At 44.1% G+C, this 288358-nt stretch overlaps 8 protein-coding genes across 13 annotated transcripts; 1 reads left to right on the plus strand and 7 right to left on the minus strand.

Moving 5' to 3' along the window:
* Nucleotides 1–4432: 4432 nt before the first annotated feature.
* Nucleotides 4433–6091, minus strand: LOC118794628 (nuclear RNA export factor 1-like). Its single transcript, XM_036552914.1, has one exon. The coding sequence runs from the start codon at nt 6089–6091 to the stop codon at nt 4433–4435; it is 1659 nt and encodes a 552-aa protein (XP_036408807.1).
* A 3771-nt stretch (nt 6092–9862) lies between these two features.
* On the minus strand, nt 9863–11515 carry LOC118794727 (nuclear RNA export factor 1-like). The gene has a single exon (XM_036553024.1). It carries the CDS (start codon nt 11513–11515, stop codon nt 9863–9865), a length of 1653 nt encoding a protein of 550 aa, XP_036408917.1.
* Nucleotides 11516–14026: 2511 nt separating this feature from the next.
* On the minus strand, nt 14027–105090 carry LOC118779164 (inactive tyrosine-protein kinase 7-like). The gene is made up of 20 exons (XM_036531119.1): nt 104808–105090; nt 43013–43309; nt 37027–37129; nt 36378–36562; nt 34879–35026; nt 29345–29475; nt 27128–27394; nt 26182–26318; nt 24629–24764; nt 24109–24228; nt 23488–23637; nt 22377–22521; nt 21550–21677; nt 19541–19738; nt 19104–19259; nt 18332–18564; nt 18128–18208; nt 17170–17321; nt 15804–15982; nt 14027–14946 (listed from the first exon to the last, which is right to left on the minus strand). The coding sequence occupies exons 1-20, from the start codon at nt 104944–104946 to the stop codon at nt 14786–14788; spliced, it is 3246 nt and encodes a 1081-aa protein (XP_036387012.1). The 5' UTR covers nt 104947–105090; the 3' UTR covers nt 14027–14785.
* Nucleotides 105091–106867: 1777 nt separating this feature from the next.
* Nucleotides 106868–116579, minus strand: soul4 (heme-binding protein soul4). 2 transcript variants are annotated; one of them, XM_036538668.1, is made up of 6 exons: nt 116467–116579; nt 113711–113890; nt 111384–111469; nt 111032–111173; nt 110212–110395; nt 106868–109197 (listed from the first exon to the last, which is right to left on the minus strand). In XM_036538668.1, exons 2-6 carry the CDS (start codon nt 113868–113870, stop codon nt 109023–109025), a joined length of 747 nt encoding a protein of 248 aa, XP_036394561.1. In that variant the 5' UTR covers nt 113871–113890; nt 116467–116579; the 3' UTR covers nt 106868–109022. The 2 variants fall into 2 exon arrangements, with proteins under 2 accessions (XP_036394561.1, XP_036394567.1); XM_036538674.1 differs by lacking the exon at nt 116467–116579 and adding an exon at nt 115988–116075.
* A 3552-nt stretch (nt 116580–120131) lies between these two features.
* Nucleotides 120132–156532, minus strand: LOC118784407 (kinesin light chain 1-like). Of its 3 annotated transcripts, XM_036538642.1 has the most exons (17): nt 156341–156532; nt 146403–146668; nt 145890–146120; nt 143476–143554; nt 142879–143107; nt 142668–142755; nt 141988–142089; nt 140686–140859; nt 138948–139047; nt 136677–136729; nt 136440–136507; nt 136133–136241; nt 135089–135097; nt 134679–134834; nt 121829–121953; nt 121245–121302; nt 120132–120564 (listed from the first exon to the last, which is right to left on the minus strand). In XM_036538642.1, the coding sequence occupies exons 2-17, from the start codon at nt 146649–146651 to the stop codon at nt 120490–120492; spliced, it is 1905 nt and encodes a 634-aa protein (XP_036394535.1). In that variant the 5' UTR covers nt 146652–146668; nt 156341–156532; the 3' UTR covers nt 120132–120489. The 3 variants fall into 3 exon arrangements, with proteins under 3 accessions (XP_036394535.1, XP_036394550.1, XP_036394542.1); XM_036538657.1 differs by lacking the exons at nt 120132–120564; nt 121245–121302; nt 121829–121953 and adding an exon at nt 127732–128419 and having other exon boundaries at nt 134706–134834; nt 142879–143110; XM_036538649.1 differs by lacking the exons at nt 120132–120564; nt 121245–121302; nt 121829–121953 and adding an exon at nt 127732–128419 and having other exon boundaries at nt 142879–143110.
* A 9531-nt stretch (nt 156533–166063) lies between these two features.
* eif4a3 (eukaryotic translation initiation factor 4A3) lies at nt 166064–172671 on the plus strand. The gene is made up of 12 exons (XM_036528299.1): nt 166064–166325; nt 167195–167267; nt 167407–167473; nt 168051–168113; nt 168924–169056; nt 169177–169257; nt 169699–169840; nt 170026–170164; nt 170462–170577; nt 171374–171481; nt 171890–172017; nt 172464–172671. The coding sequence occupies exons 1-12, from the start codon at nt 166172–166174 to the stop codon at nt 172478–172480; spliced, it is 1221 nt and encodes a 406-aa protein (XP_036384192.1). The 5' UTR covers nt 166064–166171; the 3' UTR covers nt 172481–172671.
* Nucleotides 172672–181732: 9061 nt separating this feature from the next.
* LOC118778737 (atlastin-2-like) lies at nt 181733–207423 on the minus strand. 3 transcript variants are annotated; one of them, XM_036530399.1, is made up of 14 exons: nt 207330–207423; nt 195896–196161; nt 191660–191794; nt 191413–191517; nt 190934–190984; nt 190436–190492; nt 189990–190082; nt 185175–185313; nt 184502–184629; nt 184352–184408; nt 183834–183905; nt 183195–183626; nt 182879–182893; nt 182096–182749 (listed from the first exon to the last, which is right to left on the minus strand). In XM_036530399.1, the coding sequence occupies exons 1-14, from the start codon at nt 207400–207402 to the stop codon at nt 182639–182641; spliced, it is 1734 nt and encodes a 577-aa protein (XP_036386292.1). In that variant the 5' UTR covers nt 207403–207423; the 3' UTR covers nt 182096–182638. The 3 variants fall into 3 exon arrangements, with proteins under 3 accessions (XP_036386302.1, XP_036386292.1, XP_036386310.1); XM_036530409.1 differs by lacking the exon at nt 182879–182893 and having other exon boundaries at nt 181733–182176; XM_036530417.1 differs by lacking the exon at nt 182879–182893.
* A 17703-nt stretch (nt 207424–225126) lies between these two features.
* On the minus strand, nt 225127–264906 carry LOC118777434 (heterogeneous nuclear ribonucleoprotein L-like). Its single transcript, XM_036528325.1, has 13 exons — nt 264456–264906; nt 244667–244785; nt 243094–243331; nt 239215–239300; nt 237031–237127; nt 236865–236937; nt 232547–232618; nt 232022–232236; nt 231770–231891; nt 229533–229734; nt 229083–229140; nt 228452–228550; nt 225127–225472 (listed from the first exon to the last, which is right to left on the minus strand). Exons 1-13 carry the CDS (start codon nt 264666–264668, stop codon nt 225417–225419), a joined length of 1650 nt encoding a protein of 549 aa, XP_036384218.1. The 5' UTR covers nt 264669–264906; the 3' UTR covers nt 225127–225416.
* Between the last annotated feature and the right edge of the window lie 23452 nt (nt 264907–288358).

Genomic DNA, 288358 nt, shown 5'->3' on the forward strand with positions numbered 1-288358 from the left:
GGCTAAAATGATTATTGCAAGGAGTGAAGTAAAATAAAAGTGAAATAAAATAAAAATAAAAAAGTGTGTTACTGTGGGTCTGGTAGCATAGCCATTTAATAACCTTTTTGTCTATGCAGGAGGAGCTTTCTCTACCTTTTGTATAACTGCATATTCATCCAGTATACTTTCCTCATTCTTTATGAGTATATCATTACACAAAGTCATATTAGCGTCCAACCCTACTGAGTATTTTAAATAAGAAACAAGAAAATAGTATAATTGTTGGAAAATTGTATAATTTTTGATGATATGGCATAGCACCAGCACATCACTTGTGACATGTAACGACCTGCCAAAATGGAGTGTCTTGGAATATCACTTTTTCAGTATTTAAGATTTTTAATTGACTATCAGGGTATTTTATTGTATGAAATGCTCCCAATGTATCCCATAGAATATCCCACATTAAAAAATTTGGCTGTATTTGTTCTGTTTATAGCTGATCCAACTCATTTTAGCACTACACCGCTATGATGATGCCCTGCTTGAAGTTGGTGAATGTGTCAATGACGTCTGCGTAGTCTGACCTAAAAATGAGCAACATTTGGCTTAAGACAAGCAAACTGAATATTTCTACGACTGAATCTATTTTATAGGTATCAAACACAAAAAAGACACTTTCTTCTGAGTGAAGACACCTCATTGATTCACCAGGTGTGTTCATTCAGATACCTAGATGTTATCAAGTATAATAAAGTAGAAAATGTTTTACTACAGAAAAAGCCTCTTCTTACTCTTTGTGTGTGTGTGTGTGTGTGTGTGTGTATATATATATATATATATATATATATATATATATATATACTGATAGAAAAGTGCAGAGGTGTTTATGGAAGCTTGCAGGAGAGATCCCAGTCCCAAAAAGATACATCTGTACATAATAGGCTTAGACTCAAGTGGATTTCATTCTCTGTCAGAATGGCCTACAATAAAGCACTGTCTGTGTACAGCTCTGCCAAAGAATTGCTGTTTGGTTATCTGACGGAATCAGTTCAGCATGTGAACCAACCATATCTCTGTTCCACTGGATTACGTATGTTCCAGCTGTACTCAATGAAGCCTTTAGGCCTTCATTTACATGGTAGACTGTATTTTCATATGGTATACTGGAATTCATTAAAAAAACAGACATTAAGTTTGAAACATCTCCAGAAAAGGACACCCCCAAAATACTTCAGTAAATATTCCACTGTTTAAAACGGATACTGTACGTAAATTATGTATGTGGCTCTGGATAAGAGCAACCACTGAGCAAATGATGTAAAAAGAACAGTACGTCTTCCATTTTGAATTTACTTACCATTTCGCTACATGCTTGCGCTGAATAATGAACAGAGCTACCTGTAAGTTTGTAGAGGACATTTCAAAAGCAGATTCGCTTTTTCACGTTTTGTATTTAATAGTAAGGCCATTTTCATCAATGAGCCAGGGCCAACTGCGTAAGCATAAAGCTCCAACTAGTGGATATATGATGTAAATACAGAGAGTGAAAACTCAAAAAAAAAAAATTCAAATCTACAGTCTTACAGATTTGATAGTATGGCTGACGCTGTGCTGAGGAACTGTATCAACAGATTCTAAGATACTGCAAACACAAACTCCCTGCCCAGAATCCAGTGCAACTTCAAAGTGGCGAAAAAGATGACCATTTAATCCATCTTTACCTGTTACCACATTAACACCAATTCCTCTAATGCCTACAGTTATAGTCTATTGCTTTCAAATGAAAAACAGGCTATTTACAATAGCTGTAAGTTTAGATAAGCAACGTAGTCCGCAACTGTTTATTAATACAATGGTGACATTGAAAACAGGGTGTAAACAAATCCGAAGCACTGGATCACTGTGTGTACCTCACGTAAACCTCAGTCTGAAAAATGCAGCATACCAGCTGAGTAAATGGGATAATCTGAAGGCCTCTTTGTCAATAAATCACACGTGCTGTGCAAGAAAAGCACTGCTAATGGTCGCAGTTTAAAAAGGAAGTGAAAAGGAAAAGTAAAGAAAAAAAAGCAGACATAGTCTTGCAAACATGAAGCAGTGTGATATCAGGCCTTCTGCATTTATGATTGTTTCAAAGACCCATTGACAGACATGGTGGCAGTCAGTTTTAACATGACAGCTCTATTCAGAGCATGTTTAGTCATAGCATCTGTGTCCAGTTACAAAATCAGATTGAAAAAGCCAAGGCCATAGCGTAGGCGCCTTGGATTTTCATAAAACAGAGCCGCAGAGAATATTACTGCACATTTAAATGTGAGAACAAAAAGTGAGCCTTGAAAGCACAAAAATACTCAAATAAAAACAGTTGTCTTGTAAGATGTAGAAAATTTTTCAAATAACAGCTGACTCATTAGTGGCAGAGTTACCTGCAGTCATACTTGTTTGCTTCCTTTTCCCTGAGCTTCTATATGAACTTTGCCACATACACACACACACACACACACACACACACACACACACATACACACACAAAGAATGTATGAACAGATCCGCTCAAACAATGCAAGCTCCGCAACTGGGCCATTTCAGTGTCATTCGCTATTGCACATTCTCAGCTCAAGAGAGTTTAGGTGAAGGTTGCAATTCTGGACATTTTACAGAATACTGTTCTTGCATTCTGTCATGTTGCAGCTCTTAGGCTCTTGGGTCCCTCCATCTGGAAGATATTAGTCTAGACCTGCTGCTGATTGCTATGCGCTGAAGAGGTTTCAGAGGAAAAGTTCCCGTTTTACATCTCTTTGCATTGAGGCATATAATTTGTCTGAATCTGCAAAGCGAAATGATGGCATCATTTAAATCAAGGAGACATCAGCTGGACTGTAGCACGGTTAAAAGTGGATTTTGACATATGTGCTCAGATAAGTGTCTGAGATGGTACCGTAATTCGATTCTTTGTTGGAGCTAATAGGCTTCTAAAATGTAAAAAAAAAGGCATAAAAATTAACGTGCCATTAATCAAAATGGTTCATGCTTTTGATTAATGGCTTGATGAAGTTGTGATTGAATCCAGCTACTCTTTGCCTTGGATAAAGTATAATTTAGAATTGTGTATTTTGGCATAAAGTGCAAGGTGGTGAGAATGTCCTGTTACTCTCCTTATAATCCAACAGCAAAAAATTATCATCGAACTGCACAAACAGGTTTAGACAAACCAGAAAGGTGACAATGACCAATGTGATGAAATAGCAGGAACCAGGCCATAGTGAACATTCTGAATGAGGGAGACATCATCACTCATCATCTTCAACTCACCCGGGCAAAGATTGGCAGACCCATCAGCCATGACATGATCAAATTAGGTGTAATTAGGTTATGTGGCCACCAGGAGGCAATAGCAACGTGGATAAACAGGGACAAACTTTGTGACAAAATTATCCAACTGTTCACAGCAGGCTAAACGATTAATTACATTTTATGTATAAACATTTTAGATTTCTTTATGGAAATACTGATTTCACTGATGAACATTTCATTGTCTTTGTAAGTCACAGAAACAATTTAATTCCAAACACAGCACCAGTGTGTTTCTGTTAGGTTGCTAGTGTTGTACATAACTTTACAACTGACCAAAAAGGTATTTCTTTGGCTGCTGCACACACCGCTTGGTTGCATTTGCGCTTTCTGTAGAGAATAAATTCTACAGCGTGGCAATGACCTGTCCTGCTTCAACATGGTGGTGCCATCATGTGGTGAAAAATATGTCAGGTTGCAGTTTGCAAACATGAATGTCTTTCAAAAAATACATATAATTCACATGCTTGTGGTCCATCATAGTCAGCCTTCTGACATCTCAACATGCTCATAGCATCTGAAACAGAATCAAGCCCTGGCAATCCACCTTCACCCTCTCAGGAGAAATCTCTTGAGGCATGTCACTTAAATCTGCAAGCAGGTAAAACCAGGAATAACTATACTGCTCATTAATTCTCTTCTTTCATGCAAAGCAAGAAAGTTATGTTAGTGGGCTGAAGGCATGTCAGTACATTTTTCCCTCAGATTTTTAGTTTTTATTTTAAAATAACTGAAACATTTTTTTAAAAATAGGCTTCCTTTTATTTTTAATTATTTGCTAATTGGCTGTTTTTTACTTAGAGTGTCACCATTTTCAAATTTTGTGTTTTTGCAGCAGCTGCTGTTGTAATCAGCATGAGTTTTATTAATGAAGTAATAAGTAATAAAGCTCTAGACTTAAAATTAATTTAATTTACTGATATTTATTTACTGTGTACAGCATGAGATCAAAAACAGGAAAATACAATAGAAACGGAAGACCATATAAACATAGGTTGCATAGTATTTGTTCCAGTATGGTCAATGTGGCATTAGGATCAATTCATTGAGTAAAATTACAGAGCATCAATTTCTCAAACATTCTCTAGTTTTAGTTTCACTTTCTGAAAGCAATGTGTGGGATCTTCCCCATGGCCTTCAGATTGGTGAAGATGTGAGCGGCTCTGTTGAAATCCCACTTGTTGTCCTCCAGACACTTCTTTGACCACTCCAGGTTCATGCCGGACTGGAGTGAGAAGGCCGACAGCATTTCCTGCTGGAATGCAGAGACAGTGCACACAGGGCCGCTGGAGTGGGGTGGGGCCATGGCCCTGAAGGCTCCCCGAATCTTCTCCTCTGTGGCGTTCTTCACACACAGCTCGTCATTCACTATACACAGACCGCCACTCCTGGCTGGCACGGCCACGAAGAGCCGAGAGAACGCTTTGAAGCAGTCTGCAGATCTGCTGTCCACCTCTCTGAACACCCCGCTTACAGTGAATGACAGTGACGTATTGCTGTAGCTGTTGACATGGATGTTAAAGGAGGCAGTGTCATGCAGGGTCTTGGGCAGTTCGTTAAGGAGGGCCACCACACTCAAGCGCGTGCGCTTTAACAGGTGGAATTGTGCAGTGGGTTCTTTGAGCTTATGGAGATTGAAGCTGTCTCTGTGATAGTCCCCCAGTCCGCATGTGGAGGGGTTCTGTCCAGGGAAATGAGCTCTGAAGGAGAAGGAGGACCTTTCATGATAGGCATCCAACAGGGGCTGTCTGTTATCTGAATCGTAAACACCGTAATAGTCTTGTAAGAAACGCATGACAAGCTTCTTGATTTCTCCGCAATGAAAGGGCAGGGTAGTGGAACCTTCTACATCAAACCCTTCGAGCTGGGGGAGATCACATCCATCCAGTCTGAGTAACTGAGGGAACCGCTGTCGTACAGCGCTGATGTAGGTGGCCTGGTCCTTGAAATGGGCGCACAGGGGGTTTCCATCCAGCCACAGTTCCACTAACTTGAAACCTTGCAGCTTGTCCAGCTCTTGCTCTGTCTTCAGCCCATTGCGGGAGAGATTGAGCGCCTTCAGACTGGGCACCTTACTGAGCAGCTCTTCCACGCCATCCAGGTGGCACAGTTGGTTGCTGCTCAGGTTTATGCTCGTCAGGGTGGGAATATGCTCCTCAATGATCTTAATTACGGCCTGCATGCAGCTCTTCCTGTTCAGGAGCATCTCAATGTTCTGGCACATTAGGTCTGGGTCTGTCCCAATGCTCTTCAGGTCAAGTGCTTGCTCTGAGCCGTCGAAGCGCTTGGACATACATTGTTTGAGACGCTCCAGTTCCTCTGGTGTCAGTTCTGTGTGAATGAAGGAGGGAGCTGAGCACGGTTTCATCCGCACGGTCAGCTTATAGCCCTTTGGACCTGTGATCTTGCGTGAAGCTTTGCTCAGGGCATTTGCAATGGCGGCATCATCGATGAAGAAGTGCACAGTGTGGCCCTGTGTGTGATATTTCACCGGAGTGAAGGACCGGGAGCACTCATCTTGCAGGGCGCTCAGCAGCCATTTCTTGTCATACTTCTTCCCATGGGGAATCGTAATCTTGAACCACCTCCTGCGCCCTCCTCCTCGCCCTCTATGGTATTGCTGCTTGATCCACTTCTCTCTGTGCGTTTGCTGCCTGAGCAACGCTTGCGGCTTCCATTTGCATTGTTGGTGACCTCCGTCATTGTCATCATGCCCACGCTTGTTATTTTTCCAGACTGCTCTAGAAGATGCCATTATTTCTGCTGTGTATGATGCATAAACCAACACATTATAAATTTGACTGTCAGGTTCTGATGGAATTCCAAAGTGTTGTGAGGTATCAATGTACTGATATTATGGAAGTGTGACGTCGATTCACTAGCGCGTCCGAGTAACGGGCTTAGCAACGTACCCAGCGAGTTCCATGAATGAACTGGAATTTGATTTGAAATTAAATTGACACTCCAATACATCAACACGGACAACAATCTGCCTGCACGCTTTCATTGCAGGAGACGGTTCTGGTTGTTCGTCTTCGCAAGTTTGCGTAAGACTACTGATGTTTGCGATTGAGGGAAAGTGATGCCTTTTGCTGTTACCGCGTTAACGGTAGTTGGGGTGCTCGACGCATTGCGTGAATAAGAATCTGTGCAGGCAGAAAGAGTGATTAGAGCAACAGTTATCGGATCCTAAGATGACAGAAGTAGCTGTCGTTATCGAGTTAACAAAGTGAGGTAGATTTTTTTATCTATATTAGCTAGCTAGCGCACTAGTTTAAGTAACAATTATTGCATCTACCAAGACCAGCGAACAAGATCATATTTAATAATTTAGCTACCTACATAGAGCGAGCTAGACTCTCCCTGTCTGGGTGTAGCGCCAGCAGTAACCATATCGTCGCTGGGTCTAGTCGTAGGTGGTGCGCGTATGGTTAAACTTGTACCCTTGAAATACAGTTGACGCTGGATATTAAGGTTTTAAAAGGAACAGTGTGTGGCGTGCGCCCTGCGTACATTGCTAATCCATTTCCTTGCGTCCACTAAATAAATAAATACATATAAAATATCTGTAACCTTGCATGCAACATTCGTTGTATGTGGTAATCCAATGCCTTGGATACTAGCATATGGGAAGCACGTGACACCGAAGCATCGTCTCAGAAGCGGCAGATCTGTGTCAAGACACACTTTTCTGAAATGATACAACGGCCATTATGACCAACAGAAGGAAGTTTAGACTAAGGAAACATGAAAAGCTTTCATATGCACGTTTATTTGCTTTAAGGAAAGGGCAAATGAAGGCTGGTGATTGGGGGAGCAGCTAATGCTCATCGCTAAAATGTAATAACATTTGACAAAACAGTCCATATTAAAAGCAATTCCAATGATTCTGAATAGTTTTTTTTTCTTCTTCTTCTTTTCTTAGTATCATGTTCCTGAAGAATGTATGTCAAAATACATTAATTTAAGACTGGGACAAAACAGGCATATGGGCAACTTTGGTAGCTAGCTTTTTAACTTTGTGCTGTATGTAACATTGAATGACTTCTGTCATTTTTTACTAAAATGGAAAACACCTCTGACTGAGACTTCTTCCCTAAAGGCAAGAAGGATAGATGCATATATATTGAAGCAGCCCTCTGTTAGTTAAACATTCACCTCAGCATGTAGTACAAGTAGACCTTGCATGTGCTGTAGGGGAGTGGACCTTTATTTAACCAGTAATTAAGTTCACATTTACACATGGGCTAGACACTAAATGGGGATAATACTTGTCAGAAAAACACAGTGTAAGATGATTTATTACACTGGTTTGATATAATCTGACAATTTTCCCAATTGAAAATGCAGTGATCAAACTGAAGGTCAATAATATTGCCACCATTGGGCTACTTAGTGTACATGTACTTATTTCTCTAAAAAGGACAAGTAAATGCAAAAATGACCAAATTGCATCATATGGAATATATAATAGGAATTTAAATCAATCTGAAAGTACAATGAGTGATGAAAGTGAAGCACAACTTTTTCACTTTGGTGTCAGTTAAAGCCACATATAAAAACATACTTCACCTTCACCCTTACATTGCACACGCTGGGCCAAAGAGCAATATTAGTGTAAACAAAGTGTGAACTGAGAAAACTGTCAGTCAAAATGCTTTCCAGTCAGAACAGACCTGTTCCCAACCCTGGGTGGACGGGTAACTGGAATGGAGGTGCAGGGCAGGCAGGGTGCTGCAACAGCCTAACTGTGCTCTGCCCTCTGAACGGGGCTGAAGTGCTGGGCCACAGATGTAGATTCTGATAGGACCTGGGTGGGAGTACACGGCTCAGCAGCTGACCCTACACGGTCTGCTCATGGGGTACCCTGCTCACACGCTGAGACCCACAGAGCAGAACGGTTTATTTAGGGATCGTGTCTCGCCAGGGAAGCAAGCAGCCGATCCCACGGCCAGCACGTCTGCACCGTAGGTAAAAGTCAACACAATTACTCTCAGCGAGTCAATGAAAATTCAATCACAATGTGTGGGAGAGGCTGAGTGAGACTGTTTAACAGACGCAGCTGCACAGCGGAAGGGTGAGTCTTCAATGAAGGATAGGTAAATGGTGGAAAAAAGGACCGGTTTATGTCAAATACATCCTGGGGTTTGCAATATCTATCTTTATAGCTAGAGTTGAATGACAAATTAACTATCCTTCATACAGGCACAACCAGGGCGCTCTGCCAGGATTGTGATAACACTGAAAATGAGAGGCCAGGCTACAGCAGATCAGAAAATCCAGGGAAGTAGAGCAGAGATCAAGCCTGTTGTTCCCCCAACTGCCACTAGACGGCAGTCACTTCTATACCTTTGTGCTAAATGGGATACTAATTTAAAAAGATGCTCACAAGTAAAACACATGTAAAAACCATGAAAAGCACAATCTTATGGGTCATACTTCTCACAAACGCTGGAATCTAGCTGCCAATGTAGAGAACCTATGTAATTCCTCATATTACCCTGCTGGAGACAAGTTTTAAGACATTATTGACATTATGTTTACAGCCTTTTCAGTGTCTTTAATACTTTCCGTTTTACAGAAACACATTATCTGTAATTTTGTTCCAAGCACTCTGCTGTATGTTTCTTTCAGCATGCTGGTATATACACTTTAAAAACACACTAATATTTATAACAGTTTACACCACCTTAGTCACATTTGGGTCCCCTACAATTGATTTAAATTATAGGTATAAAGCACAATGCCAATGACCCACCTTGTTTCAGCATCGTAGATGCAAGTGGTAGTGAAAAGCATGTAATGTGACTGCTAATTCTACAACAGAGTTCACAGTGGTGGTAATTCTGAAACAAATAAAAATAATGTGTTGGAAATTTACCATTGCGAAGTTCAAATATACCTTCTGACATTTAAATACACTGAAGCTGGATAATGTCGTTCCTGTTAATGTTTGAAATAGAATCAGTCCTGACACTCTCACCAGTTGCCTGAATGTTTATGAAACCCAACTCAACTGTACTCTCGTACATAAGATTCAGGTAAATACAACAGTTTTATTCAAGTTGAATTCATTTCACTTTCATGACAGTTTATTTTTATACTTTTTCTTACATGGCCACAACTTTTTTTGCACTTTATCAGTTTGAAAAATGAACTACAAACAAGACTACATTCAACAGAAATTTCCAATAGGACACTAATTGTCAGGTTAAATATGTTTTTTTTGTTATTAAAAGAGAATTACTGTAATATGAAGAGTTCTTGATAAAGCTCTGGACTGTAAGTGAATCTTTAGTGTATTGTATTTAGTATAGTGAAGTCTATTTAATTTGGTATTCTTGGATAAACTATGAGCTCAATATAAAAACAGGAAAAATATAAAGCAAAAAAGCAAAGCAAAGCAAGAAAAACAGATCACACCAATTCAACTGTATTGAAAGTATAGTCACTGCTGAAGTAACAAAAATAATTACAACAAAGGTGCAGTCATTTAATCTACAACAAACACAGTGCTGTTCTATATTCAGTTTTTGAAAGCAATGTGTGGGATCTTCCCCATGGCCTTCAGATTGGTGAAGATGTGAGCGGCTCTGTTGAAATCCCACTTGTTGTCCTCCAGACACTTCTTTGACCACTCCAGGTTCATGCCAGACTGGAGTGAGAAGGCCGACAGCATTTCCTGCTGGAATGCAGAGACAGTGCACACAGGGCCGCTGGAGTGGGGTGGGGCCATGGTCCTGAAGGCTCCCCGAATCTTCTCCTCTGTGGCGTTCTTCACACACAACTCGTCATTCACTATACACAGACCGCCATTCCTGGCTGGCACGGCCACGAAGAGCCGAGAGAACGCTTTGAAGCAGTCTGCAGATCTGCTGTCCACCTCTCTGAACACCCCGCTTACAGTGAATGACAGTGACGTATTGCTGTAGCTGTTGACATGGATGTTAAAGGAGGCAGTGTCATGCAGGGTCTTGGGCAGTTCGTTAAGGAGGGCCACCACACTCAAGCGCGTGCGCTTTAACAGGTGGAATTGTGCAGTGGGTTCTTTGAGCTTATGGAGATTGCAGCTGTCTCTGTGATAGTCCCCCAGTCCGCATGTGGAGGGGTTCTGTCCAGGGAAATGAGCTCTGAAGGAGAAGGAGGACCTTTCATGATAGGCATCCAACAGGGGCTGTCTGTTATCTGAATCGTAAACACCGTAATAGTCTTGTAAGAAACGCATGACAAGCTTCTTGATTTCTCCGCAATGAAAGGGCAGGGTAGTGGAACCTTCTACATCAAACCCTTCGAGCTGGGGGAGATCACATCCATCCAGTCTAAGTAACTGAGGGAACCGCTGTCGTATAGCGCTGATGTAGGTGGCCTGGTCCTTGAAATGGGCGCACAGGGGGTTTCCATCCAGCCATAGTTCCACTAACTTGAAACCTTGCAGCTTGTCCAGCTCTTGCTCTGTCTTCAGCCCATTACGGGAAAGATTGAGCGCCTTCAGACTGGGCACCTTACTGAGCAGCTCTTCCACGCCATCCAGGTGGCACAGTTGGTTGGTGCTCAGGTTTATGCTCGTCAGGGTGGGAATATGCTCCTCAATGATCTTAATTACGGCCTGCATGCAGCTCTTCCTGTTCAGGAGCATCTCAATGTTCTGGCACATTAGGTCTGGGTCTGTCCCAATGCTCTTCAGGTCAAGTGCTTGCTCTGAGCCGTCGAAGCGCTTGGACATACATTGTTTGAGACGCTCCAGTTCCTCTGGTGTCAGTTCTGTGTGAATGAAGGAGGGAGCTGAGCACGGTTTCATCCGCACGGTCAGCTTATAGCCCTTTGGACCTGTGATCTTGCGTGAAGCTTTGCTCAGGGCACTGGCAATGGCGGCATCATCGATGAAGAAGTGCACACTGTAGCCCTGTGTGTGATATTTCACCGGAGTAAAGGACAGGGAGCACTCATCTTGCAGAGCGTTCAGAAGCCATTTCTTGTCATACTTCTTCCCGTGAGGGATCGTAATCTTGAACCAGCTCCTGCGGCGTCTTTTTTGGTACTTCTGCTTCCTCCAATTTTCCCTACAGGGGTGACCCCTGAAGGATCCCTGGCCTTTACAGTTACGTAGCTGCTGAACACCAGCCTTGTCATCATGCTCTGTAATTCGCTTATTGAAGCTCCAGACCGCTCTAGAAGACATTGTTTCTCTGTTGTAAACATCAAGTATACTGGCTTCATCTGTGCTATGTGCCTTTTAAGTTCTGTTCTTCTGTTATGTACTGTGAGGTAACTCATGGGTTAAAATGCAATAATGACTATAGAACCTGCGTCTTTTCAGTTTAGCGCGTCTTGGTAACGGGCGTAGCAACGAAGAATCAATTGAAAGGACGCAGACGATGTTTGCCAATCGTCTAAACTGCAGATTTTTAGTGGATAGCTTTAGCTCCTGTCTGAGAAGAGTTTTTATATTTACCGAATGCTGTTGTAATTCATATACATTTGAAATTGGTCGTTCGAATGTATAATAATAAAGTATGAGTCATTTTTTAGATTGAACTTCTCGGGGGACCATACGTCCTCTTTTCCCCGGACATGTTCTCGTTTAGAGACGCATGTTTTAGGTCCCAAAACGAAGCCATGTCCGGGAAAAAGAGGTTTGAACCACCTTAGCATGCTTGCGCGTTAGCTAGCCCCCAAAACACACAACCTAGCTAGAAAGCTAGTAGTAGACTAAATAGTGGGTAAGTTACAAGGTAGACATTCAGAAGTTTGCCATTTAAGGTCGTCGCTAACTAGGTAGAATACCGGTATGTTTGTGTAATATTGTGGGTCTGCTTTAGAAACGTACTGTAGCTATGGAGGTCGCTAGCTAGGCTAACTTGCTAAGTGGGTATGGTAACTGAAAACATCACAGTGTCGCTCATGAAATTTAACATACCATGGATACGCTACTGACTCACCCCCTGATGTGCGATAGAGTAGTTCTGTGAGCTCAGTGGCAGTACAGTTCAAAAACACTGCGGTCAGTCACGTCTTTCGCAAGTTTTCCAAATAGTCGGCTCATACGAAAGAGCATCCCGCTTAACGTTTTGCCTTGCATGTATTGTTATGGTCTCGTTCATGCGTACACGATTATAAACTCTTTAACCTGTTTTTCAAGATGAGGTGTTTTGTAGATAACTTTGCTAGAAAGTTACAAATCTAACTAGAAATCTAGAAAAAAAAGCCTCCTAAATAAAGATTTCGTTGTTTCAAAATCTTACTGAAACAGAAAAGCTTATGCACAATGACACCAAAACAATATAAAAAGTGTAGGCCACCTTAAGAATTCACAATTCCAACAGCACGCAGTTTTACCATTTGCTTAGATGACAGTCTTACCCAAAGCAAATTACACAGTTTACATTTCACTTCTAGGTATGTATAATGATGCAAATCATGTTTAATAACTTGTCCAATACAACAGAACTAAACGTCGGGAATAGAACCCCCATCCTTTGTATTATGAGACCTGCTCCTGAAAGTTCGAATAACAGAGCATCAAAACAGATTGAAAAAGGACAGTAATCAACAATAATAAAAAAGCTTCACCTCTCAATACATTATGGCCTTACATTTGGTAGATGAGAAACCTTTAGCACCAAAACAAGTCAGAAAATAAAAATGGGCTCTTTTATAGTAGGCCTGCTACTTAGGAATTTTCTTCACTCACACAGGAGAGCAAATTCAAACTCAGCTGTATCCAAAGCATACATACTTTTTAGTTTTTTGATCAGATGTTTTTATTGATGGCAGCCTGCTTGGATCACCTTTTTACCCATCATGTTTCTGCAGTAGGACACTCGGAGTGAGTTACCTTCCAAAGGAGCGCCAGAGCAGTACCCAGGAATCAAAGTGAGGACCAACTGTTAGACACAGCACCAATCAGCATTCAAAAAATGTGAAACTTTATTGAGAGCAGCATGTATAGGTCATGGCTCCTGTTTCCATTTGCAAAAGCAGATTTAAAAAGGTCTAGGTGTAGGTGCCTAGCATTCAGATAAAATAGAACTGCTAAGTATGTATTTTTGCACATTTAAAACCAATAAAAACAATACATGTATAAAAAATATTAAAATAAAAAAAAAACATTAAAACAAGGCATTTGCTTTTCCTAAGATATTGCAAAATCTGCAAAAAAATCCTTCATTTACCAGGCACTTGAGTCTTTAGTGTAGTTTAGTGTCATACCAGTTTCCTGTCCTGTCCCATTTCTTTAATATATATTCTGGCTATTATGATGGTTGACGTGTTACTAAATGTCTACTACTTGTACAACTGTACAACAAAAACTGTACCGTTCTGAAAAATAAAGCCTAAAAACAGGACCTTCATAATAAAGAGAAGTTCCTGCAAATCCTTGTAGGATACAAAATGAAACTGGTTAGTGCACGGTTTCTACATTATATACAGATCACTGGATGAAGCTCTGCTCACTCTGACTGGGCTAGCTCAAGACGAAGAGTGGTGACTGACAGTGCCATTCTAAACAGATGCTTTATTGATAGTATTGTGAATATACGTTTATCTTGACTAATAATGCATTTTCATAACAGGAAGGCTCTTGTATCCTCCTCTGCAAACAGTGATGCAGTACCAAAAATAAGAGTTGGATAAAAATGGACAATGCCGTCTGCCAAACACAAACACACAATGCAATTTGTGTTGTTTTTTCAGTTTTTTTTTTCCTCTGACCTACATTTGACCATACTTTAAACAAACAATAAATCTGATGAGTGGATCTACCACAATTTCCATAAATTGGCCGTACTGAACGAATGAACAAGAGCCTGTGGCCTCCACAGAAAAAAAGAATCCAGCTTTCACATAAGCCTTTTCCTTTCCTGCTTGAACCGTTGTCGTCCTTGCTCTTGCTTTCACACTGAAATAAACACTGGCGAGAACTGCTATTGATTTGGAATCCTGCTCTCCTACAAGCACGCCTACTACATAAGATACAAACTCCAAGATGGAGACAGAATTAGAAAGGATTACAGTTCAGCAGTAACAGCGCCCTCTCATGGTCGGTGCAGGGATGCTCTGCTGCTGGCTCTGCTGGATTGCTGCTCTCTTGGCAGCGGGTGGCAGGGTGAGGTCCCACACTATAACCTGCAGAGGTAGTTCCCAGGGTCCTGTGCTGCAAGGGCACAAACTGGCATGTGCCGCTGCTTGATTGATGATCAGCATTAACAAACAAAGTGGGCCCAGTTATCCATCCTCCAGTCTGCTGAGTATTCACAAAAAAAGCCAAAAAAAAGAGTCTCCACATTTGTAAGAGTCTCCTCTGTGTTCTTACCCCCATGAAATGTCATAAGACTTAGAACTCTTTAATTCTTAGTCTGTGAGTGAGAGCATGGGGGATGCCCACAGACACAAGTTCAACCAATGGTGGAAGGGTGGGGGGTGGGGCAGGGGGGAGTTTAGGAGACTCTCAGACTTTGCTGTCAGTGGGTACATCCCCCAGAGCATTGACCATCTCGCTGAAGGAGGGGCGTTCTTTCAGGCTGGGCGCCCAGCAGCGCCCCATCAGCTTGTACACCTTGGAGGGGCAGCCCTCAGGTGCTGGCAGCTTCATCTTTCCCGCCTGTAGACCTACAGGAGAAATGGGGGACATTTAGTACAAACACAGTCACACAATTAGTAGAGGCGTTATGAAAGGGATGGGTTTGAGGAAAAGCAAAGGCAGAACTGGAGGTGGAGGGACAGTCAGGGACCTTTATAGGGTCAGCTTCCTTGACTTCCTCATCTTCCAATCCCTTCCACTCAGAGCAAAGGAGAGATACTTGAGCACCAAGGGCTTTCTTGTAACTTACTGGGCCAGCTGGCTCTAAACTCTGTGAGTCTTAAAGCCATGTAAGAACACATAGGGCCAAATAATCCTAAACTCTGTAATCGGGTCATTGTGCACTTATTTGTAAACGTATATCCTCAGTATCTGAGGATACTGCAGGGCTTAGGTGAGATTTGCGTGTTTGAATGTTCTACAGAATGCTGTCTGTGTTCCTGCCACATACTGCAATTTTTGTGTTCCAGCATATGGAAGTCATTAGACTGGGTCTGCTGCTGATTGCTGCTGGTTGAAGTGGTTTTAAAAAAAAAAATTCTCATTTCAAATCCCTTTAAAAACATTGAGGCATATAATCTGTCTGACTTTTACCTCAGCCCAACTCTCAGCCAAGTGAGGAAAAAGCAACTGTCAAAAATGTCAGCCTCTACCAGACCGACTATCATGTCTTGGCTAAGAGCATTATCAGACTCAATGATTTGTTCCCAATACGCTAGATAACAGACATCAGGAGACATCACCCATCCATTGTAAGTACTCAGCAAGGGCTTGAGCACAGCTTCTTATATATACCCAACCGCAGAATGCCATAGACAATACATGTATGCTACAACTTTATGCTGGGAATTGCACTGCCCTGTTTGAGCTGATGGGGACCTCTTACCTTCCAGGACCTCGTCGTCACTGAGTTTGGTATAGGGCAGTTCTCCCTGGCTGAACACCTCCCACATCAGCACCCCAAAGGACCACACATCCGTCTTGGTGGAGAAGTCATCCTCGAAGACCGACTCGGCGGGCAGCCACCGCAGCGGGATCCAGGATTGGCGGTAGTGATAGTACTCACTACGGACAGACAGACGGACAGATAGGAAGATGAGCATTCCTGTAAACTGACTCCCCCTTGAAAATTCACCAATCAGTCTTGGAGGCTTGGTGCTTAGGGGCATAGAGTGAGGTAAGGACAAGCTTTGAGGTAGAGAAACTCTTGGTAGCAGTTAGGTAACATAAAGCATTGATACTTCAGAGTGCCTATCACAGGTTAATATCTGATAGTACAAACTCAATGTATGGAGTATGACTTATAAAGTTCTTAGTTATGCTGTTTGCCAGCTTTATGACCTTAAATCAACTTACATGGCAGCCAAGGTTCAACTTTTATAGTGAATCCAAATTCCAAATGTATTAATCTTACATGTATTGTTAGTTATCAAGATAGTAAGATGGCAATGATGACTTTAAGGATGAGGGGGTATAGCGAAGGGCAAGAGAAGTCACCCCACCCGGCCTCGAACCCGAGTCTACGGGGTACCAACCATGCGACTCGCCCTTCGCTACAAATGGTGTTAGAGTGGGATGGCTTGCCACGAGGCCATCAGCGGCGTGCCCAGTGTGTGAGCCATATGGACCCCGGTTGACCCCGGTGTGAGAGACCCCAGAGAAGGGTGAAGCACGGTTTGAGGGACCCCAGAGATGGGTGAAGCACTGGTGAGTGGGGCACCCTGGGATGGGAGAAGTACGGCAAGGGAATGCGTGAGGGACGCCTTGGTGTGTGAAGCGCATGGGCACGCTTCCCAAAGGGGAGGGCACTGTGACGGAGTGCCGTCACTACGGTTGAGTATGCGCTCTGACTGCCATACCAACGAGCCTGGCTCTTTGGTGTCGCGGTCAAAGTCGCATGTTTGGTACCCCGTAGACCTGGGTTCGAGGCCAGATGGGGTGACTGCTCTCGCCCTTCGCTACAAGGGGGTGTAATTTCAGCATGTTGTTTGAATTTATTCATGCTTTGTATTGCCCAATGATGTCACACTGGTAGCACTCCTATGTATTTCACCCCCCCAACAAAGGCTCAGAGATGTCTTACTCTGGACTTTACCAGATGTGAGTGTATTTAGGCTGCTTGGCCACAAGGAGGCAGCAAAACATTCATTTCTCTAGCAAAATGCTTTAAAAAATTAGATGACAGAAGAAGTATCTAAACTTGGCCACCACAAATCTCTATTAGTCATTCAGATCCTTCCCACTGTCTATACCTGTTGTAGACGTCCTTGCTGAGACTGAGGGCGGACACCTTGACCTGGCGCTGGGCACTGATCAGGCAGTTGCGGGCAGCCAGGTCCTTGTGGACAAAGCGATGATTGGATAGGTGTTCCATACCCTGGGCTACCTGAGCACAGATGGACACCTGACAGAGAAAAATGGAGGAACAGTTACTGTGTGTGGCTGTATTAATATGCTTTGTTGTGTGTGTGTGTGTGTGTGTGTGTGTGTGTGTGTGTGTGTGTGTGTGTGTGTGTGTGTGTGTGTGTGTGTGTGTGTATACGCATGTCTATGTATATGCATGTGTACTGTAGACTTATATGTGCATATTTGTATATGTGTGTGTGGTTATAGATGTGGATGCAGATTTCTGTGTAAAAGTGTGTGTGTGTGTGTGTGTGTGTGTGTGTGTGTGTGTGTGTGTGTAAGCATGCATCTGCGTCTGTGTGTTTATACTGCTGAGGCTGTGTGTCTCAGGACAAGGCTGTTTGCTGCCTTTGTCCTGCTGAAATTAGCACACGGAATGCTCAGTGCTCTGGTCTCTAGGGGGGGACTGCACCTGCTGTCATACAATGGACTGTACTGACAGAAGGCCACTTAAAGTACCAACACTATTACAGGAGCTCTGATTGCATCTGTCACATCTTCCATACCAGCGGGCAAACTTTCGGTAGGATTAAAAATTATATACAGTTACATTTGAGTATAGTGAACGGTGCACTGTCCCTGTTGGTGCACTCTCTCCTGTCGCCACAGGACTTTCTCTTTTTGGTCTGATTGCCCAGCCATGGTAGATTAACTCATTGGAAAAAGTCTGGTTTGGAACACTGTTATTCCACTGTAAGGAATTGCTTTTATCTAGGCTTAGATACCTTATCTAGTGGACAGCACGTACAAACATACACCAAATTATGAACACAAGGGCTGGGGAATGCTATTTTATTTACTCACCTTTTGTTTGGTGCTGAGGGGCTGAGACTTGGTTTTGTCATCTTTGTTTTTGGAGATTCTTAGGAACTGTTTCAAGTCACCCTGAAATAACGGACACAGGAGTCAGTAAGCACTCGGAGCACTGTCAAGCAGAACAAGCAGCAACCAATCCAGCCAAAGCCCCCCCCCCCCCCCCCCCCCCCCCCCGAGCCACTTGGTACGTACCAGGTCCACGTACTCCAGGATCATGTAGTGCGGCTCGGCCTCGCGGCACAGGCCCAGGAGCCGCACCACGTTGGCGTTGTTCAGTTTGCCGAACATCTCGAACTCGCGGCGGAAGTCCAGCTGCAGCTGCTCGTCCCGCGTCTGCAGGCTCTTCACCAGCACCACCGTCTCCTCCTCGCCCTCCTCGATGCCCTTGGCCTTGGCCAGGAGGACCTCCCCGAACTCTCCCTTCCCTGCAGAACAGCACACACACACACACACACACACACACACACACATACAAGCAATGTGTAGTTGGGTTAGTTCCCTCGCCAGGACAGAGGGAACCCCCCAAGCTGAAATATTCACCACTAATTCACTCAATTCACTCACTAACCACACATAAACCTACACTAGCCACACACAAACCGTACTTCTCTTGGATCAAAGCTATACAAATATCAAGGGGGAGTGCTTATACAGTTAGCTATACTGCAAACTAGAAATATCCTGAGACTAAAAGTATATCTGACTTCCAAGCCAGGTGCAGTCAAGTGACTGAACTGTGCACACACTGCTGTGTGTAGGCCACAGTTCCCCATGGGTAGCGTACATAACACCAGCCCCCTACATTAATCCCCTTTTTGCACAATGTGGTTATAGTCTACACTGTATGTTCTGAGAATGCTGAACAGGTATTGCCCTATATGTGTGCATGTGTGCACACGTCAGTATGTGTGTGTGTGTGTGTGTGTATGTAGGCGCCTTGGTTAGCGTGTCACAGGACATGTACCCAGAGCTGTGATGGTGTGCAGGTTACTGCGGGGGAAGTGCAGCTTGTCGTTGCTGCTGTGCCGCTTGCTGGAGGCTGCCGTGCTGGCCAGGTTGGTCAGGGCGACCTCCTCCTGGATCTCTGCCGTGGTCTGCCCGTTCTGCTGCACCGCTCCCCCTGCAGGGCCCAAACACAGCTGCGTCAGTGGACCCCCTCCGGCCAAGACGCAATTAATGAAGGAATATCATAATACAGCCACTTACACTGATGGGGCCACAAAGGCAAACAACATGAACAGTGTCTCTTTCGTGGCTTGCTCTTCTGAAGGTTGTGCTCACACCTTGCTAATATGACAGACACAGGTGCTGCAGAGCTTTGCGTTTTTGAGAGTTTGAGAGTAACAAGAGAGTTTAACTCCCCTGACGGCGCAACGGGAACAGAAACGCCTGTACACGCACCGTTGAGGCACTCCATCTCGGGCTCCTCCCCCTCCGCACCCTTTTGCAGCCTCTTGGCGTTGCGCCTCTTCTTGCAGTAGAACATGAGGGCCAGCACAACAATGATGTAGGCCACGGCTGCCCCCACCGACAGCCCAATGGTCTGGATCATCTTGTAGGGCGCCTTCTCGTCATCCATCGAGTGCTCCACTGGCTTTTCTGTCGGACGCACAGGCATGCACGCGCGCACATTATTAACAGGGCCCTGTGTAAATGTGAGGAAACAATCTCTCCCCCACTAACCCCCTCAAATGTACACCAAACATGTCCCTCAGCAGCCCTTGATAGAGCAAAGCCCTCCAAGTTCCTGCAAAAAAGTGCAGCCATTCTATCAAGCTGCTCCAGTCAGCTAAGCAGGGGAATATATATTAAGCTCTGCACAGGGACAGTGCTAGAATTGGTCAGGCACATTGAGACAGGGGAGACACATGGACCAGCACAGGGTCAACAGTGGCACTGCTATGCTTTGCCATAAACATCCAGAAGCTCTGCGCTAATAAACTGAGGTTCAGATCCTGGGTGGAGCACTGCCAGAGTCCCCTAGTGCGAGGTATCACGAGTTGCATCGACACACACCCAGCTGAGAAAATGGAGCAAATAGGTGCGTCTTCTAAGCAAACAACGCCGGATCATTTATGCATGTGCAGAGCTGACTGCAGCAACACGTCTTCTCACTGAATCTGAGGCATACCATAATAGCCCTCGTTCTTGTTGGACACAGTTTTTGTCACTCACAAGCAAGTGCACATGTCAAATGTATAGGATTTGAAAATCAGCACTTGTTTCAGTGGAACTGCTAGTCTGTTTCTCCGTCCCCAGGCACATTTGTGAAGATAAGCATACTATTCTACCTCAGGTGAGATCATTATAAAAGCTTCAAACATGAGACACATTTAAAGCATTTACATTATACTGCATTATGTCAACACTGAGCTGTGATCTCACTCAGATGTCACGTAAGGGCATGTCTTCCTCACAGCTGCTGAGGAAGTGGGCCTCTATGTTCAATTATGAATATTCCCTCCAACTGACGGATGACAGCTCACATGCATTTAAGCTCTGCTTCATTAAAGCCACAAATGTAGCACTGGCTAATGCTATTAGAGCAGCTGTGGCAGAGGCTGAGGGTCAGAAGCAGTCAGGATTTGCGTCCCTGGTGCTCCACTCCCGCCTCTGCAGGCAACTTCCGACCTCTGTTCCACTGCAACGAGTCACTGATGTCTGTAATAAGACCCCCAGAAAAGGTCCTATTCTATACTGGACCCTGGCCATGCAGAACACGCATGGAACGGAACACTTATAACATTTATAATTCTGATTTCAGACCATTAGTCTGGGGGCTTGGCTTTTCCAGATACATGTGTACAAATCTCGCTTACATGAATAAGACAGAGCACAAGTGTGCAATAAGGCACTGCAATAAGACACAGCACAAGTGAGGTAACATCTTACTGACTTATCACCAGTAAAACTACCATTATTTAATCAAATAATTCTATTGCAAATAGAACCTGACACGAATACTAAGCTTTTACTCATACTTTATACTTTTCCTTATACTAAGAAAAATGTCAATAATAGAAGTCTGGTACGTGCAACAAGATACTTTCCTTTGGTTTTCTCTTAGATCAAGCAAATACACATTTTGAGCCGAGGTCTACCCAGTGAATGCCTGTTCATTTACATACACAGTTCCCATAATTGCTGTGAATTTTTGATTGTGTACATGGCTGTTTACTGCAATTGCTGCATCTTCTATACACTGCTACAACTGCACTAATACATCATTACCTGCACCTCACTTCTTGGACAAAATGGTGAAATGAATATCCTCGTTCGAGGACTGCACAGCAAACTAACCTAATCTGATGGAAGGAGACTATGTGGCACTGGCATCCTTCAGGCCCTTACTAGCATCCTACTGGAGGACCCTCCAGCCTATGATCACATGCCTTAGGGTCAATGCTTACCCACAACATACAGATCCGCTGAGGTGGATTTGATATTGCAGCTGTTCCCAGCAATACAGGTGTACTTCCCAGTGTCCTCTGTGCTGACATCGCGGATGACTAGGGAGCCATTTGGCATCTTCTGGAACCTGGAGGTGGGGAGAGGAAAGGGCACCACATGCACACGTGAACATGTCACCTTCGTTAGCCCACACCTGCATCATGCCATGACAATGACTGTGTGTTCTTTTGGGGAAACACGGTGTAAGTCTCTCATCCCTGTTGGTGCTTATTAAGGTATGTCTGTAAACAGGTATAAATATTCTTTTTGTAGACCCACCCCTTCCTCATCCACAGAATTGGTGGGGACCAATCAGTTGCCAGAGGGCCACATTTCATGGTGGGACTCTGCTTTACCACCCTTACCATGAATTTCACAGTAGTGACTTTGGTATGACCTTACACAAGACATAATGTAATTCCCTACTCCGAGAACAACCATGAAAAATTGACTTCTTCACACAGGAAAGTGATGCTGTTGTGACCCAAACCACATCTTGGCCTTGTTAGCTGCAAAAGGCAGCCCGTTTATTCCAGTGGTCCTGTGATGTCACACAGAAACAGGACAGCAGGGCAGGGGCCAGAGTGACCGTGCACCTCTCAGGGTGCAACAAAAATTCAACCATTCACAACGTCTGCAGACACTGAAAGAGCTGGCAACCCCAGTCATAAGACCCACTGGGGAAAAACAAGGCTTTAGCCATCTACATAAAATGCAGTTCATCCTCCGATTCAGTGTACTTCTCTTAGTTATGAATAGTATTACTGGTGGTCGGTGGGGGCCTCACCTGCCCTGACTGGGGTCCAGGAACTTGTCCTTAATCCTCCACTGGATGTAGGGGTCTGGGTCACCAGTGGCCTGGCAGTGCAGAATGGCTGTGTGGCCCTGGTACACTGTAGTGTTCTCCGGCTCCAGCTTGAAGAGGACGTAAACTGAAATGAGAGAGAAGCCACATACACATAGAGGTTAGTGAGGTAAAACCAGGGGGTAAGTCACTCTGAAATGTGCATACTGGGTAAAGCCCCAGACATATGAACTACAGATAGCAAAGGTCTTTGTTCCAGCAAGGAAGGCATAGCCTCCTCTTCTGCAGTGGAGCCACTGTGGTTTATGGGAAACATCTGATTGCACGTTCTAAAACTGAAACAGATCCATTTTAGGTGGAAACAGTAAAACAGAGTTGGCTCACTTCTTTGTTTGCCAGCTGGCTTTGTTTGAAAGGTTCATATTCAAAAGACACCTAGGATGGTTTCATGCTAAAATAAAACAGTGGGAATGCCTTAGGCTGGCAGCTTATCAGCTTTTGTTGGCCACTGACATGGTATGTGACTAGTATGTAAAACTAAAGTTCATTCAGAAAATTCTCCAAATAGTTAATCCCTTTTTAAGATACTTACCATTAATTTCCAGTTTGAGGCCCCAATAATGTGTTAAATTATTATTATCTGATAGAACTGCCTCCAGTGTACTTTACCAAACCCCTGTGGCTGATGAGTATCAAAGCTGCTCAACTGAACAACAGTGTAATATCCAGCACCGTCACTAGGGGCAGAAGCACCTCACTGGCTGACAACAGAAGCAGCCATACGAGAGAAGCAGCCACTCTTCCGAAGCAGGAACCCACACAGAGTGCTCGTACCTTCCCTGTAGCGAGCTGCCCAGGTGTGTTATACAGTGGGGGCATGGCCAATCTTTTCAGAGCCCATGACTTACTGGTTCTTTCAGAAGGGGAGCGACGCCATATCAATAAATTATGCCTTTTCCTTCCTCAAGAGCAGCCGCCTCGCACTGAATCCTATTCACAGAGTACATAGCTAAAGGCCAAAGCTGTGAAATGTGTATTAATATAGGATGCATAATGTAATTCATTTGTTTTGATGCTCAAGGCGGAATCCCACCTGCTACAGTGAGGTGCACTATGGCACGGATCTCCCCCTGAAGGCTGTTGGAGGCCACGCAGGTGTAGTTGCCTGTGTCGCTGCGCGTCACCTTGGAGAAGTGTAGCACACCGCCCCTTTGCTCCACACGGGGTGGGATCTCGCTGCCGTCTGCAGGGGGCGACAGAGGGAAAGTGAGAAATTAGCGGAGAAGACACTGAAGAACCTATATATACACAACAGACTCCACATTAGTTGTTTGCTTAATTCAAATACCACTGATATTAATCTGCTGTTTTACAATTGCTTAAAAAAAAAAACAATCGATGGATTCAAATGGCACACTTTTAAGGATGTAAAATGCCAGAAATGCAATAAAATGCCAGAAAAAATACAATACATAAGATTCCCTGTTGACACACACAAGAGGCACCAGTTTTCTTTGCTGCCTTTTTCTCCAGCTGTGAAGGTGTCAATGTGCCTTGACTCCTGTGGACTGCCAATTTTCCTGTATGTTCCCCTGCCTGTCTCTTGACAGTGGTTCTCTTGTTGGTACCTTGAGAGAAGGCCCTGCTCAGAGCTCCCTGATGAGCCAAGGTTGGCCCGCAGGCGGCCCCCCTCAATGGGCCCTTTCACACCAACCTGCTTTGGTCCACTGGATGGTGGGGGTCTCGCGGCCCTTGGCCGAGCACTGCACACTGATCTCTTTATCCAGCTCCAGGCACTGCACTGGCTGGGGGGTCGGAGTGAACTTCAGCTTCTCTGGAACACAGCATAATTAACTCAGTCAGACACTGGTAGAGTCGCTCTAAGCTACCTGGCTACCTGCAGTACACAAACATACACCCACAAATGGGTCGTTTCCCCACACACTCAGATTAGCGCATTCAACAAGACAATCTGTGATGCAAACGCATAAAACAGAGCATGCACCAGAAAAAAACCTTGACACCCAACATTCTCTCCCCCTCTTTCTGACCACTGAAGAAAATAACTGAATATGTGACAACCCACGCTCGTACAATTCAGTCACTGTCCATATAAATAAAATATAAATAAAATAAAGTTTTGCTTGAAACATTAGAGTGTGGGTTATCATGTTTTCCAAGGATTCCTCTCACCATGGCAGCCAATGCTTGACCCAGGTGCCAGAGATACTCACCCAGCACGAAGACTCGCGCGTGTGCAGTGACCATCCCGGCCTCGGTCTTGCTCTGGCAGACGTACACCTGCCCATCGTATACCTCCACACTGTTGAAGCGCAGGGTCCCGTTAGGAAACTGTTTGAAGCGAATGTCCTGGGGAAAGAGGCATGGCTTTCACTGAGGGAATGGGGGAAAAATACTGGACAATACACAGACAATATCTGCCTATCAATCAAACAAATCTGTTTATGACACACACACCACAAACACACACACACACACACACACACACACACACACACACGCACACACACACACACACACACACACACACACACACACACACACACACAACCAGTGATACTGCACAAGGCAAAAGTGGCTGGTGAAAATATATACACAGGAATGTGGACATGATCAGCACAACTACAGACTGGCACGACCTCAGACTGGTTACAGGAAGTGTGTAAGTAAACCCATTATTCCATGTGCAAGGCAGTAGCAAGCTGTAACCTGCAGCCTGCTGCTTAGCTGCCAGACAGAACTGGGCCAGCTATCCGTTACTTCTGCTATCAAATTCACTTAACAAGCCAAGGTGTGTTAAACGTTCAGAGTGTGAGTCAAGGGAGAAAACGAGCAAATGAGAAAATTTGTTCTTGACAAATTCTACGCCTGGCTCATGTCAAGTGATGTATTCATCGGAGTGCAAGGTAGCTTTGTGGAAATAATAGTATAACAAAGGACACGTACCTCAGGGTCACTAGTATTATGAATAATGACAACTGGTGGGGTTCTACCTGTCCTCTTATGAGTTTAATGAGCAAGACTGCTAGCCAGATAGCTAGCTATGCTCAGAGACCTGTACTGGATAAATGATGTATTTTCAAAAACTTTTTTGGTTCCAGGGCAATGTCGTAGAGCGTTTAAAATGGTTTTCGTCATGCTCTGTGTGTTACTTGAGGGAACGTTTCTGGTACTTTCAACAGTAATCTCATGCCAGCCAAGCAATCGTGGTCTTGACTTATGACAGGGGGAAAGAAAAAACGTCATAAATGTCATCACACACACAGGTTATTTGCTACCAGCTGTATTTAATTTAATATTCTGACAAAGTATTTAAAATCTCTCAGGTGTGTCGGTAGCTTGAAGTGGAAAGAAGGGAAGGGGGAGGGGGCTTGTGTTGTGCAGTTGCTTAGAGACACCTGGTCTTGCTCCCACCCCCCGGAGAGGGGAGTGCAGCAGCCTGCCCAGGAGTGCAGGCCAGGGTGAGGGAACGCAACTGGTGTGCTTCACCAGCTCGGGAAGGTGCACCCGGAGCAGCCAACTGACAGAAGGTGTGAATGAACGGCTGGCCGTAGCTTCTTCAGAAGAACAGAGGCACGAGAAGGAGAACACGTCTGCATTTCTTCATGGCTCAGTGTATGCCAGTAAATGCCTTTAGGATGCTACGTTTCTCTGTGTACACGTGAACGTACATGCACATTTTCAAGTCCTTGACTGTTTTCTATGTGACTGTTTTTCCGGTGTGAGGGTGGGTGCCGGTTCACACAGGACTTTTGGGCCTCCTTACCTCGGCGTTGATCTGGATATTGCTGCGAAACCAGGTGACCTCTGGGTCAGGTGTGGCGCTGGTCAGGCAGTGCAGGTACCCCGGACGGCCCTCCTCCAGCTGGCTGTCCACAGGCTTGGTCACCCACTCAGGAGCAGCTGGAGGGACACGCACCCACCCCCCAGGTTAAACCACGGGACAAAGACAGACACTGTCGCAAGAACTCTCAGCAAACAAAGGGAAGGGGTGGATGAGCCAAATAAGCAGCCTTCCATAACGCCTCATTGGGATCAGCCATCATCAAAGAACGAGCTTTTCACAAGCTCAGATTTTCATCAGCGCGTTTATGAAAATTACAAGACTGGTGATGCAGAGCTTGCGTGTGAGCCATTCTATCTATCTATCAGGACATCCACAAGAACAACTAGGCTGACTGCTGGGATCACGGCCACATTGACCGACTTCCATTCCACAACTGAATTGCCAATTACTTGCTAATTAATTTAGTAGTGGTACTGAAAACAAAACTTCAGCTGAGTATATATGGAAATGGAAAATAGCCAGAGTGAATTAAGCACAATTAAAAAAAAAAAAAAAAAAAAAACAATTCACAAATAATATTCAGCTCTGCTGTGTACCCCCAGGAGGTGATGGGCAGCAGAATAAATATAACTGAATATAGAATATAATAGAATGTAATGTATCGACTGCTGTATATAAAAGCATTGCATTGTATACACACACCAAAGCCCTAGCTTTAAACTGGATTCAGTGCACTGGGTTACATGATTGGCTGCATCCCTGGCTCTCTGCTTCTTCATTTCCACCCTAATCCCGGATAAGTGATGACCAGCTGAGCACACGAGTCACACCAAGTCAGTACTGATCTGGCAGCCAGGGTGGGGTTCGGGATGCTGGTTTTATTGGGATGGGGCCAGTGGTAGATGGAAAAGAACTGAAAACTCACTGGCCACGGTGACCGTCAGATCCTGCCTCTTCTGCCCGGCCTTGTTTTGGGCGACACAGGTGTAGGAGCCGGAGTCCGCCCCCTCGGTGGGGCTGAAGACCAGGTCGAGGCCGTCCTGCCGTACCCTGCCCTCTGAGGGCACACGCACCCCACCCCGCTCCCACCACACGTCAGGCTTTGGGTGGCCCCGCGGGGCGTGGCAGGCCACTCGCTCCATGCTGTCCACGGTGAAGACCCGCACCATGGGTCTCCCCATATCTTCTATCTCTGCAGAGGGGCAGGCAGAAAGCAGTCACCTAATGGTGGCCTTCAACAGCCACAAGGTAAGCTTCTTCCATCTGTTCAACTGCTGCCATTTCCACACTGGCTTTCTGATTAATATCATTGTAGCAGAATTATGGGATATTTTCAAAGGGGAGCAGAGAGATGCCTCTCGGTCCACGCTACAACAAGCTCAGTAGAAAAAGGAAAATAGGAAAATAGGAAGAAAAAAGGAACATAGGAAAATTTGCATATATGTCTTAGAAAGCTGCAACCTCGCACCAAGTCATCAGACAATACAACAGTACTACAAAAAGGCTGTTAAGACTATCAAATGGGATAAACAGTAACGAAGGGAATGTACAATCATTTTTCAAATGTGATTAGTGTTTGAAGTGACTGAAATGTTTTTGGACTGAAATATGTAATTATTACCTCTCAACTGTAGTTGGGTCTGGAAGTGAATGTAATGGATTTTTTAATGTATGAAGGCTGTCCCAGCCAGAAAGTGTGTGCATTCCATTTTGAATGTGTGTCTCACAATAAAAAGGTGGAACATATTGGTGGTCGAACATATTCTGGACTTTTGGAGTTTGAACTGAGATGTGCTACCTTTTTGGGCTTTACAGTTGTTAAAACTATGTTACCGCGTTGCTGCTCCGAAGTGGTTGGAAATGTCACATGGGTAACTAATGATTCTGAACACATGCTTTTTACAGCAAGACTGTTCACCATTGTTATCCCCCATGGCCTGGAAATGGACAAAAACAGATCTGCTGCATTATCTGTCAGAGAGGGGAATGGCTCTGAACAGCAGAAACGCGGGAGTCAGGAGAGCCGGAGGGGCGGCGCAACTTCACGGCATTTCAAAACACCGAACCGGCAGCGACACAATCCTCCCTAATACTGTGACGGATTAGAGGCAGATTAAGCGAATTAATGCAATTAAATGGGGAAGTGGAACAGTGGGCAAAAAAGATGAAAATTAGCCAGAGGTGTCTCTGATGGGGGGGGGGCTCTGGTGTCAGAGTCATGCTGGTGGTCTCAGTGACTGTGGTAAGAGTCTCTTAAGAGCTTTGGTCTCTCTGAAACCCAGCCCGTTTCACACAGGGGGAATGAACAGGACCGTCTCTTTAGTGAAACTAGAAACAGCTGATCTGCTGAGATATATGTTATTATACTATAATGTTCTATACTACCATGTCATATATATTATTACATAGCTGTAAGATACATTATTATATGCCCCAATATTGCAGTGGGTAAGGGTACCTGCATAAAGGTTTACTTAAACAATACTATATTTAACAATACCAATTTAAATGGTATAACAGATGTATTAATTATTGATAATAATAATTACATTTAGCATTTATACATTATACATAATACCATTTACCAATGATTCACATGTAAAACTGATGAGTACACACATTGGACAAAATAACAATTGGCAATTGACAACTGAAGTCTGCTGAAGTGGCTTATTTTTACAACCATCATTCCTCAGTAATTATAATAAATATGACACTAAGAACTGAACTTCATGGTTAGAATGAAATGTTATACTAAAAGCATTTCGATGTTATTCCTACAGTCTACTTGAGTTCGAGTTTTGCAGATGGGTTACTGGGGAGTCAATAATAAATGAATGAGATGATACTGGGATTTCAGTGCATTTTCAGGTCACAAGGACCCCAGCAGGGTTGACCTAGACTTGGTGCGTATAACATTACACCCTGACAACGATTCCCATGTTCCTCAAATGAATGATTCACTGCACAGGTATGACAGTAAGAGAGTAAAAATAGATTGTGAGTGTGAGTGTGTGTGTGTGTGTGTGTGTGTGTGTGTGTGTGTGTGTGTGTGTGTGTGTGTGTGTGTGTGTGTGTGTGTGTGTGTGTGTGTGCGCGTGAGCATGAATGTGTGTTTGTCCTCATTTCTCCCTGTCCTTACCAGCCAGTCGGAGGGTGGCCTGGAGGGTGACGGCCGGGCCCCGAGGCCCACGGGCCACGCATTTGTAGAGACCGGTCGTGCGGGGCTTCACTTGGGTGATGAGGAGGGTGCCGTTGCTCAACAGGAACACACTGCAGAGAGGGGACAGCAGACGACACGGTCAACAGAACTACAACCAGCAAAACACCGCTGAGAAGTCAGCTTGGCACCATTCCCTTTGAACAGCACCCGCTCTTCTGGGGCAACCAGTGAGAAAAAATGGGCTACTTTACAGGGTGGGGTGGCAGTCGAGGCCATTGACCGGAAACAATCACAACCCCTTACCCAGGCACCCGGACACCACATGTATAGCGTGAGACGACCCGCTGCACCACTGACGCTGAGAGCCCCCCGCCAAAGGAACGAGAGCTGAGCTGTCAAACGCGATCTCTCCAGACTGAGCGCATAGGGGGGGTTCTCACTGACAGCTGTACAAGGGGAACACTCAGGTAACGACAAGCCTGCCAGTCTCAGCTCCCACAGACACACAGCCGGCAGGCCCTGCACTCCTCCCCGGCATCGCAGAGGAGAGCGCTTCAGCCGTCCCTCTGAGCCTGCAATTCCTGCTTCATCACCATAGAGATCTGGCCTAGTCTGAGTTCATCGCCTTCACTTTTGAACCTAATTAAGTGAAAAACAATCGTTTGAACAGCGGGGTTTTGACCGAATGTAAAAATGCAAAAATAAAAAGCTAAAATATAATCAACACATATTTTGAAAAATATAAAACATCTGGGTGCTTATTTGTTTACAGTTAACAAAATGACCTCATGTCATGGTGACAAAGTATGTGTGTATTAACAGCTGTAATGATGTTGAGTGTCTAATATCTATTGAATTATGACAGATAGACACAGTTCCAACATGTATGCACTAATATTCTGCAACACAAACTGAAACCAGAGACAAGGCATATTCATACAGATTGAGTACGCAAGCAACCACATTCTCTGCATGTAAACTTCTTGGAGAACGGCCCCTGGTGCCCTTTAAGAGTCATTAACTGCACATCATAACAGGAACCCACTTTGCAGGACTGGTGTCAATTGACCTGCGTGTCTGGCCTTAGCCATATATCCTTAGCTCTTTACTTTGGGCTTCAGATCCACACTACTTTAGCTCATTTTGGAAACATGTAAAAATCTTTTAAGACTTACATGTTATGCAAAGAATAAGACTGTGGAGATAAAAAAAAAGACAAATTCCCGTTTATAAATATCACTAACTTACAATGCCATCCTTGACACACACTGGTAGAAGAAATGTGTCAATAAAGCAAGCATTTCAAGGTCTCGTGTGCTTGATTAAAATATTTTGAGACTTATTAAAGCCCACGTACTACAATGTACCGATACAAATTTGTGTTGAGATTAGTGGTTAGGGGACATCAAAACTCACCCTTCTATGAAACCATTATCATGCAAATACCACTTCTCAATTCATGTGGAACGTTTTCTTGATCTCTTCGTGTTTTTCTCGTGCATATCTTTGTGTGAATAATTTTTTCTTTTCACCCAACTTTTTTTGAACATTGTGAATTGTAACTGAATATTTATCGTGGTTTTCCAGGGATCCGGGAGACAATACGAAATTTGCGTTCAGCTAGACTGCACAGGTTAGGACGCTCCAACCTGAGACTCACTCAGGTAATACGCTCCATCAACCACTCTCACCACCCCAGCTCCAGACAAAAAGCGCTTTCCAGAGCCCGGTGACTGCGTGCGAGTGGTAATGGCGAGCCATCGCTTCAGTGACGCCGCGTTCCCCGCAGGTTACCCCTCGGAAAGCAAAAGGCACCTAACGCCGCTGTCAAAATTCCATCTGAGCCTCGCCGAGTGCAGAAGTCGAAACTGCCAGCCCTTAAAATAGAGAGACGCTGAGAAACATCACTTAGAGTATCATCACTTGAGACAGCTATGGGACTTAGTGTCGTACACATGTCAGGTCTGATCAATGTCTAGCCTTTTCCGGCCACAGTAAAGCAAAAGCTTGTGACCTCAGGCCATACGACATGCAGGAAAATCCTAAAAACACCATCATCTCAAAAAAAAAGTTTTCAACAAATACCACTAGGTATTAAGTGCAAACTTCAATCCAGAACCAGCGGCAGCTCAGCTAGAATGAAGTAACCATGATGAATTTAAATTGCTAAATTATTTTAAATGGAAATAAATACAATTACTGAGTCAAGTTTCTTATGTGTACCTTTAAATTTGTCAGATAATTTAGGCTTAACTTAATTAAATGGATGGCTCCTGACATTTACACGATCTAATCAGAAACTGAAAGAAAACAAAGCCTCCACCACCGACTTAAATACCAAAGTTCAAACACAAATTTAAAGCAAGTGTCTTTTTAAAAGTAAATGTGGGGTTCTGAAGGGCTAATGAAACCAAGTGGTAATATTGGGCTCTAAGAGGTCCCAGAGTAACATAAACCAATGTTCCCCTAAAACAGTGCATGACAGGTTCAAGTAATGTAACAGTGTCACCTTCTGCTGTTAAACCCAAATTATCTCAGGGAATAATTTTCATTACTGGTACTGCTCTAGTGAAACTGAGCAGTCCTGCACTGGATAGTTGAACATCAATAACCGTTAGCTGCTCAGCATATATAAATATCTTATTTTAGAGTTGGAAGACACTGAAAGTTCTTTCACTTCTGTTCTGCTAATCAAATATACAAAAGGTGTTGCATTAATCATGCCAACTAGGGTGCTTTTTTGTCCATTTATTTAATTTCAAACCAAATTAGTATCACCACTTACAAAGTGCATATACAGTACTGACTATTAACAAGATTTTTAAATACTGAAACTTTAAAAAAACAGATTTCATAATCTCGATTATTTCTGATCTGTATAAATACCTAAGCTCACCCATTTCTGTAAAACTGGATCTAAACAATCTGGATAAAAAATTAACCTTGATTCAAAAATGCAGAATTACAGCACTGCACCATTATTGACTGGCTTAAAAGTTTTGCCAACCTGCCCTGGAGAGATACTAATAAATGAAAACTAGAGTGGACAACTAGAGTCCACAACAACCACTGCATTTATCCAGTTAAAAATGAAGGCACTTGTTTATCACCCAAACCCATTCTGCTTCTGCTCAAAGGCATCTGAGCTGAGGGGCACCTGAGCAATACAGTCTCGTTTGCTGTCAACAACGTAATATGACTTCCCTTAAATCCCCCCAGTAATCCAAAGCAACTCATGCAATACCACTCATGTGGTAAATCTTCATAGCTGGTGCCGAGGCCCATTGGTCAATCCTTTAAGGCCACGGTGGCTATAGGGCTGACCAGCATTTCAGAAGAATACACTGGCCCTGTGTTGCAGCCTTGTGCAGGAACAGACCCTGGCAGCCAGGCAGGTTGGGTAGCAGCCCAGCAGCTGCCACTGGCCAGTCTGACACCTTTACAAGACATTAAATTAGGGCCCAAATTGCCAGCTGTGTTAGGTTTTGCCAGTAATCGCTGCAGTATAGTAAACCCCTATCTTACTGCCCTCTACAGTACACAACCTGAGCAATTGCTTTTGTGGGTTAACAACACAAGTAGGACTTATAGTTCACTTTCTGATGTATAGGACAGTCTAAGCAAAGACAGTCTGGTAAAGTATGTTTGACGGAACACTCGAGGCGAGTTATCGGTAGAGACATCAACAATCGGTGCAAGGCAGCAAGCAAACCTGGCCTGATCTGCCTCGTTCCATTTAATACTCAAAGCGTGATCACGAACAGCGCCCCCCTGGGGGTGTAAAACCACTGGTACAGAACCAGGCCACCCCAAAAGCAGGTCCCGGTATTCAGAAAACCAGTTTGGTAGGCCAAAGACAAGGTCACACGCAGTAGCTGTAGGCCAGCATCTCGTTTTTCATCCCTGCCAGACTCCATCTCCTGCTGTGGCAGATCAGTGGGAGAGTAAAAGAAATCAGACCAAAAACCTCTGGCCATACCTGGATTTGCTCCAATAACGTGTCTGAGAGAGAAAGCACCTTTCACAAGAAAGACTTCCCCTAACACCCCCAACCACCACCACAACCAAGTTTATTTCAGTCGCATACAGACAGTCACACACATTCAGCTGCTGAAAGTCTGAAGTTTGATTTTGAATTTTTCAGTCTTGGGATTTTGACATAAAGGAAATTCTCATAGAGAGTGACAGAAATAACCATGAACATCAAACAGAGCCGGTTGAAAAACATTACATTCTACCACATTTCCTGCGAGGGTTCCAGTGAATCACACCTTCTCAGCTTTTTGTATTTGTTTTCCTTAGCATGATAATGACTTTGCTCATTAGACGAAATTTATTCAGTGCTATGCAAAGACCCCAGGCCTCGTCTCCAAAAATCATGTTGGGAGATGCTACACTGCCTCTGAGAAACATGTACCTTGTGTATCTGTTTGCATCAAACGAGCTCATGCATGTTTGGTAAGACTCTAACATATGCATGTAGATGAGAAGATGATGAAATACTTCATCACAGCCTGCTGTCAAAAATGACTTAACAGGGAATATTTTTCAGCAGATTATACATCTATTCCCAACAGAGCACAGCGCAGTCTTTACAAAGCTGATATGCATACAGGAGGAAAGGGCATTTGAAAATACTCCTTATTTTTCATTATAGTGAAGAAAAATACACTATTAAATCCACCATCTATTAAAGCCAACCATACTTCAGCAATAGTCAAGCACAAAGTTCCCCATGTACCGTTATTGGGGTGTTCACGCTTACAAAAAGTTGCAAGGAATGACTAGATAAACAGTTTGCCATTAAATGTGCAGTGGAAAAGCTGAGGCGGTGCCCTACAGTGTATTCCATTTGGTGAGTTCTGTTGCATTTTGAACCTGCTTCAGCAGAATTACCTACACGAAGGTGGGTGTCAGCAGTGTGCCGAGACAAAGGTGCTTACGAGGAACAGCGCTTACGACCGCTGTGTGCTTGCTGGTTTATTTTCCGCTTCCTTTCCCTTATAGTGCAAGGAGTCAGAGATGGTCTCACACATTTCTGAGGAACCTAAGAATCTCAAAAGGCACATAAGACTAAGAAAACAGAATTGAGGGACACTGTTTACGTGTGCGTACCTTTCATAAATCAACCTAGAAGAGGCCACTGACATAATGTGTGTGCTTGGTACATTCACTTTCACTCCCCCTAAATACTCATTTTCCACTGAAATTTTCATTAATTTCAAGCAGCAGTACAAAAAAATGGTGACAATGAACTTATAAACTACTGCTGATTTCAGAGACATACCTGAGAGGCCCTACAAACCAGGTCGCGGCGGAACTTGAACGGCCATTACATAAACACACCGAACGCAACACACAATCTGATGAGTCCTCCCTCATCAGGAACTGGGCTGAGAAACTGAACCACCTGCAGGGACTCCCTGGGAGTCTCATTTAATTGGCTGTTTACAGAGCCGTAAAGACTTGCGTGAGGAGGAGGAGGGAGAGAGGATGGGAAGGACATGACATACCGGGACTTGTTGGTGATGAGTTCGCTCTCGTGGTACCACTCGACAGTGGGCGGCGGCTCGGCGGTGAACTGGCAGTGGAAAACGGCCTCCTCGTTCCTCAACACCACCTGGTCCTCGGGAGTGACGAGCGGCTGAGGGAAGCTCTTGTCTGAAGAGGAAACGGGGAGCGGGGGGGAGGTGTCAGCGTCTCAACCAAAAAACTCTTCAGGTTGACACCTCTATATTCAATCCTGGCAGAACAGAGCTGAGCGGGGCACGAACAAGTTGAAGGTAAACCAAATGTCAACATCAGAGAGCACTAAAGCAAAGGGGGGGGAGAGTGGGGAACAGTTGTGGAGGGAGGGTACTTACAGAGAAAGGCGTGCAGAGAAGCACAGTTTCAAACTGTCAGAGGAGTGTAGCCACCCCCCCCCCCCAGTGCCACACCACTGCACACTCAAGTCTCAGTAAAAAGCCAGCAGCTATTTGTGGCTGACTGTAGATGATATAGCATGTCAACAATCCCAAGCCTGAGGGGGACGTACTGAGGTAATTCACATTCTGAATTTACATTCTGAATCATAGCCCAAAAGCATATTAAAGAAGCGTCATTCAGGACATGACCATGCTTCTCATTCCACATGCAGCTTTGACTGGCAGCCAAAAAATACCAGGGGCAGGAAACAGCTGAACCCAACCAGCGGGGCTTATAAGATTAGATGGAACCAAACTACAGAGCACTGCGTCGCTCCAAAACGCACGAACGGTGTGATAAACTTCCACCATGTCTAAGGGGTGCCCCTGTACTTCAAGCTACTTAACGCCACAAAAGTCGAGGTAAGCTCCAACCCTGCAGGGAACCTGGGCTGGAGAATGCTCAGTCAGTGTGACACCTGAGTCCTCCTGACAGCCAAAGCAAACACCTGATGACAAAATGGGTAGAGTGGGTGCCTGTGACGGCAAGGGAGTGCTGTTCAAAATGGGGAGATAGGACTCCGCAGGTAGCTGGGACAGCAGGTAAGAGAAGCAGGGGCAGGGGGCCAGGTGACTCCAACAGCCCAACAACTCCAACTGATTCAAGGAAAAGGGGACATGTAAGTGAGAGAGGGTACAAACTCCACACCTATATTCAGAAAAAACAGATCTTGGCAAAGCTCCGGTCAAAGGATAGCAGGGGAAGGAGGTCCACTGTCATGGTTTTGCTCTCTACCGTGCTGTTTTTTTCCCTCCTTTTCTTTCTTTGTATAAACGCAGCAAAGGGACCAATTAGAGGGGAGAAGAGCCCTGAAGGACCCCTGGGGTAACTAAAGAGTGGCTCCACAAACTGAGAAACCCCTCTGTGGTGAGGTGCAAACACACACACACGCACACACACACACACACACACACACACACACGCACACACACACACACGCACACACACACACGCACACACACACACACACACGCACACACACACACGCACACACACACACACACATACGCACAAACAGGCACGCGTGCATGCATGCAAAGTGCACCTATGATGTTGAGGGTGAAGTTGTCGCTGCTGCAGACTTGGCCAGCGGCGTTCTTGGCGCAGCAGTAGTACAGGCCGTTGTCGTCGGGGCTGGCGCTCTTCAGCGCGAGGGTGCGCTCCTTATTGTTGATCTGGTGGCTCTTCTCCGTCAGTCGCACGCCGTCTCTGAACCACTGGCAGGTCGGCCTGGCATAGGGGGGGGCGGGGGGGGGGGGGACAGAAGGGAGGTTAGCGGGGCCTGGCAGCACTCAGCGGGACCAGATCACACCTTGACCATGGCCTGCTGTGTCTGGCAGGCAACTGGAATAACAAGGTCTCAGCTGCTATGACTGGTGGATGGATAGAAGGCGCAGGCTAACGGCCACTGTCATTGGTGGGAGTGTGTAGGGCAGGGGTGTCCAAACCTCTCCTGGATGACCCCTTGTCCTGCATGTTTTAGATCTCTCCCTGCTCCAGCACAGCTGATTCAAATGATCGGTTTGTTATTCTGTAGCTTCGGGAGTTCGTAACGAATTGATCATTTGAATCAGCTGGTGTAAGGTGTGTCCTCACTGCAGCTGTAAGTTCTGGGGGCGTGGACAGCCAGTGTTTGTGGCTGCTCAGGTTGAGCACGTGGAAGGCTGGCGCTTAAGGCTCAGGCGATGGCTTACCGCGGGTGTCCGTCGATGTGGCAGCGCAGCGTGACCGGGGCAGAGCTCTCGATGTCCGCCTCCGAGGCCGGCTCTTTGAGGGTCACCCCTCCGCTCTCTAGCCCTGCAAGCAGAGGGAGACCGAGTGTGAAAAGGAGGTCAAGAGGAAAAGCCAAGTCTCACTGCTTAAGAATGTAACTCAAACTGCAGCCACATACTAATGTCTTGTGCAGGCTGATGTAAAGTATCATAAAATGTCAGCCACAGGGCACGAATTTGCCACATCGCTGTGGGCAGCCCTGAGAAATGTTCACCAAAACAAACAGAAAGGCAGACAAAAAAAAAAAAAAACTCAAAGGCCATCTGAGATCTTGGTTGTCTTGGTTGCCATTTTCTTTGCGGTTTGAGACAGTGCATAAGACCTTAGAAGGCTGGGGTTAAACACAGTTTCTTCCTGGCACATAGGTATTATGTGCATCAGAATGAATCCAGTCTGGGTTCTGGGTTCTCCATTAGGACACGCTGCCAAGGGAACTGAATGTCAAGAAGTCTCAGACATTATGACCATCAGAGCTGTAAAGTTGTGTCAAAGTCAGTATGAACTTGCACACTCATCACATTATGAAAAACAGTTCAAATGAAAATATTTTTTCCAACCTCATTCTGAGTTTGCAGAACATGAAAACAGTCCTGAGGCCATTTTCTTTCCATTACTGACTAGTATAAGACAGAACCGAAAAAGTACACTGATCTGTACCTGCCGTATAATTTGATCAGCCTTTCACAAACTTTCACATCAGCCAGAGAAGCTTTGCGTGGTCTGTCAGTTTCCCCTGAAACACCTCTAATACAGTAAGACACACCTATCTGTTCTGGGGGCTCACAGTGTGTTTTTGTTATCTGTAATTGCAGCAGAGCAGTCTCAAGTGACTCTTGTGTGCAGATATCAGGGTCTCCTCCTCACAGTCACAGTCTAGCAGGCCTCACTGGTGATGTGTTTATATCAGTATAGAAAATGCAGGGCATGAGCTTGGCACTAGGCTGGGCACCAGTGGATTTCTGTGAGGACAGAGGCTGCGCTGGAATCCGACCAGCCACTGAGCCGTTAGCTCACAGCGCCTGCGCGGGTTGGGGGTGGGGTGCAAGTAGCCAGATAAAAAGCAGTGTCTCGGCAGTCCGTTTTTTCTTTCAGTTTCTCCCATCTTTACAAGCAAACCTGCCACGGCTAAGTGGTGAGGCCTGACAGACCTGGTTTGGAGGGCTACCTTTCAGGGTGTCTAAACCCTGAGTTTCCAGTGGCGCTCAGGCAGAGGCTGCCATTATGAGCCACACCCAGCAGGCACATGGCTGAGCAGTAAACCCAATGAACTCCATCATGGGGAAAAAAAAAATGGACCTGTGCCATTACACACAGGGCGAACCAGACACTGTCCCTTGAGCACACAGCAAAATGCTACAAAATACCCACTTTCTTGAGAGAGGGTCCTAACAGCACAGCCTTGCTCCATCCCAGTAACCACATTTCAAGTCTGCTATTGTTTCAGTCGACCAATAGATGCGACGGCCTGAGACAGAAATGGAAATTTTGCGCCCGTATACTGAAGCTCATCCTCCAATTAAAAACATGCTTCCCCAAGATGTGTCGTTTCAGCATGGAACACTGGCAGACTGAGAATCACAAACAAGTCTTTATGCTAAATAAGATATTAGAACCATGTGTCTACACCAGTCCCAGTTCTCATAATAGACATTAACAAACAAGTAAGGGCTTCAGGGAAGTTCGAGCTGAATCGTACAGGGTCTCAGCAAGGTTATAATAAAGTGCACACATGTTCATTAGTTACCATGGCAATAGTTCTTTTTGCAAAATTGTTTTACAGGGTTTCATCAGCAGCACACAAACAACAAGAGAGGTAAAGCCTCGCAGTAGATGGAAGAGTCTGACATGACTAGAGCCAGTGTTTATTGTTGATACACGGAATACACCACCAATACTCGTGTTAACTGTAATTGGCACAGCAAAGGAAAATTGTGATAATTAAACAATAATAATAATAATAAGACAGAAGAGGGGGGGGGGGGGGGGAGAACTGGGGGCATGCCTTTTCCTCCGTCCCTCCTGCTGAAATTCAACCTTTCCTCGATGACTAAAAAGTCCGTAGGGGGGAAGCTTACGCTCCACTTCAAGAGAACATCACCCACCACAAGTGGGCAGAGGATAAGGTTTTCATTTTTAAAATAAGAAAAAAAAGGGTCAAGGGTAGCCCAGCTGCACAGAGGGGATTGATATGTGACATGTTCATGGGAGGTACGCTGCTCAGCACAGCAGATAATTGACATTAGGCCATCTTAAACACTACCTGCCTACCTCAGCTCCGCTGGCAAACACCAGCACTAATGGGATCTGTCATTTCCTCACTGCCTGTCACTGCTGTCCAATGAAAGCAACACAACAGGATTCAACAGACAGGCCCTACAATCAACAAGGAGCCAACATGGAGATAAAGATTACATAGAACCGGCTGTGCTGGATAAATGGGATTATGGGTGCCTGACATTGAGTAGGAAATTAATTTGTACCCCACCAAAACCCTTGGCACAGCAGGGTGCAAGCACGTATCTGTAATGAAGGGGGACAGCAGCTTTTCACTCTTTAATCAAGACTCACCCCACTGGCTGCACAAGGATGCTCTTGTGTAATCCAAGCTTCGACAGCACGCACCGCTGCGGATCCCGTGAAATTAAGAGACGCCCGTGAAGCGCCGAGACTTGCGAATGCCAGCGTAACATGCGGGCAGGATTTAAAGCACGGCAGCAATTATTCCTTTTGCTTCAGACACATTAAGTTACGGTTCCCGTGTTTAAACCATGGGCTAAACCGCAGAGCCTTCCTTCAGGGGTGACAGATGATGGTTTGTAAACAGAGGATCTGAGGAGGATCTGTCAGCAAGCGCACGGTTGTCACAGGTATGGGAAGCACATTCTTAGCTATTTGCTACTGTGTTGCATCTTTCCATTCCAGTTAAAGAAAACCATTTGTAGCTCCTCATATTTTAACGGTCTGTGTGGAGATTATGCGAGAAGTATGTAAGATGAAGTGAAGAAAGGCCCTATCGGCTGCCTGTAACCTGCTGCAACACATTAAAGCAGCCAAAAAAAAAAAACTGTGACATCCAACCCCCAGTTTAAAATAAATTAGTGAAGAGGGTTCCCCGCGAGCATTGTTTCAGTTACAAAGACTCATTTCTCTTACAGTGCTGTCAATGGAAGGCTGGGAGCGCACAGCCACACGCTTTGAAACCATCTTCACTGTTTGACCTCATTCTGGCTAATTCCATTTGCCAGAACCCAATTTTCTCCTTCTGCCTCACACACAGAGAGAATATTGATCTGTGGAGCAGCCAGATCCTCAGGGGCCCTTCCGTCCTTGAGGTCTTGCAACGGATTAAAAGCTGATTTAAAACCCGCAATAAAACAATTGCCTCAGTGTTGCACAGCACTGCCCACATTCTCACTGGTCTGTCAACCCCCCTCAGTGTTCTTGGGCAGCAGGGGTTGTGAAACTGCTTCTGGCAGCTCCTGCTGAGGGCTGTGGGGCCTACTGGTTAGTGGGCGTGACAGAGAATCCTGGGCCCACGGTAGCCAGAGTAACCTGAGGCAGTGCAGCTCCAGTCACGGCCGGAAAGAGAGGTGGGGGGGGGGGGGGGGTCCTGTTTCATTCCACACTTCTCTCCCCCTGTGTTGACACATTAGCAATGTCATCCTAAAATATAAACATCCCGAGGCCGGGCCCAAGAAGGATCTCTGCTTTGTGCGCCGGGTATCAGAGCTGACTGCAAAAAAAGAGCATCTGAACTCTGGGTATAAACGTAGGGCCTTCTTGACAGTCAAAGAGGCCGGGGGAGTTAACTGAAAGAGGATTGCTCTCAGAGAGCACTTTCCCACATGCACACAACACTCATGCATGCATGCATGCACGCACACACACACACACACACACACACATGCACACACACACACACACACACACACAGATATCAAACTGTGTATGTATCCGAGACTTCTTCCAGCTCACAAGAAGGCCTCTGAGTGGCAGTACTACAGACATGCTCCTACTGAAGGCTCCTTGTGGTGTTATCTACATACCAACAGGCTACCCCATGGAGTTTTCTTTTCCTTTCTAAATGTTCTAAAGTTTCACTACACTGACAACTGTAGGCAAAAGTCAATCACAAATGCTAAAAATGCATATGTAGGCTTCAGTGGAGGCAACAAAGCCTTCTTTTTGATTATGCAACCTGCAGTCTAGAGGTTGAGGGTCAGCCTATGAGCGCCAGCACCACCCAGAGGATGCTCTGGGGGTAGGTGACTCAGCCCTTATTAGTACCAGAAGATCCCTGCACTGGTCTTGACTGAACTAACCCCAGGTCTCTCTCACTGAGACAAGACATGGTTCAGTCGACCTGCAGCAAGTGAGACACCTCATCAGAGGCACAGACAGAGTGATCTTGACTTGCATCATCATTGGCAACTTCTGCCTGTCTCGATCTTGGCCTCTTCGCAGCTCGACAGAGGTCAAGGTCACGCGGTTGAGTCCAGCTCTGCTAACGAGCAGGGCCTAACGAGATCGGGCTGGGGTTAAGGGGGCGGGCGTGTCACACTCTGTGGTGTCGCTCTCCTTCCGCCCGAGCTGTCGAACCCCCCGCCCCTCGTTAAGAAAAACAGGCTGACCATTCATGCCGTCTGGCTTCTCTTCACGCAAACGACAAAGACAGGCCTCTCTTTCAGCTAACCCTTTCTCATTATCTGATACATGCACCCAGTTGCTAAATTACAAGCAATTAATCCTGGCAGATGACATAAAGGTGGGCTTTGTCTGCCTCTCAAAGGCTCAGAAAACATTTATTTATTCTGAGCTTTATTTTCGGCAGTGATGAAACAACCAAGGACAAAAACGGCTCTGGTTCACTCAATTAACCCCAGAAGAGGCTCGAAAGAGCACCGGCACGTGTTTAACAATATTCTCCAGTGTCATCAAGCCTCTTTACTGCCACAGTAAATCATTATTAATTGCAGAACATAAAATATTTCCCCTTTCAAGTCACCCGTAGAGGTCTTCACAGGAGAAATGAAAATGACAGGCACTAAATGCAGAGCTACAGTCCACCATTAATAGCAAATGATACAACATGCCATATGCCAAACCCACTTCTGGACAGAGATCAAAGACACTGTATTGACTTGTGTGGCATATATATGAGTGCAGCAACATTGTTCTGGTCCCCCTCATAGTTCCAGTGCCACAGCTCTACTTCAGAGATGGAATGGTGCATCTCAGCACATAATTTCTGCACATAGCGAGCTTGCCGCATGTCTCGACCCCCGCTGGGATGAAATGGAGCAATGCTGATTCCAGCCAACACTGTGCTTGGACCAGCACAGAGTGACATACTCTCATAGGTGACAGGCTCACACAGGCTGAAAGCGCAGGTTTGGGAGCTGCCAATGAACTGTGGGCCTGGGTGGAGTGGCCTTTTAACAGCCTTTATCTGGAGAGACTTGGTCTGGGACAAAACAAGACAGCCGATTGTGTGAGAAATGGGATGAGATTAAGTAACTGAGGTTTCCATCACTTCAGAAAGGTGAGTGGAGAGACAAATTCAGCATGGGGTACCTGGGCACTCCAGGGAGAAAAAATATAACAATGGACTGTCAAAGAACACATCCTGAAATAGAGATAAACTCTGATACTACAGTTTCTCTCTATTTCAGGCACTACAGCTCTGGGGGTCAGTTTCTCACCCTGGTCTTCTTCATGTAACCACTCACCAACTAAAGCATATCATTGACTACAGTGTCTCATTATGAATTTGTTGACCTTTGACCTTTCATGCTTTAAACAGTTTCATGCTTTAAACATTCCCCGCGACCCTAATACCCCATGAGTGAATGACCACGTGTGCCGCAGTGTTGACAGTCGGGGGGTGGGGACGTTAGTGACACTCACACTTGATGTTGAAGGAGGCATTGCTGGAGCGCTCCGTCTTCCCGCTCGCACCATCGGTGGCCACACACTGGAAGCTGCCGGAGTCCAGCCTGCGGTCCACGGCGGTGAACTTGAGGTTGCCGCCCTCCCGGAAGCGGCGCTCCGAGTCGGCCACCTCCGTGCCGTTGTGCAGCCAGCTGTAGGTGACGTTCGCCGGGTTGCTGACCTCGCAGCGAAGCATGGCGCTTCGCCCGTGCAGTGCATCCTGGGACTTGGGCTCCTTGGTGAAGTAGAGAGACGCAGCCTGTGCGCAGATGACTGAGAGAGAGAGAGAGAGAGAGAGAGAGAGAGAGAGAGAGAGAGAGAGAGAGAGAGAGAGAGAGAGAGAGAGAGAGAGAGAGAGAGAGAGAGAGAGAGAGGGAGGGAGGGAGAGAGACAGAGAGAGAGAGAGAGAGAGAGAGAGAGAGAGGGAAAGAGAGAGAGAGGGAGAGACAGAGAGAGAGACAGAGAGAGAGACAGAGAGAGAGGGAGGGAGAGAGACAGAGAGAGACAGAGAGAGAGAGAGATTACTACATTGCTTATTTTACAGACCACACAGATTGACCAGTTCAGCTGAACTGGTTATGAGCTGATGTCACCACAAAGTTGCTACTCTACACTGACTCAAGTAGTCAAGCAGTGGGATTCAAACCAATAATCCTCTGCATTCTAGTGCCAGAAACATAACATCACAATGACCCTATGTTTGGGAAAACCTAGCAATTTCCCAGCAGAACAAAGGCCGCCTTGTCAAAAATATCACATTACAAAAGGATGCGAATTGGATACAATAGACTTCTCAAAATCAATATACAGATCAATAGAGTGCTCAATATAGATAAACAAATATGTCATTTTTTTCCCTCCACTGCCTGAAAATCAATATATCGTTATTTTACCTCGCATAACATTTTATATTGTGTGTAATGCCTGTATCATTTGGCTTGCGCGGATGTACCTCCTCAGTGTGTGAGGCAAGGAGGACCTGCAAGACCGGCTGGTTGCTTCCCGATACCCTTTCCATTCACACTCGTTCCCTGCTGACTTTGTTCGCAGCACCAGTACACAGTCCCAATAGACAAATAACCTTACCTACTCCTCAAAAAAATGTGCGTACTGGCACAGCAGTGCACCAGAATGGCTTGCTATAGCGGTTGGATGGAGACAGTGGACCACACACACACGTGGAGTGGGCTGTTGCTCAGCTGGGCATGTCTGGGCTGACGCATTACGCATTACGTTACGGAACTGGGGAATCCTGTTGTGTGTCACAACCTCAGGGCTCTGAAACAAGTCTGGGGACATAACAACGCCAAACACGGGTCACTGATGCTGAAGGTGACAAGCAGTTGCCATATCTCAAGGACACACAAATGTCACAAACTGTTTCTAGGAAGCTACCGGGCGATATCTTTCCACTTATCGTGCTTCCGTTGTTTACAGTGGTAGCTGAGTAGGGCTGCATTAGCTGTGTGTGGACAGACTGAACAAACCCTTGAGCTTGTGCCACAGCTTAATAAACTCCTCATCTTCGAGGATTTTTTTTTTTTAGGTCGGTGCTTCTGTCGTTTCATTTTAGCACTCTTAGTCCACAGGTCTTTTCTTGCTTATTGTTGGAGAAACAGCTGTTTTTTATTGTCACGTTTTGTTACTGAATGGTTGTTTTTCATTGGCTGTCCCTCGCTGCTCTCAAAACACAACACTGAGCAGGAATTGCCAAGATCGGCTCAATAACCGATCCTAATTCATAAGTCCTCCAAAAGAGCAATTACTGTCACATGTAGGGCCTGAATAAGTACATAATCTAAGGCATTAAGCTGAGGTACTATTTCAGCCTGCAAGTGCCAGGTGTCGTCAAGAATCACGGCAAACATGCAGAAAACTCAGAAAGGCAGTTAAAAAGGCTACACTGAAGCTAAAATCATAAAGTGTACACAAGGCATTAGCGTTTTAAACAACAATGGCAGAGCAGGAAAGTGTCCCCACCAAGAAATAATGACCTCATTTATCACGCAGGGAGTGAGGATACCTGTCATCTCCTTTCAGCTGCAGGCTCACAGTGGTTCTCTCCACTGCTATTCACTGCATGTAATTTGAGATTGATAAATCACGTCGTCTCTGATATATGTGTATACGTATGGGTCATCGCAGGGTCCACTGATGTGCGATGCACACCACACGTTCGTGCTTGTGCTCATCTCACTTTGCTTTTTGTAAGGCACGGAGCTCAGCAGTCAACTTGTCATCGGTTTGGCTTCCTCCATCCTCACACACCAGCTGTGGGATTTAGGAAGGGGGTGGGGGGGGAGGGGTCAAAGAGTGCCAAAATTCCACGACTGACTCCACTCCAGCCTAGCCTCTCAGAGTGATTGGTGCATGTGAGGGTTAAGAGACACAGTTCACGTATTCACGCTGCTGTGGTCAGGGCTGCCGGTCAGTCTCTCTCCTGTTGTCTCCTCTTGCGCTTGGAGGCCGAAGATAATGAGGCACGTTTAAAAAGAGCACCGCATCAAAGGCCTGCATTAAAGAGGGGCGTGGCCTGAGCAGGCCACATTGGGGCCCCTCCCCTCCCTCTGGCCTTCTGGCTCTCAGACCGGCCTTTGTCTCCTCACAGGTGGGCGCACATGCTCAGGTGAGCCTCCAACAGCACCTGGGCCTCGGGGGCCTTCAGCGCGGGCACATTAGCGAGCTTAACTCCCTCGTGCTGATTGACAACCGAGCACAATCCCTTTCATGAGGCCTAAATCCACTGCCAAAAAAAAAACCTTTTAGCTTATTCATTTCAGCTTGTCTCCGGAGGTCCATTATTAATGAAGGCAGTGCCTTAACGTATACCATTTTGGGCCGTGACAGAAATGTCACAAGTTCTTTTCTTCTCGGCCGACAGAGCAATCTTAAGTGCATGGTGGAATGAAGTAAGTACACAAAACAAACGCAGTTAATTGGTGGGCTTTCATAATAAATATAGTCAGTGAAGCCTGGAATCTTAATGCATTTGCTTTCTGCATTAGGAGAAGAATGCACTCTCTGCATGCATTGAAGAATCAAGGACTTCCTGCCGACCAGCCAGCATAAAACATACACCCGTCCTCATGCACACAAATGCCATTCACTGCTATACCTACACGACAATGGCGGCATTGATGATTTCTTTGCCCAAGTACAACTTGGCTGTCGTGAGCCAAACTGACCAAGGCGAGTCACGTCTGTCCTCTCCGCTGACGAGCAAAACCCAATTCGGCAGCAGCTTCAAGAACGGTTGGCTTCAGAAGCAGGCCAAACGCACCGCAGTGCTTTGATATTTGTGACGCCTGGACTACAGAGGCTGTTGTACTCTTGGTTCTTATCCAAAAGTCTGCCTAAGGGGAAGGGAGGTCAGGACTGTGTAAGAGCTGGAGCCTGTTAGCCCTGCCAACGGGGACTTCGGGAGAGGCAGAGCCTGCGCGGCTCCCTTTTCTCCCACTCCTGGGCAGAATCCAGCCCCACACCGGTTCCCAGTGGATGAATAGGTGACGTGACGAACGGATGAATGAGGCAGGGACTCTCTCTCCTTGTTACCTATGGCCCTCGGAGCCCCGCAGGCCCCCGGGCCGAGCAGACAAAAACGGCTACAAGAGGGGAAGGGGGACCCTGGAGACGGCTGCGCCGAGAGCCCTAATAAAGGCCTTTCGAAACCTGCCTGTACTTCAGAGCAGGGCCGAGTGGAGTGCCGCGGCGGAATAATAATGTGGAGGGATGGGATTGCACATGTTCTATTTGGGAGGGGAGAGGTGAAGCTAGGAGCAGGTGTACTTATGTCATATATGTCATCTTTCTTGAGCAAGTGAGAGTATGTATCATGGCATGAGAAGTGCATGCTGGACAAAAGCCTGCTGGACAAAAGCAATGCTTTCAAAATGCTGTGAACATCTTACGTGAACAGTGTCACAATGTCGCCTGACGAACAGCAGTGTTTCACTAAGCGACAAAATAGGTACAAGTATAGACACTGATGGACACATACCCAGATGCAGCTGGGCACTAATACAGTCAACCACAGGCACATACAGACAAAGGCATGATCAGGCACAACTGCAGACAAGCTTAGGCAGAAACAGGCACAGACATAGGCACAGATTCCCTCTCTTGCAGTTTGGCTGTGACCAAGTAGGATCCTGAAGACTCGCCTTTCTCTGCTAGCCATGGATGCTTGTCCTGACTCAGCATCACAAGACACTGAAACTCCACAAATAACCAGCATTCGCGGCAAGAGAGAGCGGGCTACAGTCATCTAAATATAGGCCGGGCAAATCCAATTTACCGATTGATCTGAATGTTTGAACTTTTAATGGAGCCGCTAGCTGCTGCCTCAGCGTGATCTCTTGAATGATACGCCTGCCTCTAAGGTCCAGCAACGGGGCTAATTTCCTTTCATTGAGTCAGGCCTGTAGCCTGCTCCAGTGACTGGGGCCCAATGGAATCCACCCATGCTGGGAGAGTGACAGTCTGTTCGCGGAGGAGGCAATAAAATCCTGGTCCAGGGGGAGGGCCTGCATGCCCTAATTCAATTAAAGCACGCAACATGCAGTTGATGGAAAAATCATGTAATGCTAATAGATTCCTTTCCCAGGCATTTTTTTTTTAAAATTACAATTAGTCTGAGAAAAGGAAAGGCAGAGGAGAGAGACACAAAGGAGAGAGAAAACAGGCCAACCAACAAAGCCTAGACTGATATAAAAAGAAAATGTTCTGCTACAATCCAACTCAATGATGCACAAAAAGGCTAATTCTGGAGACATGAAGACAGCAGAGCCTCTGCTGCATTCAAGCAGCAAGGGCCAGAGAGGAGAGGGAATTCAGCGGGAAAATACCCCGCTATCCCCTTCTTTCTTGCAGGGCAACACACATACCTCTACTGCCACACAAAGGGCCCCAGGATTTGAGAAAAGATCAATATATTCTACGCGTGGGGCTATTTCATCTCTATATGATACTTTGCATGCAGATGCCTGCTGGTACACATGAACGCTTTGTAACTGTGCTGTTATATTTATTTTTTTGCATCTGAAATGGCCTTTTTTTTTCCAAATCTCCTCTCTTAAATACCCCCACAGAACTCTGTTGTTATGCTATTCAATACACACACAGAGCCTGAAGGAGAGAGACCTTATTGCTCTGGATTTCACACCTAGGGCAAGGATAAAACCCACCCTTGTGTGATAAAACATCTGAAATGTGGCCACCATTGAGTTTTGGTTGACAAATGAGAGGGAGCACCTGTTTCATTGCCTGCAGTCAAAGCACATCTCTGGTGTGCTGTGAAGTTCAGGGGTAGACCGTTGAACTGAACCACAGCACGCATACAGGCATGAGAGAGAGAGACGGTCCATATTTATCAAAATCCTCAATTCTTGAGAATGGTCTATGAGGGGCACTCATAGAGAGGCACATTGAGAGAGGCACTATAAGAAATTAGCTTTTTATCCAACTAGTTAACTTCAAGTAACAGTCTAACATGAATGAAGACGCTCAGATAAAGAGTGATGATGTCCTTGCTTGGAAAGCCATGTGATGTTTGGGAAATACACATACACCGCAGTTGCAAATATGGATACAAGCGTTTCTACTCTTAATCTTCGGCAGTGAAATTCTGTACCCGATCAGCTGTGATAAACATCGTAATGAGACTATCCCCATGCTTCATGCATTTCAATTACTACCACAAATTCCTCTACGCAATCTGCTCGGCTCAATAAATGTGTAGAAGCAGAAACACACAAAGGAATACAGATTATCCACTTAAATTAAGAAAACATTGTCATCGGGGTGCTTTGTCACATTGATTAATACATGTTTGTTGTCTCGGGTAAAGAATTAATCATCTGGCAGCACATGAACCCGCTGAACCCACATTCTGACAGCAAAACATTTACAGGGATATCACCGTAATCAATTTTTTCCTGTTGGAGATGTGACTGATGTTATAATTAAATCTGTCACAAACAAAATCCCAACCCAATATAAACAGTATCCTCTTATTAATCCATTTCCATTGTAGACCTTAAAGACTTTTCAACTTTGATGAAAACTGCAAGCTTGTTGTGGCCATATATGACCTGCGGCAACAATTCACTTCAGACTCTCAGATCTCCAGATATGCTCTCAATTTACCAGGAGTCCTGAAGAGTGCTCCCTATGGGTGGGGCCGCTCTGATGTCAGGCCCATTACCCAGAATACCAAACCCCTGCCCAGCAGCAGAGGGGACTCCACACAGCACCAATGTGTTCTCTCAGCTGGCACAACTGTGTCATTTTCTTGTTATTTTCATTCATTGAGGACAGAGAAACAGAAATTTTGATTATAGAATTGTTTTTCCATCCTCCATTCCAAACTCCATAAAACATTGATTTGCTTTGATTTGAACATACTGTCGCCAAGCAGGAAATTACAAACGGGGAAAAATTACCACAAACAGCTCAGACGAAGTGAGGGTAGACCAGAAACACGACTGCCTCTCGTCACAACATACTGTATTCGTAAAACCCTGACGGAGGGGGCGGATCACTCCCAAAACATCAAAGGAAGGGCCGAGGTTTTAGGCGCGCGGGGGGGGCTCATTTGCGCATGGAGATCAAAGAGCGCTCGCTTCCATGTCTACAGGCACTGAATGGGGCACTGCTCTCTCCACAGCCGGGGGAAGGTCACCACATATCAGCTTCTCATCAGGGGTGTCAACAGCCATGCTGCGTCACCGACTACGCATCCAATGAAGCACTTCATGCCAGGATTCATTTCCAAACACTTACGCTTTTTTTCTCCTTAGATTTAAAATGGGATGTGTTAGTCAGATAATAACTGCAAAGCAGGCTCTGTGCGATCTTTTAGGGAGGGTCCAACAGTACCCTTTCATTCTGGTTTAATGGCGATATACAGAGTCTTAACTTGTGCACATCATCCTTATAATAATTTCAGAGTGGAGTACTTTGGAGTAGTTTTGCTAATAAAAGGGGTCACCCATCATTATTAAGATTTTTGGATCACCCCTGACATCATTGTTGCCAATCTTTGAATTAATCTAAGATGATTTATAGGGCACAGAAAAGTGAAATGAGGCTCAGAAAAAGGCAGCCTCGCAATGCAGAGATAAGAGGCTGACATCATCAAGGCCTCAAAGAAAATCTCACGCAGAGGTGGAAAGGCGAGTCCAGTCCTGGAGATGTCGTACCCCCGCCTACAGACACCCCCATATCATCCAGACATCAGTATATCTGGCATCAGCTGCCCTGAGTCCACTAAGCCATTGATTTTGTGCAGCCCTTGGAGCAGACCATGAAAAATGTTAACGCATTTTACAATCATTACAATTTGGTAATTCTGCAGGATTCCTAAAGGGAGTGGCGAATTCTCCACCAACAAGCCAGTATTATGCTAAAGGGTGGTGACATGGTAATTAACTGCGGAAAAGTTGCAAAAAATAAATAAAAAATGTATTTGTGCTTTCTTTGGCACAAGGATAACTTTCCCACATGGATTCAATGAAAAAGATCAATGAATCATTGTCCAATGAAGTCATTCTATATCAGTTCAGCAGAAAAAAGATTATTCCTGTCTGTTGTTTCATAGAGGTGTTATCTGAAGGCACTCTTTCAGTGTGACATACTAACAAGCTTTTATTTAACTCAAGTACCTTCAGACCGCTTAGGTGTTGTGGCTGAACTACCTTCATCAGGGTGCGGGGAACAAAAAGTCCATTGTATATCAGTGCTTCATGCCTTAGTATCAGGAAAAAACAATAGCACTACAGTGTGGAATTCAATAAAGACACACCTATAGACTCCCTCATCTTTTTTGCTTATCTTGGTGGATCAGTCACAGCAACTCCGTGAAGCATTCCGCTATGATAGGGTTAAAGAGGGATCTTGAATTCGGCTCCACTCTGTTCAGCAGCACCTGGCTGCACTGAAGGCTTCCTTTCAACTCGCTCAGACAGTGTCAACACTAACATGGTTAGCGCACATTCCAATGATACAGATGGAATGTGTAATCGCTCCCTGCCTGTCCCCCGTGCAGGCGAGACGTTCTAACGGTTCTCTCACCTGGAGTGAACTGCCCGCCACGAGTGGCGACACACAACCTCAAGAGTTCGCTCCTCTCGGGGCGCCTGCTTCACAAGCCATCCTTTTAGCTAATCTGACATGAACCGATGAGAGAAAAGTCGAGTTAAATGCTTGCGGGAAAGTCCCATCCTCCTCCCATGGAGAGAAGCCTGACATCAGGGCGGCTTCTGTTCCCGTTCATGTTCGCAGGGGCTCTTAATGGCGAGTCAGCACTTCCTCTGCATGGAGTGTAAATTAGGGAGGGAGGGGTGTCTGCACTAAGATGTTGGTGCTTAATGAACCAGACTTCTGAGTAAATCTTCCGCTTCCAGCAGCTTTAAAAGATGAGTGACCGAAAGCTCTCAGCGGGTGTAAAGCCAGATTCTGTTAGTCATCCTGCCCCTCACTCCCACCAGATTGTTGCAATAGGATGATGAACACATGATCACCAATCTCCATCTCACAGGTAATGGAAAAATGGCCTCCAGCAAAAAAAAAAAAAACTACAGCACAACATTAGATTAATGTTACAGGCCTAAAGACAGTTTAGGATTATGGACCTCCTGCTTTACATAAGCCAAATAATCTTAAATAATACTGTGGGGAATCTTTGATGGAATGCTTGGAGATTGGACAGTCAGCGCTCACGTCTCAGTACCTAGCTCCAGGAACAGGATCCACATTTGCAGACAAATTTCAAACTTAATTTAAGCAGCACTTAACATGTGTAAAATGGAGTGAATATTACACTTTCAAAAGGAGCAGATAAAATGCTTAATGCTCTTAGCTGTAGTTTTTAAAATTGCAACTGTTCCACAAATGTGAAACAACAACAAATGGAAATGCAGTTAATGGCCACATCTTCCAGGGGCCTGCTTTTAGCACAAAGATCACAAATAGAAATGGACTGGAACAGATCCATTTATAAGCCTACGAATCCAGTCAGTGATCAGAGCTCAAAAACACAGGCATGGTTCAGTTACAATCGAAGAGCAAAAATACCATCCAGAGGAATCCATAAAAATAAAACTAGCCAGTAAGCACTGGCAGGTTTCAGATGAATGGGAAAGGAAACTGATGAAGGTCCAACAACAGTACAGATCTTAGGAATTAAGACTCCTTTCCAAAGAGAAAAAGCAGATTTCTTCACTCACTTTGAGGCTACAGGCAATCTCCAGAGTACTGTAACTCTTCTGAGGGGCTTCAGAAGAGATGCAGGAAAGAGAAATTCTATCGAGATCATTTTCCCCAACTCTGAAAATATGCTTCATGGGCTACGTCTGTTTACACAACTCATGTCAGCAGACTCTTGTCCTCATTGGCTGGACTAAACCCAGACAGAGGAGGCTGAAATGTGTTTACTTTTCTACACACAAGTTCAATTCTTCTGAGGTTCCTATCAGGCCTGGAGCAGGAACAGGAAGTGCCACCTTCAAACAGCAGATAGCTGCCTTGGCTAACATGGGATTCTAATCAGCGAATGGTGTCAGTTCACAAGGAAGGTCACTTTCTTTGGCCATAATAGGTTAACTTTCCCACCTGCCTTTCAAAGACAGCCTCTCTGTTCTGCTTTACAGTTCTTCACATCTGTTTCATTATAGAATTGTTTTCATGTCTGGAAGTGCAACAAGAGGTAGCTGGAACAAAACGGAGCCATAGAAAAACTCAAGCGGAAGCATAGGGATCTTTAGACTGTTCTCACGATGGGGACTCCGCTGTGTATTTGCCACCATAACTCAATTCAACTGTGGGACAGTTTCAGTAAAGCAGTGAACGATTGCTTGCAACACAAGTAATTCAGCTAATACAAAAGGTGCCTACAAGTCTAGCAAGAGACAGAGGGTGAAATGGGATGAGTGTTTAAACAGTCAGTGATATTAAATATTCAATACCCATTCGTGTTTCCTGTGGCTGCTATAAGCCAATGCTGTGGTGGTGCCGTCACCCTCTTGCTCTGTTTCAAAGCCTTAATAGACACTACAGGCCTTGTTCATGGTTCTTCCTCTCATCCTTTAGTATGCACTGAACCTGGCCTTCTTTACTCAGGGTTGGATGCCACAACCTCTCTTAGACTGAACCCAGGGCTCTTCTAATTCAAGGACACTGTAGGTAGCCATTAAGAGGAGAAAGGGGGGGGGGGGGGGTGCACTTTCAGGTCCACTCTAGAAGCTATGCTGAAGGGCTCATCTTAATGCCTTCTCATTGAGATCACAATCAAAATACCAGCTCTCCCATGTCCCATTGTTGGCTCTTGCTTCTCCATGGACAGGACACACTCCACACCTGACCCCACCTAAGGACCCTTGCATTATCTTTGTGCCAGCACTGCCATGGTGACAACCCCACACCTCCATCCCTCCCTTCTCTGGGACTCCGTCCCGCTCCCACTCGAGTGGGTCCCACGGGACCAGAGCGGCCTCTCTTCTGTTTCATAAACAGAGACAAAAAACCACCCAAGATACTCCGATTCCTTTATCGTCAGATAAACCCTTTTTTTTCCCAAAACTCCAATGGCCAACAACTAAAAAAGAGAGGTAGAGGATTAAATTAATATTCAGAGAGAAACCATTGACCCCTGTTAAAGATGTTTGGTCAGGCAGACGCACACTAAAAGCTTTGAAACTAGGAAGCATAAATTAAACAAAACAAGCCACACACCTAGGGGACATAGTGCAACCCAGACTTCATGCACATTTCAGACTCAAATCTCAACCACGTTAACTACAATTCTCAGTAAACGAACAGATACGCTTCTTGTGTCGTGGGATTCGGTTAGCGGCTAATTTAGTATTCGACGACAATGGTGAGGCTTCCCACAGCGTTCTAGACCTGTGCCTACCAGTGAAGGTGCAAGTATATGAGCTGGCAACTGGCTCTGCATCATTCTGATCCCTCCGCAGAACAGTGTCTCTGAGATGAGCCTTCCCTTACCTCCCTTACGCTCACATCAATGAGAGATTAAATTGCGCAGCACTGAACAGTACGACTATATCTGCTCTCTCCCGAGTCCACATACTAAGAGTTATTTCAGTGGTGCAGCTGTGCACTCTGGAGGAATCCAACCGGCCTCCAATACCCCTTTTCCACTGCAACGCTGGAAACATGTTCACTTTTTCCCTTTTTCGTGATGTCAAGGGTTGCAACCCATTTAATGAAACAGACACAAATCCTACATAGTCAGCCAAGCCTGTGTTCAGCTTGGCAAGGTTCAGTCAATGAAAAGAGGGCATGAGAGTGTAGATGTGTATGCTCAGACTGTGGAGCTGGATGTGAGCTTGGATCCTCAAAACATATTACAATTTGGTAAAACAGTGAGTGAGTGTATAGCTGTTCAACATGGTTACATTACAAAAAGGCTACTGCAGAAACAGGAGTGATATAGCTGACAAGTTTTCAAATTGGGGAATTTTACTATGCATCATCACCTTATGACTCTACAAAGATTTAATAGCTATATGACACCGCCCTCTAATGCTGCCCTGTAAGGCTGTATGAGGAACATGGCATTGCTCTGGCACAGTCACTCATCTGGGGCAAAATATCAACATTGTTTGTTATTCACGTGCTTGTAAGGCCCTCAAAAGAGCAGTGGATATCACCTGTAGGACCTAACACACTATGACAAACTCACAGCTAGATCAGCTAGAGCTAATTCTGGGCTCCAACCATCATATGCATAGTAGGTACAACTACCATTCTGACACAGAGATAGGGCAAAGACCCTGGAAATACAAAAAAGAGGAAGCCAGCGCTGGCTCAACTCTGGCTCTTCTACAACTTACTGACAAAGGCTGAGCCTTAATATCCCCATATTAAGCAGATTAGCGCCCTAATTGCGGGTATTAGAGTAAGCAGGCAATTAACAAGTGCGGTGCTTTGAGCTGCAGGAAGAACGGGGGATCGTTACAGTAGAGGTGGGAGGAAGCTGAAGCTTACCTGGCACAGTGCTGCCGTCGCTGTAATTAAGACCTGTGTACACTGTCGCTCATGGCGTCGAGAAGGAGCTGGGAATGGAGGAGGGATGGAAAGGAGACCTCTGCCGTAATTCCCCCAATTAGCAGACAAGGAGACCTTGTTGTCTGGAGGAAAGCCACACTTTAAGGAGAATGTGCGTACCGAGCCACACCTGCACTTCACTCGATGCATGTTAATAGGCCACCTAGGCTTCCCCATCGCTGCTTCCTTACCAGGTTACTCATCTCCAATTCAGACTTATCTTTTTCTTCAGAGCAACGAGCTCTTCCACTGTGCACTCTTGGCAATATGCTTGACCAGTGCAATAAAAACAGATGTCTGAGGTGACATATAGAAATAGTGTCCTTGGTTGTGCATCAAGCCAAGAACCTTGTAGCCAAACTGTGAGAGCCATGGGCTGTTTCGCTCTTACACACTGTGGCATATGAGCTTTCTGAAAGGTGACACGGCAGGTTTCCTCACTCCTCTAAACGTCTAACACTCTGAAACCAGGGGAATCTTGGGAATTTTGATTAGGTCCATTGTGAAGGTGACTAATCAGTATCAAGTGGCGTATCAGGTGAAAGCATGAGCCTGTAGACACTGCTACCCGATGGGAAACAGGGCTGATAAGGGGTGTTCCAGACCACAAATGCAGCAGGATGGGACTCTTCTGAATTGCCACTGATAAATTTGTCCCACAGAACATACTTCTTAGTGGACTATGTGAGATGTGAAAAGTATCACACAGCTGCCACAGGTAGAGAGAGATGTAGGAAACTCTTGGGCAAGCGAGGAATAAAATACTACTCACAGCCTGTGGTGTGACAGAGTGAGTCTTCCCATGTCATTTACCTACACCTTAGCTCAGAGGTTCTCAACATGCTCTTGCAGCCAGGTTGCTGAAATAGCCCTCTAATGTCTTGCTGTGGCCAAAACCTGTGCGAGGCAATAGAGAAAACAATACAAGACACTCAAGCTGGAAAAGGACTGAGACTCCATGGGACTATGGCTGATCTACTTCAGTGATCCAGGGCAGAGAAGGGGAAAAAAGCACTTGCGGTAAGAGTGAATGCGATCCTCGCAATGAAAGACATGAGGAATTACGTTTTACATTAATCTTCAGAGGTGATGTATACATAGGCTGTTCGTTCAGCAGAGGTCTTGCCAACAGTTGCTCTGTGTTCACTGTGGATGTGTACCCAGCAATTAGATTACAAGCAAAACTGCTCAGAGAGTGTATTCAAGCCGAGCCAAATTCTTCCCATGTTCTACAAATACACGTTGCAGCAACCGGCCTCTTTGTCTCTGAATCATTGGGCGCTCACCCAAGAACAATCCGGTGAAGATAAGGAAACCGTGCTCCCCTGCATGTCTATTTCCAATGCAAGTGCCATTCTTGTTTCAGCCAGATGACCCAGACAGAGGAGAGTGCGACTTCTAAAGCACCTCCACACATGACAGGAGGAAGAAGGTGTGACGATAGCTTTGAGACTAAGTTATCTAAACACCTTTGAAAGGGGTCTCTTACAGTTCAAAAAAAACTACGCAAATATAATTTGCAGTGAAAGAGCAGACCACTACTTTTCCAGCAACTATAGCCACGTCTGATTCAACATTCTACATAAAGAACACATAAAACACTGTTTTGGAAATTCAGGGCAAGGGTTTACAGGGCACCTTCGACTGTTCTCTCTATGTATCTTTAAGTACAAGCTAAGTTTAAATAAGGAATTAACTTTTTATAGATTTCTAAACTAAGCTTTAAAGTCTTTTGGAAACAATGAAACATTTGAAAATGAACCCTGTGCAAAGTACCACACACACACACATTGTCACTAGGCCTTACAAGGCACATTTATAAACAGTTCAAACAATGAAACACTTTCCCCAAGTTTTAATTTCTCACAGACCAACACTGGCAGCCTTTTAAGGCTATACTGAGCACATAGATAGTTACTGTAAACCATATGGCCAGGCGCTTCTGACAAAAGGAAAAAAAAAAAAAATCTGGTGTCATGATAAGTCCACCAGCAGATGTCTGGAACCTGGCAGAGTAAGTGGAATGACAGAAGAGATAAAGCACACCGGGTGGGAGGAGTTTTGACTGCTACACACAGTCTGATTAATGGACTGTGCAGCCCAAGTACCGTCCTAGGATTCAACAGGCCCTTTCCTGGAAAATGCACTTGGCAAAGGAGAGGAATAAAGAGGATGGCAGGCCTATCCAAAAAAAAAAAAAAAGTGGCGCTCTTTCGGTTGCAAGCAGAGAGAAACCAAAAGGGTCTAATCGACTGCACAGTTAACACAAATATTGGGATGCTTTTTACATTATGAACAGTTAATTTCATGCTTTCTGAAAAGCACGCATCAGCACTTCGGCTCCTTGGCCGATTATCCTGGCCATCTCACATTCAGCTGCAAGCGCCAAGCTTGGTCCAGACATTCACAAACCAAGGGGACGCGACAATCGTGCGCGTGACACCTAACGGAGAATCGCAAAATGGAGTGATGACACAGCCTGAGAGCGTCTTTTCCTGCACTGTCCTGTCCGCTGATCTGCTGCCACGGAAGTCGCACTAAATCTGTATGTAATCCGGTGCATTCCCGGGGGGCATCTGCTAGATGCATTACCACCAAACTGCTGGGGCAGCCTGCGGGGCAGGAGGGATGAGGCCCGGGGAGGGGGGACTGGCACGAGTATGCCGAACAAGCGTGAAGATCCGGCTCTTGCAGAGACCCAAAATGGGCAGTGGCCGCCTCCGTGCTGCTGATGCCTTTTCTTCGAAAGAAAAGCCTGTGTCTGGCTATTTTCTCAAAAACTACTAGAGGTTTACATTGACTATCATCCAACATCCTTATCTAACTAGCGACTGAGATTAATTTTGAGTTATAAGGAAAAAGTAAGTGAGCAGTTGAATCTCAACCGTATGGAAAGTATTTTATTGGATTTAACAAGCTCAAGCCAAACATAAGAATCTTTGAAAAGATGGCAGACGTGTCTAAGTGAACTTCCTCTGGGCTTTCAATTCTCACAGAACAACCCTGGGTGTCTTTTGAGGAGGGGGTAAAAGAACAGTGCTCGCCGAGATGGAAGGAGGGAATTTATTATAGGGTTCATTATTTCTTGCTCACTACTGAAGGGACGTTTACCCAAGATGGATTCGCCCATACATTAACGAGGGCTGACTCCTGGGACAAGTGCTCATCAATTATACTGATACACTGCTCCCTGTTCTTCTGCGTATGACAAATATTTCATTCTACAAAGCCACCCCTCTAATCAAACCATCAATCGGCAGATACCTCATACAGAAACTCCTCACTGCTCTGAGAATCACTATGGTAACCACCTCTGCATCACAACCCCCCCACGCATTTTTTTTTTTTTTTTAACAGAGAGAAACTGCCATTTAAAAAATCGTACTTGCCCCTGGACCTTAGCCATCTCCAGCAGTGAGGGAGTTAAATGGATGATTGCTGGGCAATTTTACTTCCTCCTCCCAGAGCAGGCAGCAGGGCCACTCAACCTCACCTTCAACAGGAACACTTTTAGGGCTGGGATAACATGGAAACACATTCTCCATATGCAGGTCCCCAAATAAACTTAGGCTTTTCCCGCATACAAACAAGCCCATTGAAGGGAAAGCCTGTTTATTTCTCTATTACATTCCTCTGTGACTAAACAAGCCCTACAAAGGGTTTTGTGGCCTCCAGCGTGGTCTGCATATGTCCCCTCTTCCGTCTCCATTCCCCCCGTGGACTCCGGGTATCTCTGGGGGTTTCAGCTACATTTACAAACAATGCCAGCTGTAGCAAACTACATCCAATCACTTTCCTGTCAGCACACTGTCCCAAGATGCCTCCTGATGACTATAGTTGAAAATCAAATCTAATTACCATTGGCTGCCATTGTGCCGCCATCTCAGAATACAGAGCATTCAATCAGTGTGTAGCCCCGTTTTTAGTTCTTCAAATTATCATATTATAATTCATTATAATATTCTTCACTTTTTATAGGAGATACGGGCTTCTGTAGAAGCTGTTTGTAGGAAACAGATGGAAATCACCGGATCTGAACTTGCAATGTAAGAAGGCACCTCTAAACACTATCTAAAAAAGCAAATCTATAAATTTCCAGTTGGAATGAGCTTACTTTATTTTATGCAAGAATCACACACATTGACAACAGAAATTTGCTGCAGTGTTTTAGCTCCTCTCCAAGTTCTTGACCTTTTGGCACAAGAAGCATCATTACGGCTAAACTTGACAGAATGGAGGAACCTTACGTAATCTGTAAAATGATATAAAAAACAAGACAGTTATAGTGCCCAGCATGAAATTAAAACAATGCCAACCTTTTCTCTTAAGCATGTTATAGAACTAAGCTCCCAAGCTCCCAAGTAGCTAAGCTGGTGGGTAAAAAGGAGGTCAAAACAAAGGGAGAAAAACCTTAAACAAACATACTAAAAAGAACTGCAAAGCAATCAATGCTAGAATGGCATTTTGGTTTTGTGTATTGATGTGGGAGGCTCGCACCCAACTATTTTCTGATTTTTAAATTTGCACACTGAAAAAAAAAAAGTCATCCACAGCCAAAACACAGGATGTCATTTGCAATTACAGGAAAACCTGACATTTGCAGTGTTCTGTGGCAAGCTCTGCCTCTTCCTTTTCCATGTTGCTGACAGATTTTAATTAGATTGCATTAACTTTTAATTAACTTGGCTGTGTTCAGAGCGTGTTGTCATCCTCCTGACCTGGCAGGTGGTCTCACCATACTGCAGGGTGAACGCACCTCCCTGTTAATGAGACCACAGCAGCGAGCCATGATTTCTGCAGTAGGCGCTTCCTTCAGTGGTGGGAAGATTGGAAAGATCTCCACATTAACTGCAGCCTGAGCACATGGAGCTGGATTTTGCAAGGTACGAAGGTCACCGGAGCACAACGCTCCCATGGTCCTTACAGGCAAATTGTGAGTACCCTTTTCCCTTTATAATGACTGAAAGTAAAGAAAACAATGGGGCAGATGCATGGATTTGAGTAGGGATCGGACATGTTTGTGACACTCATGCAGCGGGGGTCATTCGAGGTGCACAAGCAAAGCTTAGATTCCATTTCTAACTTAAGGTAATGGGAGGAAGCTGGTTGTGGATACATTTGCCTGCCGAGACTCCACTCCAAGCTCTAATGAGACACTGAAGAGCAGACCCCCATATTCCAAAGACAAGGGAGAACAGGGGAGATATTACTGAGATAAACGCCACTGCCTAATGGCCTTTCATCCTTATACAGAAGCCTTTATGAATATTTCATGCACCTTCCCCCTCTTAATCTCTATGACATTTATGAGTCTATCAATATTAATCACACAGCAAGGGGGAAATACCAAAACGGAATATAGATTATTAGTAAGTGTACGCTTCCACAAGATAACAATGAAACGTGGAAGAAAAAAAAAATCAAAAACCAGCAGAATTTTGCATACCTGATGGAACAGCATAGTCCCATGAATTAGGGATGTTTTTAATGACAGGTTTCCATGTCATCAATAGCACTATGGCATTACTTGCAGGGTATTCAGTACAGCAATTTGAGCAAATACTTATAAACCACAGGATATTGTCTCAATCTTAATGAATGCATGAGGATACACTTCAAAGTTCCCGTGGTTTTTCTTGCCTTAACACGACCCACAAATATACCTTGTCCTGGGCCGGGACCAGTCTCTCCTGGCTCACTTTCTAAATGGAGGCAAAATTTGCAGAAGTACATCTATTGTGTGTCTCTTGTTCTGCTCTGAAGTGAGGGACCCAGATATTTTCATTTGCACTTCCCATGCATAAATAACACAGCAAAAAAGATCTTTGCTTTTATTTCATTTATATTATCTCACCATGAGAAATACTGCTGAAATGCTGGGAAAGGTCCAAAGAATGTGTGTTGACAACTATTTGTACTATTCATATTAAGAACAATGGTATCTCCCTGAACACAGTGCTCTGAAGTAGCTGTGTTCACATAAGCAGCGGTGCTGAATTAACCAGCTATTTCAGGGGAATGCAGGTCCACAAATGTCATTCATTAAAGTACTCATGTAGCCAATTACCACTGATATGCTCAAGGGAGTACATTGATATTCATTTCAGACTAACTTACTGTAAATCTACATGCTAATGCTAATAACAGGTGATTTAATTAAGCCAATGTAAGCATAATTAAGCAGAGTTTGAGTGGTGGCAATCAATAAAGATATTACACCCACCAGAAGTGCACACAAAATGTAGACAAGCAGAAGCATCATTATTTAGCCTCCTGCAGCTTCCGTAATTCCTCAGTTTTCAAGCTAGCTGCCACACAACTGCATGTAGTGTGGCGAGATTCTGACAACAGACTCCCTGGACACTTAAAACTTATGTTTTCAAGCTGTATCTGTAGACTACCTTCCTTTCTATCTATATCTATCTATCCTATCGATTGCTATTTTCACAAAAAAAAGCCACTCTACACTAGCTTAGCACTTAACTTTGTATCTTACTGACCTCTTGTAATACTTTGCAATAACTACTTTTAGCATAGTGACGCGCTTATTTGGAAGTCGCTCTGGGTAAGATGTAAATGTATTTATATAAATGTAAATATAAATGTACACATAAAAACCATGAAAACCCATGAAATCTTCAGGCACTGCTACTGGAAAGGATTTAGGGTGATATGTATTTATAGAGCTTCAGTGAATGCAAAAAAAAAACTGAATCTTGAACAGTGCTGACAAGATGCAACTTACAGGCAACTTATGAGGGAGAATGAGGTAACGGCGACTTTGGTCTAGTCAACTTCCCTACAACATAGACATCAAATTCCATGTTGTCTCATCCCACAGGAAGACAACTTAACTGGAACATGTTCGGTGGATGTGTATGTATGATGTGGTGAACAGGATCGCGTTGTGTGCTTTTCAGAAGTGGGCACAGCTAAATTTGTCACCTTGGTAGCCCTCCATTTGGGATGCTTTAATAAGGACAGAAAAGCACACTAACATTTACATTTACATTTTACATTCATTCATTTGGCAGACGCTTTTATCCAAAGCAACTTACATAGGTTACAGTTCTTTACAATGTTATCCATTTATACAGCTGGATATTTACTGAGGCAACTGTGGGTTAAATACCTTGCCCAAGGGTACAGCAGCAGTGTCCCAGCGGGGATTGAACCGGCAACTAACCATTAGACTGTTGTACACAATCTCAGCGCATTGTAGGCTGCATTCAAACGCATACTCTTCTGTGTACCCACACTATGCATTACACTTCGACACAAAATTTTTTTATTGCAAATGAATTCTTAAAAGGTGATTTAAAGTTCTTTAACTGATTGACATGTTTGCTTGCCTGCATACAGAAGCAAGCAAAGAGAAAATCTAAATTTTGCCCAGCAGTTCAAACCAAGGCTGGATCACAATTCATTGAATCACATTTCATTTTCAGCTGAATCACATTCCATTTTTGATCACCAAAAGACCCTTCTCTGCAATTTTCATAAATGGGGAAAATTAATATCCTATGGTGAAAGATGTGAAGTATTCACATTAAAAATACTGAAAAGAAAATGTAAGAGAAGTGTCACCAATTTATAAAGTAAAGGTTATAAAGGTGATCTGAACCATTTACTATGACTGCATCTTTCCTCAAATCATTACAGTCCTACTTTGTTTTAAGATCCTTAAAACCTACACCATTAAAAATCAAGCTCAAAGAGGTTTTGTTCATTTTTGGTGGTAAAACATGAAACTGTTAAATCAATCAGTGTTGCTTTGAATCTACTGACTCAACTGCCCATGGGCCTCTAATCTGGATTTGCAATGGAAAAAACTGGAGAAAACGGTTGGACTCTGTTTCCACGCAAGACTGAGTAACACCAAAGACGGTTCCCATTATCTGTGCGGATGAACTTCCCGTTAGCGGGCTCATCCTAGCGGAGCCTTCTGCGCACATCTGGCCCACAAATGTCAGGTCTACTGCCATGAGCAAAAAGGCCTTGCAGCCACCGTCTCAGTATTCGGCCACCGTGGCTTCCTCACTGTCAAGAGATGGATGATCTGATTACACTGTTGGGGACGCTCCTCTTAGATTAAAGACTCGCACTGGATCCATCTGGATGGTTTGGCAGGCGCCTCCTTTTTAAAGGAGCGAGTCTGTGGACGTCAGGGCCGGGAGCCCTTCCAGAGGAGGTGAGCCAGTGGAGTTCTGCTTTCTGTGCCGCGGTGAGAGGAAGGTCAAGGGAGGAGACCCAGGAGAGACCGCTTGGGCGGAGTGCATCCTGGGACACGCTGTCTGAACTACAACTGAACTGTCCATGCTCACTGCGAAAGTGAGGGGAACTCAACGCCACCCACTACCATCCAGAGGACCGCAGCCAGTGTGGTTAAATCTGGAGTAAGAAGCCAACATGGAGTGGGACTTCATTACAATGAGGACCCACTAAATTTTTGGATGATTGTTTACCGGGTCTCAAAGTTGTATTTACTTTAATCACAACTGCCACTTCCATTTACGCCAAATGTGACTATGGGCTAGCTGAGGTGAAGCTGAGCTGCCCTTACATAATAAAATAATGACTATCCACCAGAGCAGCAGCAGAGGCAGCAGGGAGTAGAGATCAAAGGAATGGCCTTGAGAAACCCTGTTTTTGAGAAGAACACACTCAGCTCAGGAACAACCTGAACCTACACTCATCCCTACTGCCAAACCCCAAAGTGTCACCACATACAGTGGCAGCTTTCTCTTCTTAATTCTGTCCTTGGTGTGACCTCCTAAATAGGCAGAGAGCAAAGGTCACATTTGACAAGAGAGGCTGCCCACAGTATCTGCTCCCGGGAACTGGTCTGCTGTTCCACAGGAGAGAAAGCCACTTCATCACAGGAAGCAGGAGATCAACAATAGCTTCCTGTCTTGCGAGGAGTACTGTGCTGTTGCTTGAGACGAAGATGCAGAATGCAACACTGTAGCAATTACACCACAGTGGTGGTACACATCTAAAAATTATACATGAAATAACAGTAACCTAGAAATGTCAATTTCGTTATCTTCTATGCATAATTGCAATATACAGTACGGCTAAAAGGCTCATATTTTCATACATATAAGACAAAAAAATAAAATAGACATTTAAATCCTTACTGAGGTTCAAGTGCATTTTCCTTTCTACACAGAAAGCACACAGCTTTTGTATTACTTTGCATAACCATTATTATTCTTTTCGCAACTCTGTGAACACAATGATTTAGTTACCCCATGAAAAGCCTGAACATAATGAGCGATGTGTGCTCATTCAGGACCAAGATTTTCATGTTCCATTTCACCATTCATGCAGCATGGAAATTCTAAATAAAATCAAAGGAGATGAGGTAAAACACTGCCGCAATAATAGTGTAGGATCACTCAATAGCCAGGAGACAATCTCCCAGCATGGGGTATCCAGACCAAAAAAGTGTAAAGTGTCTCTTGTCCTACTCTTTTCTGGCTCCCCCTTCCCATGGCACAGAGACCTTGGTGGGGTAGTTGTGGGCACTAATTGCTACTGCTCGTTAAGGAACGCTCTCGACAAGGAAAGGAGCACAGCTACTGTCAGGAAGCCCCCTTTGAAAGGGCAACAGAGAATGGGGACTGCCCCCTTCCGCTATGCTTCTCCTATACTGGCTCCAATTACCTGTCCCCATAATAAGAGCCACAATAGCCATCCCAGCCCAGAGAGACCCAAGCCGTGGGAGCCGACAGCCCAACCGCCCTCCCCCCCGGCCATCCCCCCCAGCCCAAAAGCACTGCAGCTGAGATTGGTCTTGTCGAAGCACTCTCCTAACAGTGTTCTTTCAAAAGACAACCAGGGTGGTTCTGTGAGTAAATAAACCCAAAGGAAAGCATTTGGCCAGAAGTACCCAGTATTTATAAATCAGCGCTGTAAGGGCTATTGACATTATGCACACTTGGCGCTCCACACTTTCCAGGGGATTCGTTTTTAAACACTTATCAACTTTTTCCAGAGATGCTCAAGCTCCACTTGCAAACAGGCTGTACTTAAGAGGCACAGACAGATAGGCCAAGATGGTCTTTAAGTAATAGTCCTGAGCAACTAAAGTGTGCTGTTTCATGCACTCCTAAAGGCAGAGTAACGTATTAGACTAGGCTCCAGTCGATGGAGTCCAAATACACATGTCCCAGGAATTTGCATTTGTTCTTTCCCAGAAAACTATATTTAAACATCCAATTAGATATACACATCTATTAATAATTCCAAGTTAAGCTCATTTTAGGAGAAATGCCTTTTAATTGCTCAGTTGGTGCTTACTTCTCCCTGCCTGAGTGTACTGGGACCACCCAGCTGCTGAACCCCAAAGCTCCTGATGAGGGGGATGGACTCATGAACGCTGAGATGAAGACACATAAACACACAGACCAGGCAGGGCGGCTCCCTCACCACGCCTGCAGCTGCTCAGAGGGGCATGGGGAATTCACATGCTATATGAGCACTAGCAGCACAAAAAAAAGGTCCCCAGATGGGACCGTTTCACAGTAAACTGCCACCAACGACACTTCAGATCCTGTCATCTTCCAAAAATAGCTTTATTAGAATCCAGTCTCTTCTTACCGTAAGCACTTCTTCAGACCTCTCTTGTAATAGGCATACATAGCGTCACATAAATTTCAGCAAATATGCTTAAAGGTCTTACTTCTGTCCTTAAATTAAGTGCTACAAAGTGCTACTTGAATACACTGCACATGATATCGAAGTGTCCTGGTGACACCTCGCAAACAATCGACAGTCAACAGTTGAGCAGGTCTGCGGCAGTGATGCAGACTTAAATGGCTGCTGATTAGGTAGTATGCATCACATCACAATGGTGAAACAAATCGTGGGTGAAATACTAGATCAAAAACAAGCACGGATCTGAAGCTACATAGGATCTGTCCTGCGTCTGTCTGAACTCTTGACTCCAATCGTTAGCATCAAATGCACCAGCATGGAATGGACGTTAAACACGGAAGCTGCTTCTGGCACAAAGCAGCAGCAGAAGAAGTAACATGGAAAGAAAAGAAAAGAAAAAAAAGATTAACTGATTAGATGTGGGTTTTGCAAAACACTACAGTTCACATGCAACAACAGTGAACGGATTGTATTGCCATATTATGACAACTTGACGGTGGGCAAAAATGTAACACTGCGGAGGTGGTTTACTACATGAACTAGCCATTTTCATATGCCGTATAAGAGAGGGTAGTATTTTCACTCTCAAACAGTGCTCCAGCTTGGCTCAGTAGATGCTCGTTGGCGTTGGTGCAAGACACAGGAAAAGGTGGAGAATAAATCAATCACGGTGTAAACATGGAAAGAAAAGCTCCACAGTGTCAGCTTTATGAGTCGAGTACTTTCTCCAGCCGTAAACCTACAAGCCCAGGGAATATCGCTCCATCACAGAGAAGCCCATCTACAGGCAGATTATGACGTGAGGAACGGAGGGGAAAAGGTCCCAGGTCTCTGCCCCCAGGGGACTTGTAATGACAGCAAAAGAAAGATGCGTGGGCGACACTACATCACATTAATGTGCAGCAGATCCGCTGCGGGTGCGCCAAGAGTGCATCAAGCCGGTACCCGTTTCTGCGCGTTTGGACACTTGTGCTGACAAAACATGAAGCAGGGCCTGTCTGTATTCAAGTCTGGAGCTGTAGCTTGCTACCTCTTTCAGGCAAAGGGACCAAGGGGGTTGAGGAGATATAGCACCCCCGGGGAGAACATCACATTTGACGGATTTGTTGACGAGAGAAACCATCAGATGCCTGTCCCGAGAGATGAGAGGATGCTTTTAATAATACCCGAGTCTACGACGACAGGCCTCTGATAGAGCCTGTAATTCCACTGCTGGGTGACACCACCTTCCAGGTGAAGGAGGACAGAGAACATAACACCCTCATTGTTCACCTGCCTGATCGATGTGCGCCGCATCGCTCCAGCATAAAATCAACCCTCCACGTGAACTGTGGGTTTTGGTCTTCAAAAGATGCCGACCTACAGATCACAAGCTGATGCCAGACTGCAGCACACTGAAGGGAATCAGTGACTGGATGTGTTTTGTTTCCTTTCTTTTGCATCAGTGTCATCGAGACGTCCCCCCTCTCCTACATGAAATGCTCAACCAGAGCGCTGGCCCTGGTTCCGATGATTTAACGATTGATCTTTACAAAGGCTTTTAGAGGTAGCTAGAGAGCAGAATAAATGTTCTCGCCCAAAAGCAAACAGGGATCTTTCCAAGATGGTACAAATGAGTAGAAAACACACAGTAAAATGGCCAATCAGTCATTCCCAGAGCAATTTCTCCCTGTTTTTTGGGGTACTTTCTTTGTCTCGGTCAGAGCTCAGGAGCTGAGAGCTCATACTCTTCCCCTCAGGTGATTGCTTAAACGGACCCAAAAATAAGCCATACCACAAGTATTGATTTTGACTGAAGGGTTTAGACAGTATCAGGTGCATAACCAACCCCTCTGGGTCACACAAAGTATTCTCTCTCCTTAGAAAGGAGACAATCCGGCGTGTTTCAGTCTTGGAGGTTACTGAATGTCTGCAATTTGTCTCAATTTCTCCTTTTACTTATTGATTTATTTTTCTAAAGGAGAACAAAACCCCAGCTGGGTCTATTAAACCTTTTTTTTTGCAACTCAGCACCAACATTAAACCATCGTCCTCAGTCACAATGATACAAATCAAGGGGGTAAGGGATATGGAAGAGAGGAGTCTAGGGTGTCAGCTACTGCCAGTTGGCTCTGACAAGGTTCAAATGAAAATGTGCCATTGAAGGAGCTGTATATCCTTGCCAACACAGAGCAATAATGGCATTGCCATAAGCATCTGAGGATTTATGTGATGATTTCAATCAGGTGAATTCCTAGCCCATTGACATTGCAGTGCATCAACCTCCTTGTTCAACACATGATTTTTATCCATCGGGGTCTGTTCAGACTGGTGCAGTGGGGCTGGTTATGAGATGATGGACTGAATAGAGGCAAAGCAGTGAAAGGAAAACAGACAGAGACAGAGACAGAGACAGAGACAGAGACAGAGAGAGAGAGAGAGAGAGAGAGAGAGAGGAGGGGACAAATACAGAGACCCAGCTGTTCCCCATCCTCAGAGCCTCATGTAGCAATTGTGTTTCCAAGACGACCAGGGAGGACTGGCTCTCTGGAGGGACTGGATGTCGTGAGAGGGTCAAACGTCAATTAAGGGCAAATTATTTTTCAAGCCACACATTGTGAAATGATCAGCCTATTGCAAAAAAAACAAAAAAAAAACAAAAGCAACCAAATATGGCTCCCCACAGCTATGAACAGCCTTTGTAGATTGCAGTACAGCGATTTGTTTCAGAGGACATCTTAAATACGGCACTATTAGTTCATTTTGATGAAAGGCTTCAATAGTCTCTTTAATGGAGTGCCTCCCGAGCCTCTGGCTCATCTCCCTGGGTCGCCACGGTCCTCTTCACTGCTGTGTTTCTCATGCCCCATTCTCCTCTGCCCCCTTTGGGACCAGCCCGCTACGGTGAGTATACCCCCACCTTATCCTCTCCCCAGTCTCATTACAATATCCCACTCTCACATATAAAACAGGCAAAGGAGCGGTCCGTCACGCGTTGTTCAGACTACTCTAAATGGTCTTAATGGTCCACAAAAGGAGCTTTCATGGTGTGCTGCTGTAAAACACCCATGGTAATCCTATGGAGGATGAGCTGGGATGAACTGTAACAGACAACCTTTACGAGAAGGACCACCTCTCCTCTAAGAAAATCTGTGGTCTTCTCCCTTCTCGTGGAGCCGTCACCTTAACCTTGAAAGCTGCACACCGCACACTCCTGCCACCACAGCTAATAAGAAAATCAGCATTTGCCATTCTGCCATGTGATTAAGATACTGAAACGGTTTCCAAAAGTAATGTCACACAATCACTACCAGTTGGCGGCCACAATGTGAATAATGCAGGCAAGCGCATTTATTAGAAGTTATTTAGATCGTTTCCTTGGGCCACCTTTGCAATTAAAGGATTAGTGCTGCTATGCTGCTTGGCAAAAATCCCTGGGGAGGAAGATCTATTCCAGACTTCACCACGCGGCACGCAGACAGGGAGAGAGAGAGAGCGAGGTGTCAGTTATCAAGAATCTTGCCTGGCCTCTGCTAATCTCTGGCCTCGGCAAGTTCCTGAACCCCTTCCAGGATTCCAGAGGCAATGTTACCGGAGCCGTGATGACAAAGGCGGCATTTAGGGAGGCTGCAGCACAGGCCTGCAGATGAGCGACGCCCTCTCTGACAGAGCCAGCTCTGTGAGGGGAACTGGACCGGGAAGAAATTTAAACTTGTGCAGCAAAAAAAAAAAAAAACTCCCCAAAGGCGGAGCTAACGGAAAAGCGTGAAGGGCCAAGCGTGAAGTACGGTCCCATCGGCTGAGTAGGCCTTGCCAATGTCTCTCAGAGTGAAAATACTGGTTAGAAATATTTTTAAACATCAACATGGAACATCCACCACAGGCTCACAGTGGTAAATTTTAAAAAAAATCAATAACGAAAAGAAAAAATTGGATCAGAACGCAATATTCCAAAAATGACCAAAAACACATGCTCACTGAAAGCAGGCGAATACAGCTGCTACGGGACAGATCTGGCGCTCCACGGTCGCAGTCGCCTTACATGTCCGTCTCTCCTATTCAGATGTGCAAATTTGTGGGGGATCAGTTGAATGGGCTTGATGCTGCGCACGCAAGTTCACTGGGTTCGCCTCTCTTTTAAAGCCTGACGGGAGGGGGGGGGGGGGTGGTGAAAAGCTGGCTCTTATTAAACAGAACAGCTGAAGGCAGGACCATGATGCAGTTCACCTTTCTGCTCAAGCTTAAGGCTTCAGCAGCGTCGGCCTCATCTGGACTGACACAATCGTGCAAGGGGGGGCTGAGAAAATAACCAGCATCGGCGGCAAGGACACCCTCTGCACAACACAAAACCTTTGTTGTGGCCAATGTGGCAAAGCCGACGATCGTCAAGAACGGTGAAGTACTGCCTTCAAAAATGTCCTCTATGACAAACGCTGCTCCACAGCTGGGCTCAAATGCAGCGTTTTCAGTTCCCGGCTCCCACACACGTCGGTTCATGAAAACGCGAGCGGGGAAAAAAGAAAATGTGCGTTTAAAGAAACAGAACAAAAAAGGCAAACATTCAAGCAGGGTTTGGCAATTAAAGCAAACTAGCGGTTAATTTATTTCAACCCGTTCTCACTTAGAGATAATGTGGAGTCCCCAAAGGCGTCTCAAAAAAGAAAGGGGGAAAAAAAAACTGGGTCATGAGAACTGCGGTAGGAACACATTAAAAGTCTTCATTCTTCCTAAAAAGACAAGCATTGAGAACGATTGTTTATTCATTTTCACATTGATATGATGTTTTAATTGAATGAAAATGGTAAAAATGGACCCGAGGAATAAATGGACCATTGATCTGAAAGGGCAGGCCACAAGAATCCCTTTCAACCACCCAGCTGCACCAGCTGGTGGTGTAGGTTATAACTGAAGGTTTGGCACTTTCCTTAAGACTTCCCTGAAGTGGGCTGCGGGAGTGTGTGTTTGGTGTGTGCTGGGTGTGCATATGTGAGTGGGAGAGGCATGACTTCTACCAAATGAAGTGATGTCTCATTCACATCTTGAAGCAATTCTGTTTCTGTCAGTTCCTTTTTAAAAGTGTGCCAGCCAGGACCTCACCACCACCCCCCCCACCCCCCTCAAATCTCTTTCCCTCTGAGTTTATATCTTGGTCTATTCCATTACATTTAAAAAAAAAACGTATGCACAGTTTATAAACTCATGCTCTACAGCTGGAGTGGAGCCATTTGGTTTATTCTGATTGTCTCTGCTGCTTGTCCGCACCCCCCCCCCCTCACCTCCATGCCCTCCCCTGCATTAACACATCACAAGAATGCCTCAATTAACTGCAGCCAGGAACCATTTTCTGCCCCTGGGTTGATGTCTCTGTACCCCCAAATGGACCCCCGCTGAGAACATTGCGTCAGAGATGTGTGTGTTGTTGGGGGGGGGGAGGGTGGTTGCCCAGGAATGCACGCGCTGGAGTCTGCACTAGCTGGATGCTACGACATCCGAGAGCAAGGCCTCTCTGTTAGATTCAAAACATACCGAATTCATTTTGGAGCATACCCACAATCCTGTGTGGTTTCCCCATTTACCTCACACACAGCTTCCGAGCAAACAAAGGAAGGGGCTCTTGTTTGATGTCAGGAGGGGTAAATTGGCTTCTGCAGGAAATGCTACGAGCTGGTTCTGTGGTTTGGTTCTGATCCCAGCTGGGTACCTTGAGGGTGTTCTCTCAAGGTTCTGAAGACCTCCCTTTGAGTTTCGGGTGGGGGGAGGGGGGCGGCAGACGGGACGGCTTGATTTACATGCCTGTTTGTAAAGGATACAGTCAAACAAGAACCCCATGCCAAGCGCTCTGGAGCAGGAGATGACCTGGAGTAGTAGGCCAATCTCTCTCACAGACTGAGTTACAGCGGAGATTGTTGGTTTTAGATGGTGGTTGCCCTTGCTGTAATTTCATACAGTCCAATTTCTGTGGCATGGGAGATGATTCTGTGGAGCTGGGCAAAATACATGGATGCATGAACAGACCTGTATTTGACAAAACCTTGAAGCTGATGCAGACCACCTGTCCCCTGGTTTAATTGCTCTGGGCTGAGGTTACAAGAAAGATACCCTGGGTAATCTGACCAGGCCAGCTTGACCCAAAGGATCCTGCTGGGACAAAGCATTCATAAACTACAAAGCACAGTCGTGTCAGGACACTTGAGCATTCTCATTATTACTGGGGCACATACAGAGTCATTACACACATCACTGAGTCATTGGTTTCATAACGTGTTACCTATTACAGAACACCATTCCCTGGCCGAATGACTGAATCTGATCCAGTGCTGGGACCGTGCCATCATATGATGCCATGAGACTGCGCAAACTCTCCTTTATGCAAAGCTGTGAGCGCTCACTATAAGAGCCAGTCTCCATTACCTCAGAGAAGTATCTGGGACCACTCACTTAAACTCTAAGGAGGGCGGACATCTATACAGAGCACTGGTAAAAAAAAAGACAAGGATTTCCGGATTACGCTGCGATTCAGGGGCCAACCCTAGGTGATTCGTTACACTGTCACACACTACCATGCCCACAGCTGACTACAGATACAGGCGATACCTGAGGGCTATTCCCTCCACCTCCAGGGAGTAATTCACTACTAGCGGGCTGACTCGAACAATATGATGTGGCAATATCCACAAGCCATGAGGAGCATATGGGGAAAAAAATTCAGTTGAGGCCAGGGAGGACAATGTCACTGAACATTACTGCTCAATATCTGCTGAGTGCTGAAACCAGCGGAACTGCAAACAGTGCCCAGCTTCACAGAAGAACTAGGGAGGGCAATAGGCTCCATTTTTAAGAAAGTCATCACCGATTAATCTGACTTTGCTACACTGAGACAACATTGTGAATGAACTTGTTCTACCGGAGAAACAAGGTTCAGAACTGAAGGGTGGCAAATGCTATCTGTAGATAAAAGACAAGAAAGTATAGCTATGTCATTCGGATCTGGGCCTCAAAGTGTCAAAGGGAGCCAGGTCACATCCCAGCATAGATTCATACTACGAATCTGTATCTACTGGCAGAGAAGGATTCAACAGTGATTACAGATGCACCGCTATAGTCTCTGTTGCCGCACACACCGCCACATTGCCCAGAACACTGCCTTCACCGGCACCGTGGCTCCACTCAGGCTCCTCAACTATAACACAAAAATCACAACTCCAAAGCAAGCCTCTCTCTTTTCTGTGATCAGCAGAATCAAGTTTAACTGATCTGTCTATTTGTGCTCGTCGGAGCAGATATAAAGCACTAAGGCTGTGTTACAGATTAAACTCTGCTGGACGCCAAAACAACCACTATGGCCTCATTTGTATGTACACCACTGCTCCTTTTGTGTTGAATTCAGAAGAGGTGAACTGTGAGGTGCTGTCCTGCTTCATGAATGCAGGCGACCAAACCCCCCCCCCCCCCCCCACCCCCCGAGAACTCATTGACATAGTACACCAGTGTGGCATTGCAACAACCCAGCCAGACGGAAGGTCCTTCAGCATTGGCCTCACAAGCACTGCCTGGGAGTGGTGATTCAACAGCCATACCGGCCTTCAAGCTGGTGATGTTGATGTTATGACCCACGTTTCAAAATGCCACTTACAGAGTGCTGACATGCAATGGAGTGTTTAGAGCCTTTCAACAGCCCAGTGAGAGGACAATGCGGAACACTCGACACCCACTTTGGTCAAAGTCACATGTCGAGATGAACAGACAGTAGCTTCTAATGTACAGTACAGCGGCCAGCCTTTAGGAAGTCACATTCACAAGCCATGAGCGCTCATCTGCAGTGGTCCAGGACATAACCGATCAAGCCACTGTGATGACTGGCCCGGACAAGCAGTTGAGCAATCTCAACAGCGGCTTTCCTTGGGGTAAATAAGACAGCTGGTGAGGTATGCACTTGAGGCTTTACAGTTTAGATAAAAGGCAATAAAAAGCGCTTTGCTGACAGAGGAGCCATACACATAGAGCTAATCACTTTCTGACTCATGCTGGAACCAGACAAGCCAATTTTGGTAATGATGTCCGTTGCTGAAATCGCTCTGGTCCAAATAATGGGTAACATTCCTCCAGGAGAATCTTGGCATCAACCATCATCTGCAAAAGGCAATTCCTCAAAGAATTAATCATCATCCATTCCATTGAACTGCACAGTCATACCATGGATAAAGGCATTTTTGTAATTTCAACATTTGAAAACCAAAACGAACACAAATGAATGTAAACATTAGCTAGGTATTTAGCCACTTATCTAGTTGTTAATAGACAGTAATACATGCAGTATAAAAGGTCTAAGAAGTTAAGAATATTCTGGCTACTAAAGTTTATTTTTTGGTAGCCCACAGGACTTAGTTTTTGTGTCAGCACTAAAACATAATCATTATAACCACCAATTCTTGTTCCATAAGCAGTCATAAGCAGTTTGACATTTCATCCAAACCCCTCCATAACTCTTTGATCATGCGCACACGGATACAGACACAAAAGGAGGTAATATCAAAGATAAGCACAACCATATATATCAACTGCACTGCATGGCACCAACCTAGTAAGGAGAAGAGGTCTATTAGGACCCGTATCAGTTACAGCTGTTGATTTTCCTGGGGCAACCCAATAGTCAAAATGAGGCATGGGCCAAGCCCAGAGCCACACAAAGCCCGGGCTCATTTAACAGCCATTTTAGGGATCAGGGGGCTGGGAGTTGGGGGCGGAGGTGGTCGGCGTTTGTGCAGCTGTTCCCGCAGGGGGCACGTCAGCCTGGATGATGCAGCACAGGTGTTGTTGCCCTTCCCCACCCGGTCCTTTACAAAAGAAAGCTGACATGGGACGGAGAGCAGATCCGCTGGGCAACACGGAGGGGTTTCTTCCTGTTTAACGCCCCAGACAGCACTGACATGAACCAGAGGTGAAGAGGTATAGCACTCCTACCCCCTGAAGCAGCTAGCCTATGTTTCCACGCAATGGAGGGGACATAGGAAACCCATTCAGATTAGGATTTTGAAGTGCAGTCAGGGGGCCGTGGGGGGAAAATGAGAAAAAGAGATGCAATTCAATCTGTGTGATACAGTGACAGATGGCCCTTCAGTATTTTAAGAGCCACGGTGAGCTTATGCCTTCTCAGCAGTCCATGCCATCTACGTCACAAACGACTAACGGTCTTATAAGTCCCAGCTGTGGTGAATCACACTCCCACTTGCGCACTATGCAAGTAACTTGTTTACAATAGCTGATGGTGAAATTGGCCATGGCCAGAAATGTAAGGACGTACAATGAAACAAACATGAAATGCAAGAACGTCTGAGGCCAATAAAGCAAGACACCCCAGAAGAGCAATACTGTTCTACTTTCACAACTCCATCAAGCATCCCCTCCGTACACACGGAAAACTTTTTGTGATTTGCCTTCTTTTTTGACAATGAACAGTCAGAAGTAATGGCAGTGATCTCATATTTCAGAACAAAAGCCAGCTCCTCAGTGAGAAAGAAAACACCAGCCATTAAGCCCTGAAATTTCACTTCATACCTATTTTTCCCCTCCTTTTAAGGCCTCCTGTTGCATTTAACCCTTTTCTGCCCAAATACATGGGAAAACAAGTGCTTGTTTATTCCTGTCAGTGGTAACAGCTTAGATTTGTGGAATGTCCACTATTTCCTCAACCGTAAGCAATATTAAAGGACTACAAAGGAAAGCCTTAGAGGAGGGGCTATGACATAGCTGAGCAAATCTGAGACATTGCATAGGGGTACACTGACATCACATGACTGGTAGCAGTCATGCTATCACATGGTGAAGAGAAGCTATGACAAGGCGCAAAGGGTCTATGACGAAACATCCAAGACCCTTGCTTATCTTCAACAGACCTCAGAGCACATCATGCTGTGTTTAGAGCCAGACCTCCAGTCAATCACCTCACAGTCTTAACTGTGGCCTTGTGCTTGACAGCTATGCGGTAGACCCGTCTCCACCTCCATTGTGCATTGGCAGTATCTACCCTTGGAGCATTGCTGGCACCAGCATCAACACAAGCAATCTGAATTCGACAATCACTGATTCCCCACTTCTCCGCTTTCATCTCTTTGGCCCTGCTCAGCTTGGAGAGGAGTAATCAGGAGGGTGCCCTCAGACCCGCAGCAGAACTGCACTAGAGGAGATGATGAGATCAGCAAAGAGAAAGGCGTTGTGGGGAAAAAACAGCAGCGTAGAAAGCAATTCATGCACTACCTTCCACTTAGCACAGTTCTGTCTCCTTGCATGTGTCTGTTCACTTACACCTTTCTCTCACTGGCCACATTGAGGCCACTGTTTGGATGTTCACATGCTGGGTCACTACCATACAGGAAGGTGGTGAGTATTTTCCTTTAATTCCCACAGCTATACACCAGGTAGGCATTCTGAGGTTAACTCAGAGACAGTGGTGCTTGTGAATCTTTTTTTTTCCTGTTGTGCATGCATACAATTAAATGACTATTTAATGCTACTCCTCCGGTACATATGTTTGTGTGCAATTTTAACAGGTTTGGTCTTTATTAATTGCTGCTGCTAGCTAGTTCATGGTAGGTCAAATTCATGTCCAAGTTATTCAGTCATGGTATGTGTTATGATTTGTCATGTTAATTATCAGACTGGAAAACAAGTCTTGGCCTGTTTGGACATAAACATATCCACAGCTATGTTGAGGTAGGTAGCCTGAATCCCAGCCAATGCAAATACACATATAATAAAAGGTTAACGATACTCACTCCCAGTAATTCTACACTTCAATCCATTAGAGAAATCAATGCATTGCTAAGGAAAAACTCTTCTAAAGCTTTTTCCGCTGCACTTTTGAGTGATCAGTGCTGTCAGTTAGGTTATTGTTAGGGAGACCTAGAGAGAACAAGGGCAAGTACGCAGCCTGTAGTGGTTAGAGGCCTTTTATCCAATGTGTTTCAGAGTAGGGCTTCACAGCATACTGAAGCGCACCCATGATAAAGTTCCCTGCATCCCCAGGAACTCCTCTGATCCTCAAAAACAAAATTCAGCCAGACCTCAACTAGGCTACCTCTGAAAGGAATCCACCCTCTCGTTCTCATCTGCAGATTTGTTTGCATGTTCCTGAAAGCTATGTCATCATTTGTGGTCTCTTGTGAGAGTTTTATGGTAGACACAGCTTCACATAACAAGAGTCAATGGACATATATATTCAAATAACCAGGCAGACTAGCCTAAATACAGTTTGTAGCTATTGTGGGATGCTACATACATGATCTGAATGAGCTGATTAACTGAGAAATGAGATTCACACTAAGCAGTCAGCTGACTGACACAAACCCAAATGGTCTTTTCAAAGTGACATCTCAACTCAACCCTTCTACTGAGGAACTATCCAGAAAAACAGGTCAACACTGATGAAAACAGTGACATCACAAAGTCAAACAAACAAGAAGGTGCCTTAAAACAACATCTGGTCTGCTGCTGCAAAAAGCGCCTTTGTTAAACCTCTGATGAGGTGCTGCCTTTTGCAATGGTGCTGGTTGGAACTGGATTTTATGATTTGAGGATCCCATAATCACAAATCTATGATCAAGGGTTGTGGTTTACAAATGTAAAGGGTTCTGGCTGTGATGGCCACCAAACAGAAGACCCCACAGGAAGGCTGCAAGTGGGAAGTGGGAGCTCCTACCTCAGTAGTTAAAGGGATGACAGAAGCCCTTCACAGTAATTCAAGCCCTGTTTGAGAAAAGAGACGACCACAGAGAAGTACGAATTGGCACGGTGGTACTCAGATCTGCAGCACTGAGAAGGGAGCAGAGAGGTGCAGGCCAATGCATCTGTTTACTGAGGATTCCCGAAACGTACTGCCACACAACCAGCTGAGGCCAAGTGCATTGTGCTGAAAACAGAAAATCTGCAACCTTATCGGCACTTAATAGTCTGCTGCTGGTCTCACAACAGATCGATGCCGGATTCAAGCAGTAGCGTGTAGTTTAGCCTTTTGCAGAAAAAGCCGTTTCCTGATGCATAATACTACAGCACTCTGCAACACCAAGGAAGATTCATATTTATTACAAAGGGTGCTGATTAATTATTGAGTGAAAGGTCCTCCCAAGATTGGGCATATACCTTCCACGCATAATGTGCTTTTTATTTTATGGATAAATAAATCCTCACAAAACCGTATGCTTGTGTGGAAAGAATACACATTGTACACAACTGAAGTTATGGTTTCAATTCTATTCAAATTAAATAAGACACAGCACATTTGACGACTTGATCAGTTTAGACAGAAAATGCATTAATGACAAACTTCAAAAGAATATAGTCTACATTGGCTGTACTGATATTGTCTGGCCTCATTTCGGAGAGGAAGTAATGGAAGATTCTGGCCACGCCAGTTCTACATATGTATAGCCATGACAGGGCACCTCTGAAATAGGGGTGCGCGATATGGCAAAAATATCATATCACGATTTTTTTCAAGCAGGGTCACGATCCACGACCTTATCACGATTCTTTTTCACGTCAGTTTTTAAGACTATTTTGCAAGTTACTGAACAGCACAACCAAACTAATTTCCCTATTTAAAAAAATATAGCCCTACAAGGTAACAAAGCTTAAAAGAAAAAAAAGAACAGACCATTTGGGCCAAAGCACCTTTTTTCGAACCATAAATCAGCTGTTGTAGCAAAAAACTGGACGTTTTGAATTTTGCGTTGAATCTTGTTGCGGCATTCAGAGTTTAGCCGTGGAATGGCCATGTTGGAAAAATATTTGCGGCTGGGTATCTCGTACCGCGGATCAACTATTTTGAGCAGTCTTTTGAAACCCTCATTTTCCACGGTTTTTATAGGAATCATATCCTTGGCCAGGTAAAATGTCACTGCATCAGTTACCTCTTTCCAGCGCTTACTTGTCCTGTCATACAGAGTGCCTTTCTCAAATGCCTTCATTAGAGTTGTTTGTTTTGGCCTTGTAGCCTCTGGCTGCGTGGTTGTAGCTGATGCACTCACATGGGATCCCCTTACTGTTGAGATGTCAGCATACTCTTTCGGGTGACTTCTTTTGAGGTGGTTAAAAAGGTTTGTCGTGTTGCCATCCTACGTGCGAACCTTTTCTTTGAAAGATTTGCAAATAACTTGTTTGCACCGTGTCGGTTTTGGAAAATCCAAACCAGTTCCACACTACCTACGGTTTGCTATTATTGGTTTATTGGTGTGTCGAAACGGATTTGGCTGACAAAACAACTTTGGATGCGTGTATGAGCCATAGAACTGCAACTGATAGTATCGTGCTACGGTGCACATTCTAACAATCTCTCTGTAAAGGCAGACAGTGGAGACATTTTAATCGTTCACAATCTAATATCGTCATATCGCACACCCCTACTCTGAAACACATAACTTGCCAATAAATCAATGTTGGGGGCAAGTCAGAAAGGCCATAAAGTAATCCATTAAAACAGATTGTAAAAGTATGGCACTTATTGTAGATTGTACAACATTCTGTAGTTATTTAGTGAGGCCTAAATACTGACATACGAAAGAAGAAGCTCACTCGTTGCCTTCTTGAACAATGACTCACAAGGCAAAGCTAAAGCCAAGCTAAAGACAATGACAAAAGACTGATGTTAAGAAAAAAAAAGTCCCACAACAAATCCTTCTCAGTCAGTATGTATGTGGATACACTCACTCCCAACAAGCAAGGACTTGCGGAGATGGCTGAGACAGATGTAGGAGAACACTCTCTTGTTTGTGCTGGGTAAGGTGCGACTGCCTGGCTAATTACCAGCTCTCCATCAGCGTATGAGGCTGACCCCAGCAAAGAATTTTGGCTGCTGTCTGCTCTAGACTTAATTAGAAGTGAGTGGGGGGAGGGGTGGGGGGTGGGGGTGGTGGTTGGCTTAGACAGCCAGGAGGGGCAGGGTCCCATTTCCTCGTGCTCTGAATAGTGGCTTGTCAGGAGGCATGCCCCAAAGCTTCAATGCCATGACTACAGTTCTCTTTACTGCTGGTAGCAAATACCAGTCCTGACTCTGACAACATGCTCAGCAGCAAATGTGTATGTAAAACATAATGTAAACACAGAGGGAGGCAATTCTCTGTCTTTAAAGACGACATAAAGATACATCTGTGTTTTTACCACTAATCTATGGTTCAACAAAGACTTCATCAGTACATTTTCAGCCTTAAAACAGGAAGAAGATGAAGTATTTTGGCGGACATGTAGGTATAAAAGCAGGCTCTCTGCAAACATGAGCCCACGATAGGGTCGCCCACAGTGAACTAGTTTTTGAAGTAGTTTTTGTGGCCCTTCCAAATTTATCAAACATGGGCATGTTAAAACCAGAAGGAAGAAGCTGAAAAAAAACACATGGAAAAGAAACAGTGGAGCACTGACAATTGTTTGGGAAAAGTAACATTTTGTGCATGTTCATTGTACTGTAGTACTGTGTAGTTTACCACTTCCTGTGGTTGATTGGATGGCACTTCCTTTGAGATGTTACAGCACTAATGACATTGTAACAAACAGATTATCCTCTCTTAGTCTTAAGAAAGAGGTTACTATCGTAAATACCTGTTTGCAGGCCCACGGAGGGAAGCATCAACACTGACAAAACCAGTCTCATTTAAAAAAAAAAGTTAAATGAGACTGGCTTTGAATAAAAAAAACATACAATCTTTGATGCTTGCCACAGGGGGTCACATGGCTCCACAGTTCTCAGCTATGATTAAACTGTGGAGGTAGCTGATGTGGGAGGTCTTTCTAGTGCTCCATATCAGGCTCACTATAGCTCACTCCAGTGCCCACTAAAGCCTCATTCACACCTATAGATAGTATAGATTCCATCAAGCTCACACATAGCACAGCTCACACAACCTGTTACCAGTCCAGCAAGAAGCACGCAGCTGAGACTTCTGTTAGCACAAAATTATCAACGTATCAACTTGGGCATGTAACTTGGAAGAGCAGTTAGCTAGTAGTAATCGGCCAGCGGTAGCTGTTCAGAAGACAATTGCTCGAGTGATCTGCAGCGGTTCCATTCGATTAGTCATGACCATGCCATTATTCCACATAGGCTACTTAGCTAATCATTTACAAATAAAAGTGCAAAGTGGCATCTCTGATTGTGTTGTGATAACAAGCGATGCAAATCCCCTGTGCTCAGCAATGTGTCCATCGTGAGTGAGAGCAAGCAGGGGCATTTCTAGCTACTGAAAAGATCAGGGGCTAAGTCAAGTTTGCTTGGGGCTTGTCTTTTTTTTTGAAGGGAGATCGGTAGGTTGGGGAGGTTATCTCTACCTTTATAATAAATAAATATCATCACACCTTCGGATGCTGCAAGTGTAGTTACTCTCTGTTACACAGTCTATCTGTTGTTTTGCTATAAACGCCTTCCTTTTCAGGGCGGAAATATTCAGGGCTCGGCTTAAATTATTCGGGGTTTTAGCCCGAATGATCGGACCTAACGACGCTGCTGATAAGTTTGCACACAACACATCCCTGTTGTCCGTACTGTTTACAGTCAGCTCTCTGTCGATCACTATCATTGTCAATCCAACACAGGTTTGTGTGAACGATGCGTAAAGGGGATGTAGCCAGATGTAGCCGACTTTTCCGAGCTCAATGGGCGAGAGGCCTGTCAAATAAAAAAATCAGTCATACTTAATCCCTAAAGATGCATCCATGTAGGGGGGTTTCTAAGAGGGACGGGGAATCGATGGGGCCTCTCTGGACTGAAGCAGAGTGTGTATGGAAGGAGAAGAAATATAGCTGGTCCCAAAACACAGCAGGACCTAAAAGATAAAGTTCCAGGGAATGCAGGATAGCAGGGACAGTGGACAGCAGATGGAGACAGACCAATGGCAACAGATACAGCAATCGGAAGTATCGTGTCTGTTTCTCTTGGCAGCCTTAGCACATCCTTCACTCTCTGGTGTCAGACATGGGGTTGAATGGGCCCCTCGCCAGCGCCCATCGTGGTTAAATAAGCCTCTGAAAGGCATGCCCTTGGAAGAATTCATGCTGGCCTGTCTGCATGAATCTTTCATGGGCCATGGGAGCCAGCCCACTGCCCCTGAATCAAGGCAGCTCCTGTCACACCAGTACTACAGAAAAATGTGTCGTTCAGTGAAGGCTGGGGGTGACAGAGATGAACATGGCTTTCCATCTCTCTTGAGGCTTCAAAGGCATACCTACTGACTAAAGCTGAGTGAATCCAGCCAAAGTCCAAACACCAAAATTACGACATCATAAAACTTTGTTTAAAAAAAAAAAAAAAAAGCAAGGAGAGATGTGCACTGATTGACTCAGCCCACATTTCTCCAATCGCATCAGGCCAAATGAAACAGCTAACTTGATTCTGTCATCATGCGCACCCCATCCCTACAGGCCTTATTCCCACAGCATTTATCATCTCATATATTTGTTCATCTGATCCAGAGATGCGGGTGAGGAAATAACATTACAATTAACTACTGCTAAACGACCGACACTATTGTTGATGTCTCCAAATAGGGGGAAGTTTTGACACTCAAGCGGGTGGTGCTCAGAGCTGGGAGGCTTCTGTAATCCTGCGATGGTAGTGGTCACAGTAGGAGTCTATGGCCAGGCATGTGAGGGAAAGGTAGCACAAGCTGCTTCCCCCAGAACACCTTCTCACCTTTGAAGGTGCTTTGGTGTTCTTGGCACTCTGTGGGTACCGCGCAATTGGAGCAGGTTGTGCTCTCAGGATGACGTCGCCGGGGGTGAGACCGGATCTGGTGCTGCCCGCGACCTCACCCTGAACGGACCTGGCCGCAACACCGATTCCCCTTACAAGAGCACGGCGATCCAGTGCCAACCCTCTGCGCACTGCAGACAGCACGGAGCCCCACTCACTGGAGGAGGGACCCGTAAACCAACAGGCCATTACCGCACACAGAGAGGGAGTAGCGCATTAAAATCAATGAATGGAACAGCCGAGCCAGCTGGAGAGGTTAGGACGAGCCCAGGGACAGCTTCACAGACCGGCTCAAGATATAAATTCAAGGAGACCGGCGACATTTTTTCGACCTTGAAACAAAAACCACGCTCACGGTCCGCTGTCTGAACCGAGCAACTGTTGCATTTAAGGAGCAAAACGGAGAGGGGGGGAAAGGAAAAGCAAATCCTGGAATTCATTTTATGAACACAGTTGTACAAGCTTTTTTTAAAAAAAAAACCTTTTAAAAAATAAAAACAAACAAACAAATAAATAAATAAAAGACCACTGCATCTCGCTTGTGCCAGGTATGTTGGCCATGATAAACAGGCGCAAAAAAAAAAAGAGGTGCGCTAAATGAAAAGCATATGGACTCCAATTTAATTACAGCCTCATTCTGAGCTCATTACTAACAAGAACCACTTGTTCTCAGCTCGAGGACTTCCAGGAGAGCTACACAGCTACACAGCTTAAACCCATTTCAAATCTGTCATGAAAAAAAAAGTCTCCAATGGGACCTTTATAACAACATAAAAACTACGCCAAAAGGTATATCGTGATATCTAAGACTCAAAGATTTGTGGGGCACAGTGGCAAGCGCAGCTTTTTATCTCAGTGGAAATCGACGACCTCCTCAATTCTGAGTCCCCCCTGGCTTACATTTATGGACTGAACGTCTTCAAAAGCAAAATGTTATTATGGCACTAGGTGTACATTCTGTGAATAGCTTTAACTACATTGCCAGCTACGCGTAATACAGAATCTTTGGAAAGGCCCAAATCCTACTCAAAAACAGGGAAGATACTGTGTGACCTAAACACCGTATTAATTCAGCTTCATATCAGATGTACTGTAGGCCTTCATTAGTTCAATCTAAGAGATATTTTCTACCTGTACAACACATGATTGGGGCTGGACCAACAGGTCCTACATGGAGGCTTCACACAGCGCTCAGCAGAAGTCCTTTTTACCACTACCTGTCACTTCCTTGCATGCAATTCCCTTATGAAGGACAATCCATTCAAAGCCCGTGGCAATTACAGCAGGACATAAACTATGTCAGTTCAGATTTCTACCAGAGCAGGGCATTCTGTCTGTTTCCTCAATTTCAGCCTGACAGCTGTGGCCATAATCCCCATCAACAGTTCTGCCTTATATAACTTCCTTATATAAAATTGAAACTCAACCAGTGCGAGAATACTGCCACCACTGAACACCACCTCCTCGGCCTTAGGTCGCTGTGCTGCAGTGAGACATTGTTTACAGAAACAGAGAACCTTTCCACATCTGACGCTCAATTCCTGATGTATCAATCAGTTGCAAAAGAAGGTTGAACTTTTACAAACAATCTGATTACATTTTCAAACTGCACTAAAGTTTCCACTATGCAAATCCTATCTGTTGTTCAAAACTACATAATTCCTTCATAGCATAACTGTACTTTGTGACTGTGGCAGTCGGTTTCCTGAAGGCAGATTAATTTTTTTATTGGAAAGTAGGACTGCCAGAACCCCTCAAAACCACAGGAATCACAGCCAAATTATGCTTTGCGTGAGCTATTCTCCATGTGTCTTGGCTGGCACTACTGGTGGGTCACACCTCAACCTTGCACAACCACTAATAAATATAATCAACTGTAGGCACCTGCAAATACTCCTTATATTTATTAGCCTCATTGCTGAATACTACAAATGCCATCACAACAACCCGTGTTATAATAGACAAGCTTCCACCCAATTATATTTTTTTGAAACCGAACCTAGTATTTTTTTCAGAATTGTAACAGTAAACCTTCAGAATTGCAAAAGTGAACAGATAATGCAAAATGGAGTGAACTGGGGATGTGTGGTCATTAAGCAAGTGTGTCCTCTTCAGCGGATTCACTGTAGGGTCCTAAATGAAAGATGCCACCCACTGTACATACATATACACATACATCTGCAAATCCACCTCCTCAAGACCCGCAATCAAGTGCCTCTGATTTGCTCAGGAGTTATGTGCGCCCACAGCTTTCACAAGAATGCAGTGGGTGTATATGAAAGCCTTTGCAGAAACACCAAAATGCCTTTCCCTGGTGAGGGCCGGCCTGCAATGGGGGAGACAGAATGTGCAACGATGCAAGGTTTTCCTTGGATCTCCACCAAAACATGGCCTCCTCTCGCTTCTGCAGACAGCACCTGAAAGGGGGGCTCTGGATGGCAGCCTACACCACGCCTCTCCGAAGGGCTGGGCAGGAGGTGGAAGTAACCACCGCCCCAGGGCCAGAGGGAAGAAGAGGGGCACAGAGCAGGAAAGGCTGGCCAAAATCCAGGCTCAGGGAAGCCAGCGTATCGTACAGTAAGTAAGCCGTTTGGCCTAGATCGAGGAACAGGGAGGCCCCAGGGTGTTTCACTCCACAACACAGTTTCTGCAGGTAACAAGGACCTTGTCCTGACCTTCAGTCAAGCAGAGGGTCATCTAATTGGGAGAGACTACAAAAAAAACAAAAAAAAGTCAGTGACACTGAGCTGTAATTCCTCCTGTCGAGTCTACCCCCATCAAACTATTAACCCTCCCAAACACGGTGCTTGGGATAATGGATGTCAGGAGCTCTGATCAAAGGACTGCAGGATTATGATGCAGCAATGGCAGCACTTGAAACCAGATGATGCAAAGAGGATGTCATTCCAGCTTGAAGGCTCAACAAGCCCACAAAATGAGCATGAAGGCTCCCGAATATCTTTCCCAACAAAGTTAATAGCTCCAAGAACCTCACTCCTGGAGTCTTTATACATTTAATAAAAATCAACATTTCAGCAGGACTGTTTTTTTTTTTTTTTTTGCATTAGAAGTTGAAGACTTTTAAAATGCAGTTGTATTGGTTGTTCACCATCTCCCTCGCCAAAAGAACGGTCATCAGAATCACAATGGGAGAAATGAACCATCCTGCATCTAAGAATACCTTTTCAGCATGCCTGGGAACCAGAAAGAGAGGTGCCATCAATGGCTATCAAAGGGCACGCGTTGCCTGCAGCTGCCACTCCAGCCGAGGCTATCAAGGAGCAGAGATCAGCACCTTTTGTTCTTTTCCATAATCCTCTTCAGACCATTTAACTGCGCAGTAATCTGTCCAGGGTGGCGCTTTAGCATTACTGGAATGAAACACGCAACTTTCATACCATTTATCTTGGCTTAGGCTTGTCAGGGGCCATCTGTTGGAAATATGAGCAGCTCCTGCGGTCCAGCCTACTGCCTCCCATCGCGTGTGAGTTCTCTTCCTTTCTCTTTAATCCCTTCCTTCAACCACGGTGAATCCAGCCGCTGCTGAGGCGGCGCTGGTTACCAGAATGACCTGGCTGGAAAAAAAAAAAAAACCGTACGGCCGCCTGCGCCATTTCTCTGATGGCACGCCAACAAATGTCACGATGGATCCAGCAACACAGAGTAATCTGACTGACCCTGCCTTCAACCCTGTGTGGTAAACACAAAGGGTCTTGTTTAGGGGATATTCAGCTTTAAAAGTATGCACGACATAAACAACTTGATGAGTTGCTCCACTATAAAAGCTAGGAAGATGCAACAAAAAGCCACTTTAGTCTGAATGCTTTCAGATTCTCTCGTGAGCAAGAATGAGAAAAGAAGAGGGGGGGAAAAGGACTGCTAGATGTGGCCTTCAACAGTGGTGATGGCAATGATTTTTTTATTAATCGTGCTGGTCTTTGTGGCTCTGACTTGCAAGTAACTCCACAGCATCTCGTGAGTTTCCTGTGTGGTTGTGGCCTGTGGGTTTTAGGCAGCTCTGGCTTCATCTCTCATTGGACAGGAGGCCTTCTGCCTTGATTGCCTCCCCGCCAGTCAGGCAGAACACCGCAGATTGCTTCGCTGTCTTACCAGGAGCTTGTTTAGTGGATAAGGGCAGGCTAGCCACAGATGACCACAATGGATGACTGTTAGACCTCACCATGGGTGCGTGCCGTTTTTATGAATTTGGGAGGGAAAAAAGAGGGCAGCCACAACGCTTTTGTCTGCTTTTCTTTTGATCTGTTTAGTCATAGCTGGTTGCTTAAGAGAACCACTCAGGGTCAAACCCAGGAACTGGAACATGTTTAATTTTGTGAAGGGGAGACCAAGGACCTTAAAGAGATTCAGTGCAAATAGAGGAACATGCCAATGAAGACCACTATTTGTCCCTGTCAATCAACAGGACCTATATTAAACAATGTCCCCACTGGGCAGCCACTGGTTTTTCCCCTATCAGTCAATGTTGAACACAAAGCCTGTCTAATCCAACATATAATGTGGCCTGCCAGACAAGAGAACACATGAAGAGGGCCAGATCTCCTCTCACAAACAAGTCAAAGGAATCCATTGTAATCTCTGGGGGTCCATTACAAATCCCTGGAGACCCATTACATTATAATACCATTAACTAAAACATGGATCATATGGTCAGCTTACACTATGTTTCAAGACTTCAAACAATCAGTCCAAAGGGGACTTGATAATGATTACAATTAAGTAAGTGATGCAATTGCTTTGGAGGAGATGGTACAAGGCCAAATGGTTAACTGAAAAAAAAATCATTTTTAACTGAATTAAAATACACCTCAGGAGCGTAGCTAGGATCCATAGCTAAACTGGGGGTTGGTCAGCATATCCTGTTTGGTTTCATTGGCATCTTCTACTGGCCTAAAAGGAAGCATTCTCATGCCATACCATTTATAAGTTCCACCCAGACAACTGACTAAACCAAATCACTACTGTCAATCAACAACAGACCATACTACGAGATTACATGACTGGCAAGTGTTTTTTTTTCCCCGTAGGTGACACAAATTCTTAAAATGTCTGATAAAGTTATATGAAATGTTTCATTCATCACACTATTTTTAATGTTCCATTGTTTGCATTTAATGTCCATGAAAACCTAATGAGCTATGCCTCTTTGTCTGTGAAAAACACACATCCTCCTTGTTGGAAATGTTGAAAAAGCTGACTGTCTGCAACTGCTTTAGCATCTACATTCCATCATACAATTGCAATAAGAGTCAACCAAATAAATATGTAGTCCATACCACAAGAAAATGTTTTTAAATATACCCTTGAGTCAATTCCAAAAGAAAATACCAGTCTGAAATCCAGAACAAAACACAAACATAACTACAGCCCAAAGAATTTATAATGTGAGGTTATTGCAAAATGATTATTTTAAGAAAAATACTCCAGTATTACATTTCACTATCATCTTAGATACACTGTTTATTTTTTAATTAAACATAAAGAAGCTGAGGATTCATCTCCAAGGGTGAATCAACATAGTCCATCTACTGTTGACATGAAGCAGAATGATGCATTTGGGCTCAGCAATGTTCTATAAAGGCCTATCCACTGGTAAAGTTTTATCCGCCTCTGATTAAAAAAGCAATGCATCTTGGATTGACTCCCTTGAATCCGTGTGGCCATAAGCATATTAATAGTCTTCGCAGCGACCAATATGAGGTGACATCACTGACAGGTAGGGATTTCTCTGATGTTTTTTGAAGAATGCTGGAGCCTCATCAAGACCCACTGTCACCTACCTCATTTTGGGACAGAAAAGCCAGATAGTGTATGAGGAAGACAGTGATCTGTACTTGCCTTCCCTGCTATGATGAAGAACAGAAAAATATCAGGTTAACATAGCAGAATGTTTTTTTTTAATCAATGTTTAACCTACTGCTAAAATGCATGTATGCAGTTTCATTTTAAAAAAACAAAGCACTCTGTAAAATTATACAAAGTCATTCTTCAAAGAGGACACTGAACTTTTGTGCATACAGGCTAGTTAGTGAAGAACTATTTGTAGTGCAAGGGACATAGCAACTTTACTTGGGTGAAAAATCTTTCTAAAATGAACTCTTAAATAACTAAACAAACAAATGAACAAGTTTAGAGGAGAGACCAGAGAAGTAAAAGAAAAAAAGGGGCAAAAAAGGGCAGGCTTAGCATTGTGGGTAACCACAGCAGTTCACAGCCCCTCTCCACATGGGCAAAGAAACATTTATATGAGGGACAGTAATATTTTTGTGTTTGACAGTGAAAGGTCATCAGAGAAACTGTATGCATCAGACTATATAAGCTATTAACATGCTGTCAGCATCGCTGTAGGTCTGTCCATCACCCTGGAGCTTTGCCAGTAGAGTGTGGGGCAGATGAGGAGGTCTGAGCAGGATGCCAACTCAGTGATGTGGGCAAATGTCTGGCGCCATTTTGTCTCAGGGCAGAATTCTAGATAAGTCTTTCTCAATCTTAGTCCTTTGGGGACACTCATACTGGTTTTTGCTCCAGCTGAATTAGTAGCCCAATTAGTCCACTTAGTAGGGCCTACAACAGTAAATTGATCAAGTAATTAAGCTTGACTGAGATCGGTGCACCAGATGTTGTTATGGGACAAAAAATACATTGAATAATCCCCCTTGCTTGTGGCCTGTTAGTACCACAGATGCACTGACAGCACACCTATACACGTCTTTCACAGTAAATGTATAGTAGAAGAACTATGAACAGATCACTATTCAACAATTCAATCAAACAAAATAAGACCAAACTAAAGCCAGACAGAATAAAAACAGCACATACAGTTTCCCAAAGCAGCAGGGTTTGGAAAGGGACTGTCTTTGATTACTTGGCATTTTACAACTGTGACCTGGGCTAGAAGCTCACAACAGCAAATCAGACGTGAGGTCACACCAGGGGTGCGCTCTCATTCTTCCACACCAAACAGCAGCAGACACTCTCCCACTAACATATATCATTACCAGTGACACTATACCTTGTGCCACTAACCACAGATTATTTTACCAAATCCTAATCCCAACCTTACCCATCATGTGGAATATCTGAAACTATTCCAAAATAAGCACTTTGGGGCAGAAACTATGTGCTCATTGAGTAGGTATCCCCAGTCATGCACAGAGAACGAGAAAAAGAGAGCGGAGGCTCGACAGAGAAACATAGGAAAAAGAGACGATGTTGGACTGTCTGTAAGAATATCCATCTGACCCACTTCTAAGGCAGATATTGCGAATTAAGTGCTTCTGCCCCAATGCCAGCGATATAACGGCAGAATATTCACAGTACACACAGTCACATCACAGCATCTAATGCACTGAGTACTTTTAATGAAGAGCATCACCCAGAACAGAAGACTAGGCCGGTCAACAACAGCAACAACAACAAAAAGCAAATTCAAAGCCAATGTAGATATAGGGCTAGAGTTGGCAAGAAGTACATTACCTAATGACATTGCAATTTCATGAAGTTCAACAGGAAAATATGCCATCTGGTTTACCACAAAACAGCACCGGAAATGTTGTCAGCTTTTCATCTTGCCATCTAGCCTCTTTAGTGTCTCCCTTGTGCTAGGGTGTGTAATGGAAGATGGTCTGGTCACTATAGCCTGGATGCTTTTAGCGCCAGGGGACGCAAAAACGACGAAGCACTGCCGTCACAGGAACACATGCCATGCCACAAGGTTAGGACTTTCCCCTCCTGCAGCCCGTGTGAGAAACCCTTGGGGGAGGGTGTTGAGTGGAGATCCGGTTCGAGAAGCCCCTGTTTTCTAAAGGGAGAGTGGAGGCAGCTGTGTGCTTTCCTAATAGATGCCATCGACTTCCTTTGTGCGCCCGGGAGTGCATTTGCTTGACCAATCACACGTGCAGGAATGCACAGCTTTTAGCCCCGGGAATGCCCGACACGGCAAAACAACTCTGCCCACCAAGGTAACCCAGCTACGCTCCTGCTCCTACTCCTGTTTGGCCTGCCGCTGGCGGCGCGAACGAGCCCGACGGAACCGCGTGCCTTTTCTCGCCGCATCGATGAAAACAAAAGGAAACCTTTCCTGAGCGGCCCGGGACACGGCTTTGCATTGTACGGGAGACGTGAGGCGAACAATGGCGTGACGATTATACCTGTCAGCGCTGGTGTTGATCAGGAGGGGGGGAAGACGCATCTGCGCCCCCCCTCTCATCAGAGGGGCTCTGTCTGCTGGCAGCAGCAAGGAAGAACCCATTGTCTGTGTGCAAAAACAATGACAGCTGGGGGGAGATAGCCACATTCCTTCTATTTTGGGGGGTGGGGGGGGCTGGGGTTATTTTCACAACAGGAACAGACACCAGGCAGAGATGGAGCGTGGGCCGTTTTGTAACAGGAAGTATTTTTCCTAGCCAGACCGACCCCTGGGCTCTCAAGTAGGCACAGTGCTGAGGAGTTTCACTCATCATAGGCGCCACCAGAGGCTGACCCACAGTAACTATCCTTTGGATTCAGTTATCAAACTTACTCATCATCCAACCAGAACTTTTAGAGGCAAATCTGGGGCAGGGATATGGGTCCAGGTTCACACAAAGCAGCTCTGGAAATCTGCTTTGTATCTGAAGAAAGGAGGAGAGCGCTTCTGCTCAACAGATCCTGGCAAATGCAGCCTGGTTCTGGGTAATCTAATTATGGACGTGCAACAATGGATCGTTTCAACAGGGACTGCGTTAGACAGGGAACGCCATTAACTTGTGGTGAAGGACTTCAACAGTATTACATTTCTTAAAGGCACGCCATTCTTTTACGCTGTTCACCTCTCACGCTGTTCACTTTGCTACAGAAATCCTACTGAACGCTGTGGGGAGAGAGCGCATAAATATGGCCGCAGGAAGAGCAGGGGGGGTGGCAAAGCAGAAAGAGATGAATCTGATTCCCTTAATTAAAGCAATTAAAGCTGAAGTAAAAGTCAATCAGCAGGCCAACTTGCTGACGGCACACCAAATTCACGCACTGCTCTAATTACTAGTTGCTCCGACAGAAAGTCCAACTTGGCAGAACCGCCCTGCAGGTCACATTATGCCCATAAATCTACAGCATGCCTCACAGGTCAATTTAACCGTGGGTGTTGCCAGCTAAAGCCAGGCTCTGTGGGGGATTCATTGAAAAGGAAGGCTTTAACAAAGACATAGCCAGAGCAACCGGGCAAAACACACCTGTAGTGTCTTCCCCTGACACTAAATATGAACCATTAAGTCTGCCATTGCATCATTCTCTGTGCAGAAATCAATGGCAACCACTCTGAAGTTCTTGATTTTTCAGAAAGACATCATAAAGAATGAACAATGTCAGACATGTAACAGATGGGTTAAGTTTGTTGCCCAAGGTTATTACATCAGAGGAAAGGTATTATGGGAAGCCCTGCGCATTGCATAACGTTTGTGTAAATTTGCACTTGGATGCCTATCACATGGTGGAAAGGTAGCACACTGAGAATTTCTGATATGGGGGAGGCAGGGGCCAAGTGAGACTTCACACCTGAAGTAGTAAGAAAATAAACTTCTTGTGATTCATAGTTCTCTCCTCTCATTGAACAAGATATGAAGAAAGAGTGCGGAAGGGTAGAAGGGGCTGATTTTTGGTGTCTAGCTGCAGGCAGCTTTTGACAATCCACAGAGGCGGTCAGCCATCAGAAGCATGATGCATGATCCCGCAAAGAGCAAACCTGGCTGGACACGCTTCACACACCATCTGGGGAAAAGAAAGTGTCTGTCTGGGTCTGCAGATACGAAACACAAGTGGCCTGGTGCATCCCGTGCTCTCGGTCCTCAGAATGTCTGAATCAGCACACTGGCTTTCTTTCTGAATAACTCTGTCAGAACTACAGCCAAGAGACACTCTGTGTGCTTCAGTGAGAAATCCAGAGACTGAAGTATTGCACTGTTTGAGGTTCAAACACGCAGGGAATCAAATACAGCCTCTTTCAATAAAGGGGAATTGGGAGCCTGCATGTTCCATTTGAACACTGAACCTCTGTGCGTTGATTTGATTAAGCAAAAAAAAAAAATATCCATGAAACAGGACAAATGTAAGAGAATACCGTCGTCTTGAAGGGAAAGCCACAAGGTAAGTCTTGAGCCGTAAGCTCAAACCCCTAAGCTTCAGGTTTGTTTTGTCTGCCTCGCTGCCACCTTTCACGTTTTGCTTTCCTCAACGTTTCCTTGCCACCAAGAGGGAATGTGAACTGCTTTCAAAAGAGATGCTAAACACTCCACTTGATGGCTAAATTTAGCTCTCAACCAACAAACCAACATTTCCTTCAGAGAAAAAAAAGCAGGAATCTGGAGAATAAAACCAGTCAACAAAAAAAAAGCGATGGGAGCAACTTTTCCATGGAAAATAGAAACAGTCCTTGGGTGATGAATATCTGGGCGGGAAATATCTGATAAGAATATCAACAACAAAGCAAACGAAGGAAAAAGCCATATGTATTTATACATTCATTCACAGGCAGAGCTAGCGGAGCAAAGCCCTGCTCCACCACAGCCTGAGAGAACTCTTTCTTTCAGTCGAGCTGCTCACACTACCAACCCATGGCACAGGGAGAGTCTGAGATTTGCATAGTACCACCAGGGTGCATTCACAAAGAATTTCAAGATGAACTTGATGTTGCCCTTGAATTCAGAAGTAGCCTCTATATGTGTTTTTTTTTTTACCTTACGGTGAGTGTCACCTGCATACAACAGAACAGAATATGAATTCAACCACACCCAGCATCCATAATTCAGCTTCCGTATGTGTAATTGATGTCATAGTCTACGGCTTCAGTTGAAATACTTTATGGCACTCCCTCCAAGAAGGATGTTACCAAACTACACAACACCTTGACACACAGTGATCCCTAAAATCACAAATTGTTCTTTACCCTTGTATTATGCTGTTTGCTTGTTTTCCCCTGCCATGGTATAGTGACTTTTGTATTCACTTGCAAACTGAAATGCGTCATTACTTAAAATTCTGAGGGGGGAATTCAAATTGGGTTCTTTTTTTAATTTCACCTCAGGCGGCAAGATTAATTCAGCTCTAATGAACTCAACGTGATGGCATAATGTGATCTCCTCCATTGACTGAAGGTACCCAGCTGAAACAATGATGTCGCTAATGATTTTCAGCTGTGCAGTTCTCAAGACTGCCAGTCAGTACCAAAATTACACACATGATACAATTTAAGAACACTTAGGACAAATTAAAGCCGGTTAGTACCAACAGAAATACACTGAAAATGGGAGATCTACCTAAAGAGGAAAAACCTCCATGAAGTCTGCTGAGAATGCTAAGGTAAAAGGGAGCAGGGGGGAAAAATTGATTGCTACAATAAGACACCATCAATTCATTGTTTATTTAATGCCTGAGATAATGTATCATGCAGCCTGATACAATACACTACAGTCTGGGGACATTTTTTGGTATATTTTACTGCTCTTGACCAGTAGAAGAGAAGCAGGACAGAGAAACAGATGCAATTCCCTGTTCTCACACATCAAAAACAGACAAACACAAGCACACACATTCTGGGTCACATTTAGAGCAAGAACATGGCTCCCCAAACCCCTGTGCATACGATGGAGGGGGGGGGGGGGGGGTTGTGAAGAAAACTGTGCCACACTCTTTCTTTCCACTGTTGTTCACAAATGCCACAGAGATCTTAGACAAGAAACCAATCAATGTTCCTTCAAATCAAGTGCGAATATATATATGAACATGATCTCAGACAACAGTAAACCTGTGATTCTCAGTGCTAAGTTGAGGTTGGTCTGGGGGGATTGTGCAAATGCCTGTGAAAGATGGCTCAGCACACTGGCACAGGGTAAGGTCAGGACAGCACTAGGTCTCTGATCCACAGTTAGTGCTGACCGGACTGCCCAAGATGGCCATTCCACCCAAGCAGCAACCTGCTCAGGTACTACACTATGGTTAACACCCTCTTTTGACTGCCAGAACAACAATATGGTGCAGTAGAAAGGCATATATCCTGGTTACAGTAATCACAGCACAACAGCATGCCAGACACTTTGTGCTGGTGCCAGGTGCGGCAGTGCCAAAATGTAATCATCAGCATTCAAACAAAGAAATTACACTGCACACCCTGGCACAGCTATGGGAATAAAACAGTGGTTTTCCAGAGTCAAACATAACTCACCTCTGAGATGGCAGGGAAGAGGCTAATTATGATCTGACAAATGCAATATGGGGTGCTAAAGATAACACCTTCCCAATTGCACAGAATATTCATTAGCCTGAAATCTTGTGCCAGTGTCATTTGAAATAAATGAAATAAGCAATACTCCTACTCCAATAATCTACCAATTCCCTTGTATGACGTTTATCATCAATACCACAGTCATCATCATCATAGATCATAGAGCAGTCTATGTGAGAGTTCACACTGGCAGGTGGCTACAGCCTGACAAGTTCTTTTTTAGTCATTGGACTGCAGTTTATACACTCACAGTTATTACCGGTTGAAAATGCAGTTAACTTACCACCACCAAGAATTAAACCCTGACTGATTGGTACTGAATGTGGACAATACCATGTAAAGGAGCCCAAAAAGGTCACTTTAAACTGTTTTGAAAGCAAGTGGGTATATATTCTCATAATGTCCACTCTCTATTTTACATGACCTGCAACTCACAATACATAGCTCTCCAGCATGATGGTTCATTAGCTACACAGGTCGGTCAGTGCAGGGGCAAAAACCGTTGTCTATGTGAAACTGTCCAAAGGAAATGAACCTTAGCATTCTGACCACTCTGGTCACAGAAGATGTCATACAGCATCTCTACACAGCGGATTCACCTGTCATGGCTGCTGCCTTACAATCCTGCCTATCCAACACTCTGAGATAACTCAGGGTATCTTCATATTGCAGCTTTTTACAATCAGACCTGTCTTGGCTGAACAACCACTTTAAATCATTTCTAAACAAATGGCGCAATTAAATATAAGCAGCATGCAAAAAGGGCCAATTAAATTGAACCACTCCAACCTGTACTATGATTATGACGCTTTACTATTTGGATGCGTTTCATAACCACCCACACTGGTGCATGACTGCCCTCCAGCACATTCTTATTTCTTGGTTAATTACAGCACGTAAGCATTCCAATAAAACTGAGCGAACAGGACTAACCAATCAACAAATGGCCTCAGTCCTTTTCTATGGTGCAGCTCCACCTACTTGGGACCAACAAAACCAAAAGTCAGACCAAGGTCACTGACCTGAGACTTCTCAATGCCTCACTGAAGTCTAAATTACTGTCTCTAGAAACAGCAACAGCTAACATTGCAACAGGCTACTGCCTTAATCCATTATACTAAGGCTGCTTATGCGTTTGCTGATACTGCTACACTTTGAGAATAATGATGCAGGTGACTGCAGGCTGTTCTAGAACACTTATTCACCCTCCATAACCTTCATGTGTGCCTCAGTCCTGGCCATGCTGAGACCTGGCTGCCTGCCCCAACATACCATTAGAACAAAGCAAAGAGAAGGAACTATGTAAAGAATCACCAAAAAGGGCAAATCCCAGTTATTACACAGCAGATGACTCACCGTGTGCGTTCTGTGGCAAACAGCCAGTGCCTTGATGATGGTATTATTGGATGAAACCTGGGAAAAGGTGAGAAAAGTCTACAGAGTCAGTGTCTTGGATACAGCCACTGGTGGATCTTCTGCACAATGGTAGTATAGATGGTGACCACAGCAACGGTTATTACCAGGATGACAACGTACCAGGCAAGGATATCAGATAGCTGTGAGCAGGATTGCACTCTTCCCTGCCTGTACAGTTCCACTTACTTTTATCCAGTCTAACAGGGGGCCTGGGCACTCATCCCAAAATCATTTCCAGGGATGCTATTGGTAAAGACATCTTGCAAGGACCTAATACCCCATGATGCACTCAGTTTGGACTGCCATACTACAGCTATTAAATGAATAATGTAACATGTGCTGTCCAGGTCACTGCTATTCTTGGATTCAGTGAAACTAAACAAACAAAAACTTCAATGAATCTACTCATGTATTCATATTTTTAGCTCACTTCTAATGTGTGATCATCAACTTCCCTTCTCATCTGTTCCTCGCACACACATGGAACAACCCAAGCTCATATACCAGGAGGTCATAAAGGGTCCCTGGCAGTGGTTAAAGCCAAGAGTGTGGCAGCCAATTAGCCACATGATAAAAGAGCACCGGTTTTCTTTCTCTCTGGTCGGTAAAGAGAAGCAATGGCAGTCTTATCACCGAGCGCTTGACGGCCTGCATCCTCCGAAAAAGCCTAACAGGCCTACTACAGGGAGCAGCCTGGTAGTCCCCTGTGAAGGGAGCTGATCTCAGTACAGCCGTTTGTCTGTAAGTGAGCCTGGTTTGTCTTGAGGGAGCTGGTCTGAGATTAGATTGAGTGGACTGCAGACTGTAGAGATAGTAGGACTGAGAGATGTCCTGTATGGAGTGCTGAAACTAATGGTGTCATCATGGTAAACTGCCTCCTGAGAATTCAGTGGCTGAAGGGCCAAGTGGCGGCAAAGACGCAAGCCTCTCCCTGGCCCAAAAGTGGCACTCCACTGTCTGCCAGTCAGTGTGTGACCCTCAAACCAGTGCACACCCGGCACTACAGAGCAAGGGTGTCTGGATGAACAGCCACTGAACAGAATACCACTTAACAGAAATTCTCCTTGGGGCTCCAGCCTTTACTGTGTGCGAGCAATCTCCTTACATGCTCCCAAAGCAGAATCTCTCAAATAAACAACTTGTGCATGCTGCGGCTTGCAATCTGAACACACAAGTCTATCAGTTTACCGATGAACTGGAGACAAATGTTAACATTCCTACTTTCGGTAAATGCACTGCGTGGCCCTGCAGCAATTGCCCCATACGAAATGCCCTACCTTAAGAGGCATGGCTTGCTAATGCAACTTCATTCCACAGCCATTCAGACCGCTTTGATCACATTCATTTTCCCTGAGTCGTCTGACTGCGTCAAATTAATGCAGTCCCAGCTGTTGTAATCCACCGCTTCAAACACTTAAAATCAACTAATCAAAGATAAATGCATAAATAGAGCCAACGAGCACAGCTGAAATGTTTTTTTCCCTCCAAAAAAATTTTTCAGTTGCGCGGCAGCAATGGCCAAGTGCCAAGGTTTTCATCTAGGGAGCGCGTTCCAGATGAGATGTGTTCTCCGTCGTGCGGTAGTGCTCAAGCGTGAAAGCATTAGGGCCCTTTTTTACCACTCACAGGAATGGGAGTAAATAAATCCGCAAATAAAGAAAGGGAAGATTCTCAAAAAAGCAGCCAAAGCAGACGAATCTCTGCGGAGAGGTTTGGGAGGAATTCGGGAACGATTCCCTAGGGAGGCTGGCGGATGCACGGCGGGCCCAGGGCGAGGGAACGTCGCGCAGTACCGCCGTGAACCCAAGTCCTCAGCGGTCATCTCCTGACCCCAGAAACCAAGAAGCTGTGCAGTCCAAAGCCTTCCGAGTGAACCAGCAAGCCTCACCGTCTCTCCCCGGAGCCCCCTGAGCTGCTCGCTCCGGCAGAAAGCATATGAGGTCATCAAGGACACCAAGCAGAGATGCCACTGGAGTGGTGCAATTACCTCCTTTCTTTTGATCCTCACTTCCACCGAGAAGAAGTCTTAAGTGCAAATACACCAGCTGACAGACAGGAATACTAAGAGGTCGGGTGGAGAGCAGGGCCTTGATCCAAAAAAGAAAGAAATTGGCAAGGCTTTCTTCTTTGTAGGCACTATCAGGGGCTGGCTGACTACTACACACATCACCACGACAGGTGGGTGCTAAGCCTGGGTTAATGTTAGCTGGAGAGGGAAACATCAGAGGGGATGCATGCATTTGCCAGACTCGTGCATATTTCCAGAGACAGGCCCCATAAAACAGAGTATGAGGCCATTGCTAACCTGGCTGAAAAGCCTCAGTGAAATTAAGGAGGTGCCAAGAAGGAAATCGTTCAAATCACTCGGGGCAAACTTCTACAGTGTGAACTCTACAAAATCCTATCCCTATCCAAAAAATCTACCCCGTTCCACCCTTCTGCCAATGCGGGGCCACATACATGTGTTGCAGCTTCCATTCTGGGTATCCTACGGAACTTCAGAGCTTCCACTCCATAAATAGCTTCCTGAATACCTTACTTTTCTTTTAAGTCCACACCGCTGTATTTCATGAGGCTGTGGTGAAGAGACGGGTGGTGATGGGAAATGGAGGATTGGAGGAGGCAGAGAGGGGGCACAACCTTGACCTGCTAATTTATGGCAGGCTCCTTTTCCTGTTAACGTTCCCCAGGATCGGCACTAAGAGTCTGAACACATCTGCTCGGCTCACTCTAAAGCAGAGAGGGCTCCGAATTAACACATAAACATTCAGATTCAGAGCGATGATATCCTGTCTACGGTTAAACACACCAGTTTTATGTTGGTAATTTTGTTTAGCAGAGAACGCATTGTGTTCAGCATTTCATATCAATTACTTTAGCTGCGTGCCATGAAAAAGTTCTTGAACTCAAAAATGTTTTATCACATACAGATGTAAGAGAGGGAAGCAAAGGTTACTCTCCACTTGCTTACCACTCCCTCATTGCTGTCCTTTGGTCCATAGCCATTCTTGGTAATTACATCTGAAAACTGAGAGCCAGTAAGAAATCCCTTTCACAGGGGACCTCAACGAAATTCATCCGTGTTCAGCTCAGGGAAAACCAGGAGTATAAATAAAGAGTAAATTAATAACAAACAGGAAATGAACGGTGAGCAGTTCATGAGAAGCAGCACTGACCCTCACATAGTTAGCGAAGACATTCTTCTGGTGAGTGGAAAAAGGAGTGGTATGGCAAAAAAATATCCAAGCAGAGGACGGACCACCTACTTCTCGGAGGGGAACTGATCTGAGGAACCCCTTTTCCACTGTCAGAACACAGCAACGGGCTATGCGAGGTGTATGCAGAAGTTACGGTCCATAGACATAAGCAATTTATTTCAACCCTACAGTGGTTTCAACATTCAAACGACATTTTCACCAAGGCAGCACAGACAACCATTTCCACCTACTTGCACAATAACTCTGTTAGATCTCAAGATATGGATGTGCATGTATGACAAAACATTTTTCAGATTCAGGTTCATTCCTATCTGTTACTGGTGTATCTAGCTACATCTACTGTAAAGTCGGAGAAAAAAAACAAGAAAATACAAAATCAGTGGAAAAAATGCTACTGAAAAGGAAAAAAGTAGCGATAAAACTAGTCCTTCATACCTTTCAGAATACATTACGCCACATTTCTTGAACCGGCACAAGGAAGCAGTTAGTGAAAGTGGGCACAGAGTTGGGACAGCGGAGTTTGTGTATGCGCCTTTCTGTGTGCGGAGGGCAGTGCAATCGCCGCACTGCACGGGAAGAAAAGGACCTCAAAATGCAAAGCTCCAGAACATGACAAGAGTGTTCCACATTTTTCAGTGGAGGTTCTAATTATGACGGAGGGCCGCTTTGTTGGAAACTCTGCATTCGCAATATGGTTCTCATGAAAACTATCTGCAGAAATTATGCTTGCTTCCTCTGTGCCTCAAAGCAGATGAATATCCAGGCCTGTTGACAAAATGTATAATCTAAACAACCTTAACTGGCTACATGTATGCATATATGAAAAAAGAAATCATCTGTGATAAATTACTCACATTTTTTATCGACTCAGAAATGACTAGCTTACTAGCTTACAGACCAAGGTCCATACCAAAACCTTGCAATCATTAAAGATCAAAGTGCAGAAAGTGAATGAAGAATAAGAGAATGTATAATTATAATTATAATGAATAATAAGACATAATTATTATATGTCGTATGTGTAATAGTGTGACCCACTACCTCCATGAAGTCTGCCCACGGGGTTAACAGGAAAAGAGCAAAGGGGAAACCAAAGAGAGAATAGAGTACAATTAGTACAATGAGCGGCCATCTACTTCCCATATATTTAAGCTTGACAAAATGTACTGTGCAGCTCAAACAGTGGGCGACAGGATAGTTGATTTTTTTTTCGCTATTTTACTTTTCACAGTGGAAAGATCAAGCAGGGCTAACAAAATTCATAGATCTCAAATTTTGCTCAATTTATCACCAGAACATGAGCCCTCAATACTTTATGCAGATTGGGGGGGAGGAGTGCAGACTGGTTGTGATCAAGTTGTAAATCACAAACTGAATTGCACATCAAAGCTAATGTGCATATGTGAAAATGTGCTAAAACACAAGTACTGACATTTCTTTCACAATAAACGTTGAGTGTTTTTCCTCAGAAAAATGTTCAGACTTATGTCGATTTTAAACACTGGAGGAGGACAAGGAGAGCAGGGAAAAGAAATGGCACAATAACATCCTACCAGGACAAACTTGGAAAAAAAAGCTTCCATGTACTTCATCTACATTGTGAGAGCAAATCATAACTTACATTCAAATGTTTCCTTGCTGGTGCTGTGTAAATTGCAGTTCACTGTACCATTATAAATGGGACACACAACTGATGCAACAGGCCACACATAAGCCTGTTCCATGTCATTTATAGCCTTTCATAAGAATATGTAAATATTTAAATATCAACACATTATGTAAATATTTAAATCTAGGGTACTACACTTTAAACCACTCAGCAGCCCCATCTTCTGCATCATTTTTAACCTTTACTGAGAAACTTAATTTATTCAGATTCAAATAAGAATCTTACAACCATCAAGATAACATTAAAGGTGATTAGCATAAACCCAAACTGTACTTCAAAAATGAATTCTAACAGCATTCTGACATTTTCTGAGCATTCTAACAGCTTTGCCTGAAGCCAATAGATGCATTCTAAAATCTTTGCCATCAGACCTTGTTCTACTGCAATTAAAGACACAGGCCAACTTTAATCTGATAAAAGCGTCTTTCTCCTACTACTCTACAAGCCTGCCGGTGCCGGCTGGCCTGACCAGCCCCCAACCTGGATTGTAAAACAATGAAAGATATTTTATTACTGGTGTCAAGTAAATTTAAAACTGAAATGGGAAATACTCCCCATGGGCATGAGCACCTGTATTTGATCTGTGTATTCATCACCGCACACTGACTGGTGTTCACAGTAACAAGGCATCAGTTATTGCACCAGTCTACTAAAAACATGTGAGCACTCGGTAATATAACTGGCAATGTGATAAAGGACACCATTAACAAAGCAAGAGGAAATGGTAAAGTAGATATGAAAAGGTTTTGGCTAAGCGGTTTGGCTAAGCCTCAGTTTCACTCAGCATCAGGTACAATGTAAAAGTATTTCAATAGCTGGGTTTGTGAAAGCTGTAAAACACTTTCCCACTTCACAGATTTGCTTTCAGAGAATTTATAACCAGACCACATTAGACTGGGTACAATTATGCATTTGGGAGATCTCACTGCAATAGAGAACAAAAACAATCTAGCAAATTAATGTAGTAATTTACGTATACTTCAGATAGCCTAGCTCTACAATCTATCAATTTATATAACAAATGACATGATAACTACAATATCAACCTTTTTGTACTTTAAAATCACATCACTATTGCATCAATAAATGTGAATGGCCTTTTCACAGGGCACTTGTGTTCTCTCAAGGTTTTAAAAAAATCATTTAAAAGGGAACACTAAACACTAAATTCCCCATCCACAACTTTTACCCCATGCTTTTTCCATATGTTTTCATCATCCTACAACAAATACTTTCCCCTTTCCTTTTTATTCTTATATATTCCTTTATGATAAGACTTCTTTTTTAAAAAAGGTTTTACATATGTACCCATTTAGCAAAACAATCTGTTGCAGACAGGGAATGTAGCTTAACAGAGGTTGTATAACTTAAACATAACTTAAATAACAGCAGCGCTTTCATTAAACAGTCAGTGTTGCAAGACTATTCTACACAAGCTAATTCAAACATAAATTAAAGCTAGCATTTGCATGCTACCTATGCAATCATCAGCAAATATAGTACACTTAATTTTAAACTTTTAAAAATCAATTTCTTCATACAAAACCCATTTTGAAAAATTAGGTCTCAAAAACAGGACTACATACATTCACAAATCCTAACAAAGCAATGACTTATCATATCATCTGATGCATCATCCATGACAGAGGTTAAAATGCTTGTGTATTTCTTTGAAAAACTATAAGTTCATGTTTAACGCTAAATTTTCTTCATGGAATAAAATGTACATGTTTATAAACATGCATAAATAAAGTGTGTATCATCTGCAACAATACAAAATATGGTGGAATGCTATAGTTTGAGTTATATTTTATTCAATCCTGTGTCTGAATACATTATACCCACTGTATCAAGCATGGTCAACACCTACTGTGTTTTAATTCTGTTAACACCAGGGCTTACTACCTGACCTGTTCAAACCAAAGGAGGAAAAAGAGAATAAAGTGCTCCCTATTTTATGGCCACCTGAAGGCAGCCTCTTCTCCCTACCATGTTCCCCAGGTCTGGCCACAATTAACATTACAAAGGGGGGAGGACATTTCCTTAAAGTTCTAAAGCAAATGAGGCCACAAGTATCTGTGAACTGTCCCTGGCCTTGGCCTTTTATCTTTTTTTGTCTCCTTGCAAATGGAGCACAATTTCCTTCATAGGCCCCATGGGTATTCACCCAAAAGCACACAATTCACCACCAGCAAATGCGGGAAAAAGATTCGCTGATCTCTCATCCAGAAAGGCCAGCTGAGCACTTCAGCTGCTACTTTGCTTATCTTTATCTTTTGGCACTTTTTTCCAGGATGACAGCGCTCCCCTTGGACCAGTGTTATCAACAACAAAGTGTCTCCTCAGAGCCCAGTGAGACATATGGCCAGTAATATTTTCATGTCAAGAGAGGGGACGAGTAATGCAAGCTGGTGAGAGTCCAAACAGCGCTCACAGCTCTCTGTGTTTGGGAGCTGGCACTCATTGTGATTACTACCCTGCTCTCTGCCTCAGTGCCCCCCCTCCACCACCTGAAGGCTGGCTGAAACTCATGAAAGAGCCGGCTGAGTTAAGCGGGAACACAACGGAACTTCAGAAGTGCTAATGTATATATGTCTGTTGCTGATGGCGTGCATGTGACACAATTGCCAGTGAGCTGACTGTCTGAAGTGAGACTTCAAGTCAAATTCCAAAAAAGTTACACACTTGCAATTACTTGCAAAATCCCAATTACTTGCAGTTACAAAGATAACAGCTTTTCAGACATACTTCTCTGTTCTTCCTCCACAGCAGCTGTCATATTAATCAGTGACACATTAGTCATAAAAATAGCCTACTCCCAATATGCCCTTTTCTTACAATGTTAGGCTTCTTTCTATTCTGATGGGTTAATGGAAAGTCAACTGTTCACCATCGGATGTCGTATGACCCTCAACACCATGTTTCTTGCTACGGTTGAGCGAAGGCTGTCAATGTTTTGAATGCCCACAGATCACAGTATGCATGATGCACTGTGGGGTACTACATACCGGGTTCAGGTTAGAACAACACATAGGGTAGACTAACGGGCTATCAGAAAAGAAACCTGACTGGTAAGCAAAAACTAATAATTATTATCATTGTGAGAGTCAATTTAGTATGTGAATGTTGACGTCGCCACGGTTTGCTCTATGTAACCGAGGCCGGATTCATTCAAATGTGTTAGCTACATTGTTTCCTTATTGTCGCTCACGACTCTCATCTCAACCAGTAACAAGTAAGTGGCCAAGGTTTGCCCACTAGCGATGTTCACTACTTAATTCGGGCAGTGTAACTACGGGTTCACGGAGGCGAACATTCCACAAAGAATTTCGTTGACTTAAAGTTAGTTTACATTACGATTATAAACAACATCTTGCCAAAATCCTGACCGACTGAACCGCAACTTACAATCATGGATGGCATTAGGTCATTTGTGGCTACTGAGATAAAGGCTAACCAGCCAGCTATCCCAATCGCTGTGAAAAACTAACCAACTAGCCATTCTCTTCGCGGGTATCTACAACCAATGCAACTCAGCGTGTCACTGTATTTGTAATTCTTAAGATTGTGACTCATTTTAAGATCCGATCAATCTCCTGAAATCGGAAGACTCACAAAGCAAGGTCCGACTTAAGTGCATCGAAGTGACTTGTCTAGTTATGTGGGTACAGCGATACATTGAGATGCCAAAACGTATTTGAGAATCAAAGCGAAGAAACTCGTTTCGTTGTACATGGCACTGGCAAAGTAGTTCTTACCTTTCGTTAGGAACACGCCGACAGCGAGAACAGTAGCTGCCCGATTAGACAACAGCACCCGTTGTTCCCTGTTGTTAGGGGCCGTGGATTTTTTGTAGTTCTCCCGCCGCTGTGTCTTTTCCTCCGACGATAGCTCCATGATGATTGGAACTACTTTAAAGAAGTCCTTAAGCAGCAAGCCAAGTGAACTACAACGAGGAGTGAATGAAAGAGTAACGCAAAGGCTATGCACGTCCCTTCAGACGGAGCAAAGCAAACCAGGAATCCTGCAGCGTTCTTTACGGACGAGTCTTAAACCAATCAAATCACCCAACCTCTTAGAATAGAAAGCAGATTTTAAAGCAAGTGTGCAGACTTGAGAGTTGGAGTTATAGGGAGATGCATTCTATTCCATGCAGATTTCATTGTCATGAACCTTGTAAATCAGTGATGATTGCCACCATACGACTACTGCCGATCCCGTGCTCCTTTCTCCGCTTTGAGACCTGTAAATAACCTGACTGTAACTCCAGTCCGCAGACTACTACCTCCCAAGTTTCACTCACCAATGCGTGGAGGCAGATACGCCGAAAGTCACCCTTCCTCCCTCCTTGCATTGGACGCGCTTCCGGTTTCCAGGAAAACTGGGAAAAGGACCAATGCTGCGACCCTCTGGTGGTGAACATGAACGGCTGATGACTGTGATGAGGAGTAGCAGCATAGTACTTCATAAAACACTTACATTGCTCCGTTAGCGTCAGATCTATCCACATACAAAGTACACGACGAGAGAATGAACGCTGCTGCGAGGTTTCTTAGCTTTTAAAGGCTAATGTATATTAGTTTGTTATATAATCACACCTACCTGGATTCCCCTTTAAATCGCTGCCCTTACGTTTTTAGTTTGTGTGTAGCGGTTTTTATAGCTGGAATCTGGTGGTTGAAAATGTATTTCAGATGTTGCCGTTTTATCGTGAGAGTCTGTTTGTACTGTTGTCTAAATTACTTGCATACACTTAGACGGAATAAATTACACCAGCAAATCAAGCAAGTACCTTAAATGCTATGTATATCTTCTAAGTCACTGATTATCATGTACGCTCAATAAATTATCGGCACTTAGCCTGTGTTTATGTGTAGGGAAATAAAATGGTTCACTTTATTATTTCCAAGTTTACTGTCTATAAAGTAGAGTGCCTAGAAGTTGTATCTTGATGCTCATCAGGTTCTAATAAAATTCCATGTAAACTTAAAGCCTGTGTGCGCCTGCGTTAAACAGCTTTCTTTTAATGACGGAAGTAATGCTATAGTATGATCAAGGAGTCATCATTCTAAGTAATTAAATTACAAGGAAATGCAAACACTGGATAATTGGAAAAGCTCTAAACCCACACAAGAAAATGTTAAAAATTACTTCAATTTTTTTGTTCTCCATAAAAAAACAGCTACCAGCTGACTTGCACCTTGTCTGGCCAACTACTGAAACTTGGTCATGCTGCGCTTCTAATATCGTTGATTCCTTTTTGCTTGTGTCGTACTCTGCCTCATTTGGAAGTCGCTTTGGATAAAAGCGTCTATCAAATGAATAAACGTAATGTAAATGTGCATCTCACCAATAGATGGCGCGATTTAAATACACGCCACACTGGATAATTGTAACAGAGGACCTAAGGTGATATTATGAAGGCATCATCTTGTTAAATAAGAATTCAAATTACAATAAACGCCATACTTACACCATGTATGAAAGTTGTGTAAATATATTTATTTCCTCACACATTCTTTTTTTCATACAAGGGGAGGAACCAGCAAATAAACCAAACTCTGCAGTTTGAGGGCAAAATTTACTTTCCTCTCAAGATAATCAGAGGGTTTGAGTCACACGTGGAAAATAATCATATTCAATCACTACACCAAAGGTTAGCTATCTTTTGGTGTTGCATAATGTCTCATTTGGACACACAGTGTAAACACTGCATTGAAATTTAAGCCCAACTCCTTTGTGACTGACATGGCAGGAACAGTTTTCATGACAGGGATATACTTTACCGTGCAGTTTTGTGGCCGATATCTCTTCCTAAATATCAAAGAAATGTGGGGAAAAAAGCACAAGGCAAGCAGGATAGACTGACTCCAAAACCTTTTATTGAACACAAAGAAAATAACTGTATGGTACAGGCAGCAAAGCAGAGCATGACTTGAACAGTGCCATGCAACTGATGAGGAGAGAAAAGCTTCTCTCTTTGGAATGTGGTAGGAACATACAGAGTAATCAAAGCCACCACTGCACCTTACAAAACTGGATCCCCTATCCACACACAGCCCACTGGGATTGACAACCACATAATACATATAGCCACAACAGTGGAAAACAGAAAATATGTACACATTTGAGAAAACAAACAAAAAAAAAAAACTGTCAGTCTAATTAAGTATCCGATGTCACCGTAGACCCCCACCGCCAACATTTTCACTTCAAGACACTCTTATGGAAATGATTGTCATTTCTTAACGGTTGTGGAAGGTCTATTTAGCTCTGCAGAATGAATGAGGTACCCCATTGCCACTCTCATAGTGATGTGAGAGTACTGTCCAGCACCCAAATTCGCAAATCACTTTCACAGTAACTGCAGTTAATAGAACATATAATATACTTATCTTTTCAGGTATATGTAGTAAGAAAAGAGAACAGAGGTGTAGTGTAACTATAGAAGCTTATGTATACTAATGACAGTGTTGATTTATTAAGTTCCTGACCTGAGAGCCAGCAGTGACTTAGAAATGACCTTCCTTTAACCAGCTAACGTGGATCTTTCCCTAAGGCCACTGCTGTAGGGTTGTACCTGATTCTATCATCAAAATATTTAATTCCAATAACCCTAAAAATGACAACTGAAAAAACTGAAATACCACTTTCACTGAAGCATAGAGAAAGTCTCCTCTTGTGTTACACATGCATATATAAATCGAAATGAAAAGAGTATGTACTCTACCAAGTGCTTTATCGGCTTTTTAATCCAAACATGTTTATTAAAACACATTTATCGCATAGTTAAAGCTCATTTTCTACTATCTAGTTAAAAAAAATTCGTAAAAATAATCTGGTACACTGATTTTATTACTTCAACTGCACAGAAATAAGAATACAACTGAACTAGCAAAACTGAGATGTCTATTTGGGGGCATAATCCTAAAATGTTAAAAGCGCACAATACCACTTACTGTGAAACACAACTTTGCACACAGCAGATTCAAAAATGCTTTTAAAAACAGGTAGAAAGCAAAACAGCTCATTCACAGGCTAAAGAAAGTCATTCTTTCTGAAGTACACAGCAAACGCAACCTTCCTACATCTGGGACGGATTTAGTTTCAAAATGCAGTCAGATGCTGCTTCTTAAGTGCATTGACCCACTTTGACACAACAACAACAACAACAAAAAAAAGCAACAGCAGCAAAAAAAGACAGATCTGGCAAAGTCAGGTACTTTTGTACCTCATACATTTATATGGGAATTTGTTTGTATTGGAATAACTGAAGCCAGCTTGCATCAGTGGCCTCTGAAAGCTCACACAAAGAGCTGCTGAGATTTGACCCTTAGTGATTTTTCAAGGAGCTGCATTGAATGCATTCAGTGAACATACAAGAAATTTAACTGGTGCCTACCAATGGCACAGCAGAGTCAATGCACAATACTCCAGTGTGCATCTCCAAGGTCTTTCCCTTCGTACATTACATTGACTGAAACATCATCATCTGTAGTTGATATTAAAATGCATGCATGATATCCTATCTACAATATTTCTGTAATTATTTCAGTGATGCTTATTTTACACTCTTTGCTTTTACCTCAAAAAGGACAGATGACTATTTTTGGGCCTGACCAATGATGGTAATGAACTGGCCAGGAGAAGAAAGGTAAACATAGGCTGATAGTAAGGTACATTTTAAGTAGAAAGGAGGATTCAGTAGGTTGAAGAGTAAGCACGTTGGTTGATTGTCACTCTTTAAAAAGGGAATATGTATTCTTAGGATGGGATCGCGCACTGTGGGAGACGGTGGATTAAAGAGCCCTGGTTTATCTGTGATGTGCTGTTTTCCCACCCTGCTAGTGCTGCTCCTGGGGTTGGTTGGGATGTTAAGGTAATACAGGTATGTCGGTGTATACAGGTTCTCTGGCTATCCAGGAGTCTCGAGGGGTGTGTGTCAGTGTGTGGGGTGGGCGGGCTCACAGAGTTTAAGAGTCGCGGCGGATGAACCAGATCTCGTTCCTGCGGCAGGACGCCCCGGGGTTCTCGTAGACGGCCACCATGTAGACGTCGCGGTGCAGGGTGTCAGTGTTGCCCAACAGCTCCCACAGCAAGTTGACCTGCCGCATGACCGTCTCCTCTGTGGTGGTGCCGAAGAATACCCTGGGGGCGCGAAGGCCAAGAAAACCCCGTGTCACTCCCTCCCATTACCGTAGCCTCCATTTACACACAATCTGTTATTCCCGACCACCACTGCATTTTCCCTGCGCACACACACAGATGCCAACAGATGCGCAATTGAGTACAATGGCTTATTTCAGCTTATTTTATAAATTATTAGGGCCTACCATTATATGTGATTTGATGAGCTTTTCTTCCCTGCCCAATGTGGATTTCCTGGCCCAGTCAATAAAATGGAAAGACCTTGGATGACTTGAGCAACATGCCATGTGTATACATTTAACTGCGTCCCAGTCATTGTGCCCTCTCACTAAATGTTACAACTGGCCATAATAAAAGAGCGATTGAGGGAGGACCCTCATTTGAAGAGCACCTTCCGGAGTTCTCTAAAAATGAACATTACTTTATACAATTATCATTTAGTATGTGTGTATGACCGGGGCTCAAAATTTAACACATTCAAACTGAACAAATGAACTGAAAAACTGAATAAAAATATGGAGATAAAACCCATGTAAGGCATTTAATCTGATGTGCAGACCAAGACAATGGCTTTTGTAGGGCTGACTTATAAATTAGTTTGGTATTTCCATTCATCTGGCTTTCATTTCCTGACCGAACGACCCTTGTTGAGTTTTTAATGGTTTTAATGGTTTCAATGTACTATCCTTAGTAAGAATATACTGTTACCCCTAGCAATGCGCTTCCTACTAAAGGCCCAGGGTTAAAACAGCCCTCACTGACACCCAGGGGACTCTACATTATTTACATTATTGCCATTCAGCAGACGCTCTTATCCAGAGCGACTTACATCAATTACAGGTTTTACAATATTATCCATTTATACAGCTGGATATTTACTGAGGCAACTGTGGGTCAAGTACCTTGCCCAAGGTGACAGCAGCAGTGCCCCCGTGAAGAATTGAACCGGCAACCTTTCGGTTACGAGTCCTGCTCCCTAACCACTATGCTACACTGATGTTCGAGCTGGCTCACCTGGTGACGACCCTAAGTGCGTCCCTGTGCACGATAGTGATGTCGGGGTCTGTGGGCTCGGGCGGGTTGTCCTGGAACTCTGCTGGCAGGTAGTACGCTGTGAGGATCTCCTTCACAAACCCGTTCCCGTCCTCCAGCATGTGGACCTCATTCAGGATCGGAATGGTCATCCCGAGGTAGCGACCTGCAGACGCAGGGCGAATGTAAAGGGGCCGTTGCTGCTGTAGCTCACTCATAGGGGCCACATCAGGTTCCCAAACAGAGCAGCTACACCATAGAATCATCCCATCATTTATAAAAACACTCTAAGCCTGAGCATTGCAATACGATGAATGGAAGGCTTCTATCTTGGCACGTTATTTCTCTCCACTTTAAAGATTCTTTTGTATCTGCAACAGTCAATATGCAGTTAATGGAATAAGAGAAGAAGCATTTTCTTATATTTGAGAACACACTGCGAGAAACAAGAGACCAGCAGAAAAGTCACTTAGTGTTCCAGTTTATATTACTAAAAAAAAAAACTATTGGGCCGTGATTGCAGGGATACTATTAACGGAGTGCACTGCAAGAACTAAAGAGCAACAAAGTGAAAAAAAAATAATAATAAGACTGAACTTTGCTGCTGTTACTTCATGCTCAGATTTCAAAATGTCTTTCACGTGAAAGTTACCCATTATTTGTTTATTGGGTACTGACTGATTAGCCAACATTCCAGGGTAAGAAAAGGACAATTCAGATATAAGTCAGCTCCAGTGGGGCTATGCTGAAGTGCGATCGTGGTGAGCGACCCCTCTGAAGGCCACATGTGAGGCTCTCCTACCTGCTGAGTTCTCTTTGCAGATGTACCGCATGAGCTTCATGAAACCCATGGAGATGCTCTGCTCATACAGTTTCTCCCCCTTGGTAATGCACGCCCACTTCCCTGGGGGGTACACCCTCTCCTCGTATGCCACCTCGCCCAGCTGCAGCGTCACAAACACACACACACACACACACCTGTGTAAAGGCACAGATACCCGTCTGCATCGTTCCTTCTTTGTACCACCAACCCCGCTGAGAGAACGATCCATGTTCTAGCAATACGTTACATCATGCGAGGCATTAGCGATGCTCCCCCCTAAACTCTGTGCGTCACAGAACACTTTGAAAGAGCAGAAACGAGGGCGGCATACCTTCTCATGCTGAGATATGGTGGCAAAAGGCACTTGTTCCTGCTCCTGATTGCGTCTCGTCATCTCCTGAATGGGACCCCTCATTTCTGTTCAAAAACAACGCACAACACATCCACTGCGGCCTTGTGCCTGACAACACGTTTGTTGTTCTGATCAGAGCAGAGCAAGCAACTGCTGTGCTGTACCCATGAAAACTCAACAAGTGGATTCTGCAAAATAAGAGTGCTCTCGTTTATAATTTTTTTTTTTTTCTTGAAAATGAGTAACACTTATGAAACAAAAACTTGCCTCTCTCTTTTGGAACGAGGCACTGCGTCAGTTAAGCACCACTTCGTTCTGTCATTCAAGCCGTTGCTATGATTCATGTTCAGGTGGCGCTACATTCAATAAGATCCAGAGGAAACAGTCAATTCTACATGTCATTTGCTGACAACTTTTGTGCGCTTGTTATAAAGATGAAGGACAAACTAAAGGAGAAAGCCTGAAGGCTGTCCTGTTACACAATAGCAGTGTCCACCCTTCATTAACTATTGGCTGTGCAGTACACATGAAAGAAGCCTACAATAACATGGAACTGTTGTTGAAACACATAAAGTACGACAATTACGACTGGAACATCTGTGGTGATCTAAAAGTATTGGCACTGCAACTAGGACTGGAGCTCGGATATACAAAGTACTGTTGTTTCCTTTGTGAATGGGGTAGCTGTGCTTAAGAGTCACGTTACATTAAAAAGAACTGGCCGCTCCGTAAGCATTTCATTCCAGGGCAGAAAGGTGTGGCGCATAAACCACCTGTTGATCTAACAAAAATATTTATGCCTTCTCTTCATATAAATACTCAGATTGATTAAAGTTTTGTGAAAGCAATGAACAAAGAAGGTGATGGATTTCGCTATTTGAGACAGACGTTTCCAAGAATAACTGATGCCAAGATTAAGGGAGGCATTTTTGTTGGTACACAAATCAAACAGGTCATCAATGACAGGGAGTTAGAGGATCTGCTAGTGGGGCCAGAGAAAATAGCATGGAAGGCATTTAAGGATGTTGTTGAGAATTTTCTTGGCAACTACAGAGCACCAAACTACATTGAGCTGCTTGACAACATGCTTAAAGCATGTCATTGAAAATTCATTTTCTGCATTCACACTTCCCTGCTGATCTTGGTGCAGTCAGTGACGAACATGGTGAAAGGTTTCACCGGGACATTGCGACCATGGAAAAGCGGTATCAGGGCAACTGGAATCCATCCATGCTGGCCGACTATTGTTGGACACTGACACAAGAGGCACCAGATGCTGAGTACAAACGAAAATCAGCTGCAAAACATTTAAGCTCAGTCAAACTAACACAATGTGTCAGCATAATTATGCGATTAAACATGCTAAATTCAATAAAAGTTATTTTAATGTTTCTCCAAATTCCTATGTGATACAGCAAATCTTTAATTATTTTTGTGTTCGGCTTGACATTGTCTATCATAATCTCTCTTTTTTTTTCAGGAAGCAAAACATTTGAAAAAAATCTGTTGTCCAGTGGAGTCAGTAAAGGGCAAACTTGAGCTTTCCATGCCATTTCAGAGCATGTTTCAAGGCTGAAGAACGCGAGATATCAGATTCAGCTCATCTAGACTCAGATCCAAATCTAAATCCATCCAAGACACATTAAACCTGGCCTTTCCATGCACGCTTTCCCCTCTAATAGTACAGCCCTTCATCTTAATTGACATTCAGGTACACTATTGAGATGCCCAGTCATTAAATGCCAGTCACCCAGCCTGGCTTGCCATGTTCACCACTCCTCCAGCAGGGCCCTGGGGATATTTTGGTCACACAGAGCTGCTGGACATCGGATGTCAGGTCAAACACTTAGCCATTAACTTAATTGTCTGATCAGGCATGGAGCCACCCAGCTGAGGGACAGCATATTCACCAAAAATAAAGACCGGGTGCATTTGTTATTTGGTATTTATAATAGTGCTGGCAGAGTTCAGTACCCAGAGGGACACCACATTTAGTGAATGTGGTACTTATAATAACACTCGAGATGCCACAAGCTCAGACTTTGCTGAGCAGGCCCCATTTTGAATGGGGGGGGGGGGTGAGGTGCTGGAGGCAACACCGGCTCCTGAAAATCAATATCCTCCCCAAAAAGTGCCTACAATATGCCTGGGAAAACAGTATGTTCACCAACCCATCTCAGAGCATTCATCCCTTTATAGTAGGACCGCTTGTAAGAGGCCATGCCGAAACAGGCACACAAGCCTCCGACACCAAGCTGCTATTGGACCGTTTGTGTTGACTGCAATCACAGTGGGAGGGCTCGCACCTTGTGGAACTGAAACTTGATGCGTGCTGGCCACAGCCTGCCAATGGGCATAGAGCCTCTCCTGCTCCTCGTCGTCCATTGGCTCCGAGTTGTCTGTGATGTCATTGTCGAGCTGCTCATCATCAAGCTCTGCAAGGTCCTCGATGGAAATGAGAGCCATTTCAATAGGCTACGTCAAATCTGGAAAACAGCCAGGGAGAAAACGGGTATTAAGTTATGGCATCTTCAACCAAACTGCACACACTAATGGGTTATGAAAAAGCTGTTTTCCCCACATCAATGCTTTATTAGGTTCCTGCACATAATATGTGGGTGAGGTCTGTAAAAGGAGTAGCAGATGGCTTGCCTGTTCTTTGTTGATCCCAGAGTTGGCAGAGATTGCATTACTACAGATACAATAGAAATCCAGAGACTTATTGAAAAACGGAAGTCCCATTAAAAAACCTCCACTGTAGGAGGCATCCTGTCGGATATATCAAAGCAAGCACTTCAGGGATTTCTCAATCCCACAAATAAAAAGCAAATCAGAAAGCCAAGAAAAAAAAAAAAAAAAAACTCTGCTTCTGACAACCACGAACATCATTTCACACTCAGACATCCAGCCATATTCACATTGACAAAACCCTTCTACTAATGAACTCACTGCACAGTGCCACCTGATTCTAAAACTCAGCTACAGGTGGATAAATGAAGGTGAGCGCTTTCATACAGAAGCCTGGTCCTCAGTGCTCCACCTTCACTGTTGGTGTGCCATTCTTACCCAAGTCAACATGGGCGGTTTGCATCCCAACTGACTGTTCAGGGCAGGCACTATGCAGATCCACGGATCTTTTCATTAAATAAATCAGTTAATCTGATTGCGTGTGTCCACTACAACTCATCAACATAACGTAAAGATCAGTGGATCTGCTCTGAGCTGATGCCCATGAACAATCAGGGAGCCTCATCTTCTGCAGAGGTATTGCTGACCTTTTTAATATTTTAAGTTTGGACTTTACTGCTACCACAGCCACCCTTTCTATATCCAACTGACTCCCCGATAAACGAGCATGACTGCTCAATCGCAAATCTGTGGTGAAGGAAAAAAATCCCTATGTTTTTGTTATTCTGGTGTTGAACAGACCTAAAAGACAACCATGAGCCATGCAAATCATCTGCAGAACCAGAAACAGCTCAGGAAAAAAATGTATTTCTTTTCTAGCATGAATCATTTATTCCGTGTGAGCAAGGTGGTGCTTTCTTGCTAGGAGTAAGCACTGAAAAACATTTCCTGGTTGAGGTATTTCACACAAGATGAACTACTTCTGTTCGATTTACCTTGTCTCTGACCCAACCTAACTCAAGTATCTGTGGTTTGTCAGCATACTGACACCCTGAGTCTATTTTCCGTGGAACTCCTTCCTAAGGAACAGTGTGCTTACCTTGTCTAACGCAATGACTATGTGGATGACTAAAGTATTACTATTACTGTTGTTATTATTATTACTATAGGTCGCTAATTTCTTCTGGCCTTCCACAATAGAGGAGGGAAAGATCCGGAGCTTGCTGGCTGACAGACAGAAACCAACTAGCTTCGAATCAGTGGCTGCTGAGAGCTGCGAACGTCCATATCTGCTAGACTGTCTGCTGTCTTCTTCAGCAATGACAACACTAGCATCGCGTGTGAACGTCCGCTAATAAGCAATGGGAGAACATGGTTAACGTGTGCAGCTAACAACGCAATCTACACAGACAGAAGTCCATGGAGTAATGTGTTGGTAACGTTAGACTAATTAGGCTAGCTGAGTTTGCTAGTAAAATACTGACAGAGGAGAGACTATTCTGGAATATTTGCTTATTAAGGTCACTGAGGATGCATATGGCTTGCGTCAAGTGAAATTGCCTTAAACCTTGTTGTGATAACCTGGACTTTTTATTTCTTTTTAGACTGCTAACTGAGCTCACTGATTCGTGTTAATCAGTGCTAATTTAGCTAACCCATAACACGCATTTGGCTACATTATAACTCCCTGACGCAGCGCAACCTTTCAACGGCATTTATTAACTTAACAGCGAAGTTTACTAAATTAGCTCACTGTACAAGCAAGCGCGTAAGATTAGCGTTTTGTTTTGAATAAACCACTCGCTTTAAAACCTTTCAGACACTGTTAATTTAGCTGACTAGCCATACATCTTCAACTAGTTCGCTGGAATAATTAACGTTAACGTTAGCTATCGAGCTAAATAAATATAAAGCTCGCCACAATGTTAGATCAAAAATGTTACGGCAATCATTACCGATTTACGTCGAACACGCTCTTGTTTCTCGCAAGCCCAAATCCGATTAACCAGCTAGCAAGCTAGCTACAGTGGTCTGCACACAGAGTGAGCCTTTATTGGACAGGAACACTAAAGTAGGTCACCCCCCCCCAGCTCCGCCGACTCCTGAGAAACACCGGGAAAATCACGCAGCAGAAACCACTGCAGGAAAAGAACGCCTTCGAAGTTTAACTCTACATTTTCCGTCAGCTAAAAAAAACAGCTCACCACTTAAAACAAAACTTAAAAGATCAAGCTCGATAGCTCTCTGGACAACTTGCCAGTTAGCCGGTTAGCTGCATGTACAGTTCAGCCAGCTGTAGCCACAAATACTGGTTTACGATCGTCGGCTGTCACGGTCTCGACTTCACGTTGTGTTCCCACTCGTTAGTGTTAAAACGTATTCAAAATCGCACCCCGTGCATCGTTTAGAAACATGTAACGCCGAGCCTACCTACCTGTGAGCAAGAGTGTAACCGGTCTTGTTTTCACGCTTACTCAAACGTTTGCCAACTGGTTCCCAACCACTGTGCATCAGGATGAGCTGTAGCGTTGTACTGCAGGGAACCGCTGCGTGTCACGTGGGGTGGCAATGGCATCGGAAACGACAAACAAGTGACCTACTGAAGAGTGCACGGAGCTTTGAACCTGCATACTCTCACCAAACATAATGCAAGGTGTATGTCTCTGTATAATTTAGCTCATTGTCTCTGTGCAATTGAATACAATCAGTCGTGGCAGCTATCAATCTTTGTATCCTGGCACCCCTAAATTTCTATTATTGCGACACCCAGACGCATTCAGAGATTTATAGTTGATTATACAGTGTAAAATATGGTGCAACGTAATAAATATATATTTTGAGAAGTATGTTGTTCAGCCCAAGAATATATTTGAATTTATATTGGAATGGATGTGACAGGAAAACATTTGCTGTACAGATGAAAAATGGCCCATTCTTCAGTTTAACAGCAGTTCTAAAACCAGTGAAAGAAATGGTTAGGAAAATTGAGGCATCCCTCAGTCTAAGATTCTCAAGACCTTGAGCAGAAGGAAAGAGATCACATTCCAAGAAAACTAATGTAAACTGGTAAGGTCCCTTTTCAGCCCATATAGTACCAGTGATCGCTCAAAAGGCACTCACTTTAGTGAAATTATTAGTTCATGCTTGAAAGGACATAGACTGTAACAGTACACTGTAGTCTACATATGGCCAGTAATTCTCATGCAATATTCAAATAATTAATGTGTCTCCTATTGACATTGTGAAACCCCAGTCTTCCTTATCTCATGTCTAGGATGAAACATGTCTGTATGCCTCAGGCAGCTAAGCATGAACATGATATGTGCAATTTTGCCTTTTCTCTGTCAATATTGTGACAGGTCCTGCATTACAGATCCCTATTTTGTCCCTCTGTATCTCCATTCAAGGAACGTAGCCTTATTCGTACACCATCCATTCAGCAAGAGACAAAGCAGAGACACCGTAGGTCAGGTCACCCTCGCTGTGTTTCTAGTGAGCATGCTTTACAAGTTGTTCATTCTGCATGTGCTTTTTCAACCCTCAGACTGACTTTTAACTGAATAATTAACTTCCTGTTTCCAATTAGATCATGTTGTTAAGTTGTACAATGGGCCTCATTTTCCTTGCTGTTGTTAAAAATAATGACACATAATACAATATGAGGAGAGTATTTAGGTCATCCACCTACACCCCTTCTCTGGGTTTTAGGAAATGAAAGCGCACATGCAAATTAACCGCATGAATAACGGCTATGTTCGTGACAATGTCTGGAGGGCCATATACATTACACTGCATATCATATTTTGGAGTTGGACTTTTGCCAAAAAGGGGAACTTTTTTTTTTATATATATACATTTTTGCTTACGCAGAACTAAAATGGATAGCACACAAAACAAAGTGGGATTTGATTCTTTATTGAGAGCAAACAGCTAACCAGCTTTCTATACAAGGGAAAAGCAATGTATTGCAAAATTGATAGGATGAGATAAATTTTGTTGTTGTCACATAACCACCCGATATCCCGAGGAGGAAGTTCATCCTTGAAAACAATCAGTACCACAAACAACCACATTCGCTTTGCAGTTGTGTTTTTGGTTTTTGCAGCCCATGTAATTTCATGGGTTTCAGAAGTGTACAGAAAGTGAACCACAAAGAAGTATCAAGGCAAGCTTAATAATTTAGTAAGAAGCATCAAAAATCTCCTAAGTACCCTATTAATTTGACGTATCAACATTAAAATGGTAGATGCTTGCATCAATCAATGTTCAAAGGTAGAGGTCTAACACTCTTAGAAAAACAGAAATAAAAACATTTCATTTTTGGAACAGCTTGGATACAACACGGTGTCATTCATTTAAACCTTTGAAAAGATCCACCTTAAAGCACTGCAAAAAGACACAATTAAAAATAAAAATACATCTGGCCTGTGTGACAGTGTAAACTACAACCATATAAAACAGGGTAAACCGGAGTTAACTGTGTGGTGGTTTCCAATTATCCAGCTCTCCAATATGTACTTAAACAGCAGACCTAAAGCACCCTGATGCCCTACCCTAACACCAGAAATTGTTTTTGCACTGTTCTTTGGATAGGCAAATTAGAGTCATCCTTGTTCCAGAGTGTTCATTATTCAAATAGGTACCATATAAGAGGAGGAAGAATGAACTTTTTTTTTAACAATGCCACTTACAGAGAGCAACAGGGAACCAATAAATCAAAGGGACAAGTTGTAGTTGCTGGCAAAGATATTTCGCTTATACATAACAATCAATGCACCTTTATTTTAGGTCAGAAATGTGAATGTGGCATCTCAGTCTAAACAAATGACTAAAAATATGAGATGATCAAATTACCAGTGCTGTGTAAGGTGGCAGACAGACAGCAGGGTCAGAATTAGGTTCTGGACAGCATGGTGCCTGTGGGAATGTGAGTTGTGATGGAAGGAATCTTTGAGGAGAAACTGCGGACACACAGGGACCCACATCGTTCTGTACCCAGAACAACGCCACTCACATTATGTTAGTGAGCTTCAAAAATGTCCCAAAGACAGGCATCTTTGAAGGAATAGACATCAGCTCTATTAGCGTGGGGAGGGCAGTCGCTGTGCATCTTGGCTAGTTCCACGTCATGCAACTGACTCTCACCTCTCGGGACCCTCCTGTGTTCCATCACCCAATGCAAGAACAATGGTGGTGTCCATCATTCATGTAAATAATAATAAAAAACATACAGTACTTTCTTCTGACTGAACTGGAAGACAGACACTAAAGGTTTAATGCCCCTCACAAAACTTGGTCTGATCCACAAAAAAATCTGACTGTTAATATTTATATCCATATGATATTTATATCAAACAATAAAACATTGAGACATTTGTCTAAATTACCCTGTACATTTGACATAGTGTTCCTTAAAGCTGTAGGAATTGATCTCTTAGCAAAGGACTCTAAAGCAAGTAGATTTAGGTTAAGAATTACGCACAAACCATTGGAAATGGCAAATCAAGGGATCTGAGGCAGGACTTTTACAGTACAAATCACCATAACAATAGCAGCAGATCCATTCTTTCTGGAAGAAGCCTGAGTGATGAACATGCAACATAATAAAATTATATCAAAAAAAATTAAATAAATCTGTAAACCTGTTTCCTTCCTGTCACAAGAACACACAGGAGAAAGCCAATTAAAACGGCAATGGCAAATGGCAAACTTTCAGATGGCCGTAGAGAACAAAGAATTACATTACAGCAAGTACCAATTATGCAAAACAACACAGAAAGGTACCACTTCGCTGTCAGAGGGTAGCTGTGCATTTTTCTTTCACTGCATTGGGAGGTATTATGAACCAATGTGCAATCTACACCTATGACAAAACAAGAGGAGGACACACAGATAACCATGCAGAATTACTGTGAAGTTTTTTTTTTTGACTCTGTAATGCATTTAAATGCAGATTGCCTTCATGTTTCCCTCACAAACAGCCTGTTGTCACATGTCGCTGAGGGAGCCGCTGACCCCCTGCTGGAGCAGACAGCCCTCTCTACATTTGTAGGGATACAATCTGGTAGACTAAGGCAACATTCCAACATTCCAACCCCCCCACTCTCTGGCAGGTTTTGAGGGTGACTGGATTTTGTTGGTGCCACTCAGGGCTTCTCCTACAGATTAATGTGTAGTGTCTGAAAGCTTTGGGAGAGGAAACGGTTTGCTGCGTGCATTCTTAAAGGCTACCCCCATTCAATTGAAAAGTGAATTTAAAAAAAAAAAACAATGACATCCAACAAGGATGCAATCCTGTAGCGCGAGGGGAGGATGTGAGAAGCCCCCCTGTGTCGTCGGGACCTCCCTGCTGGCCAAGGCCGCCAGCAGGATCCAGGGACGCAGGGCAAGGGTCACTTGGGGACAGTTGGATGAGAGCGAGATGATGTAGCTCCATGTGGGAGAACGCTGAGCGTGCTCAGTTTCCAGTGTACAAGTCCACGTTGCTGGAGCTGAGACCCCTGCTGCCCCTCAGCCTCCCTGTCCCCACACCCTGCAGAGAGAGACAGGGTTATCCAGGGGGATGCTTGCTGTAAGCCTGCAGGCCTTGCATGGAAAACTACACTACAATACAGCGTCCTACTTGAAGAGACTACATTACCCAGCTCACCCCTTTCCAGGGCCAATCATCCACAAGCTCCTTTGAACATATTTACGCTACATCACTGATTAAGGTCATAGTTTCTGCTACGCTAGTTTGTAAGATTTAAAGCAGATTTGCGTCTTTTTGAATCAAGAATCAATCTCTGAATCAAGTCAATTTGTTCGCCTGCTGTTGCTGCTTTCGGTTGTTGTTGGCAAATGATGTGGTTGGGATTTCACCTGGGCTGTAGAGTTCAGCTTGCACTCAAGACAAGTGCCTTAACTGCTGAACAACATGGGAACCCCAGATTTGTGTCTTTGCGATTAGTCGACTGCATGACTGTGTTTGTTAACGTCATAGGAAATTGTGGTCAGACAACTAAAAAAATACCATGAGAAATACGTGAAAACAAGGAAAGGAAGGCATTCATATAAGAGGACACAGTGACACCAGTGGGGAAAAAAAACAAGTTGGTCTACCATCTTCCATGCTGGCAGTCAGGCAGCTGCCTCTCTAAAGGTCATGGCAGCCCACAGAGCAGTCTCATTACCAGACTTCTAAAACAGGCCACCCACCACTAGGCCACTTACCTGAAACTGGTCATCGCTGGGCTTGTTCAGGTAGTTAAGAGAGGCTGCACGCTTCATGCTGAGGGGGCAATAATGGATGTATCAGTCAGCGCACACAAGATCGCCAGTGCGCTCATGCAGTGCTAAAGAAGCGCATGGGATAACCAGTGTGTTCAGATACTGCTAAAGCGGCACATGAGGGCACCTGTGTGTTGGGACATCGCTACTGCAGAGCACAAGGTTGCCCGTGTGTGCAGACTTAGCTATAGCAGCACATGAGATTGCCAACGTGTTCAGCTACAGCAGCACAAAGGGCTACTTGTGTGTTCAGACACTGCTATAGCACTACAGAAAGTGCAGTTTTTTCCCCTCTTTGTCTGCACAGCATTCAGCTGTTGGAGACCGAAAGTAAAAATGTTGGGCAAATAACCGACAGATACACTAGTTTAATTTTGCTATGTAAAGGACAAACGGCATTGTGAAGTTTGTTCAGGGTGCCCTGCGGATGTGCGGTTAGAGGCAGGTTTTCCCTCTGCATCTACCGTGACCGTGTGCTCGGTGGCAGGTTGGCCGCGCATGTTCAGTTGCGGGGGTGCCGCTCTTACTTGCTGTTGCGAGGCTCTGGAGGCCCGTTCCCCTGCAGCTTCTTCACCAAAATCTCGCTGCTCCTGCGCAGGACATCCCGCAGCTTCCCCAGGGAGCCGCTGCGCTGTAGGGCCCCGTTGCCATCCTGCAGAGACACCCGCGCACCCCTCACGGTCACTGACGTACACCCTCGAACCTCCACTACCAGCAGGACGTGTCTGCAGGGTCCTCTCCGCTGTAACAGCCATGCGGGACTGCAGCACCACCACGCTGTAAAATGCCCTTTTTATCACCTTGAGGATTCTTTTCTGGTTCAAAAGTCCAACACCAATGACCAGATAAATGTCACTACTGTTTTCTGTATTAACATATGAACTGATACAAATAAGCCTACAATTGTAATAGCTTCAGAGGGGACTGCGGTTTTTTCTGGCATTTTGAAAATGATATGTGCTGAAAAGAAAGGTTTTGTCAGGCTGCAAATCCATCTGCTTCAGAAACACTATATTTTTGCGGTTATGTAACTATGATAGTCAGACAGTCGCATAGTCACAACCTGGGGGTTTAGGAGAGGGAGCATGTGCGGAAGCATCAGATCATCGCTCTCTATCCTGATTCTGTCCTGGTTTTAGCTCCTAATTACACTCAATTGATTGGACATACCAGTGCTCATCCATACACAAGAAGTGTTTAATTGCTCTATTTCTGGCTAATGAGCATCACTGTTCTATAAACTGCTGAATCCATTTACTCAGTGTTTTACGGGTTTCAATTCATTAACGTGAGCATGGTTCTCTCAGTTCCAAGCGTCGGGACAGCCCGTTCAGCTTCCCCTCTACCTCCACGAAAATACGCTGTTTCAGACTCCCAACCGATGTCAGCCAGAGCATAGAGCAGCAACATAGTGACTTACACATAACAGGCGAGGTTACTAGGACACTGTCCTCACAGAGACACCCAGGCTAGAGCGATCGACATCTCTCCACTGAGCTATTAATAGCAGAGCTCCATTTGGACATCTGTTGTGTGTACCCTGCGAGGGGTGGATTAGGACCCTGAATGCAGTCTCTGTGATCTGCAGCTTCCAGGCCCGCTCTCTGCATAAGCCGTGTGTCATCACTCATCGTGTGTAAAAGCAGGGGTGGAGATGGGAATGTGGGGGGGGGGGGGGGGGGGGGGGGGGGCAATACAGGAGAAGCACCAGTATACGCAATGACAAGTGGTCTCCTGTCACCACTTCAGTTAAATCAGTTGAGGGCCCTCGGATCTGTGGTTAAAGAACTGCATGCAATGAAACTCAACACGTTGAACTTTGACTGTGATCGCAGATAACCACAACCTCTAAAAATGCTGTAAGTATTAAATATAACCAAGCTGGCATTGGCTATCCTCCCTTTCAAATACTGGGGTGCGCTGTGAACGTTACATAAGATAAGGTTACCAGGGGATATAACCATTTAACCTCTCTTACATAGTAAGAAGGCTTCGGCACAATAATGCACTGTCTTACATTCTGTAACTGCACTTCACCATTGTTCGGGGCATGCTATCCAATATAACACAATTCTGTGATTGTTTCATTTACATGTGTTACGCTGTATCTGTTAGCTATGACAACTAATAACTTAACAGAGGTGGTCAACCCACAATTATTTCAATACCCACACGTGACAAATTCTTGACTTTCAGAAGTGCTCTTTCCCAAAATTGTGTTTCATGGATACATCTAATAAAAATCTCCTTCCTGCCAAACCAGACTTTAGTGTTTTCTTTGTAGTTCCACCGTCCTGACAGCGCCAAATGTGGAGCACTGAAGCATGATGAATCCAGTCCTATGATACATGCGTACACAGCTGATGGACTCCCTTTCATCGTTAGCTAATGACATAGCCCTGCCTCAAACTCATGAGGTCTCGGGCTATAGGGCTCAACCCGTACTCATAACAAGAACTTCAGCTGAGCTGCTCGGGAGCCCCTACCAAATCACTCTTAAACAACAAATTCTTTTCCATCTTGTTTTACAAATACCTCTCCGTGCTTCCTCTCCTTGTTATCACTGTCTGTCATGTCTTTCTGTATCTTCCGTACCTCCCCTGTATCCCTGTTTCGTCCGCTCTCCTCTGGAGCATGACTGATTCACACCTTTCTGACTAATGAAATATTTTATTAATTAATTAATTGCAACAGTCAATCCAATATCTTGCTCTTCTTCAGATTTGATCACGTCCGTAGTGTTTTTCCCAATCGATCAATTCGGTAAAATAAGGAGATGAGATCAACTTAACATCAACTTAACTAACCAGTCTGATATTTAGTAATGGGGTTATTTATTTATATAACCAGTCTGATATTTAGTAATGGGGTTATTTATTTATATAATAAATATGTTTTTATTATAGGGGAAATTCTCTACTCTGTTAATGCGTGACAGCTACACCAGAAATAAAGTAAAATTTCTCACTGTGTGTATTTATGAAATGCTGGTCAGCCCTCATTTGTTTGGCCTTTGTTTATTGAGTGTATTACATATTCCTGCAGAGGCGGTTTTTCTAAATAAAAAACTGTAAAATAACAAGTGAGCCAGCAGAGGGCAGAGTATCCACACAAACAAGCAGGCAGAGGGCAGTGTGTTCATATCACTCTAACCTGTGTAGAAGGAGTGGTGGAAAAAAGGCAATTAAGTTAAAAAAAATAATGACAATTAAAAAATGTAGACTTATAGCAGAAATAAATTTGGTTGTGACAAATAAGTCTTAATAAGTTTTAAAACCTTACCATTGACTTATCCTTCCTTTAAAATGACCGTAATGTTTGAGACATGTGACAATATATTAGTGGACTGTGTATACAACATAGTCATGATAAAACAATAGATTGTAATGTTATTTCATAGTTGTAACACAACATGACTCAAGACCTTCCCACTATTGGTAACAAACAAAACTGAAAAATGCACACCTGTCCTTTTAACCACACCTCTCTTTTTAACAAGCACAAAGAGCCACTCCCCTGGGCAGTGCTGCTAAAGTAACAGCCTCCAGGACAACTTCTTGTTGGCAGTCTGGTGTGTTACGCCTTGCGTGCTCTGAGACCATAAATTCTTTCAACATCTGCTGCTCATCTTTCTCTTGTGGCTTTATTTTTAAGGTAAGAGTATAGTATAAACAAACGAAGTATAGCCTGGAGACTTGAAATTGCCCATGCATTCTGGTTCTTTTAATTAAATGTTAGAACACTGGCATGTCATCTTCAAACTGCAATAGCGCATTAAAAATACCAGGACCACGGCAGATCTGTGAATTCCTTCGTTAAAAAGTAAATTAGTTAACAATGTATTATTCAAATGCAAAGCTCAAGATAAATGCATCACTTTGCTGCTGACGAATTGCATTTTATTTATTTGCCTTTTATATCCAAGCTTTTTTTTTTGCTTTTTATATTATTTTTCTCTCCAAGAAAACCAATTACATACCAATGAAATGATCAGTGACTGACAAACAGAATAATCAGAAGTGCTAGTACATCTACTGAAAAGCACTAACCAGTCTTCATTCTAAGGAAGCAACATACCTTGGTACATCTAGAATGTCAGTTTGGGCCAGGATTAAATTTGACCACAGTATGCGTTGCCCTTGGCATTCAATTCCGTAGCAGCTGAAATGAATGGAAAATTTGTTTTTAAAGTAGGAGTATTTCTTACTTGAATTCCTTGTTCAAGGGTTTCATGTGGAGGTTACATGCGACACATGCATTATTATTTCATATAATCATCATATATTATTATTTTCAACAATGCTGCAGAGCATTGAGTCCTGCCATCCATTGGGGACTCAGCTGTGCACTGCACCAGATGAACAAACAGCGGACCCTCAGGGGCTACCACAATGGAACAGTGGCATTAAAATCACTAACTTTCAAGCCCCTTTACACAGATTCAACACCTGTTCTCCTGAGTGTTCTTCCAAGCCAGGCCAGAGAAGAGGCAGCTCATTAACATCGGATGGCCTCTTTCTAGGCCCACACAGAATGTGAACAGCATCTACAGTCCTCTACCAATGAGATCCAATATTGTACATACAATATTATTGTACCTACTACACATGACAGTAATAAATACACAGACATATGACAAATGTACAAATGGGAATAAGATATTAATCAGATGTGTGCATTATACACTGAAGTTTGGGGGGTTGGGGGGGTTGATGTGTGTATTTTACACCAGGTTGGACTGCTAAGTGTGATACTGACAAAGAAAGACACAAGTGATATATGAAAGCGGCATTCTGAAATGCAGGGAAACTGCCATGCATCCGCTGTAGAACCCATCTACGATGTCAACCACGCCATAAATAAAGCGACTAGCAACTTCACAAATGAAACAGTCTTTATTCAAGACGATGTCAACAATGTTAGTGAAACATTCATCACAATGCAAAAGGGCCATCAGATGTGGTGCTACTAGGACTACTAACATGGATCTACAGAGCTATGTCTTCTGTTCTAAAAACAGAGTTTACAGTATAACAATAATAACAGAGAGCTCAAAACTGGTATTCTACTACACACTTGTGTTCACTAAAGTAGTTTTTTAAACAGTCCCCTCTCCTTGTGTGTGCTACTTTGTGGGTATCTGTGAAACATGGAATCCATAAATTATAAACTGGAGTGAGGGGTAGACACTTATTAAATTCAAGCTTGAGCATCATGTTCAAATAATATTACATTCAGTTAATGTAACACATTAAATTGCTGACACGTAATAAATATGTTTTTTTAATATTTTTATTATTATATTACTATTATTCCTTGTAAGTGCCACAGAAACACTGAGGAAATCTAAAGTAAAACGTTCTGTTCCATTAAGTGGCATTTAATGTTTGGTGGCATACTTCTTGAGTCACTGCATGGAACGTGTGGGGACGTGAGGGCCAGAATAACATTGAGACCTCTTCTCCTTATTTCAGGAAATTTCCCGTTTCCATCCTACGGCTAACTGACAGTTTCGTTTGCTCCTGAGCGAACGCCTACATACATCTCTCACAGACGGTGTCCATTAACAGGAAACCACGGGAAGTGACATGCCTCTCCCAAGTGACTGGAATCCTGCCTCGAAGGTAACTGTCAAACTGCCTCAACAGAGATCTCCTGGGTGGTCAAGTTCTTCTGGTTGACTGCTGCACCCTTCAAGTCTCACATGTTCCCTTTTTAACAGCTACCAGTAAACACTTACATACATGCTGAGCACTAACCAAAAAGTGTGAAGGCTGACCAAAGGGACAGCTTTATTTGTTGCTGCTTACACTGGCTTGATGGTGGGTTCAAAGGTAAAGTGTGCCAAGAATGCCTGGGTCTTAAACTTGAGCAAGCTTTGTGCAGTAATTCACAGGGTCCCTTGTGCAACCAAGCATGTCTGTCATTCTTAAAAGGTTTTTCCTGTATTCACCTGATAGTCTGAACAGGCCTGGGCCTCTACGTCTTTACACCAACACTATGCTCCACGAACGGAAGTTTCAGAATGTTCAAAAACAAATAATTTATAGCCCATAAAGCTGCAACTTTTCAGTCTGTAAGGACACTGCAAACATAAAACATAATACAAGGTTGCACATAATATAAAAATACTGAAAAACAAATATTAAGAAAAACTTTTGATGACACAGTACAGTTCCAACCACGTAACATCTTCGCTTGTAAAGGAAGAAGTACAACTGAAATAGATATGAAAGCTGACTAGGCATGAGCTTGTGAAATTATGACACAGAACTGCTGGAGATGAATTACCAGCAATACACATGTCATTAAAATTGCTAAATTGATTTCAAACTTCTTTACATTACAAATGATAGTATGCATTTTGTAATGGAAGCAAATAAAAAAAATAAAAAAAAACTAAATATAATAAAAAAGCTACAAACAGGCACCTAGGTTGTTAATTCTTGCTCAAAATCATTGAACAATGTCAACAAACTCAATTTTGATACAGCAAAATCAAAGCATTAGTGTTCTCCAAGGCAGGTCATCCTACATCCTACATCTACTAAAATAGCATCATGTTGTATTCGTTTGTGCGAGCAAATCTGTTGTAATGCCACAGCTGTAATGTAATTGTGGAGTTCAGTTCGGGAAGACACTAGGGAAGGCAAATGAAAGTGTGGATCACATCGTCACATCTCCCACTGTGCAGGCAGCTATGTTCCCAGCATTCCAATAGGCCTCGCATTCCGTCGGCTACTGCACCATCTCTACACTTGCTCTGTCCACACGCCATCCTTGCTCCTTAGCAACACCTTGCAGCCCAGTAAATACATTCCAGGTGACAGACCAGCAGGTGAAAAGGAGTGGGAGCAAGGGACAGAGAGGGAGGAGAGGGAGACAGAGGAGGAGGAAGGAGAAATACACCGCAGTTTAAGAGAGGACACACATCCCATTGGCTGCCTGCTGGAACCTGAAGTAGCAGTGAGCAATGGTCTTGCCGGAAGAATCCAGGAATGGCAGAGGAAGGTTTCGTTTGAGAGGGGAAAAAAAAGCTTGAAGGAAAGACATCCTTTTGATTTGCTATATTTTTGGGAGACGAGAAAGGGGTGGAGGGAAATCTTGATGGCTTAAGCCTAATGCAGAGAGAAACAAAAAAGACAAAACCACACAAAAGATTAAAGACAGCGCTTAAGACATAAGCTCTGATTGAAAGCAGTAAAGCAGGATCGATGAAACTAAGTCCTAATCATTAGTTGCCCAAACCCGAAGATTTCCTTTGAATCAGGGCCACTCCAACTGCTTTTTTCCCTTAAATTTATGCACCTTCATTCATTCACACGAATTAGACTACTACTACTTTTTGATACTCTCTGTATGCTTGAGATAATCTGTAAATAAGGCATGAATGGATTCACTACCATAGATGCAACTGTGAAAACAACTTTGCATACAGTTTTAATGGCAAAGGATACATGCCAATTGCCTTTACAAGTCTGAGGCCTTGCCTTCTTTCAAGTTAATGTTTTAGGCTGGTGCTTCCTCACAGACATCCAGATATGAGACAGCCAGGCTGATGCCAACTTTGTGCTTGGCTTTACTGCAGTGCAGTTCACCAGGAGTAGCCACTGCTGTGCAGTTATGCGTCTCATTATTAACAAAAAGCATGACGGCTCTCATTCACTTTACTGTATATTGGAGCTGCCCCTTTGAAATCCAACACTTTTAATACCTCCTTTGTTAGATAAAGCTAAATCTGAAATAAATCTCACACTGAAATAAAGGCATGCACAGAGGCACAGAGGGTCTCCTAGGATGCATTTTCACACTGACCACAACAGGCTCAGGATGGTGAGAACTAACTAGGAGCCAAAGAATGTGACCAAAAGCCATCACCACATCGCCTCTGGATCTGTTACACTGAGTGGAAATGCGCCGTCGTCCTGAATTCTTGTAATGTCTGTTACTGCACTTCTCAGAGGCAAAAGGGACAGCGCAGAGCATTATGGGAGAACACAGTTGTGTGCTTACTGCGCCAGCTGAGCGAATTCATCTAGAGGGCAAGCCATGTACAAATTCCTGACTGACTGGGGTGGAGCTACTGCATCTGTCTCTAAAAGCTGACTGGGAAGACTGAGAACAGGAGCCCCCGAGCACTTGGGAGTGCCAAAACGGCTGTTAACTATCACTCTTACCATTCCTATAATAATCATTATTAACTGAATTCAAAATTACTTTCAAAGGGGCAGCAACATACTACACAATTCTAATAAATACGAAATCTCTGACCGACACAGCTGACAAGTTTTATTTGCTGCTCTGGGGGAAAAGAAGTATTGACTTGAAAGGTGTATTTTCAGTTTTGACTACACATCATTTGTTTTTACATTCTTCAATTCAGATAAAGCTGTGTTATTTGTTTAGTTTAAGATAGGCACATTACTGGTTCAGCAGATGGCCTCATCTGCAGGGAAACCACACAGCTCACACATTTCCATATTATTAATTTACATATCTGGGTATTTAAAGAGGCAATTTGAATAGAGTCAAATCAACATCAAGATTGACCCCCCCGAATCCATATTTCAACCTGCAGCTGTCTGACTGCAAGTCCAGTTACATTTAGCCATTGCATCACTCTGCTGTCCATAGTGTACGGGTGGGGTACCGGGTGTCATGGTAGACACAAAGGCCAGCGTGTTTTCGGCTCTGTTCTTCTCCGCTCACTGCGCTGGTGATGAGTCAGCTCTTTGTGACATCGACGGATAGGGGCGGGCCAGAGAGTCTGCAGTGCAGGCCATCAAAGCAGCAGCGCTGTCAGCACTGCTGCGGATGAGGCTTGCAGACGGGCTAACATTATCCCGGGGACCCATGGGGGGGATGTGAGCTGTGCGGCTGAACAGTTTACGCCAATGTAAACAATTGATGTTAATGTAAACATTACGTTCATGTAAAACGGTTGAGCCTGCTGTCGATTTGAAATACTACGCTTACTTTTGTTTTGTTCTGTGTGTGGGAACATTTGATAATTAATTGTTCACAGGAGGTGCCGTTTATGCTTGAGCTTTGAACTGCAAATGCATGTAGATGGATGTCTGCTTCTTTGTGAGTGCCCCCCCCCCCCCCAGTGCAGCAAATAAGTGAGTGAAATCAAGAGAGACAGCAATTTTATTCTAACAAAGCTTCTGCCCCACCCCAGCCCCCCCCCCCCCCCCCTCCCCCCATTACCATCATTCCCCACCCCCCACTCTGGCTTCATAAGTGGGGGTGCAAAACAGCTCAGAGAGGGAGAGTACAATCCACATCAGAAAGGAAGAGAAGGGGGAGAAATCTGATTGGCTGATTGGTTGTCATGGCAACACACAGCAAAATACCCCAATGGGTTAGTCGCACAAAACACAGGAGAACGAATATGGGCGGGGATGGCGTGGGACATGCACATGCACCTGTACTCGGTTAGAGAATGCACACAGCACACAGTGTCACACAGTCCATGCACTTGGATTGGCTTCACTACTGCAAGTGACTCTTTGCAGACCGCAGCTGTGGGCTACATCCAATGACCTTGCCCGGAATGGAACGAGGTAATGAAAGAACTCTTGCTCCAGGATTCTTATCCAAAGACACTCTGAGCCTCTGATTTTCAGCAGCTTGTACTGACTCTGAGAGGGTCTGTAACTGCAGGGAAAATTATAGTGTACCGATCCACTGCAGGTAAAGCCAGCAATAATAAACAGCACAAGGCAAGACTCTAAAACACAAATCTGCTGTGCATGGTCCTTGAAATGTGATCCCCGCTATTCAGAGTGCAAGGGCCTTGAATATCTGCCACTTGAACTTCACGGGCAATCAATTGAGGAAGTCCGGATTAGCAATGCTGTGTTACTCCGGGCTATCTGTCTTACAGTAATGCATTGTCTAGGAGTCACAAGACATTGTGAAAAGATTCGGCAAATCAGCAGTACAAACACTGCAGTATATGCTACCGTTGCGCAACTGCCAGTTCACCGGGGCAAGAGTGAATAATGTTAGTGAGTGAAGGGGGCTGAAAGTGGTCTGCAAAATCCACCGCTATGAACCACCACCTCTCCTGCAATCTGATTACACTACCGCCAAGTCATATGCTTTACTGCAGCATACTGAACAGCATGGGCATACGGCCACCATATGGTAACAAGACCGAGCAACTGAAAATATATTGCCACCTATTGGAAACACTGCTGCTCACCATTACAGGGACTATCTGTAAACACCAGGGGGCGCTCAGGCACGGGAGTGTTGTATGTGCCTGACGGTGCACTGTTCTCACTTCCTCGCTAAGTTGACGGCATCTGTCCTGAATATAACGAAGACCATGTCGCTGATATGGGGCACGAGATTGTCCCTGTCCCTGGAGCTGGGTGCTTTGTGACTTTGCGCTGTCACATCAGGTGGAGTGCAGTTCACCGGTTTATTGTACCAGGGAAATTAATGTTACAAATTAAGACAATGATTTTACCCAATATCAGGTCACTGAATGTTAAATATTATCCTTACATGCTGACATTAAGTTTTTTGAAGCCAATAATGAGCTGTGCCCAACACCAGCCTTTCTTGGTGAGGATTTAAGGCACATCTAAGCTTATTAATTAGTTTAAACTTTGGCATGTAAGAGAGCAATGTTTTATTAATCCACTGGAAAAATCATGCGCAAGTGTAAAAGCAAGTATAGTCATGTGATAAGACAAATGTGAAGCTTACAACAGCTTCCTTTGACCGAATGCAAGGTGTACCTCCACTTTGCGCAATGTAGGCTTGGCCCTCCCTAACCAGACAACAGCAAGGCACAGAGGAAGGAAAAGTACAGCCATCAGGTTCAATCTAATTCAGTGCTCAAGGCTGGTGCTTCATTCTGGGTCGACATCACTGTTCAAGCCTACTTCTGAATAAAATCTACTACATTAGATTTAAGCCACTTCCTCACACAGAAAATCCATTTCCACAAAGCACCAGAGCATGACACGACTAAAATGATGAAAGCTGGAATCGAAGTCCATCACTTCACTGCATAATAATCATTACATTAACCCCAGCCCACCTCCGTCACTGCAACAGAGAGAAGCACAGCATTATGAGTGCTATACTGAGTGATAGAGCCCACCAATTAATGATCGGGTTTACTGTCCTATACTACAGATAGACTGAGGACGCTTCATTTCAATTGCTGAAAGAAATAAATGGGAAAGAACATACAAGCTGATTTATGCTGACGTTTTTTTGTATTTCTTTGTCTTTACAAAATTCTGGATAATAATGGTATCAGTATAATTACAGGGAAAGATACTTGGACTAGCGCAGAGCATCTCACAGCATGCACTGAAAAGAGTAAACAGAGATCCGAGCACACTCACAGGCAGCCACCTTTAGTAAATCCAGACGAGATCACAACCCTTAGGGTATTATGTTAACCATGTCAATTGAAAAGGAGGGCTCATTCCAAAGCGACACGCTACACAACAAAAACAGGACGAGCCACTTCACGGTTATGAAATTCCTTAACGTGAGCTCTAGGTGTGGGTGTTACTACGATGCCACGAGACAAAGGGGGCTCTCTGCAGAAAAAAACAATGTGGGGACAGTGGGACGGCGATCGGAGGCAGACGTGTGGGTTAAAGGAGGTGCGACAATGGTCAGGGGTCTGGATGAGGGGGTGTGGCGAAACGTGGCAGGCTGCGCATGCATCGGGCTGGGGGTCAAGGGGGGAGCGCGGACTCGGGCTGGGCATCTTGGAAACACGGCAGCCACCCGATCTGAAGCTGCTTACTAAAGGCTCGTTCAGGGGCTTGGAGTAGGCGGAGCAACTATCTGTCAATGCCACTGAAGATTAGCTTCTCCCAAAATAAGGGCATGGCTGAGTCCAAAAGGCCCCAATCTGGTTAGAAAATGTAGCCTTTGAGGGGCCTTCTTTTATTCCTGCTGTTTCGGAGAGGAGATTAGGGGAGTCTTTTCAAAGGCCTGCCGTGGCTTTGGCACAGGAACAATAGAAATTGAGATACAAACAGGGTGGTAAATATCTCAGTAAAACAGGACTGGCTTGGCGACGTGTCCAAGAGTTCGACTAAGAGATGCGTTTCTACTTGAACGCTCACAAAGAAAGGCCACAAAGAGGCTGTTCAAGGCCTGTTAGCTAATAGTTTCAGCTTGTAACTCAGGGGTGAAGGCTGACCAGTGCTTAGGAGAGGGAGATGAGGCGTGCTAAGTCAACAGGATTACATGCACTTTTGGTCTCATACATAAGGGCTGCACGGCCACAGGACCTGGGCAGGACTGGGCAGAGGGTGTTTCCAAGATGAACAACCGAGAGACTGTGCCAGGGTGTCTTTTTCAGGCTCTTCAAAGCATCAGCAACACTACCAAAACATCACAACAATTAAATGAAAAGGGTCTAAAGCAAGTGATAAGAAAACAAAGCTTTATAACACACTGACAAGGGTATGCCACGACATACAATCAGCTCAGAGCTTTCAAAGAGATCTCCAGTGGAAGCTTAGCGAGGACAGTGCTGGCCGTGCAGAGAGAACCACGGACTGGCCTGGAGCGGCGTGCCTGCCAATCACCACAGTTAGAGAAGGCTCAGCGATCCATGTGCACAGAAACCTGTTCATACACTTAATGGTATTTTGAATGGAGGCTGTGAAAGGTATCCATTCGATGGCAGATATATATTTAAGTGATTGACAATTTCTCTCAACACTGTAATCCACCAGGATGAAATAACCATCGAGGAGGGCAAAGAGGAGATGCTCTTTGGAATACTGGTGTAAGTGCAGGTTTAGGTCTTGCTGTACGAGGCGTGCCTCATTAGCTGGCATACAATTTTCTTGCCCTTTTCTCCCCGATTAGCGATGGCTTAAAGTCCTAAAGTCTTCACACTGTGCAAATTTTGTGACAGACTCATATATAGTCTTAAATTCTTTAATCCTCTTTTTAATGTGACTTGGCCTACTGCGTTACAATCCCTTTCAGCGATCACTGTGAAAACCTCGATCCCTGAGACGTCTGGCAGGGTACTAAAACAGGGCAGGCAGCTGCAGTATTTAACGGCAGCTGCGCAGTTTAATTTAAGGCACAACAACGTAACCGCATTTACATTTATACGTGCAGCAACTCCACAGAGGGTGTCTGTGAGCTATGCACAGCCCCGGGTCACAACCGCATTAGCATCCGGCTCACCATCTGCCCGCTTATCAAAGGGCGGCTACGTGTGAAATACGGCCACAATAAAGAGTAAGGCAGTCGCGTGGCACGGGAACCCCAGTCCACTGCCGCACGGGGGCAAATGCAGGCTGCACTGTCCTCATAAGCCCACCGGGGGGGGGGGGGGGGCGACTTTGAGTGAAGTGGAATTGTACTCACCCCGTTCCACTCGACGCCCATACTCACTTCCTCCCCCGCTTCTGAGCCGCTCTCGTACTTCACGCTGGGGGCCAAGCCGTCCCGGCTCCTTCGGCGCTCACCGTCGCCGTCCTTTAGGATCTCCACCACCCGTGTCTGGTTGATCGGGTCAGTGCCCTGAGGACATCACACACACACACGCACGCACGCACGCACGCACACACACACACACACACACACACACACACACACACACACTCCATCACTACCATGACTTCCACTACAGTACAGACAAATGCATATGAACCTAGGGAAAGCTGGGAAATGGGGTGGTGCTTCATGGTTCACAGTGCAGTGGCCGTCTAACGTTAGTGATATTAGCGAGGGTTAACATGGTGTGAATTTCTATCTGTATGAATAAAGCAACTTACTGCGGCACTCTGGATCCCATGCAAGCAACAGGGAGAGAGAGAAGCCACACAAGATCAATTAACCTGGTGAACTAATGCAGCATCAAAAGAAACTCATTGTTATCCTGCCTGTATTTTCAAAAAATAAACTAAATGGTCAGCACATGGGGTGCAGAACGAATGCTATAATTGTGGTGTGGAACAGACCAGTCAGTCAGGAAGTCAAAGTGCTGATAGCTGGGACGTAAGAACAAGAACGCCGCCAGCAATGAACAATAATATTGGATGAGCGTCACTAAACTGATCAATTCCTGGGACCTTTCCATGTGACATCATCCTGAACCTGACATCACTATCAGGACACCGCATGTCCTTGTGGTGGTATAACAGCAGCATTCAGACAGTTACTGCCTCGCAGCTCCTCTCTCTAGTGGGACGAGCCGGGGCGATGTGTGACCCCAGGGCTCAGACACCGCCTGAGGAGGCTTTACAAGACGAAAGGGACTGAACCCCTAGAGGCAAAGCACATACTGCAGATGTACAGCTTCATCAGAGGACCCATTGTTGAACATGTTAGCATGTTCATCAGAACAGTGGTTTGCCTAGTTGTTACTTGTTCATCAAAATGTTGCACCTTCTAGAAGACAGACTTAACTATTTCCGACAAGTTTTTTTTTTTTTAACGTCTTTTGACGTTCGTCAAATAATTACAGAAAGAGTGTGATTTATAACATAATCCCTTGTCTTAAAAGTTAATTCTTACATCCAGTATTTATTCTGTTTAAATTATTCATCTGCCTTGCAGACAACCATAAATTTTTTAATATCATCCATTTATTCAGTTAGATAATAACTGGGACACATCAGGTTAAGTATCTTGCTCAAGTACAAGACCAAGAGCCCATCTGGGATTTGAACTTGCAACCTTTTTACTAGTCCACTTCCCATAACCATAAGCATAACCATAGCTGTCATGATCACTATCATAGCCACAGCCTATCTTTAACTTTGAGTGTGTCCCTGTGCTGCCCACGTCGGCTGACCTGGGGTCAGTGGGGTGCTGACCTGTTTGCGGGACCTCATGGCACACTCTTCCAGGGTCTCAGCAGCCTCCATCTTGCCCTGTCTACGATACAGGGCCCCAAGGTTCCGCAGGGTGGTGTTCACTGTGGGGCTGTGGGATATCACAGTAAGACACGTGCACATGGATGTGCACACACACACGTGTGCACACACGCCCCTACACAGACACACATCAGGTCTAAACAGTCTAGGGAACAACCACATGTAAACACAGTAAAACTAATGGCATTCTTATTTGAAGGAGTGACCTTTATCAGTAGTAGCCTGGGTCTGGGCCCAGTTTTCATACCTGTTCACTTTGCAGGCCTTGTACCAGCCGCCATACTCGCCATAATGAGTGCCGTCTCTGTGCTTGCCCTGGAAGCACAACAAGGTGAGGCAGAGAGCAGCTTCAGTCAAGAGGGGGAAAAAGACTCGCAACCCGTCCAGTTCAAAACGTTCCGTGTGCGTGACAAACCCTGCAGACACTCCAGCCAGACAGACGCACACACACACACTTGCCACACAGGGCCGATTCGGCACTTACTTTGCTCATCTCCTCCCGCTCCTCCGCATGCATCCAGATGGGCTTGTTCTCAGCTGCAAACAAACAGAGGGAGACAGGTGTACTGCACGCAGCACCTTCACAGGGCAGCGCGACCATGCCGGGGGCGCTGCTCCTGATCTGATCTGCACCGACGGTAAGAAAGCTACACTTTCCAAAGGCAGAAGTTTACCAGCCTGAAAGAAGGGGTGCACAGGTTCTTGCCACAACGCATCCAAGCCCCCATTTTTGCTGTCTCATTTGTACCCCGTGAGCATTTCTGTTGAACGTTTGTCTCGTTTTAGTAATGTTTCTCTTTTTTTTTTCGCTACATCTTGGGCCATATTACTTTAGCTACTTCAACAAAAGTAGTTTAAAAAGGCAACAAACCAAGGACTTTCCTGTATACGGGCATAATGACAAACGCTATGTAAACTTTTTACATCTTTTGAAATAATACATTTTATTTTAAAAAAAGACCAAAAACACATTTATACTTGATGTTTCTTGATGCATTGCAAGTTTTTAAAAATCGTAGCCCCTCTGCTGCTCCAAACTAGTCTTTACAGTGGCATCTGTTTTGTCAGTTTATGAGAACATATGGTATCATTAGCCAGCCAGCACAACCCAAGCATGAATTTGGACAGAAAACACATAGTCAGCATCTTTTAACAAGTACAATATGCAAGGGGCAAAACAAAGGACGTTAATATACTTGTATTCATTTAGGGGTTAGTTATGAAATGGAATAGGATGGGTTTCCTTGCATGAAGTGATTTATACACTTTAATGGTGTTTGACACAAAGTTAAAAAGCAAGGTAGATGAACTAGAACAGCACAATGTTGCTTAATTAAGACTTTTTTCAGGTCTATGGCAGTGTAACAAAAGTACACTTAGACATTTGATAAATGATTCATTATTAGAATATAAAATTCACTTAACATCCACCCAACATGCAATATGAGAACTCCAACCAAACAATTACAGATCTGTTAAAAATATTGTCCTTTCCAAAATAGTTATTTTCAAATGAGAGCACGTAAAAGTAAGGTAATCATGAATGATTGTGGGGAAAAAGTAAAACAAACAATAAATGATTTCTTAAAAAAATAAAAATAAAAATAAAAATGCCATGGCATGACAGTCTTACTTCTGAAAATACAGGGAGTTTGCTTTGATTTGAATGGAAAGCTTACCATAACCATGACCCAATACAATCATAAATCAACATTCATCGTGACTGATGACATGAAATGAAATGTCTAAATGAAGTGCACTTTATTTACATGAAAAATGCAAGAAGAAAAATGATAAGAGTACACAATTTAAGAGTATGTGCTGCTTTTAACAGACAGCAAAGCAGTATGCCATATACAGTCAAGTGCTGAGTACACAGAACAAATATGAAACCCTTTTCAGGTTTAATGAAACAGAAAATCACATTCCTTTCATTGGACAGAACCACCACTGAAGCGGCTCACTGCAGCATTTTTATTACACTGAGTGTACTGTACTTACTGAATGGCTACAAATAAAACAATTTCCACCCTTGTAAAGAGTTTTGTTGGTCCTTTTTTGGCCCAAATAGAGGTATTCATGAAACTGCTTTAGGGCAAGTTTTAAAATGTCAGCTCCCCCACTCACTCATGTACACATACATGCACATCTTGACTGACATTCAAGTAGGCATCAAGAAAGCGGCCAGAGAGCCCCAATAAAAGAATTCATTTTAGTACAGGACAAAACTGCAAATACGTGCAAGATATGGCTGTTTCAACCAACAAGGGAAAAATCCCGTTATTTCTTCATACACGTTCTTCCCGAACACATCCCAGAACGCTCCGCCCGTGCCACGGGTCCTTGCCGGTTGCAGCGCTTGCTGGTTTTAAACGACAGGTTAATCTTGTCGAAGGAACAAAGTCGAGCCAGGGGGAGAGATCAGACACCAGGGAGGTTACTGGGAGTTGGTATGGGTGTGCCCTTGGCACCTACGCTAAACTGCCCTTCTTCCTCTTTCCGCTAGCTCAATAGACAAGGTGTACAAGTCAGCTTCTGTCTCGCCCCCGCTCCATTAAACTTGTTCTATTTGGTCGGTTTCATATTACACACAGTCTCTTGTGTGTAACCCTTGTGTGCACAAAACTCTACAGATGACCCTGATAGGTTTGTTTCGAAACACACAATGGACCACTGTGCTCACTTTCTGAACTGGCCAATGAAATTGTACAACCATAACAAAACTAAGAATGTGCTGTTTGATTAGTGTGCTTACCATCCACTGATCCAAACTCCTTCTCGTGTGCGCGGGTGAGAATCTCCTTGTACAGAATTTCAGCCTCCTTGTATTTCCCCTGTTTCAGGTAACAAGATGCCTGGCAGACAGAAAAAAAGCCCAGTTTCAATATTTTTCCTCATGAGCTGAAAACATATCTTGTGCTGCGACCAGGTGTAATTCTTTCCACATATTTCCCCTGTGTGGCACGCACAGAGGGAGCAGCATATTATCTTGTGCTGAATAGAGCCTCTCCTTCACACAGGTCAATAGAACAGCAAATATTTGGCTCAAAACACAGGCAGTGTGTGGAGACCTCACTCCTGGCCTTGTGCATAGCAGAGAAGCAGAATTCAAGCTATTTTCTCTTGCTCAGTGAAGGTCATCGATAATTTAAGAGGGAGGTTATCCACTATTCATCCTGCAAGAAAAGCTAAAAAACCCAGGAACCTTGCACAGCACGTAAAAGTTAGATAACACAGTGAGCATTTTCACTCACTCCAAGGCTTTTCAAACAAGACCTAAGCCTAAAACAAAACACGACTAACTCCGATCATGATTCCAAACAATGAGACTCAAAAAGCTAGGGGTCATTACATAGATTGTGGACATTACAAACATTACAATACATCACACACTACAGTACTCTGAAACATCCCAGGACATGCAGCCGTATGTCAGTGGCTAAGCAGTGAACACAGCTAAATGGAGCTGAATGAAATCTGTGTGTTCTCTTAATGAAATGTTCTAAATAAAGCCCCATCAGGGGTAGCTCCACAGGTTTTGGGAAACAGCCCTGTATAAAACAAGGTAAAGAAGGACAAAGCATAATGTACAAATGATGTTTTTTGTCATCATTTGATTTCGTCTTGTATCGATTTCAGTATTGTCTGGAATAGGTCTTATGCTCTTTGACATTTGCAGTCAGCAGACCTGAGGGGAAATGGAACCAGCCTGTTATAAATTGTTACACAGTTATCATTTTTCCTCAGATGCTCTAGCTTAAACTATCCATTTCTATATGTACCATTTTACAATGGTTTCTTTTTTCTGCAATTAAGACATCAGCCAGCAGCATAACATTGTACAATACCTGCTACAGCTAACTTTTATCAATTTAATATTACTTAAATATAATGAAATAACCGTCCAGCTTTCCACCACACACCAGGATTAGCCAAGCCTTCCAACCTTCAATAAAATTAAAAACCTGCAACATTATTGATATACAATACGAAAATGATTAAATGAAGCACATCTCAACTCAAGATCTGGCCACTAAACTGCAGCACATCATTCTGAATCATGTTGCGCTCTGGGGTGACGTAGCTGGTGAGTAATTTGATGACACATGCAGCATGTGCTCCTTAACACTGCATTACAGCAGACTATGAAGGAGATGATCTCATGAAATGAAGTGACCTGCCCACTCCTGTTTAATCACACAAGCAAATCTTACATCACACTGCCGCAAAAACTGAACTAAGCACACACCCATCCACAACCGTAGACATGGCCGTCGGGTTTTTTTTTCCCTCTTACTGATGGAACACGCAGTTTCACATCAATTAGGCAGCAGGCTGAATTGGGGCCAAGGCTTTTATCCTGGGTGAGGAGAAAGGCCAGTTCCTTTAGGTATGGAAGCGGCGTATTTTATACAGGAAAGACTTTGTGCTGTGGAAGAGAAGGTGTCATTGCACGTTTTGCATTGCTCCCATTTTGCAAACGGGCCTCTCACCAGGTTGTTCTTGGTCTTGGCCACGTTGGGGTCGTCGGGCCCCAGCCTGCACTCGTAGATCTCCAGGGCGCGGCAGTAGTAGTACTCCACCTCCTCGTACTTGCCCTGGTTCTGGCACAGCAGCGCCAGGTTGTTCAGCTGCTTGGCCACGTCCGGATGGTCCTTGCCAAGTACCTGAAGTGGGGCAAAAGTGGGCGTGAGCCTACACCAACTCCTAATAAAACCCAGGGAAAGGGGTTGCTCGGACATGCAAAACATCTGTAAAACGGCCACATAATGGCCACTTACTTAGCGTGTACTTAGTACATCAAACAAATCACTGTCTCTGAGGTCCATACTGAAATACTCACTGGCATATTTAAGTAAACGTCAAACAGATTTCGAGCCTCAGTTAAATAATGGCTTTGAAGAGTAGTGCCCTGCGCGACCTTCATATCGTTACATATTGTCTATTACACCTCAGTGCCTCGGTACCTTTAACAGTATGCATACTGCAGTGCAGCTGGATGGACAGCCTAATCTATGGCATACTGCCCATCCAACAGCAGTAAAATGCTGCAGCATACTCAACATAACACATGCTCCCTTTGATCACCTTATCAACACTCCCATGCAAATAATATCAGAAGTACCTGGCTGTCTTAACATAGTGCAGGGCGTTGTGCGTCACCTTGTATTTTTTTGGAGAAACGTTCAATCTTCCACTACAGTAACCCTGAACTGCCAGTAGCTGACTGTCAAACCCTATCAAATTCCATCGGTGAGGGACAGAAACCACTAGAGTTTGCTTTCCCCCCCATTATTTTCCACACATTTAAAGGTTTAAGGTTTCAGCTTTGGACTCAGCAGTGGACTGGTCTTAAAAAGCGCCGGTTACTGAACAAGGAAGGCTGTGCTAGGATATAAGGCACCAGCTAATCAGGTTCGCAGTCCATGACAACCCATCTCTCTGCACCTCCTGCTCCTCCTCTCCATGTGGAGGAAGCAGGAGTTATCAAATTTCATTAGATTTCCCAATTAATCCTTCCCATTCCACCTGACATGCGCTCCCGATGCATACACCTGAAAGGCACTGGGCCGTAATTGGATACTTATAACAGCTGCTGTGGGAAGGAATATGGATCTTTCCACTGGGGGGAAAAAAAAAAAAAAAACGCTCCAAATCACCTCTCTGCATTACAGTCCTGGCGCACTGCACACACTGACTCATACACCGCTGCTCTGCTGCGATGAAACGGGGAATGTGAACCCAGGGTGTCAGAAGACAGCGATGGGCGGATCTCCCCCCGTGGCATGGCCCACCTTTTCTCTGATCTCCAGCGCTCTCTTGCACAGCGGCTCGGCCTCCTTGTACTTGCCCCTCTTCCCGTAGAGTACGGCCAGGTTGTTTAGCGTGGCAGCCACCTGAGAGACACATTACACTGCGGTTACACTGTAGACACAGAGACCTGCCGCAGTCCATGAGTACCATGTTTAAGGTGGTCCATCCCAGGAGAGCTCTGACACCAGGTGGTGAACTTGTGCGCAGTACTGGATTCTGTGGTTGCCTCTTCCAACCTTATCCCCTAACATCTCTGTCACTGCAATACCGATTCTTTAAGGCTTATTACTGTCCCATTTAATACACCTTTACTGGAATGTGAGTTCCATGGCTTTGTTTTCTCTAAGGGTGTGACTGACAGCCAGGCCAGTGGTAACGAATGACGCTTGTGTAAAGAAAATCAATCGAAAAATCAATGTTGGAATAAATCTAAATGAGTTGTTCCATGAAAACAGCCGAGGAAGGAAAACTGCAGTTCAGACATTTGTATTTAACACCCTTGGGGGGTGATGGGAAAGAAATGTAATATCTAAATATACAAAAAAAAGAAATATATTTTTAAGCATGCCCCCCCAACACAGCTGCAGCGATATCCACTCTTTATGTCTTTTACCCAGACAATGGGCCACAGTCAGTCTCACTGCTGTCCGTGCATACTTACAGCCGGATGGTCTTTGCCCAGGGTTTTCTCACGGATGGACAGCGCATCGTTCAGCAAATGAGCAGCCTCCTTGTATTTGTTCTGATCCCTGAATGCGCGAAAAGGAAAGAATGGAGAACATTCTTTAAAAGCACGCACGACAAGAGCCCTGGAGTGGCTCCCTGTCGTCGCGGCTTGGTGCTGGAGTAGGCAGGAGTCGGAGCGCGCCTACCTGTACACGAGGGCTAGGATGTTGAGCATGGTGGCCACGTCGGGGTGGTCGTGGCCGGAGGTCTTCTCCAGGTCCTCCAGGGCCTGCTTGCAGAGGGGCACGGCCACCTCGTAGCGGCCCTGAGAAGCGTACTGGATGACCAGGTTGTGGAGGGTGCGCAAGCGTGCTGGGATCTCGTACCCGCCCTGCTGGGCCGCAGCAACCGCCGCACTGTTGTGCTGGTGCTGCACTGCTGGGCCGGGGGGGGGGATGGGGGGTGCCCGAGACGGATGGAAGGAAAAAGAGGGAGAGGGAAAATAGAAGGGAAGGAGAAAGCAAGAGAGAACAAAGGAAGGAGAAGGAGAGAGGGAGATGGAAGGAGAAAGAAAGAGAAAGAGAAACGGAGAATGAGCAACCAGGTCAAGCGACCAGGTCTCACACAACACACAACTCGATAACTCTTATTCACAAGGGTTATTACAGCTTCCAGACTCGTCTCAGAAACATTATTCAGCAGTCAACGTGTGACTGCCAAATCTCTAGTATGGCATCAGGACAGTGATGGTGACTGAGAGGTTGAGCTGGGCAGGCGAGTGGAGAGGGCCAGTGGCTGCTTACTTCCTTGGCCGTGCTCCTCTTCCTCATTGGGGAAAAGGTCATCCAGCGAATCCTTGGGTGGCTCCCCATCCTTCTCCTCCTGCAATGGCACAGACGTTAACGCTGCATGACGAGTCGCAGCGGTCCCTCGAAAGCCACAGTGCTCCTATGGGGGCCAGGGCTTACATAACGCTCAGCGTGTCAACTCTGTCTGCATTTCCTGGAGACGCACCTCTGCATTTCCACTGTTGCCCACTGTTTCTGACATTTACGCCTTCATTACATTTAAGTTTCTGAGATTTAGGCCTTATTAATACATTCAGTGCATTTTCCTCTCATTTCTTTCTAACCAATATGTTTTTTTTCTGCAATAACCCGTATTTCCCTTCTGGTCCTTCCTGTTTCTTGGCTAGTTTTTAAAACGGACCATTTTATACGGCTTGTGATCCTAACATTCTAATATTCTATATTCATTCATATTAAGAATAAAAGCGTGGCATTCTTCATTTCAGTCAAAATTCACTGCCACGAATAATTTGTCTCAGGTTTTGCAAATCACCCAGGATAAGGACACCTGGAAGATGATGAACAGACAACAGAAAAGCTTCACTCGCAAATAGGTTCACCTGGGTATAAAGACAGACAAGCGTGAGCTCCACTCCACCAGCAGTTATATTGTAAGTGACAGCCCAGAAGCACTCAGAAAATGGAGACACCTGCTCTGCTTGGAGACAGAGAATCCTCACAGGTGACCTGTCTTTTTTTATAGCCTATGCCTTGGCTGAAGGACAGAAGAACTGACAGGGGCCTGCAACCGGAGCCCTCACCAGCTGTTTCTCGGCACCATGGTAACAAACCATCGCACTGGCATATTTTTGCGTTATCTGTTTTTGTATAAATATTTTGTGCTCCCATATAAATGCTCTCCATTTTAGTTTGAAACCCTTACCATCATCACTAACCTGGCTTGATGCAATTGAGAGGCCTATTTTCGCATGAGTGCTTTAAGGTGAATGATGCTTTTCGGTCAAATTGAACCGATCAACAGCATTTCTCAACTGAAAGCTACTGAACCTAGAATAAATTTCGAACCTCACCCGTACCAGTGCTCTGCAACGTGAAAGACGTAAGACCTTTTCCAGACGGGTCGCACATTTCAGCACTGAAATAAGGGAGGGTATGTAACACTATATGGATGAGGTGTACATGGTGTTACACGACTGTAACATCCATAACCTTCAAGTGCCCCCTGTGCCAAACAGCCCGCGTTTCCTCTGCGCCGAGCTCAATAAAGACCTTAAAATGGAAATTTTTTTGTGAGCTGAGACGGGATAGAGGCCCTTGAGGATTTGGTTTAAGGGATTCCCGCTGAGGTTAGCAGGCTCTCAGAGATGCAGGTGGAGGGGTAGGGGTTGGGGGGGGTGGCAGACTGTGCAGGACTGCAGATACAGGGAGTTTAGCGGGAGGCTGTGCAGCGAGCGCACAATCGATGAGGTATTCGCATGCCATTTCCCCGCATTACTGGAAAAACGCCGAGGGATCTCTGCTCCAGAGAAGACGAGACCGCTTCATCAATTCTGTTGCACCCCCGCTGTCTTTAACTGACATTTGCCATCCTTTCAAATGGACTTTTTTTTTTCTCCCCACCATCCTAAAGCTAATTTTGACCTCACTTCTTTGGTGAGATGCTGCATATGCCTACATTTAAAAACGCCAATGTCCTCGTTAATTGACTGTGAATTCCTGCCTTTTCTGTGTTATTAACCACTCGTTAAATGTCTTTTTTAATGCTGGCTGCTGACGTCTGGAAGCAGACTGCGGGACAAACTAATCCATTAACCTTTCCCACCCAATTCAATCACAAGAGGCGGACAAATGGGAACAGAAGGACCTTTTTATGAATCTAGAGTTTAAAAATAACTTGAGCATAGTCAGTTAAGGTGGGCCATGTGGGCTCTGGGGCAATTTGAAACAAAGGGAAAAGGAAATGAAACGATGACTCTTCTTCGACATGAGGCTTGGAGACTTTGCTGGGAAAGAGGAAAGACTATTCCATTTGTCAAAAGCAGTCCTCCTTTGTCCCTGTGATCTTGTGCATAAGCAGATCGATTGACCTCATTATCAATACAGAAAGATCATATCTCTCGCCTATTAAGCCTGATACTGTCTGGTCCTGACCGATGGGGCTTCCCCACCTGTGATCAGAGCCTAAAATGAGGGTTTACATTGTGTACTTCACGTTGACATATACACTGACATTCTCATTTGCTAAACGCACAACCGTGTCCAACACGACTTTCACGCATAACCTTTCCACGTACTGGCCTTTTGTACACGTGGATCTTCAGGTTAGATTATATTGCCTGCCCATGCTTCAGCCTGGTGCCGGGCCCGGGTCCCCCCGCTCCGCGCAGCAGTTTCCGCGGAGCTCTTACCGTGGGCGAGACGTCCTCGTCGTACTTCTTGAGCTGGTTCATGAACTCCAGGTGCTTCTTCTCCTCCTCCAGCTGGGCCACGCTCTGCTCGCTCTTCTGCAGCTTCTGCTGCGTGTTGGCCAGCTCGTCCCGCAGCCACTGGTTCTCCTGGCACAGCCGGCGCACCTGCGCCCGCAGCTTCTGCTTCTCCGACTCCACCGCGTTCAGGTGGTTGGACAGGGCCATCATCACCTGCGGGACACGGGACACGCGACACGCGCCACCGTCACAATCACTCGCCCACTCTAGGGAGTAACGCCTCACCTTCCCGCTCCTGGAGAGTTCACTTGCTTTAATAATTACAGCAAACTTTTCCAACACAATTAAAGAACCCGGTCTAGCTTGAAATCAATGGCGGCGGAAAAATCTGGATGACAAACCTTGCTGGTTCATTAGCCCAGATGTGAAGAGTGGAGGGCAAAGTAATATTAAATGGCAGATCGGTTCGGGAAGCAGGGCTGTCTTGTGACCCACCTGTGCCTCCCCCAGGCCCAGCTCGATCATCTCCACTGACTTGCGCAGCAGGTTGGACTTCTCGTGTACAAGGTTGGCCTCCTCATCCTTCTTCAGGCACTTGATGGTCTCCAGCAGGCTGTGAAGGATGGAGTTGTGCTCGTTCTTCAGGGCCTCCAGGCCCTGGATCACCAGCTTGGTGTTGGAGATGATCTCCTCCTGCGACAGCTTCTCCAGCTTCTCTTCCCTTGGGTAAACCATGGTGGACATCTTCTGCTGGGGGGAACCTGGGAAGGGGAGGAGGAGACAGAACGGGAGAGTGAGAGTTAGGTTTCTATTCTGCCATCGCACATTATACTGCAGAATGAGGTCTGCTGCCACCTCGGCCTCAGACACTGCTGCTCCTGCAGGCTTCTGGGGATTCTGCAAGTCTACCAGTTGCAGCAGTTCGCCAGAAGCTTTGAACAGCAGGGCTAATATCAAATTTAGTTCAATTTTAGTTCAAACAAGCATATCCTTGTTGGCAGTTTGAAATGCTGTGGGACAAAATAAAAACAAGGCGATGAAAGCCTATAAACAGAAAATATAAGGAGAAGAAAGAAAATCCATCACAGAGGCCATATTCGCAGAAGCTGACAAAAGCAAGAGGAATGAACACAGTCAGCAGTAAGCCTACACCAGACTGTCACATGAGTGCAACTGGCCTGGGCACAACCAGCATTTCAAAATAAACCAACAAATGTTTTACCCTGAATTCACACAACAGGAAAACTGGTTGTGTGACAAGGTAATGTGGGCCTGTATGTGTATGTGTGCTTTCAGGTTTATGAACTGTGTGATGCGCTTCCGATTTCTGGCATCTGAAAAGCACAGCTTGCAAGTGATAGCGTGCCCACATTTTCAAATGGCGATCTTTGTGTAATGGACAAATGAGAAATTCACTGCAGACTTCACAATGGCAGGTTGCTGCTCGCTGGATACAGACAGACAGAAATAGACCACAAGAGAGACGAAGAGCCAATCAGAATGTGTGAATTAGGCACACTCTGGCAGAGGTGTTAGAACACAAAGACTGACACAGCCTGGGCTCTCTACAGCATTCAAACAGGGGGTAATACAGGACAGACTGTATCATGTATCACTGTGACCTCTGTAATCCGTTATTACAAAGGATGACACATGATTTAAGTAAATATGTAGCCTATTAAAAACACAGAAAACGTTTTAAAAATCATATGCAAATGGGAGGGGACCAGAAAAAGAACACAGTTTGGCTGTCAGCTGCACGGTCACCAGCTTCTCATCTTCCCGTCTGCCTCTTTTTACCCCCTGTTCAAGCACAAAATTGCACACTGCGAACTGGTGATTAGGAGCGCGTCACCACCCACTTCACACAGCTTCTGTTGCTCCAAACATCAATCCGCACAACTGCACAGGAAAGATGACGCAGCAAAGCCTATTATGAAGCTATTTCTGCAAAACCCATAATAACATAAGAACACAATTCTCGCAATGTCAAGAAGGTTCGCGAAAACAGATCCATGGGAGGCCTTATCGAAATTCGTCATGACTGCTTTGAATGTTATCCGATATTGGGCAAAGGTAGGGAGGCAGCGCTTCAATTCAGCATTGGCTGACGCAAAGGTGAACAGTGCTGTAAGTGCTTTAACTGAGAGAGGAGCAATCTCTTTTAGCACGGTCAACCTCATGATAAGAGTCTGAAGCCATACCCTAAAATTCATCTGATAGGTGGAAGGATGATTCTCCACTTCCCATTCCCATCTAAAGAGGATAAAACAAATGTGAACAGAGGTGGGTGTCTTCTTCCTGACTGCCAGTTCAAAAGCACCAGGATCCATCCATCCCTGCATGGCTGGCAGGCTGGCATTCACCTTACAGACAAGATAAAAGGGGTCTCAGATTGACACGAGAAGCCAGAATTGAGAACGGAGGAGGATTTGGGCCGACTCACTCCTACGGGCTACTGTGGATGAGACCTCGTGAAGGCTCAGCCTCGGAGTCCTCGTCACAGCTAATCCGTCACACCCCCTCGCCAGCCGGGTGGCTAAGAACTTCACCGACGGGCAAGGAAAGGCTCAATCGGCGCCACTCCCATCTGCCTCTCACAGGACGCCACCCATTTCTGCTCACCATTCTGACTCACAATACTGCTGTCCACAATGATGACACCACACAGATGGCCAGTTTTAACAGAACATAAAATTAACAAGGTGCATATGGTATGCCTGGTGTAATTTAGCAACACATGCTGAAAACGAAGAAAAACATCACCTGATGTACTATGATTGTCATATGGGTCATGTTATAACACCGAATTGCTTTTTGTGCTAACGTACAGTCAACTGAATAAAAGAGACAACACACTCATTAAGTGGCACCGGACAAACACTGAAACAAACTGGTGGTTGCGCAACCACACACTCTGGGAAGCAAGCTGAGAGGCTTACTGCTTCCTCATGGTTAAGCCAAAAGGAATTCTCTCTAGCTGTTCGCGTGGATTCCTTATCACACTGAAACATAAAGCATAAAGTTATATAATATCACAGCTTACACGTTTAATAATTAACCAGCGACCAGTGCAAAAAAAAAAGCCTCACTTGCGTAAGTGGTAACTGCACGGGCAATAAAGTGGAAGCGGGACAGTGACTGCTGTGGTGACAGCCTGGTGCCGCTCTCTGCTTCGGTGAAAAGGCCTGTCTCCCTGATTTAGAGAGAGGAGATGGGACAGGAGGGGGCTCAATTTGAACGAATGGGTGGAGATGTCACGGAGCACGCGTGACGGACATTTCATTGTTTCGCACGCAACTGAGCACATGTGCACAGGCGGGGCAATATGGAGGCCATCCGGCGCCAGCCCGCTATTGCGCCACTGCTATGGGAACAGAGGGAGACTGCCCCCCCCCCTTCTCAAATCAAGACCTGTTTATGTGGGGAGGTAGCAAAAAAAAAAGACCTACTGCAGCCTCCCACCACACAAGGAGGAGAGGGGTACTTGGTGTGAAGGAAGGCTGACTGGAATTCACACACATGCCAACAGGGACACGTTTCAGCCAGAGAGGACGTTGGGTCTAATGCATCTCACCAGCTCACCAATTGACACAGCACAAGCTAAAGTCAAAAATTACACTGGGATGTCAGCCATCAGTTTTCATCCATGCTGCTAAAACCAATACAGCTCTCAGGAGAAGACGACGCAACAAACAGAAGGTTTTGTCTGCCCCGGTCCCACTGGAACCGATGGAAGAGCCAGAATGGAACAAGAACTCAGCTGACTGGAAGACTCCGTCTGAAGGCCATCTGCTTCCGGGCTCCTCAAAACACAGCGGCCCACTGAGCACTGCGGCGTGCCACTCCCCAGCGCCCCCCGCAGGTCAACATTATTACAGCACGTCCTGCACATGCTGCAGAAACACAGCTGACATCAATACTGAGCGCTCACGCCTCCTGATTCATAGCTTACAACTTAAGATATGGGTTTACTTATATGGCATACACAGCAAGCTGCTAGAATGGGCCTTCCCTTAGAAGTGCACTGGAACATAGGCCGTAAAATCACCACCTGCACATCAGGCCGCTTGCAGACTGTGTATAAGAACGGAAATGGGTCCTTCAATGCCTCAGACCACCATGGACAGACAGACGCAGCGATAGGGCGAACCGGAGCGAGACGCGCCGAATCGATAGCGGAAAAAACACGATCGATACAACGGGGCGGGACAATTACCCTCCACTCCCAAGTGCGAGAGCAGCCGCATTAAAATTGCATGAGCTACACAGGGCCTCATGGTAAAGACCGAGGACCTCACATCCATCCTTCTGAGGTGCACGTACATGGGCCCGTATCACAACCTCGGATACGATTAAACACCGGATTGGAAACGTGGGACTGTAGTGTCATTTCTTGCAAGCTTTGATTACCTTTGTTTTACGGCCCAATCCCCTCACCCGATGCGGCACGTGGGAGTGGCACCAAATCATTGCCATGACAGCTCACGGGCGGTCAAGGTGACCCAGTCTCATGGAATGTGGCAGCTTGAAAGAGATCACCATCCAAGTCATGCATCAATTGCATTAAGGAACGATACTTTTGGGTTTTTTCAGACTTTTCAGATTTTTAGGTAATTTTCACACAGCAAAGAAAAAAAAAATCAGTGCAGAATTATTCTTTAGACCTTAGAGGATAATCTGTAGTCTATCGCTTCTTGCACACCAAGGCTGTCACATACGGGTCGAAATCAGTTTCCTTTTTAGCGTTTTTTTTAGACCGGTCATTTCTGGTGTTACTGTTTGAGGTACGTACATCCTTGCTCCACTTCCATTAGCGTAAAGCCATCGAGTCTCGCTCTGGAGTCGTGAAGACAGCTCGTTACGACGGTCACGGCTGTCGTCCACTCTCTCAAGCCAATGCACAGAGCGTCCCTCCTTCTGTCACCCAATAACTCATTTCATGAGGCGCTTCGCGGGCTGAGGCGAAGAAACCCAACCCTTTGATACGCACCCAGCAATTCACACAGACCTGGTCTGGTGAGTCATCCCAATGAATCACCGTGTCTCACCGGAACGACCGGCCTGACACTTCCCCGCTTTACCAGGAGAGGAAAACAGACTGACAGTGAAGGTGGCTTTTACATAAAAATGTCTCCTGACAGTGAAGCTGTTTGCATCTTTCTACCTGGCACAACAAAACAGATAGGAGAAGAATAATTGGTTGTCGTGGAAGGAGATCAATGCATTCTGCTGTAATAAAGAGTAAAATGTGTCTCTCTTTGACAAAGAGAAAGGGAGGAAGCCCGTTGGCATAAAACCAGCCTCATTTCTTACAGACTAATGGGGAAGCACAGTCATGGTTTAATGTTGCTCCTCTTTGCCAGATCAACTAAATGGACGTAAGGACATTGATTAAACCATTTCCTGCATTAGACTGGATAATCACAGACAGTGCTCTGAAACCAAATTACACACCCTCCAAAGATGGGTCACATCTCAGCCTGCCCTGCCTTGGAACAAGTATTCAACAAAAAGTGCGCCTATATGAAACTGTAATGAGCAGAATTACTGTACGCAGGAGCCGTGGTGAGCGGACTGCTATCTCAATAAACCGCCACACGTTCATGGTATGTGCCCGCCAACCAAAGTTAGCCTGTGAGCATTTGTTTATGATAGACACTGTTTTTTGCATTGCAATGTGCGTCGACCGCATAATCAAATTAACACCAGCTATTTCGAGGTGGGTCCTGGGATTGGTCCGTGAGCGCCAAGAGATTTTTACCTGAAAAAAGAAAAAGAAAAAAAGAAGAAAAGAAACCAAGCCTGGTTTCACCAAGCTTGGTGATCGTGCAGAGTGTCACATGGCATCAGCAGGGGCGGTGTGGCAGAAAATGGTCTTACGTTGTGGAGCGTGACTTTCGTTTTTTAATCCCAGCGAAAATCAATTGTTGACGTTCAGGCCTTGATGGTTTTGCAAGACCCTGAACCAAGCAATGTGTGGAAGCTCTCCAGGGCAACAGAATTAAAGCCCAACCATAAACTAATCAAGTTTATAAAGTAATAAAGTCGCATATGACAGCATACTTCAATGAGGGCGACAACTGCCGTGATGAAAATCAAGACAGTTACATATTCAAAAAGAACATCATCTGACAAATCATGCGTTAGTAGAGTTGGTATGTTAAAAGTACACAAGCATAGCAATAACAAAAAGCCTGAGTCATCTTGCACTGTGTATCTGTTATTGGTCATTCAAATTACTGTATATAGTGCAAAGTACGCACACCCTGTTTGATCCCTATATAATAGTCTTATGGTGCCACAACAGGGGTTTAAATACTTGTTCATCCTGAGAATAAGCATGTCTTTCTTTTTTTTTTTTTTTTTTACAAAAAATGCTATTACTTTAATTTATTACTTTAATTCCAAAAATGCAGTTGAAGAATTGAAAAATGTCACAAACGTTTTGATATAATTCATAACCCATTTTTCAAGGGGAGTTATCTTAGGACCAATACCGCAGCTAGTTTGCACTTGTGTGAAAATTAGGGCCCTACGCAAGGGAACTGCCAAATGTAAACAACTCTGTCTGACACGAGTGACTTGTTGCGCCTGAGAAATTACTGCAAGAGATACTGACGTTGCCTTCTCCTGAGTATAAATGCGGTTACAATGCATCCTTCCATCCGGCAAAAAATTCCACTACCTATATGAACCCAGCTGAGAGAAAGCAAAAACATAAAAGCCGATGATATTTCTGAGCTCGTCTCTCCAAACAATACCAATCCCACACGCAAACACTGAACCAGTTTGCTCTCGGGCGAAATCCAGCAGCAAAAGTATGTTTTTCTGAACAGAGGTACAATGGGCCCTGAAAAACAAACAGCAGCTACAGGAAGAGTGCTCACGATCGACAGTTCCTTGGCAAGGCAGGCAGAGGAAGCCTGTGCAAAGGAGGGAGATGGAGGATGAAATGGACATCATCTGGCAACCCGAAAAGAAGCTATTTCGCTGCAGCAGCTTCATCTTTTTCCTCCCTCCCTTAATCCTTTTCGAGTAATTATCCATACTTTGAAGCTGAGTGGCATCCAAAAGGCTCCCCGGGCCCCCCCTGCTAAAGCTGCTGTGGGAATAAGCTCCTGGGGAGATCAAACATATTTGCCACCATCACACTTCAATACTTTAGTGCCACGCTGCATCTTTGTATGCCAGCAATTGGATGAAAGGCCACTCTCACAGATCCTGCTGAAGGGTGGTAAGGAGCTAAACTGGGACTCACTCTTCAAAAAAAAAAAAACAAAAGGCAAACAAGCTAGCACCATTCTGAGCGGTTTTCAAACAAAAAAGACACACTTGCATACATACATACACACATGTGCGCATAGACATGCATGCACACACACACGCACACGTAACGTAGCATGATTAGACATCTGATGAGATAAAATGTTGACCGATCAGCCAAATCACAATAGGAAATTCTGCTACTGATCATTTATGGCAGGTGATTAACTTGACAGTGAGTAGTATATCCTACACCTGTATGAGGTCTTTGTGATTATGGTAATTCACAGGAAAAGAATTATTACATAAACAGCTGGACGTGGTCCTATTACTGCCCTGCGTTGCCATTTTTGTGACAAAGGATGGAATTCAATCTAAATGCTAAACAAAGCACTGAGCAGCAACTGTCCGAGATACATTTCCTAAATATCGAGAAGGAATCACTGCGTGGTTAGAGTGATTGAAGCCTGCTGTCTCTCCCTCATTTCTGCTAAACACACGAGGGGCGGCAGTGTAGCACAGTGGTTAAAGAGCAGGACTCGCAACCGAAAGGTTGCCGGTTCGATCCCCGCTGGGGCACTGCTGCTGTACCCTTGGGCAAGGTACTTAACCCACAGTTGCCTCAGTAAAAATATCCAGCTGTATAAATGGATAACGTTGTAAAGAACGGTAAGCTATGTAAGTCACTTTGGATAAAAGCGTCTGCCAAGTGAATAAAATGTAAATGTAAACATTAGAGGAATACAGAGAAACGTGACTAAAGAAACGTGAGCATAAGCCTGGCTGCTCACAGTCTGAGTGGCCCATGAAAGGGCATAGCAAGTGAGGCCAGGGGGTCACATACATAGGGAAATAAACAGGGCACTCTGATACCAGCAGCTCTGGTAATTCTCTTGTCTGACTTCAACGAACGCGTACCTCTGCGCGCCAGACTAAAACAGCACACAGGATGCCGCACATGTCCTTTGTTACCATGGCACCAGGCCTCAAACTGACACTTTCCCTCCAGCTGTGTTGAGCCCCGTTAGCAACAGTGTCTTTCTCATTAGCAGGCAGAGTCTTTGTGCCCGCTGCTGAGGGAAATCCAGTTCACTTTATCATCAACACTCTTGTTTGTCATATGCAGGATCATCAATATTCTGATTCCTGAAACCTGGTTTCCCAGGAGTCCTTTCTCAGCAGCACTAGGTACTGTGCCCAGATTCAACTGCACTGCGCTTTGAGCAGAGTTGATTTTTTCTGATTTTGAGCACAATTTTTTGCCCATTTTACCTAAGCAGGGTTAAGTACCAAAAAAGTAGCACTTCCTAACACGCTTTTGCTTAAAACTGATGTAACTGCACGTGACAGAGTGTGTTGTGATTAAATTAAATCCAAGCCATAATTACAGAATCTTAAGGCTTAAAGCATACTTTTACCAATTAAAACACAAGACCTCAGCACAGTCAAACAGAACAACGGAAACGCAGAGCAAAAAAAGTTTCCCCACAGAGATTAACAGGAATAAGATTATCAAATAATCTATATAAAGCAACACCAATAAAAACCATCAAGAGAAGCCTCTCTAGCTGATATTCAGCCAACGGCAGCCCTGTCAAGCAGCACGTGAGGCCTGACTGCCGTGGAGACAGCAGCTCCTCACTTCCTGGGTCACCGCCAGTGACACTGTGGTCCCTGAGGGCTGCCACCCCATCTGCTCCCACCCCTGCTACTCCAGGCTCCATGCTACAGGGTAGATGCAACCTGCTGCCCCTTCCCAAAGCAATCACACACACGACTGCCACACAAGGTCATTTCATCTCATCTTGACAGTCTGCTTGGCTTTCATGGATAAAGACACCAATGGGCGCTGAGACGGCAGGTCCCCATTTTCATTTATTTGTTTAGTGGATGCTCCTATACAGAGCCACTTGCAGACTACTGTATGGTATCAGAACAGATGAGAAGTAGTACAGACACAAAAACTGTCTATGACAAGAGAAAGAAAGTTTCATTACAGAAAACAGCGCTACAATGAACATATTGTCACACACCAGCACCATAGCGGCAGCGGCGGCGGCGGCGGGGGGGGGGGGCATTTGTTCAATCAGACAAAGGTCTGTGTTTCAAGTGTTTTTCTGCAAGGGTGCAAACCTTCTGGAAGGGAACCCTGCCTAATCCTTGGCAAACCAAACTAAACAGAGGCAGCTAAAATAAAAAAATTAAAAAATCTCAGCACAAACAAAAATCAGATAAGCTAAGCAAAGCGCACATTTCCCAGAGCACCAAATGCATAAAAAGCCCTGCCATAAACAAAAAACAAAACGCAAAACTGAACGAACAAAAAAAAAAAAGCAGCCCCTTTTTAAATCGATGAAAAAAAATGGCGGGGACATTAGTGTGCACTAACCGTGACCCTTCTGCGTTTCAGACTTTCAACAGAGAGAAGGTAAACAATGCCCAAGCGTTTTACTGACTGCAACCACATTGCCACGGAGGAAAGGGGCACTCTACCATCGCCACCGCCGCGACCCTATTGATTGATTTTAAATTCAATCCTCAAGCGCTTATAGATGCGAACACGCAGAGCCTCTGCTCCATATGGAGCTTTCCACCACAACAAAGGAGCCCGTGCGGTACCAAGGCACTGCAAGACCTCATCTCTCCGTCCAACATCACAGGGGACGAAACAGACGCCGCCTCTGATACGTAAAAGGAACACAAACACAGCGAGAGACCCTGCGCTGTCTACATACCCTGTCTTCAAAGGCAAAAACGCTTCACCGGGGGGTTAGTCTTACGCTGCTGGTCAGACACTGACAGAGTCGGCAACGCTGTCAGCGATGCTGAATCAGTGACAGCTACACAATATACAACAAATCACGTCAAAGAAACATGATATTGACACATTAGTTGGCGACTGGCACTGAATGAATGAATTAAGTGAAAAATGCTCCACAATTAGCCACACTGAGCTCTCATTTCTCCCTAAAAGCATCATAGAAAAAACTACAAATGAAACATTCCCTTGTGGGCTTTGAACAGTTTGGAAATAAAAGCACGTCATCACTATTTTTAGCCCCCTCCGGCAGAAAGCGTGGGGAGGAACGACAAGGCAGCAGGAAAACACAAGGTCCAGCACCGAGAATGAACGAACCCGAGAGGAGGAGAGGAGCACTGAGGTTTACCTGAGGTTCAGCAGCCGATCCTCATGGCCGGGGCGCTCCCGAAAAATAAACAACTGACTTCCCTTTCCAAGGGCTGACAAGACAATGACACCGCCACCGACAGGGATGGAGCCGGTTACCCGGGCAACTGCATCAGGGAGGGGCGTTCCAAGCAGAGGCAGGGGCAGGCGTTATATACACGAGGGACAGGGGTCTGAGAGAGAGCCCTCGCCGACGGAGTGGAAGGGTACGGGTTCGGGGGCAGGGGTTCTCTGACCTTCCCAGCGCGCTCTGAGCAGGCTGGATCAGCGCTGAATAAACACCAGGCATCAGCCCAACAGGAGGGGGGAGGGGGGGGAGGGGGCGGGGGAGGAGTGCGCTGACGGAGAGAGCCTGCACAAAGGCACTGGGGAGATGGGGCTCGGCACACAGTATGTAACACACAACCAGCACACCCAGACAGGTCTCCACAAGCAGCGGTTACACTTGCAATTACCCCGAAGCCTCCATTCATTCAATTATCTTAAAGGGCACACGAAAGCAAACAAAACAAAACAAAAAAAAAACAGCTAAGCTAATCCCCACGGCGCACACCCTTCTTCGTGCAGAGCCTCTGCTGTCAAAGAAAATTAACTCTCGCCACAAACCTATTGCCACTTTGTCTGTGTGGCAGAGAGAGGAGGGAGAGTATCCCTACCACCCGACGCGTTTTGGAGCCAAAGTCATCGCTCTGGCGCGTGAGAGGACAGGCAGAGGCCACCTTCATGCTTTGACACCCTTTGCCAATTAAAGTCCCATCACGCCTGATTACCCGTAAACAAACGATGAAAAGAAATGGCTGTTTTTGGAAAAGGCAACCAAGGGTCATGACTCAATAGCTGTCTTTTTTGATACCAAATTCCGTAGCTCCCACACAGGTCAAAAAGCAGTCCACAGTCTAGGACCTGAGCCCGGCTGTCCAGCAAGGTGTTCATGGCCCTATTTGACTTCTGTGCTGAACACCAATTACACATTTCACTGTCTTTCTGGAGGTGACCCCCAATACGACAGAGCACAACTGCAGCAGAGGGGGAGAATGGTGTCAGCTATAAACACTAACTGTGTTTGACCACACAGTACCAAACACAGCTTGTGGGCAGGAGGAAAACCTTTGAGGTTTGTTACTTCAAGGTGAACCTGATTTGCACTTAAGGTTTCAGTATAAGCCTCCACAGGCGGATGGCTGCGTAAATCCATATTCACTTTCATCGACAGGGGGAAAAACAGGTCGTCTTAGTGGGGGATGAAACTCAGTGGCTCAGGTTGTAACAGGGTGGCAGAGAATAACCTATGTAAGTCACCTTGGATAAAAGCGTCTGCTAAATGAATAAATGTAAATGTAAATAAGGACACAATGTACCGCATCTGCAGCAATGCGTGGGGGTGAGAACGGCCTCGTGACCCTCCCGAGAGGACAAGCCACGGTGCCGCGCTCCAAACCCGACCGAGCTGGGCCACCTGTCCCAAACCCCAGTGGCACGAAGGGAACCACAACGTGGTTATACGAGAGAAAGCCTGTGGACGAAGGGGACGTGCTGGTTCACATTCTCGAGCAAGCTACAGAAACACCCTCTCTCTCTCGCTCTCTTTCACTAGCTAGCAGGCAGGGGCGGCTGATGCCAGCTGCTGCGTCTGGTGTCCGGCCCAGCCCAGGAGCCAACCCGGAGCCCCTCCCGAAACCGCCCCCCACCCCGTGATTCAGACGCTCGGCAGGAGAGGCAGCAGGCCTCAGACAGCTGACAGTTGGCGCCCAGGGCTGCAGGGTCGTGGTGTCCCCTCAATCTGCCTATTGTTCCATTTTGAAAATGATCCCGCGGCCAGAGCTGTGGGCCTGCGAGTCGACGCTACGCAGACCCCCCCCCCCGACGGCTGTGCATTTATGAATGCACTCATCCCAGCCTGATCAAGCCCTCCGCTCCACTGCAGTCATGCTACATTTTTAGCGGGAGCCTATCTCAAATCCGTCAATTAAGCATATGTTCCTTCCCTCCCTCCTGAAACTTTGCTTCTTTGGCAAGTCATGAAACAATGCCTATTCAACCGTTATTTCATTGACACCGGCAGCTGGAACTACAGGACGGACGATTTACTCTGAAGGTTTTCATCTGAAGGGCTTTAAGGCTGTTGAAAGACACAGGCCAGCTAGCGAGGAATGATAAATGCTGCCTAATGTAATACGGAGACGGAAATGTCTTTAAAAAGTACCCTGCAATTAGAGGCAATTAACCGCCAACCAATGGGAACAGGACGAAACTGCTGCATCAGATTACAAAATTCAGACTGCAAAATGGGCAGCCTGCACAGCAGGTCTGCATTTTAAAGCGAGACTTTGATGTGAAAGAGATTCAAGAGGTGCTGTGAGGACGAACGGATAAAAGGATCTTTTTCTGCCGCACGTCGTCAGCTACTGTACACAGCTGAGCGAATTCGAAACACTGCGGTACAGTCACAACGGCAGTTGTCACATCCCTTTGATAGGAAACAATGAATGAAAAAGCAAAGATGTTCTTAAACCACGAATGAACGTTAATAAGTACTGTGAGGAAAAAAAAAAAAAAAAAACAATTGAAACATACTTTCCATAACTGAACATATATAAACTCTATCCCCTCAACCTTGCATCAATGACAATCAACACTGCACTGATTCAGAGAGCGTGCCACTTTCAGGACAGTACCTCCTACTTCCTCCAGTACTCCCAGTGTTTCAGAGCATGTCTACCTAGTCATGTTCGGGATTACCGCACTGCCCAGTGGCGGTGGATCGCCCGCCTGCTGCCTGCTTGCAGCTCCACACACAGATACAGCCCCGTGTCTGCCTGCTAGGAGGATATATGTGGATAGAGGGACAGCTGAATGGGGAAATGGCCGCAGCACTCCATCAATCAATGCTTGCGTGGCCTGCCGGCGTTCATTACTCACGAGGGGAGCGGTGTCCGTGCTCTCACGCGGGAAACCCGCGGACGGGGCAGAGCCGGGCAGCCAGGCGGATCCCTGCTCCGTCGTTTGTGAAAGCACGCTGTGCGCTGCCTGCCCCTGTTTCATCAGACGCGCATTCCCTACGAGAGAATGCACTGCAGGTGTGGGGTAGCGCGTCCTAGCGTGGTTTTTTTTACAAGAGCCGGCGGCCTTTGTTCCTCAGCAGTCAGCCTCTCGCTCTCCCTCTTCACCTTCCTATGAGTCAGCAGTAATTATTATGACAAAATGGCGAGAAGAATCAGACCCTTACACTCACGTTAAAACCTTGGACGTGGTTTCAAAAAAAAAAAAGACACCTCCTCCTCATCACGATTCAAGCCAATTCAGAGAGCAAACAGATGCTTCTCTAAAGGCATTCATTCAATCCGCTGGAGCAGTCCACAAAAAACCCTCAACAGTTAGTAACTATAGACATGTGCACAAATTCTGAGGACCTCAAGGAGTAATACAGGCTATGCTATCTGTGAGTAGATTTCAAAAACACCATTTGACCTAAACTGAACTCAACATGCTCCCGAAGGACGAGAATAATAGCCAATGCCTTCAAACATCTTAAAAAAAGAAAATTGCTTTTAAGCAATTAGCACACCCATAATGAGCAAATGGGAAGAGCTAGAGCTCTAACTGTGATAGAAACAAAAAGCTTGCTAATTAATCACCATAATTATACAGCACCAGAGAGAGATGCTATAAAAAAAGAAAAAGGAAAAAATAAAAAGTAAAACGATATGGATGTAGGTAACCTTGAGTGGTACTATTTAATCAGGCCTGGCATTTCAAAAGCAAAAACCCATGTAGCTTTGGAATATGAGCATAGCCCCTGCCCTCAGTCATCAGCCAATTGATTAGTGAACTATCAGTCAGGACAAACCCCTCCCCTGTGGCCTCCATTCTCCAGATCCCATCTGATTAACCCTCACTGGAATTAATTTACGTGTATGGATGCGATAAAAATACAACCAGTGCCTTGGTCATCCTATGAAGCAGAGGTAACCTTAAAAAGACCATCAACAGTACAAATGACTACTAAATGAGGGAGGGACATGAGCTGGATGAGCTCAAAATACTTATGTCTGTATTTGCATGGATTCATATTTCCACTCATTTCATAATTACCATTGGTGGAAAGTCCATTATAGAAACAAGATGCGATTAAAGCAATATGTTATGACTTCAACTGCACATACCATCATGTTTTAATATCTTGCAAAAATGACACATGCAACTGGGCATATACGTTTCATGCAGTATTCGATTACCTACTCCAAACTCCTTTTTCTTTATTCTAACCCTTGACACCATCCAAAAACATGTAATTAACACATTAAAAGGAGAGAAAAGGTTTAAAGGCTTAGGCTAATTATGTGGATGGGCTGTAATTACCACAAACTTTGAAGAATTAAAGTCAGTTTGTCATTTAACTGTGTATGTTCACAATTAAAATGAAATGACAAATCTTTGCCTGCTTGTAATTCTGCAAAGCCAGTCAGACATCGCATATAACATGAAAACACTGTGTGCCCAATGCGTGCCCAAGGAAAACCTCCATTTAAATGCACCACCACTGGTCAGAGCACTTTATAAGGTTCTCTGTTTTTTTTTCCATTTTGTTCGGCGTGTCTTCTTCCCAGGAAAGATATGAAAACATCTACGAACAAAAATACACTGTGCCACAAATGAAATAAAAAGCAATTTTACTAAAAAAAAAGTGCTATATCTTTTTTTTTTTTATTTAGCTGCAATAAAACAGCATAAACTTGACAGAGAGGCAAAAACAGTAAATATCCTGCACCATATTTATCAGAACAGATGTCGGTACAATGCCACCCCACCCCCCCAATGTATCGACCCTGCATGAGTTACAACTTCCCGCACAAAATGCAGGTTGGATTGCAAATGGGTGTGCTGTTCTTGGATCAGTGCTTGAGGGCAAATAATCCTTTAACGCTTTAGATGACAATGATTCATACTGATACAGGTAGCTGCAGCTTCGCAAAATTCTTCATTATGAAAAAGCAACATGTAGCCCCATACATCATGACTGAAAAGAAATATCCTACAAGTCAGGAATAATCGATTCTTTCGCAAGCACAAGCTATAAATCACATTGCGTTTCAACTAATAACTGCTGACACAGGTAAAACACGGTCCACAATGAACTCTAGCATCATACCCAACAACAGCCCAAAATGATGGCACACTCAAGCACCTGATCACTTTTAAAATCACAAGAGGGATTTATTTTTTAAATGGAATAATTAGAGTAAGTAGCTCCTTTTCCTTCATTACACCAGGTCCCAAGTCTGCTAGGATTATACAATGTCAGTCACAATGCTTCAGTCCATAGGCCACTTCACACACCTCGCTGACCACAAAATGGGCAAAGCACAATATGGACATTTCAATACGTTCAAGGCAGTAAATATAACTATTCTGCCATGAAGCATTTTAACCATAGATTAGCATACGTTGGCTATTATCATGTGCCAGTCCACCACAGTGTAATCTATGGCTCCAGTTACAGTCTGAGGATTTGAGAACAAGAAGTCCCTGATACGTGAGAAAATGTCAAGGTCCTGCAAATGCTTTCATCATACTAGCTGTTGATGAGCTAATCTACTTCTAACACACAGTACTGTACATCATATCTCTGTTTCCTGATTCACAGTCAAACCTTAACTTGAACACATGACTTGCAAGCTCTATGCCATGTAATTAGCAACTAAGGTCATGTCAGTGTAATTAACCCATTTACCTCCTTGGTCCTGCATAGGCCACTCTTTCAGGGCTCCCACCAGTAATCTTTAGCTCTGTAGCAAAGCCTTTGAACAATTTCTCCTCATGATGTTAGGGAACTGTGAGGGAGTTGCTACAACATAAACTCTTCAATCTCCCTTTCAATCTTTCAACCCAACCCTGCAAAACCACTCAGTCTTTCTCTCTGATACACTCTTGGAGATGGCTGCATTAACTTCTTCCCCTCTCTTTTCTTTATACAGACTGTCATACAATCGGATTGATGTCGTGATGAAGCTGATACGGAACTACTGGAGCTTTTAAATGATAAAACTGATCATGACTAAATAAACTGAGGGCTTCGATTATGACAAACAATAAAAATAAGGAATTCGAGTCAAAGAAACGCTGAGCAAGGTGAAAATTAATAAGGAAAGAGGCAGCCTGGCTCTGTGCTGTTTTATTGCCTGGAAGCGGTGGAGCTAAAGCTGTTCTTCCTGGTTTTCACCTAATTTAGGACAATGTGACCAGTGGGAATATACAGTGGCAGCTCACACTCATCAGACCCATTCCCTTTCTGGCTCTCTCTGTCTCTACTAAGAGGGTGTGAACAACAGAAAAACTCCCTCCCCATTTAAAACCAAAAAACAATGGGCCACAACAAATGATACTCATACATGCAGCCACATAGAATCCATGGGTCGACATTAAGACAGTTTTATAATAAATGCTGCATAGCGTGTAATAGAGAGATGTATGTAAGCTATCTTAGTTAATGACAACATTCCTTTGGCAGAATTGAAGGATGTATTCGAAATATGACATGACACATTAAAGGGAATATGGATACGTACAGCGTTATTATTTCTATAAGTAACAATTTTGTTTTCAAGGCACACAAGTATAGAGCTGGCAAAACTTGGTTACTATCTCGCAAGCAATTATATTAACGTTTCAAGTGATAAGATAAAGCAAGACATTTTACAATTAAAATAATCAGCCATGATTATAAATTTATATTTTTGAAACGAGTGCCCGTAACCGCTGTAAAAAAAAAAAAAACAGTAACAGTACTTGACAAGGAAAATAGCGATATGAAAATACAAACACACAGATAAAAAACAAGTATGACTACTAGTGACATATGATATCTCTACGGTAGAACTGCAGTGGATCTGCTGGTCTGTACATCAATTCCACAGTTCGCTAATGATTTGGGGTTACACATGGCTATTCAGTAAGATAGCTTGCAATGCTTACGTTGACAGGTTCTGCTACTTAAACGTTAGCGTAGCACTATACATCGAAAGCCAGAGAGCTCGCCCCATAAAATCACAACAAAGAAAAGTAACACAAACAATATGAATAAAAATCTATTATCCCATACCTTCGTACTATCCGGGGGACTGGGCGTGTTCGTTTGGCAGCCCCTTTCTTTTCGTGAGATTGTCTAATAGCCAGCTAGTTAGCTAGCTACCTAGAGAGGAATGAGAAACAGCGTACTAACTAGCTAGCAAGCTAGCTCTGACTTCATCGCACCGTCTGGGTCACTCCCTAACAAATCGGCAACTTCCACTCCTCCGGCACCGTCAGCGTCACTGCAGTGCAGCGCTGGCTAGCATTGGTCTCTCACACTGTCCCAGAACAACATGAGCAATTAGCGCGATGATACTTCCCTAGAGACTGCCAAACTCGTCGGAACCCGACCCCGTTTATACTACCGAATACATGCTGTATGTATACCCAGCGTTCACGTTTAAAACGGCATGCGTCTCTCGTTGTAACAAATAACTTTTGCCTGCGTCCCTTTAAATCCAAGATGTCCGCCCTTGTGACTGTGTATGTTCCCAAAAGCCCCAGCGCGGGTTTATGGAATGACGTTTTGTTATTAGATTGTTTGGTTTTCAAGGAGCGCCCATTTAATGTCCTTGACAGTTAGTATGACTGCTGTTTTTTTGTTGCTAAATGTTTTAATCAGATATTAATGGTAAAGATCAGCTGTATGTGTGGTTACTCTTGTAGCGCGCGACAGCTATTCCAAATATTTAGCTAAATAATAGCTGAAATAGTTCTCTGTCGCTCCATCTCTATAACACACTAACACACACACACGCACACACACGATTACATATCTAAATTGCAAAGGAATGTGAATAAATGTACTATTGCACAGCCCTCGTACAGTTGTTGTAAAAGGAACATGTGGCTTTCCTTATGCAATATCGACATTACAATGAACAAAGGGTATTACAATCTGAATCACAATGTAGATTGTCCATGGTAGATGTCCTAGATGAAATCATCTTTAAATTTTTGTTGTTAACATTTCGAGATTATGCAGGAGATGCTTCACCTGGCGATTAGGCTGCCACTTTCTCTTTTACTCTGCTGCCCTCATGTGATGGAGACGTGTAGTGTAATTCATATTGTTCAGATTCTGCCATGTGTGCTTTGTTTTCATTATTTATTGCATAACATAATGCACGGCTCTCCTCAGATCTTACCAACTGCACTCATTAAATGAGTCCCGAAGATGCCTTTTCTCTGTTCAATATGCTGTCTCTGCTGGGGTAACCAAATACCATGTTTTGGGCCAGCCCCTGTTTCCTCTCTTACCCTTTCTATAGACCCTCTTATTGTTTACTTGGCCTCTCCTATTGCAGACAATGCACAACAATTCTCTCTCTTCGCCCTTCTAATTCCTCAGTTTCCTCTACAGTTTTGATGTGTATATCAATCTTTTCCTTTATGATGTGTTCCCACAATTTCTACCTTTAGCAGTAAGTGTGCATGCAGCAACTGTTAGTGAAATAGTAATGATTTAACATTGCTGCATGTCGGGCTGTACACACTGACAAGCAGCCATTGTATAAGAGCTTGCTGCAGTGAGGTGAAGAGGAAAAAAATGGGTGTGTGGTTGCAGTGAGGGAACAATTTTTACTTCCAGAGGTATGTAATTTCATTTAATAAATGGTGGGCTGTTTGCTGTAAAAGATAAATAACTGTTTTTGTTTTTTTAGACATGTCTGCTCACAGGTTGATTAAAGTAATAAATAGTTCTCAGTTCCAGTATGTATCAGATAAACATGTCATACAGGAAAAAGCAAACCCCCCCCCCCCCCCCCCCCCCCCCCCCAAATTCTTGTTTTACAGGCAGGTTTTCAGTAATATTTTAAATAAATTTATATTTATTTTATTAATTTACATTCATTTTATTTATTTCTCCAAGTTTTACTTTCACATTGAACAATCAAAACACTGGTGACTTCAGACCATGAAATAGTTTGTATTAATAGCTCAGTAATAAAAGTGTATTTGTCTGGAAAACACTGCTGATTTTATCAGTTATCAGCAATACTTTGGTCATTCTGAGCAAAAAAAAAAAAAAATTACAGTGTTTGATCCAAATCAGCAATAGCTCCCATCCCCTAATAGCTAATGACAGTGGTCTGATGACACTGTCTGGTGGACCTGCAGCCAAATATATGCAATGTTGTGTTGTCAGTGGAATTCCACCTGCAATACCCGATGCTTCTGACAATGGATCTATAATATTGGTTAACAGTGAATGCCATTGAACGAGGACGTAAGAGAACAATGTTGATGCGGTAGCACTGGCAGCACTGATAAGACCAGTACTGGTAAACCCTGGCTTACCACCACAACACCACGTACCTTTTCCTCGCCCTTGTACAGCAACACAACCATGTATACACGCAATGCAGATATTAATAAGATAAAATGTAATCCCTTGCAAAAAGGAAACATCGAAATAAAGACAAAGGCAACGTGATTTATCGACAACGATTCAAAACTATCCATTTATCCTATGGATAGTTGAGCGGTGTCAGTCGTCTTAGAAACACAGACAACTCTGTCCAAAACGACTGTGACCGAATCGCGAGTGTTCACGACGACCGCGAAAACACCACCCTCTCTTCCTCATAAACGGCTACGTCACGGCAGCCATTTCGGCCCTTGTTTACAACGTCAGAGGCAGCGACGCACGCGTTCCCTTTTCATCGGGTGGCGTTGCTTGTTAGCGGTGTAGTTCCATTTCTACTTTAACTCTTATTTTATTTTACACTGAACTATAGCCATGGCAGCAGCTGCGGTACCGGTAAGGAAGCGACTCCTGAAAGAGGAGGACATGACCAAAATTGAGTTTGAAACTAGTGAGGAGGTCGACGTTACTCCTACATTTGATACGATGGGCTTACGAGAGGACTTACTCCGTGGGATCTACGCTTACGGTAAATCCGAGGATTTGGCGGAGAAAGTAGGCCGGCCTGTAAACGTAGCAGCCAGCTACGTTTAGGTTGTTGTGATAGCTGCGATTCGGCTAAATAGCTATTTTGCAGCTACATGCCTCGTTCTCAGGTTATGAATAACACTGATGGGGTAGATGTTTCGTAGTTTATTTGGCTAGCTAGCTAACAAACCGGCGTTGACGGATGTTAGCTAAGCAGCTCTTTGCTAGCATGCTAACTAACTGTATAGTGGTGGTTTAGTAGGCCGTGCGTTGCCGCCTTGTTTCACTTGTGATTCGTACCCACATACATTAGCTAGCCAGGTAAACGGAATTAGTTTACTACTTACATTTAGTTAGGCTAATATTCGGGATGTTCTTTGCCTCGAGAATAGAAAGCAGACTAACTAACTAACTATTAGCCCTTCCGTCGACATCAAAGGCTGGTTCAGTTATGGAGGAGGCAAGATGGCTAACTGGGCACATCAGTCTCAGTGGTTTGCATGGCTAGTTAACATTAGTAATTATACAGTCGATTAGACTATGATGTAGCTTAGCATTGACTGATGAAGTTACTGGTTAGCATAGCTTTGCAATCAGGCCTGTCGCCGTATCGTTACCTGTCGGTTACCGGTGGCTACCTAATTAAACATCAAAGCGTCTTAAAATAACTGGCAACTTAGATTTTTAACAGTTTTTTTTTAAAAAAACATTTTACGTTTGACGGTTGTAGGCATTTGTTACATGATTGTTGTTAGATTGCTATAATGTGATTGTTATATGGTAGCTAGTTAGTAACATTACAGTAGTTGTTGAGCTATGTCTAAACTGGCCTTTGCTTATCAGCCAAACTAAATCTGTTCTATCTCGCAGGTTTTGAGAAGCCATCCGCTATTCAACAGAGAGCAATTAAACAAATCATCAAAGGCAGAGATGTAATTGCACAGTAAGTATTGTAACGTCAGAGCAAGTACGTTAGTCTGTCCTAAGGAGTTAGAATATATTGTTTAATCGGTGTGTGCGGTAAATAATGCCCCTGTTCTGTAGGATGCTGGATAAAGCCATCGCCTGTCTGTTTATTATAGGTCGCAGTCCGGGACGGGAAAGACCGCCACTTTCTGCGTTTCAGTTCTGCAATGCTTGGATATCCAGGTATGCTTGTCATTGTCTCGAATAATAAGTAATATGCATGTACGTCTTGCATCGTTTTAAAATTTAGTTATGTCTGGCACCAATACTACTGAACTAGTCCTGCATGGAATTTGTCCAATCTCAATCACAATTTTTGTTCCTGTATAAATTATACATATAAATAAACAAACACTTGGCGTTATGAACTCGGTGTGAATTTCTTGTGAAATATGCGCACAGATGCACAAAGAAGAAAATTCTCTGAAACGTACCCAGTTCTGTTCTTTTGGCTTGCAAGCTGTAAATCATATGCCAAAGTGTTGGTCTATAGATGCTAATTCAGTTATATGACAGTACAGTTCAGTTCCTATCACAGCCTGCTTAGTGTTCCCAGTATCATACTGTCACATTTTGGGAATTTGCACTTGAGATATAAACTGTATACGAATTTGTAGTTATTTTAATGTACTGTAAGTTACAGCACAGCTATCTGTATGAATACTATAGCCAGTTAATTAGATGCTTCTTGATATTATTTAAGTATGGGTAGATGACCCTGCATTTGGCATTGCATTTAATCTGTTCATATGTTTCGCAGGTGCGGGAAACCCAAGCACTGATTTTGGCACCAACCAGAGAATTGGCAGGACAGATCCAAAAGGTGTGACTCAATTTGTATATTTTTTCCATTGTCCTTCGCACTTCACAAGAGTAGTGCCAAACATTCAGCTGTAGTTGTGACTACAAGCACCGGTGTGTTTGAAATTATGATATTAAAATGCTTATTTTATGCTCAGATGTTTCCCAGCCCGCTTGACTGGAAAGTGAATTGTGAGGCTGCCCACTCCCACCAGTGTTGTTTGTGACTCTACTTGGCTCTTGCCCAATGAATGTAGACGTACGGTTTTGCCACGCTCATGAAACCAGCCTCGTCTTGTTTGTACCAAAAGGATTGACTGATTCATATTCAAGCAAACCTGCAAAGATGGCATGTGCATGTTCATTTGATAGGTTCAGTCCTCGTGTAAATGCACTGGAAATTTGTCAGTTGTACAGCGTGCCTTACCTTCATGGTAAATGTGGAAACTGGAAAAAAAGAGTGATTATTTACATTTACATTTATTCATTTGGCAGACGCTTTTATCCAAAGCGACTTACATAGGTTACAGTTCTTTACAATGCTATCCATTTATACAGCTGGATATTTACTGAGGCAATTGTGGGTTAAGTACCTTGCCCAAGGGTACAGCAGCAGTGTCCCAGCGGGGATCGAACCGGCAACCTTTCGGTTACGAGTCCTGCTCCTTTACCACTATGCTACACATAGTAGCATGATTACACATGATTATCATTTAGTTCTGTTTTCACGTAACCAAAGAGAATCCTTGTATTGTCTCCTTAAGCTTCATTCTCATGCACTCCTGTGCAATTAAACCCTTGAAAGACATTTAACACACACGATCCCCTCCAGGTACTTCTGGCTCTGGGTGACTACATGAATGTCCAGTGCCATTCCTGTATTGGTGGGACCAATGTGGGGGAGGACATCAGGAAGCTGGACTACGGGCAGCATGTGGTGGCAGGGACTCCTGGCCGTGTCTTTGGTGAGATCTGCACGGCCGAACCGGACACCTTTGCAGCAGCCGTCCCCCGTCAAATGCGCCAGCAGCAGTGCTTTGATGGAATCTGTGGTGATTTGTCGTTTTTTTTTTTCCCTCCCTCAGACATGATACGGAGGAGGAGCCTGAGGACCCGGGCCATCAAGATGCTGGTGCTGGATGAAGCCGACGAAATGTTGAACAAAGGTACAGCCTTCCTCACAAAGGCCCGACCACAGTTTGAGTCAGAGTGGCAGAACTGACGCCAGACAGAAACGCCTATTCTCTATTTTGCTCGGTTTATACATTGCGTTACATTAGGTTGCGGCCATTTAGCAGATGCTCTTATCCAGAGCAACTTACATAGGTTACAGTTTTATCCATTTATACAGGTGGATATTTACTAAAGCAATTGTGGGTTAAGTACCTGGCCCAAGGGTGCAACAGCAGTGCCCCAGCAAGGAGTCGAACCAGCGACCTTTTGGTTACGAGCCCTGTTCCTTTACACTGCACCATACTGCTGCCTAAGTGGTGTATGTTCAAGTTTGCTGGCCTATGAGAGTGGAAGAAGGAATTTCTGTTGGATTAGAATGGCCACTATTCTCACCTGTGTTAAACATCTGTTTTTGCATCCCTTCCTGGCTGCAGGTTTCAAGGAGCAGATCTACGATGTCTACAGGTATCTGCCCCCCGCCACCCAGGTGTGTCTGATCAGCGCCACGCTGCCCCACGAGATCCTGGAGATGACCAACAAGTTCATGACGGACCCCATCCGCATCCTGGTCAAGCGGTAAGGTCTTGCTCCACCCCGCGACAGAACTGCAGGGAACGTCTCTTCAAACAATTTATCAGTGTGTGACATTATGATTCTGTACACCAGCATGCTGCTTGTTTATGGTGTGGTAATCCTCATAGAACGACTCAGAAGTTACTGGACTTGTGCTGCTGTTGACATTTAGTTGCATTCTCCCGCAGTGATGAGTTGACGCTGGAAGGCATCAAGCAGTTCTTCGTGGCCGTGGAGCGGGAGGAGTGGAAGTTCGACACGTTGTGCGACCTGTACGACACCCTCACCATCACACAGGCGGTGATTTTCTGCAACACAAAGCGAAAGGTCAGAGCTCCCTCGTGTCCTGCCAGCTGTCGGATATTCTCAATGTGGGCCCGTGAGCCAAGAGTTTCGACGTCAGAGTGTCATAAAGTTGTTTAACGGTTAAACATTAACAGTAAGCCTTTACGCTGTGCCTTTTATCCAAATTTGTGAGGTGAAACCCTGAATTCACCAGCATCTCGCTGCTTCAGAAGTTGTGCTGAAGTTGCCTCTGGTTGAGCTCTCACCATGACTTGGACCCAGGGAGGTACTCATTTTCACACCGCTGGGCATGTAAATTTACCTGTAGTGTCCTTGCAGGTGGACTGGCTGACTGAGAAGATGAGGGAGGCTAACTTCACAGTGTCGTCCATGCATGGAGACATGCCACAGAAGGAGAGAGAGTCCATCATGAAGGAGTTCAGATCTGGGGCCAGGTATGCAAGCAAAGCTGGAGATGCATTTTCACACTTACTTTTCACACAGCCATTTTCTCAATATGTCTGTCAGTCAAGGTCCCAGCCATTAAGTGTAGATTTAGTTATAGAGTAGAAGGGAGGTGGATTTGACTCTATGAATAGGCTTTTTCTACAGTTGTGCTTAAATGTAGCTTTTGCATGCATTCAGATCAGTATATGCAGGGTGATTTCCAATATAATGTTTATAATTCACTTAATACAAATACAATACAAATACAATAAATACAGTGTCTGTGCAACTTAGAATTAAAGTTAATGCAATTTGATTTGGAAACAGAATGTTCATAGCTCAAGTTAAAATGTGTTGTATTCAAATTTTGAATACTACACTTTGTTAAATTATATTTTGCAGGAAAGAATTGTGTGCTTGGAGCACTCTTCCAGCGGTACCAAGGGCATTAACTTGTTTCAACATGACTGAAAGAATGATTATATATAAAAGCGGACTGAGAAAGATGATTGTGAACAGACTGTGTGTGTGTGTGTGTGTGTGTGTGTGTGTGTGTGTGTGTGTGTGTGTGTGGGGTTCTGCGTGGTCTTCATTGAAAAACACTTTTTTTTACCCAAGCAAAATTGACTGGATCAATGCAGCACTCATTTGAGATCTGACATAGACATTCACCGTTTTATGGGAACATCGTTATGTGCTGCCTGTTTATTTCACGTGGGCTTTGTAATCGGGGTGATTTATCCATGAAGTCCAATTTGTGTCCTGCATAACCGAGGTGACTGTGGTTGTGTTTTTGTCCCGTAGCCGAGTCCTGATCTCCACAGACGTGTGGGCCAGGGGGCTGGACGTCCCACAGGTGTCCCTCATCATCAACTACGACCTGCCCAACAACAGAGAGTTGTACATTCACAGGTACACCTCCGTTTCCATCCTCTGTACAAATCCAAGCGGCGCTGTCGGATGGTCAGGCTTGTTCTTGGTGGGGCGGCTCTTTTGTCCATAAGTTGTTGTGTTGTTGTGTGCAGGGTTGTTTTGGAGCATTTTCACATTTTGGCTCCTGATTACATCTTAACAGTCTTAACCTCCTTTTGTAGCCCAGTTGCAAAAGCACTGCTGTAGCTATTCAGTTTTGTCTTATGTTGCAGTTGCCAATATTTGTCAGGTTTGTCTTTCGACAGTGTTATAGAGGTAGGACATAGGGAATGATAAGGAATGTTGGGGCCAATGCTAGAACGGTTGCCGATGGTTCAAATACATGTTTGGGTGAAAACAAAATTGCATCAAACCTCAAGCCCTGACTAAATGTTGCCGTTCTTGCAGAATTGGTCGATCAGGACGCTATGGGCGTAAGGGTGTGGCCATCAACTTTGTGAAGAACGATGACATCCGCATCCTTCGCGACATTGAGCAGTACTATTCCACGCAGATTGATGAAATGCCGATGAACGGTAATTTTTCCTTTAAAACGTTCGGTGACCTCTGAGCCTAGAATTTCAAGTCCGTGTTCTCCCCTGCCTTCATCAAACCAATCAGCACCTCCTTTCCTTACCCCCCTCCCCTGTCAGCCCCTCCCTTTTCTTAGCCCCCCCCCCTCCCTAACAGGCCCACCCTTTGTATTCAGGCTTGCTCTTTCTGGCAGAGCGGGGGTGGGCTGCTTCGTACACGAATGCTTGTTCGTTGAAAATTAGCTGCTGTGAAATGTTGGAATTCCAACTGACCGTGTTACCACGTGTCATTCTGACATCTGAAAAATACTTCATTGATAGCCAAGAGGCAATTGTGAATTAACATCCTATCCACATTTTAATTTTCACTAGACTGAACTGTACTATTTTGAGACAGGTGCATCATGAATTACATCACTGTTCTGACCTAATTATTCTTTCTCTTTTAGTTGCTGACCTGATCTAAGGGAGAGATGCTCGAAGCAGAAAAACATCTTAGAAGACCGTTTTTGTTCTGGACCTTTTTCGTAGGAATTCCTGTTTTATTTTGCTTGTGTTTTTATGATTATATTCGGAAGACCCACCAGATTGTCCCTGGATGACGTGTTCTTTACATATTGGCTAATGCTTAATGTCATTACACATTTGTAAATAAAGCAATTGGTTTGCCAATTTTCCTCATTATGTGTGTGGATTGTCAATTATTGTAAATGCAAATTTGTTTTTTCCATGTTATGAACTGAGCTGTATAAATGTGAAATTCATTGTGCACTGTTTTCAAGACATGTCTCGGGATGTTAGATAGTCTTTACATATTGCATTTACTCATTTGACAGACACTTCTATCCAAAGCGACTTACAAGTGAGGCAGAGTACAACACAAGCAAAAAGCCATATAAGGAGTCAACAATATTAGAAGTGCTGCGTTGCCAAGATTCGACAGTTGGCCGTACAAGGTACAAGCTAGTTGGTAGAGATTCGAGTGCATGAAACCATAGATTTGATTTTTTTTTTAAGGAAAACAGTTTAAGACACAAGAATTCAGTGGTAGTGTTTCAGGTGTTCAGGTGAGCTTAGAAGAGCTGTGTCCTCAGATGTTTCTGGAAGATAGTGAGGGACTCAATGGATGAAGAGTGGAAAGTCATTCCACCATCGGGACAACAGCAGAGAAAGTTCTGGACAGTGATTTTGTGCTGGGACCACCAGGTGCCATTCGGTAGCAGAGCATAGTAGTCAGGAGGAAACGTACAGTATGAAATGCACAATGGACCTTTTCCTGTTGAGGATGCTGTTCCCTTATACGTGCTGCTTCACTCGCACCACATATGGTCTTAAGGCTTGCCTCCTCAAATGTGATGTATTACTGAATGGCATCTACACATAGTGCTACAGGTGCAGTTTTTGGCATAGATGGAAGTTCATGCGAAGGAGAAAGGCATTGGGCTGAAGTTGCTCAACTTGTCCAAGTGAGGAAGTCCAGTTCAGCCTTTTCTGGCTGACATCCTTTTTATTCACCAGTCCAGTGGCAGCTAAAGTAGCCATCTGACACATTTTGAAGCAGACAAAATGACTTTTTTAAAATCTTTTAGCACGTCTTTTGACATTTAATTTACGCTAAGGGGTTAAAACATGAACAGTTCACATACATTTGCCCTAATAAGCCTTTCATGCTCCATATTGAAAACGATGTGACTGTTGTGGTTTTCTGAATTTTTCCCTTCAGGCATCAATAAAGGCCTTACCTTCTCCTGGTCTTCTATCATTAGCTTCTTTTGTTTCTGCTGGGTGTATTTGATGCAAGTTTATACAAAAACAACATTCATAAATCACAGCAATGCATCATTCATTGTGTTAAATTATGACTGATTATGCCTAATGTTTAATGTTTTTGCATGAATCTTGTTATTCTTGTTTTTGGTCGTTTTGGCCATATTCTTGGCTAATGTTCAATGCATCTCCAGTCTCATCTACATCTCATTCACCCAGTCTGAGTTTAGCAGTATAGCACACGTGCATCAGCTGCTGTATTACTCAAGACTACAGACCAGAGATGTCAACTCCAGTATTTGAAGGCAGGAGTCTTGCAGGCTTTAAGAATCACCTTTCAACTAGAAACCATTTCCACTCAGAATACCAGTCAGCTCAGTTGTATTTAATATGGCACCCTTCCTAGCACACATGGTCACACAATGCTTTTCTGCTACTGGATGCAAAGTCATAGTCATATGATAACTCAGAGTCGGTGTCAAGGGGGGGCATTCGCGGGCCATGCTTCCCCAAATGAGTTATTGTGCCCCCCCACCCCCTCTCCTCTCTCACAGGCCAGGCCTTTGTCACCAAACTTTGTGTTTTATTAATTAATTTATATTTAAAATATTAAAAGTGAAAACCTTTTTGCTAAATGAAATGAAATAAAAACAAAAACAAGAAAAGAAAAAAACACACCCTGTTGGTCATATATGCATAAGGTCACATTTGGGGAAGTAGTAGTATGCTCATTGGTCTGGTGCTTTGGTGCTACTGGTTTGGTCTGTTGTCATTACGACAAGATAAGCGTGCGCATAACATAGAGTTAGCATTAGCAAGTCAGACAGCGCTAAGCGAGAGAGAGAGAGAAAGACGTGTCACGTGGCTTGCACGTAGGCTATATTTTGTGCAGTGTGGATACACAGTGCAGACTGTGTGTGCGTGTGTGTGTGTGTGTGTGTGGGTGAGTGAAAGAGAGAGACATTGAAGCATGTTTTGAAATTGGAACTGGGTTGGTGTGTTGGTTGTTGACGGCAAACTCATTATCAATTTACATCATAGATTGAGTTCTCAAACGGTAGTTTGTGCCCCCCTCGCGGTTACCCTAGTGCCCCCCTGTTAGATTTGTCCTGGCACGGACTCTGTGATGACTTAAAGCAGTGAGGGGGGAAGAAAAGGAGGTCCACTTGTTTGGTGTTCAGAACTAGAAATCTATCCATGCAACAGAGTGAGTGGTACACAAATGAGGGTGACTTCAGGAAGATGGAGCCAGAGGACAAATAAAGCATTGTTAGCACAGGCAGAAGTGAAATACCCTTATGATAAAATGTACTGCATGATATGCAACCATGCCCATACTGACAAATTGTGTTTATCAGAATCTCAACAAAAACTGTATAAAGACACCACTACATATACCAATTGTACATTCTCCATATGTCAGTGCATATACATTTTTATCTAGCAATAGCTTTGCCACTCAAACCATTTTTATTTCTATGACAATAACAAGCAATTTAAGCGAAATATTTCAAACACACTAACGAGACATGGACTCTAAACTACTACCTAATGTTTCCTTTATTTGTTCTTCTAACCTGGACTTATGGTTTCTCTTTTCATGTAGGGGGATTTTTGGTCTTTCAAAGCTGTGGTTAAACTGAAATGTGGTGAAGCGCCAGAATTTGAATAAAGATGGAAGTGTATAGGATAGTACATATGCCATGTTTACTAAATCTTTTACATTACATTATTGGCATTTAGCAGACACTCTTACCTAGAGTGACTTACATCAATTACAGGTTTTACAATGTTGTCCATTTGTACAGCTGGATATTTACTGAGGCAATTGTGGGTTAAGTACCTTGCCCAAGGGTACAGCAGCAGTGTCCTTGTGGGGCATTGTGGAGCAACCTTTCGGTTACGAATCCTACTCCTTAACCAATATGCTACACTGCTGCCCTGAATTACACTACTTTTTAATTTTTTTCAGTATCTTCTTTTATGCCTTCCACCTACATTGCCACCCTTTTAGAATTACTAATTATCCATGAAGCTTGCTTCTCTTAAACACCCTCTACACTTTTATGTTTAACACTCTTAAACATAATGGGCACAATCCTCTACTCATGAAAAAAAATGACTTTTCACTAGACATCTCCCACCGCACACCAGTGAAACAAGCTTAGACTGGACAATAGACTCATCTCCACTCACTTCACCTGAGGGACTGTCAGGTGCCTCAAAATTTGGAAGTGGGTGCTAATAAGTGGCAGGATGAAGAGCACCTGACTGACGTAATTTGGTCATTGTTAACCAGTGAATGCCTAGCTTCAAGCTCCTGGCCTGCACCCTGACTTTATATTTAAAAGCCTTCAGTAAACAAGCACGTGAGCCACTCAAAACTGAAACTTAAAATCTGTAGGACTCAAAGGAAGTATTTCCAAGAGTATCCGAAGCTGGTTTCAGCATGGAGTTCAGAGCTATAATAAGATATCACACCTGAGCTGGGTGTTGTAGGAACTGGGAATCCCCCAAGTATTGGTGTTGAGACCTCTGCGTTTTCTCAAGCATATTAATAACCTTGATTAAAAAAAATTGGCTGAATATAGATAAAAGTTATGATTATACAAAACCATAGGCATGTGATTTAGTGCACTGATTTTCAATCCTGCTCCCGGGGCCCCCCCTGCTCTGCACGTTTTCCATCTTTCCCTGCTCTACCTACCTGACTGAACTCATCAGTGGCACTTTTGATTAGCTGAGTACACCTGATTTAATGAAGCAGCAAGGATGCATAGAAAATATGCAAGACAGGGGGGCTCCAGGAGTAGGACTGAGAAACACTGGTTTAGTGGCTACAAAAAATAGAATATTTAAATAAAACCACTGAAACGTAACATTAATAAATACAGCATTGTGAATTTTGGCAAAAATGTAAAGTATAAATACTTTGATAAAAAAAACCTACACTGTGTAATATGAAAAAGATGTGTTGTGGGTGTTAGTGGTAGTAGATCCAACTCTCTTAGGGACTCAAGAATGCGCTGTAACAGTTAAAGACCAATAGCATGCAGGGGTATATAGCTAAAAGTATGGAATACAAATCAGGGAGGTTTTGGTAAAATTACAATGCCTCAGATACATTTCAAATACTATGATCAGTTTTGGTAATCAGTTTTGCATTTAAAATGACGAAACCCTACACAAGGTACAGAGAAGGGCAACAAGACTAGTCCCAGGTCTTAAACATATGTCTTATGAAAGGAGAATTAAATTCCATAATCTATGAATGGGGATTGTTATGACCAGACTCCTGCCAAAGGTGACTACAGGCAGTCACAGGACAATTAGCAGGATAAATATTCTGCACATAAAAGTAAATCAACCCGGTGTTTGGTCCAGCCAGACGGATGACACAGTGGCAAAGTGCTTCAAAGTTTAACTGCCTAGATAGTATTTATGCGGGTCAGAGGAAAGATGGGTGAAGAGATAGCAGTGCACAGGAATTTCAGAAAGAGTGGTTTGAGAGAGGGAAGAAGGTAATGAGGGGCAGAGAAAAGATGGGTTTTGGAGATCAGTGCGCAAAAGAATGAAGTAAAACGGTGGGGACCAGCCAGTCTGCAATAGACTGTCGGAATGGCTCCGCCGTCCAATCCAAAACAACAAAACTATAAAATAAATGCAACAAAATGCACCACCGTCTCACAGACTATATACACATGGTAGCACTTCAACTCAATATGAGAGAACGAATAGATTTTCACAATATACCATGCTGGTACTCACAGTAATCCCCGATGTCTGTGCTTGCCGCCATAGTCCTTCAAAATACCTGAGGTGCACACCTTCGTGCACCCGTGACCCTTACGTCATGTTACCCATAACCCCTACTTTCGTGCACCCTTTACCCGACGTCATGTGGCATACCCGTAACAGGATGTGAAGTATTAAAAGTTTTAAAGTTGATTAATATAGTGCTTTACTGAAGCTATTACAGGGCAGTTTCTGTCAGCAATCTAGAGGCAAAAGTAGATTATTGACTACTTTTAGCCAATTTCTATTTCAGCAAATATGAACAGGAATTTGGAATAACTTGCCATCAGATCTTAGGAACATTCAAGAAACCCTAGGATTATTCAAGACCAAACTGGCTATATACTGGTTATGGTTTCACTAGTTCTAACAACATCATTAGGGGCCAAGCACCGAAGGTGCTGGAACCCTATTGTAATTGTTAGTTTTCTTATTATTATTATACATCTGCCATGGGAGTCTATGGCAGCCCATAGATCCGTTCATACGCTTTTTATGAAATTTGGCACACTCACAGAGGACAGTCCTAGCTGTCCACTCACCAATTTTGGGGTCAGTCAATCAAGCCCTCTAGCGCCACCATTAGGTCAAAGTTCAGCTGACATTTTTGGCCATAACTCCTGACCCTGTTGGAATTTTTTCAAAAATCCAAGTCCAAAGCACCCATTGCCGTCAAAGTCCGCCATATTGAATTTTCCAATTTTACAAAAACTTTTTTCGCTACTCCTCCTACAAATTTTGTCCAATCTTTACCAAATTTGGTACATATCATCTTCAGACCACGCCTCACAAAAGCTCAAAATCCAAATATTTTAGATATTCCAAAGTGTTCGCCCATAACATTCAAATGAGTTTGACATCAAAGACACCAAACAGGAAGTGAGGTCATATCTCGGCAATGCTTTGGTGTCTTCACACCAAACTTAGTATATGGACTTCCTACACAGTCCTGAGAGTGTCCAAGAAGCTTTGTGTTATTTTACCACTAGGTGGCGCTATAACTAAAACAATTGAATTTCTGCTCATAATTTTTCATGTCTGTAGCTTAGAATTATGATTTTTTTCTTTTGATTCTTTGGGTCATGTCAAGTTGAACAGCAACAGATTATTCAATTCTAAAGAAATAGGGGTAGATATGTCCACAGGGGTTTCTCATCTCACCATTCTCAGCCGCCTGCAAGTCCATCAGTTGACCTCAATGGAGAGTCACCTATCCTCCTGCAATTGCCAACTCCTCTGCGTGCTGTGACTTTCAATGCAAAAAACAGCTATTGACTGCATGCAGGTGTACCAGAGGACTGCACTCATTTCACGTCAGTGCAATTGCATGAATGCACAAGTTGTTGCGGTGGGAACAGCTCACTATGACATACAATTAGAGATTCCAAAACAGGGATGTATAAAACATTTAAAAACACTGAATGGCAGACCATTTTTCGTATATCTGTTCACACAAATGGAGAAAACGTGCTTTGTAAATGTAAACACATTTTGTAAAAGCTTTTATTAGAAACATTGACGCGTTTCTGCAGTGTACCTTATGGGGTAAAATCATAATATGCAGACGGATCTATTAAATAAGCGTACCAAACGTGGACAGAGATGCACACATTATATACATGATGGAAGAAGGAATGCAGTGATGCAATTCTACACCAGCTGCAGCAAAACTAAACTCATTCATACCTAAATGACTTACATAATGCAAAATTCATGCAATCTGAAACAGAATGAATGGAATTTTACATATTATAATACGTGTCAGCCAGCTGTAACACCTGCAGAGAATCTAAACAGAACCAGCATCTAAAAGTGGTGGTACGCATGGATGATTTTAGTCAGACGTGTATGGATATGCTAAGGCTACCTGTGCAAGACAGACAAAAGGTGAGATGTATTAGGGGTACAGGAGTAAACTTAAGATAGAAATGGTAGACAAATAAGAACAAGGAGTAGAAAATAGTACAAGTTTGGATATGTGAAGCAGCCTGAAAAGTTAAAATGAGGTGGGACGGTACAGTAGTGAATGTTTGCAAGGGCAAAGATCTTAGGAATCATGTATTCCTGTAAAAAAAACCTCAAAAACTTCTCAACTCCCAGTACTTTAAGCATGAGATATGCCTTGCTAAACTGAAACCTGAATAACAGCCCACCTGCTCTGGTATTTGAATGCCTACTTTTCAACCTGTCTAGTAAAGCAGATAAGCCCTCATTTTCATCTGTAGTTATCCAATATACATTTGATATGTTTACACAGACATTTATGAAATATGGATGTTTATTTTGCATTCGCATCTGTCTACACAGCAACTACAGAGATATGCATTTGGCCTGTTTTTGGTGATGTGCCACTGTTCTGACAACACGCATAAACCCATCACTTACTTCCACAGACTGCACTAGATTCTGCTTTGTGTCTTCCAATGTCATGCAAAAAGTATCGAGCCACAAGAAATGAGCTCACGTGTGGCTGAAATCGTTTCAGACACCGAGCACACGCATGGCTTCAGAGCCACTTCTCAATCACAGCACTCTGATCATTTTTGAGCCAAACTTGTAGCAGAAGAGCTGCCTGGAGGGTAATACACCGAGCTCCATGCTGTGTGACCTCATATCTCTTCCTCCTCAGCTGACACCGCTGCAGGGACTCTGAACACTGCTTTTGCAAGCACTGATCTGCACCGATTCATCCTGTTTGGAATTATTAGATGAATGAAAAAAGGTCACCCTCAAGTTACCACTTTAAAGATGAAAACTCAAGACAAATGGTGCAAAATTATAACCATGTCAGTGTCTTTCCTCTTTAAAAAAACTTCAAGAAAATGAATTTCTGGAGATGTGGAAACAGACTTCACTGCTGAATGACCTCCCCCAATCCTAATTCCTTCAGTAGGAATCCAGTACAGAATGTTCAGGCATTTGCTGATTGTTCATGGTCCTTTGCGAGAAAGGTTTTCATTGAACGAAGAGAACATGTACAAAATGGCAGAAAATGTCAAGCGGTTGTCAGTGTAAACAAGTATGAATACGATCATAAACTTACCCAGATTCTCTGACAGCTTGTACATAAATATAGCAGGTAAAACAAGAGACAAGACTAGAAAGATGCTACCAATTTCTTAATAATACAAGTAGTACTGTTTTTTTATTGTTTATGGGTGCAATCCGTTTCAATAACTTCAAGATGCCCTCTAGGAAAAAAAAAAATGTTTTTTGTATGAAGCATCTCTTAAGGGTTGTGCATTGCAGTTCTTAAATCAATTATATCACTTAATATATAGTAGTTTGTTTTAATCTTGTATTGAAAAATAAATTACAGAAAATAACTTTAAAATGCAACAGAAGACAGACAAAATCAAGACAGACTACTAACATTCCGGAAATGCTTGGCCAGAAGGGGTGGATTTGCAGTGCTCAAGGCCAGTTCACTGTACAAATATATCAAAAAAAGAGAAAGAAATGCAATCTGACAGTGACACAAACCACAAAACATTCCTTTACATAAACAGCACTTCGTCCTACCACAGAACCATTGTTTTTTCCAACTACAAAAATGTATACAAAAATGATATTTATATATTTATACTTCATATACATGCCCTATTTGTGTTCTGATTTAAAAAAGTCTAAACTGTACAAAACAGCGCTCTTATGCAATGAAGGTTTGGATGGAATTCTCGAAACGTTGGCATAGCTTGTGACAGTGCTATATTACAGAAGGAAAACAAAGTAAGTCACGCTTAGAACAGCTGTGATTACGCGTAGGGCAAGTCTGTAGGTTTCCAAAAGAAAAATAAAGGCAAGGCAATGTACAGTTTTGAAGGTCTCCCATCCAGCGAACTAAAACAGCCCTACCTCTACGGTGCGCATTGTGTAGGTCCAAAAACATGCAATGTTAAATACTGGTGCAGCAGACAGTAAAGTGATATTACAGTTTCGGCTTAAAATGGAGTGGCATGAATCTTCACACGACTGCTTCCACTGACAACCATTCAACTAGGACGACTGGGAAACAAAAAAAAATTACTTGGAGAGGCTCACTTGGGTACAGTATGACTAGAAACAACTAGCTGGATCTATACAGAGCAGTAGCGCCTGCTCCTTTCCCTGAAATACTACTGAAACCAAACAGATGTGTTCTGTTTCAAAAAAAAAAAGAGAGACAAAGTGAAACCACGACAGAGGGGAAAAAAAAAAACCCCAAACTGCTACACCAGCCCTTGATTATGAACACGGATCTTCAAAGGAGGAAGAAAAAGACAGAGCGATCGGGTGGGAGGGTCGGAAAGAGACATTTCCTGTCTGCTGAGGCAGACGGTAAAAGGATCCGGCCTCATGGGAACCACTTGCAGGACCATCTTCCAGTGGGGGCAGAAATTCGGTGAGGAAACAAGAAGCCCAACCTAACCTATGATTAAGGGGTGTAAACTTTGGTTTGCGCAGTTCCTCAGTCTACAACAAGCAGTCTCTAGAAAGTCAGTCAGTTTGTCTTTAACTTGGCGTGCTGCGTCACCTGCTCAGTCAGACTGGCTTTGATGGAGTTTGCCACACTCTGCCTAATGTTATCTTCCATATAGCGATCACTCAGAGGCTTCAACACCTGGAGAGTGGGAATGCGAGACAGAGAGGAGATGGGGGGAGGGGGATGAGACCAAAACAGAAAAAAAAACAATCACTCAAATGAACAACGAACAATGAACAAGGAAGGACTTGAGAAATGAAACCAAAACGCATCATGCATCGTATTCATTACAGAGTAAAAAATGTAAACGATGGCAGTTGAAATCATGAATTGAAAACGTGGTGCAAGAACGTGAATAAGAAAATCTTGATTAGCCAGACACCCCCCCCACCCCAGCCAGAAAGGTCCCCTCAGAATACAAAAGGAAAAAAGAAAAAAGCTTTTAAAAAGATGAAGGTGCCAACCTGTATTCTACATGTGGTGTGAACCAGGTACACATTTCAGATTTAATCTAGGCCAGCATGGCTATTGACCATGAACTACTAAATAAAACAAAAAAAAATGCACAAAAATAAAACTGAACACACAAAAAGGTAGTGGCTAATTTTTCTTCTTGATATTGTTGTTTGAGGACAGTCTCTTTCTCTGCGCTGGTACAAAAGAGCGCCACGTGATTCGACTCCTCGCCAGCTCAAAGAGTTTGGTAAACACCTAAAACAGGGAATTCGGTAAGTTAGCAGTAGCAACTTAGCAAATAGCAACAGACCAAAAAAAAAAAAAAACATGAAAAATAGACAAGTACAGAAAGAGCCAGAAGATGATTGGGTGATCGCCTCTCACCTTTCTTGGGGTCCTCTGTGTAGCGGAAGTGAAAAGAGAAAGCAGAAGGTTAGAGGGGAGGGAAAGGACAGGGAGGGAGCATCTCAAGGACAGGTTAAAAACAGGTTAGCAAAGGCCAACGGCTGATTGGGGGGGGGTTAATCCCAGTTACTGGTCAGACAGCTTCTGGAATCTGGAGACAGAGCACTTAAATTTCATGAGAGAAATCACACTGGGCAGCATCCGGAGTGGGGTCTGGGCAGCAGAGAGAACAATGAAAAGGTTAAAAAAAAAAAATAAAAAAAAGCCACGTAGGACTGAGGGACGACCCACCCACCTGTTCCCATAGGGTTTCCGCCACTTGATCGATGACGGTTCCCAGTTCCCGGAACTCCCCTGAGTATTTGACGTAGGCCCAGGCGCAGAGCGACAGCAACGCCACGCCCATGACCAGGTTGCAGAGGGTGGCGACAGTGTTCAGACCGACGAACCCGGTCACTCCTGAGATGATGTACATGGCGAACATGACGGCGAAGAGGGTGGCCGGCGTGCGGGCGGCGTAGAAGATGTTCTTGCCGTCGTTGTGCTTGACGAAGTTTGCATAGGCCTCGTCCAGCTCGTGCTCCAGCTGCTCCTGGTAGCGGCGGCAGAACTCCTCCCCGCCCATCTTCTTGACCGAGCGGAACTGGCGGACGGAGCACTGCTTGAACTCCTCGTGGCTGCGCTCCAGGTCGGCGGGGGCGATGTACGGCTTGTCTCCTCCGCAAACCTGGGAATGCACCGTGCTGTGAGCATTTCTGACACGAGGACAGCCGCAGCGCCCCCCCTGGATAATACCTGCACCGCTGCGAATCTTTCGCCGAGACTCAAATATACAACGGTGTAAAGCCCACGGTCTGCTTCGTTGGACACCATTACACTAACTGTCAGACCTGCTTCAAATGTTTCGTGGCACATCTGTAAAAACTGCGATTACCTGCTCCATGCTTTTGTTGTAAGTGTCTTTTGCTCCCGCAACAGCTGCAAGATTGTTGGCTTCAGCAGTCGCCTGGATGGAAACAGATCTCATGGTTAGGCGCACGTTAATCTGCTCAGTGCAGCTAGGTGACCATATTAAGGACAGTACAGCAAAATGTCAGATTACAGCTCTACAGCAACACATTTGGAAATAGCCCTTAAGTAGTGACAGCATAAAATACTAACACGCATGCAGAATACTTCATCTGGGGACACATCCAATTGTTCAGAAAGGGAAATTTACACGCAGGTTAACTTGTCAAAGAAGTGGCATAAACAGTAGCACTGGCATCCAGCACAATGCTGAAACTCCACAGGACATATGAATGAATTTTTTTCCCCATTTTTTCTTGTTAGTGTAAATGCCTTACTTCTTCAGTTTGTACATCTAATGTCCGTAAATGTCAACTGAAGTGAAACTAACAGCATGTCATGTGTGTTTTTAAGAGAGTGAGCAACACGATGATGACAGCATACCTGTAACATGGACTTGGGGTGAGGCAGCTCCTCCCCTTGATAGATTTTGATGTAGGCCTAAAAGAAAAGAAAGGTTTTGTCTTTTTGCTGAAGGAACATGAAAGAGACTGAAAATAGAGGAAAAAAAAAAAAAACATGTTGCAGCCTTACTTTGAAATACTCCACCAGATCTCTGCACGTCACTTTGGAGCCGCCAATTTCCTTCTCAACCAAGCTCTCCGGGGATAACAGTAGTGGCACGAGGTTCTCCAGCTCCTTCTTGAATTCATCATCAATATCTATGTACAACATACACAGTCAGTACCTTTCAAAAATTTATCTTAACTATTACAACACAGATTCACCTGTGCAGATACCGTTGCATTTAAGGATCTGTGAAGCCTGAGGATTCTACAGCTTCTGATCGATACATTTGAAATCCTATCAGCCAAAGGCTAGCGTATACATCGCATCCATGTTTAAAACTCAAACGGTCGTTTAAAACAGAATCATTTAAAACACTGTCATCTCCATTTTAAATGACCAAATTCCTTTAGAGTGCTGCACAGGGGAGCAGGGAAGTCTATGAAACCAATATATCAAATGACTTCTGACATGTTTGGTCAGAATTTCAAAACAGCCAGTTTCAACTTCAGTGTTTCGACTTCAAAACAGCCAGTGAAACACTGACAGAAACATATAGACTGGAGGAGGGCCCTCCGTCCATCGACAGTGACAGGTTTAAGCGGTTACCCTGACCGCTGAGCAGAGAGAAGGGAGGTCTGGCAGAGATTACCTAGGGCAAGCGAGCGGAACGGACAGGAGAGGGGAGGTGCGGCCGTACCTCTTAATCTCCCGTCAAAGCTGGGGTTGGTGGCGACTTTGAGGCCGGGGTGCGGCAGCAGGAAGCAGCCGATGTTGGAGAAGCAGGAGTGGATGTGCTTCCTGACGTTCTGAAGCTCCTCGTGCTGGTTCTGCTTCACCTGCAGCGCACGACAAAATACTACGGCTTCTTACAAAGTTCATGACATCTGCCAGTTACAGGCCCTGTTGTCTATCTGCAGCATACTGGATATGAACCGCCCGTGCCTGCCTTTGAGGATACTGCTGTTTATGGAGCGGAGACGTGTGTACATAAGTTCACACAGGCAAACACTGATAGCAGATGACTGCCTTGGAGTGCCGCAATAAAATGTCGAGTGCTGATACTGCAATGCTTAGAGCAAACAATGTGGAGTTTAAGGCTGTCCACAGGAAAACTGCGAGTTGTTTAAACGAGCATTACCATTTAAAATGTGAATACCAAATGGTCTCTGAAATTAAACTGAACTTCTTTTCCAAGAAAAAAAATACGTATCTGAAAAGTGCTCAGCTGGTCGCACAGCACAAACAAACACTGTGATTACTGGTCTTAAGGATAATTATAAACATCTGATGTGCCTCAACAAACACCTCCACTGGTCTTTTACGGAACAATGCTGGAAAACACAGAAGGCTTAAAGCTGCTCCGATCAGCTAGCCTCCATCCTACCCTGAATGCATTTGCGCTTCCTCCAGTGTGCAACATTACATTCAGAATGCAGGGCTTAAAGCAACACAATTTTCTGAGCCTGAAATGGGTTTTTTTTGGTGGGGGAGGAGGTAAAAAAAAAAATAGGGCACACATACATTTAGCGTTAACACAACAGCTTTAATTCAAAATTGTAAAAAAAAAAAAACAATAGAATTTTGTATTACAGTGCTCAAATTAACAGTGCTTCCTTTTTTTCTTAAATGCTATTAAGAATTCAAAAGTGCAACTTCAGTAAAAGTTGGTCGAGTAGCGAGATGCTGTGCTACAACTTTGTCCAAGTCATCATCACAGAATCGGACCAAGACACTGAAAATTCTGTCCATGTTCCGGTTTGTGAACTTGTCAATGTTCAGTGAAAACACCAGTTTTGACAGCTTGTGTGCTAAACATTGCCTAATGTGACAGGCAATGCTGTGAGTGGATAGGTAGCTGGCCTGTGTATTTGACATACTAAGTTTGGAGAGTGCAATTCTGTCCTGTGATGTTTTATAGAGGTCAACTAGCGCTGGCGCTATCCTGAAAGACAGGTCATATTTCGCTATAAATGTACAAATGCGGACTTTATGATTGTACACGCGGTCTTGGATGGATGAAGCGGCAGCAGCTACAGTGGCCACGGCTCCCGGCAACGTATAACGTATAAAGGAGAGCCTGAACAGCTGCTTTGTGTGAGGGATCTGTATAATGCCGAGACAATGCCTTTTGCTGCTGTCCTATACTGTATTTTTTTGAACACACGGTGCAAAGCAGGTCCTGGGCTCCTTTGATTTGTGACAACACACGCGAACGTTTGTCCGCCATTACCATCTTCATCTAACCAAGCCTATCGGCATTTATTTTTCACCTCCCATTCTACTGTGCTCGTGTCTGCGCCAACCCTCACAAGTTTCGCTTCCATGCTCCATCTATTTCAATGCATGCTAGCCTATTGTACAGTAATCAACTGATGCAGTCCCCACAAATACTTCCTGGCACCGCCTCACAGAAAGCTGAAATTAGTTGTCGATTGGATAAGAACAGTGCTCTTGTACCAGTATGTCACCTAAACAGGCTACCATTGGTTAAAACTCATCTGAAAAACGCCACGCCAGTGATTGTTTTTAATAAAACTGCATTCCAGTCTGGTAATATCAGAGCCTGTATACATTTAGTTTTTGTACTAAAATACACCACTGAGGGTCACTGCATTCTGACAGCAGAGCTAACACATGATTTGTGGCTCTTCAAATGTCAGCTGAGGCACAGGAAACCACATACCACGTGTCATCAGCTTCATTAATGGTTTTTGCATTCCGTGACACACTCCTGCTGTCAAGGGCCTGTGACACCTCCATATGTTCAGTGCTGAGAATTCATCTTAACTGAACGAGACACACACTTAGAATTTTAGGGCCAAACAAACAATTAGCCTTATTCACTGTGGTACAAAACATAGCTGCAATTTAGGGTATTCCCCCTGAAAACAGTAATCGCACGAGCTGCAAAACTGTGGAACTCAAATCGCTGCAGAAAAGATGTTTCAATTCAAAATGCTGATGTGCTGTCGGTACATACACGTTTTAGCAATTCAAATTTTGAAAATAAATGCAAATTACACTGCAGTAGCTGTCGCTTGCCACTTGGATGAACCACTTCAGCAGCCAGTGAAGCCATACCGAGTCAAGCGTGCAGTGTTCATTTTACATTCCATTTGTGTGCAGCTCAGCCATGCGCATCTTCAGCCATGTCCACTACCCGTACGCCTGCGTACACACCCAACAGGCTCTACCCGTACGCCTGCGTACACACCCAACAGGCTCTACCCGTACGCCTGCGTACACTCCCAACAGGCTCTACCCGTACGCCTGCGTACACTCCCAACAGGCTCTACCCGTACGCCTGCGTACACTCCCAACAGGCTCTACCCGTACGCCTGCGTACACTCCCAACAGGCTCTACCCGTACGCCTGCGTACACTCCCAACAGGCTCTACCCGAACGCCTGCATACACTCCCAACAGGCTCTACCCGTACGCCTGCATACACTCCCAACAGGCTCTACCCGTACGCCTGCGTACACACCCAACAGGCTCTACCCGTACGCCTGCGTACACTCCCAACAGGCTCTACCCGTACGCCTGTACGCCTGCGTACACTCCCAACAGGCTCTACCCGTACGCCTGCGTACACTCCCAACAGGCTCTACCCGTACGCCTGCATACACTCCCAACAGGCTCTACCCGTACGCCTGAATACACTCCCAACAGGCTCTACACGAATGCCTGTATGCACTTCTAACAAGCCCTACCCTGGGGCGATGTAGCCGTCGCGATATATCAAATAGCTATTTTTAGCGCAATAACAGCTATCGCCGGTATGCGGCGCTAGGTTTCTTCCCGTATTGTTTTCCCTTTAGTCATACCTGATGCGGGAGCACACCTCCAAAGTTCAGTGAAATGCTTCTGGGGCAGTGGCGGCGGGTGAGCTGGGAACAGGGGAAGCCTGAACACTACCTTTAAATCTGTCATTACTTTCAACCTGTTCCCCTTTAGCCTCCTTGATTAACAATAAAACAAATCATTTACAGAATAATCCACACCAGTCGCGTAATTAGACTAAATGATTATGCTCGTGACACACCGCAGATTGTCTGAAATTTGTGTGCTATTGAGAAAGCTACAGCATTGTTTAACAAGGACGGCAATTTGAATAATTAAGTGGCAAGTAACCCCAAAGCTTTCTCTTTAATGTTTCACAATATATTACTATTATTCACATTATATTTATTATTATATTATATATTATTTGTGTTACAAAATTCAAATTACAAAACGGAGCTAAACTTAGTTTAATTGATTTAAATTACTGAGAATAAACTTTTAGGTTAGGCTGAGTGCAATGAACAATAACGTTTAGAACACAGACCTCACAAAAGCTGTGACGTGTCATGAGCATTTAACGTAATTTAAATCGATAAATGCCATCTTTGTTAATTAAACAATCTTGCGTTGTAGCTTTCGCAAGCACACAAACTACAGACAATCTGCAGTGTTTCGCGAGCATAATCATTTATTATAATTACGTGATTGGTGTCAATTCTGTGAATTATTTGTTTTATTGTTAAGCAAGGAGGATAAAGGAACAGGCTGAAAGTAATGACAGATTTAAAGCTAGTGTTTTGGCTTCCCCTGTTTCCAGCTCACCCGCCGCTACTGTTCTGGGGCAGAAAAATATCACTTTCATCTATATGTTGGTTAACTTACCTATTAGCTTTGAAAAACACATAGCATATGTTTCCACTCTTTATTTTTGTAGCCATGTTTCTATCTACCGCATGGAAGCAGCATAGTGCTGTTGCTGTGTGGCGCTTTTTTCCCCCCAGAAGCATTTCACATGGCCTCGGAAAACTGGAGGTGTGCTCCCGCATCAGGTATGACTAAAGGGAAAACAATACGGGAAGAAACCTAACGCTTCATACTGGGGATAGCTGTTATTGCGCTAAAAATAGGTATTCGATATATATCGCGATGGCTCTATCGCCCAGCCCTACTCTACCCCTATGCCTCTACACACTCTCAACAAGCTCTACCCCATATGCCTGTACACACTCTCAACAAGCTCTACCCCTATGCCTCTACACACTCTCAACAAGCTCTACCCCATATGCCTGTACACACTCTCAACAAGCTCTACCCCTATGCCTCTACACACTCTCAACAAGCTCTACCCCATATGCCTGTACACACTCTCAACAAGCTCTACCCCTATGCTTCTACACACTCCCAACAAGCTCTACCCCATATGCCTGTACACACTCTCAACAAGCTCTACCCCTATGCTTCTACACACTCTCAACAAGCTCTACCCATACACCTACATGCACTACTAATAAGCTGTACCCGTATGCCTACGCGCAATCAAGTTTGGGTAAAAAAAAAAAAAAAACTATGCCATGCAAGAAGTTGTATTCAGTACTTTCTCCAAGGAGGACTTAAGCTGGCTCCAATACTGCAGCGACAGTGTACAATGGCATATTAAGGAGCTAAGAGGTGTTTTAAGCCATGTTCAGTTTGATAGAAATTCAACTCTGACTGACTTACTGACTTACCTGCAACCTCTTCTCCAAGAACCTCTTCCCTCCTTCTAAACCGTAGGCGTGCTCATAAGGGTAGCTCCAGTCTCTTATGAGGAACATTAGGGTCTGTTTGGAAAGACATGGTAGAAGTACATCAAAAATTATCACGACAAAATGCTCTGTGGTGAAAAAGAGTGCAAGAGAGGGTAAAATTTTCACTTGTAACAGCGCCGTTCAGAACTGATAACTCCCCAATCCAAAAAAAGCACTTCATGGACAGTCACAATTATCTGACTGAATCCCCCCCCCCCCCCCCCCCCAAAGAAAAAAAAATACTGGAAATGTCACCAAGGACGGCACAGATGCAATCACTAACACAAGTGGCTAACGCATGCCTAATTCGCAGCTTAATGACAAACCGTCCAGGCAGATCGTTGTTAAACATGATTTGTAGTTAATAAGCAGACAGAGCTACACACCTGAAAGGGTTTCCGATAGATTTCCTCCATGGCAAGCCGTCCATATTCTGTGAAGAGCTACAGGGAGGATCAGACAGCCTTCATTAACTGTAATGAATGGATCACGAATTGAATTAACCTTCCTCATTGAGTGCCTTTAATGCTGGGATAGGCCCACTGGCTGGCAATCACCCTAAGGCTGGATAATGTAGTTACACATGGGAATATATAAAGGCCTAATTTAAAGACACAGGGAAATGCGCTTGCATACCTGTATTTGTTGTGAGCCATCAAAGTGTTTTGGGACATGCACTAACATAATTTAATTTTCTTTTCATTGCTGGAATATTACAGGTTCCAATTTTCACATCTCAATTGTCACCATCTGTTAAGCAATTCCCATCTCAAAGAATATTTCTCCCAATTTGCAGTCTTTATTACACCTACTCAATGGTAGATTTACAGGTCTTCAATGCCCATTGTGTTTACAGAACATACACTTCCTAAATGCATACATACCTGAAGATGTTGAAGATCGTCTTCCTGTATGTTCTGAGACAAGTTATAAACCTGAAAGACAGATCAAATCTGTATTACTGTGAAGCACTGAAACATTTCTAACAGCCAAGAGGCTGCGCAAAAATTCACATGCGGCAATTGTTTCGCGATACAGGAAGTTCTGACTACTGAACAAACAAAATTTCTGGTAAAGCACTTCGGAATGAAGCTTTGATTAAGAATGTCTTCCTTAATCGGGGGGGGGGGGGGGTGGAAATGTATATAACCACAACAAGCGTGACTCTACACATGTCAATCTGAATGCTTTGCTTCTCTGAGGTAGGGTAGGGTGGGAGTGTGGAAAGCAGCAGATTTGGAGACTTTTGTCCAACAATGTTCGCTTTACCCAAAAATAAACAGAGTACCTATGATAAGGCACAGCACTGCATGGCTTTATATGGATGGCAGTGGACACATACACAGGTACACGTGATGCTCACCTGTACAGAGCTGGTCATGGTGCTCAGTGCAAACACTGTGGCACAATCTTTGATGGTTGACTGGCTGTCAAAGGCCCCCTGAGTGTCAATTAAAAGAACAGCCACCTGCAGGGAAACGAGTCACTTATTGCCATGCTGTCGTGGAACGGGCAGCCCCACTCTCATACACACAGAATCCTGCGAAGGGGGGGGACGTCAAATGTAACTGCAGCGAAAGCCGTACTATCTCAGTGGCCTCATCAAGTACCTTGCTGCCGTCAGGCTTGTCCACCACGAACACCTCGCTCCATGCCTGGATCCCCGTCGTCTCTCTCTCGCAGCCCCCTCTCCAGGTGAAGCCGGTCAGGGGGTCCTCGTCCCCACCGAGCCACGAGCCGGAAGTCTGAGGGAGCAGGACAGAAGACCAATCTGAAATTTGGCACGAAGCGCCTCAGCTGTACCACTAGAGGGCACTGTGCTGCTGTTGCTGTTAGGAGGCAGTGACATCATGCCAAACCCGAGCAGTCCTTAAGTATGCACGTTTGACAACTGATTCGATGAAGCCGAGAGCACTTCCTGCTCATCTGTGCAAAGATGATACAAAGTGCCTGTCACTCTAATGTCACTTGCAGATGGGCACAAGGAAATGCCTAGAAGACCAGAATTCAGAGTAAAAATGTTTAATTCTGCAGAAATTGATTTATTCTACCCTGTTCAATGCATCCATTTCACAATCACAAGTTCATCCAAGTGGCTCCTGTCCGGAGGAAAAAAGTAATCTGTTAAATATTCTCCTCGCTCAGGAATGGTTTGGTTTCTTAATATGGGCAAAATTCCCATGAATATAAATGGTCTGATGGTCTACGTGATATCGGGGAGAATGGAGTGCATTCCCAAACAGTAAGCGGTCTATGAAATACGCAGAGCCGCTGAAGCCATCAGGGTCACGGCTCGCTATAGTCCCTGAAATGACCTTGGGGGTGGTGGAGCGCGACAGAAAGTTTGCATGCGAGATAACAGCCATGCTGGAGAGGCAGCGGGGTTCAGCATCACACCAGCCCCTGTGCTGCCAGTGTCTCAGCCTTCTGTGCAATACCGTTAACTGGCTTGTCTGGTTCTACTGCATGCCTTAAAGGGTGTCAATCCCCGAGTTAAGAGTATTTAAAAAGAAAAAAAACACGTCAAAGCAAACAAGTCCTTTCTGTGAGGAACAAAAGGCAGTGTTATTGGGGAGGCGCGCTACAGTTAGGGCGTTTAACGGACCAGGGTCAGCTGTAAGCCTGGGTGAAACGCATTAAAATGCTAATTAAAAAATTCCCCAAATTCCTTCCCTCGGGATGGTTTCTAGTAACAGTCATCTTAGGTAAAGGTAAAAACGTTACGGGTGAAGGAGGTGAGAACACGGTCCTGCCTTTCCTGTTAAGTGAGGGAAAAAACTGAAAGCAAAACGCGCCTTTGTTTTCAAAGGGAAATGAGAAACGCAGACCGCTGCTGACTCGCGTCGGAAAGCTCTACAGCTGCGGATGCAGCTCGTCTCAGAAAACCACCTCCATGAAACAGTGACGCATAAATCACAGGCCGCAGGCAACCATTAAGGATTTCGAGCTGATCGGTCTCTGGGCATACTCTTTACCATAACTAAGTGTTGAGACACAGTTAACGTTATTACACTGAGCAAATGGTGACAAAATACATGCAGTACTGCGTGACGGCTAGAGCTGAAACGATCACAGGTGGCGGTGTCCCCGGATTCCCAACACCTGCTGCTGGCACGCCTCGTCCCGGAGCTGCACTAACCCAGGGCATGGAGGACTCCTGGGTGAGGAGAGGCTGTTACATTCCCACAACAGCTTAGTATAGCAATTATGAGGCATTCACAACAGAATGCCGATGCCTTTTTCCCCAAAATCACTTTACGTTCCCGGATTTAAGACACCCGGCTTCCTGTTCCATTGTGCCCCGGGAGACATTATTCCCTGAGGACTAGAAGGCAGAACTGTAATTAGAGACGCTGTTCAAACTCAGGGTGAGGGTTTTTTTTTTTTGTTTTTTTGTTAAAGGCATCTTGATATTTGCCATCATTACTATTCCAAAAAGTAGTCCCACTCATTTATAATTAAGCCCGTTGTCCCCCTCCGAACGTGCAGTGCACTGGTAAGTGTGATGACACAAGGCAGGGTAACACAAGGTGCTGAGGAGCTGCTTTGGCTGGGAGGCGGGAGGGATTCGCTGCACTTCTTGAAACTTCTTGAATTTCTAACACAGAGCATATTGTGATATTAAATTAGCACCATATGAAATTTGATAAAAAATTCTCTCTGGCTAATTTTGTTCCAATCACACATGCATTACGTGAGCAGTGAGGACCTACTCCTCCTCACTGATGTGCCTTGTCCAGACACCTACTTCTGGAAAGGTTTTTGCTGTTGAACTTTTGGCCTTACCCTCTTGGCCTTACATTTTTAGAGAGGTGTCTGATTGGCTGTTGTCCTGTCAGTCACACATGTCTCTGGGTGGGGAAAGGCCACGTAGGGTAAAATTTAGCCGTTTACATTGGACCAGGAGCATAATCCCATTATGGTTAAGAAACAGGCTGAGTCTGAACCATTCTAAATGAAGACCCTTCCGACGTAAGCATCCTACCATAGGTATCCATTTGCTGGACATGATAGCCAGGATTGAGAATTAATGGATATCTAACTCATTCTCCAGCTGGGTGGCATCTTGGCTTTGGGGTCTTGGATATGCAACCATAAGGTTGCAGCTATATTCCCACATGGGGCACTGCTGTCATCCAAGGACAGTACTTCCCCTGACTCCTGACTGTAAACATTCAAACAATAAAACAAAATTTGATCTCTGCAAGTCCAAGCTATTTACCAAGGAAATGTGATGAAGGAAACGCCAGATACAATCTGAGCCTGAACTGAGAGTGACCTACTGATATACAGTCAATGAAAATAGTTCCTTGTGGACGCCGAAACCTGTTGTGGAGGGGTTTCCTTGATGTGTGAGGTCATCGCATCCTGCTCAAAAAATGAACCCACCCGCTGTCAAACCTTTACTTCAGCACCCAAGTTACGGCAAAGCCTAAGCCTAAAAAAAGCAACAGGGCACTGACGACCAATCCAAAAAGTGACGTCAGTTAATTTCACTGCATTAGCATGAATGCAAAAATAGCTCTTCCCAAGCTACCTGACCTATAACAAGAAATGGCTGCTTGCGACATGCGCCTCTTCACCAGCCTGGATATCTCTGGTGCTGGGAGTTTACCGATGCATTCTTTTTTCCTGGAGGTTACGTTTATTGGTTTCTGTCTCATGACAGCAAATCGGGAATGTCGCCGAAGTTAGCATGTGAATAAATCCAAACGCATGCATAAGGAGACTAACTCTGGGGAGGAATGTACACGCACGCATGCTTGTGCCATAACTGAATGGTTATGCCGCAGCGGAAACTGGTTTCCTAAAATGCACCTTTTGCAGTAAGCAAAACATTGTGTAAGACCATACCAGACAACACATTTTAGAAATGCCTGGCGCGCTCAGGCGTTTAAAATGTCAACAGTGTAGATTAACAGAGAAAGACGATCTCTGTAAAGCCTAGGCGGAGAGGGTGAATGGCGGGTGAAACGCAGAACGTCACTGCTGTCCTTCAGCTACCTCTCAGCCTGCCCTGCAGAGCCTTACTGCTCTCGAATCGGTACCTTCTGCTCAAAGCCACCTGCCACAGGTGTGAATTTCTAACAGGCCCGATCGACCCAGGAGCAGCAGAGGGTGTACCCCGAAATCTGAGCTGCCTTTGTGTTTTAATGTGCGTTGGTGTCCACCGTCATGCCCGCGACAGCGATTCTGTCTCAGGGAGGCTGCGGAAGAAATTCATTTAAATGTGATTAAAACCCTTTTGCTGTGAGGAATCAGGACGGAAAGTGGAGACCATTCAGGAAGTGAAGGAACAGGAAATATACAAATTTCCAGCCTACAGAGTCTGTTGGAAATGCTTATAAAGTATTGTGTGATATGTTCACTAAACAAAGCGTGCGCTGATACAACACTGTCCATGTCTTATGTGGGACCCAGAGGCTGAATGAGGGCTTTGCTCTTTTTTAGCAGATTCATCTTCTGTCGTGTTCACTCAATAAAGCCATGATCTCAAACCCATTTCTGCACAGTAAGCTGTGCTGGATGTACAAAACTATGCCGTGTGCCTGCGGCATATCACAGGCCAGGCACTAATCACCGTGCCTTGAAAGACATGATCATGTTTTCATATAATGCTATACCTTCTCATCTGATTGCAGTCACAAGCAACATGCTCATAATAAATATTTAATGACATTAATCCATGAGCACAAGCGTGTCATTTTTCAATTAAAACAACGCTAAATAACTTGACCGTCGGGGAACACCCGACCGCGTTTGAGTAACCGAGTAAGTGAAGTTTAATCTGACGGACGCGCCCGGTTAGCCTCGCCGACGGCTGCGGGCGCGGGTGCCGGCCTCACCTGGCTGTACATGTAGCGGAGCATGAAGTCGAGCAGGAAGGACTTGCCCTTGCGGAAGGCCCCGGCCACGGACACCACCACCACGTTGAGGTCGCGCACGTGCTCCTGCAGCAGGATGCGCTCCAGGGCGCGCTCGTCCAGCTCGAAGTTGTGCTCGTCCTCGTCGGCCAGCACAATCTGCACCGGCCGGGCCGCCTCCTCCATCGCCTCGTCCTCGCCGTCGGGCGGCGCCTCCACCGGGGGCACGTCCTCCACACCGCTGACACCTGGGGGGGGGGGGGGGGGGGGGCGTAGTAGGACCGTCACTTATTACAACCCCCGAAGGCTGCAGGGTACAGTCCTGCCATCTGAGATAATTTTAATTCAGCCTATGAGGTAATTTATAGCAAGGGAAGTAGCTTGTTTACCTCTGTGGTCTGCTTGCACTTTAAACCCTAACACTAGTAATAGCCCATAAAAGCAAAACACCTACTAGTTACGTTCATTAACCCTTAAAAACTATGATTCAAAAATGATGGTCTACATAAAGTGAGTAGGTACAGTACTACATGACTTTTTTGAACATGAAGACACTGACCTGACCTGAGAACTGACTCCTTGCAGCAAATGCACCATGCTGCCAAATATCTGTAAGGCAGTTCTAACACCATACCCTTCCTTCCAGAAATACCTCATGTGAAACAACACCAAAGACACTCAACTCTCCACCCTAATTAAACACTCCGGTTTCATTAAAATCCCTTAACACCTGTGCTCTATTAGGAGGGAAAATAGATTTCAGGGCTATCTACACCATCTACTCTACGCTCATACGTCTGTACTTTTTCCCCCAATGGAAAGGAGGAAGATGAAAAAGTGAGATCCTTTCGTCCTGACCTGGCTGAACAACTGATAACATGCACAATGCACAAGTAAGGGCACGCTGCACCATTACCAGCAGCTTGTCTATGTTTTACTCATCAAGCCTGTCGAACTGGAGTCTGAAATGAACTGTATGTCCAACTGGAGTCTGAAATGAATTGCATGTTTTCCAGAAAACGCAATCGGCATCTAGACGAAATGCTGGGAAAGTGCTTATTTGGAAGTATGGAGTAAATAATCCAACGCCATTTTGACGGGAGATTCTAAAACGTTTAATACGTCAGACCAAACGCTTTCCCTGGGTTTTATTTTCTCGTAAAACAATCCCTGGCGTCTTTCCATCCCGACCCATAACTGGAAGTGAAGTGGCCTGGATTGCTCTGCCAAGCAGCCTGTCCGTGAGAACACAGGCACACAATCAGTGGGCAAGCGTGGTGAGACGAGGACGTGCGGATGGGGGGGGGGGGGGGGGTCAGGCTCGCCGGAAGGTGGCGCGCCCTGTGCTTCAACCCAGTCGTCTGAATTCCTTCATTAATAAGCCAGCTGGGGGGTCATGGGGGTGCAGTCATGCTCAGGCCTGCAGGACATCATCAAATTTCATCCACGGGTATCGTCAGCTTTGGCATGGGGTGCAACACAAGGATAAATCAGATGGTGCCCCTGACATTAAGCCCCCCCCTTGAGAAGTGGACACAAAATGAGTCATTTAAAAGCTGTTTGGCCATTTGAGCAACCTTGGCCGACTCACGGAGCATAATATGGTGCTACTGTTTCTCTAGTGTCATAGACCAAGTGACAGACAAAGATGCAGCTGAGCAACCATCAGTCTCTATTAACAGACAGAACTGTGTTACAAATTATATAATACGGTGCTGGCAACCTTAACAAGGATGGAAATATTGACTACACTCATGAGCCAAGCACACAGAATGTATTAATACATTTGGCACGGTGTGAAAAAACCTTATTGGGCAAGCGAGGAAAGGCGATCGTAGGCCGCCCAGGGAGCCAGCTCGAGGTCAGAACCTTTATGCTTGAGCATCCTGGCTCAAGAGGAAGTAGGGGGGGCAAAAAAAGAAAAAGAAAAAGCGTTCATGTGGGACGACCACTTCAGCAGCACCAACGCTGTGCGGGCGCTGTGGTTCCCATTTAGCCGTGGGCTCTTCGGTCGGTCACACTGCACCACGTGTCAGACCCCGGGCCGCGGAGCCAAGTCGGAGTTGGGCAACAGTGCGTGAGGAATGCGCTCCGTTCCGGCTGGGCTCCCCTTCCGCAGCAACCTCTGAAGAGGAGTGGGGGCCAATCAGGTCAGCATGGGGCGAGATGCTGGCGCTGGCGTTGGCTGAATTATTTAGGCCGGGCCCCTCTCGGAAAACGAAAGCGCCGCTTCGCGGACCCGCAGGAAGTGGGCGAGAAGAGGGTAGGTGGGGTGTGTGCTAGCGCGTCACTCCCTGCTGTTTTCAAAGAGCGAGGGCTTCCTGCTGACTCTCCCTCCATCTGCACGCTGCTATCGATTCATTGTCTAATCGCTTCTGACACGAGAGCAAATTACCCATAAGGCATTGATGTCCACATAAAAAAGGCCTCCCACGAGTATGTGAACTAACCTTGGGAGGTGCAGGATAAACGGAGGAACTTGGTGGCTTTGATCCGGCAGGCTGAATCAAAGCCTTTAAACCACCTATAGATTGCACCACTCATCAGCTCCAGGATTCAGACAGAAGTACAACAAGCACTGATCATCCGAAGACCACACAAGGCATCTCTTTGGAAAAACTGTCAGCATTCCACCCGCTGACTTATTTTAACCCTCCCTTAACAATCAGAGGTTGAAATTATTCCACATTTATCACTTAAGGACCACTTATCAGTGTTAAAAAAACCTGAGCTCAGACAAAATGTTAGTGCAGACATCCCTAGCACAAAAAACAGTCGTTCAAAGACCAAACTGTAAATTGTTGATATGTCCCGCCAAAAGCTTTCCCTGCCTTTAGGGGTGTGAAACTTGAGGTTCGAGATTTAGTTCCAACCTAATCCCCTTGTTACGACCCAATACCTAAACCTGGAGCGCAGTCGCTACTAGAGTTGGCTGAGATTGTATGGGGTAAAGTCTGATCCACGTGTTGGTACGCACGTGTGGGTGGGAGGAGAAAGAAATCAAGCAAGGGTCATCATGAGGCAATCCCACAGACCAACGAAAACATGGAGCGAAGCGGAACCGTTCAGCCTGTTTACAACAGCACACCCCACGGCCAACCGGGCCTTCAGGCACACAGACTCAGCTGTCCTTTCCGTAAAGCGTATTTCACATTATATTTCACTGTTAAAAACACTTAAACAGGCAAATAAGCAAATAATGACAAAAAGTACCCTGGGGGGGATATGGCCAGGTATATGGTTAGCGGGACTATTCCGACACAATGAGAGCCTTCCCATAAACCAAAGGCACAAAAACAAGCAAACAACAAAAACACAAATCTTCAAGAAAAGGAGAAACTGACACCACGAGACCTCATCTCAGGCAGTGTCTCCTGGCTACGGGTCATGTAGCCATCTTCATATTACGCTGGAGCCTCGGCGAACCCCAAACTGCGTTTGATTAAACAACGTGGCAGACGTGGACGTTGGACGAGTCAAAATCATCACCCGGTGTCAGGGCTCCAGAGCACTATGTCAGCAAACAAGTCACTAATGATTTCACTACCTGCAAATAAACTGATCACTATCCGCCATTCCTGCCACCCTATTCCAGGACTATTTATCCCTGTGGGAAGGGACTGCTTCTTGCAGCATAATGACAACCCTTCTGCTTCTGCCTTCTGCAATAAAAAAAAGAAAAAGTAAAAATAAATAGAAAATCAGACCTAAGGGTAAAACATTTATGCCATCGATTAACTTTTGCTCCATTGGTGTGTACTAGTTTATTCGCAGCTAAACATGTCGCATTTCTGTTTCGCTTTTAAAAGGAATGTTTCGACTTGCTAAAGGGGGTTCTATTTCAGTATTTTCACAATCTATTTCCGTTGGTGTCTCTGCTGATACATGTGTGAACAAATGTTTGACACATTGAGTAACCATTAGCTCCTCGGTTCCCATCTCAAAGTTTTACTCTATAATATAACAATATAGTTGCTGTGCTTAACTGTACAGTAATGTTTCTGCTGTAACTGTTTACTTAACGCAAAGTTAACTATCCTGCCTGATGTGTGCATGTGTGCAAAGCTAATTTAAAATGTTTACAGATTATTTGTTCCAGGAACCCAGTTATCTTCAATAAAGCCTTATCTCTATACATTGCTGTCCAAAGCTCTGTTCCCTGGCTGTTCAGTTTATCAAATCATCAATTATGGGCACCTGAGTGTGTGACGTTATGTAAACGAATGCCAATGAACACTAATTTCAAAAAGAGAACTATATGCCAATTTTAGGATCTCAATTTGATTTAAAAAAAAAAAAATCCCACCAAGCTTAAACATCAGCTGTTAAGATGAATGAGTAGACCTTAAGTGCATCCAAGGTCATAGGTAACGGCACGAACTCTCATATGTATTCAAGAGCATGTTTAACATGCAATATACTAGCGACAACGGCATCATTATTCAAATAACTGCGTACACAGTTTCCGAGATTGAGCCGGTAACAGCTTGTGACTTATGACAATGGCTCATCTGCTTTTTATCCTGCCAAGTGTCAATGTGCGAGTCAGGTATGCGTGACCCTACTTGTCACATCTTAATTTAATTGCACCATTAATTAATTAACTGTATATAATTATATTTCGTTCTTTCCCCAAAATATCTTGAGCATTCAGTACAGGTACAACATTCATCTGTGATTCAACATAAAAGGCTTAAAAAAAAAAAAAAAAACAAATCATGATTTGGCTACTTAAGGGCAGAATTTAGAGTGATGCCAATTTACACAAGATTCCTCAGGAACCAAATTAGGCACAACTAGTTTAAGAAACTTTATATTTTGAATGTGAGCCTACCAAGTAAATCTTTATGTGTGGCCAACTGAAAAAATCTTGAAGTAAAGAAACTGCCAGTGAACATTTGAAATGGCATTTCCCTCGCTTAAGCTGATGCCAGGGGTTTGTTCATGTCTACTGAAGGTCATCCACAGCCATCCCTGCCGGGACGGCCAGGCGCTGGGCCTTCTGTTTCCTGCACAGGCCTACATAAAGCACTCCAGAGAATAACACGTCCCATTGACAGCCAGTAACGCGCAGCTAACGTGAGCAGGCCTCCGCTGACCGCACCTTGTTCACAGCTGATCGTATGATCTCGCAAACGCGCGACTCTTACGCAGGCGGGAAAGTGATCGTCTAGCAGCATTCCTTTAAGGCAGCTGTGTCTAATCTAATGGAGCGAGCTGGCATCCTGAAGGATGAGTCTGTTCAGAGAGATGCAATTTTCGCAGCTGGCGGGACAGAGTCCCTTCGAGACACCACAAGGAGACTTCTGCAGTCAGTCTGATGTTATTCCCCTGGGTTGCCTCTGGTGAGCATAAGGCAACTGGTAAAGCACACCAGATAGAGGACTTCAAAGGGGGGGGGAGGTGTTCCCATATCCGCTGCATCATCTTACTATGAGCAGTCTTAAACCGGTTTACAGCAAAGACAGCAAAGCAAGGCTGTTCAACAACCACAGCCTTTGAGGTCTTCTGAAAACCTGCTGGCAGACTCAATCTTTTGCACCGCTACAATGAGACAGGTGAGAAGGCATTCTGCCAGGGTGTGGGAAATCCTAGAAAAGACGACTGGTACGGCACTCCCTTTTACTGCATGCGTCATCAGACAAGCTCATCCGCAGAACTGGCTCTACCTGGAACTGGATTCTTCTGGAGGGAGCCGGATGATTCCATGAGCTACAACAGTTTCATTAGGGATTTTTATTTTTTGGAATACAGTAAAAATCCATTTTGTGGCAGTTCAAAGAGCACAATGTCATATGCCGATCTCCATTCTACAAAGTAAGTACACTGCCACAGAACTGCTGAAAAGATCATAGGCCAATGTTTCAAACCATACAAGTTCAGGCCAAACGGTGTTTCACATGTAGTAACAGTGCTTCTTTGATGATTTTTTTTTTGTTGGGCGGGGTGGGGATGGAGAGCCAGTATCGGGATGAGACAAAAATATGAATGTAAGCATAGGAAATGCATCTTGGTTGACAAAAACAATATGAAAATAATACTGACCTACTTTAAAAAACAAATTCACATATACAGTAAACAAAGAACCTAAATTACTGAACAGGCCTTTTTAAATTAATTCCTATACTATTACATTTCATGCCACTACATACTATTAAATGACATACTATTCACATGTCATTTACAAAGGATTTATATAGAGAAAAAAAAAAGAAGCCAAACACTGGTACTTCACTGCATATATAGTGAAGTTCTAATGTACTTGTATATATCCTTCTATATTACTGGTTTATATTGTAAGTTTGGTAGCTCAACATATCATCTTATAGGTTGAAAATATTCACAGTTGCTTGCAAAGCTTTGCCCACCTCTGGGAAAGAAAGAGGTTTCTCTTTTCTTTTTTCCATGATTCTCCCCAGCCAATCATGTCTGATGAAACTAGATCTGAAAAGCTCATAGAGCAAATGTTTCTCAGACAACCCCAGGACACTTCTCTGAATATCAACTGCTTAGACATCATTGATCTCCCAGGGAGGGGTGCTTTTTTTTCTTGTTTACACTTTCAGATGAACACTTAGTATCACCTCCTTTTATACATCCCAACCCTTGTTTACCCACTTGCTGCTCACTATTGGTCTCAATGACAAACAGGACTCTTAATATGACCTGGAAACCCATTTATTGTCATCTTCAGAGAAGTCAGTTACAGCCATTTAGGTGCATATTTTTTAAAATAATGTTAACTAGGGCTGTGCGATATGACCAAAATCTCATATCCCGATATAGGTTATTTCATATCCCGATAACTATACATATCACAATATAGCACATTTTCTGTAAATTCAATGAATAAATAATTTATATAAAATGACCACATGGAAAGGCCTATTTCTTATTACAGTTTGAATTATATACTCGACAAAAAAAGGTACTTACTCATATTTTATTATTTTTCTCCTTTTATTTAGAACCTTTGTACAAATTTTCAGTTAACCCTTTCACGCGTATGGTAACACCAGCGTGATTAGCCGTTCAGCATGTATGCTAAAACTGGTGTGATTAAAACACTAGATTACACTAGACTAAAATTCTAGCTAATTTTAGCTTTGACGAAACTGCGATTTAACATTAAAAAAATATAGCAAATGCGGCGATGAAAACTATGAGAAGCTTAATAACGCTAATGAAAACATAACGAACCATATAACGTAAGCATAAAAATAAATTACGTGCGAAAGGGTTAAGCATGTAACAAAATATAAAATATTATTGCATAAAAATATAAAACGGTAAATAGAAAACACTTTTCAACTACAGTTCTGTGTCACGTTCTTTCCATGTTTGTTTGTACCTTTATGCAAATTTCCTGCCTGCATCCATGCCGTATGGAAGAATGCAAAGTCGTCTAAATAATGAAAAATATTGCTGCAAAGTGTGTGATTTGCGACACAACGAAGTAAGCGATACAACATAATACAAAACAATTGACGTTTTTCTATCATCACACGATATACATCATCATATCGCACAGCCCTAAAGTTAACCAATCATTGCAGTTAAACACTGGCTGTTCACAATGTTGTAAAATAACACGCCGGAGAAAACATCAGCTAAACTAACACCTTGTCACAACTACAGAAAATATGCCTGCACATCCACTCAACTCAATGCAGTCAATTTTTTTAAAACACTTTTTAAAGGGTCGTATTTCAACTAAAGTTCATTTTTGACTGAGACTTGTCAAAACATCGCAGGTACAATCATATGTCTGAACTACCACCAGCTGAAGATATTCAGTTTCTAACTTTGTAGCTTACTTAGGACACTGCTGTTCTGCTGGCTGCATCACTGGCTTGATTCCATCAGCACTCAAGTTGAGAGTTGAGGAAAAACACACCAGATACAAAAATGGGAAAGCGTTTGCTAGCCAGGCAACTTCCAGGCTGTTCTGTGCATTCTGCCTTTTCTAATTAAGAACAGCCTAGCCTGAATATTAGGCAATGTATTCAGTACAACGTTTATGTATGTATGTTAATTATGACTGATGACACTGTGATGAAGTACACTATGATTAATGATAACTCTGGACTTAAGCAAAGAGAAAAAAGCACCACATAATACTGTAACAGTCTACCAGTAGTACAGTATGACAGTAAAATATGTAGGCTAGGTGCTGCACCTCACCCAGAAAATGAAAGGAAAAACCCTGAATATGTTTGATCATTCATTTTTTGGCAATTAAAATACAGGCCTACACCACTTTCATCATCAAAACACAGGCTTTGGAAGTTAGTGGATTTTACCACTATTTACAAGCGAGTGTGCTTGTGCATATTTATGACCTTTTCGGAGTAAGTGTTAATAGCGGAAGGTAATTACATATATTGCATTCATGACAGACACGTAGGCTACAATGTTTCTGTTTAACAAAGGTAATTTCTTAACAGGGAAGGGGAGGGCACAGAATGACTGCACTTCCTTATAGCGGAAGCACCTGAATTTTTGTGTCCGTGCTTGCATGCAGAGTAAAAGCTTTACTTCATTGGATTCCATATTAAAGTGGGATAACACACAGCAGAGAGTGCTTGGCCTGTTTTCCAAGTCCACTGTGATGGAACAGAAGGTATGCAAGGATGACTGCATTCCATATTGCATCCAACTGTGAAAGCAGGAGTCTGATTACTTCCCTACATGTTTGAGCAATCAGTATCACTTCCCAACTCTGAATTCATACACTATTGTGCTGTACCGACTTAAAACAATAAATACAAAGAAATACAATAAATACAAATTACATAAATGTAATAAATACAAACCTAATACATATTTACCTAAACAAATGATGAAGGCTGAAACATAAAACCACTCGGTACATTAAATGAACAGATAAACTCAGTAGCCTATATAAAGTACATACTGTTGATGCTTTTCCATGCCAAAAGACCTTCAAGCAGGGCAATGAGCCTTGCAGTAGGCCACTGAAGGGCTGCCGGAAACCCTTGTGCCCTCTAAAGGCTCAACAAAAACCCGCAACCCAAGTGCCACAGAGGCCATTAAAACAGGCAACACTTCCTATGCAGACACCCAACAAGCACAGAGAACCAACACTATCAAATATTACCTTGTTTCCTCTGGCTATATTGACAACTTACTTTATCATACTTTTCAGGTTCATTTTGGAAGAATATGCATACATAATAGGGTGACTGTTGATATGAGAGACCACAATTGGTTAAATATATTCAAAAATTCAACATTGCTCAAAACTGACCACATACCCCAGCTTGGCTTGATCATTGTTGCAATTTGGGTTAGTTACACAAACTGGCTTGCTACAACAGATAATCAACCTAAAGGTCAGCCAGACTAAGAAGTGCCATTCTTAACATTTTACTCTCCCTTCTCTGTAATTCCTGACGGCTGTGGAATCATTGGTCCAGCTCAGCAATACTCCATCTTTGGAGCTGCTTCTATTCCAACTGAAGCGGATTAACCCTACGACCTAGTTCTTCATCCATATCCAATGGAAGCTGGAATTTGAGACTAAATTTGGTCATTTTTGTCACTAAACCAAACACTGAAACAAACATCTTTTCTCTCCCTGCAGCCACTCTGAAGACTGCTGCCAAATTCAAGGGACTGACAGACTACTCCCAGGCCAGAGTCAAGCTGGGCCAATGTTCACAGGACAACATGTGATGTTTGCGCTGAGGGCATAAGTGCACGGTAAAAGTTTAACAGATTTTCCACATGTAAACAATGAGTTTTATCATCTTTTCATCACCTTACGGACAGATGACAAAAAAGAAATATTAAGTCTGTGCAAAAAAAAAAAAAAAACTATTGATCAAAATCAGACAAGAAGAATAAATGCCCAATTTTAGACAGATGAAAGTCCATAAGGAATGCAATGCAGTTTCTGTGCTCTACTTTAACAATGACACAGTTGCACTTGTGGATACACTACTTCAGTTTTGACAGTTATGATATACCTTTGGAGGCAACAAATGGATATATCCTGCAGGTCCTCAAAAAAAAAAAGAAAAAATACAAAATACAAAATATGTAAATTCTACGCAAATAATACATTCACGAAATGGGAGCATTCCAATCCATTCATAAAAATAACATGCAAGTTCATTTCTTGCCTAACGGTATTTGTACATCTGAACCACTTCAAGATGAAAAACAGATGCATCTTCAGCAAGTTAAAAAAAAAAAAACAACTCATATGTCAGAATTTGTGTCAGATTTCCGTGTTCCTTAAACAGAATTACATCCATTTGTCTTATTAACGACATGTGGTAAGTGCTATAAGCACAGGGGATACGCTGTAGAGCCAGCAAGCTTGTCTGCTAGCTACACCTGAATTAGTGACCTGGGATATAGTGCCATACCAGCTATTTCACTACCTATTTACTTAAATGGTTATGACAGCACCACGCATGTATAAATTAAACAAATCGCAAACATTTTTTTCTGCCTCAGTCAATCCCAGTGTGAACCGAACATTAGTTTGCTAGTTAACACTGTCCATCGTTTCACGTTAGACCAACGGGAATAAGAAATCCTTTTTAATATTACATTTAGTACCTCTCTTTCTAGCTAACACGTCAGACTTAAAATGTTAGCTTGCTAGCCGAGTCTACGGATCAATTTCTGGGGAAAAAGGAAAAACGAGACTGGGGCGGTGATTTTGTGGTAACGTTAGCCAATTTCAAATGACACAGCTGGATATATAGCTAACGAACAGCTTCTGATATTGTAGTATCTAGCTATCGTTCGCTGTTGGCTATCCCCAACCACCTACTTAGCAAGCGGGATAGACATCTAGCTCAACTTACACCTCTAGTTAATACTTAACGTTTACAAAAGATCTAGACATAACTTCCCTTTTCAACGCTTTTTCATATATTACCGAGAACGAGTCATTCTAACCAGCCTGTTTGCGAATGAACTGACATTGGGGCACCGTTAGTTGAGGCTAACGTTAGCTACCTTTACAGACCTTTTCTGAAATGGATCTTGCTGTGTGTCAAGAACCAGTCAGACAGCTGTCTCTAACAGCCTATGACTATGGCCGTTTCATAAAGCCACACACTAAGCTACCTATTACCTAGCTAATGTTACTGCACGCACTCTATCCAAACAAACAGCGAGACATCTTAGCCAACGGGACAAATCAGGCCAGGTGAAACCGTAGATGCTAGCTAATAGCTACCTAGCGAGCTAACGTTAGCTGGCTGGCAAGATAACTGACTGGCTGGCTAGCTAGCTAGCTCCACCGTTCAGTGCAAATAGCTACACACAGAATGCAATCACCGCACTCTTTTCCTCGCATGTCAGCAGGGGATTATACACATTGCATTGACATCAGTGCCACCCTTCAGAAAATATTTTTTGTAAAATTTGTTACCTTCCTCAAAGATGTTGCTTTTGCAATTTTGTTCGGAATGATTCCGATTCCTCAACCCGCTCTTCTCCGCCATCTTGTTCTGTTTAAAATAATCAAATCCAGCTGACGTCAAGAGCCCTGATTCCCCACTTGCCTTTATCAAGTTCAGGCTGTGCAGTAGCCTTCCGCAGGGTCCTAAACAAACATCCACTCAGCTCCTATGCAAGCGGTTGATGACAGCGTCTATCGCCAGCTACGAACTTCGACCTATCAGCCGAACTTCAGTGCGTTTCAGTGCGTAATTTGCGCTGTCCGTTTACGCTGAAGGCCGTGGAGCAAGAACGCGTTGGACGCTTTGGGCTCTTAGCGTCACATTGCTCATGAACATACTGTGGCTTTTCTTTTCCAATGCAGAAAATTTCAGATGAGTTACCTATGGTAAAACAATCATACATTTCTATGGCATCCAGGACCTAGCAATTACCAGATACAATTACGAAGTCTGTTTTTGATTCAGTATTTTATCTGGTATAAGATACCTTTTTGATGTCCTTAAACTTCCCTGCAGTTCAACAAAAAGGTTTTCCCTGGAGCCCACACAGCACTTGCATTATAACCATTTGTAAACAGTAGCCAAATCACTTTCCTCATTTTCTTAACTAATTTCAAAACTAGCTTGTTTTTTTTTTTTTTTTTACCTTTTTAGCTTTTTACCTTCCAGTTCTTTATGATTAAATAACATAGACACATATCTCTATAGTTAAAGGTAAAGAAGCCCAGAAGGCAAAGAGTAGCTCCACGTGTTTAGGGTTTAGATCGAACTAAAGCCGGTAGATTTGTGTAACAGACCCACATTCCTCACTGATGTTTGTTGCTTGGACCTGGGGGTACCAGCATTGGGTAATAAGTCTGAGCTGAATTTATTTTGTAATGGGATTTATAGCTGCATTTATATAGCTGCATAACTGCCAATCAAAGATGACATTGTAACACTCTTCTTATTGATATTATGTTTCTCAATGTGTTTCAGTCATTATTGATAACATTTAAATTTATTGCAGAATTGAGGCTTGTTTGTTTGTGGTGATCACCATTTTTATGTAAATTTGTGGCAGCATGCAAAGTGTTTGCAAATCCCACTTTTCCCATGAGTTAACAAAAGCTGCCCTGCCTGTTTGAAAAAGGAAAACCAGGTGATTACGAAGTGGAAAGGTGAGGCAGAATAATCATGACTGTCAGTTTTTGAGGAACATGAACATAAAAAAAAAAGTTTTTTCAGTCAGTTTTTTCAGTCAAACGCCCATGAAAAAAATGCCACAACAGGTTTGCAGTTAACTATAATACATTGTTGTTTGCTGAATCAGAGTTTGTAAGTGGGATCTTTTCATAGCGAAAACAACGCAATGATTTTTATCAGAGTACCAACACCCACATTTTTTTCTTATGATTCTCATATTACACAAACGGCTTCATTCTCGGAACTGAGACATTGGCAGGTGCTGATGGGAAAAGATAACAGCAGAGCCTCAGGAGCTTACGCAGGGGGAATACTCAGGACTGGGTATGCCAGCTGTCTATGGTCGTTTGAACCATTTCCGTTGCTTCTGTGAGAGTCAGTGTTGCGGAATTGTAAGGGGTCAAAGCTTTCCATAGTGCTTGACACGGAGGCATTTTTGGAAAAACTGGACTTTTATCATTCGCACAAAGCAGGGATCATGGAAAGGGAACACAGTGACAACCAACCAGAGACAATGGTCATAATGGAATGGGGGGGGGGTCCTCTTATATGCTGAGCATGTGATATCTCTAAGATGCACGCAGCACATAATTTAATCACACACTTGCTGGCCCCTTGGACCCTTGCTGCATATTTACAGGTTCTCTATAGACTCTATTTTTGCCTCATTCAAGACCTAGTATACATTTTTTAAAATGTTTTTTTTTCCCCCGATATAACTCTTTTATAGAATCAGGAACTACACAAACTGAAGGAGTGCTGAAGTAAAACCGATGCAATCATATGATACAATAACGCATTACAAATGGGTATTTTTCACACTACAGTTCACACAGCAAACTGGTTCTTCATTAAGTGCTACTTCTAAATCCTACAAATGCATTGAAATTAGACACTTACGGGGTCCAGAGTGGCTCAGTTGGGAACATGCTTGTCTTGAGTGCAGGTTAAATTATACAGCCTGCTCTCAGCATTCAGCAACTTGCCAGGTGCCTATGAGTTGGGGAAAGGGGATACTAAAATGTCACATGACCATTCTTGCATGACTTTTGGATTTAAATCCCTAAGATCTATTCTACATTCAAATTGTATGACAGAAACAGTCCCCAGAAAAAAAGAACTGGGTGGTAGATCTGTTCATCATACAGTAATGCCACAAATGCCATTGAACAAATAATTATTTTGGTTTATTTTTTGTATGTTATAGGTCACAATATGTAAATTCCATGTTTCTTATGCTTAAGGTACTGGCAACGGCTATACACCCAAACCATCTATTCAAAATTTGAAAACACAGAGTCCCTCAAAAAGCTTATGGTAAAACATATGGTTTGCAAGCTTTTCAGAATACAATTATGCACCTTATTATTAGTGTTGTTTATTTGCTCAGGAGAAGTAAATTTTTTGGGCAACATTTCACATAACTTTTTTTTTATAAAATGACTAAATAAATAAACAATAAATGCTGAAGAAGCTGTGCCATGAAATACAAATAGTTATTCTCAATCATTCTCAACTAAAAATAATAATCATGAATAATTCATTCCTTGAATTGACTGAATTGAGACGGAACTGACCCAAACTCTGACAGATTGCTCTGTGCCAAACATCTCAACATCAAATTCACAATGATAAAAATACAATACAATTTCGAAATTCAAAAATAAGTTGATATTTCTCAAATTTTACTTTTGTGAGAGAGACAAAACACGCCTTTCTTGTTTTATTTAATCTGATTTGATTTTCATTGTCTGTTGGGAGCCATAGTAAACTCTGATATGGTGATCAAATAGCCTGCTGTAAGAAAACAGCTGAACACATGCTTGCTACCTGTAGCCTGTATCTGACAGCCTGCCCCTTGGGTACACATATGGCAGGAAGGCAGAGGAATGTTGCATGAGTGTCACACACAGAGCACTGAGAAATTTGTTGGAGAGCTGCTGCATTGAAATCCATCAGTGTCAAATTCCAGTCTCCGATGGATGATTTGAACAACCCACAGAGAGACGAGGCAGAGCTGGAGGTATGTTACTACATACCAGAGAACAAGCTGAAGAATGTGTTCTCAATCTCAGAGGTTGAGAAGAGTCTGTTCAGCTTTTTCTTCACACAGTCCTTTGCTTTTTGTGCTGCATTCCAAGAGGACCAAACAAATTGATACTGTTTTTGAAAACCACACCGTCTTTGGATCTTGAGACGAAGATTGTGTCATTAATCTCAATGCTCATCAGATGTAATCAGGACACATTTCACACATGTCTAACATTTGTAGGATGGCTACTTACCAGGAACTTGATACAAGATACAGGAAGCAATACTGGTGTGTAAGCATTCCCACATTTGTTCGTTTTCAGAACAGGGTATGTGTCAGCAAAAAATGCCCCACAGTGTCATATTGATATTGGTGCTATGAGACAACAAAAATGTTGTGAAAATGTTACATTTGATACATTTGAAATGATACATTATTGGTCTTTTGACAGTTGACACACCACATGTGCAGTGTTGCAATTTTGTTGTAGTTACTATTTATCATTCTTTTAGCAATGTTAATGCTTGTTTTGGTATCTCATATTTATTTTGCATTAGTTTCTTATTATTCTACAGGCATGTTTCTTTGATTTGTTTTACATTGTTGTGCCCTGCATCATTCTTGTAAGGTTTGTCAGCTATCACTTCCTGAAATAACTTCATATGCTCGGAATTGAGATTCTGGGATACCTGGGGTCTGTTGTTCTTGAAGGTGTGGATGTCCAGTGTACTGATCTAAACATACACAGTCATCCTCCAAAGGAAAAAAAATATTTTAAATAGTAAATTTAAAAAGGAACAGTTCAGTTCATTTGTGAGGATTTGTGAGATTCTGTGCGGACACCTCGGCATCAGTGTCACCTGGAAAGAAACTTTTTAGCAGTTTCCCGTAAGTGTGAAAACAAACAGGCACCAAAAAGGACAACCCAGAACCTTTCTCGTTGCGGAAAACAGCGAGACTGCAAACCACTCATCTTGCAGTTTGCTTTCGGAGCAGCGCTTCGCGTGATCGTCGCTGACTGCGAAAACAAACGAGGTCAGCGGAGATGAGGCGGAAGTCAGAGAAGCCGCATAAAGGAGCCGTAAAACTGTCTGCTTTCAGAGGCCGGGGAGTCACATGAGCTACAGCTGGGAGCCAAAGCAGCGCATGTTCCAGCGCACTGAGGCAGACTGTCTCTGCAATTCGCCTTTACATTTTATCGCTGGCGTGTTAATTATGGTGACGGACAGTGACATTTTATCTCCCTTCTTGAGAGGTGTCATAAAACAGGTCAGTACACACACGTCCTTATCACCGTCTGCATATAGGCAGTAAAATTCCCCAATCATCACGGATGAGCAGTTCACCTCTTCAGCACATCAACAAAACATGTAATCCAAAACTGAGAGGAATGTTTTTACTATTTTTCTGCATGTGTCCTGCATGCATTTTGAAAAATATACCAGTTGTGTGCCACTCTTGTATAAATATTTTTCAGCATTTGTTAATGAATGTATTCTACAATAATGCACATTTGATTTTTTTCTTATTTCTGACCTGATATTATTAATGATATTATTGAAGATATTATTTCACTTTCTTTATTTGTTCATGAAGATCTGGAGGACTGACAGTATAGCCAAACAGCTGCAACTTTGAGGCCTAGGTTGCGTGTATTGAGACAAATTTGGGAACTGCGTGTCACATTGGCATGCTCAAACCAGCTTTGCTCCACTCTGACTGGCAGCACCCTCATGCTGTGAGGGAGACATCATTAGCTGTAGAGAATAGGCAACACATCAAAACGGGCATCTCAAGGTTGAAATTATGGCACCAACAACAGTGTAATTTTTGTTTCAAAACCCTCCAGTCCCCTGGAAACCAGTGTCAGTGTGCTGAGAGGCTTCATCCCTTAAAACATACAACAAGGGAAGTATGTAAGCGCATTGATGAAACGGGCATTTTCATACACAAATATGGTATAGTCCTTTCTGTCCTTATTTCTGCTCCTAAGGTGTTCCAGACAAGAACTGCTTCCCGCATGTTCAGGAAGAGCTGGATGTATAAAATAGTCTGTGTGACTCAGAGTGTATGAGCATTTCTGTATTGGCTGGCTGGGGGTTGGGAAGTCCCTGAGCTGGTGTCTGGGCCTTGGGACAGGATACTTGAACTCCAGTGCTCTGGCCTGCAGACATGAAATCGATAAAGACATTGATCAATGAACCAACTGACAAACAAACCATTCACAGTCCAGTTTGTATTGTGTTATCCCCTCGCAGCGCAGGCGGTCCCTCAGATAGCATTACCAAAGTGATTATCGCACGTACAAGGGGATGACCTTTACCTCAAAATTCGAGTTTGAACAAAATGATAAAAGAGCTGTCCATTGGAAAATGTATATGAAATCAAACGCCACAATCAAGTGCTGCCTGGCTGTCCTTTGGCTTCCACATGCTTGCTAAAATCGTTCCCTCTGTTTAAAAAAAAATGGACATTTATATGTGTTTTTAGCATTTGGAACACAGTGCTCCAGATATACCCCACACACATGCTTTGTGGTAACTTTTTTCAGCTGTGCTGACCCTGCTTCATTTTATCCTGTCTGTCTCCTTTGCCCGAGACTCAGGTCACGCTATGGACTGAGTGGCCTGGATGTGCAGGAAGATTCAATCAAACAGTGAAATGTCAAGAGGCTCTGGGCTCCCAGACACAATAACACTGTACTGGTCTACGCACAGCAGCACTCACACAAAGACATAAGCTGGCATTCAATTGAGGGGAAGCTGACACAGAGGACAGTTTAGTTTTTCTTCAGCGATTATTTGGTAGGGCACATCATATTAGTCACATCTATTGCTTGGTAATGCATCAGAATGTATTTCCATGCACTCAGTGAAAAATGTTATGGTACGTATCAAGGAACTCTGATTGGACATAATTGGGGAAGGAAGAGGAAAAATAAATGTCATCTCTTCATATGGCATATGGGAACCAATGATGTAAATGCTTGAATTCAAGCATTTATTCCATTTGTTGTGCTCCGCTTCACTTGTAAGTCACTTTGGATAAAAGTGTCTGCCAAATGAATAAATGTAAATGTTCACAGAGACATCTTATGCTGACCATTACAGTAGTGGTCAAATTCTCAGTTATCTGTGCCAGCAATTTGGACGTCTCCCTACTTAATGGGTTTACATTGGCTGGGATTTAAAATGGTCTCCAGTTCTAGTATTGATCTGCCCCATGGTGTGTGGAGGAGTTCATTTTCAAGTGATTTATGATGCCAATGTTACAGGGATTCTAAGACAATCAATACTACCCATGTTGAAATAACAGAGGCCACACAGAATGGCACATCTCATGGCCTGTTGTATGTAAGTTTCAAGATCCATATTGATTGCTCTGGCAAATTCACCCCAGCTAGCTGCTTTAGTTGAACCTCTGCTGCTGTCTTAGTCCAGGGCTGTCTGATATCAGACAATATTGCTCTAGCCACCATAGTTAGCGATGTATTTGAAGTGTTATGAAGTACCCGGAATTCTATTCACCAATGAAAAGACCCATCTTGTAAAACGGAGATTATGGGAATGTAAAGAATATAAGTCCTTCTTCGAACTTGCATAGAGATATTTAATTTCAGCGTTCGTCAATATGGACATCTGAATGTGGCACTGAGGGGAATTTGGTCTAGTTACACAATGATCTGATCTACAAATGAAGCCAAGGTTATTGTGCTGGGTAAAAGTAGGTCAGAGAATGTATTTTGGCCACAGGTTGAAGGACTATGCCTCCCTGCCTGGGCCTGTTGATGAACAGCGCACTGTACCTACAGGAAGGCTGCCGCAGCAAGATTCTCCAGGTGAGGTTCCCAACGGCAGCCAATAGGTTGACGCAGGCCAGCAGCATCCTATCAGCATCCTGGCCCTGCCTCCTCTGAAGGCCCTGAGCACCTAGCCGGGCCTGATAATGCACTGCCTGCATGAGTGAAAACAGCTTTAAATAAACAAGGCCGTGCACTTTGTGCCACAGTGTTTGGGCCTGTAAACTCGGACTGTAAAGCCATAAACTGTAAAACAAGATTGCAACTGTTACGATGTCAAAGGAGACCACTCCTGAAGTTTATTGTTCAAGCCGGCTGGTTTTGCATTTGACAGGGCAGCAGAGCGATTGTACATCTCTCCTCACTCCCCAGCCTCTCCATCTAGCAATCAAAACTCTTTAGCCTCCTCTTCAGTCCCATGCTGTTCTTTTTGATTACAGGACAATGGGAGGCAGTTAAGCAGCAGGGCTCAGTGTGGCCAACATGTTCTCTGGATGTGGCTAGAGAGGGAATCTGCCTGCGCCAGCTGCTTGTGCAACTGCCGAACTACGGCTCCTGTTGTTACTTGAGAAGAAAACAGTACTTTTGTTTGAGGGCAGAGAGATGCTGGGAGAGGATGGTCTCTACCCCACCGTTCTCAGACCTCTATAAAAGAGGGGCCTTTCGTCTGTCTGGTGAACAGGAAACATTACGCAGAATTTCCTCATGTTAGAATGTAAGGGCTTGGTACACCTTTTCTGTTTTTTTTATTTTTTTTTTTCCAGAAGACTTAAAGCTCCAATTAGGAAACAGTATTTTAATTTTTAAAGGTGTGATTTCTGGCACTTTGATTAATTATTAATTAACGATCAAATTTTGTTAGTATTCGCTGCTAATGAACTGGTGGAAAAAATAGAAACTCAAACCGTCAAAGTAACTCATGACAAGTGCTTTCATTTGCCACCCTGTTGTGCTGTCAATCACAACTTAGCATGCTATCCAGGAAGGGTGTGATCATGTGATCATTTTGTACTTAACTTTATAAAGAAGATCTTCTTGCAGGTCAATAAGTACATGTAATTGAACATTGCAGCTGAAACACAGATATAGAAAACCCCTGACAGCAATAAATGCAATAATGCGTAAATAAAGGTAAGACTAAACTAGAAGAGTCCTGTCTGATTTGCATAAAAAATCAAACAGGACTCTTGATTATTTGGGAATAAAAAGATTGTCTTGAAACTGATGACAAGTTTAAATACCTGCAGCTGGAAGGGAAGCCGTAGATGGCTAACTTAGTTAGCTAGCAATTATAGTGGCCATGGCATCAAGCTAATTACCAGACTAGATATTTTAAATATCTAATAGTTTCTCCACTTATGGAAAATAGTTTCTCCACTTATGTTTTGGTAGTTTGTTGGATGTGCAAGGATAAATAAGCACATGATAATTAGTGGTTTTATGTATTTAGTGTTTAGCTCTTTCCTTTGATTCAACATCTACTTCATTATCTGCAGCAAATCATTATTTGCAGAAAAATCAACATGAAGGAAATCCAGGCTGCATAGTATGCTTTCAGATGAGGGTTTATACTGTCAGCTAGTGATAACTAGTGGGTCCGTGCTTATCTCACAGCATGACCAATCAGTGGGTTTGCATAAGGACATTCTCGCTTGCGCAGGGACACAACGGCCTGCATCCAGCTTCTGTTCTACCTGCACATCTCTATCAATAAACACAGGGTTTGACATCTGTCTCTCTGCACACACATAACCCAGAGCCTTGGCAGTGCCACCGCTGTGGCAAGAACTCTTCCAAACTCCACAACAATACAACACGGCAACCACAGCGAAACGCTCTGCGAATCCGCTTCAGAGACTCACGGACCGATGCAGACGCCCAGAGCCTCAGAGTCAGGTTCATGCCAGCTTTTTGCTGCTGAAAAACATTTCAGGGGCGGAGCAAACAAACAGAGAGCAGCAGAATTTATCCATAAGATTGCATGTCCCGGGATTAGTGATGACGTTCTAATTTTCCTGAAGGCTCTTTCCTGTGGATGGAATTCTCCAGTGCTAGGTCGGAGGCACAAGTACTAAACGAAATTAGCCTGAGCGGGGCGCATGTTATACAACGTACTCTATTATTGTCATAATAGTTGCATGTCATGCTGGTCGTGTTGTCGCCTTGGGGCCAGTTTTCATGCTGTTAATGTTTACTACAATAAGAAGGGGTGTTGCTGAAATGTTTCCTTTCTGCTGGAGCTCTCAAAAGCTCCTTTATTTCTCAAATCAGGATTAGCCCCCTGAGAAATGCATGTTGGAAAACAGGTGTCACATGTACACAGCAGTACATTGAATTGAGTGTTGGCTGATTGATCCCTGCCACCCAGCAGAGAGGCCATTTTTGAGCCCTAATGAATTCCAGGAGGAAAAAAAATAGGCCACATAGCTCTGCAATTGAGATTTCTGATGTCTGACTTCTGATCGAGCTGGGTTTTGTGATGCCTTTGATAGAGTGGCAAAAGTTCTGGAAAAAAAGTTCTGGAACACGTGTAGGAATTCTTCCAATACATTATACATATATCAATCAGTTATGATTCATCCAGAATACATTAGCATTTGAAATCCACACACTCAAAGCGTGAGGAAGTGTATAAGTATGTAGTCCCATTACTCTACAGTCACATTAATGCCGTGATGTACCGCTTATGGACACAGGGGAATGGCCCTTGGAATGAGCCATAATTCAAACCCAGTGATGTGATTTAAGCATGGGTGACAAACTGTGACAACACACCGTAAATAAAAAAACAGCATTGTGTATTTTGTATGTAAATTAGACATCAGGTGCAACCTCACCCCTACCCCACCCTCCAAAATAATAGCACGTCAGTCACTAAAAATAAGAAAGGAGGGAAATAAAAAAAGAAACAGCAGGGGGAAGGACCCAAGGTAGCCCAGTTAATTTGCATTGCAGCACTTCTAATCTTAGCCCGTCTCAGCTGTGGAGCAAAGTGAAATATGAGGCACCAACAGTAGCAGCGGGCCCAGATAAATTTAGCACAGGGTCATCCAAGCCCAATGCCTCACTCTGGAGTCTAATGAAAATGGGGGTGTGTGAATGTGTGTGTGTGTGTGTGTGTGTGTGTGTGTGCATACAAGAGGGAACCACCTGCTCCTCCTCACAATACCACTGGTCCACAGAATCAGCCCATGTCCTCAGGCCACACGGCCGTGTTTACTGTGCTGTGTGTGGTCCCTGCTCCTGAATGACCGGGTCGCTGACGTTAAACAGGCTGAATGCTTCAAAACACGTGGAAAATGGGTCAGTTTGTATTGAAAATGTAAGGTCTGCTCTGTAGAGATAACTATGATTTTTCATACAGTTTTCAGCCTGACTGTACATTTTACTGTTCAAACTCATCTATGTGGAATGTACTTTGCATAAAGGCAAACAAACCTACGAAATCCAATTGAAATGCGGCTTCCTGGATTTTCTCCAGTGGGACTACTCGCACTTGGTCACATGGAGTTGCAATCAAAACACTAACGAAATTAGGTAAAAACTTGCTAGTGTCATTTTCTATCCCTGCCTGCAAACGGCCCTCGATGTGCTTTCCAGTGGAACCAAGACATGCCAAGGAACCTAAAGAACAACCCCATGTTTTCTCAATGCTAAACAGCTGTTCCACCTGATGGGGCCTGCGAAGGGGGGGGGGGTGATGGCCAGGGGTTGGAGCAGACACACCTCTGGAATGTACAGGCAGCTTGTTCAGCAGCACCTTGGACTGCAGTTGTGTCTGACAATCTAAGGCTTGTTGGGAGAAGCGGGTCTGTCCACAGGCAGCTCCATCCATGGGAGCGGTACAATGAAGTCGTTGTGTTACCCCAGGAGCGATCTGTCAGAGGGTGCTGGTAGTTAACTGCCAAAGTCTATGAGTCCACATGGCTGTGTCATACCAGGCCATGGGCTTCAAGTGTAAGACTACCAATCAGAGCTGGTGGAGGTCACAATGGTCCTTTATTTGCTGAAGAGGATTAATAGTGCCTAAAGAGTCACGGGAGTTCTTTAAGCAAATTCTTGTGCGTCATCGCTTTAAGGTGCTGTTGCTTAAATGCATATACGATCAGTGCACTTTTCTTGAGAAAACCAGATTTTGTTCTTGGTCTGTTAAAAGCTTTGTGGACACTATAATTACCATTTATTTATTTGGCATTCCACTATGTTCGCTGAGCATAGCAGTCACAATGGCAAAGCAGTTAACAACTAACAACCATACTCCACAGGATTGCGTACATTCACAATTTAATGCATGAATGCAAAACAATTATATTCTTATAAAACTGCTATTAATACACTGAGATATGAGCAAAAGTGATGATAATTATGGGCTGAGCTGCCAGTACGACAGCTTCAGACAAAATGAAACAATGATGTACCGAATGTGCGCAATTCAAAATAGAATGTCAGCAGTTGGGGCAGAAGGAGCGTATGGAGGTGTGTGTTATGCAGGTGTCAGAAGTAAGGTGAAGTAAGGTGACTCAGCAGTCCTGAATGATGAGGATGTTTCATTCCACCACTGAGGGGCCAACAAAGAAGGTGAGAACCCCTTAGCCATGGGGTCACAGAGCAGAGGACTACCAGACACCCAGCTGTTTTGTCAAGGCCTTGTCTGGATATAAGCTATTGTAATTGTCGGAGGGGGGTGGGTGAGCAGTGCAAAGAAGAGGTGGCTCTGAAGTAAGCGGGTTGTGTTAACTGCAGAGTTCTGCATGCTTTCACATTTCCCAGACGGCCTCTTCATTACTGTTCACACTATTATAAATTATAGTACATGATATATGCTATAATTGGTATTGATTAATGCAGCAGGATATTTATCGGTACAGTTCAGAACAAATACCTCTCCCAAGGGCACACCAGTAGTGCCACAACCAAGATTTTCACCTGCAACCACCGGATATAAATTCAGTTTCTCAACTACTATGGCGTGCCACTGTGCAGTCCCAGAGGACCCAAATCAATCAAGGACATTGGATGTTCATCCCTCCAGTACAGAAGAACCTAAGAAATGCTGGAACAGTACTGATGAAAGGAAGCAAGGCAGAGCTTCCGTCTGGAAAGTGGCCCCTACAATCAAGAGGTCAAAGGTCATGGCGGTGTGCCGCAGCAGTGTTTTCACGAGGTCAGGGATCAGATCAGTCCCCACTTCCATGCCAGAACCGTTACAGAATTTTCCGTTGAGCCGAGTGAGAATGAACCATGACACTCCTACCCCATAACCTATCTGGTGCTGGCCCAGTTGTAGGCAGGCCGGGGCAGCATTGTGAAACTATGAAATTTCATCAGCAGCAAAGCTGATGAGAAGAATGTTAGAAGAGGTTGTAGAAGGTTTGTTTGATATTCTGTTGAAGTTCTCCATTTAGCAATCATTTTGATGCATTTGGATTGCACAGCCAAATTACCCTGCAACATCTGATTGTTCCTATGAAATATACAATGTTTGTTTGCAGACTCTATTCTGATGATATAGGTGTGTGCTTTAGTTCTCCATAATGATGCAAACGTTTGTCACAGGGAGCACAGTAGCTGTAAACTTACAAATAGAACTAATCTCACAAGGATTGTGAAATAAAGCTAAATGCAGCCTTTTTTCTTGTTAACACACTGTTTATGAGGACATTACTTGAGACCTTGCTGATATACATTTTTTTTCTCCTTCTACGTCTGCAGTGAAAAATCCAGTGAGCCTTATCAGCCAGGGGCAGCTAGGTTTTCCATGGCTCAGTTTGACATTATCCCAGCAGCACAAAGTGGGCCTGCTTTTCTTATGGTGTGAACTGGCACACTGTGTTAAGTATTGAGCACAAAAAGCTTCAAACAGAAATGCTGAAAATTTATATATTTCTGTTTGAAGTTTTTTGTGAGCCCATATATATATGTGTATGTGGAAGGTGAGAAAGTGCCTGACAAAAAAATGCTGCATTTTCAGCTCAATAATTCATCCTGTACACAAGTCCTTCCCATTGGCACTGGTGCTCTTGCCCGTTCTGACTTATGGAGGAGCAACAGCTCTCATACCTTCTGGCAAGAACAATCTCACCCCCCCTCTGTTACAAGTCATCCTCAAAAAAAATGTTCACATGAATAGGCACATGAGGAAAGCCACACCATTTTTTCCCACACAAAAAATTGTTTTAACACCCCTCAATGGCTTAAGGGCTTCTGAAAGGGTTGTCTCCCCTCCTTTTTAAGCATGTATTGACTTCAATCCAATGTAAAGTCCTACTCACCTGCTTTTTTGTTAGTAGATCTGAGAGACATGTCACTGACTTTGCAAATGCACATCCACTGGTGTTTCCATAGTTACGGAGAAGAGCACTGTATATGAAAATACAGAACCGGGCTTATGGGGTTGTGGGTTCAGCTCACTGTGGTATAAAAAAACATTCCAAAACAGTGTGGCTTTCAAAAAATTTCATTCATACTAATAATACACTGGCCACACATGATAGGCTGTTCCTGCCAGGAAATATTTGCTGTGTTCAGTTTCTGAATGTCTGCATTGAAACAATAATAACAAGGAATCAATCCAGAAATATAGGATTTCCACCCAAATGTCACAAGCCTCTCAAATGCTCTCGAACTGAACAGCAAGCAATAAGCAATAAACATATGAGATTTCTTGCATATTTCAGCTGCAAGAAGTCAGCTTATTGACTCTGTAAACTAAAATCTAATACATGCGACCATTAGACTCAGCACAGGGACAAAGACATATTGTATTACGGGCAGAAAATGTTGGCCTATTCAACACCGCTCTCCAGGACACACAGTACAGCACAACAGACTTGACATGGCCCAGATTAGATGCCATATCAGCATTGTTCTATTTTAGGACAGTACTGCATTCAAAGCTCTGTAATGCTTTAGAAACCTCAGTCCTGCTGTTCCAGGATATGCCAGAAACCACGAAAGGTTCAGGGATCTTATTTACTGTCTGCTGTGAAAACAACAGAGGTCACCAGAGCGACACAGGAGGGATGGAGGGTGGAACTAAACACAGGCATTCTTCTGAGAGACAAGAGAATGATCGTACACTGGAAATGACAAAAAAGGGGAGGCCATTGTGGCCATCACAACAATTTTGCAAAGAAACCATCCAAAGCCTGATCTAGGAATTGAATGTTTGCAGGAGGAGCGGACTTCTAACAATCCCTCCAGACCAGTCCTCCATGACTGAAAAGGCTCCTTTGCCTTTTAAACTGCTTTAACCTAAATAAATACCACAAGCAGACAAAACAAAGCAGCCGACGTCTTTTAACAACGGCGTAACAGTCATTGTCACAGGTTACGCTTATCGGGTCACGTTTTGAGCTCAGATCACATGTTTAGGGGTTTGTGGTCAGATTTTACAGAAACTTTGATGTCACATCCAGTTTTGACCACACCACGTCCGTCAGTACAGCCTCATTTCGGACATTTGGAACATTTCCTAGTTTTGGCGTGATCAATCAGTGAGAAACGGTTCACCACGGTGGCAGCAGATCCAGAATGCTACCACAGTACTTCTCTCTCCTCCCATTTCTTGAGATGAGGACACAAAGGAGCAGGCAATGGACTCGCGCGCCTGCTTCTGACGGGAACAGCCCACTGACGTCCTGCGGTTGTCATCCGAACCATGTTCTCAAAGGTCATCTCTGCAGTACCAAGACGACTCCTGCACAGCTGATGAGTGGGAAATGTCCTACATGTATCTTGGGACCAACCCATCTGCACACGGTTCATTACCTCCGGATCAAAAAGTACCTTGCATCCATGTTTAGCAAAATGCAAACTGTAAGGAGTATATGTTGAAATGTCTGTAATATTATTGCCACTTTCATATATGCAATATTCTGCATCTATGTTATTTCACAACATATTCTATGATGAATACAACTACAAAATGCTAGAGTGGCGAATATATTTTCTAAATGTAGTTTGTTCTGAGAAATTAAAAACATATTTCTTGTATTTTTGGCTTTATATTTTCAGGTATGTTACTTTTTGACAACAAGGCAGCACGCTGGAAAAGGCGAGTCATTTTGGAATCACTGTGTGCTTTGGTGTGTGTGTGTGGCCGGGGCCGGGGTCCTATTCAAACTGCACTTATCTGATAAACTCTGCACCTCTAACTCAGGTCTACGGGGTACCAAACTGCAGCTTTGACCACAAGGCCAAAGAGCCTGCTGCAGTTCGGAACTCCATAGACCCCGGGTTCGAGGCCGGGTGGGGTGACTGCTTTTGCCCTTCACTACACACTATCCTGCACAACCATACCGCCCAAAACAGGACCCCCCTGTTACCCCCAGCAGAAAGCAAGGTGTAAATTCATCAGAGGAGACTTCCTTTTATTCATACACTGCTTTAGAATTTGCCCCCGAGTCATGAATCTACTTTAGCACACATACTTATTTGCAAAGTTATTCACAAACTGAGGGGTTTTGACTAGCCTTTGAGTAACGAGCTCTCTTCCAGCAGCCTTCTCCACACTGCAGAGTGCTGTTGCCCCTTAGGCAAAGATACTTAATCTGAATTTCATCAGTAAATATCTTGCTGTGTAAAAGGATAATAGATCAATTGCAACCTGTGTATGTCACCCTAGGAAAGTGTGTGTGCTGTGCAAATAAATCATGATATTTAATGTAATGAACCACACAGCTTTGAGCTGTTGGCTGCTGAGATGCGCCACTGGTGGAAGAGCATCCTCTCACCCTCTGAAGCCCTCCATCCCAGTGTTACCTGGCGAGGGTAAGGGTGGCAATGAGGTCACCTCCGTGCCATCTGACATGTCTTTCTGGGCACCTGCCTCTTTCCAGAGAAGCCTGTGGCATTTCTGTGTCTCCCTACTGACCGCTGGGAAGGAATCCACATGCTTGCCAGAAGGGGGCGCAAATAAAAAGAGCCTATCAGCTGAACAAGTCTCTTGAGCTTAACTATGACTTTCTGTGCATGGCAACTTATGCACCCAGACAAGAAAGGTACTACTGTGACTTGCTATTTTCACCTCTACTTTAAAAAGCACCTAGGGTGGTTCTTTGATAAAGTGTTAATAAATACATAATGAATAATTTAGGAGACGCTCTTACCCAGAGCGAATTCCATCAGAACAGAACATAAATGCACGTTTGTAAATCAGTACAGCAGTGTGGTGTAGTGGTACAGAACAGGGCTTGTATCCAAAAGGTGAATGGTGGACAATACGTGTTGGGTAAATTCCCAGCTGTTGAACCCTTGGGCAGGGTTCTTAACCAAAACCGCATCAGTAAATCTCTGGCTGAACAAATGTGTAACATGTAAAAACTGAAAGAAATTGCTAAATGCTAAGCAGCTCTAATGTAATGCTAGTCAAGTAAGGGCCGTTGATTTGTGAGTCCCTTGGTTTTGGCTTTCACATGCTTTCATCTATTTACTATTTTTTGCATTTTATAAATATTATAAAATGTATACATTATAGAAATTAAATATATTAGTATATATTTATTGATGTATATCATATATACAGTCATGATTTCATATGATTTAACATATACAGTATAGGTGAAATCATGACTGTAAAGTACACTACTAATCTTCATCCTCTAATGAACAGCTGCAGATACATTTCAGTGCATACTGATTCCTTAAGTGCAGAGCATGCGTACATAATGTGTGATATTCACAGCAACCTAGCCAAAATAATACAGCAGTAATATTTTCACTGGGATTTTGAATACAAGTGCAGGCTCCAAAGTCAGGGTCAGTGCTGAGGTCACAGCGACAGCAGCTGAACTAAGCAGTCAGTGCCACTTCTAACCTGTGCTTGGCCGTGGCAATTGCACAAATGATTAATTTCAAGCACGGAGCGTCTCTCACACTTGAGTGGGCCTGAACTGTCCTCCAAAGGTCGTTAATGCGCACTGGCTGAATTTAACAGCCAGGCACGTAAATCAAAGGCATGCCATTGATCGCTGGGAGACCGACCGAGACCCAAAAACCAAAAACTAATTTGATTCGCGAAAAGAAAAACAAGACAGCAAAGCGCAAGACGGCTTTGAAATGATAACCATTGACATTTCAGATCTACAAAGGAACGAAGCATCAAAGCATAGAGCACATAATACAAAGCACGAACCGGCAAATGTTTAATGACTTTCATGCGCGTAGTGCGGACTTCAGATATGGTGATGCGCCACAAACAAACACTGAAACAGTGCACTGGAAATACTGACTGCACAAACTGTGGACTTCTCTGTGTAAACATCATAGCTACAAACACAGTGGCTAAAACTCCGATCAAAATGCCCACTCCAACTGCAAAAGTCCTCACATCTCTGTTTGTTAGACACCAGGTTTTAAATTACTCTTTATCACCACCCCACCCCCCACCCCCTCCAAATACTATACACGTTTATATATTACAATGTGATCTAAATTTTACAATCTATAAACATGTTGTTCTTAAGAAGTACCAAATGAGTTAGGTTTCACATTCAGTGAAGAGAGTTAGCTTGAACCAGCTCTGAGAATTTTGAAATTGTTACACGGCTGGTTAGAGGCCATTGACATCTTATTAAGCACAGGACAGCGGGCGGCCGTCCGTGAGACCTGTGCAAGCACGTCGAGCCACCTCAGTAGGCCATGGTCTAAAAACAGGAAAAAACCAAACTTCATTCGGTGCAAGGCGAGTCATCTTGGGAGACGCCTCAGTTCGCCCAGTCCCATGGGCTGCTGGCAAATGGTAGGGGGGGGGGGGGGGAGTGGGGCCATCCCTCTTCTGTCAGTCATAGGTCTCTTCGGCACTCCCAGATTACGACTTATTGAATGTCACAAACAGATAAAAACGACGCTTCAGTGTATTGAGCTTATGTGCGTTGTGCTCGGTCCTTCAGTCGGCCACAGTGAGTGGGGATGTGGGCCTCCTTTCTCGTCCTTCCTTCCTTTGTTCCTTCCTTCCCCTCTGGGCAGGTTCCTTGCTCTCTCGGGCGGCTCCTCCCGTCTCCAGACCAAGCCTGCTGGTGGCCCTTTCGCGCCCAGGTCTCAGAGGTGTGAGGAAGTGGAGAAGCACAGCTTCAGGGTGTAGGGGTTGGAGCCATCTGCAAGGACAGAGTCATGAAGGTCAGGGTCATTTGCAGTGCCAGAGGGCTCAGCCACAAACCAGCTGTGCCACGCACAACATCACACCCACTCACAACCCAGGTTCAGACACATTCGCGCTCCCAGCCCACTGACTGGCCACAGTGGGAATTTGCAGTTTATGAAATGTCTTAGAGACCACCTTCGCCAGTTCTCTAAAACGGCGGCAGTAATTCACATTTTTACCATTTCATACGCTTTTGAAAGTTAAAATCATACCTTTTCAGAATAAAGTCAGCATGTACCCAAAAAGAAACCAAGGGAAAGGGTTTTGTTGGATGTAAGAAGGTGAAACTAAGTCACAGCTGATTTATTAGAGCCTGTTTACATACCCCATCTGCATCTGAAAGCTTATCTGAGTGCAGACACTGAAACCCAAAGGAAGACTTTCATTTGCTGCCTTCCTGGAGCAGTGGATGTGCAAATTCTGGAACCTATTCCTGAGGCAGCTCACTGTTCCTCAATTTCATTAAAGGTCCCAATGGTACTGTTACTGTTCCGAAAAATAATGCTGTACCCAAAACTAGTGGTACAATTGCAAAAAAGTAAGCAATCTGCCCTCAGATTTATTAGTTACATTACATTACATTCATTTAGGAGATGCTCTTATCCAGAGTGACATCCAGCACAAGAGAAGTGTATCCATTCAAGCTGAATGAGCAACAGTGTCAGACCAGGCTAACAACACTCACACACCAGTGAGTGTGAGCACAACGCCATTCAAGCACTATCAAGAGTTAACTTGTGCTAACCTGAGAAGACAGCCTAGAAACTAAGGGAAGTCAAGTACACAAACTACCATACATCACAGTCATTAGATGACAATATTCATAACAAAGTGTGATACAATGTGTAAAATAAACAGAAAATAATACAAGTTGTTAACAAGAGGTGTTAGGAGGTGGGGACTGAGGTGGAACCGAGATTCAACCTGAAGAGGTGGATCTTCAGCCTGCATCAGAAGTGATTCTGCTGTCCTGACCCCCATGGGAAGTTCATTCTACCGATAGGGGACCAGTACAGACAGGCATCAGAGAGGCCAGGTGTCTGAGAGGAGAGACCCCGTTGGGTCAGTCAGCTTCCCCACGGTTGCAGAGTGTAGTGATCTGGGCCGTACATATGGTTTGAAGACTGACTGTAGATATGAGGGGGCTGTCCCATTCACTGTCCTGTATGCCAGAAGCACGCTTTTGAATGTTATGCAAGCTTTATCAGGAAGCTGGTGAGGTGAAGGGAGGAGGGGCATGATTTGACTACGTTTGGGGAGGTTATAGACAAACCATGTAGAGGAGTAGACATTTCTGCATGCCTGAAGGATTTCTGTGACCCTAACCAGCGTTTTTTAATGCTGGGACCTACAATCCAATACAGGTACAATGTGAAATTTCTCCCAGGCAGCAAGCGGATGGCATTAATCCAACGACACACCGAACTATTTCTCACACCTTTGTTTCCAATACACATCCCAGCTCGAATCAGTCTGGAACTGGCTGCTTGTGCTGGCCTTGTGCTGAACCGATAACAGACGAGTCACCTGCACCGTCACGCACTCTGGCGCAGCTAACAGCAGCGGACACATGCTTTTGCATTTTCTGCCAAGCAGCCTCTACCTACCGGTCCCTCCAATTGACCAAAATGTCCATAGAGCAGTCCTCTGCAGCAGCACACGCTCAGAGGAAGAGCTCCCGTAATGAGAACATATTATGGCAACAAAGGCTTACTTCTCTGCGCAGATGAATAGGCAGCTACATAAAAACAGGGCACAGGACCCCTTTTAGAATGGAACGAAAAAGCTTGAGGCTGTTCAGGCCTCATAATCAGAAAATGCAAAGGCCGGGAAAAGCATCTGGTTAAGACATACCAGGGCCAGTTTAGCCTTGTAAGGCTATGGGACTTTGGTATGTACTTGGGTCTACCACCTACAAAAAAATTCCCTAGGCTTCAGCTTTGCTACACTTTTTCCAGAATAGCTCAGATTCCCAGAACATGAATTTCAAGAGCCATTTACATGTGCGTGTTCAAAAACTATGGTGAACTCATGAAGATTTTCCAGAGAACAGGCCTGTATGCAATTTCAGGTGAACCAGAAAATAGAAGCCTTGTAAAAGCATATGGTCCAGAGACAGGCTTGTTTCTCTCTCCCAGAATGTATCTGTGAGTTTTGCGTGAACTGCTGAGGTGGTCGTGAGATGTAAGCTACCACACTTAACCTAGTCTGGCCCGTGCTACACAGCAGTAGAATGGAGAAATAATGTCCTCCACAGCTCTCTTGGATACATGTAGCAATAACATGCAGTAGTATAACTCTAATCTTGTACATGCCATATCAATACTAATTGTAGAAGCACAGTTCATTCCTATTGAGTCATGGGTAAAGGTTTCAATAATGATAATTCATAATGATATTGCAGAATCGTGAAACTGTAGAGACAAAGTCTCACGTACTCTGGCAATGTCACATTTCTTTGTTGCATATATTACTTCTTTTAAAAACATGTACACATTTAGATAACGTGTTATAGCGTGTTATATAGACATGTAAGCAAATAAGCTGCAGGTGAAGGTGACTTATTGTTGAAGTAAGTATATACTGCACTAAGCCACCATTTACATTTCCTCGAAAAACAAACCTCCCAGATATTTCTTCTTGTAAAGCCACTAACCCAGCAACGACGATTTGTTTTTTTTTTTTTGTGGGGGATTTGCAGCAGAAGCTGCCTTGTTGAACCTCCAAATCTCATTAAGGAGTCCCGTGTCCTTGAGTAGGGGCTCATGCCTGGAAGACAGTCACTGGTAGCTGTGATAAAAGATGGAACAAGACTCTGCATTCTTAATTTGCGGAGTGGCACTGGAACCCGTGACGTTACTGCGCCCCGCTGCCTGCGTGCCCTTCAGCGGGACTGGGACGGGAGGGGAGGGGGTGCGACCGGGACACTCACTCGGTATTCTGATCTGGTAGTGGTTGAGCACCGTCAGGACCTCCACGGCGTGCGTCTTGCTGTCGAACTCCAGCAGCCCTGAGATGGTTTTGGAGCAGGCTGCAGGAGAAAGGAGTGGAGGATGGGGCAGACGTGAGTGACGAATCAAGATCATCGACAGAATGAAAAACGGCACAGTCCCTTTTTTTCCTACAGCAGTCCATATTTAAGGGATGGTGCTCCTGCTTTCAAAGACAGGTTTCTTTGCTTAAGTATTTCTGCCTTTTCGGAGATGTAAAACTCCACTGGATATGTGGGTAAGTGTATTTTAAGCACATCAGCAGAAGTCCATAACAGACAGGAGAAGACAGGCAGGAAAACCTTTAACATTATGTAAACCACAGGTAAACACTATGTATACCACATGTAATCAGGAAAACCTTAAGCATTATATAAACCACTTTGGTCAATACAAACAGCCTACAGACATTATCAAACTTTCATATACACTGCATTGATATTGCTTAGGCAATTCTCATTTCTTTTGAAATGAAATGTGATTTAAATAGAACATAAGGCCACCCTGGCTGTACAACATTAAAGGGGCTACGAACTGGCTTTGAATGCTCTGTGTCAGAGAGACAGCACTTACGTTTCGCATCAAACACTTTGAACTTGATGAAACCAGGCACATCGTGTTCCGTGCATAACTGGAGATAAGAGCACAATACATTTGTAACAACGCAACGTGATGACAGTTAATGGAGGTAATGGGGGCGTACTTCCACTAGATGGCACTGTTCAACGTTAAACCACCCCCCCTCAGTTAAACTGTGGCTTGCTTCTCCTTCCCATTTGAGGTTGCCGATTACGAGCTCTCCGCAGATTAACTGCGCATCAACTGAGTACCCATGCTGTGAGAGGTCTATGCGCGTCTATAGGCGCAGGACAACGTGAAACAACACTTCGTGAAAAAGGGCAGCAAAGCCATTTTGTTTTAGTATGTGTCCCTTCTCCGGTTACTCAGTATTCTTCGAGGGGGTGAGGTAAAGGGGGGCTTTGCAGGCCAGCCCCCGCCCCCTTTGCCAGGCACAGCACGCACCCTCTGCAGCTCCTCCTCCGTGACGCAGGGCGGGACGTTGTAGAAGTGCAGCACGCAGGACGGGGGCTGGATGATGTTCTTGGAGGCCTGGCCGGCGCTGGTGAAGCGGTTGTTGCGGGTCATGGCGAAGTCCTTGTAGCTGCTGGTGCCGTCCTCCAGCTCGAACACCTGGCTGGGGATGACCGCGTGCTGCTTGGACACACTGCGGGTGTGCGGAGAGCAAAGGAGAGCAAGGGAGTGTTAAAGGACAGGGGGCGTCAGAGTAAACACTGGACTCTATGGGCGGGGGGGGGAACTGGAGCAGTGACAAGAGAGGCTGCAGGTTCAGATCCCATCGCTGCTGTGCCCTTGAGCAAGGTTCTTACCCTGAATCGCTTCAGTAAATATAAATTAGCCCTGGGCAAAAAAAAAAAGGGGGGGGGGGGGTTCTGCACAGGGATTGCAATCGGTACGCACGGATGTCTTGGGGGGGGGGGGGGGGTACGCCTCTGCACAGAACCTCTCCTTCTGCGAAACCTTCAGCTGATGAGCGTTTGGGCAGGGAGAGCGTGTGGGTGCAGGGGAGAGGGGAAGTGTGTCTAATGAAATACCACTGGAGCTAGCAGCACATGCAGAGCACAGTGTACCTCTCCCAGGTACTCCTTACGAGTGTAATCCTATGAATTATTTATTCGGAATGCCCTGCAATTAAAAGCAGGCTGTTTGGCGAATGCCCACACACGAGCAGGCCAAAGTGAAAGCGCAAATAAAAGGTGTTGTTTACTGGGGCGTGGTGGACAGCACGGGGGGGGGCGACGCTCTCCTGCGGTTCAGTAAGGGCCGGCACAACAGGACAAGATAATCACAGAGCACCTCGAAAACGCCAGCTCACCCCAGCTACCCCCCCCCCCCCGGTGCTGCTTCTGAACGCCCCACCCACCTTCAAGCAAAAAAAACCCCGCAGAGCGATTTCCAAGGTTTTATTTGATTGCGGCGCTCAAGGAGAACTTAAACGGTTCGACCTCCAGTTATTATTTGCTCTGGTGTTCTGCGCTGTGTGCACTGGGACGTGCGTGCCGCTCGTTCTACAAACAGACCCACCAGGTTCAGACACTGACATCCACACACCCCACACACAGCCTCCCACAGCAGGGACTGCATTGCAATGAGCCTCCCTGTCCAATCAATATCCTACCTGAGAGTGAAAGACTAGTCACTGACAGTATCCTAATATTCCAGTGTTAGTTAAGAATACTCAATAATTATCCAGTATGACCACACAATATAAACAGTGAAATATTCAGGATAACAAATATTCATATTAAGTTGGTATCCTGATTGTGATCTGTCCAAGTAAGAACTACAGAATCTTCTGTTAATATATCTTCAAACAGCAGTATAATACAGTACAACACTTCATATTTTTAAGTTTTAGTCCATTTGGGTCAATAAATATTATGAAGGCATGTCTTTTCATCTTCAGTAGTTGTTAATAAGAAATAGAATTGAATTTTACATAGCCTATATGTAACATTTACAAAGGTTGCAGGGATATAAAGACAAACATTTCAAATGTGGGGTAATGTTCATGTAATTTACCAGTGCCTGATGTATTTGTATAAACATGTAATTTCATTTCATTTCATTCATTTAATATAAGTACAAATATAATTTTAGTGCTGTCCTTCTGTATGCTTCCATGGCTACCACCTCCTCTACCGTCTCTAGAGAGAGATGGCTCAAACCCACACCTTTCTTTATTCTTAACAACACTGTCCTTGCAAACTACAGTTGAAAGTGGAATATTAAAATGTTCGCACGTAAAATTCTCATTCGATGTGTTCATTCAAAATGAAATCATATTCTGAGTATTAAATACTCAGTCAGCGCTATTACATCTATCTTTGCCTGCGAGAAGTCAGAAATGGATGGGCAAAAGTGGTGGTTATTATTCAAATGTTTTCACTCACAATGTTTCCCGCACAATGAAATATTCAAAGGCTTAAAGGTACGACTGGACGTTAGAGAGGTTGAAATGTTTCTGAAACTGCGGTTTTGCAAGGTGCTTCCCCTACATGGGAATGCCGCCCTGGATAAAGGCATCTGCTAGGCACATTAATAATGGACAAACAATCCAATACAGTGAGGTTGTGACATCATAATGACTGCAGCTTGGTTTAAATGGGAATTCGATGAGGTTTGAGGCAGGGGGAGGGGTCAGCGGTGGCACAGATACCACAGGAAAGAGGGGTGCTCACCAGACATTGAGCCGCTTGCTGAACACCTTGATGCTGTTGAGGTGCGTGATGGCCCGGTCCACGGCATACTCATCGCCCATCTCCACCAGGGCCGTGCCAGGGACGCTCTTCATGAACTTCACCTGCGACACCACGCAGCCAGACGCAAGCCAATGGTTATTGCCGCGGATCCGGCCACCAGGCGGAACCAGACAAACTCTGGTGATTCCCACTTTCTCCAAGCTCCTCCTGCCTCCCCTCAAGTCAACTGACCTTCTCGATGTTGCCATAGAGACAGAAGAGGTTGAAGATCCGGGTGCAGTTCATCTTGGCCGGGTGCAGGCCGCTCACCATGGCGACGGAGCTGGAGGCGTGGCCCATATAGGAGGAGGTCTGTGGCAGGGGGTAGGCCACCACCTCAGGGATGTCGTGGGAGCTCCTCTTGTACCTGTTGTTGCTGGGGAGAGGCAGCAGGGGGCAGTGCGACCCTGGAGAGGAAAGGGTGATGGGATGCCTGAGAGGAGGCTTGACGCAGTGCGAGCTCTCTGAGCCCACAAAAAAAAAAAAAACACAGAAACAAAATTACACACCATTTTCTGCGCCGATGCGCTTGGGCTCCTAATTACCCAGCGCTCACAAGACTGGCTGTTACGTTCACCACAATCTTTTTTTTTTTTCCATCATGGTCTCTTTCAGCACCGAAATGCCTTTCCCTCATCTCCAGAGTGGAGCCGACAGGGTTTAATTAAACCATGCGAGGGGTGGAGGCGGTGGGGGGGGGATGGGCGGCCGACTCACCGTAACCATTGTCACCGAAGGAGGACGGGTGCTCTCCCAGGATGGCCTGTCTCTGTCTCCCCTTCCCCCGCTCTGGAAAACCCACAGATTTGAAAAGGGACAAGGTGTAAAACGAAAAAAAACGCAGAGAGCAGAGCACACAGCTGCACACGGGGCGACGTGAGGAACCAATGAAACGGCACGCGCTGTATGCGAGCGGTTTGGGGGGGGGGGGTCGACAGGTACAAGACAATGAACAATGGCGGCAAAAAAAAAAAAAATCCAGACTCTTTTTGACATTTTACGTTCCCTTCCAATTTCACATATCAGTGGCTGAGCACAGATTCAGTTCACTGGCTGGCTGCTTTACGCAGTGTAACGGAGGGAAGAGGGGGATGAAAGGCCGTTTAAAGGTCACAATTACAGTTCAGCCGTACTGCAGTAGGGGGAGGAGGGCGGTGACCCAGATAAGAGACAAATTATCGACACATTAAAAGGCACATTAGGCGTCATTCTAACTTAATCCTCTCGAGGTGAACCAGAGGAAGCGCGAGTGAATGTATGTTTTTACCTTCTGCAAAGACTCTCAGTTCTGTCAGAAAAAGAAAAAAAAAGAAAAAAGGTACAAAAACGTACAAACTGTGCTATCTGTGTGGGCAAGCTTTTACACAATAAAGCAGGTGCCGTGTTTCAGAGTGATATCAAGGAAACATGCTTACAGAATTCACGACTGTGGCCCTTGTACAAGTAAAGGAAACAAGACTATAATGCAGGTCTTACACAGCAAATCAAAACCCATCTAGAGTAAAAGTTGTACAGATTTTAGGAGGGAATGAAGGAAAAAAAAAACACTACAGAGGGCATTTTAATTGAATGGGGGGCCTCTATTCAATATAACCACAATTTGCTTAAATTTTGCTTTGATAGCTTTCGGCATGTGCTGGGTTTTTCCATTTTGCGGACAACATTTTGTGTTCAGAGGCTGCTGAAATGAAGGATATCTGTGGTAAAAAAAAAAAAAAAAATCAAAGCCCGCTCAAAGCTTTGGAAAAAGACCACTGTGGTTAGAATGAATAGAGACCCTGGTTACATTTGGGTGGATGCATTTCATTTCTTGTTCATATTACAACATTTGGAAAGAAACAGTACCTGCGTTATACCACTAGCGTCAACCGCAACCCTTTCAATGGGGCCTTCGCTTAACTGCCAAAGGGGGAAGGGGGGGGCTTTCAGCACAAGCGCAAAACATCAACCTGTGTTACATCATTTTACAGTCAGTACAATGCAGGCAGAGACACAAGTGGAGGCACGGAACTGAGTAAAGGAGCCGACAGCCCATCTCTCGCCCAACAGCTTGGGGGCACTCATGTGAAACAGCACTAATTGCTGCCATGTGAGTGGTTAACGGTAGGAAACCGTAGGCGTCGCCAGGCTGCTGAATTAGTGTAAAATCATAAGGCCCGGGGGTTGGGGTTATGTTTGGAGGCTGTGATATACGACGTGTGTGCGCGTGACCTCGGAGCATGGCCTAAGGCCGCCGGGTTCGGGCTGGCTTGCTGTGCCGGTGTGTGTGACCTTGGATGTCCCTAAAGAAAATGGGACCAAGGCAGGCTTTGGAATTGTGTTTGTGTGCTTGAGGGAGGTGGGGGGGGGGGGGCATCATGCATCTGCCTGCTCTTAGGTGAAAAACTCTACACTGCAAGCTCCACAGGGCTTCTTCTGGTAGCAGAACTGCTGCCCCTGCTGTGAGAGACGGCTAGAGCTCCACTCCACAGAAAATACCGGATAATTTCCCCCTTTCATAAAGACATCTTCCGCCTCTTATATAAGCCTGAAATTGCTGGTTATTACCCAAGCCGGCTGCATCGCCATTCCCTCCAGTAGGGCCTTTTTATCAGCACAGAGAGGGTCACAGCAAAAGCCAATCTTCAAGCCTCGAGTCCAGGCAGTGCCCGAGCGGCACGAGGGGGGCGGGACTGGGGATTCAATCCTGAGGTGCACCTCCTCCTCCTCATCATCACCAGCGTTGCTTCCACAGGAAACGGAGTGACAAATGTCATCCGTTGGGGGGGAGGTCACCCCACTGTCTCTACAACCTGTGTCTTGATCAAGGTGAACAAGAACATTTCCAGGTGCGCTGTGAAACTTGAGGGAACGCATCGGTAGGCGCCCACCCCCCCTTCCCTGCCCCGAGGCAAGACGAAAGCCTGTGGATGATGGGCACGGAATAAATTAGACGGGATAAATAACACCGCCGCGGGAGGCAAACTAATTCTCAGAGGGCCTTTAAAATGAGCCTGTGCCTCCGTGGCATTTCAGATTTCCCATCATGCCCGGCTGGAAGTGTTCTAACGAGCTTTCCAAATATTGAACAATCCCCTTCCTTTTCGCAAGGATCCCTGCTGGCGCACCGCACGCTTCAGGGACTGGAGTGGTGACTTTATTCAGTTCCGCGTGCCTCCATTAACATTGGCTTCATATCAAGCATCAACATTCAACGTTCGACATTTTTTTTCAGCTGAAACTGAACAATGTGCGGCTCTGCAATAAACAATCCACGGCTTTCGAGCACAAACATTTTCCTCAGCGAGCAACTGGCGACTCAGCCAAAATGGAGTCAGGCTTCTTATCCAATACAGGCACGCTCGGAAAGAGCCCCTGATGGCTGTGAGAGGTTTACCTCTGCCATCTCTTCTCTTGCCATTTATTACTGCTCATCCTTTGTCTTGTGCTTCAGAAAATACATCCCGATCATATACTATGGGCCACAGACAATACGATGATAGGACGACTTCTCTTTGTAGTTAGTTAAGATATTGCAGCTGTAATTGCCATCATCGGATCTTCACCTCTGCAAATAAGCCAAATACCATGCCGTGCTGGTTTTGATGGCACTGCCTGTTTATCAACCTACTCCTCATGTTCCATACTCTATAGCCTTTTGTTCCAATGCGCTGTTGGTAATGGAAGAAAAGACCTAACAGAATAAAACAAACACGAAGATATGTCAAGATACCGAAGCAGGGGAAACGGTTAATATAAGTCAAAGGCTTTTATGAATACATTCTATTTCATTTTCTCTGGGTAATATGAAAGAAAAAAAAAACGAAGCGCACTGTATTGGATGAAAAGCCTTTTCAATTTTTTGTCTTTGTGCTTTGAATTTGCTCCAGCATCAACAGATCTGATCTTTATATTGCTCCGCCAGCCAGCAGGATTTTTGTACCACAAGCACAATATACTGCGGAATTTCTTTCTTAAACAGATGATGTGGCAATAGGGCTGGCAGCTCTGACAAAGAGGAGTCTAGCCAATTGCTGGACCCCTTGGGGAAACGTTGGCTTTGGGAGAATGCTGCACAAGTGCAAGGTCCTGGTGCAAGGAAAGTCGAATGCAGGAGTCTAAAGGCAGTCATTTTGCAGTTAGTCCTCCGGACAGAGAGGGGGAGTCCTTCCTGCAGAGGCAGCAGTGCATGTGGTCAGGATGAGTGTCAAGCCTGGTCTCTCTTTCTCTCTTTCTCTCTCTCTCTCTCTCCCTCTCTCTCAGCATTTTTTTTGGTGGGGGTGGATGCATGCTGCGATGGAGGGTCAGCCTGGAGTCCCGTCTCCCTTTCTCTCCCTCCCTGTCTCACTCCCCTCAGTCTCGGGGGCCGTGCAGGGCTACGGATGTGAGAGTGCGTTGCTTGGAGAGGGACGCTCACTTGTTCACTCTGCCGGTGATGGTGTGCTGCTGGCTTGACTGCAGGTCTGAGGTCCACCTCCAATCAGGTCCTTTACACCGGACAGTAGGGGGAGCTAGAGAGTCACAGTGATGGCCTTGATGCTCTCGGCACTATGCCGCTGGGTGGGGACAAGGGGGAGGCCAGCAACGGTGCGCAACCCTGCTGTTTTACACTCTGTCTCATTCTCTGACATTTCTATGAAACTGCAGGCTTCCATCTTAGATAACCACAAGCAGGAAGCTTTTCTTTAAGAGCAAGACGATAAGGATGCTGTATGCCTTTACCTCGACTCAGCTGACACAGTCAAAACCATCGGTAAACAACCAGACATGCTAATAGTCTGACACCACCAGACCGGCTAAAAAAAGAGACTCTTTGAAGGATGAGCAAACTGCATTTGATCTTGAATTTGTATTTGCTGCCACGCCCCAAACCCACAAGCGGGTAAAGAGGTTTTGAAATGTTTTGACTGCGTCAGACACAGAAAACGTCCCTCGGATGAGCAGGCCTTTCATGCTGTCTTACACTACGATTCTTTCTAAATGAATAAAACACACTGAAACACACACTAGGGAGCTAAGAAAGAGTCAGCACACGAAAATGAGGAGATTTCCTTACCTCGTCTGACCAGATACGGCTTAGTGTAGTCCCAACTGTCATTATCATTTCTTATTACATTAAGGCGCGTCGGCTACAGGGGGTGGGGGGGGAGAGAGAAGAGGGCATTATTGTGTGCTTGTGCGTGACACATATGTTCGCAACACATTTAGCATGACATATTTACCCGGGCATATTCAATTTTCAGGGTGCAGCAGCCGGCGTATATGTCTGCCCCGTTGAGCGCTGCCTTGGCCTTCTGGGCATTTTGGACAGATTCAAATATGGAGACCAGTTAAGGAAGAGAAAATTCACAGTCACTGTCAGGTTCATTTGTACTGCTGTGCAACACAAGCGTTAGTTAGTGTTGGTCCACGGCGAGAAGAAAAACAGGACACTATGAGGCGTGCATCTAATTCTGAGAGGGCCCGTTTTTGTGAGTAGCACTAAGGCGAGAAACAGATGCGGGACAGGGAGCAGGTCGAAGTCTCAGAAACCCCAGCTTTGTGTCAAAGGACACTGACAATGAGAGAATTTGACTGCAGATTTTCTTACCCCTGTCAGACAAGGCCAGACCAAGACCGACTGCCACCCATCCGGCAGCCTCAACCTTGCCCCCAGCTGTAAGGATGGAGAGACATGGACCCCACCAGATGACCACATGACCTACGCATCCCCTTGTCCTTCTGTACTTCCTTCTCCTAGAAGTTTTGATAGGTAACAGGAGGCGTTTGTTTGTCTGTGCTAGCTGTGGATGTTCTGCTTTAGACCACACCCCTTCTAGAGAATATTCTAAGAAAGTCAGCACATCAGCACATGTAGCTTCAACAGTGGCAGAGACAAAACTTTGAATGCGCCCATTAAACAGTACCTGGAAAATACATGGACACAAAGCTGATCACCTGGAAAATAAATGATATTTGTGTTCAAAACTAACCCATTCAATTCCTGGACAAACAGAACCATGACAACACATCTGTAACTCCACTGTAATTTTTGTACTTACTTCATCTTAGTGTTGTGCAAAAGTTAGTATGTGATCAACACAAAGGCAGAGGGACAAGAACAAAGGCCGGGGTGTCTCATGGGTTGGGGGGGGGGGGTGTAGGCTCTGCTATCTGAGACATGGCTTTGCTTCCTGCTCTGCTGGGAATACATGCGGATACACAGCGATCCTTTAGAGGTGCTGCTTTAAGACTGCAGCTTCAGTGCTGGAACTGTATTAAGGGATATATGTTCACATCCAAGGGTGGGGCACTGCTGCTGTGCCCCTGAGCAAGGTACTTAACCTGAATTGTTATATATATAATGTGCATACCTGTCAGATATGCATACTGCCCTGGGTACAGGCACCTGGTAAGAATACAAACAGTGCAATGTAGTGATTGCTGACATGTCGCCAAAGCCTCACGTTGTCAGGTAATCTCTGTAGTTAAGTTCCTCAAACCTGACTGCTGTTCAAATGGGCACGTCTGATCAATGTTGCCTGCGTGCATCCATATTTCATGAGGCCTGCGTCCCTGCGGAGAGCTCTTCCTGCTGATCGGCTGCTCTCTCTGTGAGAGGCGGAGTGGACTGCACTCTGCAGAGCCCGGGGCAGAGCTCCAGAGGACCATCTCCGCCTAAGCCCCGTCAGCACTCATCTGCTGCACGCTCTTCCCGACACTGACCTCCCCCCACCCAGACACACATCCACACACACACACGCACGCACGCACGCACGCACACACACACACATCCACACACACACACACGCACACACACACACATCCACACACACACACACACATTCATACACACACACGCACGCACGCACGCACGCACGCACGCACGCAGGCACACACACACACAGACACGCGCATACACCCACACACACACACATCCACACACACGCGCATACACACATCCACACACACACACGCACGCACACACACACACACACACACACACGCACAGAGACACGCGCACACACGCACACATCCACACACACACACACGCACACACACGCACACACACACACACACACACACACACACACACACACACATACACACACGCACGCACGCACACACACACACATCCACACACACACGCAGGCACGCACGCACACACACACACACACACACACACACACACACACACACACACACACACACCAATTCACAGAACAGACACAGTACACACTGTGTACATACTGTTGACACACGCACGCATGCACAAAACACAACTACACAAATGCACAGACTCATTCTGTACACACACACACACACACACACACACACACACACACTGCTGTAGAGAGAGCACACTGCCTGCTCCTATACCCATCTCTCCTCAATGCCCCAGCTCTGCACGGCCTCAGAAAGGATACTCCACCATGGCCTGGATGCCATTTCGCTTGAATATCACGATACGTAGCACGTTGCCAATGGGGTTGCACACCGTGTACAAAACATCCTGGAGGACAAAGGAGAAAATGCGCTTTAGTGAGCGCTCAATAAAGCACAGAGCGGAAAAGCCACGTCAAACCAAGGAACAAAAACCAAACCCGCTGATTCACTGCTAAATATTGTCAAAGGCAGGTCTGTTTTTACAGTCTCCAAAGTTCTGTGTTTCCCAGTTCCTCAGAAATTTATGGAGTAAACTGTTAAATGAACATACGCAACATTTAAAATGGGAACCGCATTCAAGAAGAATTTTCAATGAAAAGATAACAGGGAGGTGATATGTGTTCATTCATTTAACACCCAAGGTAATGAATACACCACCGTGGCCCCTGCGTTCAGAGGTAAACCACTCGTTGAGTCGCATATTTCTCCTATTTGTCAGAGGGGAGGGGGAATCTGATGAGGGGAGAACTGAATCAGTAGGAGGGAGCCATGGAAAGACTCTGCTCTCCCCTCTGTCCCGCTATAATGCCACAGATAATCCAGAGGAGGAGGAGAGGGAAGACGGAGGGGCAGCGTTCCCGAGTTTCACAGCGCCGCCCGGGCCACTGGAACTCAAAATCACTGACGTTCAACATCAAGCAGGCCAACGTCACTCCTTCTGGGGTCAATGGCTTGAGTGGCAGGTACTTTTCACTACTCAAGATGGGTCCCGTGGGGACTGAGGCACGGAAAAACCACGGAAACGTCTCAACAAAGATTATGATCGACACTGACCGACCTCTGCTGGGATGTGGGGCAGACAACTGGTGTCATCAGTGGGGCCAGAATCACGCTTGTTTTTTTTTTCTTCTCAAGACTAGCAGATAAAATGCTTCATTCTTGCTTTTCTGCAGACGGTGCAACATGTCTTGCTGAGGGGAGAGCCTTCTGCTCCTGAAGTGGTGCCATCATCAAACGCTGAAAAACGTCCTCCGCACGGCCTGATTAAGCCTAATAGTTACTGCATTCTAACTAAAGGGTTGAGGATGAAAGAAAGCCAGAAAATGCTACAGATATCTTACTTCTTCCTTTGAACACGATCTGCATTAAAAAAGAATGTGGCTGTATTATTTCTAATGAGTTAAAAGGAAAACTTTTTTTCCCTCTTTTTGACCAAAAATTTTCAAAAAAGTATTTAATGACGGTATGAAAATGTTACATTTGAGCATAACTATAGACACTGGGGGAAAAATTCAAAGGGAAACACCGTCATCTCGTGCTGTTTCTGTGATCAGTAACGTTTCCGCAGGAGGGAATTATTTTCCATGGAGCAGGGCTTGTAGAACGCAGGGGCAGACGACGACTCCCTGCCACCTGCACCGCACACACCACAGACACCTGCCACTGAAGCTCCAAATAAGAATCGGGAAAGGAATCTTCAGACAATCCCTTCCCAATTAACCAAACCTAGACAACCGGTCCCATCCACGACTGTGCAAAACCCACTTACTGCTTCCCTTCTGCTTCACCTGTTCACAGCGTCCCTGTTCATGGGGAGGTGGACTGGTCAACAACCCTGGTCCACTGCCAAGTTCCATCAGTATGTCAGACTCGAAGCCAAATGTAAATCCCGCTACACCCGTATCAATAGCGCCCTTCACGCTTTGATGTACAGAAATTCATATCTAATGAATTCGGAATTATCAGCAGCATGGAGTTAGCAAATGTGACCTGGAGGAAAACAGAGCCGTGTCCCTGATCAGGGAGCTATATGCTCCTTTAGGCAGGAAGGTGCAGAATCTTGACAATCGCTTACAGTACCACTTGCTTTACTGTTTTCCTGTTTTTTATTGCAGCTACTTCTCTACGAGCTTCACTTGAAACCTTTTGCTTCAATGTGTTCTCATCAAAAGAAGAAACCCCCAAAGATAAAAGAAAAACGCTTTTTGTTCAGAGAAAAAAAAACACCACCCCTGAAATGTAAACATATTGTTTTTACCAGCAGCTTGAGAAAAGTGGTCCATCTGTTAACATTAGGTGAAAACAAGAAACAAAAAACATTCAATTTAAAGCCAGTCTGACCAAGTTCCCTCTGACGTGCATGCTACAGATGGCTAATACGAACACATTTCAGATCACACAAACGTCTTACACCTGATCTTAAGCACTGCCCTTTCGGTAGACTTGAGTCCCCTCATACTGTGCTAAGAAGGGGGTGTGCTACCCTCCCTGTGTTACAGTGATCTGATGTAGACTGGAGTAACAGTTTTTTACAGCTGTTTTCACACTTAGGTCAATACCATGGCTACTTTTTCATAACTCTTAACACAGTGTGCTTAACAACCATGCATATGAGCACATCAGTTAATCTTTTGTGCAAAATGCACTACAACCACCGAAACACTTCATACTTCACCCAAAAGTGACTCGTGCTGTCATAATACGCTCTAACAGCAAGACTACTTTGTCACTCAAAATACAATGGACTAAAAAACAGAAACAACTTGAAGCATTGCAAAATGCATTTATTATGTGTTGCCATATCCTCTGTTTTTGCATAGATTAGTGCTGCATTGCAAAAAAAGTAAAGTTTGCAGTACATATTGTAATACCAAACGAATAAATCTGAAATGCTGCAATATGCCTCATGACAGCTCTGTGCTACAATTTCTGAGGTATAGTACAGTACAACAAAAAGTCTGCAGATGCTTTTCATTTCTAGTACAGTAAGTGAAACAACAACACATGATATTACCACTAGAAGTCTGCTGTAGCCCTAATGCTGATCCACGGTGTCCTCTGTATTTTGGGTCAATTTTTTATGAATTTCACATTTACTGCAACATTCTCCCTTGCCTTGAACCTTTACAAAAAAATCTTTAGCATATCTTATCCACCCCTACATTCCCCCACGCCCCAAAAATATTTGAAGCCAAGCAGCTATCATGACAAGATCAAGAACAAACTTTTTGATTTGTTGTTTTGCCTGTCACAATACTGTAGACACCACTATTGAGTGTGGTAAATTTACTATAGTCGCATTCTTGGGTCACTTTCTCTCACTGATAGCCCATGACTTACATATACAGCAGTAATACTGGAAAAATCTCTTCAGTGACAAGTACATCTATATGTTGCCTATATACATGCACATTTCAATGCAAATATGACCACTTTTGTATAGATGGTAACAAGGCTGCAAACAAAAACCTGAATAGACTTTCTGCTAAAATCAGAATCTTATTTCAAGCGTATAGTTTCATTTGTCTGTCAAACTGCAGCACATTTCCATCTACAATGATCTAAATTTTGTTAGATTTTGAACTGAAAGTTAACTGTTTTGATCAGAGTCTGCAAAATTTGCTGTAGTTGTACAGAATTTTGCTGGTGGTGAACACTGACTGAGAGAGGTATTCGTGAATTTCGGAAGAAGTGGTGATTGAACGCATTTTCTATCAAAGCAATGCAAAAGTATACACAGTTTAGTACTCTTAGTCTCCTGATATGGCGAATGTGTTAAGTGTTTTGAAAAAGTGGACATGGTATTGAGACACGTGAAAATGATTGTAAAAAACTGTAATGCTTTTTCCACGGTGATGGCTTTGAAAGAGCTCTATGAGTGTCTACCTTGAGATGAGGTAAAGAACATTCTACAGTATTTGCACAGGGTACAGAGGGTTCTAAGATCTATCTGTGGCAACAGGGTAGATGGAGTCCTAGGCCGTCTCCCCAGTAATGGGGTAGCGGGTTTTGGCTATTTCCATAATGACAGGATAGAGAGTAGAATGTAATATAATGTGACGTAAAGGGGGCTATAGGCTCTTAGTGTCGTAATGCGGCTGTCTCCACGGTAATGGGGCAGTGCGATTCTAGGCTCTTACCGTGGTAATGGGGTAGAGCGGGTTCTGGATGGACAGCAGTAGCACTTTGTTCCCGCTGTTGGGGTCGTCGGAATTGGTGGGCCGGGTGATCCTCTTGCTGGTGGAGTAGTTGAAGAAGGCCTGCTGCCCGGCGATGTACACTGCCTCGCTGGCCCCGCACGCCACGCACTTGTCCGCGCTTTCCACGCCCTCAAACTCCACCAGCGCCTGCCTCTTGAATGGCATCATCATCACGTAGCTACCAGAGAACAACAAGCGGGGGGGGGGGGGGGGGGGGGGGGGGGGGGGGGGGGGAGGAGGATCCCTCAGCGTGCGCCGTGTCCCATTTCACGTAAAACTCCGCACCACGTCTGCGCCCGCCTCCCTCTCCGCTTACTCACTGCTCTCCAGCACTTTCTTAACACATTCCAAGGCATGAATAAATATTTGCACAGTTTTTAGAGTCTGAAACCCATCTGCACTGTTCCTTGCCTGTGCGCTATGGTAAAGGTAACCCGCTGAACTGAACAGCTGCTGACAACCACACTTTCATGAACTGTGATCATGGCCCCTCCTAACCAAAGAAAAACAAAAAAAACAACTGAGTGACATTTGTGTCCTGTGGACACAGTCCTTTCCAAAGCCACAGCAGGAACTGGCCTGCCGTGGAGCAGAGAGAGTTCAAACAGGCCTCCGCTATACGCTGCTCCTTCAGCAAACTGCAGGAACATTGGCTCTGCGCTCAGCAAACACGGGCCTTCATCATTACTGCACTCAACAAGAAGAGCCTAACGGCGTCACGCTAAGGCCGAGTTTTCCACGGCATGCGGCGCTGAAAGGCCTATTCAGCCGCCCGTCACCCTGCACCGAGGCCTAATAACTCTGCCGCTTCTGCTTCTGACAAATTCCACGTGAATGAGGAATCCCTGGAGGGGATGGATTTGGTTAATGCCTCCCAGTTTTCCGTTTTGCTGATATATTTTCTTGGTAACCCAAGAGCTTTGGTCAATGAACCCTTGTTTACTACCGTCTGGCTCTGAAAGCAAGCACTTTCGACAACAGGCCCCCAAAAAAGCCGGTTAGGAACAGAGGAGATTCAATTAAGAAAGTCCGAGATGGCAAGATAATTGAAGCACACCCTCTAAATGGACCTTGTTCCATTTGGAACTCGATCCGAGCAGACTGCCTTATTGCATTAAGATGCACTAAAAAATCGCAGATGAATGTATTTGTAGCTCGACAGGGCAAACATTACGAATTCCTTTTCTTCCCAACAGGAGGAAATTTCAAAGTTAAAAGAAAAAGTTCAAAAATGAGAAAGAACGATTGAAATCAAGCTGTTCATGCCAGCATTTCTTTATTTTTCATGCCATGTACTCCTCAATTGCCTCAAATGCTGCTTTGCAAGTTTGACAAACACTTTGCAAGAGAATTTTTAACAAGTCATTTCAGCAGGGTGCATTTTAACAGTGACCACATCAGAATTGTGCTTAAGGCTACAAAAGGCCAAACTGGGAGGAAATGAACACGACCTCTGGTCAGTTAAAATACACAGGAAGCAGATTCCCCAACTGGGTGGGAGCACAGGTCTTACCAGATTGTCCCGAATTTCTCCAGGGCCTCGACCAGGTCAGCCTCCACCACAGATTCACAGAGTCCGCGCACGTGCACCACGGGAGAGGGGGCGATCCTGTGGGCGTCATCTCCGTTGTCCTAGAGTGGGGAGAGATGAGACATGTATCAGAGAAATCTGGATCTCCCCAGGACTGGACCTGGGCGAAATCCATCATCGATCCAGCGTGGCTGATTTGTACCACGTTGCCGTTTTTCGTGACGGTAACACAACAAGTTATTTCTCTACGATTCCTATTATTTTCACAAGATTGAGTCAACTGCTGTTGTCTTTTGTCCTTTTCACAAGGTGACAATACGAATCACACTGCTGGTATGCACAGCTGGGGAGTTGTTTGTTATTAAAGTATAAAACCAACAAAGGTGCACTCAAACAGAGGAGCTATCATGCTATATTGTCTATTGTTTTCAGTTCAATAATTTTGTGGAGGTGGTTTGACGCTATTTTTCAATGCTCAAAAGGCAAAGGCGCTCTGGGACAAAACGAGATTTCTGATGTATCTAAATTGTTACAGATTGCACTCATGTTCTCTTTGAGTTAATGTACCACACATCTAAACCCCAGAAGAGTAAAGCTAGAATCTGGTAGTGCTCTAAATCAATGCGAAATGGATGTCCTCATTACTAGGATGTTGATTGTGAGGACAGCATGAAAAAAAGAATAATACAAACATAAAATCTGGAGTAATTTTTCAAACAGAAACATTCAAAGAAAGAAAAAGAAATTAGTTTGTTCCCAATAAACAGAACAGAAAACCATATTAAATAATTGAAAAGCCTTCATCAATCGGCTGTCCCTAAATCCTAAATCTGGATGGGTTTCATTCACACTAAATACAATAGCAAATACAGTGCATTAACCACACAAAATGTGAGGCTGTTCATCTGTGAGACTCAGGCCTGAAGAATGCTGTTGAAAAAATGCTCTCTGTCCTTACAGGGCCTTGCACACACCAGTTGAAAGATGGTGCTGGGCTTTGCAGATGATCGGCTGCCTTTCTGTTGCCAGGTTGACAGGGGACCAGTATGAACAGTCTCCTGTCCCCACCCCCAACCCCCACAAAAGGTGACCGCCTCGCCCCCCTGCTGTTTGCTTCCAAACACCTGCGCTGACAGGATCACAGCCCAGATTCTGCATTGCACTCAGACAAGCAGTCACGTCCCTTCACATGCGAGATCCCCGTGAAGCTTTGCACCGATTTGTCGAAGCACGTAGTGGTTCATTACCGGAGCTGTCTGTCACCGCCGAAACCCCACTCACCCCTACAATGCAGCCAAAGAGACGGGCCTGGAATTTCCAACTTTTGACAGGGAGACAAATTGAATCCTCGCTAACATGCCATGTGTTTAAAACGAGATTCATTTAGAATTGATTCACACAGCGTTTCCCCCACCCCCCCCCCCTCCCCCACCCAGCCTCAGGGAAAAAAGCAGTACTAACTAGATTCACAAGATACTCAACATAATTCTGAATGTTATTCTTTGTTTCTTTGCTTTGTTGCTGTGTTTTTTGAGAGGTTGTGTACCCCTGCAGCAAGCCAGCTCACATATTTAATTCTCTCTTTCACTGGGTATTTTTAAACTCAAGGAGAACGAAGGGAGAGGCTGAGAATACAGGAAGGGATTGTCTGGTGCCAGCCCAGGCCAAAAAAATTACAGGAACAAGTCTCCGCAGGTTAGTGAAATAAATGCAGACCCTCAGAGAGGAGAGAACGCTTTGGCTAATGAAAGGAAGTGTGACCTGGCTTGGCACGGGGGTCAGATAAAGAGAAGGTTAAGGGGTTCTAAGGTTTTATGCACCTAAATGAGCAGTTTTTGATCAGCACTACGGCTGGCCCCGGCAGGGCTCGCCCCTCTCACCAAACCTCTGGTCGGAACTGGGATCTTAATTTTACGCTTCCCTCATTTCAAACCCAGGCTCGGCTGAACGCCCTCCCCCACGCATGGTGGTGGCACGGTCACATGACTGCCCCTGTGGGCCCATCAGCATACCTGACCATGAACAAGACAACCAAAAGAGACAGATTTCAATGCTGTTTTGAGGGATGAGCGGTTTTTGCGCATGGACTGTGCAACCAGCTAAGAAAGACGCAAAGAGCAGTGGTGGTGTGCACCTTGCGATCACCGCAGCTGCGAAACGCATTGGCTGGCTCAGAGGAGACACGAAGCGGCCGGGCCTGGGGTCGCTCTCCTGGCTGCCACTGCGTCTGTGCTGCTGCAGCATTCCTGGCCCCACCAGCGCTTGTGCTTGGACAGCAGCTGGGAGCCCAGGGTCACCGGAGAGGGGTGATTCACCTTACCACAGCTGCATATGGCCTAGAACAAGCTGATGATGCTCACAGGGGGAGCTCTGAATCACTGTTTGTGTGTCTGACCACAAAATAAGGGCGAAAAGAAGCGACTGTCACAGAAAGAGGAACCGGGCACACAACGTTTCTCACCGTCTCTCGCCTCGCCTTTCCCGGAGGGGGCAGAAGCCCCCCCCCCCCCCCCCCCCCAACAGGGAGCCTCAGTTATTGTGCTACGACCGCGTTGTCCCAGCGTCGGCACCCGGAGTGGCAAGCTGTCTCCACGGAGCAACGCAGCGCGGGGGCGTGATTTCGAGCGACTTGAGAGGACAGATTTTGGCCAGTTTCTGCCGAATTGATCAGCCTTGTTTTTCACATTGCGGTTGCCCGGCAGTTACAACTGCTGCTTATTTCACAACACTTCTTGAGGAGGGCCGTGGCTGACAGGCATGCGGTTTAGAGCATGTCTCTCACTCTCTCAGGCTACAGGCTGCTGCTGCTGCTGCTGCAGGACGTAATCGACCGCTGCCACTCGGCGCTCACGCACTGCAAATACCTTATGATACGGCACTACGCGATACACCAGTAGCAGCTCAGACACACTCGGCGCGGATTATAACATCGGTTAATATATTTTACACTCTGACATGAATGATAACAATGCCATGCAGTGGTGGAAATAACTGAAACATACTGAATTCAGGATGCAAATACACTGCATAGACCCAGAGATAGGGCCGGTTTGACGGATCGGGTTCCTCAATAATAAATATCCATCAACCTTAAATAAGCGTCTCCTACTAGGCCTACCATTACTGGCTATTTCAAAACCCACTCTGCCTGTCCACCGCTGGTTTTGAACTCTGTTCCAGAAGGCTCCATGACAGAGTCAGCGGTGGGTGGGGGGGGTTGGGGGGGTTGGGGGAGTTAGCTCAGTGGCTCGACTCAAGTCTGCAAACATCATTCTTTCCCACTGCGGTCTGTCAGGGATCAAAATGTCACACATATTACTATGAGCAAACCCACATTCCCCCCACCCCCGACGTGATGCGCACACTCCCCCGGGGCATTCCAGCAGACAGGCCGCCGAGCTGAGAGGGCGTGTTCGGCAGGGGAAATATGTGATGACAGGCCAGCCAGTGGCCCGGGCCGGGCGCCCTTGCCAGAGCGTGACCTCATTTCACTGTGTTGCCTGGAAACTGTGAAGCCACACACACACAGAAGGGCGGTGAGGACAAAGGGGTGCCCACAAGGGAGCGGTGTGTTACTGTACAGCGCCGAGCTCAATGCTCGGCAGTGCTTACAGCGCATGTGTGTTTCTGTGCGTGTGCATATGCGACTGTACATATACCTGTGCCAATGGGCGCATGTGTCCATGATTGTTTTTCGTGCAAGTGTGTGGGTGTTCACGTGCCCCTTTAGGAATGTATATGTGTGTGTTATCTGGAGGACAGCATGCACATCTGTATGTTTTCGAGTGTGCATACATGTATTTCTGAGTATGTACACATGTCTCTGTGTATGTATATGCGTGTTCATGTGTTGAGTTCATGTTAGAGTGTGTACATGCACATGCATGGAGAATGCATACACCTACATCTGCAAGTACACGTATATGCATTTCTGAGTGTATATGCATGTGTACCTCTGAGCGCATATTTTTTGTATTTTTGCGAGTGAGTGTACATGCACGTGAGTGCACATGTCTGCTTCTACATGCGTGTGTGCATGCGTGAGTGCGCATGTACGCTGGTATATCCCAGCGGATGCACAGGAGCAGAACGGGAGACGCTGCAGCCTGCTGGGGAGCCAGAGCCGTCACGGAGCTAGTCCTCCACCTCTCCCACCGCCCGCGAGCGCGTTCGGCCAGGAGCGAGCCTCCTAACCCTCTGTGTAATCCGCCGCAGCCAGCCGAGGCCGATAACAGTCTGAATGTCACGGGAGGTTAACTGCCTCTCTCGCCGCTCTCCTCTCCCGCACGTGCAGCCTCATCAAGGTGGATCAGGGGAACGAGGAAATCAGGGGAACGAGGAAAGGCGGAGACCGGGCCCGACTTGTGGGCGTAAAAGCACTGGCTGTACCGACGGCGCAGATAAACGTCTGCCCTGGGAAAAGAAAAAAAAAACAAAAAACACGACAGGCTGGAGAAGAAGCGAGGGTGTGTGACGTGTCCTTGGAAACCAAACGCAGTGTTTTACGTCCTTCGGTGTGTATGAGTTTGAGGGGGGCGTGCTCTGAAGGCCCGCTGGAGCTCTGCACACTCACCTAGAGGTCGTTTCCCTCCTGCCGTAGCCTGGTTGACACGACAAAACCCGCAGGGGTCACAGGCACACTGCAAGGAGGGTTATGGGAATGCCAACGGGAATATTAGACTTTGAAAACCCCAGGCCCTGGAGTCACTCGTCAAAGCCAATTTCAACCTGTTCCACCGCTCAATGTCGAAACGACGTCAGTGCCGAGAAGGAATTCTTTCGCTCCACAGTCTCCTGGCCCTCCTGTGATCTCTTTTATATGTGGGGGGGGGGGGGGGGGTGTCGAGCCTGCGAGGGGCTCTGATGTTGGCGTGTCGGCGCGCCTGTTGGGTGCAGTAATGCTGCGAAGCCCCACAGTGGCGGAGCTCTCTCGGGAGGACCCCTGCTTTTGATCTGCGCCTCCCTGCATCAAAGCCAGATACCTGCCGCCGAGGTGGGCTGGCGCGCCGCCGGCGCTATGCAACGCACGTAACAGAGACTAATGCGGTGCCATACGTGTTGTGACACTGTGCCAATAACAAATCCGCGCTCTCATTTTAGCGGAGCGACAAATATGATTTACGAGGCTGGATGGCCGCCAGCGCTTTTATGAGACGTTTATAGGAAGCAGAATGGCTCTATATGCTTTGGAGTCACTCGGCAAGGGCCGGCGGAAGACGACCGCGGCAAGTCGTGAATTCACACCAGCGCAACAGCTCTGCCATGCGACACCCACCAAACCATCCTTGTTTACACTCAGACATACTAAACCAAGGAAAACACGTCACAGAGTGCGTGCAGGGCATGGCCATTCAAAAAAAAAACTTTATTTCTCGTTCAGCGATGAGGGACAAGTGTTACTTTATACGTGAGTCTGTGCAAGCACGGAAGCACAGATATGCACCGCTTGCGCACAGATTGAATGAGAAGCATGTTTTCCAAAAAGCAGCGGCTGCCTTCAGAAAAAGCTTTGTGTGCAGATGAAAGCGGGCTCGGGTGAGCGGGAAGCGTGAGGCGGCCTCGCTTGTACCAGGCGCGGAAGAGCTGCGCGGCTGGCGGAGCTCGCTTCAAAGCACCGACCCGCAGGAGCCCAACAGCCAGCCACCAGGAGAGTCAAAGTGTCGCCAAGCATCACAAGGGTGCATCTGGGTGAGTGGTGCCATTGTGCACCTAGCGCTGTGGAGTGCTTACGTTCCTTTCCTCTTGGTTATATTTAGAACGCTACTGACATTTGAGGACTGGCTGAGAAAAGAAGGCAGTTCTGAGAAAGTGCGGGCACGTGTTACAAGAGGTGACTACTTAGCATCCGGCCTGTGAGTGCTCTGTGTGTGTGTGTGTGTGTGTGTGCGCGTGTGTGCGAGTGTGTGTGTTTGTGGTGTCTACTGACAAACACTTGGCACACTAACAGCATTTTCAACAAGTCTATGTCAGAACTATTTCAGATGTGGGATTCTAATACAAACTGACCTGCACAATTGACAAACAACAGCAAGAGCCAGCAGCTGTGTCAGGAGGTATCTGGAACTCCTACAGCCCTGGCATGACTTTCCTGTGAAAGGATTCCTCCAAGTGAAATTAAGGCTCAGCTATCAGTGCCAAATAACAACTTAATACTACCCAAACGGAGCTGCTGCCTTGATCCGTATACCTTCATAACCGTCTCATTAAAACAGTGCTCTTCGTTTGGTGCCTGAAGCACCATCGGGAGATCTCTGCTGCTTCCAGTCTACTATTTCCTGCTGATAGCCTAGGTCAGACGAGCTGTTCTCGGAGATGCGTCTGGCAGTAGTTTAATATGCGCCCCAGTCATCCCCACCTTCTACACTTTCTGACAACAGCCGGAGGTGCTGTGTCGGTTTTCCTAAGAAGTTCTACCACGGAGACTGGGCCACAGAAGTCTAAGACGGTATTCTGCTTCTAGAAGGTTTCTTGTGTATATAATATGACGGACGTACCCTTTTAGCATCCTGATCCATAGAGCAGAAAGCCCTAAACGCTGCTTTTCAAAATGCAAACTTTGATCTGGAGGCTACATTTACAAGCATATGGAAATTGTATCTGATTGCTTACATGGATGCTAAACAATTAGATATGGAATTTATTCAATTGAGCATATTCTCAATGCATTACACCTTCAGTTTAACGCTATTTTGATGTTTAACATTTTAGAACAAACCAATGTCTCATGCGTATTCACTGCAAAGCCTGAAAAACATTTGGGGAAACCCCGAGACCTTATGGGAGTACAGAGTCCATTGCAAGGTGCTCTAAGGTACTCACTTCCGCTTATTGGATCATTTGGATCTGTTTACTTATGAGTTAGATTTCCAAAATATACATGGACTTTGCCTTGGGCACTCCTACATTAACAGAGAAGCAAACACGAGCTGAATGCAAGCACACACTGAGATTTAATGACTGACTTAAACCCTCTCATTTGTAATTACTTTGTATTGGCTGTTCCTCAAGCAGGCACGTAGACTGGCACAGAAATGACCTTTTCGGTTTGCGCAGTGATTTTGTCATCCGAATGGCAACACCTGAAAAATGTGTAGCAACTTTCTGGGTGCGTAAAGTTCAGTTACACTTCAGTGCATAAACAGTCACAGTCACTTAGAGCTAGAGAGTTACAGAAAAGGGCAATTTACTTTGATCACAGGCAGATATTTGCAGTTTTCACCCTTCTACATCAGGTATTTTAACATCTCAATATGAGAGAGCTCTTTCTCCCAATTCAGCAACGCAGCTTTACATTTACGGACACTTCATTTGGGTACTCATTTTATCTCTCTCTCTCCTTTCGTTTGAACCAAACAACGTACGCAATTTTCTGCTTGGGTATTTGCGTTTACGATGTTTGCTCATCGAGGCTAAGATTTACTGCAAGCTCACTCACTGTGTCTCCTCGCTCATCGCTCTAGAATCTAACTCAGCAGTCTTGAAGGCAGACACCCAGACATCTTCATGTTTTTTATATTCATAAAGGTGTTATTAAAATTCCCACAGCCTTGCAGTTTATCCTCATACTTAGACACAGCTCGCACAACAAGGTGCCAACACATTTCATGTCTGTTTGCATATGAGCTTTAAAACATACAGCATCAAGTTATTCCACCCAACTACCTGATGCGGGGAAAAAAGAGGCCATTTTTGACATAAAGAGAAGAAAAAAACCTTACAGCTGGCCTGCTAATCGCTTACTTAAAATACATCATTTTCATAAACCACACGGCGGGTAATTGTAACTGCGAGCAACAACGCTGAACCTCTCCGGCACATTGCATTTATTTTCATCTCTTGCAGCTACTTTTTCCGGTGCTATAAATTAACAACCAAACCACCTAGGTCTTGCACACAGCATAAAGCAAGCTTCCTAAGCTGCAGGAGTGAGACATTCGTGCATGGTGTTTATGTGGTTCTCTTGTATCAGCTCAATTCGTTTGTAGAAATGCATGCAATGGAAATTCCACCGTGTTGCACAAATAGCAAATTTTAATTGCGTCCTTCGTGTCACGATTTAACGTGTGAATCACAACGCTGAAGCCGATTGCATATAACAATGTTGTTTTGTAATACGAAATGTTTTTTGAGGGTCTGGGCCTGATCATGATATGAGGAACTGTCAAAAAACAAAACAATTTTGGAAGAGATGTTCCCATATTCTTCATTTTCCAATATAAGATTTAAATGAGAAAATATAACTCCTGGTAATTTTTTTTGGCTGGATTTACAAAGCATATTGACAAATGTTTTTTAAGAGCCATTTGCATGCTGGGTACATCCTTAAAACATGTTTCTGCTAAGCTAGCGGCCTTCATGTGAAAACTTTTAATGGATTTACCTCTGGGCTTTGTTTTCCTGAAACTTACTTTTAAGCTCTATTTAGATACATTATCGATATATATGTAAAGTACTGAGGAATTGTCAAAGAACAGATGACCTTTCAATCAAATCTCTGAGGTAATGCTTTGAGCTCAGTGAAATGGCTGCATTCAAACCCAGGGGTAATAAAGACAGAGATGAGATTGTGGGGCTCACAGCAAGATGGAACAGTGTCCTGTAGCCTATGGGACCATGATGTTCCGTTATGCGGAACAGTTTCTCGATATGTTGGTGAGAAGGAGATAACGGAGGTGGGTCCAACTCAGTGAGCGCTCTGCAAATCACCCTTCCTGCCCACACTTGAACTCCTTGGCCGCCAAATCGCGGACACATTGCTAAGCCACTGGCAGAGCTTAGAAAGGCCTTCTCCTCCATCAATCTTAGTAACTAAAAGCCAGCAGTCTGACCCCCAGCGGGCACGGCCCCGTTCACCTCCAACAGGCAGCGCTGAATAGAACGGCCACCTGCCCCAAGGGGGTCCGCGCAAGTCAGCTCGCGGCCACGGCCCCCTGCCCGCTTCCGCGGCGCAATCGCTGGCGGCTCACAGGTGGAGGAAAAGAGGCAGCGAAGCGCCCACCGCGAGCAGCACCTGCTGCAGACAGGAAAGCGCATTCATCACCCGGTTTTAAAGAGGACAAAAGGAAACTGCGCTGAGAGAATCCAGGTTACTACGGGTGCTGGCAGAACGGCGTTCCATCGAGTGCCGAACGTCCCTTTTCCAGGGTTAGCCCTCTGGGAGTTCCCCCTGCCAGCGGTGCAGATGGTACACGGACCGCGGAGCGTTACATCACGCTGCTCGCGAGCCGCCCCGCCTGCCACGTGGCAGGGGCTCTGCCTGGTCGCCACGGGGACCAGAATTTGAGTCTTGGGGCAACGCTAAGGTGACGTTTTTGCATTACACACAGGCTGCGCTTTTTTGCAATTATCATTTTTAACACTTGCGTTTGTCCCGCTTAGTATTCTGTGACGCTGACAGTAACTTATAGCCAATTCATTTAAGGAACAGATCTGTTTTAATAAAGATACCCTCATTAAGCCTAACAGAGCAAGACACTTTAAAACAAAAATGGAGTAGTTTGTTTTACGAGGTCGAACGCAGTCCAAATAATGATAACAAGACAGAAGCACTGCATAATTTATGTAGCCTACAGTGCTGTGTTAACCAGGACAAATAATCAAAAGGGATAGCTTTGTTCTAAATGCACTCAACACTAAATTAGCTAAAAGGAGTGTGATTATGTCGTTCTTCATAATTGGACACTTAGCATCATTCATGTCCCCATGTAGTTAGGATGGAATGAATTACAAGTGAATTACAATGAATTTCATTTTGGTAGAACAACGATGAGCTGTCATTCTGTCCCAGCCGGTCCCCAAGTCAAGTAGGAGGGTGACGTGGTGACGTGACCGACACCAGCAAAAAAAGGCCAGCTGCAGCCACAGTGACACTCACACCGAGGGTAAAGCACAGCGACAGGGCCATCGGCCCCAGAAACGGCGCTCAGGAACCATAAACCAAGCAAAACAATACACACCATAAATTTCAAAGCCACCACGTTCACAACATCATCACATTCACAACACCATCAAATCCCTATTTACCATCTGCTTCTCTGGTCAGCAACTGCCTCTGTGATAGGAGCATCTTTTTTTACATTTTCAGAATTTATGAAGTGCATGGGAATGGGACATTGGAAGCAAGCTTGGAGGAGCAGGTGGGGATTACTGATGTAAATATGATGGTTCTGATATAAAAAGAAAATGAACTGTTGCAACTATGGGGAAACAGGCTGCAGATTAATCATCCCGTGAACCTGCACACTCTGCCACTGCAAAGAAATGGGAAAAAATCCATAAGTCTCAACCAATCAGTAGTGTGCCACCCAGTTATCTTGTAACTGGAACTCACAGTTCATTTCCTGGACAGTCAATGCGTGTTTTAAAATGATCTGAGGGGGAGCGAACAGATGATCGACATCAAGTCAAAAGGTTGGTTTGGAAATACTCAGCATGTCCAACTAAATGCTCTCCCTCGAATTTATGCACTGCTAGAACAATACCTGGCGTCTTTCGCGAAATGACGGCCATCCTGTTGTGAAAGTTAACCACACGGACCATTTCCTCAAGTCACGCGTGTTGATTTGTACTGTGCCGTGTGCAGAGGACACAGTTCATTAATTTGCAGCGTGGCCAGATGCAATACATTGGCATTGTGGTAAAGGGTTAGGACAGAACACCCGACCTTCACAACCGCGCGGTTTGACTTCCCAACAAGAGAGACAACGATCTTGCTGCACAATGCAAAAGACCCGGGGGAATGAATCGGCTCATCGTCAGCAACAGAGTCAGAGACAGTACACACTGAACACTGCTACACATAAGTCTTAACCATTAACTCTTCATCAATGAGGAAAATGTAAGCCTGTTCCATTGTTGTGCGATGGGATACGTCTTTATCTTGCTTGTTGCACCATTAAAGCAAGTTCAGCAAAGAAACAATGAGATAAATCTGGGTTTTCCTCTCCTGGGGCCCAGCACTATATTGCAGAATTATGAACCACAGTTAACACTAACCCCTTTCAATCTGCATTGCAATCATATCAATATGACCACACAAGGCACTTGTGGACAAATTCCCCCGTACCTTCCCTGCACAGCCATGGCTGCTGCTATGCCGCAAGGCTTTCACAGCTTTCCCTGCCGGAGGAGCAAAGGTGCAAGCTCTAGGCACCGATCCGTCATTCTGGGGAAATTCACCCGCAGGCTAACTGCTCCTGAAAAACTGTAAGAGCTTGAACACATTATCCCTGACAGGCAGGAAGAGACACACACACACAGACAAGCACACCAGGCAAAGGTTACTCAAACAAAAAAGAAAGAGAAAACGATTCCCCATTCAGTACCGGGAATGGAAATCCATCGCAACAAGACGGAATGCAAGCGAGGAAAGAATATGCAGATCCTGGAAATTTGCATCCTGCGATGCTTTGTATTAAAAAAAATGCTCAGCAACTAATGCAGTTCTGAGGAGACTTTGTAGTGGCTGAAGATTGAAGGTGGGCTACGATGAAAGCCTTCAAAGACAAAAAAGGGGAAAATAGGGTGGCCCCAATGAGCCATGCAAGGCCTTTTGTCTCGCGACCTAAAGCTGCCTGAGCCGGGAAAAGTACACGCAGCAAGTGCTGACGTATATCTAAAAAAGCCTCGGCCGACAAGTGCTTCCTCCTCTCCTTCGTCAGCCGTGGAGTGATGTTCCAATTATATGTAAGATTGGATTCTCTGCCCTACTTTCCTAATTATACATCGACACTCCCCTGGAATTTTTCTGCTTTGATTATCTCCCTTCTTTCCGCCTTCGACATTGTATTTTAATGCATTTCTTAAGCTTGTTTCCCCTTTCAAAGCAGAACCTAATTTCTCGACTATTATGCCTCAGTTGTAAATCGCCCCTGTGATGTACTCCCCATATGATGAAATATAACGGAGGATAATGCATTTTGGCGGCCGTGAAACAAGCTCAGAGATGCACCTCGGCGTGCAGTAAGTTTCAGCCACTGAAGGAGTTCAAATCGCATGATGTCGCAATTTAGCTCTAATATACATGCATTTGCAGTTATAATTACCTGTATCTATTTTTGTTAGTACTCCTTTGGAAACAGGCTGAGCAACAAAAGAGATGGCTTTAGATAGAAGTGATGCACAGGCTGTTTTGGTGGGAAAAAAGTTGTGAAAGGAATGTGATGCATGCTTCTTTTCCCTTTCAAGTGTACCGCCATTGGTCATTACTAAAATCAATCCATGTGTGCATCATCCACATGTGCATCATCTATTCATTTGGTGGGAAACTGCACAGACTACTTCTAACCGTTATGCCATCCAAACACATGTCACTTTTACCCTAAACATTACCAATTAAGAGCCCAATGAGAACTACATCCCTGACCACGGTTCACCTCGTTAATCACACACTCAATCAGCCAAATTTTGTTAAGTGTAGTGCCCCTCACCATAGAATTGTCACAGGGCATTTGTTAGTGTCAAACAGGGAGCAGGGATTGTGACACTGACAGTCACTGCCTAAAGAAGCTGTCATAACGTTTTGTATGCACTTCGGTGCAAGTGTGAATGTGTGTTTGTACTCTGTATGCTTTTGGCAGAGAAATCAATAAATCAAATTTCATTTAAGATAGCGTTATCTAACAAAGCAACTGCCACAGAGCATGTCACATATCGACTGGTTAATTCATTGCAGATATAAGGATATTAAGCAGAGGGAGAGGGAATAATTTAAAGGAACAACAACGATGACTTTGCAGGAATTGCATGGAAAAGGAATTACATTGTTTATTCCAAGTGTAACACTTTTAGTGAGTATACTATGTGAGAAGTCCTTGTTTGCATATATATTAGACTATGAAGTCTACGCAGTACCTCAACAAAAGCCTTCTGAACATCCATGACTAGATACCTTGAATTAGCTGTGTTATAAATAGGTAAATTACAGCGCTCACTACAGGCTCCTTATGCAAAGAATTTTTACCGATATGATAATGGTGTTTTTATTTTGAATCATAAGATGAAGTCGGGTTCTCATCTTGAACCAAGCTCATTTGTTTTAGTAATGCGTGCAAATGTCCAATTATGCAAACATTATTCCCCTGTTGCAAAGTGGGTGGAATCCAGCGGAATACTCATGCTCGGGTTTTACATATCAACTGTACACAATGACACAATGCACACAATGACCACATTCACAGGGGCAGGACAGAAACGCCATCCCTGATCTTATCACCCTCCGGGCCTTAGAGCATACTACACAGGTCGAGGTGGAGGGTTCAAGCTTGACAAAGCGAGACTGAAGAAGGATCAAGAGAAGAAGAGAAGAACCTCGAGTGTGGCCCTCAATGATCTGAGCTGAGAATGGCTGCATTGCACTTTGCTTGTCATGAGGGACGAGGAAGAGGCAGGAACCAGCCATTATCTTCGTCGGCTCTTGAATGCAGACCGTATGCGCAGAGCCTTGACTGAGTAAAAACCTTCCCTCTGTTTTTTTGACGCTCGGATAGCAACGGCTTCAGTACGAGACGGACACCTTTGCCCCCGTTCCAGTCTCCCCTGAAAGCCCCAGGTGTCCCAGACAGGCCGCCTAGCACTAGGCTGCAAGGAGCCCTTTAACCTGAGGCCTGTCGATGACTCACCTTCAACCTTTGGAAACTGCATTCCATGAGCTGCTTCCACCAGGCAGCAGTTAGCAGCACCAAAAGCAGACTGTACGCCAAAAGTGCAGGTAAACATAGTGATTTGCATGCTGACCCGCTCGCACCTGCAGTGTGCTACAGCAGTACCTGCAGAGAGCAGCACACCGTGCTCAACGCCTTCCGAACTCTGCTGTGCTCAGCCACTGAACATAACCGTCACTTGCTATTATTGGTATCTCCTCCCTATCTTCTCACATGCAGCTGATCATAGCCTTACAAACCGAGGCTGTCTGGAGTTGTTTTGTCTTTACTGCTGCCATGGTCACTTTGTGGTGATCACTTCAATGTCCTATATATGGATCGCTCTACGTCCTTCAAAACCATACAGCACAGAGACATTTTCTCATGACTCAGGTCACTTGCATGAGGACCACGCAATTACTTGACGAGTTTAGGGGATGTTTCGCCATCCACCTGGAGTTCACATATTCAATTAACTGCACTACGCTTGCTGGCATGACGTTTCCAGTAAGACCTCAACGATGGTTATTAATGCTGCTTCAGAGTGGGGTTACTCTTTTTGCCAGACTACAGTGGACAAAACCAGATTGCAAGTAATTAAACCTGCACTGTTCCCTTAATGAGGGGTGCTAGGGTCATCTGGCTGTTGCCTGCCTCTTAAAAAATGAAAATATTCATCCTTGTATGGCGCAAAAAAAATCAGCAAAACAAAACCCTTCAATCTCCAGACAGTTCAATTAAATGCATGCACTGTGCGTAAATAAAGTACCGAAACAATTTTTTTACACGCGATGGTGGTAAATGTAAAACTTTACAGAAAAGCGATAAACGACATGCAAATCAAGCAATTAGGTGCAGCATAAATGCCCGTGGAATGTTTACCCATGCCTCTCCTTGTGTGGGATTCAACAATCCAAGTCTGACGATACCAGATGCTGGCTCTCCAATCGAAAGTGCTAACGAGTCATGAAAACACGTATCCACGTGTGAGATCTACAGGTCTGTGTTAGTTGTCACTTGGTGCCAACATACGGTAAAGAGCATGAATGGGCTCAGTCGGACACACTGTAAAACGAGTTTGAATTCTCGACACGGAGAGCTCGCAAAAAAAAAAAGTGAAATCAGCATTAATTCCAGATAGGATTACGCAACGCTGCGAATTATAAAAGCGAGGCTCTCTTTTGGTGCTCTGATGTCAAAGCTGTCTGAGAATTAGCAGCCTGCAGTGAAATCGTGGCTAAGTAGGCCAGCGCATCCAGCACGGCTTCAGAGCTCCTTTTGGAGGGACGGCGTCTTTCAAGATGCCTCTGAAGATGGTGCAGAGATCACAGAGCGGCCGAGTTAAAAGCTCCCTATTCCCAGCGCGGCGCGAACCCCGGCAACATCAAACTTTAATACTGACGGGCGGGATGGGGAGTTAATATGAATCTGTGCAGCCACTTCGACCGCCAGCCACACCTCCTATGGGCCTGTGCGGACCCCCTCACAGCACAATGGGTAATACAGACAACACCCCCCAACATACATCAACACACACACACACACACACACACACACACGCATCACCTTTGCTTCCACACAAACAGGAAAACGGACGCTTTCAGAATGCATAATGGGAGGCCTTTGTAAAGCGACGTCCTCTGTACCAGAAACACTTTGTGGTAGTTTGTGCACCACGCCTGTCACGGGAATATGCTGTTATGCTATATGTTTTAAGAGGCTTCATTATTGTTTTCATTTGGTAGTTTAAGGCCACACCCCCTCCCAAAACAGAATCTGCACGTGCAGAAACAATGTGCATTTCCTCTTGTGTTCAGCATGTTCCTGAAGTGGCAGGCGCCAAGGAAAGCTTTCCGGGGTGTACTCCATTTTCCTGGTACCGCTAAAAGTCTCGGTACCTGAACAACCCTAAACTGATGCAGCACTCTCTGAATTATAAAATAATCATACGCCATGTCATTCTGTGCCTTTCAGCTAAGCACAGTTTCAGAAAAGACACCACAGAGAAACGAGTTACTTACAGTTTTAGAGCTGTATGCCAACTTTGTGCCTATTCCTATAATCTCACTGCTTCAGTTCATAAGATATGTAAGGGATACTTTGCACGTCTGGCCTTGAAGCCACAGCAGGCACAAGACACTTGGCATTCTGGGAGACTTGCTAAGCCTGACTGTAAATAGCCAAGAAGCAATCTGTCCAGATGTGAACCTTTGCATTCGCAAAGCTCTCAAAGGTCCACTGACAGCTTGTGTCCACCCGTCAACCCACAAAGCATTTTGAAAAACGGTTCATGTACCCCTGCAATAGCCTGGTACACCCACGCAGCGGTTAAGGTATGAAGAACGGGGGAAAAAATAGACAGACTGGAAGGCAATCCACACTGTGGCACAGAATGAGGGAAAGTTACAAGCACCTTGTTGACCCACAGTGTTATCGATGGGGGTCGGAAAAATACAGAGAGGCTGTCAGGACGAAAATAAATAAAACAAACATCATAGATTCATTTAAAACACAGCCCTGGGAGTTGTGAACTTTGAAAAGAGAAAAAACAAGGCGTAAAAACAAGATAGCATCAACTGCACACTTCCTCCACAAACTGCAAAATAGGGCACTTTTGAGAGAGAAAGATATCAGAGAACAAAACTGTGAGCACCTGAATGAAGGAGAGGCAGTGCATATGGCAGCGGGTATAGCCTGCTGTTTCCTTAACATACCTGGAAAAACACTATGCATACATAGCTGGGGACTAATACCCTGCTGTTAGAGTTCTAACAAGTTAGCACTGTCCACGGAGATTTCAAAACAACTGCCACGCATCACCTGTTAGTAACTATTAAATCCTGACACTACAGTGAGCCTCCGGATATTGTTGACGTGTTAATTTTCTCTTTCGTTTTGCTTTGGGATTTAATCAAAGTAGTGTACTGACAATAAAAAATAAAATATAAAAAGAGATTTTGTGACATAATTCAGACATGACTCTCACGATTGGCCATCTTCTAACTTCACTTAACTAAACAGATGTACTTCATTGTACTATGGACATATGGACTTTCTATAGCAATCATACAGTTAATCAGTGTAGTAATATGAATGTAAAGCTTACTGTCATTCTTCTCAATAAGGACATAAAAGACAGGACCATAGGAAACATGCCTGGGAGAGAATAACGTTGCACTCTTAATGCATTCTGTTCTGAACACAAACAGGCCTAGCGAGGACAGCACATTGTTCACAGGATAATATCAGTTTGCTGAATTTCAATAGACTTTAGGCCCACTGTTTACCTAACTAACACAGACTCTGAAGTGAATTTATACGAGGGTGTGAATATTCAATCCAGAGACGAGGTGTACAGAGATGAAGCAAAGGATAATCAGACGTAAATAAAAATGCTCCATCTTGTGAAATTAAGGCAGTATGGCTCTGGTTAGTAGCTGTTCATATATGAACTATATATATATATATATATATATATATATACACACACATACTTGAACTTGGAAACACACACATATATGTCCAAGTTCAAGTTTTGCAAAATCTAAAATATGCCTAGATATACACATCTATTTCTTCTATTTATAAACCCCACCCCTAGCGCGTACCATATATCATATTATATGACGACAATCAAACCCTAATTTCTCAGAATACTGGCGCTACACTGTACAGCAGGTACATTCCCATTAAATGGCGCTGTCGGAGCTGGAAATCTCATTCACCTCCCGGCGCTCTGTCCAAATTCCTCCTGCTGTGCGTCCAGATGCGTATCATGGCCTTTATGAGATAGGCTCTACCGCAGGAGGTGTCGCTTCAAAAAGTGTACTAACTTTGACTTTGCATATGGCAGATAAAAATGTGTCTCCTCGTGTTAAACAAATTCACGTGGAGACTGTCCTGCTCGTTAAATGTTAGCAGTAGAATAGAAATTCCTAATACACTACGATAGCGCATTCACGCCGCTTGCCTCTTTTGACCTTAAGGGCATTTGCAAGTGAGACGCTGGCCGTAATGATGGTGTTTTTGGTACCTTTGAGGATTTCACTTTGCAAACATAAACATGTGGCCTTCAGTACACTGACAGGATGGCTAGCCTAACGTATGGTGTATGGAAGAGAAGTCCTAGCACTTCTCAAAAAAATCGGTCTGCCAAACAGTAATTCGCACAGATCTGTTCGCAAACACCAAGGGCTTCTGCGTTGCTAATGTAGATAATGCCTTCAACGCTTTCCTGGAGAAAGCATTAATGTTTTAGTCTGTTTAGGAACACAAAAAAACAAATTCTCGTCTTTAAATAATTGTTACATAAAAAGAGTGGACAGCATTGTCCCTGCATGCTGCTTCTCGGTTTCTCACACAGGCGGGTATAAACTAAAAGCCGCAACATCTTGAACTCTTGTTGACAGATTGTTCGGCGCCACAAAAGATGTTATGTAGGCCAAACGAGGGCACGTAGGAGCGCATCGCATTAAGACGTCGACACCTTAGAAATCATGGTCGCTGTCTATAAATGTACATGTCTCGTGTTCACAGACACATATGTTAACAGACAAAATTTGATGAGATATCAAAGTAGGAGCAGACACCATTACGAAGAAGATGGCCCTTTAATCTTTTCGCACCATCTTCAAATTAGGACATTTCACCATAATCATCAAAAGACTGGTTTTTGCTCGTTAATGGTTATATTAGGAATCGGACATATAAAGCCCTGCAAAGTTTTCGATGAATTTAGATCTGATTATGCTGATGCAAAAAATGGATGAAGACAGAGAGGGACAATCGTGAAAAATACATAATAAATAATGAAAAATGAAAAATAATATATTTCAATCCTTTCCTTAATTTTACGAGTTGGTTGGTCTTCCGTTACTGTAAATGTTTATATACAAAAGTCACATAGCCTGCATTTCTAACATATTTACAACACGGGAGACAATCTTTTCGGTGTTTAACAATAGGAATTGCAACCTGTTCGTGTTCATTTTGTAACACATGCTTATTTCTGATATCGGCGTAAAACCGCTAACATTTCGAGGCATTAGCTAAAAGTACAAAGTGACTATACGACTGTGGGTCATGGCCTGCACACACTAGATTGGTTCAACTGAACTCTTAAAACAGCCACACTGACCGAGACCCAGTTACACCGTGGGCTTCTCCTGTGGCCGTCGACACGAACAATGCACAAACTGAATTATTTCTGTTTCATTGAGGTGCCGGATAACTGCAATGGACGATTTTACTGTCTACGAGGCAAAGTACTCTGACAATCAAAAGATCGTTGCGTGCCTTCCCCTTATCGTGCGCAAATTCCAGTATTATTCTAACAAGTTCAGCATTCGGCTTCCACTTTCTTGCCTCTTTTAGTACTATATGGTCCCGAGTCAAATGCGGAACCTGTGGAACTGCGGAACTGTGCATACAAGCAGTGGCTTTGACGAGGATTGTGCTAGACAGTGTAGCAAACAGCTGAAGTTCAAAAACACACATTTTGATAGACATGGACGGTAAATTAGGCTATAGATACATGTCGCTAAATATCTTCCGAGGCTGGGGTGTCTGTATGTTGGAGTGTTATGTGGGGTGGGGAATCATGCGGTTGTATAACGTTACAGAACATCAGCTTGCAGCGCTACATGGACATCTAAGAAGCCACGTTTTACGCGTATCCAAACTTAATTTGCAACATAAGTAATTAACCACCCTTTCAATGTTGGCTGACTGAAGGTCTTACTAGCTAGTCCTTAAGCAGCCAGCTTGCTGTGTAGCAGCTTGGAGCTTTCGTTCTAGTTAACGTTGCCTAAAAGTTTTATTTTTTTAGCTTGTTAGCTTGCTGTGCCCAGTCAGAAACGAAATTAAAAAGGTGTTATCTGCATTTGTATTTAACTACTCTATTCTATACACATGACTGGCTAGCTAGACAAATGGGCTAATGTAGGTAGATATATAGTCTTTGGATGATCAGTGTATCTTGCAGTAATATCGCACTTACCCCATCCACAAACACATTTGATTTTTGTTTGGGTATTCAAATCACTATATGTCCATTTTGCAAACACAGTGAGCGATAAGACCAATTTTACAGCTAGCCAGCTGGCTAGCATCTGGTACATCCACGAACTTACCTTTCTTCCAGATCCATATTTTGTTGTGGACCAATGGGCCCTTTTCTCTCCACCTGGCCGGGCAACATCGTCCTCGTCTCCCAGCAGCCCTGCAGATGCCGAATCTGAATCCTCACCCTCCTCCAAGTCCTCGCCCTCCTCCACCTCTGCCGTCTTAAGTCGCTTAGGCGCTCTCTCATACTCTCCTTCCTCGTATTCCTCAATGAGAGACATTCTTATATCTGATTGTGAACGTCAATAAAATTCAGCACCCGTTATATATGAACGGATAGACAGCACATAAGTTGTTGCGCGCCTCTGGAGCCTCGCTGTTTTCTGACTGCAATCCTCCAACAGCTGTGGGTGCATCCACCTTAGCCGTGTGCCGCTCACTACAGCGCCCTCCTCGTATCTGTATAGTCACTCTTTGTTCACATTGCATCTCTGACAGCAAGAACCCACTCTGCGAGTTTTTCATTGGGTAATCCTTGCTTGCTACTTATGAATACAGCCGTTGATTGGTTTTGTCGGTTGTGTGCCAGTAAAGGGAACGCAGATAATTCCTGCAAAAATATATTGTAGACGCATAGATCATACAGTAGATGTAACCGTAATCGGGATCGTGAAGTCGACGCACCGCCGCAAACGGCCAACTGTCACACCATAAGGTAACCTGTTCATCGCATGTTTGGTCATAGATGTAATCATCTGAGACTGATGACCTCGCTTCTTTCTGACACGGACAGAGGTACACATAAACAATGTGTGGACAAAATTTTTCGATACATTAGCATAATATCCGAAATGCAAGGTAGGTGCAAGGATGAACCCCCCCCCCCCCTCCCCCCATCCGTAAATATACTCTACAATTGTGCAATGTAGGTCTAAACCCACCGAAGTCAAACAGTGACATGCCGCATATAATTGCACATAATGCTGTTTGAGTCGTCTGCTGAATTGCGTGGAGTGAATGGAGCAGGAAATATGCATGGACTTCGTACTCCCCTCATGTGCTTGAAACGGTATTTTTCTCAATAATTGCCTCTGTTTTGCCTACCCTGGGTCGTTGGAAAATGTGTGAATCTTCATTTCGGCTCAGTCGCAATTCCGGGCTCACTTCCCAAATCAACAAATTTCATTACAGTCCTCTGAGAGAATGATCTTTTTCAGGTTAGTATGTTGTCTAAATCGAGCAACATTAGTGTGCACATAAAAAAAAAAATCATTTCAGCATTTTAAAGGAAACACCCGGGGTTGAGACGCTATTGTGACTTGAATCTGGACTTTTCTCCTCTTTGTTGTAAACATTGTTATAGTACGCCAGATCACAGAATTGTTAGCAGAAAATTTAACACGTAACACCATTGATTCTTATTCTGATTCAGCATAAGTTTAATGTTAGGAGTATTGAAATCGGTCAGAAAACCTCACGTAATTTTCAACTTCGAGTGTCAACAAATAAGCAAATGCTACACAAAAGACAACCCAATAATACACAAACGCAATGTTTTTATTCATTGTTCAGACCATAAAGAAAGAGGTGAACTTGGCTGACCTCCACCAGATAGCCTTGATCTCTTTTATGGTGCTGACCAAATAAGCAAGCCATCCCATTAATTTGTACCTATATCAAAATCGCACTGGCTTTCACTACTAATAAGATCTTTGAGGTACCTTATAATGGTCAAAAGGGGTTTATGCTTGTTGAACAGCAGGGGCTACTACGATCTTGGAGATGGTCTTACTCTGATGTGCTAATCATAAAAAACCTCAATTTCATACTGTCTGTGTAGACATTATAAATCTTTTATAGTCTTTAGATCAAGGGTCATAAATATCCGTATTGAGCGCCCGCGCTAGTTACCATGCATTGTGGAGCTGCTTGCTGGTTTTTGGATGACCTAACCTCATGAGCTGAAGTCCTGAAATAGTGAACATGAAGGAGCGTGATGTGAAAGTTTCACAGCCAGTTTCATTTTGATGTAGTTCCATGTCACGACTAGTCAGTTGTTCACTGATTGGACAGCTTCACAGGGGGGAACTGACAAACTGAGGATCCCAAGAGCATGTGTGAAGCAGACAGGATGTGAAACTGATTCAGCAACATGCGCACATTCGCCAAGAGTTGCACTCATTTCTCAGGGTGGGTAAGCACAATATACTCTTTCTTAAGCACAATATAGTCCCGCTCTCATATATCTAGTGCATCTTCTCCAGTTTCGCCTTTCAAGAGACTGATGCTGTTCAGGGTGCTCAGAGCTCATGCTCTCATTATAAAGGGATGATTTACATAAACCTGTCATCATGATAGAAGAAACTTCACCACTTGCTAGTGCAGCAGCAAACCCTGATGTCAGAACCCTTTTAAATAGAACTGTTTTCACCACCCTGGCTGAAGGGATTTACATGAAATGTTCATTCTATGCATTCAAGTTGTAGGGACCTCCAGTGGTGGATTCAAACAGTTTGAATCTCTGCATTCAGCTCAAAATAGAATTTGTTAAAGTTTTCACGGAAGACTGTCGGGTGTTCACCTCCCCAGATCATGGCAGTGCATCAATAAGACAAAGAGGGAAAGATGGAAGATAACCTGGTACATATCCCAGGTCTCCCCTGACAAACTCTTGAACATATGCAATTTATCTTAACAGAACTCAATAGGATCAGCACTGTTTTCAGTGAACATGGCACAGACAATATTTGTGTAAAAATGTTTGTGCTTTTTCTAAACATCACCAAGCATATTTCACTTAACATCCTTCTTTTCTCTCTGTCCTCTGATTCCCATCATGTTTTGAAATGCCTCTGGGCATTAATATGTTGTGTGGAAAAGTAGAGATGAGGTGATAGTGTTGCTAAGGAGTTATCCTCCCTTCAAGCCAGATGAACGTGACCACTGTGAAAAGAACCTGAACCAGCAACTGGTAAAGGTCCAGTATTACTGGCAAGCAAATACATTTCCATTCAAATAAACATATGAAATGGATCTTGCTGAGTGAATAATAGATAGGGTGTGTGCTAATCTCCATTCATACCTTGTTGAGTGTTACTGGTTTACCTAGACGGTTATGTTGCATTTGTTTTTCCTGCTCTGTCTTTTGTCAGGGGAAGCTGTAAAGCTGCATCAAACAATGGTTTTCACAAGGGCAGACATTCTACTACAAAGGCAGACATTCTGCCATAGCTACCAGTGTTGGAACATGCCTATGTAAAATACAATTTATCTCTCAAAACTGTTGAGAGAAGAGGCAGTGAGGTTGGAGTGGATTCAGGAAAGAATCAAAGGAGTTTTATTTTGCACAGGCACATAATAAATGTTCGAATGAATTCTGATGGAAGTGTGGTTAAAAGGTGACTTATGTGGCAATGGTGTGAGGATTAGTTTTACTTTCTCCTTAGATAGGCTACATGGTGATCATGCAGGATTACTGTATCTAAAGCGAGGCAGCCTCCCGGTGACTGCCGACTGGTTGAGCAAATGTTGTTTGACCTACATTGCACTAAAATGCTGCTTTCATGGAGAGAGAGGAAGCAGACTCCCCAGTGGGCGAGCCACAGACACTAAATAATCCCCAGGATCGTATACGAATGTTGATTCATTTCATATTGCTCTGGTCTCTACAGGTGCCACCTCAGAAGCGCATTCAATTGAATTTCAGCAGGATTGCCAGTTTTGTTCAGTCACAACACATCCCCTGCACATTTCAGACCAGACGCGAGACTCTGTGCAAAAGAGTATTATATGTTACGATATAAATTCTGAAATAAGTAATAAGTCAAATTAATATACTCATGTGAAAGATACTTCATATACGACAGATACTTTCATATATGTTATTCTATAGATGCACTCAATTACAAAATACAAGATGTGTATGTTTTAAAATGTACTCTGTAATATGTGCATGGTATCACAAATTATGTATGTATCATGTACATTTACAAAATTGGCCCATATGTTTTAGATATCAAATTGTGGAGATATTGGCGTATTTCACTTTTTCAAAGTGGGCAAAGTGGACCTGGTCTATGGCAAACCTCCATTGTTTACATTCCATGCCAGGTTCACATTCTAGCACTTACTTGAGAAAGGCTTTACTGAAACGTTGGTTAGTCTCCTGGCCTGCCTCTGTGAATCAGACAAATTAGATTGTAATGGAGTGTTAATATGTGGACATTTATGTCTGATGTGTGCTTCCTATCCATCCCACAGCTCCAAAAGTAAAAAACATTGTTTTCTATGAGATATTTCATTTTACATTTTACATTCTACGACCCTGATCCCATTTTGAATAAGTAGGCACGGCTAATCTGAACTGTGTAAATTTGCACCACCTTGCAGAGTTAAGCAGACCTACTGTATGACCATTCATCCTTATTTCAAAAAGCATTCGTTTTACCAAATCCATACCTTCGGTGCAGCATCAGTCTCTTCAGAAGGCATGTGAGTGGCAGTTATGACCTGCTGTCCATGCTTTGGGGGCGTTCCCGGTTGCCTCGCCTTACAGCTGTGTGTCAGGTGTGACGCCCATGCGTGAAACCGAGATAATACATGCAAAATGCAAAGCAATTAAAAGCACTGGCTGCTTCATTCGCTCAGGCAGCACACAGTAGGCATTTCGTGCAGTCTGAATGCATAAGGGTCAGGTAAATTAACCATATCCCAAATGCCTTATATAAAATTAATCTCATCATACACATGCTATTTGTTTTGCCTAAGGAGAAATGTATCTCTCACCTCTTAGCGCTTTGGGATTCTCAAAACCCTGATTTTTAAAAAAAATAAATTCTATCAACATTTTATTTATTTTGTTAGTAAATATTGGATGCAGCATTGAGAAACACTGCAAATGAAAACACTGGTGACATTACCTCAAGTGGATATTCATTTATGATAATCAGCTTCTTGTACTGCCTTTGGCTTAGACTTATCAAGCATATTTGTGAAGTTCTGGACTTTCTTGAAATGATGTCTAAACAAACAAAGTCAACATTTCACACATAATCTATGTGTATCAACCCTCACCTCTGTTCATTAAAAGGAATATGAATGATATGTGTAACTGTGGTGAAAGCTTTGGTATGTTAGATATACCAACACAGTCATGGAGCCAAAATAATTCTGCCATTATGGAGTGGCTAGTATTTTACTACACTGATTTTGTCTTCCATGCAGTTAAAAGCTGTGTTGATGAATGTTCCTATAATGTGACTGATGCCCAGTAAAATTTCACCAGTTTCGAGACGCTTAGCTTCTGAGACTTTCTCTCAACCACGTCCCTCATTACACAACTGAACTTCACCTGAAGGCCCCGTGTGCTGGAGAGGCTGGCTCTGTGACCCCACCCCACCCCTACCCCCCGCTATTTTTAGTGGTGCTCCGACTGCAAAGTTGTCAATTTTGACAGCCTCTGCTGTTGCGATAACAGTTTGATTTCACCTTGAGTAGTTCCATCTTATCTCTCTTGGAAAGCGAACTCCCCAGCCAACTCTCGGCATGTCAGGCCATGGCAACACATCAAATTGAGTCCAGTTTTTCTTTCCAAGTTCAGACCTTAAATGGACATAATAGGGGCTTACACACAGGCTTCCCATTTTCTGATGTTCCTTTTTCCTGTACCCATAGTTGCAGCACATTTCCTACATATCTTATATTTTCATTTGTGTTGTTCAGTAACAGTAATCCTTGCTCACAATGACAACACTATCCCCGAAGAAGAGGAAAGTGTTAGACGAGGAAATTGATAAGTGCCATGGTCTTCATCTGAAGTGTTTGAATTGTGGGCAGCATCTATTCATTTTCCTATGACACTGCCTTATAATAATTTTTCAAATGCCGTCCCAGAGGCTTTTGGAAGGCTGAGCGAGAAAATGAAATAGGAGGCTGTTCGTGAAATATAAGCTTGCAAAATCATTTGAGTGAAACATAATAAATTATTCTGCAGCAAGTGAAATGTAGACGCATTTGATTTAATGTAAAATGGATTTATGGTGATGTTACTGTGTATTTATTATTGTAAATCCGAAGGACCTCAACAATAATTTTTGTCTTCAGCTATCACCGAGGGCTGCAAGTAAAAAATTTTGCAGAATGAGGATATGCTCAGCTGAGTCTACAGCTTTGTTTATAGTGGTTACCTCCGGAGCCTGACAGTTTAATGTGAACTGCGATAATAAGGAAAGTTGCACCTCACTCTTTGGTGAGCAAACATATAGGACCTCAGTAAGCATGATCGAAAAAAAATGCATTACAAATACTAGTCTTGGCCTAGTTTTTGCAGAAACAACCATCTCCATTGCTTTAAAAAGCAATTTTCACACTTCCTATCTAATTCCAAGCAACTTGTAAGGAATGGCTTGACAATAATTTTTCAGGGGAACTTTCAGTACTCTTTGCCCTGATGAAAAATGTCTAATTATTTTCATTTTATTGCTTGCCTGATAGTTTGTAGGATAAACTTCATAGCTCAGCCATCCATATATTATAATTATGTTGATGTTATTCTTTTTAAGAGCTGCAGGTCTGTATCCTTGATACTCATCTGTATTCCCGGTAAAATCGTTTGTTATGATCACACTGTTTGTATGTAGCAATTTATTCTGCCAGGATAGGCATTATAAGTTTAGGTTGCAAATTGTGTCTCTTGCATTGCGTCTAAACAGCATTCACGTTCATGAATTTTGAAGAGGTAATGGTTGTCAGCACTAACAGACACCTCATTTCTCAGATCAATAGAGGACTCTTTACCATAGGAGTCATTTAACTTTACACTTCCAAACAAAGGCTGAATGTCTTTGGGCAGAAATATGATAGTGAGAGATTCAACTCAAAGTCTCATTCATGGTGTCACATGAAAATTAACTTTTCATTTTGCAGATATACTTTTCCAGCAGACATCTGAGAAAAGAAAAAAAAAATCATTTTAAAGGTTGAATGGATCAGTTACTGTGGCAACCATGAATGAACTAGAAGTATAGAATGTCTTTGAAGCTAGTCAGAGTTATAGGCTATATATTGCATTGTATGACTTTTGCAGCACTAGAGCATAATTGGTAAAGAAGGTGTGTGGTAAACTCCATGTCATGGTATTTCAGCTGCTTATTCTCTACAGAATGCTGGACGTGAATGGTTTTACAGAATAAAGGTATTTAAAAAAAAAAAAAAAAAAAACGCACTCGAGAATAGCCCTGAACAAAATTGGTGGAGTGCCCCATATTGACATGTTGGCTGCTGAATACCATACATTACCCATTTCATCTACACTTTTGAACCCAATAGTCTGACAATGTGAGAAAACGTGCTTACTCATCACAAAAAAATAGACCAGTTGAAAAATGGCCTCTGGCATCCCATTTATTTTGGATATATCCTGAACATCTGAGTTTCTTCCCGCTGATAGCTATGCTTTAACCCCCACCTTTGGCCTGAGTTGAAAAATAATATTTCATTCGTAAAACTGTAAGGAGCTGTTTTGTGGGAGTTATGTTCAGCTGTCCCCACTACCGATGTGCTGCCAACATCCATCCACCTGCATGAAACTGTGCAACCTTGTAGCTTGTGTGCTACTGCATCACTCATGCACTTCAGTAAGCTATTGCTGCGACATTACAAACTGGATTTTCTGTGTTAATAGCGGTTATGATGCAACGGTGAATATGTAATAGTTCCAGAACTGCTTCAATAGATGAGGGATGGGCATTTACAATCCGAAGGGCTTTAGGGTCAGCTAGGTTTCATTCTGCCTCAGCACTTAATTGTTTGATTAATGTCATTGGGACAAGCGGTTGATTCACCAAGTGTTCCAACTGTAAACCAGTGGCTAATAGGAAATTAATAGTAAAACCTGTAGGACTACTGCCTGCAAGGACTACAGCTACCCAGGTCAAATGTCAAAATGAACAGGCTTAGCTTACTTGGCAGATGATACTACAATATTCTTATTTCAAAGAGCACCATTCACCGTACTATACTGTAAGGTGTTATACACATCTTACAAAACAGTTGTGACATCAGTTTAATCAAACTGCAAACCGTTAGCTAATTTTATTAAATTAGAAAGGCAAGTAGAGTGAAAATCCAATGGAGAAGTATTGTCATATGCTTTTAATAATCATTTACACCTTGGCACAGCTGTTATTTTCATCTTAGCCTCAGGGCCTATTAAATAAGGTCTATTAATTAGTGGAAATAACAATCAGATGGAAATCAGGAGTGAGGTTGAAAAAACACACACACAGATGTATCTACCTCTGTGCTCTTGCATATTCTCTTGAATCTAAAATAGAAACCCTCCCTGGCAGAAACCTTGTATACTAAACTACAGTATCTTTATACACTCTAGCTTATATATACCAAAATATAAAGAATGCATTTACTGTAAATACAGCATATGTGAAATTCCATAGCATGTATGAGAAAACATATCCACTAATGCTTCTTTCAAATTAGACACATTGGTGAATATAGTGCAGTTAAATAAATTAAATTAAAAAGGACTAAAATGTAATGGATAACTTTTTTATACCTTCTTATCTCCAATTTCTGTTTTCTGATAACATTTGCTAATGGCTAAAGGCACTCAAAGCCTCACATGTGGTTTTGGGGATTGTGAAGGTATAGACATTGCAGCTCCCATGCAACAGAAAGGCCATTAGCTACAAAACATTGGTTTTTCATGCTGTTCCAGATTTTTCTTAGTCATTCATGAAAGGAGTTCATCAACACATCTCCTGTTGGCCTATCAGTAAAAGTCTACAAGTACAAACTAATCAGGAAAACTCCTATGAGCCCTGGTTATATAAGTTAGCTAGAAGCTGCCAAAACTAGTCTTGCAGAGCTATCCCCCTGGAGTCAATCAACATCTGTCCTAGACTTTAACATATAAATACATCTGTGTTCATTTTTCAATCCAAACAGATCTTTCTTCCTTAATTTTGGTGACTGCAGAACTTGCCTATATTTCAGAATGAAAAAAGGAGTTTCAAGTCAAAGTTAAGGACAAATGTTGATTGAAGACAGAGATATGCCTTCAAGCATTCCATCACCTGCTTCAACTAATTATAGCCTTCATTTAATCAATTCACCATGTCTTCCTTGCTCTGACATTGAGTGATTTAAATGGAACTGGAAAAGCAGCTGGACTCCGTCATTCACGACGAACGTTTGGAGACGTTTCCACAAGTTGTCAAATGTATAGAAATCCCGGCTTGTTTCATCTCAGCAAACTGCCATTAGACTTGATTGAAGGGAAATCTATATAGGTATTCTAAGCCTGAAGAAGTGCAGTTCTTGATCTCCAATCCGAGCCTGGATTTATTGAGCTAGGCTGCTTTTGCTGCTTTGCAGAGCAAAAAAAAAAAAAAAAAACTACAGTGCCTGGTACGTTTTCTAGCCACTGTAAGCTCCTGTGTCTGTGTCTCAGAGGCCTTTAAATACCTCCTGGGAGATGAATAGCTCTCCTCCTCTCCGCATGCTCCCATCCCGGAGTGCGGGCCTCTGGCACGCTTGATTGCTGCCCGTGCCGGGATGATGATGCAGTGAATGTAGATCAAGCTGATGCCCTGGGGAGCAGCAGAGATGGAAAAATGCAACAGACCATGGAATTAAATCCTGCAAGTGCACGGCTGCAAAAAGGAAAAAAAAAAAAGAACGAAAAAAAAATTGGGCAACAATATTGCTTATCAAACAAGTCCATGTGGGACTTCTGTTTAAGTCCCCCCCCCCCCTCTCTCCCCCCCCCTCTAGAGGAGCCCTTGTTTTTTAACCCTTTATTTTCACAGCATGTGACCCATCAAATAGCATGTCATCTCTCGTTTTTTTTAAAGCAGGGCTCACCAAGATTGGAGTGGTGAAAGTGAAGTGGCTGACCAGACTGGATGTCGTTCTGCTGAGAGGATGGGTTTGTTTTGAGAAGGGGTTAAAAAGTCCCTTTCACCTTGAGAGCTCCGCATTCTTCTTGAGGTGTTTTTAGGCCAAGAGCTTCCAGGGGGTCAAAGTGGTTTTCTACACATAATCATAAATTCACTGATGGAGACACTGGAGCAGAGATTGTTTTAAAGTGGAGGGGGCTGAGGGATGTGCATTTTGAAATTGGAGGTGGAAAGATATTGCATGCTTTGTGTGAAGTCTGTTTTTGGGGAACAGACAAGAAGGCCTGGCACTGGAGGTCATTTCTGGATGTAAATATTGAGATTCTCTCATCATGGACGTTAATGTATAACAATCCAGTCCCAAGATGAGTAGGAGATCTTCAGTGGAGCGTAGTCCACAATAGTTTGTCAACTAACTCAATAATAACACATTCTTTCATGTCGCCACTGACAAAGGTTGCTGTTTTTGTGTGCTGGAGGAAAGCTTCCATTTGTTTTCGGACTGCTCTAAGGATATTGTCATTGTTCCAGGTCTTAGAGAATTGGACATCCAGGCTGGGAGGGTGATTTTCCAAAACCTGTTTTGTTTTATGGGTTTTGTACAGGAAAGAGAAGAAAAATGTTTCACACTGACATTTCTGCATGATATTGCAAAAAAAAGGCCACCCTTAAGACAAGTATCTACAGCAGCAGGGGACCACTGACTGTGTTACACTCGTGAAATCAATGGTCGCGTCTCAGATAAAATTCGAATATGTGTTTTATGAAACAAACAATGATCTTTTTGTGTTCCGCAGCAAGTGGACACTATGTGGTATGCTTTTTAATTTACTGAGAAAGAGGAAAAGGAAGTGACACTGGTAGTGTAGCCCTTATTATCAGGTTTGTTCCTGTTTTTGTTACTTGTTGGGTTTTTTGGATTGCATAAATGATGGATTCGCTTTTTTGCATTTATGTTGGTTGATATTTTTTCCCTACGTTTTAAGTATGTACGTATGTAGACATGTAAATCATATCTTTGTCTATTCTCATTGAAATAAGTCTGTGAAATAAAGGGCTTTTAAAACTCTCTCTCTCTCTCTCTCTCTCTCATTCTTTCGCTCTCTCACAAGCTAAATCGGACCCCCTCGCTCTTCCAATGGAAATAGTATGTCATAAGTATACATAAAAATGTGTTGAATATTTAAAAACTCTTTAAAAAATAAGGCCTTAACCTTATTAAGCTGAAGCATGATTGTAGGTAAATAAAGTATGATATTTTCCTCACAGTGAGATAATGAAGCCTCTTTTTCAGCTTTGTATTAAGGGCTAACCCTTTGGGTAATGTATTTTATTTAACAGGAGGATAAGAACAGAATAATAATGAGTAGTAATTAATAGTGATGAAAATAAAAAAAAACTGTTATCATTAATATTAATTGTATTTTTAATGAGATATATTTATAGGACCTGTTCAGGTAAATGTTGGTTCTAAGCTCTAAAGTCTCACATCTTTAGTATTTCTTTAGTAACTATTACACCAGTAAAATTAAAAATGATTCCCATAATACAATGAAAATGAGAAGAAATGTGTAATATTTATCACCAGGAACTGAAAAATATCTGTATATTTACATCACGTGTCTGATATATGTCTAGTCTCATGAATTGCTCCATGGTGGTGTGGGAGGCTAATGACAAGGTAAAGTGGTCAAAGGAGGAGTATTTGAAATGGACAAGAACAAAGTTTCCACCACCCAGTACCCCATCTTGTAAAGAGAAAGCAATGGATCTCCGGAGGTATAATGGCCGTTCATTTGCATTCATTCCTGGAGGATACCATTCTGCACTCTACCCTCTTCGTATATATTTAATATTTATGACATGCACTGATTCAGACTAGAGGCACTAGAGGCCTTGTTTTGGGTCTCACTATCTCTATATTGATATTTGGTTATTTTTCAGCAACGGGTGAACAATCATCCCCTTTGGCTTCCCAGACAAAAAAGATGCATGGTTGCCTTGTGTCCGGGTCATTATCTGAGCTTCTGAGCTCAATTTTAATAGCGCTCCTTCTGTTTGCGGTGTCACATGGATGAGTCTGCCTGATGTGAGTTGACACCGGCAATAAAGGGAGAATAGCAACTGTCAAGGGTAGAGGGAGGAATCCTGTGCTCAAAATGCACATTATCTCTGCACGTGCAGAGGCTGAGCATGACACAATCTTGGCCAGGGCAATTTCCAGCCTAGCAGAGGCAGCAGCGTTTCCGCACACGGCAGCACTTGCACATACTGCACAGAAACCCTCAGATTGATTTTTTTAAAGCTGAAAATCCCGCTTGATTATTGCAGCTCGGTAAAGCTATAATCGCTGTCAATATGGTTATGGCTGAAGCTGAAAACCTGTTGTTGTACTGCAACAGCCCAATAAAGCAGTAGTTGTTGTCCGTGTATTTATGCACATGACAAAAGGTTCATGTGCACAAATGAGTTTGTTATGATGATGTCAGCAGAAACAATGTATAGTCAACAATGTCAGTGTGTAGCTTTATTAACTTTATATATGTGTGTATTTGTGTGTGGTTTAATACATACATACAGAGTATACCTATACACCTGTATACTTTATATATGTAAAATCTTCAATACAATCCATCATTGTATTGAATATAAATTAAACAAAGCCAACAAAACAGTAGACGCTTGATATGAGTAGTTTATTCAGTGAGTTCTAAGTGGAGGTACAAAGCAGGCAGTCGAAATCTTACCCTCAGAGGAACTTACTTCTTAAGGCAAAGGCTACTTCAACCATGGCATAATCAGTTTTGGATTTGCTGTCTCCTGTTGGTCACGGAATATGCCTTTTAACAAGATCCAGAAACAATGGATACAGTTTAGTGCAAAGCTGTGTAGAGAGTCATTACAGCCTCGCCCCCGGCACTGCTGTACACTGTTCTACACAATTACAGCTGAATCAATTAAAAGCACAATAGACTTTAATAATGGCTCCCTAAATTGTGCTGTTCTGTAGTATTTGCTAAGCACTCAGTGAATTGAAACCTATCAAGATTTCGGCCCCAGCGGCTGAACAGATGGGCGAATGTGTTATGCGCCTGTGCCAATGCATTCTGTGCCTTTGGTGCACATTGCCTGTTTTTTCCATATACTCAAAACCCACCTCAAACTACCTTAATAATGTTATAACAAACACAAATACTTGTATCTGCTACTTTGTAACAGTCACTCAGATGGCATCCCCACATGTTTCAGGAAACATTAAAAAGCATTTACACAACCAGAAAGCTCGACTGTCATTTTAATACAGTTCAGACAGCTTGGAATTGAAGGGTGTGGGGAACATTCTACAATCTGACTGTAGTTCTGGGTCCTCTTTTCTCTGTGGTTCTTACATTGAAGTTTGCAGTATTCATTGATGCTGACTGTCACTGCATAAACCTCATGGTACTTGTCTTGTTCTTGTGTGGACTTCCACACAAGAACAAGACACTTACTGTATTGTCAAATACAAAATCCCACTTTCACAGTTTCCGTTCTCATTTCTCATAAACCTATTCATGACCACCCTTCTAAAAGTAATAAATGTCAATATTGTATACAATAAAACATGACATCCAGAGGGGAAGAAATGCATTATTTTGAATGTTTTGCATGTCAAGAAGAATTCTTCCCGAAGAAAACTGTGCATTGTGTATTGTGCACATCTGAGTGGAGATGGCTATCTTGTGTTGTTTTCTGTCCAAGGCTTGAGGACTTGAACTCGCTCAAGATTGGTGCTAGCATATTTTCAATAATGATTCACAAGAAAAAAAAGTGCTCTTAGAAATAGTTTTTACTGGACATGTAATGTAATGTAATGTAATTAACATATTCCTTTTTCACATTGCCCTTTAGGCAGCGAACGTATTATGTCCACGCACCAAGGCAACCAGCACAGCAGTCACACATGTCAGCGTGTTTCACTTCTATCTTTGCTTTACCCCTGGTTTATGGAACTTGAGGCCACTGTGCTACACCTTGTCATGTTTCCTTAGCTGTAATACACTGTAATAGCTTGGGAGGTAGCAGAATGGTAAGCAAATTACTTTTTGTGGATTTGCACTAATCAAATTCCATTCAATAGATGTCACTAACCACCTACTTGAACACTAACGTCACCAAACAGTAAAAGGACAAATGTAAAAATGTAAACAAGTCCCCTTTATTGACAGAAGCTGACTGACAGAAACCACAGAAATTGACTGAAGAGAGGAAGTTCTTCTATGTGATGAACATTACAGACAGCAAAGGCAACGACTTCTTACTCACATCCCATTCAGGCCACAATCAGAAACAGACATGATGAGGCAATGGTAATAACACTTCACACAGCAACATTTGCAGAAGTTCATACATTATTCAGTGTAAGGCGAGAGCCGAAACTTTCCCAGGAAATGTTTTGATAATGTTGAGATGTATGTTGTCCCCCTGACAAATGGGCAATTTTATGTATCTATTTTACAGGCACTGTAATTCAGATGGCAGTTTTTTCTCTTCTTTTGCCTGACTGGCTTCTTTTAAGGCAGTATGAGCGGTCTTCTCTATCTCATTTCAACTGTCCCACATAACACTCGGAGTCGCACAGACACACAGGCACAAAGACACAGACACACAAACGCACACACACAGTCAAATACATGTGCGCACGCACACACACACAGACTCATGCAGGCATACACAAACTCATGCAGACACGCACAGTCACACTCACACACACAAACCACAAATTGACAGACTCTGATTCCCGCTCAATCACTCTTGCTGAATGGATGGACAATAATGGCAGAGTAGCGAATACATCAAATAAAGTGAACATTGTAATTACATCACAGTAGCTCAAAAACAAAACAATCCAAATCATTTGCATGTACACCAGGGCAGCTGGATCAAATAGAATATCGATGCATCTCTGCCACACACCACATCTGTCAGGCATGCATCTGGAAATGGTTTGTGGTTGAACCCTTACGTTTCGTGGGTTGGTAATGCCAGCTGACTGCTTAATAGCCCAGTGTGGTTCTTTGATTTCTATTCGGTGAATGTTTATTAGAAGGTGGAGACAGAGAGATGGACAGGAATCTTGATTAACAGCTTATTTGCTCACCATGGTGCATGTTAATGTTAGTGCTCATAAGAATTGCAATGCTGAACAGCAGGCCCATTAGAACAGAAGAATGTGGGATGTGATTGCTCTCAATGAGGCCAGAAGCCAGATTTCCAGAGTCCCTGAGGAAATATTGTAAGTTATATTAAAAACAACAGAAACGATAGAATCTGCTTCCATATGGCTTATTGTTTCGAGCAAATGCCTCACATATATTGTAACGCATTGCTGAAAGCTGATGAAGTGGCTGGAATGCAGACATAGCTGTGTTTGGGTTGTCTGATCTAACTGAAGCTAATTATTCTGGAGACTTTTCCCATGACATAATTTCGTGTGTGCCAGTGTGTGTGTACGTACATTTGAATGTGCCTCCCTATGTGTGTACGTGCATTTTTAAAGAATGTGTGTCTTGAGTCAGGGACCTAGATCTGAGTCAGGTGAGAATCTGTCTACTTTGACTTTTTTGTCATGCACCAAAAAAAAGGTACAATTGTACCTGGATTTGGTCCCTTTCAAAACACAACCCACTGTTTATCAGGAAATAATATCCCACAGCTAATAGCTGAAGCTCATGCTACAGTGAGAATTTTAATTATATCCCAGAACAAACTGTCCCGCTTTGCTCATGACCCAAATCAGATGTACCATCAGAACCAGTGCAGACTTGATAATATTAAACCACACTCAAACTGAATATAACTTTGTTATATAATAAATATAACAAAGTCTTGGAATCAGGACAGGCATATATATATATATATATATATATATACATACATATATATATATATATATATATATATATATATATATATATATATATATATATATGGAAATCCAGAGACCTTCAGGGAAGGTTTTAAAGTGCACTGTCCAAATCACAGTCTGTAAATAACCTTTTAAAAGCGGTGTTCAGCGAGCAGAGGCTAGCTGTCGATAACGGACAAAGGGCTGACGACGAGTTCAAGTTTGACAGAGCCGAGGCGAGCCAGCTCGGTTATTCCAGATGCCAAAATGCGTCGTCAGGACAACTGGGCCCCCGTCTCCCACACGGAGATCGCTACCTGCAGGGACTGCAGCAAGCTGCGCAGCCGCTGGCATGCGTGTTAGCTCTGAGCGGGAGCTCTGTCTCCAGGCTACAGAGGGCTCGTTAGCTCCCATCTCAGCAGTGACATCGTGAGAGTCACACTCACTCAGGAGACATTTATTTCTTTCCAGGAGCCTTGGAGGCATTCTGAATCTTTTGGTAATAAATACTGTTTGCCATTGCAATTGGGAGCATAGCCAAACACTGAGCAGTGCAAAATTATCATGTAAAGGTGTTTTTGAGAAGAGCAGCAATCCAGCAACCCTAGCAATATATACCACTGCAAACTCCAGTAATGGCAGAGTTTGACACAGGCATTTGGAGACCTGGGTCTTAGATACACACACATTCGTGGTGGAAAGGTTCCTGCTCCATCAATGAAAAGATGAAAAGAAAGAAAAAAGAGAATTCATTAATGACAAAAATGCACATGTAAGGTACTTTTTTATACATGAAATTGTACAATATATGTATTCTGTTTTATGTAGTGGACTGGAATGCAATGTAGCACACTGGATTGTGTAAAAGGTACCTGCGGTGAAAAAATCCAATGGTGTGGTATGTAGCCAGTGGCTACTTCATTCTTCGTCCTTAGTTGGGTAGTGTTTGGGAAGGGGCCCTTAAGCAGTCCTCCACGTGCCTCCCGGCACTTTGACCTCCTACTGTCTTCTAGGCCATCTGGGCCTGTGAGGATCTGGCACATAGCCTATGGGTGGCGCCAGCCAGCCCAGATGGCGAGGACGGCGACCCCCAGGGGGCTGCCAGTCCAGGTCACCCACAGCCTCGGGGGGGGACGTTCTGACCCAGGCCGGAGACAGTCAGGGCAGGGACCCAAAACACCTCAGCAACCATCCCTGATTCAGCCCAGTTGACAGGGATCCACTCTATCCATTCTGTTTCCACAGGGGGTTATTATCTGTGCTTTTCCATCCCGTGTTTAAGGTCAGACCCCACTGTCCCTGCTTTGCTGTGATGTTGTGGCAAAATAACATTGTTTCATTACATTGCAGAAATGTTGCGAATGATTTTTTTAAAAATTTATTTTTAGAAATTCAAGAAAAGCAAAATATACTCAGCCTTGGTTTTAATTATAGATTTTCACATGATTGTGGAAAGTTTTTTATTGTTGTGTAACTGCACTTTGACTTCTTTACATCAGTCCCTATTCTCAGAAGTGCTCGAAGGCCCCAAAACCGAAATTGCATTAACCTATTACTTTCTTGCCACAATTACTTTGTATGTGTTTTTTCAGTTTACAACCTATATGTCTGTGCCTGCTTCCACATTCAATATGATGGGGTTTTTGGTTTGTGACATAACATTGTAACTTGGCAGGATAAAAGGCTGGGTTAGTGTGAAGTACCTTGCCACTTCGAGACAAACAGCATTTACTGAAATGTGTTGAAATTGGAGTTTTGCCCTGAGAAAGACATGCGGGCAATGACTGGTGTTAATACAGGCAGCTCCCTGTAATGACTCTCGTCTGGGCACTCTGCTTTGATGGAAACTGTCCTTCTCCCAAGGTATCACTGACACGCCATGTCACAAGGTCTCCGTCAGAACAAGCACCTGTCTAAACCTTCATGATAACATGATACTAAGGAGATTGAACGGTTTTATTTTCTCTGGAGTAGGAGGGATGATTTCCCTATTCGGTGTTTTTGGATCTCTGTTATTTATAAAAAACAGGCATTTTTGTAAGGAAACACTAGACATGAAAAGGGGCCTTTGACGTGAAAGAAGCACAAAAAAGGAAGTCGTTGATGACTCATATTATGAATTTTGTATGAACGAATTGGTTTGAAACACTTTTTAAAGTACGAACGAATCATGTCAGGTGAAAGAAAGGAAAGAACCAGAGCTCTAATCCACATGTAAAAATGATGTATGAGTAGTCGGTAAGTATTCCTTGATTCAAAATGGTGCAACCCAGAGCAACGACATAGTAACTCCGTATAGAAATCTGAAGCTACTGATGACCTCTGCCTGAGACATGCATTGAAAAAGATACATAGTGGTCATTGACCTTTAACGCACTGAAATTATATTGCAGGTGTGAACTTCTTGGTGACACACAAGATGTCATTATTGCCCAAGCACATCTGAAACAGACAGGATGGATGAAGCCCAGGGTTCAGATGGAGAGCGAGAGAGTAGTCACGTGGTGTGTTTTTTGCAAGTGTTTCATGAGGCGGACAACCATTTTTTTTTTTACTTTTTTCTTTATTTTTTTGTTTTATGTCTTCGAAATGTCAATTTATCAATTGTGTGTGTGAGAGAAAGAGAGAGAGAGAGAGAGAGAGAGAGAAAGAGAGAGAGAGAGAGAGAGAAGATCTATCTATATCTGATGTTGGCTGAAAGTCTCATGATGCTATTGTTTCCATTTTATGCATTTATGTCTATGGTTCAACCAGGAGAACAAAGGCTGCCATGGAAACATACATGGGGGAGTTTATGATTGATTTAACCCCGGTGAAAAGGCTTAATTATGTGTCTCAGACTCCTTGGAAATAAAACCATGAAAGACATCATTCCAATCATTCCAATTAACCCAAGAGCACTGCAATAACATCGCAGTTCACAAATATGGAACACAACTTGAACCAGTTTATTCAATCACATCAAGAGGAAAGAGCTGGGGGCGGGGTTCACTGAAAAGAAAATTTAGCCTCAATTGTTATGGAGAGGAAATGATTGCAAATGCATGCCTGGCGCAGACCCATTGAATAAAGGTACATGGTTTCCCCAACCCCTACTCCTACACAGTAGTCACTGTGACAATCTGCAAAAATGTAAAAAGTCATATGATATCATATCATATAATATTGTATCACTTAATACCGTATCATACCGTATCATAAATCATTTTATATCATATCGTAATGTGTTATGTCATATTATAACACACACACAAAGACACACATACACATGCTGGCAACCTGCAGTCTTAGAAAAAAGTGAGCCATGCCCTTGTGTATTCAATCCATTTCTATAACTGGAAGGAAATGTGTGAGGACCAAAAGGATTGGAGACACAGTCAATTAACCTTGTTCCAGGGTGTGATCCAGGTCAAACAGTGACCTGGTTTGAAATGGTGAGATTCTGCTTTCATTTTCCAGTAATCTTTCTCTCTCAATTATTTGATATGCTGTTGTCAGGAGTGAAATCAACTGTACGATGGTCTTGCATATGCTCATTAACGCCATCTAGTGAATGACTTACCTTGCTCTTTGCTAGACACTTAAAGCTATTCTCTGTATTTCCCCTGTATTATTTCTCTTGAGTAGTCCTTTCTCAAATATAATTAGGATTAGCAACATTTTAAAATATTTTTCACTTCAGTGGATAATGTCAATGTTCACTAACACATTTCTAACAATGTTTATTCAAAGATGCCCCCTTAGACACAGAGACACAGTGTAATGTATCACTGTGATTGTTGGTGGCATGTTTAATGCCAGCACACTGATGGTTGCCCCAGAATTTCCACGGGAAACATGATTTTTTTCTGGCATTTATGTTTATTTTTTCCTTTAAGCACTCGCCCTTGTGTTGCAAGCACTATGGTAAAAACAGGTCCAGAAAGCTTTGCCTCTCCAGGGCAGAGCTACCTCTTCCACATTCACAAACTGAGCACTGAGCAGTCTACTATGGGATAGAAGACAGGGTAGGTGTGAAAGAAAATTTTCCTCCACATCTCTGGTCACTCCCTTTGAGTGACACTGGAACAGGTAGTCTTTCATGGTTTGCTTAAAAAGGCACGGTTGGGTTTTCGTGATCCGCAAAGGTGAACTTCCTTCTCTGGTCACCTCAGAATTCGTTTACTGTCTCATCACGGAGCAGCAAAGCAGCAGTGGGCACTTCTAAAAATACACTTCTCTGATCAGGAAGCCCTTGTTCCTCTTTGTTGGCCAAACCTCAGTTTGGTGTGAAGATCTGTGCTGTCGCCAGCCAAAAGTTGATAACTGAGCAAACCCTGTTGCTTTTTTTTGTTCATTTGACTGTTGTTTTGGAGATCATTGGATTTGAGAGAAATACACACAGAGAGATGTTTAATTGTATGGAGCATAAAAAATTTGCAAAACAAACACCAATGGAATGTCAAGAAGATGAACGTATAATCTCATAATCATCTCTCCTGCTACGCTTCTTTTTATCGGGCTATTGGAGTCTATGAACATTAATGTTTATTCACAATTACTAATAAAATCAATGCCTGGCAGGCCTAGTTAAGATTCATGTTCACCAAGAATAAATTAGCCATGACATTGTCCTAGAGCCATCTCATCTTGACACGTGTGTGAATCATGCCACAACAGTTGCCCTGTTATTAAAACATCTTGACATCTGTGACACTGTCTCATGTGTAGAAGCATGCTACTTCTTTTTGTTTCAGCCCCATGACAATATTCATTGTCATGAATCCTATGAAACCTCTGGTTTGATGGCACCAACAACAGCAACAACTTGTTTAAAGAATATCTTACTTCTAAGAAAGCATTGCCATAGCCAACAGCAAAAGGAAAAGGGAGATGATATAACCATTAATAAACACCACCATTAACAGCTCCCACTGTGCTCAGTATTGCTTTGCTACTTGGAAAGTATGTTTATAACTGTGCTCTGCAGACCTGGGGTCAGTTGCAGTAACAGTAGTTGCCAGCCGAAGTTGAATCTTGATGTGATTTAGACTTAGTAGGCGTGAAAAAGAGATTTATTATTCCCCCAATTAGATTCCTGGAGAGGCTGTTACTGTGCAGCCATTTAATAGTGAATGAAGACTAACTTTCTGAGGTTGACTGAGAAAATGAGTCTGAGGATTGTCTACTCACAACTCTCCAGGGAGGTCCGACTCAGTGCCACTTACTCCCTGTGCTTGTGTTGTAATTACCATGTGTCAGCGCCTGATTCCCAACTCCATTTAATCAGCATGGGCGTGTCGCAGCAGTTCTTCAGCCAGTGTGATTAGCGAGATTAGGCTTGAGAGCAGGTCACTAAATGTCTGCACTTGCTTGTGATGACCTGGAAAACCCATTCTTGAGAGATCCCAAATATGCACCTCTTGTGGTAAAAAAGGCAACTTCCCAAGGGACAAGGGATGAAATGAGAAAGACTAAGCAGCTGATGAGAGTGATTTGGTAGTACTTAACTCTGCACAGCAGTCCCTCAGAACAAGGCAGCGTAACAACTGAATGCAAATTATTCCTTTGGTTGTACTGGTGTGCTTTGTTTTCTTGCATTCGCCTTTGTCTCGCTTTGGTTTTGGCAGACGGCAGTTGTGTATGATATCAGCCCTTTAATTTCCTACCGGCTCCTTGCCCAGGTTGCGCAAAGCACCGAATAAACGACAGCGGTGATCTGAGTGATACCAGCCGCTCTGACTGGGCTATTACTAAAGTTGCAAAATAGCAGGGGTTCAGGCGACGTGTGGGAAGCGATGAGTCAGAACGGGTGCCGCTGCCCGACGTTGAGGAGACAGGGAATGTGATCTGATGTTCACTGCGTGATTAGGACGGGGCCTTTCCTTAGAAGCTTATCGGGCCAGTCCGGGTCTCCTCCATTGTTCTGCAAATAAGGCAGGCATTAATAGGACATAGAAAATTTATCAGCCTCTGTGAATGCATTCTAATGTGAAAGAATAGGGCATGCATCATGCTGCCTGTCCAATTATTTCAGCTGCTGGTTTGTTCGTAACTTGTCTTTACTGGAAGCAGCGTTGAGCTCACATTTTGACCTCAGGTGCACTGTCCTGAGCGGATCGCAGATGATGGAGGTGCTGTAGCCTGGTTTTCATCATAGATGTAACTGTTCTAGATCGATCCATTGTGCTTTGTGGATGGGCCGTCCAGAACCTGTAACAAATGTGCACACAGGATGTAGCTACATGACCCTCCAGTATCCTGGCAGATTTCAGTCTGAATTTAAGAATATTGGTTGCAGTCGATTCAGACTTGCCATACATGTTACATGGGCATTGAAAACAGTCAGCTTTTGATTAAAAAAACCATTCTAGTCCCTCTGTTTCTTTGGTTTGTACTGCTAGTTCTGCATGTCTGCTGCAAACAACCTAGATGCAGCACAGGCCAGACAGAGTCACCTCCCCTTTCAGTTCCCTCTGTAGGTTTGCTGGATAACTTGTGTTCATGTCACCTACTACGTAATTAGCCTTTGAAATTTGGGAACTGCTAATCTACCGCTGTTGACTGCTGAAAACAAGAGTACAAGATCTCATAGATGGATTATAGCACTGGACACAATGCAATTCTATCACACAGAACATAGAAGCATTCTAGTCCATTGTGTGGTTTAAGAACTCTGTTCAGTTCATATAGCGATATTTGAGCCCTTTGAGTCAGACCTGCACAAACAGAAATTTCAGCTTTCAAAATAAAATTCAGCTTTGAGTTATACACTCTTACGAGCCGTTTTTAATGTTTAGCTTAGCCTTGTACATTAGCTTGACTCAGATGACATCCATTTTTAAGGGTGGCTCGATATAATGTCAAAATCTTTTTCTGCAGTTCTGGTCAGGGTAAAATGAACAGTCCACGTTTTGCTTTCACCCCACCACAGCATAAAAAAAAAAGGCGAAGAGGTTTTGAAACTAAATTAGGTGCTGTATGGATCTCAGATGTATTCTTTATTTCATGTAGATGTGTTTTTCTCATTCTGAGGACCCTGCAATAACGGGAACTGAAATACTGGAATAGGGATGCTTGCGCGCAGAGAATAAAAAACACACAGAGAGGGTAAACACATTGTTTGTTTTCAGCCTCTCCCAGAGATGGTGCTGACCTGTAGGGCTTACAGCTGGCTCACTCTGGCCTCCAAGTGATGGAGTTTTAAGTAGTACAACACAACTTGTCCCTTTTCTGTGAAAAACAAAACACTCTCTCTGCAATCAATTCCAAGAACCAAATGCCCACCGCCTCACCCCCAAGCACATCCCACCAGATCCTAGCTGTTCATGGGTTTCATTTTTTTTTTCCAATTCTCTCATTTTGTGCGCTTTTCTGGTTTGTGAGGGCCCTCATGGAGGTAAGTTTTCGACTTGTATGTCACCCAGAGCCACACTGCTTGAGCTCAGTTTTTAAAAATAGACTATATAGTGTGTGTAAGGTTTTGTTTCAAACATAAAAAAAATTAAAAGAGTACAGGGCAGCTAGGCTATTTTTAAAAACTTAGCTCAGGCAGCGTTGCTCCTGGTGTCATTGTCAAACGGACCTGTAGCATGATTCAGCCACCATCATGCTTGACAGTTAGTGACCATATTTTTAAGGTGGTGAGCTGTGTTGGCTTTGTGACAAACATATCATTAGGAGTTAAGGCCAAGAAGTTTCACCTTAGTCTCATCAGACCACAAGACCTTTTCCCGCATGGCAAGAGGAGATTGTTGCATAATTCTGACATGACTGGATGTTCCACTTTGTGAGAAGTGGCCTCCGTCTTGTTACCCTATCCCACAGCTCAGAAATGTGGAGAACACATGAAACTGTTGCTATGTGCAAATGGTGGCCAGTCCTTGCCTTGAAGTCCTGCTGTCGGCCTCGCGGTGGCCTCCCTGATGAGTTTCCTCCTTTTACATTATCCATTTATACAGCTGGATATTTACTGATGAAGTTGCGGGTGAAGTACCTTGCCTAAGGGTACAGCAGCAGCTCCCCAGTGGGGAATCGAAGCGGCAAACTTTCGGCTACAAGTCCTGCTTCTTAACCACTGTGCTACGCTTCCGTTTCTTGATTTTGGTTTTTACTGTGTTCCATGACATATTTAAGGCTTTTGATATGTTTTTACAACCCTCTCCTGATCTGTATCTTTCAACAGTTT

Source organism: Megalops cyprinoides, chromosome 1 (genome assembly GCF_013368585.1).
Source record: "Megalops cyprinoides isolate fMegCyp1 chromosome 1, fMegCyp1.pri, whole genome shotgun sequence".
Taxonomy (NCBI): Eukaryota; Metazoa; Chordata; class Actinopteri; order Elopiformes; family Megalopidae; genus Megalops; species Megalops cyprinoides.

Coding starts and splice junctions, on each gene's coding strand:
- LOC118779164 (XM_036531119.1), bottom strand. CDS start 104,946: ATGGAGCTATCGTCGGAGGAAAAGACACAGCGGCGGGAGAACTACAAA. Junction 17,322..18,127: donor CCCTCAGCACCAAACAAAAG/GTGAGTAAATAA, acceptor TTTCTCTGTCAG/GTGTCCATCTGTGCTCAGGT. Junction 15,983..17,169: donor AGCAAGGACGTCTACAACAG/GTATAGACAGTG, acceptor GTCTGTCCGTAG/TGAGTACTATCACTACCGCC.
- LOC118794628 (XM_036552914.1), bottom strand. CDS start 6,091: ATGGCATCTTCTAGAGCAGTCTGGAAAAATAACAAGCGTGGGCATGAT.
- LOC118794727 (XM_036553024.1), bottom strand. CDS start 11,515: ATGTCTTCTAGAGCGGTCTGGAGCTTCAATAAGCGAATTACAGAGCAT.
- soul4 (XM_036538668.1), bottom strand. CDS start 113,870: ATGGCTCTCATTTCCATCGAGGACCTTGCAGAGCTTGATGATGAGCAG. Junction 111,470..113,710: donor TCAAGTTTCAGTTCCACAAG/GTGCGAGCCCTC, acceptor GTTTTTGAACAG/AAATGAGGGGTCCCATTCAG. Junction 109,198..110,211: donor GCACTTAGGGTCGTCACCAG/GTGAGCCAGCTC, acceptor TCGCGCCCCCAG/GGTATTCTTCGGCACCACCA.
- LOC118784407 (XM_036538642.1), bottom strand. CDS start 146,651: ATGTCCACCATGGTTTACCCAAGGGAAGAGAAGCTGGAGAAGCTGTCG. Junction 146,121..146,402: donor TGGGCCTGGGGGAGGCACAG/GTGGGTCACAAG, acceptor CGTGTCCCGCAG/GTGATGATGGCCCTGTCCAA. Junction 121,954..134,678: donor TGGGCGTCGAGTGGAACGGG/GTGAGTACAATT, acceptor GTGTCTCTGCAG/GATGGCAACGGGGCCCTACA.
- LOC118778737 (XM_036530399.1), bottom strand. CDS start 207,402: ATGGCGGAGAAGAGCGGGTTGAGGAATCGGAATCATTCCGAACAAAAT. Junction 190,985..191,412: donor CCATGACCAGCTCTGTACAG/GTGAGCATCACG, acceptor TCTGTCTTTCAG/GTTTATAACTTGTCTCAGAA. Junction 190,493..190,933: donor ACGATCTTCAACATCTTCAG/GTATGTATGCAT, acceptor TCCTCCCTGTAG/CTCTTCACAGAATATGGACG.
- eif4a3 (XM_036528299.1), top strand. CDS start 166,172: ATGGCAGCAGCTGCGGTACCGGTAAGGAAGCGACTCCTGAAAGAGGAG. Junction 169,057..169,176: donor GACTCCTGGCCGTGTCTTTG/GTGAGATCTGCA, acceptor TCCCTCCCTCAG/ACATGATACGGAGGAGGAGC. Junction 169,258..169,698: donor CGACGAAATGTTGAACAAAG/GTACAGCCTTCC, acceptor TCCTGGCTGCAG/GTTTCAAGGAGCAGATCTAC.
- LOC118777434 (XM_036528325.1), bottom strand. CDS start 264,668: ATGTCTCTCATTGAGGAATACGAGGAAGGAGAGTATGAGAGAGCGCCT. Junction 232,237..232,546: donor CTTCGGTGACAATGGTTACG/GTGAGTCGGCCG, acceptor TTTCCTCTCCAG/GGTCGCACTGCCCCCTGCTG. Junction 229,735..231,769: donor AGCAAGCGGCTCAATGTCTG/GTGAGCACCCCT, acceptor GCACACCCGCAG/TGTGTCCAAGCAGCACGCGG.